This window comes from Coturnix japonica, chromosome 4, assembly GCF_054131305.1.
Source record: "Coturnix japonica strain WE chromosome 4, WE-NBRP24, whole genome shotgun sequence".
NCBI classification, from domain to species: Eukaryota; Metazoa; Chordata; class Aves; order Galliformes; family Phasianidae; genus Coturnix; species Coturnix japonica.
Genome location: NC_140666.1, coordinates 88,572,239 through 88,855,417, shown reverse-complemented (window position 1 = coordinate 88,855,417; position 283,179 = coordinate 88,572,239). Strand labels below are relative to the sequence as shown.

The 283,179-nt window shown below is 45.9% G+C and overlaps 9 protein-coding genes and 2 long non-coding RNA genes across 42 annotated transcripts in view; 9 read left to right on the top strand and 2 right to left on the bottom strand.

Annotated features, from left to right (window-relative positions):
- The window catches only part of SLC4A11 (solute carrier family 4 member 11), a 124,157-nt gene extending 37,978 nt beyond the window's left edge, over positions 1 to 86,179 (top strand). For 5 of the 10 annotated variants that reach the window (XM_015863019.3, XM_015863024.3, XM_032444207.2 and 2 more), the window contains exons 2-21: positions 14,451 to 14,501; positions 24,088 to 24,240; positions 33,880 to 33,926; positions 38,418 to 38,649; positions 39,258 to 39,320; positions 39,851 to 39,932; positions 47,148 to 47,271; positions 49,864 to 50,070; positions 54,354 to 54,438; positions 61,024 to 61,149; positions 61,777 to 61,890; positions 62,716 to 62,848; positions 63,159 to 63,232; positions 67,089 to 67,338; positions 68,080 to 68,186; positions 69,348 to 69,516; positions 72,436 to 72,609; positions 77,355 to 77,550; positions 79,632 to 79,801; positions 82,595 to 86,179. In XM_015863019.3, the coding sequence (XP_015718505.2) occupies positions 14,451 to 14,501; positions 24,088 to 24,240; positions 33,880 to 33,926; positions 38,418 to 38,649; positions 39,258 to 39,320; positions 39,851 to 39,932; positions 47,148 to 47,271; positions 49,864 to 50,070; positions 54,354 to 54,438; positions 61,024 to 61,149; positions 61,777 to 61,890; positions 62,716 to 62,848; positions 63,159 to 63,232; positions 67,089 to 67,338; positions 68,080 to 68,186; positions 69,348 to 69,516; positions 72,436 to 72,609; positions 77,355 to 77,550; positions 79,632 to 79,801; positions 82,595 to 82,658 (2,621 nt within the window). In that variant the 3' untranslated portion in view covers positions 82,659 to 86,179. Of the gene's footprint in view, positions 1 to 2,012; positions 2,558 to 4,342; positions 4,830 to 14,450; positions 14,502 to 24,087; positions 24,241 to 33,879; positions 33,927 to 38,417; positions 38,650 to 39,257; positions 39,321 to 39,850; positions 39,933 to 47,147; positions 47,272 to 49,863; positions 50,071 to 54,353; positions 54,439 to 61,023; positions 61,150 to 61,776; positions 61,891 to 62,715; positions 62,849 to 63,158; positions 63,233 to 67,088; positions 67,339 to 68,079; positions 68,187 to 69,347; positions 69,517 to 72,435; positions 72,610 to 77,354; positions 77,551 to 79,631; positions 79,802 to 82,594 lie in introns of those variants that run through there. The other 5 variants (XM_015863017.3, XM_015863022.3, XM_015863018.3 and 2 more) reach the window with 5 other exon arrangements.
- A 7,224-nt stretch (positions 86,180 to 93,403) lies between these two features.
- LOC107314079 (5-hydroxytryptamine receptor 7-like) lies at positions 93,404 to 102,932 on the top strand. Of its 4 annotated transcripts, none has more exons than XM_015862957.3 (3): positions 93,404 to 93,515; positions 94,369 to 94,931; positions 101,149 to 102,932. In XM_015862957.3, the coding sequence occupies exons 2-3, from the start codon at positions 94,423 to 94,425 to the stop codon at positions 101,918 to 101,920; spliced, it is 1,281 nt and encodes a 426-aa protein (XP_015718443.2). In that variant the 5' UTR covers positions 93,404 to 93,515; positions 94,369 to 94,422; the 3' UTR covers positions 101,921 to 102,932. The 4 variants fall into 4 exon arrangements, with proteins under 4 accessions (XP_015718443.2, XP_015718442.2, XP_085402030.1 ...); XM_015862956.3 differs by having other exon boundaries at positions 93,408 to 93,515; positions 94,237 to 94,931; XM_085545904.1 differs by having other exon boundaries at positions 93,469 to 93,515; positions 94,234 to 94,931.
- A 51,925-nt stretch (positions 102,933 to 154,857) lies between these two features.
- Positions 154,858 to 165,373, bottom strand: LOC116653349 (uncharacterized). 2 transcript variants are annotated; one of them, XR_004306968.2, is made up of 3 exons: positions 165,274 to 165,373; positions 162,070 to 162,221; positions 154,858 to 156,111 (listed from the first exon to the last, which is right to left on the bottom strand). It is a non-coding gene; the product is annotated as an uncharacterized LOC116653349 (long non-coding RNA). The 2 variants fall into 2 exon arrangements; XR_014945568.1 differs by lacking the exon at positions 154,858 to 156,111 and adding an exon at positions 156,297 to 156,555.
- Positions 165,332 to 195,393, top strand: DDRGK1 (DDRGK domain containing 1). Its single transcript, XM_015863025.3, has 9 exons — positions 165,332 to 165,449; positions 170,158 to 170,310; positions 176,976 to 177,082; positions 177,813 to 177,914; positions 185,303 to 185,425; positions 187,564 to 187,602; positions 191,676 to 191,732; positions 192,758 to 192,806; positions 194,102 to 195,393. Exons 1-9 carry the CDS (start codon positions 165,362 to 165,364, stop codon positions 194,272 to 194,274), a joined length of 891 nt encoding a protein of 296 aa, XP_015718511.2. The 5' UTR covers positions 165,332 to 165,361; the 3' UTR covers positions 194,275 to 195,393.
- Positions 195,394 to 195,832: 439 nt separating this feature from the next.
- On the top strand, positions 195,833 to 209,656 carry LOC146761181 (uncharacterized). Of its 2 annotated transcripts, XR_014945566.1 has the most exons (4): positions 195,833 to 197,736; positions 198,852 to 198,937; positions 202,508 to 206,563; positions 207,628 to 209,656. It is a non-coding gene; the product is annotated as an uncharacterized LOC146761181 (long non-coding RNA). The 2 variants fall into 2 exon arrangements; XR_014945567.1 differs by lacking the exons at positions 195,833 to 197,736; positions 198,852 to 198,937 and adding an exon at positions 199,820 to 200,621.
- A 7,519-nt stretch (positions 209,657 to 217,175) lies between these two features.
- Positions 217,176 to 252,318, top strand: LZTS3 (leucine zipper tumor suppressor family member 3). 7 transcript variants are annotated; one of them, XM_085545894.1, is made up of 5 exons: positions 217,184 to 217,406; positions 240,303 to 240,391; positions 240,874 to 241,362; positions 242,948 to 243,778; positions 245,988 to 252,318. In XM_085545894.1, the coding sequence occupies exons 3-5, from the start codon at positions 240,913 to 240,915 to the stop codon at positions 246,696 to 246,698; spliced, it is 1,992 nt and encodes a 663-aa protein (XP_085402020.1). In that variant the 5' UTR covers positions 217,184 to 217,406; positions 240,303 to 240,391; positions 240,874 to 240,912; the 3' UTR covers positions 246,699 to 252,318. The 7 variants fall into 7 exon arrangements, with proteins under 7 accessions (XP_015718453.2, XP_085402020.1, XP_015718457.2 ...); XM_015862967.2 differs by lacking the exon at positions 240,303 to 240,391 and having other exon boundaries at positions 217,176 to 217,406; XM_015862971.2 differs by lacking the exon at positions 240,303 to 240,391 and having other exon boundaries at positions 217,203 to 217,406; positions 243,017 to 243,778.
- A 1,873-nt stretch (positions 252,319 to 254,191) lies between these two features.
- FASTKD5 (FAST kinase domains 5) lies at positions 254,192 to 261,071 on the top strand. 6 transcript variants are annotated; one of them, XM_015862965.2, is made up of 4 exons: positions 254,192 to 254,256; positions 255,455 to 255,659; positions 256,214 to 256,332; positions 258,349 to 261,071. In XM_015862965.2, the coding sequence occupies exon 4, from the start codon at positions 258,387 to 258,389 to the stop codon at positions 260,847 to 260,849; it is 2,463 nt and encodes an 820-aa protein (XP_015718451.2). In that variant the 5' UTR covers positions 254,192 to 254,256; positions 255,455 to 255,659; positions 256,214 to 256,332; positions 258,349 to 258,386; the 3' UTR covers positions 260,850 to 261,071. The 6 variants fall into 6 exon arrangements, with proteins under 6 accessions (XP_015718451.2, XP_085402016.1, XP_085402019.1 ...); XM_085545890.1 differs by lacking the exon at positions 256,214 to 256,332; XM_085545893.1 differs by lacking the exon at positions 255,455 to 255,659 and having other exon boundaries at positions 254,192 to 254,334.
- UBOX5 (U-box domain containing 5) lies at positions 254,192 to 269,029 on the top strand. 5 transcript variants are annotated; one of them, XM_085545899.1, is made up of 6 exons: positions 254,192 to 254,256; positions 255,455 to 255,659; positions 263,214 to 263,310; positions 264,173 to 265,352; positions 266,852 to 267,013; positions 268,186 to 269,029. In XM_085545899.1, exons 3-6 carry the CDS (start codon positions 263,257 to 263,259, stop codon positions 268,392 to 268,394), a joined length of 1,605 nt encoding a protein of 534 aa, XP_085402025.1. In that variant the 5' UTR covers positions 254,192 to 254,256; positions 255,455 to 255,659; positions 263,214 to 263,256; the 3' UTR covers positions 268,395 to 269,029. The 5 variants fall into 5 exon arrangements, with proteins under 5 accessions (XP_085402025.1, XP_015718458.2, XP_015718462.2 ...); XM_015862972.3 differs by lacking the exon at positions 255,455 to 255,659; XM_015862976.2 differs by lacking the exon at positions 255,455 to 255,659 and having other exon boundaries at positions 254,192 to 254,334.
- A 1,577-nt stretch (positions 269,030 to 270,606) lies between these two features.
- MRPS26 (mitochondrial ribosomal protein S26) lies at positions 270,607 to 282,897 on the bottom strand. 2 transcript variants are annotated; one of them, XR_014945561.1, is made up of 7 exons: positions 282,767 to 282,897; positions 282,376 to 282,506; positions 280,985 to 281,447; positions 280,016 to 280,153; positions 279,605 to 279,728; positions 278,957 to 279,222; positions 270,607 to 274,728 (listed from the first exon to the last, which is right to left on the bottom strand). XR_014945561.1 is itself a non-coding variant. In XM_015862977.3 (6 exons), exons 2-6 carry the CDS (start codon positions 282,413 to 282,415, stop codon positions 279,091 to 279,093), a joined length of 897 nt encoding a protein of 298 aa, XP_015718463.2. In that variant the 5' UTR covers positions 282,416 to 282,506; positions 282,767 to 282,897; the 3' UTR covers positions 278,301 to 279,090. The 2 variants fall into 2 exon arrangements, 1 of the variants encoding a protein (XP_015718463.2); XM_015862977.3 differs by lacking the exon at positions 270,607 to 274,728 and having other exon boundaries at positions 278,301 to 279,222.
- LOC107314091 (vasotocin-neurophysin VT) lies at positions 272,681 to 274,216 on the top strand. Its single transcript, XM_015862978.3, has 3 exons — positions 272,681 to 272,858; positions 273,195 to 273,396; positions 273,989 to 274,216. Exons 1-3 carry the CDS (start codon positions 272,739 to 272,741, stop codon positions 274,150 to 274,152), a joined length of 486 nt encoding a protein of 161 aa, XP_015718464.1. The 5' UTR covers positions 272,681 to 272,738; the 3' UTR covers positions 274,153 to 274,216.
- Positions 276,433 to 277,854, top strand: LOC107314092 (neurophysin 1-like). 2 transcript variants are annotated; one of them, XM_015862979.3, is made up of 3 exons: positions 276,433 to 276,560; positions 277,309 to 277,513; positions 277,701 to 277,854. In XM_015862979.3, the coding sequence occupies exons 1-3, from the start codon at positions 276,441 to 276,443 to the stop codon at positions 277,748 to 277,750; spliced, it is 375 nt and encodes a 124-aa protein (XP_015718465.1). In that variant the 5' UTR covers positions 276,433 to 276,440; the 3' UTR covers positions 277,751 to 277,854. The 2 variants fall into 2 exon arrangements, with proteins under 2 accessions (XP_015718465.1, XP_085402028.1); XM_085545902.1 differs by lacking the exon at positions 277,701 to 277,854 and having other exon boundaries at positions 277,309 to 277,639.
- Positions 282,898 to 283,179: the final 282 nt, after the last annotated feature.

Here is a 283,179-nt window from a genome sequence, read left to right as displayed (position 1 = left end):
GCCATCACTGCGTGCCATTGTCCCCCTGATATAACTGGGATGTATTGGTCAATCCAACGTGGCCAGAGCTTCTGGTTCTGTAACATCTGTGGCTTTTGTATAGTTGCCTCTCCATGACACAGTGGACGTTCCTCTATGGCTCTCATGTTGTTTCATGGCAGCTGGAGCACTTCAGTTCATTTACAGAGCCTGAGGTGTGAGTGGGGCTTTTCACTGTGGTGCCCACTTAACTCTTTGTTACCACTTTGGGAGTGACCCGGAGTGCCTGAACTTACAGTAAAGCTATAATAAATCAACGGGGACTATAAATGGTTCTTCTTTGAGTTGATATCCTTGAGGATCCTTCCAAGCCATTCAACGATTCAAAGCAAAGATGAGGGTGGCTTGGCTTTGATAGAATCCAAAACCAGTGACAGCTATGCTATCCAAAAGCTTTCCATAACTTGAGTTCAGGTGGCACTTAAGCTACTGAATATCTTCCAAGTGCAAAACCATGTCTGGAGAAGTCCCATTTCCTTCTGTGAGATTTCTCTGGGAGTAAACAAGCCTGGGATGCTTTAATGACTCGTCATCGTGAAACTGTCATCCACCCTGTAAACACACAGATGGCTGCCAAGTGCACCAGCAGATATCCAGCATGTGTTCCATCCCAACTACCTTTCTGGTGGCTGAGCACAGCGTGGTGCCGTTGCTGCTTGGGAGTAGGGGGTCCTCTGCAATGATGAAGGTTGGGAATAGAGTGCTGAGGTTATTCCTTCAAGTTCATCTGAGTGTGAGCAGTGTTTTGTGACTGCAGAGCATCTCCTTCAGTAATCTGTGCTTGGAATGGGTGAAATTGGAGGACTGTTCTCAGTGCAAAGCAACTTCCTAAATATGGTTCTAGCATGAGCTCTCCATGAAGCCTTTGTGCTGAGCATGGTGATGGCCCAGGAGCAGAGCCCTGCATCTGTCAGTGCTGGCTTTGATATCAAAGTGCTCAGCTGTCACTTCTAACACCATGGGTTTTTCCTATTCCTCCTTTCTAAATTCATCCCTGGCTCTGACTTGTGATTAAGTAGGTGAGAAGTTGGATGTCCCTCTGTTGTTGAGGAAGGGTCTTTGTTCCTAATGGGAGCTTTGGGTTGGGTAGGGCACAGGGAACAGAGGGCATTTTGGGCTTCTTTGATTCAGAGAAACTGGGAAGAGGAGGGGAGAAAAGCCACTGGAGTGGATAACAATGATCTCACACTTGAACTTTCTTCCTATGGGTGCTTTTGAGCTTCCCAAGTTTGAAGCTGATGCAAACTGTAGTGGTCAGACTTGTGAGGATGGAACTGTGTGTCCTTACAGCTGTCCTATGGTGGGGTGCATGGGGACGGTTGGTGATGTGGGGAAATTCATTGATATGAATCTCATCTGGGCAGCTCTTCTAAGATATACTGTAGGTATAGAATCATAGCATCATTGTGGTTGGGTAGACCTCTAAGGTCACCAGTCCCAAACCTACCATGACCTTCATTGCCACATCTCCATAGCTCACAACATCTCCAGGGCTGGTGACTCCCTTCATCTCCCTGGGTAGCCTGTACCAATTCCTGATTGCTCTTTAAGAAATTCTTCCTAACATCCCAGCTTTGACCAGTAAAGGTGATGGAGTGAGTTACTAGTGGGTGCAGATGAGTGGGAGAGAGAATTAAGAGGAGGTGCTGAGAATGAGATGACCTTCCTCCTTTCCAGTCCCAGTACATGTGCTGGCACCCCACAGCAGTGGGGGCTGTAGTTCAGGATCACCTACTTGGGGTGGAGAAACCCCCACCTGATGGGGCACTGCCTCAGGATTAAGCTTTATTCTCCTTTTCCCTCACTTGTCTCCATCTCCTGGAGCTGAATGCCTCTTCCCTTGCTCTGAGCCTAATTGCATCCCCAGGGTTTAGCACGCGTGTGTTTGTTTTATTCAACGTGTTGGCTGTTCCCACCGGAACAGGCTTTTTTTTATTATTATTATTATTTTTTTTTAGGGATTGGGCTTTTTTGCTTATTGTGCACAACAAGCTACTGCCCGAGATCCTCATTGGGGAGGGGTGGAGGGAGGAACTGTAGTAATGCCAATACTTCTTGAATATTATAAACCTGGCTTATCAGCCCGACGCAGGGCTGGAATTTGTCTCTTCCTGTGCTGCATCTCTGCTTTCTGAGAGGCGCGTTTAAATACAGGCTGGAGACGCAGCCTTCCAGTGCGCTCTGTGAGGCTGTGACAGCAGGAACGGGGCTTCTCAAGAGGCTTTTATTATTCCTTTTTGCATTAATTCCTCTTGAGAAAGGAATTTGTTGGGAAGAAGGCTCTGAGACTGCATGTCCCAACAGTACCAGCTGAAGGAGGCGAAGGCAGACGCGGTTTGCATCGTACCTGGCTCTCCTCTCTTCTCTGTTCTCATGGAGCCAGCTTCTTTTTGCTACCCCCAGCTCACCTTCCTGCGCTCACCCTATGGGCAGTTTGGGGCGAGTGCTGGTTCTTCGCAGGACCTGGCCCCGTGGCCTCAACGTTTAGTGCCTCAGAGATGGAGTGGGCCAGTGAATGGTATGTGGAGTGGGCTGGGGACTGAGGAGGGTGGCACTGGGAAGCTGAGATGACTGCTGAGATGGTTGGAGTTGGATGGTGGATGGAAGAGAGAGGTGATGCGCGTAGGGTTAGTGGATGTGCCGATGTGGGGTTGTTGGTGTGCTCCCTTCCTTAGATCTCTCCTAGTGATGCTGGCTTGGCTGTTGCCACCTCCACCATGGAGCAGCTTGAGTACTTCAATCAGAGGAGCAGATAAACAACCTCAGCATGGGAAAAATAAAAATAGAAACCATTCTTTGGCAGACCTTTGTCTCATAAGTTTGCTCATTCACTCATTTGAATCTGGCAGTGTCCAAAACCTGAAATACCTGCTGGAGGCTCAGCAAGCTCATTTCACCTTTAGGGCTGCATTGCTTTCAGCTTTATCTTTTAAACTGTTATTAAAGCTATCAAGTGTGAGGATAGGTGATTAAAATCCTTTATGGCAGATTTCAGCACTACAGGGAAGTTCCTTATGCGTGTTAGCTTGGTTTGGAGCTGTCAACACTGTTATTGCAAGGATTCTGTAAGGGAAAATAGTAAATCCTGTTGTAAGAGTAGAGACTGCTTGAAGTGTTGATCCTAAAGGTTTATATTCTGTAAGAACTTCTTCAGGAGAGAGATTGTAGTTGGTGAAATGTGGTCCTGAGCAGCTTTGACAGGGCTATAAGGCTGCATTGCCTGGAGCACGTTGCTGTGCTGGAGACCTCCAAAGATCTCCCAACCTCGAAGCAAACTTGCTTTACATCTTATTAACAAGCCAGCAGCCGTGCACCTCACCTGGCAAAGCTGATCAGGTGGCATGCAAAGAAATGGAGGAGAGCAGCTGAGCAGTCTCAGCAGGGAGAATGCGTGGGAGGTGTTTAAAAACATGAGCTGTGGTTTCATGCAGCGGAAACAAGCCTGTAACAGGAGGAGTGAGGATGGGCGATGTGGCTCCGAAATCCCTCTGCTAAAAGCAATGCCTTTCCCCCCCCCCACCTCCCTCTGCATGGAAAGTGTTGGCTGCCTCCTGGTAAATAATGATTTACTGAGTTGCTGTGGGATTGTTACTTGCAGCAACTCGGATTGCTGTGATTTAAGGGACTCGGAGATGGCAGTGTGCTGGTGTTTGGAGAACTTGCTGCTTTGTTTCTTCTGTGGGGCTCTACCTTTTGGGAGGCTGACCTGGTGCTCTATTGGGGAGCTGATTTATTCCTTCTCATTCTTCTTGGCCAGAACAGATGGCTCCTCTGGGCTGTAAGCATCCAGCTGGGGGATACTTGCCTTGCTGTAATGAGAATCTTGCATTAGTAAGGGAGGTAGTGACAGGAGCAGAATGAGCTGGAGCGTGAGGGAGAGGATGTGGCATCTTCACCCCTCCGAAGCTTTGTGGGTACTGCTTAGCAAAGTGCTGGGCTGTCAGACCGGGTTGTAAACCTCCTTGGGTGAGGTGAGCTCTCTTCATCTCTGTTTTCTGCAACTTGTTGTAACAGCCCAGACTTACTGCTCTGTTTCCCATTCCCTTACAAAGGCTCCTCGTTGGCTGCTGAATGCCTGCATTAACCCTTGTGCTGCCGTTGCCCATGCTGGGAAAAAGACATAGGAGGCAGCTGTGCAGTCACAGTAGAGCAGCGATGTCTTTAAGAGATTCACTATATCCACCTCTTGGCAGCAGCTTTTCTCCCCTCTCTTCCTTTCGCATCTTTGCGTTCTCTTGTTTTCCCTGCACTTCTCTCCTAAGGTACAGCATCTCGCTTCGGTTGAGCCTGGCTGCCACAAAGCCTTTTTCTTTAAGGAGGCACACAAGCTTTCTCCACACAGCATCCAGCAAAAAAAGCTCCAGCTCCCAAGTGCAGGGTTGCTTTAATCTGTTTTTCTGCCTTGCTCTCAGAGGGGAAAGCTCCGGTTCTTGGGGAGGGGGAGGGAGAGGGTTGGAGGAGGAAACCTGAATCCCATCGTGGTGTGAAGTTAGCAGCTTGCTGGCATCCCTTGCACAGCGTTGGGTTTGGGTGCTGGGCTGGAGGTGCCCAGCTGGGAGCTAATGGGTCACGCTCTCACTCCACCCATCTGCCGCTCGCCAATTGGAAGTGAGGGAGAAAGATGCTCTGGCTGGATTAATATTGGAGGCACTGAAAAAGCACGAGCCATTGCCGCCTCGGCCACCTGAGCAAGTGGCACTGGGGATTGGGTGCGCTGGCTCAGAGCAGCCCAGGAGAGGATTGGAGGCTGTTTGGATGGGAACAGCATCTCTATTGAAGAAGTAGTACAGGTAAGTTGTGGTCTGAAGGGGCAATACCGGAACACTGCTGATGCCGGGTGATGCATTTGGACAGGAAATCCAGAAAGGCTGCTCTGCCAGCTCTTGAATTATTTAATTCACTAAAGTAAGGCAGTGCCTGATGGATTTTCAGTGGGCTCTGCTGCTCGGTGATGTTGTCTGTTGCTGTGCTGGATGTCAGTGCTGTGTTTAAGGATGGAGGATACCTCCTGAATTCAGTTTACTTTAACCAGAGTGCTGCTTTTCAGGGGTTGGGTTTAGTTTCAAGATACCTTGCGCTCTTCTCCTTATGCATGTCTTGCCTGTTCTTTTATTGTTTCTTCCCCCCTCTCAAATTAATGCTGAAACATCCTCCCAGCCTGCCAGAGAGAGGCTTTACATACTGATGTTTCACGTGGGGAAAGTGCAGTTCTGAGTGAAAACAAAATGCATGCGTGTGATGTGAAAAATGCTAGCAAGCATCGTCCCTGATGCTGTAGCCATGGAAGCCATGTAGACGAACCATAAACAGTGTCCTACTGATAAACACTCTGACATGTGTTGTCAGTCAGTAATTATTTCATCACTGGACCAAAGCGTTTTTATTTTGGGTTGATGATGGATGACAAGGACTGATCTGGTGCTGTTGGCTCTCCCCTTACCCATGTTGTTGTTGTTGTCACAGTTGTTTGCTGTTTAGTGGCTCCTGGATATAGAAGCACTATGGTGTTGCTCGTGCCATCCTGCCAAGCCTGTTGGGATGTGAAATCACCACTTCTGTGGGGAAGGCTGAGGCTGCAGAAGTCAGCTGCCTGCCTTTGCTTTTTCCTTTAGGCTGTTTTTAATACTGGGAGATATTTTCCTTTTGGTATCTTTCCTGGAACCACAACTGAAAATCTGACATTCTTGGTGATCATTTGGGCTGACCACTGCTCTACTTTCTTCCCTTCTTCTTTCCAGTTTAGATCTTGATTTCAACCTTGTGGCTTTTTTTATGTGAGTGAGAGTGGATCTTCTGATCCATCCAAATGGCTTTTTGGGCAGTGGAGGTGGGAAGAGGTGCAGGATGGACTTTGACACAAAGCTTATTGCTTGGTGGCAATAAAAACTTTGTAGTAATGTACTTTACACTCCCAATCATGGTCCTGGTATCCTGGGGGGATGCTGGAGAGTGTCATGCTGCTGATGGAGCACCTCTTCCACCAGGATCCCAAACCTGAGGTGTGTAGTTTCTTCTTTACACTTTGCAGCTTAATTTTTTCAGTATTTAACCCAGCTGAACCATTGCAGGGAGCAGCTCTGTTCCTCTGGATAGCCCCAAGCAGGTGGAATTTCTACTGACTTTAAACCATGTTGGCATGTTTCACACAGCAGCACTGATGGCCTCTGAAAGATCTTCCTGTGTGGGGAGGAATTTCAACCAAAAACACAACATTCACCTTTTAAAATCACCCTTTTTCAACCCATATCCAGTCCTGGCCAAGATGTGAGGCTGTAGGGCTGTAGCCCTATTACTGCTATGATGAGCTATGAGTTTTTCTTGATAGGGCCTTACAAGTGAAAAGAGCCATCTGAAAAGCTGTCAGTAAGACTTAAAGCTTTCTGAATTATTTACATGTTCAGGAAAGGTCTACTGGAAAGCCTCTGCTGGTTGGTCCTTGGGTCTATGCCAGCCTGTGGGATCTCTGGAGGTATTTGCTTTCACTCCTCTCTGTGTAGCCCTCATGCAAGAAATTCTTATGAGTCTTAAACCATGTTTTTTAGAGCATCCAATAAAACCTGAGGTTTAAAATAAATCTAATGGCCCAAATTATTCACCTGTCAGCCAAATCCCAGTGTGTCTTTGTTCCCCAGCTCTGTAGCTTGCATTGGGTCACCTAAAAGATGATGGCCATGAAACCTGTCCAAGGAGGAAGAGCAAAGCAGCTGCACTGCTCTTAATTCCCAAGGTTGCCTCCTCGCCTCTGGGAGGCACCCTTGGATGTTAATTGCTTGGGGTGAGCTCAATTGTGATGAGTCAACCTGGGCAGCCTGGTGCCAGCCTTCTGCATGCTTGTTTTTTTGGGGAGAGGAGGTCTTGCCAGCTGCGACAGTGACAACTACTATTTTTCATTAGGTGGTTTTATTGCAATGGGTGTTCTGGATGGAGCTGGGGAAGGGGGTGAAGGGGAGAGGGAATTACTCAATGCAGTAAGGGAAATGCTTTGAAAGCAGGTTTGTCTGATCCCTGAGCCTGTGTGTGGGTGGGTGTTTGCCTGGGAGTGAGCAGGCAGGAGGATGCTTCCTGCTCTATTCTTTCAATGTGATGTTCTCTATTTTTACAGCAAGCAACTGTGGAAATGAGTTCTAGGGTTTTGTTCGCTGGATTGACCATGGCATGGTTTAAGGTCTCCTCGTGCTGCTTCTTTGCATCAGAAGAATATCCAGCTCCTCATATATGGGCCCAGATTAAATGCTTTAATGCTCCTTGGACTACGGAGCCATAAGTTGCTTTACTGGCATCCTACTGTGGTCATACTGTGGTGGATACTTTAGCTGGACCCAGGTGAATCCAGCACACCATGGATTACCCTAGGCGATGTCTCACTGTTCATGCTGTGCCTTCCAAAACCGAACAAAATAGAGATTTCTCAAAGAGTTTTAGAGTTCAGGTAATCCAGACTTTGGTGTTTAAACAACAACAAAAGAAGTTATGGGGCTTTATAACTTATCTGGGGAGCAAAGAAGCAGGGCAAAGCCTTCAGGGATGCTACTGTTAGAGATAGGAGTTGGAAGAGTATGTGACATCTACACAGGTTTGTTGCAAGAGGAGTATTTATAATATGTGTGAATATTTAACAATGTGCTATTGGGTGGCCATGCCTATATGTAAGAAGAGCAAAGATGATGTCTGAGTGGATCTGAGTCTCTTAACTAAAGCAGCAATTGGCCATAAGGTTGGGCTTCATAACTTCCTTTGTGCCTGCTCTGGACAATATTTATGTAAAAGCTCACTAAGGTAAAGGGTGTTGGAACTGATGAAAATCTCCTTGGGTCACGACTGTCTTCTGAATTACCTTCAGGAGTTGATACATTAAATCAATATAGGTGTTTGCACACAGATGTACTAAACCCATTTGGTTGAGGTCTTGAAAGTCGATAGCATCTATTTGGACAGTGCTGTAGAAAGCAGCATTAAGAAGACTTCTAGGCACAAGTGGCTGTGCCACTCAGATCACTAGAGGACAAGCAGGAGCCCTTTACCTCCTCTGCTTGTCTTGTAAAAGCTCTTTACTATGAGAGTGGTGAGGTGCTGGAACAGCTGCCCAGGGAGGTTATGGATGCTCTATCCCTGGAGGTGTTCAAGGCCAGGTTGGATGGGGCCCTGGGCAGCCTGGTCTCATATTAGATATGGAGGTTTGTGGCCCTGCCTGCAGTGGGGGGGGTTAGAGCTTAATGATCCTTGGGGTCTCTTCCAATCCAAGCCATTCTATGATGTTAAATGTATTTATACCTCTCATCTTGTGCTTGGGATGAGATGCTGGTAGGCTTCTGCTCTATGTGTTGCTTGCACAGGGAGCAAAGCTGTAAAACCACAATGAAAAAGAGGTGGTCTTTTGATCTTGATTTTTATCCCTTCAAGATAGAAAATCCTTAGGAGGTAAATGAGTAAATGTAGGAGGTAAATTAATACTGCCCATTTAATGAATTGCAAAAGGTCTTTTTCTTGATGTTTACTGATACGGTCTTTTCATAACATGTTTTCTTCTACTTTTATTAATGCAAAGGAATGCTTTTGGGAGGCGAAACCTGTGTTTGGGATTGCCACAGGCAGCAGTGCTTGTGTGCTATGCTGACCGGCTATGCTGACCGTTCCTGGCCAAGTGTTAACAAGTGTTACTTTGCTTACATTACCCTCCTTTAATCAGTGTGATCAGTTCTTGTGTTTTTCTGGCTATTTTTGTTCAAACACCTCTCAGGTGTTGAGAAAATGGGTAAAACCTTTGAGTTTTTATCCTGGAGGTTGATCATTATTGTCAAGAACAGCAGCATATGGGCACACCTCATCTCTGTCTGCCAATAAGAGATGAGTTCCCACCAGCGTTCTCCAGTTGAAGTGGGAATAGATCAGCTACTTAACTGCGTAGATGGCAATGGGAAGTGATAACTTGAGGCAAAACAGCTTCTCGCTGCTGCTGTCCATTCATTCTTGCTGACTTGAGTGGTTTTAAATAACTTGCAGCAGATGTTTGCACCAGACGATCTTACTGCTCGCTTCTTCCATGAGAATTATTTTGTAGGCATGAGCCAATGCTATGCAGGAAGATCCTGCAGTATCGATAGCCTTTGAACTTGATCAGTGAGTCGGTGTGATCAGACTTTGCAGCCTGTTGAGCTTGTTTTCTATTCCTCTGCGGTGCTGCAGTTGTTATGAAAGAGGTTTGAAGCTTCCTTCCTCTGGCTGCTGTTTGAGCTCTTGCTGCACACTGAGATTTTTCAGACTCCCAACTGCAGGCTCCTTTCACTCAATGCTCCAAATAACCTTTATTTAAAAGAAAAAAAACCCAGTGGATTTCTCTTGATTTCTTTCTTTTCTTGTGGTTTCCTTTCTCACACCTCTGATTTCTCTGTAGCCTTCAGATGGAGGATGGAAGTAGTATAATTTAGTTAGTGGGCACGTGAAAATAATGGTTTCTCCCTTTCTCAGACCACACAGATGATGGTGCAGTTCTCTGTTCACCTGCGCAGCTGCAGTTCCTTCTTCAGTGATTTTTAATATGTGGAGGGGGTGGACAGAACTGAAGAATGATGATTGAGTCTGCAGTTAATATTAAAATAAGTGGTTTAGTGAAACCCTATGTAGGGAAAGCTTTGTTTTCTTGTCAGGTCTAAGCTTTGACTGGCACTGTACACCTGATTAAAACAGACCTTGCTCCAGATCTCCGTATGAAGTAGGGCAAGCAACTGTAAGGTTCCTCACTGCATAGGAAAGATGTGTCTCATGATGAAGTTGGGAAGGGGGCTCAGATTGGGTACAGGGAAACGTTTCCTCTTAGTAAGAATGGGCAGGTATTGGGCCAGGTTGCCCAGGCAGTGGTGGAATCACTGTCCATTGACAAACATGTTCATGGAGCTCAAGTTGAAGTGACCTAAAACCTTTCTTCAAAGCTGAAATGCTTCATGTCTTATGGACAGAGCACTTGTTTCTAGATAACCAAGCTATACAGTGTTGTTTAATATGACTGGGAATTTCTCCAGAGAGAAAGTTGGGATGATCTAAAGGCTTTTCAACGGAGTGCTTAAGCAAGAAGTTAAAACAAGAAGTCTGTTCAAATGATTTGCTTTTCTTTAATTCTCTTTAGACAGCAGGTGAATGTCTTGATCAATTGCAAGTGGTGTAAGAAGTGGGATATAGGAGGTCATGAGGCTGTAGTACCACTTGTAGAAATACCCATACTATAAGCTTGTTAGAGCTACCTTTTGCTTCAATATAAGGCTTGAGCTGCAGAGAGCTGTTTACTTGGAAGATGCCAGGAGTGGAGCATTTTAATTGAGTTATCAAAGTATCCAGAGAATGTGTTTTTATTTGTAATCCACTAATATTGCAAGGCTTAAGAGAGCTTATTGCTAACCTTAAAACAAGAGACTTAAAATGGGTTATTAAGAGATCTGAGAAGTATCTCCCGCAGGAATTTAATAATGGGAGATGGCACGGTAGGGTTTTGTCTGTTTTTTGTTGTTAAATGCAAATGTAAAAATGGGAAGAATGCAGGAAATCAGGAAGCACGACCACTTTTTGCCCCTTGCTTGCCACTGTAGATCGTCTTAGCCTGAAGATCAAGAGCCTCATACTATGTCAAACTCAATGTCCCACCTGTTAGAAGCGCTGTGAACTTCATCTCCCCCTTGGTGGCTCCGAGTCATTGCAGTGGCTTTGAGTCAAAGGGCAGTGGCTTGCTTTTGAAATCCAAGCTTGTATCCCCGAGCCTAGAGAAATAAGCCTTGTTTTCCACTTTGCAGCACTTCAATTATTGTGCCTTTGAATTCAATGCTCTTAAAGAGATGAGGTACTAGTCAGAAGCTTATCTTTGAAGAAGTGACTGTGGTGCCTTAATGCCTGTGCAGTTGGGTTATATTTAATAGACATACTTGTTTGGGAATTAGGTGGGGTGAAAGTGTTGCTGTTGGAATAAACTCTGTTAAAAACAGCAAGTTACTAAAAGAGCTGTATTCCATGTTTTTGGCAGATAATTGGTGATGGCATCTTGTACCTTCAGATGGGGAAAGAAACTGGAGTGTGATTGTCCCTTGTAGGTGTTGGATGAGAGGGAACTTGCTGTGTTGTGTGCCTTATCTCCTAAGGATAATGTGTTCCAGCTTTGTACTCAGAAGACTGGCTTTATGTCTTGCTGAAATGGTTTTGCTTGGATTTTAAGTGTTGAAATCTAAAGGAAAACTTGGGAGAACAGTAATACAGGTTTGGATCTCATAGAAGTGGTATGGGGAGAGAACTCCTGCCCTGTAATAACAAAGTACTGCCCATATTGTCTGTTCCTCTGGTCTGCAAAGGAGCAGGGACTGATTTATACTCCATGGAAACAATTCTGCAACTCCAGGCAAACCCTGGGGCACTGTAATGTTGATCTCTAATGTATTTGGAGGCTTGTCCCTGGCCAGGCTATCCTCAGCGAAGCGAATATATTGATTACAGCGGTGTTTCATAACGGCCTCTTGGTTGAGCTTATTTAATTTCAAGGGATGGAGTTGAGATGGGGAGAGGAAATGCAGTTCTGTGTGTCAGGACGTGGGTATGTGCCTCACTGAAAAGATAACAGCCTTGCTGTCAGTTCTGCACAGCTCAAACCCATTGCTCCAGTCTTGAGCAAAACATGACTAAGGAGCTGAGACCTCAGCAATTAAATTCCCATAAGCTTTGTGAAAGGAGAGGCATATGGAGTTTGCTGATATATGTGCCTTTCTGGTGGCTACCGAGCATCTACTTAACTACAGTTGAGCTGGCCTTGGTCTTAGCATAGCTTTTTATGGCATGCTATTTTGCTTGTGCCAAACAGTGTAAATGGTCAAAGTGGGGAGCCTGGTGTGTGTGTGTATAGATAGATATAGATATTCCTCTTTCCCCTAATGCCTCCTTCATTCCATGTTGTTAAAAAGTTGAGTGTACCTTGCTATCACTAGTGTTGTGAGATACAGGTAACGTGGCCTCAATTCACCCTTCCTACCTCCACCTCTGTGAATGTGTTGACCTTTCATCTAGTCCCATAGCAAGCGTCTGGACTTGTGTAAACACCCCTATCACCTTTAGCCTCCTGGACATGTTCCACACTGTTATTGATGTCAATATGCGTAACCCCTTCCGTGGAGGATGCAGAAACTTGTCAAAAGGCTCTGGCACAACTGTTTAGAAGATGAAATCCCATCGGAGCTGTGGGACGGTGTTACATAGGAAGATGGCAAATTAATGGGGCAGGACATTGTAGGGTGAACGCCCAACTTTTTTTTTCCTGAATGTGCCATTGCATCTTTAATTACAAGGTTAAGGCCTCTGTTTTATGACTCACCTGAACAAACAGCACCTCAAAATAATGGCCTCAGAGTGTTGCCTAGAGGACTGTAGCTCATTTGTGACTCAGAGGAATGAGTTCCATGTAATGAAATGGCACTGCCCTCTGTAATCCCACACCACGCTCTTTGCTCTTCTGAATATGAGAAGCCACCTGACCAGAGAGTCCTATAAAGGGGCTGCGTCAACCCAAGGTAGTACTGCAGTTGAAGTTGTTTCTAAAGGAGGAGGTGTCCGACTCTGAAATCCTGTTCATTGAGTGTTATCTGACCCATAGAAATGGGTGTGTTAAAGGAAGAGCAAGCTGTGTCTCACTATTACCTAGCAATGGATGAACATATTGCTTCAGGCTCCCTTAGAAGGTGTAATAGACTGTGAGAAATTGATATACTATCCCAGGGGGAACTCCTGGCCTCTGTTCCTTGGGTAATCTGTCTGCCTGGGCATACTTTGTTTGTTTCTTTGAAATACGTAAATGCAATCATTACACAATAAGAACCTCTTCAAAAAAATAATCAACAACTTTCCTTTGATCGTTAGCATGCTAATCAGCCTGGATGGATCTTCTCCTTCCCTTCCAGGTGGAGGGAAACAATTGACTCGTGTAATGGGTGCCCCTTGGCCACGGTGCTTTTGTTCCTCTAGCCCATTGTTCTAGGATGAACTTGGAACATGGTGTTTCTCCTGAACCAGACATTTGAATTGCCCTCGGATTTGTATGTGATGTTAAACGACCATTAGGGTGTCTCTCATGGAACTGTGCAGCTCATGCTGTCTGTTCTGAGCCATGCTGAGCTGTAACAAGCAATAGAGCTGGAAGATGCTGTCGTCAGTGGTGTGACTTAAGTCTGTCTGGTGCACAAAGGCTCCCGGTGGACCAGGATGAATTATATTGCTTGAAAATGGGACAAAGGGAAAGGGGGGGGGGATATCATGCATATAACCTGTAAGCCAAAAGTTATGGGATATAAAGAGGGTCTTTGGGAAATATAGTCTCATACCTCAAACGAAAAGCAGGAAACCTAATCTGCAGAACAATAAAGCAGGCAAAGCCTCTTTCCTTGTTGGCCCAAATTCATCTCGGGCTTGCGTAGGTAATGTTTGATTAGCCTAATGAAGTGGGGAAAGATGGAGCAGATCTATTCCTCTTTCTGATTGCATTTTGGCTGGGAAGCTACGCACAATGAGGTGGCATCTAGGAGTTGCTTAGCAAGGGACTGCTCAGTTGACTCATAAGGCTTGAAACAAAGAGCTTTGTTAACTTGCTGTAAAACGTCATGCACCTGTAGGGAGAAGTTGATATTTCCAGCTGACAGTCTGAATGGTTCTACATTGCTAACAACCAGCCCAGACTGTAATACCAGACTTGGTATCAGGTGTTCCCATGCTATTGAAATATCTCCCTGCATGCTAGGCACCCAATTTACCAGCAGTAATTGCAGGACTAACCCACTAATAAGCAAAACATGTTCCAAAATATATTGCCAGGATTTGGTTGCGCTGCTGCTATGAGTGGATTTGCTCTTGGTTGGTGTAATCTCCCATTTGTGATGTCCTTGCAGGACTCCTTTAGTGCAGATGTTGGTGCCTGTCTTTGAATAGTACCAAGGACTATTCTGGGGATGTCCTAATGATAATGAGTAGTGGAATAAGATGTGAAATCCTGTTCTTATCTGAATTTATTGCTACACTGAACCGGTTCTCTTTATCCATGTGTAAGATACAGACTGAACTTCATTATGCCTTGTATTTTTTTAAAAAGCCTCTTGGGTACTTAGCATCTATTATTTGTGCGTGCATTTGTTCGGATTCAATAGGTCACTCTGATACAGTGGTTCCAGCCCAGGTTGTCTGAGACTGCCTGTTTTCCTGCAGTAACTGCAACTGCATGAGTTATTCAGGCAAATGCTGAAGTCCATAAACAAAAGGCTGAAGTTGCCACATTCAATAAGATCTCTGCCTGTGGTATTTTGAGGCTGTAATTCAGGCTTATAGTGAACATAGCAATAAGGTGAAGGTGTCCAGCATCAGAATGATTCACGTGCTTCCTGTTTTTTTTCTCCTCTTTGTAGAATCTCCACCAGCAGCGATGTCAAGGAATGGATACTTCTTTGAAGAGAGTGGCAAGTATTGTTTGACTTACTTATATGCTGTATCACTTTATTGGAAGGAGAGCAAAGAACTTGAAACGGGTGATGCAAAATTCATGTAGCTTAAGGAGCATGCGGATGCAGGCTTTGCACGGTGGTTGTGTAATCTAGTACTGGAAGCAGACTCTGCATTTTTATGTCCTGTAGATGTTTCAGATATTCAAATCAGTAAATAATCACCTTCGTGCTGTCAGCACTGACTATGCAGGGTGGCTCTTTGTTTTCCCAGTCCTTTTTAGGATGGCTTCCTGTATTGCAGTCTGAGTGTATTTATTTCAGTCTTCTTGGAGTGGAGATCAAGCAAAAGTGTCAGATCCCTTTGGAGATGTTCTGCCAAAAGCATCAAACAAACATTGAGAGTCTCAGCAAATGAGTGTTTTAGTGCAGGATGCTCTCAAGGATTTTTCTTTGAACTGAGATTAAGTTGAGGCATTTGTAAGCTTGTATCATTTGCCTTAGCAAAGGTGGCTGAGCTCTAAAAGGCATTATAATGATGAAGGGCAGAAATTGCATGCAGCTGAACCCGAAGTGCACTGAAGTTCCAACTTCTATTTTGGTTTTTGGGGAAATGCTGTTAAGGAGAGATGGCTTTGAGGTACCAACCAAAGGCCAGTCCCAGTAGGATGCACTCTATGAAGATATGGGATTTCTTGCCTTGAGAAATAGTACACGAAGTGCTCTGGATTTCCCAATGGTGAAAGTCAGAGGACTGAAACACTCCTGTTGCTGAGGCCTGCAGATGCTTATAGCTGTCAGAAGGCTCATAGTTTGTGTTCCAGGGACAAGCTTTTAAGTTAACATCTGGAAAGGGGAAGCAGAGTATGTGCCAGATGCAGCTGCAGTAGATCCGGCATTATTGTTGTCAGCACTTTCTCTGGGCTCATTCACCTTTTCTGGAAGGGCTAAACAGAGCCAGTCTCTAGGAGTAAAAGGATGAAACTGGAAGCAAGTACTGTCAGCTCTACTAAGAGATTCTTTCTGCTCACTGGATGAAGTAACAGAAGGGCAGAAAACAGTGCTTGACCTTCAGAAAGATTGTAGTGCTTGGTGATCAGTCACCTTCCACTCCCTGGTTGAACTGTGTTGTATAGATATCTCTATAGGATGTTGCATAGGTTGAAGAAAGATGCCTATATTCATAGAATTACTAAGGCTGGGAGAGACCTCTAAGATCTCTAACCCCAACCCATCCCACTGTGCCCACTGACCACGTCCCAGTGCCACATCTCTGTGGTTCTGGAGCACTTACATGGATGGTGACCCCATCACTCCCTGGGCAGCTGTGCCAGTGCCTGGCCATTCCTATGGAGAAGAAATGTTTCCTAAAGCAGCTTGTTTGGCAGCTGTCATCATTAAGCTGCTTCTTGGTACCACTTGTTTAGATCAGCCTCTTTTGGCATTGAGACCAACATATGCTCTTGCCCCACCCTGAAAGTTTCAAAGAATAAGAAATTAAGCTTTTTTTTTTTTAAAGGAAAAAACCCCGAACCTCAAAAATATACAACTAAAAAGCAAAACCAAAATCAACTCTTCCTTTGGTTTACTTAGCGCTCTTTTTTCCCCCCTCAGTGGTTGATAAACATCTCTTGCTACTCTCTCTTTGTACAGCACATCTTTCTCCTTATCTCCTCACGAGATCTTGTGTGTACATGTGGGGTTTTTTTTTGTATATTTTATAGTAAGGATGTTTTTGTTTCAGGGCAAATCTTAAGCATTACTCAAAGATTATCTTGCCAGCGAGTGTTTCTTACTCTTGTGTTCTAAATAACAAGTGCAGCAATATTAAGGCATAAGCTAAAGTTGAAATGTCAGCTTTTAAGGTGTGTTATGTCAAGGGTAATGGCTGCTGTGGCACCAACACGGTGCTTTGTAACACTCTTCTGGATAGAAAGTGTGGTATTTAGTAATTTGTAGCTCACTTTATTAGGTAGTGAGGAGCTGAAAAAGGCTCAGGAAGAAATTTCTATTGAATGGATGCTGATATGTGGTTATTCTCAGAGCTCAGAGGGGTTTTTATGGTCTCCTGGTATGTGTTAATATGCTCAACTTCTTTGTTGAGGAAAAAATAACATCTGGAATGATGATCAAAGGGAGCCCATGCTTTTGGGCACAAATTGCAGGCTTATGGCATCCTCCAGTTCTCAGTTTCTGCTAGAAGAACCCAATGGGAAGCTGCTCTGCAGTAGTAATGTTAAGAGGAAAAATGAGGAAATAATTTCATATCTGCCCAGTTAGAAGCTTCTGGTAATGGAGAGCGTGGTGTGACAGCAGGTATGGTGGTGGTTGTTGGCCACGTCCTGCTTTTCATTCTTATGTTTCATTACATTTGGTAGCTGTCTTCTGACAGCAGCCTCTTGCTGAAAATCTGTTTTCTACTCACGCTCTTGTCTGAATTGAGCCTTTTTCACACAAAAAGAACAAAAACTCTGGCACAGTGTGGTGATGTGTTGATGCAGGCTGTGCATTTGTCGTTTGACTCTTTGGGCTGTTTTCTCAAATGAGTTTTCTTGGCAAATTTAAGTAACTAATGAGATGAGTAGACTCAATCCAAACTTAAAGATAATTGGAGTCTTGATGAAATGCAGCTTGGCAATCAGTTCTGAGAATGACTTGCCAAACCCTGCATTGCCTTGTTTCTTGTCTATCAACCTCCTGTGCCCAGGTAATGAGGGAATGGGGAGGGTGAGCATCCAGCGTTCCCCACAAGTGGATTAGCTCTAAAGGCATCAGTATTAGCTGCAAGCAATTATGTTCTGCCAATGTGTGATGAGCTTCTTAATTGACACAAGACCTTTCTCCGATAAGATATGAGAATGAAATTTTTCTAGTGCAAAATCCCAGGAAAGGAGTCCCAGAGTTGTGCTGGGGATATCTGAATTGCTGCATTGTTTTAAAACTGGCTCAACAGCCATTGCAGCATCAATTTTTTGTCTTCTGGAGCAAATCCCTCACCGCTTGGTCTCCTCTGACTTATTAATTGGTTTTGCTGGCAAAAGAAATTGCAGTTGTGCTGAAGGGCCCCTGTCTGGCTTGGGATGTTTGGATATATTTTATCTACTTGTTTTTGGTTTTCAGCTTGCAGTTAGTTCAGTATGTTTAGTGCATTTGTGTATTCTTCAGATTTCTTTTTGGTTTGGAATTGTTTGCTTGGCTAGGAAATAAATCTAAATGCCTTCATGAAACAAATCCCTTTGCAATGGGTTCCCCTGGTGAGATGCTCAGTTTAAGGGCAGGAGATGCGCTTCTGCTACCTATAGATATAATCATAGACTAGGATAGAGAGACTGAGGGGATCTCTTCAGATGGTTATTTTAAGAACCCTCTATCAGGAGGCACAGAATAAAACAAACATTCCTGATTTCTGTGGGTTCTGATACAGAGCTGAAATTCCACGTGCTGCTGTGTTTTTAAAGAATAAAACCAAAACAAAATAAAGCCCCACTGAATTACTTGGATTATTCACAACGTTTCCTAGAAATCTGGCTGCAAAATACAATACTGGAATTAATTCAAAAGTGCCTGGGTGTTTTCTGCAGCAGATCTGTTCTTTCAGCTCTGTTATGAATTATTACTGAAGAGGCAGGGGAAAGTTTATACTTCCATCTGGCTCTTCATGACAAAAGACAGACTTTGAAATAAGGTTGGAAGTGGGGAAGTGAGAAATTATGGCTGCCCAGTAGTGGAGGTATTTATTATGTAGAGAATATGGGGTCATTTCTAATGGCTCGTTTGCTGGACACTTAACTTGTTAATTTTACCTGAGGAAATTGTGGTTCAGTCTGTGGTATTGAAGCACCCTGGATGCTTAGGTAATGCATTGACATCTACGTAGCATGGGGCCATTACTACAAAAGACCTGAAACCTGTACCTGTTAGGATCTTAATAGTTGCTCTACAGCTAAGAAACATCATCAACACTTCCCCAGCTATTCTGTCTCTCAGTCTCTACCTGTAGAGGGAATAGAGTTGGAAGATGCTCTCTAAATCCCATGTAAGTGATCTAGAGAAGTCAGCGTGACCATCCAGTATGTCTAAAAAGCTATGTGCAAGCTGACAATGATGACATAGTATGCTCATTCAAATGCTTTGAAATGTTTTGAATGCATTTCCTAGCGGGGCATCTCTACTTTTATAGTGTACTGAGTTAATTTCACATTTACCCAGCTTGGTTGGGATCAAGAATCACATCCACTCAAATAAGAAAAAAGCACAGAAAAAACCTCTTTGAGCACAGCTACTCTATAGGTCTTCTTCAAGTAGTGTTATATAGAGAAAATGTATTTCTCCTCCCAGATCCATGCTGGAGGTGCTGGGAAACTAGAGTATCTTGAATGTAGCATATCAAGAAGCATGGTACTGAGGAGCATGGTGGGGATGGATTGGAGGAATGGACTTGACGATCTGACAGACCTTTTGGAACCTTAATGATTCTGTGATTCTTTATGCCCGTGCTAGCAGAAAGCATTTAGTGTAATAAAGGTTATCTCCTTACATAAGCACAGGAGTCAGATCTGGACCCTTCTTGCCAACTTGTTGTCAGCAAGCCTTAAGCAGTCCAACATCATGGGCTATGGACAGCTCCTGAGCACTGGGTTGGCAGAACCTTTCCATGTGGCTGCCTGCCGCAGGGTGGGTAAACCTCCCTAGGCTGCAAATAGTGAGCTTTGGCAGGGGATCTCTCAACTGTAAACCAAAGGAAAAGCTTAATGTTGTTCTATCAGGCATCCAGCTGTATGCAGAACTGCTTTGTTTAATCAGTGTGGCTTAAAATTTTAATTTTGGAGAGAGCCTTGCATAATGTGACTTGATAGCAGCCTTTGGAGAGTGGTGTTCTATTGCTACAGCACTAATTTTTGTCTTGTCTGATATAAACCCATTTGTTAGGAAGAAGGAATTTTTTCATGACTGCTTTTCAGACTTGTAAGTTACCAAAAGACACGCACAAAACTAACCACCAAACCAAATTGGCTTTGAAGATTGACCTCAGGAGGAAGATATAAAATCTAGGCAGACATCTACCTGAGAACCTGCTCCTACATCCATACAATCGCTCTTCCATCTGAAATGACTTAGCGTTAAGTAATTACACTGATTTAGCTGTGTGTATCCCTGTTCATTGCAGGGCAATTGGACTAGGTGACCTTTAAAGATCTTTTCCAACTCTCAGGGTTCTATGATTCTAAATCAGCATGATGTGTGACTGGAAGCTCACCCTGATTTAGCATTTTTGTGTCTGTGTGCAGGATGCTATTTCAATTCTTGTTTCTGGAGAACTGGTAATGCTTGTACAAAGTGCTTCTAACCATCTCCTTCATCCTTGATTACTTTATCCTTGCCAGTGTTAACCAAGTGTAAGGTTATTTGCCCACTGGAGGCAACATGAGCCCCCTTTTTTTGTGTGCAGTGTGTAAAGGGTCAATACAGAGGTGGAAGCAACAAAGCAAAACTGTTAACTTGCAGCTTTGGGGGGGAATGTTGCTTTAGGCTAATTAAAGCCTTGTGCTCTTCTTGAAAATTAATGCCTATTGTTGGTTAAAGCAAGCTGAAAATCCCCAGGACTGGAAAAATCAGATGAAGTGACTTGTTTTAAATGCTTGCATCAGAACTAGTTTGTAGGTAGATATGGGTGATGCCCATATCCCAGTGGATGTCTATTTCAACAGCCTGGTCTAGTGGGAGGTGTCCCTGGCTATAGCAGAGGGGCTGGTGCTAGATGATCTTAAAGGTCCCTTCCAACCCCAACCTTTCTATGAGTCTATGTCCCCTTACTTTTAAAAGCTGTAGGACGTATATTATTACTGTTCCTTTTAGTCTTGCCATAATTAATCTCACAGTTAATCTGAGTTTCCTTTCTCAAAAGTGGGTACATTTATAGACTCATTCAAAACAAGAACCTATGAACTCCTATGCTTGATTTGAAGGACATGGCTTAGTGGATGTGGTGGTGATGGGTTAATGGTTGGACTTGGTGATCTTAGTGGTCTTTTCCAGCCTTAATAATTCTCTGAATCTAAACAGTGGCAAAGCTGTGTGTTCAGCTTATGTGAAGTGCATGGCTTGAAACGCAAAGTGGGAGGCAAACGATTTGATTTCAGTTTGGAATGGATTAGTATTAGTGACAAAAAACATCCAAGGCAGTGAAGCTGGAAGGAAAGTCTTTGCATTTCCCAGGGTAAAATGTCTGGCTGAATCTGACAGGAGCTCAGAGAATACTGTTATTGATATTCTGGTGAGGTGACCAGTGCTGCATTGGAAAAAAAATGACTGTCTTGCAACTAGCTACCATCTGTGCCTAGAAGTTTCATTAAAAATCATCTGTTTTCCTCTGAGCTCAAAAGATTTCTTAGAATCATAGAATCACCAAGGTTGGAAGAGACCTAAAAGATCATCCAGCCCAACTGTTCACCTATTACCAATAGCTCCCACTAAACCATGTCCCTTCTAATGCAACTGAGCTTTCTGGCATGAAGAGGGTTATGATATGGCTGTGTCTGGCTTGAGTCCCGTAGCTTGGGGTATGGGATAATGTCATAGTATGAATCATAGAATGAAAAGGACCTCAAACATCATCCAGTTTCAACTCCCTGACTGTGGGCAGGGTCACCAACCACCAGATCAGGCTGCCCAGAGCCACATCCAGCCTGGGATGTCATTAGAAAAGTTGTCTGCACTCTGTTCCTTGGAGTCTGTAGCCCTTTCTAGGGAACATATATAGGGGTGAAGTTGTACTTTCTGATAACTGTCCCTGATTTCATTGCTGCAGCTGCCAGGTGCTACTAACACATCAGCAGGAGAGGTACTGCCACCTCCAATGGTTGCAGGCCAATTCATTGCTCTCCCAGTCAGAACCCAGGGTTCTCACAAACCAGCTCAAAAGAAAATAGTAATAGAAAAGCTGCAGTGTAATCATGTTGTCTGTGTTTGGATAGTTGATAGCAGCAGGACTGGAGTAGCTCTGACAAAACTGATGGGAGTAAAGAGAAGAACTGGGATGGATATTGATATGGAAGAAGTCAGATCTGAGCCAGGCAATGTTTACAGGGAGCAGGGTGATGATTTAGTAAAGAAGGGTGAGGGAAAAAAACTGCATTTTTCTTCCCAGAACCTGCATAAAATGGGGTAGTGGCTTATTTTCACATTGCAGTCAATGGGCTGAAGAATAGAGGGACTTGAGGTCAAGGCTGATTCTGGCTGCCTGCAGTTAAGAAGGGATTTTGTTCCAGCAGGATGGTACCTGTTCTTGGCTACTTTTTTTCATGCTTTTCTGTTTCTGTCCCTTATCAAATGAGTCCTGAAGGGCTGAGAGGAATTTTCTTGACCGCAGGTTGTTCTTCAAGGTTCAGGTGGGCTCTGCTGGCTGATCTTCACAGGCAGCCTGACCTCAGTTCCTAACTCTGGGCTCAGACCTAGCAAAATCATTGTTGTGGTGCTTATACCCTCTATTTGAGGCTGAAGTGACACTTGCTGTGCTCAGAGGTCTGATGCGTTGACCTTGTCATGTAGGGTGATGCAATGATCCTTGGGGTGATGGGAGAAAGCAGCTGCTAGGGCTGGAGACAGCTCCTGTGCTGTCTTTGGAGTAAAGGTTCATCTGCCACACATACACCTTGAGGTGGTTCTGCACTCAACAGGCATAAGCTGCTCTCATTATAATACCTGGCGGATTGAATAAGCTGCTGGCTTCAAAACAGGAGAGGGTTTAGTGATAAAGCAGACACCTGTCTGGGAGTGCAGTTCCTGTACAGCTCAGGTTTGGGGTTATTTGCAAGCTGTGTGTTTTGTCCGTCCCTTGCCCAAGGGACATGCAGCTCGGCTGCCTTTTGTTTTGCTCTTTCCTCCCCTAAGGAGGGAGGAACTGAGGATGCTTCCCTTGCCAGAGTCCTTGCTGACCTCTGCCCAACCCTGAGATCTTACTCCACCCTTGCCCTTCTTTCAGCTCCTGCACCATTTATCTCCCATTTCCAGCCTTCTTTGCTTTCAGGGCTTGGAAAGCAAATATATAAGCTTTTCTGCTTCATTCTTACCCGAGCCTTAATTACACTGGGATGGGTTTGGGGGGGGGGGGGGGAAGGGGAAGTCAACCATGTGCTGTGTGCTTGAATCCCACTTCAGGTACCTCTTATCTGACCCACTCAGCATAAAGGATGAAGATGTGAGACCTGTTTTGACATCTTCTCTTTGTTGAGCCCCTTGTCCCCCCTCCAAGTCCTCTCTGGGAGATGCTGAGCACTCATGAGGAGCGTGCTGGCATGCAGCTTGCAGCAGGAAGGGCTGCAGCCCCTGTCCTGCCTTGCAGAGTTCCTGTTTGTGGCTTCCCTTGCTCACAGTGTCTTATTTGTTTTGCAGTGCTGATCTACTGGCTTGAGATCACTGCAAAACTGCATGCACTGCTCTCAGCTGCTTCTTTTGGTGCCACTGCATTCATGTTTGCTTTTTAAAAGCTATCAATATTTAAGAGTTTCCATTCAACCTTCTACCTTGAACCTCACCCTCTTCATTCTGCAGCAGTGCCCAAAGCAAGCTAATGAAATATACCCTTCCTGCATCAAGGAGTTGTCAGGGGATGGGTAGGAGCTGCTGAATAATCCTAGCAACGTGTTAATAACGATAATAGTAATAAAAATGACATTCTATAATGTCACTAATTCTTCTAATTGAACAAAATTAGAGCGCACCGCAAGAATCCTCCAGCTGCTCCGCAAGAAAACATCACAGCAAGCCAGCCTTGCTGCTGAACGCAACTAGGTTAAACTCTAATTAAAATGTTGCAAGAGGGTGAGGAGTTGTCTGCTGTAATTAAGGAACTTGTCTCTCTTCCTCTGTGCTGTCCCCTCCTGTAACCTGCTGCTTGGCTTGTGGGGAGCTCCAAGTCAGTCTGTCCATCTGCATCTCCTTGGAAACCACTGTATTCCCTTGGTTTAAAACCTGATATGTGGAGTGGGTGAACACCTTGGGTTAGACCAATGGCACAGCTGAAAGATACCAATGTTTTGGGTCTGCAGGCCAAGCTTTCATCCAGACTTTGGACCTGAGAGAGCCCATTGCTTAGTGCTGTTCTGCTGAAGGCCTGGCTTGCTGTGGGCAGGGCCTTAACTTGTCCTCATCCTTGTGAGGATACACAGCTGCTCAGTGGTGCATTGTGTGTCACCAATGGGGTCCTAAAGTCTGAAACCCCCCTTTCTCCTCCATGCTGTGGTGCAGAGCTGTAGGGAGGGTTCAGTTGATGCCGTTAGGCCGTTGGTGACACAGTTTGGTGCTGGAGCTCCCCACTTTCCTGTACCCAATGCAGACCACAAGCATGTGGCCAGACAGTGGGGTGGCTGTGATGGATACAGGCCCTGCTGCTTGTTCTGGGGACCCTTGTGAGAGCCCATTAGCTCTTCATTGTGGCAGCTGCCCCATGAGGACGAGGAGAAGGCCCTTGCGAGGCCGTGGGGCCACAAAGGCTGAGCACCTTCAGCCCTTATCAGCAGCCGTGGGTTCGTATGTGTGCCCATGTTGCTGTGGGCCCAGCGCAGCTCCTGGTGTGGTTGTAACCGCATGTCCTTCTTGTTGGCAGGGTACCTCAAGTGTGACACTGATGATGGCTGTGAGACCAAGGAGGAGACGGGAGGAGAGGAGCTCTTTGATGCCGTGAACTCCTCCATCGTTTCGGGAGACAGCATACGGTTTTTCGTCAACGTCAACTTGGAGGTGCCACCCAACACTGCTGGTGAGTGATGGAGCCTACAGTGTAAAGCGGGAGATGCCCTCTTGCATGCATAGCTTTGCATCAGTAAATATAATGGATGTTCCTATTTGCCTTGCCTTGCTGAGTGTGTGAATCCAGGACTGCAGCCATAAGTTGTGTTCTGTTGTGATAAGTGTATTAAGTGAGGCTGGTCCCTGCCCTTGGCTCTTAGGGGAGGTGCAAGGCACAGGACAGAATGGTGTTGGTGAAGCTTGGTTGCTTTTGGCTGTAGTAGGTAGACAGTTTGTTGAGGAATTAGTTGATCAGTAGAAACAAAAAAGCATCAACTGTGTGTGGGTATCCAGTGTTGCACTTAAATGATCCTTAGTATGTCCCCAATGTGTAGAAATACTGTCATGTGCCAGGCTCTATTTGTAAACATAGTGACCTGCCCCTAGGAATTTTGACCTCCAAGTGCCAAATCTCCTTAAATCATCTTCAACATTTGGGTCTCCTACAGCACAGCTTTGTGCAGGGGAGGAGGTTCTGTAGGATGGTGTTTGGCACTGGTGCCAAATGAGCAGTGCAGCATATTCTGGAACTTTCACTCTGTGTTTTCATCCCATCACATGATTTTAAGCCTGCAATGCATGTGCAAGTGGTAAAGAAGATGAGGTATCAAACCTGGCTTTCATAGTAGGTGCAGATCGTGATATATCTACAGAGTGCACTTCCTGATGCAGTGAACACGTGTGGTGCAGAACTCTGCCTGGCTACACAGGTCTGCTTTCTGAATCTGAGAGGTGACTAAAGGTTAATATCTAGCAATTTGCAAGCCTGCAATTTTACAAATGCCATCTTAATTGAAAGACTTAAAATGAACCGCTGTGCCGTGATGAGTCTGGACTTAATGCCTTGGGGTACGTTGTTTGGGGATAAGGAATGTACATGCTGTGGATTCTTCTGAATGTGAAAAAGTTTGATTTTCCTTGTGTGTCCACCTGGACTTTTTGTAAATGTTCTCTGTCCCATTCAAAGGAGGACCAAAAAAAACCAAAACAAAACAAAACATTGCTTATTTGCCTCAAGCAGTGATATTTGAGGTGGAATTAGTTGTATCCTTTTTCTTCAGCTGTTTGGGATGCTTAAAGGAGAAACGGACTTCTGATGTGCTGGAGTGTCCTTTCCAAACATGAGGGTTCATATCTTAAAATTAGGCTTTAAGAAGGGAAGGTGTAGAGTGAGGTTTGTTTGACGGTGACCAAGTGGGCCAGGTGTCAAAAATCCAGGTTCTCTAGTGATTATCAAGCATAGAGCTCCTCAAAATCCGTGTGTTTAGCTTACCTAGTCTCTCAGCTCTTTATTAAAGGTTCTTTTGATGGAGTATCTTCAAGAGTTGATTATTATACATGCCAAATCTGGATGTGCAGGCGTAGTTGACTCCTTGGGTGGTTGAAAGAGCTTTGGGGGCTCACCTTGACTTGTGAAAGAAGCCTGAACTGCTAAGGGTGGAGAGGTTGCAATGGGGTAACAGTCCCTGCTTTCAATCTATTTTCTTCCCAGAAATTAAGTTTAACTATGCCGTGACCAAGGCATTTCTGCATGTAATGCTCTTTGCTGAACTCAGGAAGGGAGGGGACAGGTTCAGAAATTCCCCTGCATTGCTGTTGCTCTCTGGTTACTTGGTTCTATATCTGTGCTTTGAATCCCTAACCCATGAATGCTGTGAATTTATAACACGTTTCCAGCTTTGGGGAGGGAGGAAAGCATTAGGTTTTCTCCAGGCAATGCAAGAACCTCCCCTATATAGTTCATTTTCAACTCCAAAATAAGCTCACACACCAAAGATTCTGATATTCTTTAAACCCAGTGTAAAAGTGAATGTGAGAATGAATCTCTTCATCTTATTTTCTTGCTTTCTTCAAGCTGTGTGAATGAGGCCCTTGAGTGTAAAGGCCTCTTTCACGTAGAATCATTAAAGTTGGAAAAGACCTCCAAGAGGTCCATCACTTCCTCTGCATGCCTCTTCTGGTCATTGCAGTTTGCTCTTAGCTGAAGGTGATATCCAGATTCTCTCTTTTTGGAGATCTTATGGCAAGCTGCAAGCTTTCCACTTACCTTAGCATAGCGTTGGTCCTACAATCCAAAAATGCCCCCTGCAGAGGGGATGAGTTGATGCCCCAGGGGCTGGGTGCTGGTAATGTTAAATCAAATTGCTGACATGATAACAGCATTGCCATCATCCTGTTGAGCTGTTAATCTCGGTATGATGGATGTACAGCTTACTGCAAGCATAATTGGATGCACTTTACTGTAATTCTGTTCTTAAAAAGACCCCTGGGTGGGATTAAACATTGAGCCAACAAAACGTAGCACAGCCCATAAAACTCTGACAATTAACCATTGTCATGAAATGCTGGGCTGCATGCACAGATGTGTTTCAATACAGGATAACCTGAAGAAATCTAGGGCTTAAGGTATTGCCTGTCTCATTTTTAGCTAATACTGGCTGTTGTTGCATTGAGTGTTGAGCCCAAGCCAGTGCAGATGCACAGGCACTAAAATGCTTCTCCGTCTTGACACTTGGGTCCTTTATCTTGGGTGTTTTATTGTTTCCTTGTGGAAACTATAAAAAACTTAGTTTATTCTCTCTGTCTTTGAGTCTTCCAGCTTGCATTTTGGTGTTAAGACATCTGTTTTCAGCAAATGTAGAATCATAGAATATCCAGAGTTGGAAGGGACTCGTAAGGATTAAGTCCAGCTCCAGTATTGGCTGCACCACCATGAAGGTGGGTTGTTCTCTGATGCTGGATGTTTTAGTGTCTGAAGTCTGCATTTTTGAGCAAAGATCAGGATGGTTTATAAAGAGCCTGAGAGGTGAGCTGAGATAGCAGTGAAGGTATGCAGTAAAATCATACAGTCATCAAGGCTGGAAAAGACCTCTGAGGTCATCAAGCCCAACCCATCCCACTGTGCCCTCTGACTGTGTTTCAGTGCTTCACCTCCACAGTTCTTCAGTGCCTCCAGGGGTGGTGACTTCACCACTTCCATATTCTATGTTTCTCTGATATTTAACCTGTACCAGTGCATAACCACTTGTTTGGAAGAGAAATTTCCCCTAGTAGTAGATCCAGCTGGGAACTGGTACCAGATAGGATGGGGGGCATCAATGAGTTGGTGTGCAGTGAGGAAGTTTTCCTCTCCAGATCTGCATGTTACAAGCTATGGGTATTTCATAGAATACTCTGAGCTGGAAAGCATCTGTAAGGAGCATCAAGTCCAACTTGTGAAGTACGTACCAGGCTAGATATGTATCATCTTGCAGGCACTCTTGCATGGTTTTGTGGCTCCTTCCTTACTGTCTCGCTTAGAAGCGTGCTAAGCCTTCTGTCTTAGTGCTATCTAGAATTGCATTGAAGTCTTTGTGTATTTTTATATGTAAATTTGTACCTGAATTCCCCTGGAGCTGAGTCTGCAGGTATTGTTTCAACCTGTTGCCGAAACATCAAACTCAGTGGATCAGCTGCTTTCTTCCAGCTTCATCTGCAGCATCCTGGGAAATAAATCCCTGCAAATTAGTACAGCAATTTGATTTTGATGGACTATGAAGGTTGGCATGTGTGGGTAGCTCAAGTCTGATGTTGCACATGGTGTGGGGAGATGACATTGCAGGCAGTTGTGGCACTCTCACCTGCTTGGCAGGTCTTTTTAATCATCTAGGCAAATAGCTTTGTTATTGAGATCTTGTTTTTTACATCTTGGGGTTTTGAAATGGCTTTGTTTTCCCCTTTGCCTTCCCTTTACTGGACTGCTGTAGAGGGGTTTGTAGTGTTTCCCTGAACCCAAGCATAGTTTGTCAGGGATTGGTGAAGCTGTAATTTCTCAGCTTTTGCACCATGCATTTCTGCTTGCAGCTGGTGGCTGTATCAGTGGCTTTGGCTGCAGAGAGGTGCCTAGAACATTTTTTTGGGCTTGGGTGGGGGGAGATGCAAAATCCTGCTGGCAGCCCAAAGCCAATGGGGAGGCAGGATGTGGCTTTGTTAGAGCAGGAATTGGGGGGCAAATAACGGAACACGCTTTACGCTTCGTGAGAAATGAAAGCCTGTTCCACCCTCTGGACAATTGATCATTCCTAGATACGGGGAATGAACGGTTTCCTGTAACGCACTCCGGAGGCACGCACGTGCACCGCTTCTCCCTGCAAAACACGGGGCTCCGGCTCACGGCTGGCCCCTGCAGAGATGGCTTTTTTTTTTTCCCCTAAAAGGGATGAGGAGAAACACTGGATGCTGGCGCCAAGGATATTCCAGAGAGAGTAGCTTCCAGAGACAAGTGGTCTGGGCCTGAATGGGTATCATTCTGTACACAATAGTCACATTTCCTCACATTAATACCAAGGTCCTTTTTATGTCTCGAGGCACAATGCTGACCCACGCGTTCCATCTGATAACTCCTGTTTTAGCAGTTTGATGTCAGGGTGGGATGTTGGACTCCTGAAGCTTCCTATACTCTAATGGAAAGTGGATGCACCGATTGTGTTGGGGGGGATGGATGGCCTCCTTCCCAATTTCCTGGCTGGGGTGTTTTCAAAGCAGCACTCACAAAGCTGAGGGAGGTGGGGATGGGAGTGCAGGCGGCTCTGCACAAAGGCAACAATCACCTTTCTGGTTCCTTTGCTTTGGGACAGCTTCCCCAGAATTTGAAGTGCTTTATCTCTCGAGTTGGCATAGGAATGAGCTCCCCCCTCCCCCCTTCTAATTTAATCACAAAAACTACCATAGCCTTTTTTTTTTGTTGTTGTTGAAAATTCACTTTTGTGTTACATGCGTGTTGGAGTGTATGTTGCCCAAGGAGGCTGTGGATGCCCCATCCCTGCAGGCATTCAAGGCCAGGCTGGATGTGGCTCTGGGCAGCCTGGTCTGCTGGTTGGTGACCCTGCACATAGCAGGGGGTTGAAACCAGATGATCATTGTGGTCCTTTTCAACCCAGGCCATTGTATGATTCTGAGTTAGGAGGTGTGATGAGTGGCACAGTACTCAACTCCATTGTCCTGTCTGTGCAAGATGCCTCTGTTCTGCAATTCAATGCAATGGTCAGTTGTTTCAATGCCTGTGCTGAGCAGTATTCAGATGAGGGTTTCCTCCCCATGCTCTCTGAACCAGAAACAGGCAGCCTGTTTCTTATTGCCACTTGCCTTTAACCTGTGTCAGATGAAGGGATGAACTCAGATGATATTTAGCTTTCTCTTGCACCTTTGCCCTCTGCTCTATCTTGGGCATGTGGGATGGTTGAGACACAATTATCAAACATTTATATCTGACCAAAATCATTCAGGTCTGATGGGAATGAGGCCAGACTTAACGCAGTTATTGTAGAGCAGCAAAGGATTCCCTTGAGATCCTGCTTGTGCAATACCTTGCTGTCAGCAAGGAGCAAGTGGAACCTCTGCTACTGCTAATGAGCTCTTCTTGTGATGTGTGTTGCTGGGATTTAATTTTGTTTTAAAGGCAAAAAATGGTAAAAGCAAGAGAGTTCCTGCTGCTTGCAGTGTTGTTCAACACAAGTAGTTGAAGCTTAGATTTGCTTAGGGCCCAGGAGAAATCACTAATACCTAGACAAAATTTTTTCATTTATAAAACAGAACAATCCATGCTCAAGTACTTCCACTTACATCAGATCCTCGTATTTTTTTAAGACTGAAAATGCCACAATAGTGTTCTGCTGTCATTTATTAGCCTGCTCAACCGGATATGCAGAGTGCATGTAAATCTAATATAAAGTGTGCTGACATCTCTACAGCCAAAACATTCTTGATTTCTGATTTGCTTTCCTACCTTCCAAAGAAAAGATACTGCAAATATCTTCTGCATGGGGCTGCTTTGTTCCAACACCTTTCGATCTCTTCAGGTGTTAAGGGCAGCGCAGTGAACCTATGCAAGAAAGAAATGGAAAGGAGATCATAGAGTCACTTAATTGTTTGAGTTGGAAGGGACCCTTTAAGGCCATGTACTCCAAATCCCTTGCAATGAACAGGGATATCTACAGCTCCATCAGATGCTCAGAGCTCTGTCCTGCCTGACCTTGGGTGTCTTCAAGGAGGGGCATCTACCATGTCAATGTGAATAGCCTTAAACTTTGGCATAAGGCTTCTGTGGGTTTGTTTCCAGGGCTGCCTTTGCATAGATGTCATTATGTAAGAGAGGCTAAAAAAGGCAATTAGACTTCATTTGTCTATGTCGCTATCAGTAATATTACATAAAGGCAGCCAGGGTGGAATTGCCTCAAGTTCCAGGGAATAGATTTCCTGCTGCATTTCTTGCTTCCATGTATGAAATTGCCTTGTTCACACCCAGGACCCATCCAGATTCTGCAAGTGGAAGGGTAGATAAAAATGGAGGCATGCCATGTTGTCCCTCCAGGGCTCGTGAGTGTGCTCACACAAGGACATATGAGAGCAAGTCAAATGTTGACAGTTCATCACCACTACTAGCATTGATGTTAACTGTTAGCTGCTTACAGTGCACTTGGTAACGCTGTGTGCACGGATGCACGCCTCCTAGAAATCTGAGCTTTGTGTGTTGCCTTGGTGTGATCCCAGAGGATGTCAGAGATGTGTTGCTGACTTTTTGGTTATCCTCTGGATGGAACCTGGAGCACAGCCTAACAGATAAGGTCAGCAGCCCTGGCAGCTCTGCTCTTTCTGTGTGAGAGGACAAAGACAATAAAATGCCCATAACTCACTCGCTTGCCTAACATAAACTTGTGCAGCCTGCTTTTGGCAGCATGCAGAACCATGAAAATAGAAATGGAAATACTATGTGACCCTGACCTCTCTAAGTGTACTTCATCCTGATGCCCAGGTGTGAAATTATTCCTGGTTGCAAAGTGTAGTTGATGGTTGGTAGGTAGAATCTGCCTTGCTCTAGATAGGGGGTGAATCTGTGGCTCTCTGTGCCCTTTCTGCCCCCAGTGAAGTGCTTGAGTGCAGAGGTTGAGAGTGTTGCATCTTTATGGCTCCTCCAAAACTGGAGGGGGAAGACAATTAATGTACAGGAGGCTGAGGAAAATAGATGTTAGATGTATGTTGGTTTTAGGCTTGAGTATAGCCATCACTTAATAGACGAGTCATGGGCAATCTCCTGCATGATTTTATCCTGGTTTGCTTATCACATTCTTCTGTCTGTGGTACATAAGTGGATGTTCTTTAAGTCAGTCACAAACACAATTGGGAAATGTGTGTATTTTTCCCTGTTCTTCATGGATTCATTAAGGTTCCAAAAGACCTCAACAATCACCAAGCCCAACCCATCCCTATCATGCCCTCTAAACCATATCCCCAGATGCTACTTCTCAAGGTTATGGAATACCTCCAGGGATGGTGACCCTACCACCTCCTTGGGCAGCCCATTCCAGTGCCTGATTTCTGTTTCTGAGAAGGAATTTTCCCCAGTATCCAACCTGAACCTCCCCTGGTGCAACTTAGGGCTGCTACCTCTTGTCCTGTCATGATTCCATATTGCTGTTAGTTTGCAGCCGTCCTTCAATAATGTTATAGCACTCCAATGGGTCTTCAAGATGATGGCCCAGGATTGGGATGGTGATATCTATCAGTCTCCTCTTCCTGGACTGAGTTTGAACAGTGCGTTGCTTTGGTGAAATGATGAATGAGGCTCCCAAAACATCACCTCTGTGTTCAGAATAGCTTTTTTTTGTGTGTATGTGTGAAGTTTGAAAGATTCTGGTCCAACAGACATAATTAGATGTTTTTGCTTGTGTCGATAAAGCAGCACTCAGAGCTGGTTCATGATGAATACTTGAGAGAGCTGTCAACAGAAAGGGTTGATATGCACTTGAAGCTGATAAGAGGAGCCAAGAGATGCTGCATGATAAAAGGACAACATGAATTTGTGTTGCATTTGCATGCACACAAAGGCTTGGTGTGAAGGACAGAGAACAGATACCAGCTTTTAGCACGTGCTTGCTATTGTTCAAGACTGTTTTTTCTCTAGGACTATTTCATGCAAAAGCTGAAAAACCGAAACATGTTTTCCCTTCAATGAATATTTATGGCCTCCAAATTTTCCAGCATACTTCTGCATGTGTAATTAGGCTGTAAATTGAGTAAGTGAGCGCTGAAGAACTACAAATGTAAAAGCCTGGGGAAAATGCTTGATGTTTCTGGTTTAGTTGCGTGCTTACTTCTTAATAATAAATAGCATTTTCAAGATAAAACAGCTTGTGCTTTCCAAAGAATGTGTCAAAAGCGGTTATAATTGGAATTGTTGTGCCAGCAGATTTAAGTGATGCTCTTAATCACATGTAGAGTGTCCAAGTGAACTTTAGAAGAAGTTGAGTGATGTAACCAAAGCCTCTGAACCATTTTATTTAAAGATGAATGCAGTCCTCTCCCTCTTTTCCTCTACTGTGGAGTCAACTCTGTCTCCAGTTTGTTTCCCAGTGTTTTAAACCTTTAAGTATGAATGCTACCTTTGGTGCAAAGTAAAAACATCATCGCTGTCCCTATAACTGTTAGTTGGAGTCAGACCATCAGGTCTCACCATAGTCTCACTTCAGGCAGTTGAAGGGCATCATAAGGTCTCCCCTGAGCCTCCTCTTCTCCAGGCTGATCCATCCCAATTCCCCTCTGGCTCTCCCTAAAGCTTGTGCTCCAGACCCTTCATAGCTCTGTTGCCCTTCTTTGAACACACTCCAGGTCCTCAATATCTATGTTGTAGAGTAGGGCACAAAACAGAGCATGGCACTCAAAGTGCTGAGTATAGAGGGCAGCAGGGCTGAGTTTGTAGTGAGATCATCCTGTGGAGTAGGATTGAAGTAGTTCTGAGAGGCTTGGAAAATCCAGGTATGTAGAAGAAACAAATCTGCCCATGAATGTCTGTAACTTCTTATTACATCCCTGTACCACCAAGGCAGCAAAGAGGGGGGCCATGGCAAAAACAATGAAATTTCATTTGGTTGTGGTTTTTTTTAGCTTATATTACAAAACCTGCTTCGTAGACACCCTAAGACAACATTAACGCTATTCTTTGAACCAGCAGCTCTTGTACACCTCTGTCCCTGCAACTCAACTTCATAGTGAGTGACAGTTAATAGTCTCCAAACAGCAGTTTTCTTTCTCAAGAGCTCTGTTGCTTTACGCTTTGATTTATGGAGGCAGAGTGGTGAGTTGATGGGACGCTAATGTGCTCATCCTCGAGTCACTGCGTGTGATCTCTCACAGTCTGCTCCCTTGGAAGTGCCTGGGTGTTATTGTTGACTTTTTAACGAGGACAAGAATGGTTTCCAAATGAGAATGACTCATGCAATCTTAGCCTCAATCTATCAAGCAGCGATGCATGGGATTAAATGATTACCTAAAGTATTAAGAATTAGATTTGGGGGAAGCAGTGGGGAGGGGGGTGAGTAGTAAAGGGTAAAAACACATAGGAAATTTGAAAGAACAAAACTGAAAGCTGCAAGACTCAAATTGTGGCTGAACAGTAAAAGGCTGTTTCTGCACTTGGTTTGTATTTCCTAAATGGGAAGTACTGTGAAAATTGAATCTCTGCTTTTCGCTAGATATAGTCTTCTGTCTGCCAAGAGTGATACTTCACCTTGTCCTGAGCCTTGTGCTGCCTGTCAGACGCCTGTGATAGTAACACTGTTTTTCTTTTCTTTTCCAGCTGAAAATGAAAGTGCTGGCTGCGTATTGCTACACACATCAAGGAAGGTAAGTAGGGATTCTGCGTGATAGACTTTCATCTAGAAACAGGGAAAGCAGGATTTTGAAACACACTGTGGGTGTGGGGAGCTGGTTTTTATTGGTCGGAGCAGGATATATTAATATATTCTTCCCTGAATTCCTCAGTCTTCATTTAAGAAAGCCAATATGTTGCTTGTTCTCCAAGCAGTTTCTTTGCAAATTCTGATTGTTTCACTGTGTTTTGTCCCAGACAATTCCTTGACATGTTAATTCATCACTTTCTCTTCTGCAGCTGCCTGCAAAGGGATCCAAACATACACCACAGAGACTCAGGCTGCTTAGTTCCTCTCCAGCTGAAAGCACAAACACCCCATAGACACTGCTGTGACTTGATTTCCTGTTTATTCCCACTAATCAGATCTGCCTCCATGAGGTACAACAGGAGTGAATTCCCTGGAAACGCTGGGTTTAGGAGGACAATTGGGAAACAGCCTTTAGTTTACTCTTGAGACAGTAACTTGATAACGATTAGGCAGAAACATGAGAAACCTCCCATAGGCTTTGTTACTGCAGACCTCCAACTATGAAAGTACAAAGCATGCAAGGAGGAAATGAACTGATATTAAATATCACTTGCAGTCTTGATCTTTGGGGGCTAAAGCATGACCTGTGATGCTTTAGGCTGTCATCTCTTGTCCCACCTGGGCTGAGAGGGTCTGGCTGTGTGAACTTGTGACATCGTTGATGTTGGCCCACTTTAATATTACAGGCTTGTTTAATTTGTCTTATCTAATACGACTGCCTAAGCTGCTTTGAGCTGGTTGTGCTTGACTGAAAGTAACCTAAGAACTTGATCACTTAAGGTGAAAACTGAGTCCAAATGCATGATCTACTTGTGATAAGAAATAGTTGGAAGCTCAGTGTGTCTCGTCTTCCAGATTTTTGGGTTGTTTTTTTGTTTTCTTTAGAGCTGTAGGATTCCTGCATTTCTGGCCTGTGGTTTGTGCATGAGCATCTTAGTGTGCTGTAGAGCAACAAATACCAGAGGGACAGCATGCTTTAGCAAGGCTAGAGGGGAAAAAAATGCCATGGTGGACAAGTAAAATTGTTGTGCTTCAAACACAAAGGAATTTGGGTCCTGGGTCACATGAGAAGGCATCACTTGAAGAAAAAGGGTTCAGTCAGACATTTTGTGTGTAGACACTTGTCTTCAATACTGTCCCTGTCCTCTGATGATAGTCCATGGCTCTTGCCCCACTTGAGGAGTGCTGGAAAGGCAGTACATGTCTTGGACAAGTTTATGTCCCTTGATGGGTGCATAGGGAATCTGTTCACAGTCTGAACTACTTAATCACCATCTCAGTATGCTTCTGAGGAAACAGCTGTGAGAATCTGGCAGCAGCAGAGGTGGGATTGTGCTCAGGACAAGGTGGTTTTTGGGAGCACCTTCTCCTGAGGATTTTGCAGCCTCTATAAGTAGACTTTGTCTGTGGAGCAGCAGGCCAGCATATGACATTGATTTTGGAAGTTCTTGAGTGTTGAAAGCTTAGTTATGCATGGATTCTGTGCCGCTTGGTCTAATGGATGTTGGCCAGGGGTCCTGCTTGCATTATGCTAGGGGAGGCTGTTTCAGTGCATTCTTATTCCTGAAGTATGACAGCCTCTCTTCTTGCCATGATGCACTGTACAGCTTTGCAATTAGGGATGCACAACACTATTAAAATGACTATTGAGTAGCTGTCTTGGGTTTCTTGCTAGGCAGTTTCCAGCATGCAGTATCCTGGTGTGACTTGACTATCTGGCTAAAAATATTTGTGAAGGAGTAGTCATTAATTTCTCTTCAAAACAGTGGGTGTCCTGACTGGAACAGGTTCTGTTTGAGCTATCTCTGAGGTGTTGCTGTACCAGCAATTCAACTAATTTGCTCTTGGTTTGTCTCATCTGGGCAAGCAACATATTTATATCCTCTCGTGGTGGCATGCTGCCTTGCAGTGTTCTGCGTGTATATCTTACTCAAAGTTATAGGAGTGATAATAAGAGTAGTTATTGTGCTGATTTTATATCATAGAACAGCAGCAGGGAAATAAAACAGGGCTGAGGTATGGAAAATGATACAGAATGTGTTACTAGAAGGTTGTTGCAGAACTGGATTTATCATAGAACCAGTACCTCCAGGTCTTTTTTGGCAGAGCTGTGCTCAATCCTTTTATCCCCCAGCATATATTGGTAATGAACATTGTCTCAGCTCAGGTGCAAGATTGTGTTTGAGTTGAATCATTGTGACTTGCATCAAAGCTGCTGACATTATTATCCTAACACAGCAAACAAGTGGTGCTGTCCTGTGCAGATCAGTGGAGGATCAGCCTTGATTGAGGTGATGTGGGCAGATAATAGCCATCTGCTGAATGCCTCTGATTCATTTCTGCTATCCATCAGCTAACTTTTTGCTTTCACGGTTCTGCTGCTGCTGACTCCTCTCAAGCATGTGAGAAACTGATGGCATGAAACCATTTTTGGTTTCTTGAGATCATCTTGATGCTGTGGCATTCCAGTTGTCCTTAGCTTTCTTGATAATTCTTTTGATAATTCATATATTCATATATATGTTCTGTTATATCATAACATTGTTAAGGCTGGAAGAGACCTCTGAGACCACTAAGTCCAACCCCAACCCATCCCCATCATGCCTATTGACTGTGGCCCCAAGTGCCCCATCCCTGTGGTTCTTGGATGCCTCCAGGAGCAGTAACTCCACCACCTTCTTGGGCAGCCTGTGCCAGTGCCTGGCCACTCTTTAGGGAAAGAGCTGTTTAATAAAATCCAGCTAGAACATCCTCTAAATCCTCAGTAGACTGTTTAATCTCTCTACTGTTTGAACATCCATCCTAGGTTGGACTCTGTGTGCCAAACAAGCTGGAACAGGGCACCTTTGAGAGAAGTTGTGGTCACCTGGTGACCTTATGAGCATAAGTATTACAGGTGGTGATAGGTGTTTAACCTGCTCTTGTGCAGTGATAGCCTAAGTTGGATTGGCCACTTGCAGTTCTACCACCTCTCACCTTCTGTGGGATGATGACACAGCTGTGTCACTGTCTTCTCTCCAAAGAGCAGATGGCAATAAAGCCTTGGGGGTGGCAGTGAAATCCTTCAGAGAATCCTCAGTCTCCGTCCTCCAAGGCTGTGTAAGAAATGATTGATGCAAAGTAAAACAGTGTTAATTGCAATGGATGTGTACTGACAACTTGATAGTTGCTGTGATAATTACAGTAATTAGTGAGATGTTAGCATTTTTCTTAGTGTCTAGGCTATAAATGGAAAAGGTGGAGTGGGTATGCATGAGAGGAAGGGATCTATGACTCAAGCAGTGTAGTGGTCCCTATAATATGGGGGCAGCATGCCAAGTTATTTGCTGTAGAGGCAGCATGGTTTCAGTTTTATTAAAGCAATTTGGAGAGTGTGTCTTACTGAGTTTAAAGGGAGTTGTAGGCTTAAATACATCTTTAAAATCTGGTCTGCAGACTCATAATGTCTCGTCTAGCTTCCTGTGGGATGGAAGATCCATATAATGAAATGCAAGTCCCATTTCCTTGTTTTCTCTCAAGCTGCTGAAGGAGAGGACAGGACTGTCAGTCCTTGACTCATTACTGAGAGTGTTAACTGCGTGCGTGGATTTCTAAGAACTGTGAAATGGGAACAACAAATCTGCAGTTTGATAATTCAATTAACAAATGTCATAACTGACAAATGAAGAAAGGAACTGAGCTTCTGTAATACAGCGTGGTTGTTTCTTCTGTCTCGAGGTCTACAAATCTGACTGGGACAGCAGACAGAACCAGCAGAGTTGAGGCAGTGCTGGCCTTTTTCTTGCCATCTGGTTTTCCTCCTCTCACACACTGATTCAAAGCTAGATGTTATGCAGAGAGGAAGAAAATATGCTTATAAGTGGGAACAATAAGAATGTAGGAAGAGTAAAGAGCACTGGGCTGCATGGGATTCCCCCATCTCCCTCTCTAAGCTCCTGAATTAGGAGAACATGGAGAGATGGCTCACTGGAAAGAGCTAATGTAGGATGCCCAGAGATGCACGCTGGCTGTATTTCACTCTGCTGAGCTGGGGGTTGATTTCTTCCTGATAGCTTTGCCCATGTTATTGCGAACATGTTGAATTGTTCAAACCAAAAGGAGGCTTATTAAGATGCTACTGTAACCATGGTGTCTTTTTTTTCTTATGAAATGAAATTGGTTTGTTTATTCATCACTGCGTTCAACATCGGGGTGTAAACTGTGGCCAGGCAATCACCCGTGGTGACTCAATTAGCATAAGCCTTGAAATTGCCTTTTAATGCATTAACAACATACAAAACTACTTTTGCAGTGTGATCTGAAAAGAATGATTCTAAAATCACTGGTTTGTTGGCAGTAGCATCAGAAAAAGCTGTTGTGTTGTAAACTACGAAACCTTAATCCTTTGTCTGGTATTGGTACAGCTATATAATGCTCTGACCTCTTTTTAATACAGTACCTGAAATTAAAGAATTTTGAGGAAGAAGTCAGAGCCCACAGAGACCTGGATGGGTTCTTGGCCAGAGCCAGCATCATCCTGGATGAAACAGCCACCAGTTTGGATGATGTCCTTCGAGAGATGCTGAAACATTTTGCCGAAGACCCCGAGAACACGGAGCCAAGCTGTAACTTTGAAAAAATCATGAGCACTTTATTCACGGATTCAGGGACCCCACGAGAAGGGAATGGTAATTCATATTTGATTAGTTTCCAATTAATGGTTATTAGCCATCCTTTTCATTGGTGGTGGGTTGACCACTCACTAATGCATGCTCCCTGAATTTGCCTGTTGCATGCAATCCTGGGGGGTAATTTTTGTCACCTAGGCTTCAAAGTTTTGTTGAAGTGGAGTTTTGTCATTGTTTCATTTAGATGTGATGCACTGATGCTCTCCTTAGGGAGAGGTCTCCAGCACTGGAATTTCTTGTCTGTTGGACTATAATGTTAGTAGTGATTGTCCTTAGAGAAGTGTCAGATGTTCTGCAGAGAGATGCTTTGTGGTGTCCCTTCAGAAGTGGCTCCTTTGCCTTGTGATTCTCCATCTGAATTCACACAGGCTGAGGAATTCTGAATTGAATGAGCAGTTTTTTGGGGAAGGCTGAGCCTTTGTGTTGACCCTGGCTTACTAGAAGTGGCAAGAGGCTCATTGGTTTACTCTGAAAACTCAGAAGTGGGGTAGACTTAAACACTGGCTTAAGTGTCACTTTATCTACCAGCGAATGTCATAGCATAGCCTAAAACACTGCCTTTTAGCCCGAGATGTACAGAAGCTTAACTAAGCATTGTTTCTCTGTAGGCATCCATGACGTTTCAGAGCCAACAGGAATGAATATACAAACATGTACATCGCACCTCAAATGTAACTGTCACAGCCTGAGTGAATTTGTTTAACAGTTATGTCAAGTCCTGAGCATGTAGTAAGCATGTTCATGCTTTGGTTACTTCTTGCTGCCTGTCTTAGTGCTTTGCATTTATATCTTGAATTTAGGCTTTCTGCCAATGAAGAAAAACTAAGCAGTGCCATCAAACAATCTGAGAGAACAATGCTTACAAAGAGGGGAGAGAGGGCATGGGAGTTGGAAGATGAAGTCTCTTCTAGTCCTGTGTGTGTTGAATAATGCTGCTCTAATAACTTAATATTGTGGTAGAATGATGTTAGAGGGAGAAAACAGCTGTCTCTTCAAGCTGCAAATAGTCTAAGGCAGAATTCAAAGGCATCAATTCAAATGTTTCCACTTCTTCCTATTGTCATCCTCAATCCTTGCATCCATCCAGTATGCAGCTAAATATGCTTGGTATTAGCATTTAGCTTCAGTTTGAAAGGAAATGTGATTTGTAGTTGCATACTAATGTGAACAGGCTTGTAACACTTCTTTCCTTCTCCCCTAGTTCACCTCTTATCAGATACAATTCAAGGGGTCACAGCGACAGTCACAGGGGTGCAGTATCAGCAGTCCTGGCTCTGTATCATGTAAGTACCTGGGTTGTTGATTATCAGAATGTGTAGGTTGCTTAAAACTTGCAACTATTTCTACTGCAGAGAGGAAAAGCAGCTGAGAATATGCTCTTTAAGTTGAGGTGGTGGTGAGGTCTTCTCTGACCATCTGTCTTGACCTGGTGGGCTCTCTGAGCAATGGGCTCATTTGCAAATGAATTGCAAGCAGCAGTCTGGGCAGAGATGGCCATAGTCTCCACAATGCATTAAATTGCTGGATGCTGTCTAAATCTAGGGTTAACAAATTATGCTGAAAACATTCAGAGCCCGGTTATTCTAATTACTACAGATGCTAATTAGGAGCTCTTGAAAAATAGGACAAGTGAACTTGATCATGAGCTACTTTGACTGCCAAAGTCTGAGGCCTTGTACTGAAAGACTTCTTAAGCCCTTTGCGAACATCAAAACTTTGTAACTAGAAATTGAAGTCAGAAATTCAGACGCTATTCAGACACTGATTGTTTGCTGGCAATTAATTCAGACACTGTCAACACTGCTAAACTTTGGAGCAGCCCCATAAGGCAGTAAGGGCTTTGTCACTTGGGATTCAGAAGCCAGGATGACTTCACCCCAGTTTCCACTTGACTGAAGCTGGGTTGCTTGGTTTTTCAAATCATTGTCCTAGAGTCAAGAATGTTGGGTGAGTAAAACTGTCCCTTCATGGAGAAATGCCAGAGCCTGAGTCACTGAGCTTAAGCAGTTTAACTTCAATCTCTCTGTTTCTGTATTCATATGTAATCTCTAGTCAAGTTGTCATGAGATATCAAAGTCGTTTACCTGGGAATGGGGTTAACCTGTGTTGCAGATGTGCCTACAGGCTCTCAAGGAGTACAGACACATGCTGTAGCAAAATTCACTACTGCTTTATGAGACAACTGTCACAGTAGCTTTCCTTCTCCTACCAGTGTTTCTGCTTATAGCTGGAAGAAATGCAGAATATTCTTCCTTGGAGATGGATATTGTTGTTTTGAGTTTTTTAATCACTTATAAAAAACTCCTGCATGTCAGAGGTCTGGCCTATGATGCAAGGATAATGGCTGTGCCATGTGTACTACTCTCAGCCTCTACTCTTATCCCTGGGATGCACAGAGTAGTTTGCTCATGTGAGAAGACGAGTTCATATAGCAAAAATGGTCTTCCTATGCTTCAACATAGAGGGATTCTGAGCTGTTTTTCATTGTGTTGCATGCCACAGATGTGGTAGGGGATGTGCATGTAACTTCAGGGAGAGCAGAGGTGGGAGTTCCTACTGTGGCATGTGACACGGCTCTAAAGCTTTAGAGAGTACTGACTTAATAAGAAAGCACTTGTAGTGGTCATGATATGAATGCTGTGATTATATACATGGAGCTGAAAAGGGTAGGATCAGTCTTACTGTAAAAAATGAGCCGAAAGTTTGAATATATCCATGTGAGTAATGCTAGCATCCATGACAAGACATGATCTGAAAAACAAGCTTATAGCCTGAAGGTGTCTTGTGCAAAACTTCCTTGTTTCTTCCTTTTGTTACTCTGAAGAGGGAGAAGAAAGTGGTGGGAAAGGAGTGATGAGTTATTAACTGTAATTATATAATTATTGCACTGTATTGCTGCTGTATCTATTGTGCAGTGGATTGAGGATGATTTTTAGACCTTACGCTTTTCTTGAAGGCAGATTACAAAACAACATTGCAAACTCTGAAGTAAAAGGAATTTGTTGTTGTTTTTTCCTGTGTGAGTGGGAAGTATCTAAGGTAGCTTTTTACTGTTTTTTATTGCACTTAAATTTAACAGTTCAGATTCGAATTAGCTCTGCTGTTTCCTACGCACCTTAACATTTTCTACCTAGCAAAGTTTGGATATCATAATAAGGTTATATTAATGAGGAGGTGCAGCTCAGAGATAGAGCTTTGGCAGTACTTTTTCTCCTCAGAGTCAATGCAAAAGTACAATGTCTATATTTTTCTTGAAGCCAAAAATGCTCCTGTGGGTTTTTCAGTGAGTTTTGCAGAGCAGTGTTACTTCACAGACAGAAAAACTTGCTTCTATTTCTCTTCTTGTCAGAATGAGGGCATGTTCTTTCCTTCCACTCACACCTCAACTAGAAGAGAGGTGGGGAAAACCTAGGGTGAAGTAGCTATTCTGCTTCTGCTGCAATTAATACTCTCCTGGCAGCTTCAGGTCTGTTGAACCACTGTCAAGGTCAGAAGTACTTTCTGAGCCTGAGCCACAACCACAGAACAGAATGAGCTGTTGGGACTTACGATCTCAAGGTTTTGAGTGCTCCAGTGAGGTCCAGGAAAAGAACTGACTTCTGATTCGCAGTAGACTTCAGAGATTTTGTTTATTTGAAGAATTACCTATACCTGTTCTCACCACAGCCTTACCCAGGGTGGTACCTGAGCACTTGAAAACCCTGAGATTCCTTCATTGAAATTCTGTGTAGCTGAGAGTAATGCAGAGCTGCACGCCCCACTAGCAAGTGATGTTCACCTGCCAAGAAGTGAAGATTGCTGGGTATTTGAATATCATAAAGTTGTAGAATTACTTGAGTTGGGAGGGACCTCCAAGACTGTCTGGTTCCAACTCTCCCCTGCCTGGGGTTGCCAGGCACTAGGTCAGGCTGCCCAGTGCCCCATCCATCCTGCTTTATTGGTTATTTGATGTGAGGAAGCATTGCTTTTAGTAGGAGCTTGTGGAGACTCAATGCTACTCTTCTAGCAAGCAATGATTGCAGCAGGTAGCTCTGCTTTCTTGAGGAACCAGCTGGATTCATTGTGATCCAGTGTCTGAAAGGGGTGAAGTAGGTGCTTTGCATGGCTAGATGGGGAAGAAGCCACTATAAGAGCTTGTGGTTTAGACTTGTCAACATTCATGGCTCAGAAAGCCAAAGGATAGCCCCCCCCTTTTCCAGCAGGCATTATATGGAAAAGTGGCTTTGATCACAACCATGTTTTAACAAGCCCAATTGCTGCCCTTATCATGTGACAAGTGGAGATGTGAATGCACAACATTTTTGTTTCCTGGGATGTGATGTAGAATCTATAAGTCTAAGGATATTGCAGTCACTGCCAGTTAAGTGCTGGTATCCTCCATAAGAAATACCAGCTGATGTGTTATTAAACACTGCCTGAGCAGAGTGGGTCCCCTCAGGCAGTACCATCTCCAGGTAATACTCTTCTTGCCAGGAGATGAATATAATTTCTGCTTTCCAGAACTGAATCCTTTAAAAAAAAAAAAGAAACCAACAAACATGAAACCGGGACCTGCTTTGTAGTCTGTATTGAGTAAATGAAGGCTTATTTCCTTTGGTTGGATTGGAATTTAGTTTGATTTGGCATGTGGATTGGTGAAGGACTTAATTTCAGTGCATTCAACTGATTTGCTAGAGCTGTTTGAACAGGTGAAGCCAGGGAAGAAACCTCTCTGCAACCGAAGATGCAATGGCTTGTGTCCCATGTTGCTATAAAATTGTTTATTCTCATATAACCTTACTGCAAAAATGCATATGAGGGGGTTAATTTAAAATACCAGGTAGCCTTTCAAAACTTAGTAGTTTGAAGTTCTTTTGGATATCAAACAAGACAGCTGTTGAATGGTTCAACTGTTGAAAAATATATATGTCTGTTAAACAGATGTCTGCAAGGCTTTGAGTTCTGTGAATAAGGACCTTTCCTCCAGACTTTAAGCAGTCATCTTTTAAGTGTTGCTTGGGTTCAAAGCAGTGGTTTTTAATGTACCTATAACTACCCTTGTTTGTGTGTTAGAGTCAAAAATCCTGTGCATGCTGTGTTGTGAAAGGGATTTGTCAAATCCAAGCCCCCTTCATTGGGAGTTTGAATCTTGAAGGAGAGCTGCTGGCAAGAATAATGAGAAGTCTTAGTGCCTACAAGTGTGTTCAGGGAGGAAGGGGTGGATTCTGCTGCTCTGTCCTGTAGGAAATGCTTTCTCCCTAACTCCCCTAGAGATGAACCGCTAGAGAGGATGTGTCTTTCTAGAGCACAGTGCATTTGTCACTCAGAAATAATACTCATCCTGGAGTGATTTTGCTCTGTACTTCTGAGCCATCCTGGTGCCAAACTGTTGGTGAGCTGGCCTGCTGGTTGCAGCTCCATTCCTCGCTTGTAAATTCTGCTCTCTGAAAGCCCTGTGCCTGGAGCTGCTTTGCCAATGATTTATTTGCAGTGGATGAGAACAAGCAGTGTCACTGTTGTTCTACACTGGGAATGGAAAAGGTTGGTTAGCTGATTACCTCTACTGGGCATTTTTTCTTACTGCAGGGGATAAGTTCTTTCTAAAAGGACTTCCTTTCTTGCCTGGTTTAAAGATGGTTTTTGTTACTCTTGAGTCTCCATAGTTTGACCCATTTTATGACTTCTCTGAGAGATGTTATTAATCTGATAACATCTTGGGCATGGGGCAGAACTGTGGCATGTGTGACTTTGTATATTGGTGATTTTGGGGGAGTGCTGCCCATTCTCACCATTCAGGTGCCAAGTTTGTTGCTTCAAGATATGCAGCCTAGAAGGAGGAGGACAGTAAAGCAGGAATTTGTGCTGTAATTCAAATGGCCTTTTTTTCTTTTTTATAAGCTCAATTACTGGAGAATAATGATAAAATTGCTGAGAATGCAAACTGGCATCTCATTAAATCATAACCAAATGTTTTCTTATGTGAGTAATAATGGGTTGAAAATAGGTTTTTCTGCTTGCTGGCCAAACCAGAGGAGAACCACATTTAGCTCAACCCAAACCAAAAAGCAACTTGGATGCTTTGGCCAAACCATACTTGATTTAGTCAGCTGAAAATGTCTTGCCAGTCCTCAGGCTTCTGAAGGAGCTTTGGCTGTTTACTGTCCAGATATCTCTCTTTAAGTACTCAAGTGCCTTTATTTTAGCCTGAACTGCACAGTTTTACTTACAGATTTGCCCAGCTTTTAGGGTAACTCCATGTGAACCAAATAGACTTTATTTGCACAGTTCTAGAAAGGGCTTCAGCTTGGGTTCATTTTATCTGTCCTAAAGAATTAAAGCAAAGAAGTGGATAAGTGCTAGACAAAGCTGGATTTCAATTGGGTAGCTTTGATTCTGATTTTATTGAATCATTAAGGTTGGAAAAGACATCTGAGATCATCATGTCCAACCCCAACCCATCCCCACTGTGCTCATTAACCCCAACTGTCATATTTCCATGTTTCTTGAACCACCTGCAGGGATGATGACACTACCAGCTCCCTGGGCAGTCTGTTCCAATGCCTGACTGCTTTTTCCAAGATGAATTTCTCCTTAATATCTAACTTGAACCTCTTTCACTGCAACTTAAGGCACCTTTCATGGAGCTCAAGAATCTTACTGCCAGTTGAAGCAGAAAAGTAGCTGTGGCATTTCATCTGAAGGACAAGTAGCTTGCTTAATTATAGCCCTATATACTGTTTATTTCTTCAAATAACTTTATTGCAACATGACTTCACATATCATATCCAGGGAAGCAGGCCTCCCACACACTGACTTTCTGTCCTCAGGTAGGAGCAGAAATTCAGTGTTTTTTTAGCAAGATTCACTCAAATGTGGTGGAGCAGACAAGCAGGTACTGCTGAGCAGCATTACTGGGAGATAATGATTAGTTACACTCGTGTATCACTTGAAAAGGTGTTCACATGCATGTCTTGGTATCCTATCCTACTTCTGGCAGTGGGCCTTGTGCTGATGTGATCAGCCCTTGATCTGTAGGAAGCTTTCTCTGGCTCTGCTTTTGGCTTCAGTAGTTTCTTGAGATGCTGGGAGCTGCTTGATAGTTGTGGCATGGAAAGATTTGTTTGTTAAGTGTTGGTTACAGCCCTGTGAGCAATAGGTGTCTAATACCTGCCTGTGACCGTTTCGAGAATGGATATCATAGAATCATTGTGATTGGGGAAAGCTGTACAAGATCAACAGTTCCAGCTGTCAACTGAGAAGAGAACAAAAAAGGCTCTTTTTCTTTCTAGTGTATCAACTATTCATTTTTGTGCACTTTTCCCAGTAGATGAAGGTGGGGTAAGAGGAATTAAGGTGTTGGGCCACTTGATGGCTTTCCGTATTAGTTCAGAGCTCATGCATTAGTTCCACTGGCTTGCTGAACCACAATAATCTTGTATGCTGTCCAGCTGCAGCGTGATTGCTACTGAAGGCTTTGGTTTTCTCATGAAAACTAGTGTTTATTTCTTCCTTTGGGAAGGCAAAGATTGCTGCAATTCTAAATTGCATTGGAGACCAACGGCAGCCTCTGAACTGCAGGTCTAGTGGAAAGGATAACGTGTTATCTATAAGTCTATTTCATGACTTAGAAAGGGACTTATTCTTACTGTTAGGACCTGCTTGGGTTGTTTGTAATTAGCTCTATTCCTGCTACCTCTCCCAAGGCTGTTTCAAGTGATTTGAGTAAGAAAAAGTGAAGAGACCTTGGTAAAAGGGTAGCAGAAAACATGAAATATTGACCTCAAGAGTCACAGCACATGTGATTACAATGAAGTTATTGGGTTGCTTTAGGACGAGTGCCTTTGTGAGACTAATCTGCCTAGGTGACTTGGCTTCCTGATGACAGATTAGAAGTAAACTCAGTGTGGAGATATTTGCTGGGCTGATTTTGTATGCAAGTTATGAGCTTCATGAAGAATATAATGTGTTTCTAACTAGTACTTATCCAGCCAAGGATCTTCAGCTGCCATGACTAGGAATGACTATCAGGATGTGAAAGCATTAGAATATATCTTAAAAGGAAAGATGGGCTGGTTTAATGGCAGAGAAATGAGAGGGAAGATGATCTAAGGACTGCAATATGTTCTTGTTGGACAAATCGAATGGAACAAGCAATGAGAGTGACTTCAAACAAGAAAAAAATGCCACTCTGATATAAGAAGTCATACTTCAGTATTGATAGGCAGATATATATCACCATGTCTTCCAGAAGAGCTAGGAAGTAGTATGAGACTTTATTTAAAGCTGGAGAGCTGCAGTCTGGGCTGGTGATAACTTAAAAGCTGGCTTGGTACAGTTCATAAGAAAATAACAGCTGAGAGCATAGAGGGAAAGTCATTCAAACATTATGTACAGTACTACAAATAAAAGGTACATTGCTCTCTTTTATTTTTTTGGTTATTAGAAAGCAGATGGAAGGGGAGAATTGTGTTCAGTGTGCTTTGTAGTGCTATGCATAACCGTGCCATCTTTCCCCACAGTTGCACTATAAAGTCCCTTCAGCGGCGTCATGTTTGCATCAGTCGCCTCGAGAGGCCTCAGAACTGGGGTGAGAACTCCTGTGAAGTCAGATTTGTGATATTAGTCCTGGCACCTCCTAAAATGGTGAGTATTCATAGAATCGTAGAACAGTTTGGTTTGGAAGGGACCTTTTAAGATCACCTGGTTCCAACCCACTGCTATAAGTGGGGACACATCCCACTAGACCAAATTGCTCACAATCCCATACAGTCTGGCCTTGAATGCCTCCAGTGAGGGGGCATCCACAACCTCACTGGGAAGCCTGTTCCAGTATATCACTACCCCTCACAGTAAATAATTTCTTCCTAATATCTAGTGTACATCTACCTTCTTTTGAGTTTAAAACCATTTCCCCTCATCCTACATGCCCTTATAAAATGTCCCTCCCCAGTTTTTCTGTAGGCTCCCTACAGGTACTGAAAGGCTGCCATAAGATCCCACTGGATCCTTTTCCAGGCTGAAGAGCCTGTCCTCACAGGGGAGGTGCTCCAGCCCTTTGATCATCTTCATGATATCTGACTATTTCTCTTCTTCATTTTGGTACTTTAAAAGGATTCTCCCAAGATCGTGTTTTCTTTCTCTGTACAGAAAGAGACAATGACAGTGCACTATTTTTAAGGCAAATGGGACACCAAAAAGCCTGAGGTTTGCCATGCCATTGCCCAGACTGTTTATTCAAAACAGTGTACATGTGGAGTAGGAGTGCTGTGGAAGGTCAGGTTATGCTGAGGTGTTCTGTTTCCTTAGCTTTGTGTGCTTAAAATAGCAAGGTTAAAGTTTGCTTGGGTGTGCTTAATTCTCCATCACAGACACACTGAACTAATAACCTGTTAATGTGCTCATTTATTACCATATTGGGGGAAGACATCAAGGTCAATTGGGGATCAGCATCTTCCCTTCCTAGAAAGCAATGGCTTAATCAAATCATTGTGTCCTGTGAACTAATGATTGAAAGGTTCAAAGCTAAAGACCTTTTCATGCTTAAGCTGGCTGTTCACACCTTGGGGTTACCAGGTCTGTGCTCTTGAGAGGTACTGGGGAGGTTTGGGACCTTGTTGGGAGCAGGACAAATCCAGATCCAGTTTCCTGCCCTTTAATGATATCTGAGTGACCCTGGGACCTTCTGGTCTGATTTGTCTCCTGTGCATCCACCATCACCCTTGTTTAAATGGAAATAGTGGTGTTTCCTCATTTCTGGCAGATCTTTCTCAACTGAGCAGTTCAGTGCTTTTGGCATAGATCTCAAACCCAGCAGGCTGAAAACATATTGACGTTCCCTATGAGAAACAGCAGGCAAAAAACTGAACCTGCTCGCAATTGCATTGATCTTCTAATGTGTGGTGAGTGAGCTTATCTCCAGCCAACTACGTGCTAAGCCAAACAAGCAGCTCTGCATCCGCTCGTATCCTGGAAGTTTCCAATTCCAATGGACAGCATCAAATTAAGGAAAGGGAGGGGACGCCAAGCAGAACCACGGTTGCCAATGTGCTTTATTTTAAATCATTGTATCTAGCCAGCTCTAAGTACGCATTTCTGGTACAGCAGTTAAAATAATTAACCTGCTGACATTAACAGATTAAATGAGCCTTGCTTGGGGAGGGGGAGAAAAAGCCCAGAGAGCGAGCATCTGTTGTACTGAGGAACCCAGTTCCTTGTCCTTTTCTAACGCATAGGATGGAAAGACTTGAGCCCTCACAGGGCAACATGAAGATGAGAGGTAATAGGCTTAAGTTGTACTGGGGTCCTCCAGGTTAGATATTAGGAAAAAGCTCTTCTCAGTGTGGTCAGGCACTGGCACTGCTGCCCAGGGAAGTGCTAGGGTCACCGTCACTGGAGGTGTTTAAGAATCACTGAGATGTGGTACAGAGGGATATAATCAGTGGGCATGGAGTGGTGGGTTGGGCTTGAGGATCTTTTCCAAGCATAATGATTCCATGAGTGACAAAGCAAGTATAGTGTTAGTAGTGACTAGGACTAGCGTAGTGCTGCCTGTGTTTCCACGCCTCGGCATTAAGCAGCACTGAATTGCTGGTGAAGAAATGGTTCGTCTACTTTGTTATGAATCATGATAACTGATTTAGATTAATCACGTGCTTGCCACTGCTTCATACAGCAATGCAAGGAGTTAAGAATATGTCTAAAAGAAGGTGATTGTTTGGGTATCTCAAGCAAAGGCCTCATTATGGCTGTTGAATATAGTTGAGAGAAGTGGGGGTTAAAAACAGTTCCTCAAGAAGCAGCTCTTAAGGAGCTGTGTTTGTGTGTAACTTGGTAGGTAACTTCTCTGCCTCAACCAAAGCATGCAAGCAGTTGAGCAGATCAGACATCTCAACCTGCAGCAGCCTCCAGTGTCCCTCCACCCCAGTGGCAGTAATGCTAAGATACATTAGGGCTAGCAAAGACCCTTGCTTTGTCTCCTCAGCCTTGAAGGGAAGGACTAGGAGATAAAATTAATGCTCAGTTTGATTCAGATTTGTTTCAGGTCAATCAAGACAAGCTGATCTGTATTTCTGATCAGAGCCTAGACATTGGTTGGTCTGTCTGAGGGAGTCTGCCATTTTCATATGAGTGTCTCAGGGATCCTGGAATATGGTGCAAAACAGCAGCTCTACCTTCTGGAACTGAAACAAAATAGCTTTTGAGTATAAGTTAAGCTTTTCTCTCTTTTTAATTCAGAAAAGTACTAAAACAGCCACAGAAGTGGGCCGAACCTTTGCCACGATGTTTTCGGATATAACCTTTCGGCAGAAACTGCTAGAAACCAAAACTGAAGAGGAGTTCAAGGAAGCCTTAGTCCACCAACGCCACTTGTTGACGGTGGTGAATCAGAGACCCTCAGCAATGAGCGACGGGCACATGCCGCATGGTTCGAAGCCACTCAAGGTAAGGCTGGCCAGCATCTCCAACAGTCTTCCCATTGCTTTGGTGTCAAAATGAATACATTCATGGGTTTTCAGGAAAGGAGATGAAGCACTTGTGGTACGTGCATCCATCAGACTTTCTCAGTGGTCTCTCAGGACTGAGGTTGCTATAAGTGTTTCCAGTGTGCATATCTACCTTCCTCAGCTCCTGCTGTAAATCTCAAGAAAACACTTCAAAGATGCAGGTGCTGAGGGGATGCAGAACAGTAGGGGGTTGAAATGGTTACAGGATTTTGAATCCAGATGCTTAGTTGTGGATGGGATTAATGGATCACTGTGTGCTGTCAGTCCAAGGTACTTAATCCTTACAATCAGAAGTCTCTGAAGAAGCTGCTGCTTGTCTTTCCTGCAGCCAAAAGACTTCTTGGCTGTCCCAGCACAGTAATTTCACTTAAAAGTTGCCTGTCATTTCTTGGCCTGACTTCCCACTGTTTGATCTGTAGCTCTGTAAAACGTTACTTGCTTTGTACTCTAAAGTTCGAGGGAAATGCTGTAACTCCACTTTCTTTTCTGGAATTTCCTGTGTATCGGTCCCTGCTTTGCTTTTCTGTTCAGAATTTCATTCTTTACAAGCAGCATACCTGAAAAACAAACTGTATCATCCCTAGCCTGCTGTTCCTGTCCTTGAATTGCAAATAACCTTGAGGTTGTCTCTAGTGCAGAGGCTGGTTAACATATAACTTCTTAAACTGAATTGACTTAATTTGACCTGCCCATCTGGAAATGAGCAACTCTCTTTTTCCAGCATAGTCCCCTTGCTTATAGGTAGCACTTAATTTTGCTAGACTCTGTACCTGCCCTTAAGTTTGCAGGACAAGTCCTGCAATGCTCTCAAGCATAGGTCATTCAGAGTGGTGGTTTTAGGAGTAATTGTGGTAAAGCCATCTTGACTCTTTTCATGTGGTCTTCCAAAAGTGGTGCTGGTGGAGAATTTTAGGTGTCTGATTTATACCCACAAAAGAAATTGTCTAATAAGAGCAGCCTACTTAAAATGTGGAGGCATTTCTGCTCTGGTCTGGTGAGCAGGAGGGCTGGATGCAGTGCTTGTAGGTGAGGACCCTGAAGTGGTGTTTTCTGCCTGCATTGCTGGGCTTGCAACCATGTCCAGGCAGAGCTTCCACAGCACTGAGTTGGCACAGGGAACACTGACACTTGCTTCTTTAACACTTATTCTTGGCATTGATTGTTCTTGGTCTGACTTAAGTAATTCATTGCTTTTAGAGATGTTCCAGCTCCCAAGGGATGCAGACTGTGCAGTAGTAATTCTGCTTTCTCATGTCTCTTGAAAGAAACTGCCCTTGTCTGAAATGGGACTTTGCAGAATTGATTTTGGAAGATGGGCTGTGAACCCCTTCCCATGTCCCCAGTTGGCAAAGCTTTGCCTGGAGAAGTGAGGTTGTGTTGAGGCTGTAGCCTGAGTGCATCAGTTCTAATGAAAGCCTTATGCAGAAGCCCTCCCCTCCTGTCTGCCCTGTGTAACAGTCTTCCAGAAAGGAACCACTTAATATGAGAACAAGCTCATATGAGACCAAGGGTGTAATTTCAACCTGTGAATCTCCCCTGACTGAAATAAATGCCCTAATCTGAAGCTGCTTCTAATAGCAAGCAAGCCTGTAGGAGAGTGAAGTCTTGATGGCATAAAAATCTGCCTCCTAACTCCCTTTTTCTCTTGATCCTGCAGTGATGGGGGAGAAATTGGGCTTTAGGGTGGTTGGTTGAGGGAACAGAAGCACAATTAATATTTTCTTCTATCCCTTATATTACTGGCTCAGAGAAATAGGCTAACTCAAGTGATGGTAGCTTGTGAAAGAAGCATGGAAGGGGCTGTGGAATTGAAGATGTAAAGCTATGAGCTTGCTGTGGGGATGCAGCTCTGGTAAGAAAAATCTTTCTGGATAAGGCCACCTGGGATTTGTATGTCATGTCAAAAAGATGATAGGGCCATATGAGAGAGCTGCCACCATGAATGGGAGTGGAAAAGAGGTCCAGCCAAACTCTTCCCCCTAGTAGGGAAAGAAGCAAGGAATGGCAACCCAAGAAATCACCAACTCTTGAGGGTGTGAGGAAGCAACTCAAAGTGCTCCCTCTTTGAAGTATGAAGTAAATGAAGTGCCAACGTTGTCCTTTTTATTTGTATATATATTTAAATCTTGGGAGCCTCAAACTCAGAAGATTTGAGTGTTAAGTTAGAGCAAGAGGAGGTTAAGTTGTACAGGATAAACAGTGTTCCCCATATTTAGCTACAGATTTGATGTCAGTGGTCTCTATAGAAACAGCACTGAGCTTTAGCTTGACATCCTCACTCCAAGCCAAACTTGCCCGCAGGCAAGAAATAAATGCGTAAAGAAGGGTTCAAGGGTCTCAAACATAACCCGCTGCCTCACCTTTTCTCAAATCTGCCTCAGTATGCCTTCTGGGACACTAAGATCAGTACATTTCTGCATTTCCTGCTTCCTATAAGCAGGTAGTACACGTGAGCGTCCCCATCCTGCTCAGCCTCAGGCAAGCAGTGAGTATGTGGCTTCTTCCCCCCAAAGGTGAGCAGCTCTGAGCATCCTTTTCCCATAGTCACTGCAGCGAGACAAGTAAACATATTAGTCATTAAGCCATTGTGATTCTCTGGCTGACTCGTGCCTTTAGGAATGTCTTTCTGGGGGGAGAAATTAAATTGCTTTTTAAGTGCATATGGCTTTGATGTCCAAATATGCCTGTTGATTTGAGTTCATAGTTCGTTGGTATTTTTCCAGAAATACTTGAAATGCAGATATGTTCTGCCATTTGTTTTCCTTTCCGCCTGGTTGTTCATTGTAGAGAGCTGAAAGTCTCTACAAGTAATAAAGGTATATTGGCAAAATGTAACACTATGACATGTGGAACGTAAGATGTGATAAGGGCTGATAAAGGAGTTAGAGCTTTGAGAGATCTTTTGCACCCAAAAACCTTGAGTGTTTGATGTTCTATGGTGTATTCCCTTTGTAAGAGGCATTTTCTTATTCCGTTTGATGTTGTGACATGACTGAATTTTCAGTTACTGCAAGGCGGGTAAGAAAAAGCAAAGCTGTGTGTCTGTTAAGAGAGCAGGGCAGGGTCAATCCTTCCCATACAAATAGCTTCCATCCATTTCTACATAAAACAGCCAAACCTGTAGACAGATGACCTCTGTGCTGCTTTGAGGTGGTCTGTTAATGCAGAATTGATCTGTGACTTTCTTCTCCCTTTACACTGCCCTAGCAGTGGTGATGCATCTTGTGTCCCATGTTCTGCAGGCAGTCTGCAGTGTTTTTCAAGAGGCAGTTGGGGTGATTAACACTGTGTTAATTAGGCTGTGTTTTCATTTTGGAGCAGGACGTGTACTGAGTTGAGGGTAACAGGGAAACGAAAGTGTTGTCTACATTGATGCTTTCCATGTGCTTTTCTTAATAATGTAGTTGAGAACTGGGAAGCTGTAAGTCAATAACAGCTGTCTTGCATTTCTATAAATCTCCTTGTTGCCTATGTTATGTGTCAGTTCATATAAACAAGCATTGCACCTTGCAGGCCCTCAGACCACAAGTAAAAGGGAATATGTCAGGTTTTTGGAACTGTTTCACAACGATCTTACTGGTTTTTAATAGACAGAAACTACCATTTGATTGTGTGAAGTTACTTCAGGCTGTTCCCTTTGAGCTGAGTTGGGGATGTAGACAGTTTTAGCTCCCAGACTATACCAGTTTGAGGCGTTCTCAATTGTGGCCATGCTAATGGAAAGAACACTTTGTGCAGACCCTCTTACAGACACTTCACATGGCTTTTGTGAAGAATTTCTTGGTGGGATATATCAACAAGTTGTCTGGAGCAGTGGGGAGAGCTCCTTATCCTTGTGTTTATCCTATGGGTACCCACATGTTATCCCTATGCCCTGAGGTCTAATCCAGCTGTTGGCCAAGGGGTGTCTTTGACAGGTTTCTTCCATGCTGTACATCAGCTCCCTCATCTACAAAGCAGGGATGTGGATATGAATAGGAGGAGAAAGAGGGAAGGAAGGGAGGATAATAGGGTGGTCTGGGGGATTTTTCTCTCTTACAATGCTTTTCAAGATATAGTATGAAGAGTGAAGGGTCTATTTTTATTATCGTTACGAAATGCAATTTGAATGCCCTATTCAAAATGACCAGTTTTTCTCCTATCAGTATTGAATAAGGAGGTTAATCTCTTTGACAATACATGAGCCTTTAAACTGACACAGCACTTCCTTCCTTTCTTTAGCTGCATGAGTTTCTCAATGTTGGCAAGGGGATTTTTGATGACATTGCACGAAGATTTCCAGTGTACGCGTTGGACTTCACTGACGGTATGTTGGCCAGTATTTATGGAAACGTTGGCCCGATTTTGAATTTCTGTGATACGATGTCCTGTTTACAGTGTGCATTGAATATGTTCTTTGATATGTGCAATAGCTCTCTTATTTCTTATTTAAACAAGTATGTTGATTAAAGCCTGTGAATAGGCAGCAGCGCACATTATAGATGAGAAGCTTGCAGTATTCCCTTAATGAAGATAATAGCTGTATGTAGATGAGGATTTTAATTCCTATTAAGCTATGAGGTGATTAAATAGATTGATTATTGTTGTGTGCAAATACAGTTCAACTCAACGCAACCTAATTAGTCAGTAGCGGCCTAATAGACCCTTTCTGCTGTCCTTGCAAGCCACCATCAACAGTAATTATGGTGATGCAGTGGGAGTGGAGAGTGCTTAAACAAAACCTGAGCTGCAGTAACTTCAGCTCAGTGCCTCTTAAAAACAGGATACGGCTTGTCTTCTGTAGTCAGATCATAGAAGCAGTAATATGGTGTTTATACTGAGCTACAGGTGTTGGGCTCTGTGTTGTTCCCACAATAGCAGTGTTGCTTTCCAGAATTGCTCCCATTTCTACTTGTGGGCTTTTACTTCTAGAGGTTCTTCTAAGCCATGAAAAGTCTTCAGAGCCTCAACCAGATATCAAAGCTTGTTCAGTTCTTTACAGTTTTTTGGGGAGTTGATTAATAATCATCTGGAATCAACACCAAAAAAGAACTTTGCATAAAAGAAAGATGTAGAGTGTAGGTAAGGAGAATTTGAGAGATGAAATACCTTTCTTCTGTTATTTGAGCCTTGGGCTAAAGAGCAGGTGTGATGTAAGAAGACAAGGTGCATACACAAGCATTTTGCAGTTGGTGGCACCCATTCTTCTAGAAAGAATGAAGCAGAATGAGCTGCTAGCTTAATACTGTGGTTATGCTGGGTACTGACTACAGGAGCTTTGGAATTGCTGGAATGGAACTGTTTCTATGAGGCCTAAGATGAGCAGAGGGCATCTCTATGTGAAGTACTGAGGAAGAAAAATGTTAAGAAATTGTTTTCACAGTAGCAGCAAGGAGCCTGATTAACAACACAAATATGATTTCTTAGCCAGTGCATCACTAGCATCAGCTCTGTTAGAGGGCTTGAGCTCCTATTTTGTACACCCCTGAAGTGGTTTCAGGATGATTGTCGTCTCCATGGCTATTGCTTTGTAGGGCTGCCAGATTTCAACTGATTGTAAAGGGGAGGGAACTGAATAGGCTTCTTGCAGCACAGAGAAGCATCATTTTAGGAATGCTGATTCTTAGCTGTGTCTTGCTATGCTTATGGCTGTCCATATCCTGAGTGTACAGCAGGTTGACAGGCAGAAGTGCATCATATGATGGTCATGTAGCCAACACAGGCTGACAGCAAGTTTGGGAACCCATTCTGGGGTTCATGTTGTTGCTCTGCATGTGTCCAAAGTAACCTTTTGTGTTCTGCTTCTCAGCCTTGACCCTGCCAACTATAGCCAAGTTGGCAAGCTTTTTACACACCAATGCATGCAGTAGATCCAGACTGCCCTAGACAAGATGCTGGGGTTGGCTGGCTTGGGAGAACTGTTCCTTTGGCTGCATCTGGTGAAATACTGTTGTGGTGAGAATGTAGCATTGTAAATATTGCAGAGAACTGTTCTGGTGTAAAGTGTAGATATAGTGTATAGTCATTCATTGCATTATACAGCTTTTGGAGAGAAAATATACAGAAGAGAGCTGAGCAGAACTTGAGAACTCTGGCAGCTCAAATGTGAAGTTCACCTTAGAAGGAATCATCCTCTCTTCCACGTATGATACAGGGAAAGGAGGAGAAAGTCTAAAAACCTGGAAGTATTTTTATGTGCTACTTATCAGAAACTGGAAATTAAGATAAATTCTTTAAGGATTGCTGTGAAATGAAAACCAGATGGAGTAGAAAGTATCTGCCATAAACCACCAAATCTGAAGGTGATCAAGAATGTGAAATTCCTGGACCATCTCAAAGCAGCAGTGCTCCAAAACATTGGGGATTTGAGCTATCCAAATATCTGCACTCCAGACAATCACACGTGCATCATCAAAGAACTTTGAATAGCAAAGATGCTTCTTTGCTGAATGGTTGGAATCTAAATCCTTAATCTGAGAAGCATCCTGGGATTTTGGTTGAGATACATAAACCGATTAAGAAGCTGAGTGATAAATAAGGCTTTTGTATGGCCAGCAAGTATATTGTCAGTTGGACTTTTTTCTGTGATTGATCTCATTCACATGCTGCAGAAAGCTGGCCTTGAAGTTATCCTTTGCCATCGTGATGTGGGAGAGAGCAGAAAGGAGTCATCTTTTTTAGTTTCCCCCAGATTAGGAATTAGTTAAGCTTAAATTTGCTTTGGATTGTAGAAGTCTTCAACTTCTGAGTGTTCAGAGATCAAAGAGCTTTCTGAAGGTTTGCTCCAGAGCTGATGGTACAAGTTGCTTGTAGTAAATGGATTTTAGCAGGAGCATCTGAAGGTGAAAAAGTGCATTATGCTGAGTCTAAGGAAAACGTTTATTTTGACTTTAAAGCTAGGGTTAAGTCAATTTGATGTGTAGTCTTTTCTTAATGACTGTGTTGTTCAAGGCTCTGCTTTCTTTCTTGAAGCAAAACTTGTACAGAACCTCCTTATCTTGTCAACAGTTTTAAAACACTTGTTACCAATTATTTATTACTTTGAAATTCAATCAAAACTTAGGAGCTTCTTGAAACTTTTGGAACTTGAGGCTGGTTTGAATGAAAGAAGGGACTCCTAGAAGGTACCTGGACTCAGCTACAAGTTTCTTGCCACCCCTTGAAGACCCTACTTTTATTCTTTGGTTTATATTTCCTGGTACAACATGGAGGAATAAAAACAGTTTATGGAGATCTCAGGGGGAACACGAGGTGTCTGAAGCTCTTAAGATGAGCTTTGGCGCTGGGTTCTGCTGTATACCTTCACCTCTCAGGGAAGGAAGGTGAACAGAAGAGATAAGGGTGAGGTTGATTGTCATCCCTGTTTGCCTCTAGCTGTGTTGGGTGGAGAGTTGGCTGAAACTGTTGACTTCTCCCTGTCCTTGGTCCTGCAGGGGTCCCTCATCAGTTCTTGTGAGCTCCTCTGCCAGCAGAATCCTCAGGAGTTGGTGACATTTGTACATATTATTTATTCACTGTTCCCTAGTCTGAGCGTATTCTTGTCTTTGTCCCAAGATCAGCTGGATCTACTTTTCCAGTTCTCAGTCTTGCTTGTTGTAATATGATTTAATCTTTGTAGGACTTACGGAAGATTCATCTTCTGCGTGTCCTTAGGAAGTTGAGTGGAGTCCAGCGGCTGCTAACAGAAGTGAAAACCCAGCTTGAGGGCTTTAGTGGAAGTTTATGATGTTTTGCCTCTTTATGGCTTAATACATGGAAAGCTATAGATAGTGTTAATATTAGCTTCTAACCACTGAAAGGTATTTCTTTTGTCAATGTTTGAATAGACGTATCCTTGCTGCTGTGATGCAAATCGGTTTAATTAAACCTACTTTGCATTAAATTTTTCTGAGAATTGGGAAGGAATTCAGTAGTCAGATGAATCATGGACTGTCCATCTCAAGTTGGATTCAGTAGGTGTACAATTAGTAGATGTGAGGAGCTTCAGTCCCAGCCCCTGGGCCTGTAAGTCTTAAATTACTGTTACAGAATACCAGGCAAAGTGAGGCCAACCATGTGCTATTCTCTGAAACTCTAACCTTGTCATTTTAAAAGAAAAAGTCACTTCTGAAATTCAAGCAAGTAAAATAGAACTGTCATGTCGATGAATGTAATCACTTCCCCTTTCAGTGCGTAGATGTACCTTAATTTCAAGGGATTGCTTCTGTAATAGTTAATTACTCAAATTTCACAGCTGAACTAAGTTGATTTTTGGCTACAATTTGATGTGCTGCAGTTGGAGTGACACATTTTTCAATAGCTTTATGAGCCTGCTGCGGGTGAAATGCTATCGTAACGCAGCCCACCTTTTCAGAAATGAAGTAATGACAGTCTGCAGGTTGCTAATAAACCCTGATGATGTTTAGCCAGATGTTGATTTCAAAAAGGTAAAAGGTAAATTGTGACTAATGCTGGAATTTAGTGCTTGTCTCAGAGGAGCCTCTGTACAAGGAGGATGTACTTGCTCATGATTTTAACTGCAAGTAGAGAGTGATCAATAATATTTATGAAAGGGTATGTTAAATTTGATGTAGTTATCTCCATTATGAAATGAATTTTTCTGCCACCGGAAGGGTTTCTTTGCTCTTTGGATCTCCTGTGGCTGAAAATGGACTAAAAGCTTGCTTCTGCTGGGAATCTTGGACTCAGCCATAATGCTGCATAAGGATCTCTGTGATCAGCAAAGACTCCTGCTCTAATGTTTGCTTGCAAAATAAGGCTGAAACCAAAAGCCATGCAGAAGTTTTAGTGGTGCCCTTCAAGGCTTCTTCCTTCCATCTGCTTACAGCATAGTTTAACTTAACTGTGATTTTAGGAAGCACCTTACCAGCACCTTACCACTTACAAACCTTTCTGTATTTAGAAAATGAGCCTTTTCTTTCATTTGTTGCTTCTCTAGTCCTGGTTGCCTGTCCTTTTATGAATGCAAAGCTTTCAAGCACTGCTGCTTCTGATCTTTCACATTGGAAGGACTCCTTTGTTCAAAGAAACCTGTGTTCTGGAGCCACATCATTCTCAAAACAAGGAGTGATAATCTCTACTTGTAAAACTAATGCTTAGTCTCTTTGCCTTGCAGAACCTTTTGTCCTTTCTAAAGGTCTCAGGCACTTGGGGGTGTGAGGTGGGAGCCTGTAGCTGTTCAGCTTGATCACATGAGAACACTTTATCTGGAAAAAAGGACATTTCAGGCCTTGTGGTTGCCAAGAGTGGTCAGGAATGTGGTCTGTGGTTTCTGAATCTTCACAGTAAACTTAAAAGAATCTGCCCTGAAACAGCTGGTCCCATGACTCTTGGAAGGTCGGGCTTATATTTGCATGCTTGAGATGTCTCCTGTCAAGTTTCAGCTCTCCCTGTTTTCTTACTACTTTTTTTAAGGATGCTGAGCATCATTCCTATTCATGTCTACTTCTCAGGTCTGCAAACAGGAGCCTTCACAAAGTGTCCTTTACTCATGTGGCTGCTTGATCATTACACATTTTCTGTTGTGTTTTTTTTGCTTTTACATCCTCCTTTTGCCTTTATCTCTGCATTACAAGCAGTGCATAAAGCAGATGTTAGATAAGATCTGGAAGTCATTGAGTAGTTGACAATTGCTGGAGTGAAGAGCAATCAGTTGTGGCAGTGCCCAGATTTTATGTGTGACACTAATAGCCTCAGATGAAAAACGCTGTATTCAGATCCAGCTCTTGTGCTAGTATCTTCCTTTGACAAGAGCCTGATGGTAGCAGAGGCTTAGATGGGTATTTGGGAGCTTAGGGGCAGATGCAAAGGAACTCCCTACACATGTGGCTTCCACAAGTGGGGGAGTGTGGATGTCTCTTAATCTGCCCAAGTGACTCAGCAGAGGCATCGTTGAGGATGGTGATACAGGCAGACTGAAGGTTGTGTTGGCTTTTAAAAGTTATTTTGGAGGAGATTCTTTCTGCTATAACCATTCTAAGGCTGCTCAATGCAAAAAACGAACCCCCCCCCATAAAAAAAAACCCTCACAAAAACTTATGCTTCTTGCTCTTCTTGAGCAATGTCAGCTGTTCTCATCTCATATCCTTTCTCTTAGGGGTGATATAAGCTCACTGGGGATGGACATCAGTCTGAAAACAGGAAAGGGAAGGGAAGCTACTTCAGAGGCCCTTAAATTCATGTTATGACACTTTAATTCTCTTTCTGGCTGCTTTTGTTATGGCTCAGTATGTTTTTTCCGATGGAGATGAGAAGGGGTGAGTGGCTGGAAAAGAAGCCATTCTTTCAGAAGGGCTTTTTTTAAAGCAAAACTTTTAATGTACGCATTCCTGACCTCTTGTGCTATTTGTTTTGATAAGTCCGCTAGCACTAATTGGCTCAGAAAAGCACATCATTGATTCAAGCCTTATAATCTCAGATTTCTACCTAGGGGAAAATGAAGTGCTACATGTTTTCTTGCCCTGAGCATTGTGAGTTGCAAAGGCGAGTGATCATCATGAAGCTTGTTAGGGATATAGCACAGAATACCTATAAAGTTGGCATTAAAAAGGCAGGAGGTGGGGATTTATGAACCCTAAGGTTCTGGCTTCTGCTTTGGTCTTTTTTTGAGCTTAAACTGGAAAAGTGAACAAGCTGCTCCTGGGATTTTCTGTTTTGGTGATGCCAGAAGTGTCAGCTGAAGCAGCCTCTATGGTGGTGCTGCTGGTGGTACTTGTTCTGGTACTAGGTGTACAGGAATACAGCTGTGCAAAAGCAAGTGCTAAAGACTACCTATATTTTTAGACTAAAGTGGGCTACATTTCTCCTGGCATGTTTCAGTATTAAAAGATCTAATGGCACATACACCTTTTTTGAACAAGGTTTCAATGATTTCCAAGTGTGCAGCACTAACAACTTTTTGGGTTTACACTAGGTATTATTGGAAACAACAAGGCTATAGGAAAATACATCACAACTATGATCTTTCTCTATTTTGCCTGCCTCCTTCCATCTATTGCATTTGGGTCCCTCAATGATGAAAACACCCGAGGAGCGATTGGTAAGTTTATGCTCTTTGTGTCTCTTTAGGGATCCAATGTGTTCAAGTTGGGTAGCTCTGATCACTGAGTTTTTACAGTTTTTCTTTGCTGAGTAAAGCATCACTGACTGATCTTAAGTTCACAATTTTTCTGAGAAGTTGATGATTTGGGGGTAATATTAGACATGAATGGCTAGAATTATACTTTTGTTTTATTAAGTAGCACTTGCTTTGTAGCTATGCAGTGTACTACATGTACGTTTTCCCAAGGCAAGCTCCTGGGTTTTAATACAGATTTCATTAGCAGTGTCCAAAATGCCAATATAGTGGAGGATATGTTGTTCTGTCTTAGTTGTATCTCTGAAGAAGTTCATAAGATCTAGTTAAAATTCTGTTCTAATGATCTTCCAAATGAAACTTGTTGGTATCCTAAATTGTTGCACTGTTAGACTTGGTTTTTGTAGGTCCTGCACTTGGCTATTTGGTTATACTAGTTTGCCAGCATTGGGGTTACTTCATGCTTTCATGTCTCAGCTCTACGCATTCTAAGTATTCCTTTTATTTATCAGTGAGTGTCTGCTCTGTGAACATAGAATTCTTTGGTTAGAATAAGAAATGTTTCTTTCCTTTCTTCCCAATTACTCACAGATGTGCAGAAGACAATTGTTGGCCAGTGTATTGGAGGGTTGCTTTATGCACTCTTTTCTGGGCAACCTCTCGTCGTGCTCCTGACTACAGCTCCTTTAGCACTGTACATTAATGGTAAGCCTGTTAAACATGTACACTGGAGGCTGATGTGGTTGAGATTAGTGAAAAGTGGCTCTGTGTGAGAATCTTGTAACCCTACTAGAGTTCTAGTTGCATTTCTTTAAGTCAATTTTAAAGGGCTACTTTTGGTGCTGAGAGAAGCAGCTTGATTCATGTTTAGTTAAAGGAACTTGGTTTGAATGGAATGATCCCGGGAAAAGAAAGAGTCATGAGAATAAACGTTTCTGCTTCAAGGGAGAAATCTTTTTGCCTGGCTATTTTCTCACAGAGCTGCATTTCACCACCTTGAGGATAAGAGCCTGTAATGAGGGATCTTTATCACTCTGATACAGTGTGATAAGTAGCTTTCCAGTTACAGCTGGGAGATTACGCTATTGAGCCAGAGATGTAAAGGAGCAAACTCACTCAGTATATCTAAAAACAATTGAATGGACTACAATTAAGTTGGAAAGATTTAGTTTGCAGTGCAGTGACAGAGTAAACGTGGTACAAAAACACACGAGATCTTTTTTTCCGACAGCACCTGAGTTGTCATAACAAGTAAATTTAAGGGGGATTTTGTGGCCTTAATACATAGGAAGGATGCTTTGAGCAGTGTGGGAGACTGTGTTTCATGCATTATTTTTTTTGCCCTATTTCTAGTGGCTAGTGGGAGGAGACAGAAAGACTGGTCCAGTGCTCATACAGGGAGTATAAGAACAAATTTAATGGTGTCCACAACAGGTGTGGTTGGGCAAAGTCTTAAAATTAGTTCTTGTTTGCCATCAAGCAAGTGAGAATCTCATCTTAATTTGATGTGCGAATGTTTCATTTCTGCAGTCATTCGAGGAATCTGTGATGACTACAACTTGGATTTCAGTGCTTTCTACGCTTGGATTGGACTGTGGAACAGCTTTTTCCTTGTGATGTACTCCCTCTTTAATTTCAGTCTTCTGATGAAGCTCTTTAAAAGGTAGCTATTTTCAAGAAGTCATATTTTGATCAGATTATTCAGCAAATGGAAAAATTGCACGTTCCATGAGCTCCTTAATTACAATCTTGCTGCAAAAATGTATTTTGCAAGATGAAGTGAGTATCATTTTGGCTTATTGTTCCAGCTTGAAAGAAGCTTTGAAAGATTCACTGGGTTTTCTTTCCTGAGTTGGAGTCTGACTATAATTTGTGTATTTTGATGTGAATGCATGAATATGCTGATTTTCTTTGAATGGAGTTGAATGCACGCTCTGCTAATAGCTGTATTAATTCATGCAATTTTTCCACAGGTCAACAGAAGAAATAATTGCACTTTTTATATCAATCACTTTTGTGCTTGACGCCTTCAAAGGCATTATTAAAGGTAAGTCTTGCAACTGTATTCTTCAGTCCAGATCTCTGCTTTGCTTTGTTGCCACAGGGAAATATGAGGCTGCAAATATGCATGACATTGCCTTGATCCGTGTTCATTCAGAGTCTTCGGGAGAAAATCAAAGTGCTTGAGACATACGCAACTCTGTGTCAGCAGTTTACTTGGATATGCAACATTTCTATTAGCTCTCATTTCAGTTGACTGAGATGGGATTAGGTAGAGAAACCATATTAACATTTCTGTAATGCCATTCTTTTTGAATGGTCCTTCCAAATAGAAGTCTTATTTAAATGCAGAATTTGCTCCACGCCACATTGTTGAATGTGTTAAATGGGAAGGAAAAGATGTGTTGGGATTGTCCATCCTTATGAGCTGAGATCTCCTTCTCCCTTGATGGTAACCTAGTGACTGCAGTGTCATGTTGGACGTCAGCCTTTCTGTTCATCCCAATGAGAAGCGAGCAAGTCTATGTTGCTTTCATGATCAATTTTGACCATCTGAAGTTTGATATCCTTCAATATGTGCTTAACCACATTGAACGTGCAATGTGTTCTCCAGGCATTGAGGCTTGGCTCTTCATGGTATCTTGTATGCAAGGTGAACACCCTCAAAGATGAGGCTGCAAAGAACTTTTGAGGCAAGACATTTCCTGGCTTTAATGAGAATCTATCAAATATCTTGCAAAGGCAAAGCTTGGTGAAGGAGGTAGCTGCTCTGGGATAATTTGCTGCCTTTATGCTTAGTGTGCAGCTGTGTGGTACTTGAAGTGTGTTTTGTCAGTGCCTTGCTCTGAAGGCATGGAGCATTCTTCCCATAGCACTAAGTTGTTACTCAGCAGTATTCAGTTGCTCTTTGAAAATCAGTACATGTTTGCAGAGCAGAGTAATTCTGCACAGCAAGGGCATGGGGTATGGGTTAAAGGTGAGGAAAGCATCCATTTATCTCTGCTACCAGGCTTTCAGGAGTATGCGAATAGTAGATCAATCAGTGTATTGCACTGGGAACGGTAGAGGAGGCTGGATGTTAATGTGATTAGTGAATTAGTCTTATTAGTCTAATTTTCCCTTGAACTTGGAAAGGGCTGTTTGTAGGAACAATGCTAATAAAAATCAAGCCAGCTCCTGTTGGCTGGAGCTGCATCTGGGAGCACTGAATTCATCAGCAGATGAGACCCCATGTCCAGCCAGGTTCCCAGGTGCAAAAGGGCAGTGATGCTGGCAGGCACAGCCTTGATCTTAAACCCTCTTGGTGCTCATATTTAAACAGATGACACCAGTATAGCCACGTTCGTCTTTCCTCTTCCGCTCCAGTCTTATAGCAGGAGGTGATACTTGCTCACTTAACTCTCAATGTAAGGATTGAACAGTTAGGTAAAAGGAGGAAGCTGATACTAGCAAAAGCTATCAGCAGCATTAAGGCTTCCTTAAGGCTTCAGTAGATATTTCTTTTGTTCACATCTGTTTTCCTTAGACTGCTCATAGCCTTGGTTTTTGCAAGGTATTACACTCATGCAGGAAAGAGATGGGGGAGGGCTGCAACCCTGTACAGAGGAATTAGGCCAGGTGCACCGGCCATCCCTACTGACACTGTTTTCGGCGTGTGGCCCAGCCACCAAAGCTGTATTTGTTTGATCTTGACATCTGCACTCTGCAGGAAACGATGACCAACCAGCTGAAGCAAACAACACAAGTTAATGTTGTTGGAAGGAACTTGAGCGTGCGCTGGGCTTGAGGATGGCTCTGTTTCAATTGGAGCACCACCTGCTTTGCTCTGAATGGGGCAGCAAGATCCACATAGTTCTCAGTTAGAAAAACAACCAAAAATGACAAAATCTGCAGCAATTTAGTGTTTTAGAGCAAGTTGTTCAGGGAACAGCCCTCAGTACACTACTGTCTTGACACATCCTCAGTGCGCTAAGTAAAATGAGAGTAAATAAGCCAGAAAGCTTCTTCCCCTTATATCTAGGGTTAACTAGAGCAGCCCTACCAGGTTTTGAGGCGGGTGCAAATTGAGTTGCAGCCCAAGAGCTGGTGCACGTAGGTGGTCAACTCTAAATGTATTAAAATACATGGGAAATGCAGCGTAGTGTGGGGAACTGAGAAAATCCCCAAGACTCAAAACATGGCTATATAAATAACTTGAATTTTATTTGTATGAGTTCAAATCTAAATGGAGGCGTATCAGTGTATTCTGCACAGCACATGCAATTCTGCAACTGCTGGTTTATCATAGGCTTAGTAATTGTGTACATCTATAGGACTTAGTGACTGTATGTAGTGAGGGTATGCTTAGACAGTGAGCAGCCTTTCAGCCCTGGCCAGCTGCTAATCCCTAGGAAATACCCCCATGATCACTTCTGTGATGACAAAAGCACCCTTTAACGTTCAAAGCTGGAAACAGCAAATGCTCCAACAACCTGTTCCATGCACGTTGCAGCAGTGCTCTGTGCCTCAGTTTACCTATTTGCAAAGCAGATGTGGGTGTCCTGACTGGGCTGGACACAGCTGTGAGGACAGGGAGGAAATAACAGCAGAGCCTCTTCCGCAGCGCGCAGTGCAGAAGTATGCGGTGTGAAGGGAGGTGGTAACAGGATCGCTCCTTATGGGGGGAGGTTCTCATGATTGAAAGTGCAATGTGAGAATGGCATGAAACAACCCAGAAAAGAAAAAAAACAAGGTGCTTGGGGTTTTTCATGGAGTGGAGAGGGTGCAGGGTACAGAGTGCTGTGAAGGCCGTTTTGAACTGAGTTTGCTGTATTTTTGTCTAATGGAGATGCTCCTGCCCTAACTTATAAGTTTTACTTGTGAAGCTTGAAGGGATATTTTGCCTAAAGCAAAGAAAGGCAGAGGTGCTGCCAAGCTCTGACATGGTGGTTTCCATCCTCCAGTATTTTCCTATTGGTGTCGAGGAGGAGAGCAGGTGCTGTCTGCTGGCCTCCAGTCACAACAGAATCATTAAGGCTGGAAAAGACTCCTTAGAACACTAAGTCCAGTCCACCCCACCATGTCCACTGACCACATCCCTCAGTGTTTAATGCCCATTTATTTTCACTTTTTCCTTGTGACACCTCCAGGCTTTCACTCCCCAAAGAGGTGAAATTATCCCAATACTGCATTTGTATGCTTGGAGCCAGACAACACCATACAAATGGGATCTTGACTAAATACTCAAGAGCAAGAGTACATTTACAATTGTTAATTACTTGTATAAATGACTCTTAACTGAGCTAATCTAATACATTTATGGGCAGTTCCAGAGGCACTGCTATTTCACTTGTACAGGTTTACTTCAGATGCTCTATAACTCCATTTCAATTTACAGTGTGATTATAAATGTTCTGCCAGGTTTTGCATATCATCAACACTTATCTTTAAATCTGGAGCAGCCCTGGAGGAAAAGTAATTACTGTGCATTGTGTAGTTCCTCTTAAGGGTCTAAGTAGTCTGTCTGCTCCTAATTTTTTTCAGAGATCTTGTTGTAATTTTTTAGCAGCCTGCTGAAATTTGATGTCTGTTTATGTTTAAGAGCAGTGATTCCAGTGAGAGGAACAAAATCACATAAATAATGAGCACTATAAGTTCTTACAATTCGTATCTGTTGCTTTGGATGAGTGTAATTTTTACTTTGTAAAAGAAGTGAAAAGAAAAATCTGTCAAGTGCTGTCTCTGTAAGAGAAGCAGCTCTCCTGATTTGTTTTCTCTGGCTTGAGGGGTAGAGCTATAAACCTGGTGAAGCATAACGTTAATAATACTGCATGATCAAGCAAGAAAAGAAAAAAACACATTATTTTACTTGCTCTGATTGTCACAAACCTATCCTAATGCTTGCCTGTTGGTTGTTTGTACAGTTTTTAAGAAATATTACTACCATGGGCGCACAGGAGACAGTTACTTGGAAAAAGCACGAACTGATGCTATTCCAAGCCTCGGCATCAATACCACCTTCTTGATGAATTCATCAGTGAGCAGATCCATGTCCCTAGAGAATCAAACAGGCACGCATGATGTGCATTATGGACGTGAAACTGCCGTCCTTAGTCTCATGTTGATGTTGGGTACCCTTTGGCTTGGTCATACGCTCTATCAGTTTAAGAAAAGGTGAGTTACTTTAGTCTTAGAGCTCAGACTACTGGTTATTTAATACTACCTATGAGTAATCAATAACGGTTTAGGTCCAAAATCTTGTAACCCAGTGAAATCAGGTGGAACTCTCCCATTAGTGGTGGTGGAAGCCAAAATCAGACGTGACCTTGGCTGGCCACCTGGAAAATGTTAGAGCAGGACAAAATGTTCTGTCACTGACTGATGCCCTTCCGTATTTGATTTGGCATCACAGGTGAGTTTTTGGAAAGCTTTGGATGAATCATATTGAACATTTGGAACTCTTGGAACTCTTCGTAAATAAGCATTAAACCATTCTTGGGGGGCAAAACCTCTGATGGTGTAGGAAAGCCTATTGGGAAGGTACCTCTGTTGTGCTCTTGGAAGTCAGATGCCCACTCGTAATGTGGGTTTTAATACTGTTGCCTTTAAAACTCTTTTAAAAGGCCAAGCAAGTAATTAAAACTACTGTGGAAATTAGATGCCAGTTGGTGCTGGAGGACCAGCTCGTCTTATTTTCTTGTTCCTTTCTGGGTTTTTGCTTATGTATCCATCACCCTTCAAAGATGATAGATTCCGCAGGGTTTAGGCTGGATTAAAGACTTTCTTTGCTCCAAATGTCTCTTTAGAATGGCAAGATTGGACTTACTTTTCATTTGTTAATGTTAATGCTATCTAGATTGGGCACCTGTCCCTTCAGTGTGGTGTTGATGGAAGTTTTCTGTCTTCAAATTACAGCCCATATTTGCACGCAAGAGTCCGTGAAATTCTGTCCGACTGTGCCTTACCAATTTCAGTTTTGACTTTTTCTGTTGTGGGTTCCTATATCTTCAAGGAAATTGAAAGTAAGTTGTGTTTTTATTCTTTGGAATGCTAAGGGATGCTATTCAGTCTGCAATTAAAGTAGGAATTAAATCTGGGGAAGTTTGGCTATAAGTAAATGAAAAATAAACATCTATGATCCCCTGTATAATATTACGAGCACTGAATGTACTGCTGTCCACTTCAGGAGTCCTAATTTCATCAGTATCAGATATAAGCCATTTGAACCATAATCAAGCAGGACTGAGTAAAGTCTTCTCTAGATGAATTATTTCAGCCCGTCTTTTCATTTAATTGTAATTCAAGTGCATCTCTCTTACAATAAAGAGAATCAACAATTTCTGGCAAAGAACAAAGGGCAGAGTAATTAGCAGGCAGGAAGGGTTTGTTGCCAGTTGTGCAGACGTAGAGTTGATGATCCCAGTCTGTCCTCTTTGTCTCCACTTGACGTTTTCCTAATTTAGGTGAAACGGTGCAGAGCATCTGGGCAGTTTTAAGTTACATGAGGAAATCTAAAAATGATACACCATTCACTGGCCACACAGATCAGCTTTTCCACATCAGGAAGTGATAATGGGGACAGGAATTGCATTGTCCTGTGGTGACGTGAGTGGGTGATGTGAGGAAATGTATGGAAACGCATAAGAAATGGCTTTTTTTTTTTTCTGTGATGACCATTCAATTCAGTTGGATTGCAAAATGATGTTTGGCCATATGTAATTTACCCATACTGATAGATTTCTTCCCCTGGCAGAAAGCAGGGACGTAACTTGTTGCATGTGGAGAAGTTTTATGTAAAATACCCCTTCCAGTTGATGAACTGAGCAGAAGGAACCTACAGATAGTTGTTAGAAGGAAGAATTTCTAATCTAAAAAATTCTTCGTGTCTGTGGAAAATGTTTCCAATCTTTTTTTTTGTTCAAAATATGGAATGCCTAACTAGAACGAGCCATAACCCAACAAGTCAGGATGGTAGCCAAGCTCTTAGGGGATGGGGGAAAACTGAACTATAGCAGCCAGATGGACCTGTCTGGTATGGCCTTCTGCCTCCCACATGTCAGAGCATCACGGCTTATTTTCTGTGTTGGTTCCCTGTAGATCATAACGTGTATAGAACTGTGTGGGTCCTTGTAGATGGTTTGGCAAAAAGGCACACCCTAATTTCATTCCTTTCCTCTTTGCAGTGTCCAAATTTAACTACAACCCATCTGAGAGCTTGTTTGTGCTGGCTCCTGTCCAGTCCCTCTCCATTGGTTCAGTGATGAGTGCAATGGGGCTGGGGTTCCTCCTGTCAATGCTCTTCTTCATAGAGCAGAACATTGTGGCATCGCTCACAAACGCTCCAGAGAACAGGTAATGCTTTCAACTTTCTGCTGTCCCTATGTTGGAGGGGTGTTCTCAAACCTCTTCCTTAACCCATTGACTGGTAGCAATGGGATCTCAATTAGTGCTACAACAACAGAAGGAGATTCTCAAGTTATGTTCTACACTTTGTTCCTCAAGTAACTTTGTCTTCTGACAGCTTTATCTGAAATCCAGCCTGAAAATTGGGATATTCAGGACATGTTCTTTCAGATCTTATCGTCGCCATCTCCTAAAACCTGATATTGTAGCATTGAATCAAAAAATAATGCAAAGCATTGAGCTCAATGCTTCAGCCTGTTTCTTCTTTCCCCCCGTATGAAATTTTGTGGGTATTTGGTATGGTTTGTTTATGGATGTACATCCACATATGGCTCGTGGAGCATCTGGTCCACGTAGATGTGTGCACAGCTCTCCCAGATAGGATGCCTTTTTGTAAATGACAAGGCAGTGATTTGCACAACTGTCATAGCATCATACACTGCAACTGGGAGTTAGGAAAGTGTTTGAAGCTATTAATCTCTAATTGAGCATGGGGAAGAGAAGTAAAATATTACATGTGTCATAGTTTCACTTCTATCTAGTAGATCTGATTTGTGTTTAAATTTACAAGATTATGAAAATATTCATTTATCTTTCTTCTAACTGCAATCAGATGATATTGAAAGTTGAATGTGCATGACTTTCTTTCAAGAAAATACCATGTCTCAGGGTTCTTCACTGGTGTGGTGTGTGGGAGAGTTTTCCTTGTATGTTGATTCACTTTATACTCTGTGCTGTAGCTAGAGTGACACAATTAGAGGAGAAAAGACAAGCTCAAATTCAGTTGAACCAATTCGGTTTTCGTTGACTACATGATTATTCCTGTTATCTTGATTATATCATCCCCCTTTCAGGTAAAGCATTACATAAATTTGTAATGTAAGTGGGTCATCTTTATCCCAGTATGGGTTGTTGTTTCCTATAGGGAGCCCTTAAGGAATGTAGAACATTCTGTATTTCTTTGTAGCATTTTTCATAATGCTGTGTACGAGGCTGAGCTTATGTTGATCAGATGTCAGGGTTTGGAAAGGAGGAAAATAGAACCTGACAGTTTGTTCTGTGGTGTCATCACAGAACAAAAATTCCATCACCAATTGCAACCAAACAGAATATGGTTTTTGGTGTCCTACCAAATATAGCATTTTCTTCCTGTAGAATAAGCTGGGAAAATGTGGTATGTACCTGAGAGCACGCTGCTTTGCTAAAGAACAATAGAGGAAAGATATGGGACAGTCCAAGAGATGATGGACTGGTTGGATAGTGTGAGAATAACCCAGGATAAGACACCTAGAGCTATTGTGTATATTGAGCTAGACAGAAACTCAGGAGTGTGTGTATACAGTGCAGCCAATGCTGTGTGACTGAGACAAGTATTAAAATAATACTGCTACTAAGCATATGGCCTTTCTACACAGAAAACCCTTTGAGAGCAGCAGATAGGACAAATAAGAGATAACCCTGTGGGAGCTGGGTGATGCCTCTGCTCTGAGAAATCAGCACATGGGCAAGGATCATGCTTTCAAAGTGTAAGCCAACACAGGAAGAGCATACAACCCTCCTGAATCCCACCCTTCCTGCCAGTACCTTCCAACTTCAGAGGCAAAGCAGTGTAGATGTCCATCTGACCTAGTTACCCTGTTGCCTCCTCCCTCGATGGAGGTGAACACTTTCAATGTGACATGACTTTGTTCCAAAACTGAACTCCACCCAAGATTTCTGCTGCTCAGATAATTACATCTGCTGTTTTCACATACCAATAAAGGCACGATCTTCTTTCTGTGCTGGATTGCTTGTTAGATCCAGGTACCTACTATCTTAGAGCATCTCAGATGGCTCCAAGTCTCTTCTTAGGTACTGATGTTTGTTAAGGCACCTAAATGATATCTGAGCACACTTTGTAGTTGATGGTGCCTGGAGAGCATTTCTGCTGGTCCTCTACTTGTGTCGGAGCAGGCTCAAGTGTTATCTTGCTCTGCTGCCCAGAGACAGAACTATGACTGATAGACCTTTAACTTAGGTAATACAGTCTGAAGGCTGAATTTCCCCACACAGCCTTTATCTAAACTTTATTCAAGTTGTTTGAGCACATGGTACCAGATGGGGTATGTTTGGTTGGGGGACCTTAGCAAAAATGACAGTGTTATAAGAGATGTGAGTTCAGTGTATGGGCTTCATAGAGAGCAGCTGCTAAGTGAATGTGATGTGGCTAAACACCTTGGTTAACTTTTTAGATTAAGGGCTGTTTCCTTTAAACTAAAGGGAGTTAGGGGGAGAGTATGCAGCGTTAACTGAAGCTAGGAGCATATCTCCTGTGCTGACTAATGAGGAAGAGCTGAAGTTTAATGAATTCATGTCCTATTTTCTTATCATGCAGAAGCAATAATTGTGGGAGATTACTGCAGTGTACCAAATGTGCGCTCAGCTCCTGGGTCTGCCTGTGGGGAAGGAGAGAGATCAGGGTTAGAAGCAAGGCAGATGGGGAAACTTCAATGTTGCTGGTTTGACAACCCATGCCCAAGTTTCACCCTGCCCATGTCAGCTCTGTTAGCAGGCACACCTGTGTATTTTGAGTTGACTCAGCAACAAACATAGTGGCAAAATGCTGATGTGATTCTCGTGGGCTGTTATTTTAGCAGATTGCATTTTAGCTCAACGTTGTTCTCTCCAGAAGGTGATTGCTTTGGGAGAAAGCTATCAAGTTTCATTACCATTTGCGTTCACGTAGTGTTAGCTGTAAGACAGGAGGTGTGTAAAATTGCTCTGTGCATGGAAGTGCGCTTGGTTTAACATTCACGCTCAGGTTCATCAAGAGCAGCCTTGCTGCTGTGAGCACCAGGTCTGATGGCTCTCAACTCTACCCCATTTCAGGTTGGTGAAGGGAACAGCCTACCACTGGGATCTCCTGCTCGTGGCACTGATAAACACGGGGCTGTCCATCTTTGGCCTTCCATGGATCCATGCTGCCTTCCCTCACTCTCCAATGCATGTCCGTGCTCTGGCTTACGTGGAGGAGAGGGTTGAAAATGGGCACATTTATGAGACGTAAGTAGGAACCACAAAGCTGTCTTGGATCTTTTGGGTTTGTTTTGTGCTTTCCTTGCCCTTTGGGTTCAGTGGGATGTAGGTCATGGGTGGGGAGGTAGCTGTAGTCTTTGAAGGCTGTGGGAGATGAAGGTGGAGGGGAAAATGGAGCAAACAAAGCCACCTCAGCCACCATGGTTCTGTTGCTCTGCTTCATCCCCCTTCCACAAAGCGTTTGGTTCAGAAGAGCCACAAATGCGTGCTTTCCTCAGTGGTAGGAAGTAGCCTGAAGGAATTCAGCAAATTTAGGTGCAGAGAGTCAGCCAAGGCCTATTTTGCTTTTATTGCTGTGTGAAGCTGAGGAGATGTTTTGGCCAGACTTATCTAGATATCTTCACCAGAAAAAATCCAGTCTGATTCATCACATGGGACCTGTCTAGTGGTTATTACAAAGGGTAGGAAAAATGCAGCGGCTTTTCAGAGCTCCCATGGTCTTCCACCATGCTTTGGAAAGGCGAGAGGCTTATTAAATTCTCTTTTCCTTTATCAAAAACAGCAATGAAACCATGCCTGGGTCATGCTGTTCTATTTAAGACAAGATTTTTTTTGCTGCTCTGAGTTGTCAAATGCTTTCTTATCAGAGGCCTATTTAAGAAAATAATAATTAAAAAAATCCAATTTCTTATGAAACTTCCTCCAGAATAGAGATTATCTGATCTGTTTGATCTCGGTACATTACACTTGAACGCTTTTACCTCAGAAGTGGTAATTTCCACTCACATGCCATTAGTTTTAATTATGCTATCTTTTTGTTTCCGTTTTCAGGATCCTCACTTCTCAAAAGTGAGACTAAGTGGTCATTTTCTGTGGGGAAATGGAGTGGATCTGTCTGGATCTGCCTTTTAATTTCAATCTCTCTGTTATGTTCTTGGTGCTTGTTGCCCCAAACTAGTTGGGCTTGTCTGCTTTTCTGGGTTGCTGGTGGAGATTTCACATACCACAGCCATATGCTGGTGTTCCTGTCTATCCCCTGCAGTGCTTTTGCAGTCCTTTGTTGGGATATCAGCTCCTGGGCTTGTATTCCCATTAGAATGTGTTGGTATTAGTTGTTCCCACAACTATATCTTTTGCTTTGGAGCCATGCTAAACCTTATGTTATGAGGAGAAGGAAAAAAGAAGAGTAAGATTTGAGTCACTTTAATCAGTTTTGTAGTCTTGTATTCAAATAATCAAATCATTATATTGGAAAATATGTCTAAGATCATCAAATCCAAACCACCCCCACCAATACCCACTGACCACATCCCTCAGTGCCACATCTCCACTGTTCTTGGACACCTCCAAGGGTGGTGACTCCACCACTACACTCCCCTGTGATGCCAGTGCATCACCACTCTTTTGGAGGAGAAATGTTTCTAGAATCCATACTGTTTCTTTTGGTGTATTGCAGAAGAGATTATAGACATCTGTAGTCCAGGGGATGTGCTGTTTTCCCTTTGAAACCCATGAGCCAAGCCTCCCTGTTGTTTTCTGCTGTCAGATACCTAGTGGCTCCTTTCATCTTTTGCCACCCACTGTCTTTATGCTTTGCTTTGTTTTCTCCTGGCAAAGCTCGGTTCCTTGTGTGAATTAAGCGCCTTCTGTCCTTGTCCTTTGCTCTGTCACCCAGCTGCCCCCAAAATAACACAGGAGAGCCCTATTTGGCTTTGTTAACATAGATGTAGGTCCAGTGATTACCCTAAAAAGAACTGAGAGATGACCTAATCTCTCCAGGTACTTACCCTTGTGGCCCTGCTCTACCTCTGTGTAAATCTGTGCTTTGAACCAAATATAGGGAGCGGAGAAAGGAACGAGGGCTGCCTGCTTGTCTGAACTCCCTTTGAGAGACTGAAGCTGCTTGTTCTCTGCAGAGCACTGAGCCATAAACAGGAGGCTCTGAGCAATACTGTCATCTTTTTCTCTTAGTTCTGCTGAGAATGAAAACGTAATGTAGCTCAATTGGAAAATCAGGGGGTCTTTTGGTGTTGACTCCCTTGGTAGGTTCCTCTCCTGCCCTCGAATCAAAGCTCTGTGAAGATGATGGCATTAACAGGAAAAAAGCTCTGTCACAATGAAAGCAAAATTTGCTTCCTCTCCCCTGTGGGTGAACCACTTGAATTTGATGGGAATCTGGCAATCTGCAAATAGGCATATGGGGGAGGAGGTAAGGGATGGTTAATCCCATGCTAACTATATTAAAGGATCCCAGGGAAGCAAGCCTGGATTATGCTCTATAATCTCTGTTAATTACATCATTTCCATTGCAGTGCAGGCTTTCTGGAACTGCTTCCTCAAGGGACAAACCAGATTCTGAACTGCTTTGTTGTTGTTTTTTGTTTGTTTTCTTGTCATCTTTACCCTGGAAATAAGAAAGGTGCCAGAGTTGACAAAGGAGCATCTAAAGGGTGGGAAGTTCAGCTTTAAAAATCATCAAATTTTATGAATGATAAGCAATTTTAACTGTTTTGGTTAGGAATTCCAGACTGCTTTATATGGCATTAACAGCAAGTGACTGTAGTTATTGAAGAACTTGTGTACATTTGGACACTCCTCAGTGCTGTGATTGCTGCATCTCCTAGAGAAGAAGGCAGGCAAAATGTGATGAACTTCAAAAATCCATTACCAAAAGGCTGCTGCTCTGGGCTGTTCCAATCACTGCAGGCTTGTATCTTATTGAAATATGCTGTTTTAATATTTAACTTTCATCCCGAGCATTTCGGTTTCCATCATTGCATTCACAAGGAACTTAACAGCCTTGTATATGCTCTGTTTGCAGATTGTGGACATGTTCTTTTCCCCAAAACAAGAAATGCTTCTTTGGTAGCTTGCCCAAAGACAAAGCTGGGGGAGCTCTTCCTGTTCGTGGATGGACTGAATCACTTAGTGCATCCTTTCCCTCCTGCTTTACTGCGACACTCAAGAGGCTCATAGTGGTTCTGATGGCACTAAAGTGGTCTGACTGCTCCTTATTGGACTATCAGATTAATCCAAAATAGCCCCTGCAGTTGCACTTAAAGCTTGATTCTCTCTGAGACTTCTGTTCTGCAGTGATGCAGGCCTGGAGGCTGTGCAGATGATGCCAAATAATATCCCCCAGCTGATGTTCCTGTTCTTCCAGAGCTGGTGGAGCAGTTTGCAGATAACAGGGGGGGAGCAGTGCTCCTCCTCTGGCTTCTCAAGGCAATGGGAGGGATGTCCCATTAGGAAACTTGTAAGAGTGTATTTGAAAGGAGGAAGGCTGTGATTTTGACCGTTTAAATCTAGAGATTAGGGAAGATGGGGGAGTTCCACAGTGGTTAATAACTCCTCTGTCTCTTCTGCACATCCTCTTTTGGTAGTCTTGGATAACATATACAATCTGCCCCAATGCTCACCAGGGAATTTAAGTGTTTTCCTCAGGACTTGGTGTTCTGTTTGTAATATTTGTTGTTATTCCTTAGGTCTCATATAAATTCTATGTTATCCATGTGCTAAGAGCAAACCTTGGGCTGTTGTGTTTTCCCTCAGTCCCTAAAGACAGGTGTGGAAGATTCCATCTTCCCCACAGCATCATTACGTTCTTGAATGCACAAGCAGAACTTCAGATGTTCAACCTGAGCATATTTGAAAGGAAGGCTCTCAATGTTGATAGAATTCACTGTGAAGGGAACCTTCTTTAGGACAGAAGGGATTACCAGGTGTCAGCAGTACACAGAAAAGAGGGAAACGTTCTCACAGATCTTGTGCTAATCCTCGGAGTGCTTTGTGTAGAGGGTTAATTCAGAATGACTTGCAGCCACCAGATGATGCCTAGAGAGCCTGTGACAAGAGTTTCACCTATAATAGGGGATTTATTCACCCGCTCGTTCTGTGGATTTATCTTCTAAATATGTGTATACATATAAATTACATTAAGAATCTCCTTTCTAAGTACCCTTGAGAGATGAAGGTTTTGTTTCCTCCCATTGTTTTGGGCTTATTTGGAATGAAAAGAAAACAAAAACGCCTCCTCTTGCCCCTGAGTAGACTCTGAAAGTTGCTGCATCTTTTCCTGTCCGTCTTTTATTCTTGTTAGTTAAAAACTGTTCATCAACTCTATGAAATTTGCATTAGTGAATTACAAGGTCTGCGCAGTAGTAGGCAGTTCACAGCACGACTGCAGTAATCCACAGCAGCAGTAAATGTCTTGCTCCCTGCGTAGTGCTTCCAGCATTCCCTCCATGTAAACAAGGAGATCCTCACATGCATCAAAAACGTTGACTCCCAGTCGAGAGTGCAGATCCATTTTTTTTTTTTTTCTATTTCCAAGAGGTTCATTAGTTCCTGTAGAAGCCAATGAGTTTTATTCTGGATAAAAAGCCAATTGCATATGCATCGGGTAAATCGAGGGAAGGATTAATGCCCAGAAAGAGGATTCTTGCCTATTTTCTCACAGAGTGCTGTAAAGAATTAGTTTAGAGGGCAATTTAGTTCAGGATGGGATCTGTGCAGCTTCAGAGAAGGGGAATTTGGCCTTTCTCCAGGTGCTCTGTTTGAGTTGTGGATTAAGTGCCTGGCCTGGATCCAGTAGAGCTCTGCCTTCTCAGTGTCAGCGTGGGGCCAGAAGTGCTGATCTCAGTGTGGTGGAGATGAGTTTCCCTTTCCTGTGTGGCACGTGTCCTGAGCTTACTCTGAGCTGTGCACCCCGGTAATAAGCTTATGTGGGTACTGGGGTTCTTCTCCACTAATTCCTGTTTTCCTGCTTCCAGGATTGTGAGCGTGAAGGAGACCCGGCTAACAAGTCTGGTGGCGAACTTCTTGGTTGGCCTTTCGCTCCTACTCCTTCCTTTCCCTCTCCAGTGGATCCCCAAACCAGTCCTCTATGGCCTCTTCCTCTATATTGCATTAACCTCCATTGATGGGAACCAGCTCTTTGAGAGGGTGGCTCTGCTGCTCAAAGAACAGGTAATACAGACTGTTGCACTGACTTGGTGTGGAGTAAATAAGTCATATTTATTACCTAGGGGCCAGCCAGCATCAAGAGCTAACACGGTGTGGCAAGCTGGTGGTGCTGGGAATGGTCTTACCCCCCAATTCACTTTCTCATGAGGCTGATTTCCATATTCCATCTTGATTTTCACTGATTTCCATTTTCCATCTTCCGCCTGCACCTTGCATATCCATTTCACCTTTCTCTGCAGAGAAGGGAGGGAGCGAAACGTGATGTCTCTAGTGAGTCTGGCTGTCAATGAGACATGAGCAAGATAATTCTTTTGTATTAAGGCAGGTGAACAAGTGAGAGAATAATGCTATGTCAAACAACAGAAGTGGCAAGGTTATTGTTAGGTTAGGAAAAGGTGGTAGCTAAATTGTTGAGAGGATTACACCTCATCTCATTCCTTTCAAATTCTGCATAAATTGCTTTCTGTGTTTCCCTGCTGTGAAAGCATTTGAGCTCTCTTGCTTGGAGCAGTGTCTCAGATAATCCAACTCCTTTCAGTTTGCTTCAGGATTGCTCTAGAACACCTTTCTCCAGGTGGGTAGGAATGAGTGCATGGGTGGAACCAGGAGAGCTGTGACCATTGAAATGGCCTCAAATTGTGCCAGGGTAAGCTTAGGTTGGATATCAGGTTAAGCACTGGAATAGGCTCCCCAGGGAGGTGGTTGAATCACCATCCCTAGATGTGTTTAAAAACCATTTGGATGTGGTGCTCAGGGCCATGATTTAGCGAAGGGTTGTTAGTTAGGGTAGCATGGTTGGGTTGTGGTTGGACTCGATCTGTAAGGTCTTTTCCAACCTGAGTGATTCTATGATTCTAGAAAGCATTTTATACTCCAAATGACTTGCAATATTGAAATGCTTCTGATGTGGAATGAAAACAAATCTGGAAATTTGCCTTCAAGCCATCTCTGTGACAAGTGCATTAAGACCCTAGTTGGCAGTGTGGGCTGTACCTAGGAGCGGTAATGAGTCTCCAGCTCACCTCTTCTTATGTAATGGGTCAAGGGCTTAGCAAGCCTGGTGCTTCTGTTAATCTGTCTTGGTCTCTGATTTTACATCTCAGAGGTTAAGACTGTGAAATCTGGGTAAAGATTACCTTTGTCATGTTGATTTTTTTTTTGATGGAGATTGAGTAGTTATGTGGTTGAATAGTGATATTACTTCTGTTTTAATACAAATTCTGTGGAATTTTCCAAGCAAAAAGTAATCTTAAGTGTGGAACTCTCACTTTTGTGGAAACCTTTTAATGAGTCATGGCACAATCTGAATCCATTGAGTCTGTATCAGTGCCAGCAGACAGTCGCTCATACTCTTCATTGATGTATAGACAGTGAGTCAAAGCCTGTGCTCAGACATGAGCAAGTAACTGTCAGAAGAAACCGCGAGTAATATTTAGCCTATTAATGTCACTTTTTGCTCTTTCTTAATAACAGTAGTTCATATAAGTGGAGAATCATGGCTGTTGGAGTCCAGCCTCTTTCAGCTCCTCTATAATCTCAACTCTTGCTGTTCCTATACCAAGGTTCAGGTGGAAAATAGGGCCCACCAGGGCAAGCATGATCTGATCAGCAGGAGAAAGGCTATACAATAATGCAGAGCTGGGTTTCAAGTGCAGAAACAAGTGGTGGGGGCTGCTGGATGAATATTTCTGCTTCCCATCACCCTCTGCACACACCCCCCTCAGGCACTTCATGTGTTGCTGCAAAGCCCTGATAATCCTACTCAGGGGAATCTCATTACTGTACTTATCAAGATATTTTCTTGCGCTCCAGATGCTCCCTGAGGCAGTCTTCATTGTGTGTTATTTCTCCCCTGGGTTTCTCATGCCCAGTCATCTTTGGTGTGTTGTTGCCAATGCAGTCAGTTTGTTGTATGATTTAACCCTACAGATCTTACGTTCAGCTGTTGAACACATGAAGGACGGTTAATGCACAGCATAGTGTAAATTGGCTTCATTAAAACCCTTGTTTTGAAGCCCACACTGCATCCTGCAGTCACGAGTCCGGGTTGTTGCATTTCTGAGATGTCATTCTTCTCTTCCCAGACTGCTTATCCTCCGACACATTACATCCGCAGAGTGCCCCAGAGGAAGATCCACTATTTCACAGGCTTGCAGGTTCTGCAACTCCTCATCCTCTGTGGTTTTGGCATGTCACCGTTGCCCTACATGAAGATGATCTTCCCTCTCATCATGATAGGAATGATCCCAATCAGGTAAGAAACTGTTGGCCGTATTTTTTTCCCATGTCCTATGCTTGTCTTCCAGCTGTTGGAAGCCTGAGTGGTTAAGAAGGACAAATAGTGCTCTCCTGAGTAGATGATGGCTTGAGGAAGAATAGCACAGAGAACCTTTGACTTTACTGACATGAAGTGTTGTGCAAAGTGATGTGGTCTGGTTAGTCACCTAGCTGGCAAAGATGCACCTGGGTCTCCCTTTGCAGTGCCTGAGTTAGAAGAGCCCCGTAACGATCACCATGTCCAACCCTTGAAAGAGAATCATTGAAGTTGAATTTTTTCCTAATGTTCTTTAAGTGACTGTTCATCATTCTTCCATTAAATCATTCATGCTTTCTTCTCTGTTCTTTGGCTGTAATGAGAAGCCATAATAAGATCTTGGATGGAACAGATCTCTTTCCAGTCTATTTGATTATTTTTAGGCCTGTATGGCATCCAGTGATATCTAGTTGTCTTTGAGCTTGCTGTGTTGGAGGTTTTCCATCTGATATAGAAGCTCAGGTCTCCTGATGTGATAATCTGCAAAGGCAGTTATTATGGTGGCAATCCTCTCTGGCTGGTGAAGCTGGGCTCAGTTCTTTCCAAAACAAAAGCAAATGTCAGCTGCCATGGCTTTCAACAGGATCCCGATTAGAGCTATTTTGGCAGGGTGTTTGAAGATGAACCAGACAGTAGAAAGCACTGAAATGATTGCTCCTATGGTAGGAGTCTCTCTCCCCTCATTCACATAAGTGGTATTTGGGATGCCTGGTTGAATGGCATCTTGGAATTCCCTGCTCTTGTGGGAATTCTGAGCCTCTGCAGAGTATCTCAGTACAGAAAAGAAAATCCAGGATGTTCTTACCTAAGTCATAGAATCATAGAATGACTTGGGTTTGAAGGGACCCCAAGAATCATGCATCTCCAACCCTACTTGCCCACAGGCAAGGCCACCGACCTCTACACTTAATACCAGATCAGGCTGCCCAGGGCCCCATCCAACCTGGTCATGAACACCTCCAGGGATGGATGGAGCATCCACAGCCTCTGGGCAGATATAAATATTTAGTTAATGTATGTTGTTATAAGGTAAATTACCATGGACAGTGCTGTGTCAAAGAACCTGAATTTTTCAAAAAAGATAGGTAATTTAATGGTGCAGATACATCTTTTTTTTTTTTTTGAGTAAACAAAGCACTGTCATCTTATGCTATATCTGCTAAGTCTTTTCTCTTTCCAGAGCAGCTTTTCCAAATAGCCTTTGTAATTAGCCCTGCTGCTAAGGGGAAAACGATACTACCCAGAATGGAAACTTGCTCTCTGCTTCCTTCTTCTGAATTCCACATTGCCTTCATGCAATGTCTGTGGGCTCCAGCTGGGAAGGCTGCACCATGATGCATAGCTCTGTAGCAAATAATGACTTTTTCATGAAGATCTGGCACTCTAAATTGATGAGGCAGAAAAGAAGAAATGCACTTTTTTGTGTGTAAAGAAGCAGAGGGAGGAAAAGGAGAGTAGCCAGGGGTCAAAGTCGAGAATCAAACCCAGCTGAGTGAGTCACAGCTCAGTGTCCCATCCAGCAAACTTGCCATATGGTTTGCTTGTCTCAAGGCTGCATTCCCTTCCTTCCAACTGCATTAAACACATGCTTTGCATTGTCATTCGTTGGGTCCAATATTTTTCCAGTGTCAGTGTGAAAAATAACTGATTTCAGTGACTTTCAGTAATGGTTTGTTGAGAGAAAATGGGTTTCCAAGTATTGAACCAAAACTGTAGGGTGTCCAGTTTTTGGTTACACTCCTATCCCTGCCCTGAAGCATACTTAAGGTTGCTCAGAGAGGAAGAATCTCTTCTAAATTCTTTTTCTGTGCTTCCATGGATCTCAAGCATTTTATTTCATGGCAGGTCAGTCCAAGCAGGTGGGGTGTTTCTCAGCAGTGAGTGCTGTTTGGGATCTCTTTTCTAGCTCTTGAAAAGACCCTTCAGCTTGTAAACTGGCTTTCTAGTACTATGCCCTGTTAGACCAGCTGAAGAATCGCTTCTTTCTTAAGCAAGAGAAGTATCAAACTACAAATACACAGTAGGATCTGATGAGAGCACCCTCCTGCCATGTTCTTAGTGGCTTTTTATCACCCAAATACATTCATCCATGAAGATGTTTGTGTTCATAAACATTACACAACACACACCAAAATAGAGGAAAGTAGGGGAATAGGGGAATCATAACCTCCATGATCAAATGGATGTGAAGGGCCAGGTAGGTGTGAAGCTTTACCAGCAAGCTGGAATGTCACTGCCCTGCTCAGCCTCTTGATCTCAAGTCTTGATGTGTTCAGTGCTTGTTAAAAGACTGACTGAAGCTGCTGGGTTCCTATTGAAACTTCTTCATGGGGAGAGCTGCAAAGAGTGACCTGGTGTACTTGGAGGACTGAGGAAGTGCAAGAGAAACATCCCTTGTATCCTGTATCCTGGCACTTGTGCCAGCCCTGTAATTTTGGGAAGGTTTGTTCCTGTGAGCTCTCAGTGCTTGCTGTTGAAAGTGTTGTACTGGATGTAAGGCTGCACCAGGTATGGTTTGTGTATTGGAAAACCACAGTAAAAGTGTTTAAGAAAATAGAAACAGGATATAAACAGTGACTTCTGGATGAGTAATCCATACACTAGCAAGCTGGGGACAGCAGGAAGCTATTGCATGCACAAAACAAGAGCATTTCTGTGGGTCAGACCTGGGACAAACAAACAAAACACTTAAGTTAAATAGGCTCTAATTCACTCTCTCTGGTTCATTCTTAGGTATAACCTGCTCCCGAGAATCATTGAAGCCAAGTATTTGGATGCTATGGATGCAGAGCACTAAACAAGATCTGCTGCATGTGGAGCTATGAGGATGGCTCTTTTGGAGTTAGATGGATGGAGCATCTTTGCTGAGGCATAGAACAATCTATCTGCAGTTCTTTCTTTCACCACTTTCTTTCTGCTCTAATATGGCATTGGTAATGCACATATCAAAGACCAACCGAGCATTGAAGTGTCAGACCAAAGCAGCCATGGACTTGTGAGGCCAGTGATTGTTTGGAGCTGTGAGGCAAGCAAGCTTGATGGAAATGCCACTTCTCACATCCTGAAACTGGAAACCCCAAAGAACAGCATGCCATAGAGTTGGAGCATGCATTCAGAGTTGTTGTGTGTTCCCTTGTTTGAGGGGTGGGGGAGAAATTCCTTTTGTATGCATCATGTCCCTTTTTTCCAAAGCACTATAAGGACAACAGCTGACCCTTTTACAGGATGACAGTCCTATTTTGGCTTTTGAATTCTATTTCCTATTAATCCAGTATTCCCAAATTGGTATTCCAGGTGGGATGGCCTAATGGTAAACTGTTGTCAGGGGAAATGTCTGACTGTCTTCTTCAGACTCATTAGCAGGAGGGTCGGAAACAAGTTAGTTTGTACTGATACAACCCACAGCTTTGGATGAGTATTTAATTCCTACAGATGACCTGGAAGCATTCAGAAGTTGGGCTCTCATGGGTGATGTTGGTGGAACTGCATCTGGGTCTGAGCTACTTGGGAATTATTTGGGCTCTGTCTAATTTTACCACTTGGTAATCAAACACAGACGTGTAGTTTTGCACAACTGCAACATTTTTGCTCGCACCGGGTGTCAGATGCTGAAACTCAAAGGGCAGTTGTGTTAACGATTGCATATACATATGTACAGTAGTGCCTATGTGTACATATATACATATGGATTTGTGTATATATTTTGCATAGATATTCAAATAGGCCTGATTCTTTCAAAAAATATCTGAAGTGTTTTGTGCAATCAGTGTTACCTGTGGTGTCCTGACCATATTCTTGTTCTCTGCTTTAGTGCTGCTTTTCCTTATTTGTTGTACGGTCACTTGTTTTTTTTTCCCTCTGAACCTGTTTGTTTACTGGGTTTTTTTCCCACATTTCTTTATTCAAGACATTTCTTTGCTTTCCTCTTCCCATGGCTTGAGACCTTCATCATTCTGTCTTGATGGTCTGATACGTGAATTTTGCATTTAGTTTTAATGTATAGCATGCAGTGAAAGTTCTCCTCCTTCTCCTAATCAATATTTGTTGGTCATTTCATTGTTTCTGTTCTGTAACTAATCTCCAATTTTTTTCCCTCGCTCCCGGACATTATATTATATTTCTGGATGAATCTAACTTCTGTAGTCTTTTATACTTCAGTTTATTTAATTTTGCTTGTACAGTGGTCAGTTTCCTTATCTGAAGTACTGTGAAACCAGCTGCCCTTTAGTTCAATGCTTGCCCATTGCTGCACGCTACAGATTGCAGGTAAAACTTCAAGAAAAAGTGGAGTCCTGAAGATTAAAAAAAAAAAGCTTTCAAAACAGCAAAAAAAGAAATGAGGAAAGGAGAAATTGTTTTGTGAATTAGCAGAGAAATGTTGCTTGCTTGCTCGGTTCCCTACAGGTTGGGCCTTTCTCTGCATGATGAGGAAGGCCAACTTTGTAACGAGGGAGGAGAGCTGCAGAGAAAACCTCTCAGCATATGATATGAACAGGCTCAAGCCACTGAAGATTTGGTGTCTTTGTGCTAAATATCAGGTGGTATTTCATCTCAGTGTAGTTGCCTACAGTTCTAAAATGTGTGTTCAAAGGTTTATTTTCTTCTGGAATCTCTTCATCTTAATGAAAGAGGGCATTAAATGTGCTCCCAAGAGTATGCTCTTGTGGGCATGGTCACTAATGTCCCAGAGCTATCACAGGGAAAGCTTTCAGCCTTCACAGCAAGCCAAGCAGCAGGGAAAGCCTTCATATCACAGCCCATTCTCATATGAATGCTGAGAAGGCTCCAGGTCAGGGTGACACTCCAGTAGATGAAAGCAGGTAACCATCACACACTGGGCTTTCAGTTGGTCCAGAAGGCAGCAGGAGTAACTCATGTGATGTCTGACACTAAGTGCAAAATCTGTGCATGGTTTCTGACTGCCTTCATCAATATTTTCTAGGTTTTGAGTCATTTTTGGTGGTGAAATTGCTGATGTCTGTTACCAACATGTAGAAAGAGAAGGTGAGCAATCAGCAAACAGGATTTTGGGGACCACGTAAAGGTAGTAAAAGCATCTCTGATCTCCAGTTAACAGAACAAGATGACAGCAAACAATTAAATACTTATTGTGAAGGAGCAATTGCACAATTAACAATGCTTAAATCTGTTGTTGTGTTCTTTCCTGTGGATGTTAGATTTAACCAGAACTAGAATGAGAAGCATTAACTTAAGGTCAAGTAAAATGTTACCTGCAGGTGTCCTGGGAGTATATTGCAGGTGTCTCAGCTCTTGGCTGGGAGAAGTCACCCTTCAGGGTAGTTTGAACTGTGCTGTGGATGCTGTGGTTGGAAAGAGGAGACAGTGTGCCTGCTGGGATGTACCTCTGGTCTTATGTGAGGAAGAACAGAGGTCCTGGATGAGATCCCCCTTCAATACAGAGCAGCTGAGATGGGCTGGCGTGCAGGTGTTGCAAGAAGCTTTAATTTTGAGATGCGCCCTCCAACCCTCTGCTCACAAGGACCAAAAGGGGACTATGACAACTTGAAAATGTCAATTTCAGAGTCAAACTTAGTTGAAGATCACTTAAAATCCAGGTAGCTGAGGGAGGAAGGGGGAGGAAATAACCATCACAATTATTGGGTGGGTTTTCATTGCTGTTGCTTTACCAGTATGACTTCAGCATTTGCATTTTCTCAGCATCCCTAAGGTTCTGTTTCGCAAAGTTTTCTTTCTACAGAATGCACGGGCCAAAGAATCAAGGGATGGGGCTGGTTTAGCCTGTGTGTTTTGGACCCGTGTCTAAAGATGTGGGTAGCAGAGAGATGTGAGACTGCCAAGGCCTCGTGGCTGTCAAGGGGTCTCAATGGTCCTACAGAGGATTTTCCTCCTACAAGTACCTTTTCTCTTGTTTGCTTCTGGTTTTGCTGATGTATGTGTAAGCGTCTCCAGGAAGTAGGCTAGTTAGGGAAGGGAGGGACTGTTCAGAGTCGATCGAGCACTTTAATACTTCTGTGAAGGTTAAGACAGTTAGAATGTAAAAGAAGTTTTATTATAAGCTCTTTATATACGCACAATGCTATGTATAACTGTTGCCAAAGAGTTGGGTTTGAAGGATGTCGGTAGATATTGAGAGAGTCCGTGATGCTCACCTGGAACCACAGAGGTCATTGAATGCTTCTGAAATAAATGGATTTTTGGGAGTTATCTTCTAACAGTTGCCAAAGCAATGGGGAACTGGGAATAGAATAAACTTCTCAAATTTGTAGTTTTTGATCCTTGCACTGAATGTAGGAGCTAGAAATTAGCTTGATAATTAAAATTGGATTTATACCTGAATAGTTTTGTTGGTCTGAGACTCATTTTGTTGCCTTCAAAGATGATGTTGATGCACTGATGTATGGAAATAGTTGTTTCTCTGTGTAAACGAAGGGGAAGTTGTTGAAACACGGGCTGCTGAACAGGCAATATAGCACTTTCTGGATTGCTTAGGAAGCAAGTCTGACAGCTTCACTAACGACAACCCCCTACATTCTCTGGCATCAACATTTGAAGCTATTAATAAACATCAAGCTCAAGTCAGATGATGTATCAAGGCATCATTGTGGAAGGATAGGAATGGAGCGAGTGAATTCAACTAGTTTTGTACCACCTGGTGAAGTGTTTCAAGATGAATCCAACAACTGTGGGATGTGATGCACGCTTCAGGATGACCCATGTCAACAGGGATGCTCCAAAAACAAGTACGGTAGATGATCACACACCCATATACTATGGTTCCAAACCATTATTCCCCAAAGGTCCCCATCACTAACTGAACCAGAAGACTGAAACAACTTGTGAACTGCATGTTGTATTTCCCTGCTTCAGAAACTGCTGCTGAACTGTGTCCCTCTGCGTGGAAAGAAGCAAAACAACAACAAAAACACATGAAGTTGGTCAAGAAGCTTGCGGATGTTGGAGGGGACCTGAGACATGCTACGTCACCTCAAGCTCCTTCCACTTGGATGCTTAAAGGGTCACAGGTTAGGATCTGCTTTATGGGTTGGGATGTGCCCATGTTTATCCTTAATCGTATTCGCTGTTCTCTGTATTCATCCTTTGGTGGTGCTCTCTGGCATCCCCAACTGCAGGAATGCTGCCAAAATGCTGAGTGGGTATTTTTCTCTGGAGAACTGTGTTTAAGCAGCAGCGTGGCAGCGTCTGCTCCCTTGGGGCTCGCTCTGCCATAATAGGCAATTAGGAAGGATTTGTAATTGTCCTGCTGTTGTGTGCTGTCTTCTGCATCTCTTTAGTTGATTACTTTATGGCACAGTGTTCCAGTTGGGCTGTCGTCTTTTTTCATCTGTCAAGCTTCCAAAACAACTTAAATGGGCAGTATGGGTGGGGTCTGCCCAGTTTTCTATCTGTGCTGAGGCCTGTGGATGTTAGAAGAGAATAGTCTTCTCTAATTGTTTTCATATCTAATTAAGGCATTTAAATACCAACCCTGACCATTATACTGCTGGCTCTGGCTGTAGTTGCAAAGAGCGAGCCATCAATATGGTGTAAAGAGCAGACATACAAGGGAGTTGCCTGAGCACATGCTTAAGAACTACAAATTAGCACTTTCCTTTTCAGCTTTTGTGTGTTTTCCTTCCAAGCAAAGACAATCCTTGGCTGTGACTCCCTCCCTTGTAGAAAACTCTGCATGAGCTCGGATCACTTGGCACAGTTCTGATGCAGTGTTAAGTATTAAGAGCTTGTCCCAAGGGACGGTGCTGCCTTCTGCTCCCCATCTGCATCTCTGCTGCAGAAATCTGCTCGCAGGAGGAGGGGGGATGTGTGGCATCTCTGCCCTCCACAGGCACTTCTTGCTGCTACACAGAGGCCATGAGCATCCCTTGCTTTGCCTGAGGTGGGAGTCCCATATAGCATGAAGCAGCTGCAGAGCACAGCAGCCTCCAGAGAGTGAGGAACCCATCGTGCTGTTGACCCCTGGAAGGTCTCAGCCTCGTGCCTTTAGTGGAGCTGCTCTGGTTCAATGAGTCAGAGATGGCTTTGTGCTCTGTTAGAACCTTCAGAAGTGTTTAGTCTCTGGTTTTCTCCATCCTCTTCAAAGATGTGGGGCTGTACCTTTTTCCCCATGTGGGAATTACCCTTAAAAACAGGAATTGTCTTAAAGTAAAGCAGCTGGAAACCCTCCCTCCTACAATGCGCAGTGCAAACTAAACCCCTTTCCCCTTGGTTCCACCTGAGGAAGGGGCTGCATCTCATGCGCATCCTCATTTCTCCCCCCGTTCTGCTGTCAAAATTAATAAGGTTGGAAAAAACCTCTAAGATCCCCAAGTCCAACCCCAACCCATCCCCACCACATCCCTCAATGCCACATCTCCTGATACATGGCACATAACTGGTTAAACCCCTCTGGGTTTGGTTGGTGTGTGGGAGGTTTCCACCCCAGGTTGCTGGGGGACTATTGTAAGCGAGGGGAAGCACACACGTTCCTATTTATGGAGATAGGACCTATAGATGTTGCACTTGCTAAGTATGCTCTCAAAGCGCATGCCTCTATCTAGTGCTGATTTTACAGTGGGGTGATTTCTTTTGATAAGAGTTGCTTGGGATGTGAGGGTTGGGGGGAAGGTGGGAGGTAAAGGGAATTCCTTTACTGTGTAAGGAAGTTGTATTTAAAAGCAAAATAAAAAGAAATATACTGTTTATATATTTCTACTTCGTGCCTAATCAGTGTCCCTTATTTAACCTTCAGCTCTCAGCACAGCCTGGATCTTTGTATGTATTTCATTGTTTATTTGTGGGAATCCCTGTAGCTGAGATTAATTCTGTAATCCCCAGTGCTTGCAGCATTTGAGCATCTCAACTGTGACAGTGAATAGATGCATTATCTTGTAGGTAGGAGGATGGGCAGCCTAAGTGGGGTTGCTTCATGCCTTATTGGGCAGTCCTGGGTGGAGACAGGTGTTGGATGTGATGATCCTTCATGGGTCCCTTCCAACTTGGGGATATTCTATGGTTAATGGGGAAGAGTAAGAAATAACTGCACCTTTCAGCTGATGCGCTGCACTGAGGGAGTCAAGGCCTGGCTACCATTGCCTTTATGGCTCTGACTTTGTTGGCATTGCCCAAAATGGAGACAAGGAGTAAGAGGTGATTCCCAACCACCTGTACTCCCCCTGCAATGAGCAGAGACACCCACAGCTCCATCAGGTGCTCAGAGCTCCATCCAGCCTGACAGGGGTGACATTGTGATGCTGATGTACTGACAGCTGGGCTTGATGATCTTAGAAGTCTTTTCCAAGTGTGATGATTCTACTAAAGCAGGCATTCCTGCAGTGGTAACCTACCAAAGAAAGCCTGGAAGCCCTGGTCCGAGGTGAGGGGGCAGAGCTGGATGTACTTCCTGGGTTGTCAAAGCCAAATGCTTTGGATGATTCTGGTGGTCCAGCCTGATGTTCTTCTATGTGTGAGGTTGCAGTGATGTCTGGGAAGGCATGAATGAGCTAACCAAGAGCAGATGGGCTCTCCAGGGAAGGAGAATCCAGCTGCTATACAGACCTTCATGCGTCACTCTGTGAATCCAGCAGCTCCAGAGGGAAACCTGTGCCTCCCCTGTGGTCTCTCAGCTGCCATCCTCCAGCCCCATAGAACCAGGCTTCAACCAGGACATCCCTCAGGTCCATTCGGGGTGCAGGGGGTGAACTGGGAAAGCTGCAGAAACACTGAAGCATTGTGGAGGTGTTCTTGGTGTTAGAGCCATAAATACATGGGGAGCAGATAGGGGTGGGCAGGACACATCACCTTCTGGCTGTCACCACATGAGGCTGCGGCTGCTGGGCATCAGCCTGGCAAGGCTACAACCCTATGGGGTGCCAAGTGCCCTGTTCAAAGCAAATCTAAGAATAGTCAGGCTGAATGTCAGCACCGTTCAGTGCTTGGGAAGGAAGGGGTCAGATGGGGGCATGTTCCCTGCACCTCATCCTCCCTTCCCCACCAGCTGCAGTGATGGGACGGGGGGGGGGGGGTTAACATCCTTCAGCCAAAAACTATATGGGTAAAGTGTTCAGAGAGGCACTGAGGTCTGATGGGGGCCATTATTGCCTCCAAATGTCCCCTCACTGCTGCAGAATAAGGCCTGTTACCTTCTCCCAATGGCATTTTGAGGGTGGAATTGAACATTCAGAGAGGAAAAAGCAGCAGGGATGATATAGGGGCGAGGTATGTCACATTCCTGCTTTAGGAGACAAAGAAATAGCTATAAATTCTTTATATATATAACTGATATTTGGGTTTTTCTTTCTTTGCCTTTCTCGACTTGTTGTTGTTTAGTTTTCTGGGGTTGTTTTGCTTTGTTTTTAACGTCCCTTTTCCTACTGCTTTCCATCAGGGATTTAATCTGCTGAGAGCAGGTGCCATCTAGGGGACAGACCAAAGAAGACAAGGAGGGTTTTATTTCCAAACCGGTGCTGTTTGCTCATCAACCCCAACACCTCCGCCACCTCCAAAGATCCTCAGCCCACACCACTATGGTGAGCCCCATCACTTTGGTTCCATCTGGTGGGGGCATCCTGGAGGATCCTCCCTCCTGGGCCGTATCCTGCTGAGATGTAGAGGAGGGTCAACCAGGAGAGTCATAGAATAATAAGGTTGGAAAAGACCACCAAAATCACCTAGTCCAACCGTGTTCTGCATCACCTGCTTTGTTCCGTCTCTCGTTTGGATGGGATGGAGGTGGAACACCTGTGCTACCACTGAGGAGGGTGGTATGTTCTTTATAGGGGCACCCCAAAATAAAACAGTCCCTATATCACTGCAGGTATCTAAAGTCAGGCTGTACCCAAGAGGTGGTGTATTAGAGGGAGGTCAGTGGAAATGCTGCACATCCAACATGTGGCCACCACTTGGAGTAAAGATTGGGTAGTAACAGTAGCAGCTTGCTAATAAAAAGCTGGCAATTGGGTGATTATGCCCTTATACTGTGCACCTGAAGGGTTTGCATTAGAAACTTCAACTAAATCACTTGGTTTTTTTCACCCTTTCCTCTTTAAGTTCTGCAGTTCTTTCCTTTTATTGATCTGCAGACCACCAGGCGCTGCTGGGGGCTCTTCTCCTCCTCATCCTGCAGTGAAAGTCCCTTTGCCTCATCCCCACCCCACCATGAGTCACTTCCATCTCTCCAGGCCATCAGGAAGACAGTGATGCCACCAGCACGTGGGTTGGCTGCTCTGCTGGAGGCACAGATAACTCCCAATGGTAATTTCTCCTGGTTACTCAATGCATGCACATCTTTGGCTATCTGAATGCTGTAAACTGAGTGCTGTCTGTGCAGGCTCCAGCAGAGGGAGTGTGGCTATGCCTGATGCTATAACACCTATCTCATAGGATCTTACTGTTTGAGTTGGAAGGGACCCTTAAAGGTCATCTGGTCCCACTCCCTGCAATGAACAGGGATACCCACAGCTCCATCAGGTGCTCAGAGCCCCATCCTGCCTGACCTTGGGTGTCTGCAGGGATGTGGGAACCCACCACCTCTTTGGGAGCAGACCCTGAGTCCTCATGGGGTTCTATGAGCAGCGTCCCATCACTTTGCCTCCATCTCCTCCCCTGTGGATGAGTTTCTGAGGGCCATGGCTTTGTGACTGTGGTGGCGATGGGTTGATGGTTGGATCTGATGATCTCAGTGGTCTTTTCCAACCTTAATGATTCCATGATTCTGCACAAAGGTGATGCCCTGTATTTCTGCTGTAGGGGAAGCCAATGACATGGGAGGGTGAAGAATCCTAGGCTGGGTTGAGGACTTCATGCTGAGGAAGAGGTTCAAGAAATCTTGTCCTGGTCCAGCCAAAACCAATCCCTTTCCATGTCCTACGTATCTCATTTAGTGACTCTCTGAACACTCTTTTCCCTTTGAAGCACTGCAGGTTGGTTTTTGAAGGCTGTATTCCATTACCATCTTGGACATCTCAAGTGTCTGGTTCATTTCCTGCAGTTCTGTGTCGTGTCTTGGAGGTCTAACTGATAAATTGACCTAAACTGATAGGGCCAAGTGAATAATTTTATCCCTCTGGACTGGTTCTGCCTCCTCAGAGGGAGAAATATCAACACCTACAATGCAGGAAAGCTTGATTTGGGATGCTAATCCCACAAACTTTGGGAGCTTGAAGACCTTGGAGTTAATGAGATCTCTCAGAATTTGCATATTAATAACTTTTACTTCATCGTTAGAGATGATGGAGATGAATGTTGACAATTAATAGCTATTAAAACAGCCGCTTCAGTGGCCACTGGTGAAGATGGAAGAACACAAATGGGCAGAGATTGGGGCTCTCACTTCATCTCTTGTTTGCTGGAAGGGGAAAACCAATGTGCTTCATAGTTCTGTGCAGAGACACTTTTCTGGTGCAGGTTTCCCTCCCACAAGGTCAAAAAGTGGATTTTGTTGCAATTCATTCACCTTGAAGGTCTTGGTTGCTGAGGGGTGTGTGGGTGATATTCTACTAGAGGAGCCTAATCATGGCTGGCTTGGGTTGGTTGGAAGGGACCTCAAAGGTCATCTAGTTCCAAGCCCCCTTCTGACCCCATCCCATCCTACCACCCAGCTGCAGCAACCACTCCTCTACTGCAATAAGCAAAAGAGCCATCGCTTCAGCACAGCCTTGCCCTGGTAAGGCAGCTATTTTAGCCATCCTCCCACACACACAGCAAAGAGAAACACAAGTGGTAAGCTCAGCCTTAGCCCCGGTTCAGCTCAATGCAGCATCACTCTCAGATGCACTTTGAAAGGAGCAGTGACCTGATGTACCACAGTGTGCAGCACCTTGGGTTAAAGCTGCTTTTCCCCCATGATCAAAGCAAAAGTGCTGCACACTGGGAGGGCTTGCATAGGGCAGAAGTGGGCAAAGAGAGGATGCTAGGAGATGCACCTTGCATTCCCAGAGTGTGTTCTCCACAAAGCTGGGCCTTGAGAATCCATTTCCAGGTGTGCAAAGTGCTCTGACACTGCTCTGTGTGCTCCTTTTCCTCTCCAAGGGGTGTGGGATGGAGCAAGGAGAAGGATGTGAACCCACTCTGTCCCCCCCAAGGGATGGGGCACCCATTGCTCCCAGGCTGAACCCACAGAGGTGGCTGCATGCTCTTACTAGGCTGGATTTACCTCTGTTTCCATTTCCTTAACAGAAGGCTCAGCCTGAGCTGTTTGCATCCCTTTAGCATAGATCTGTATGAATATGGGACCTCCTGCATATATGGGAGGGAAGGAGGAAGAAAAAAACAGCATGGAAAAGGGATAGAAACCCCTTCCTACAAGGTAATTCCTTTGAGCAGAAAGAAACAGGGTAGGATGCTGATGGTCCTGCACCCCCCCAGAGCTCTGCTTCACCTGCAGCACCACGCTCAGGGGTGGCTGCCCAGTTTCCAGCTGTGCCCCCCCAGCTCTCCACTGGTAGGGTTGGTTCTGTTCAGCCGTTGCTTTTGCCCCCCCCCATAACTCTGAGCTCTCTTTGCTCTTCCTGAGGCTCGGGAAGAACGGTTGGGAGAGACGGGGAGAGGAGTGAGGGGGGGGGTGGCGGTGGGAGGGACCGGGGAGGGGAGAGAGGATGATGCTCCGGGGGCTCTCGGCTCCTCTCCCGCCTGGAGATCTCGGGGTTGGACTGGAGGATGTCTCACCCCTTCGGCACAGGTAAGGTGGGACCCCCGTCACAACCGGGGGGGTGGGAGGGGAGAATGCGAAGAGGGGTCTGCGGGATTCCTTGGGTTTAAATAAAACTCCTTGCAAGGGGAAAGCAGAAAGAGGAGGATGCAGGGCGTGCGCGATGCTCGGAGCTCTGCTTAGGGTTAGCCTTGCCCCGAAGTTTCCCCATTGGTGGTGGGGAAATATTTGTAGGGGTGAATATTATGGATGGGAGCTCTGCTGCTTGCTTGTGTTCACATCGGGTACCCCACAGCTCAGGGATGCCCCAGCCCTCCCTTTGCCTGTACGTGGTACTGGTGGCAGTGATGCTGCATGTGCTGCCGCTGCAGCTCTGCGTGTGCATGTTGGCACTGCATGGATTTGTAGGGTGAAGTTTGTGCACTGACACAAGCAGGAGATGCAGCCAGCAGTGTGTGGGCATCATTCTGGGGCTGAGGGTTGTGCTGTCACTCGCTCTCTTGCATTCACTTATAGTATGTGCAGAGCACACGGATGCGCACGGGAAGCGCGAGCCCAACAGCACAGCTTGGCAGCAGTGCTTAATACCATGAGCAATTGCAATCAGCTGCTGCTATCTGTGCTGCTGGAAAAGCATGCAGGCAATTAGGCAGTCACTGCAGGAAGATTGGGCAGCTTGTGCTCCTTTAGAAGTGGAGCGAGCTTCCTCCGAGCATCCTCCAGATCTAACAAACTGTGCATCTTTCAGCAGACTTGGGAAACAGCTCCTCAACGAGCACATGAGCTCCATCTGCAGCTCCGGGAGGCAAGAGATAGGGGCTGGAGGGTGGTGTTTTATTTCCTTAGGCTTCATGTGATAAAATGTTCTGCTTTGCTGCTGGAGGTGTCACTGCTGGGAGAAAGCCCGCGCCATTGCCCGCTGCGGTGAGCTCAGAGCATGTTGCTGAGGGGCAGCCCCCGGCGGTTTCTGGAACACCATCTTCTCTTTGTGGAGAACGCAGAGCAGCAATACCCAGCTCAGGAGTTGCTCCCAAATCCATTCATGACTGAGGAACCCTCCATCCCTGCTGAGCCAAACCTGCCTTCCTCCAACCTCACCAACACGACGGACTGCGGCGAGGAGATCCTGCTCTATGGGGACACTGAGAAGATCGTCATCGGAGCCGTGCTCTCCATCATCATCCTCATGACCATCGCAGGCAACGGTCTGGTCATCATCTCTGTCTGCATTGTCAAGAAGCTCCGGCAGCCATCCAACTACCTGGTGGTGTCCCTTGCTGCTGCTGACCTTTCAGTGGCCTTTGCTGTCATGCCTTTTGTCACCATCACGGACCTGGTGGGGGGAGAGTGGCTCTTTGGGAAGGTGTTTTGCAATGTGTTCATCGCCATGGACGTCATGTGCTGCACCGCCTCCATCATGACACTGTGCATCATCAGCGTGGACAGGTAGGGAAAATGGGGCAGCTGCATGTTTGGGTATGGGGATTTTCAGTTGGTTGAGGGCCACCAGAATCAAGATCATAGAATGATGGAATGGCTTAGGTTGGCAAGGACCTTAAAGATCGTTGAGCTCCAACCCCCCTGCTATGGGTAGGGCTGCCAAACACTACATCCCAGGATCCCATCCAACTTGGCCTTGAATGACTCCAGGGATGGGGTATCCACAGCTTCTCTGTGCAGTGATGCTGCATGTGTTTTCCAAGTGTACAGGGTGAGTGAGGGTTTTCTGTATGAAATAGGTGCCCTTTGCAGCTCAAGTAACTTCTCAAAGTTCTTGCTTCATCCTTCCCCTTCAGACAGCATGTTGGTCTTTCTTGGTTTGCAGAACAGAGCCTTTTGTCCATCCATATCACCATGGAAGGGGGTTGGCCCATAAAATTAGAATCATAGAATATCCTGAGTTTGGAGGGGATGGGTGAGGACCCGCAAAGATCATGGAGTCCAACTCAATGAAATTATTCAGCCAAAGAAGTGCACAGGTTCAGAACCAACCACATTATGGAGCTCTTGTAGCCCAACCCTATGGGATGCTCTGCTGCTCACGGGGCCTGTGCTTTGGCCAAGAGTGCTGGCATCTCCATACCTCATCCCAAGTTCAATAAAACCCTAGTGTAGCCCAGTGCATGCTTCAGTGTGGTTTTTCTGGGTTGAGCTCCCACACCTGGAGTGCAAAGGGAAAGGCTGAGCATGTCTGGCAAAGCAATGCGACTCGGGCAAGCCAGCACCCCCTGGGTCTAATTATAGCAGCCTGCGTCATTAGGGACATTGTGCTGACGAGCCGGTGGGACGGATCCAGAACTGAAACGCATGCTGGCTTTATGGAAGGGGTGATTTGGCTTCATGCTGGCACCACTGAGCCAGGCTGGGTTGTGATAAGCAGCTTGAGAAGGGAAAGGGTTGGCAAGATGCGTGCCCTGGCCACAGTGACGATAACAGCTCCCTGGTGGCTCATCCAGGTGTGGTGACAGAGCAGGAGGGTCAGACACAAGCTGGCTGCTGCAGCATCTTGCTCCTGAGCCCTTTGCCAGCTGCTGCTCTGCATGGGGTGCTGCTCAGAAAGCAAAATCTCCACCAACCTCACAGCTCTGCTGCTGAGCTGGTAGCTTTCACAAGCAGGCTGTTCCTAAAAAGCAAGTGTATGCAAGGTCGGGAGAAAAGTGTCTCTGTGTCAGCAGGAAGAGATCAAATGCAGTAATGAGATACCTGAATGTCTCTTCTTGATGCGTGAGGAGTGAAGCAGCAGCTGAACATTCACTAGATTGGCCTCAGTTTCCAAACTTCCCTTTTCCCTGTCTCTTTTCTCCTTCCTTCTTCCCCTTCCTTATTTCCCTTCCATCTTTATCTCTTTCCCTCCTACAAACAACCACTCTTCCAAACACACAAGCAAACAGGACAGACCCTATATGAAAATCATTGCATCTCATCCCACATGTTAACCACTTCTCTCCAGCCCATTATCACTGTCAATGTGGGCAGGCACAGTGCAAGCAAATGTCCTGGATAACACTCATCTGCCCTTCAACACTGAAATGGGACTGGACATGTAGATTTGGGCATGAAGAGACCAGGAGTGGGGGCAGCTCACCTGTACCCATCTCATGCAGCCTCCAAGCTCCTCAATCCCTGGGCAGCCTGTGTCAGTGCCAGACCACTGACACAGAGGGATGGGTGGGTGAACCTCTCTGTCAAACCCACTTTGAGCTCAGCCTATCCCATGCCTAAAGAAGGGGAATATTCTGAACATCCTCTGGTGCCCTGAGAAGAAACTGAGGCACCATCCCACTGCTTTCTCCCTCAAGAATCCCTAGGAAAGGGCTGTGGTCTGCATGGATTGCCTCAAGCATCCTTTAAGTCATTGTTGCTCCTCATCAAGCCATTATCTGCTCTATTCCTGTCAGGCACCTGGTGGAGGTGGATAGAGGGAAAGAGTGGATCCAGGACATTGGGATGGGTGGGATTTGGGGCTTAACCCCTGATAGAAACAGCTCCAAAGGTGAGCATTTCATCTCATATACTAATGCAAATCAGGGCTGAAGCACAAGGATTGCTGAGCTTGCAGAGAGTCTGAAATACTTGCTTTAAAAGAGATTAAAGCATTGTGCAGTGAGGGGTTAACTGGAATTTTCACCAGAGCTGCTTCTCCTGCCCTGCAAGAAGAAAGGACAGCAACCATTCCTCCTTCCTTTGGCATGTCCTATGGTATATGAATTCTTCCTCTGGTGCTCTGCTTAATGCTGACCTGATCAGCACTGCTGGGCAGCTGCCTGATTCTGCCCTTTTATTGATGGCTGAAGTGTCCTCACGCTTTGCTTAGCTTAGATATAAAAGATGCTTGGTTTGCCCAAGATGATGGCTACTAATAAAATACAGGCTGCTATTATTGATTATTAATGCAGAGCGCTTTCTAAAAGCCCCTTGATTGAAGCTGGTAGAACGAATCTTGTCTGAAGCGGCGTTTGATTGATTTTCCTTTAAATCAAAAAATGAAAAATGCTGGAAACATCCATCTTTCCCCTACATTTTTCTTATATAAATGCCTGCCAAAGCTATAGATCCATTATTATTATATATATATATATATATATGTATATATATAAAGGCAAAAATTAAACAAAAAACCTTCTGGATATTCAGAATATAAGAAGCTCTCCGTAAAGAATCCAAGCTGTGGATAAACGAAGCCCCTCAAAACGCTGTATATTTTCCCAGTGGAGGAATGGAGGATGAAATCCCCATCCATTTCCCAGGCAATCCTTGTGGGGCTCTCCCTTCTTCTTGGTGTTTTCTACCCCAAATCAGATAATGAGCTTAATGAGCTCCAAATTGGTTTAGCCCCCAATGGAAGGGATGCCTCTTGAAAGTTTAGAGAGCATGGGTGATGTTCATGGTTGGACTTAATGATCTTGGAGGTCTTTCCCAACCTTCACGAGGCTATGAAAGTGTTGGTGGGATGAAACTTGCACAGTATTTTGCTGCATTGCTTTGCCCTTGTGCTTCATTGGAATACAACCCTGGCCAGGGAGGCCCCAGTGGTGTATCACCAGCAGGATGAGTATCTCCCAGTGATGCTTTGGGGATGGTTGTGTGAAGCCACAACCTCCAGCTGCCCACTGTCCTACATGTGGAGGTCCCTTCTCCCTTAGGAGGATGGGGCAGGCAAAGCACCATCCTGGAATTTGGCCCCAAGGAATGGACAGGTAAAACAGTGGGGTGCAAGAAACCTCAACTCTGGGCTCATTTGGGCTCAGTTAGAATCATAGAATCATTAAGGTAGAAAAAGACTTCTAAGATCAAGTCCATTCCCAACCCACCCCCACTGTGCCCACTGATTATGTCCCTTAGGTCCTCATCTCCTCCTGAACACCTCCTGGGATGGTGATCTTACCACTCCATAAGCAGCTGTGCCAGTGCCCAGCCTCTCTTCCAGAGGATAAACATCATTCAATCTGAACCTCCCCTTGCACAGCTTGAAATGATCCCATCTTGACCCAAGTGAGTGCTGTTTTTCCTCTCCTCCTTCAGGAGCTGCAGCATGGAGATAGGGGACACCTTGGGGAGGTTTTCCTTCCCTTTATTATTTAATCCCTGACATAAGGACCCAGTGGCTGCCATTGGGCACGGAATGAATGTGCTGAAGTTCAGGGGGCTGGAGCAACTGATGGAGCAGCAAAGTCACACAAATCACGAGGAAATCCCTGTTGTGGGAACTGCCCTTTATTCCTCGTTACCACTAAACGTGATTAACAACAAGGCAGACAGACACACGAAAACGAATCAAAGCGAGGGAATCTGATCTGAATTTCAGTGCCTGTCTCTGCTCTGTAGCAGACACTGCCCTATTTTGAGGCCTCCCCACTCTCATCGCAGCCATCGGTGTAGACCTCAGAACAGCCCCATTTCTTCCAGCAGGGATGGCACAGTTGAGATGTGTTGGCTTTGCCTGCCTTCCAGATCTCGTCACTGTGCATTTTGCTTGGCTAGCCTGTAAATTCCTTAAAGTTTCAGCAAATCCCGAGTGGATTGGCTTCTAAAGAGAGCTGGGTAATAGCGTAACAAAGGATATCACACAGTGCAGCATATATCAGTGTGCAAGGTTCTTTTGGTGCTGGATTTGGGGATGCAGCAGAAGCTCATCACTTCTCACCAAGCTCAGATCAGGCAGGAAGATGGAGAAGATAATTTTTTTTGGAAGCTCAGCACCAAATCCAGTCCCACTGCCCATCTTCATCCTTCTCAATGCACAGAATCATAGAATCATTTGTGTTGGAAGGGAGCCTTAAAGGTCATTGAGTTCAACTCCCCTGCAATGACCAGGCAGGTTCTCATGGTGTGTTGGAATTACAAGTGCTTTCCTTTGAGGCTGCACTGAGTTTGTGCCTACAAACACCATCCTTAAGCCTGTGCAAGCATGAGGCATTCAGCAGTGTAGGTGGCTGTGTAAGGTTGGGCTTGTTTTTTGCAGCTAAGGCCAGCTGAGGAAAATACAGAGAAAAATAGGTAAAGAACAATTCAATGGGGATAAAACCCATTTTATTTAGAATTCAGGGGAGAATAATTCAGCTTAGAATTTATTTGGCGCTGGTGAGGGAAGGGAGAATTGGATTATTTATTATTGTTTATTTCTGTCTTTTTCCACTCTTGGGGGAGGGTTTGGAGAAGGGAAAAGAATCAGGGAAGAAAAAACCTGCTAACACCTACAGTGAGGTGTTAGGAGTGTTGGAAAGAACTGCACATCAGTTTCTACATCTCTGTAGAAATCCTCCTTTTGGCAAAAAAGAAAAAGAAAAAAAAGCCTTTTTTTTTTCTATTCCCTGGAAAAGCTTTCAGCAAAAAAAGCTGCCCATACAGCTGCCGTTCTCACTTCCTTCCCAGCCTGACCCAGTTTATCCAAGACAATTGGGAGGTGATTCCATCCTGCCTAAAAAATGCCTACAAATTCCTGACAGCAGGCAGGGCTCGTACAAAAGAGGCCATAACCTGAAAGAAATCCCTACGACAGCTGGAGGGTTTTGCTGCACATACTGGGGCTGAATAGGAAGCAGAAGCTTTCCAGCAGGAGCCCTTGTTGTCAGTGGCTAACTCCCTACCCGTTTGTACAACTGCAATTTCCCAACTAACAGCTGACACAATTTCTTAGTCATACAAACACCCCTCAACACTGGGGATGTTTCAAGATCACACGCTGTTGTTGATCCAGGAGCTGGCGGTTGATACACACAGTTATCTTATTAACTCAGAACTCCAGCCGCTAAAACTCACCTGCCCACAGGTCATCGTGTGCTTTTGGTGTCTCCCATAAGGATCTCCATTCATTGAGCCACCCTTGGTGGCACCGAAGGTCAGGCTGGATGGGGGTTTGAGCACCCGATGGAGCTGTGGGTGTCCCTGTTAACTGCAGGAGAGTGGGACCAGATGGCCTTGAAGGGTCCATTCCAACTCATACCATTCTATGTGTGTACATCTTATTGCTGGAATTTGTTGCATATTCTCCGTACAAACAATCTCTGGTGGAAAACTAAGCTTTATTTTTATTCCCAAGGAAACCGTGCCGATCCCAGATTGTGCTCATAAATTCAATGACTTCTTGTGTTATGCATGGGGAGGCTGCAAGAAAGCAGCAGGGAATAGTTGAAACAGGGTCTCTAGGCAAGAGAGCTGAAGGGGTGTGAAATAAGTTTCACAGAAGATGCTGCAGTTCCCTGGGAATGTTTTCACTTGGGAAATTCATTTCTTACTCTGTTTCCAGGCTGAAATTCATAGAATCACAGAATGGCCTGGGTTGAAAAGGACCACAATGATCATCTGGTTTCAACCCCCTGCTATGTGCAGGGTCACCAACCAGCAGCCCAGGCTGCCCAGAGCCACATCCAGCCTGGCCTTGAATGCCTGCAGGGATGGGGCATCCACAGCCTCCTTGGGCAACCTGTTCCAGTGCACCACTAGCTAGGAATGAAAATTGCCCAGTGCCAACCAAAATGTGTACATGTGATACACAGAGACGTGGCTTAGTGGGCAATATTAGTGGCAGGTGAGCAGTTGGACTGGATGATCTTAGAGGTCTTTTCCATCCCTAATGACTCTATGATTCTGTAAGTAGTGGTGCCTCAACTGCAATGCAAAGAGCAAGACACCTATACCCACTTTGCAACTCTTCTCCTTCCAGGTATCTGGGGATCACTCGGCCACTCACGTATCCCGTGAGACAAAATGGGAAGCTGATGGCCAAAATGGTCTTCATCGTTTGGCTCCTGTCTGCCTCCATCACACTCCCTCCTCTTTTTGGCTGGGCTAAGAACGTCACCGTGGAAAGAGTCTGCCTGATCAGCCAGGACTTTGGATACACGGTCTATTCCACAGGGGTTGCCTTCTACATCCCCATGGCCGTCATGCTCGTCATGTACAGCCGGATCTACAAAGCTGCCAAGGTGAGTGCTGAGAAGCACCGCTTCATGAACTTCTCCAAGCACTACGAAGAGGAGGGTGTCTACTGCCTGGAAGCCTCCAGCCGTGGCCATCCCAGCTCCAAGCGCACCAAGGCAGTGGAGGAATGTGCCACGCTTTCCAAACTGCTCCGGCAAGACCGGAAGAATATTTCCATCTTCAAAAGGGAGCAAAAAGCAGCCAGGACCCTTGGTATAATTGTGGGGGCCTTTACGTTTTGTTGGCTTCCGTTCTTCCTTATGTCAACGGCTCGGCCTTTTATCTGTGGTATACACTGCAGCTGCCTGCCCCTGAGGCTGGAGAGGACTCTGCTCTGGTTGGGATACACCAACTCCCTCATCAACCCCTTAATTTATGCTTTCTTTAACCGAGACTTGAGGACTACTTTCTGGAACCTCCTGAGGTGCAGGTACAGGAATATCAACAGGAGACTCTCTGCCGCCAGCATGCACGAGGCCCTGAAAGCCACAGAGAGACACGAATGCATCCTGTAGAGCAATGTCCTCCAATTCAGTGCCTGACCAGCAAACTCCTGCCCATCCATTTCAGGTTCCTTGCTTCTCCTGCCTCTCGGGGCTGGCAGAAACTATGTGTGCTGTTGCCCTCTGCCAGACATTGCCACTGGGAGTGACACTTTTCCCCCCTCTCCTGGAGGAGATGCAGTTCTCCTCAAGAGAACCAAGCAAGCAGCCATTCCACCACGACTCAGGTGGGAGTTAAGCAGCTGAGAGAGAGACCAGGGGTTTCAAGGTCTACCACCAACTGTGGGCAAATCACACCACCTTTCTGTGCCTCAGTTTCCCCACCTGTTAAAAATAAAATGAAAAAAAGAGAGGAAAGAAAGAGCAACCCCCCACCCAAACAAAAAAAAGTATCTTGATAGGACTGTGGCTCTCCACCTTCATAAAGGGCTCTAAGGTCGGTGGAAACCACGTGATATACCATGTAAAGATGATGCTGACTGCAATTCTCTATCAGATACAACAGCAGCTGTAGGCTCCATTGTAGATCCAAGCACTCATGCCATACCAGCTTATACGAACTCTTTCCACCAGTGTAAATGCAGTCTTCACACTAAGCTCGTGTTCAGGTTTGCACGCCAGAGCAGTAACACCAATGACCCTCTTTCCCCTCACACTTTAGCACTGCTGCATTTGAAGGAGGCACACTTGGAAGATGAAACACAAATAAACACACAGTTTCCTTTCTGGTCGGATAGGAAAATCTGATGCCATCCCCATCATGGGGATAAGCAGTGAGCAAAGATGGATATGTTTATTAGGGTGTGCTGTAATTCATTCTCAGACAAGTGATGTGTGTTCATAATCTGTGTCTAACTGACTCCATAAAAGCACGCTTTGGTTGACAATGGGAAAAAAAAGAGTATATGATTTCTCTGACAGCTTTACAGTGCTTCAGTACGGTGTCCAGCCAGCTTGAACAAATACACTAAAAGTGATGTATCTTTTTTTAAAAAAAAATGCATATACAAGACTGGTTTCTTTATTTCGGTGTGATTTCTCAAGGTATTTGGGCTATAAGGTGTCTCTTTGTGTTTATGCACTGGTGGGGTTTGTCTTTCTGCATTCATCTTTGCTCTTGACCAACCCTGCTGCATCAAACTTGCATCAATAGAAAGAGGATGTAGACAGAGTCTGTTCCATGGGGTCGGATGTTGGAACAGAAAGAAAGTCATACTGTTCAGATTCATTCTTTAACTGCCCATTTCTGGACTGACTTATCAAAAACAAGTCTTCTCCACCCAGAAAACACTCTGGGCCACCATCAGCTCTGTCACAACATTTTAGCAGCAGCTGGTCACTGGATCTGGCTGGCCACAGGGGTGTGTGTTTGCTTTAGGGTTTGATTTCCTCCCTAAGCTCTCCATATCCTTCTCTGCCATAGAGATAATGATGCCCTTTTGACTGCACTGTCAGGATTAAAACCAATCAGATGCTAATTCAGAATGTCTTGCCAGGGTGCAACAGCCCCCAAGATGGAGAACTTAATGTTCAGCCCATAGCAAAAGTATGGTTTGTTCTGCTGTGGTAAATATATATATGCATAAGGTGTTAGTGGCAAGTTTATACTAATTTTCTGTATTATGAGTTCTTAAACTGTCTTCAAAATACATAATCTTGCTTAATTCCACTGAACATCCCTGTTCTGGTGGTATGTCTATCACTGCTTAAAAACAGATTGTGGAAGAGCTAAGTAGAGCTAAGGGTTAAAGAGTTAAAAGGAACACTTTTAAATGAAAGCATATGAAAAGTGGTGGGGTTTTTTCATTTTTCAAACTGATGGTTCTTCAGGAGGAAAAAAGAGCAAAGAATATGATACTGGATGATCCAATACAAAACTTCTTGTAAATTAAGGATCATGAAGAATGATTTGTCTTAAAATCAATGTTTGTCCTGGAATGGAATGCCCATGGGTCAGAACCAGAAGGTAGTGGGCACGAGATGTTTGGTTGACACTTAAACACCATTTCCAAGCTCCAGATTGATGCACTCTGAAGAGTAAGAAGTCAGACAAAGGCGGCAGAAGACCAACATGGATGAGCAAGGAGCTCAAGGAAAAACTCAAGTGGAAAAAGAAAGTATTTAGAATGACAAGGGAAAAGGGGTCTGGGCCCTTGGGATGAATATAGGAAGATTGTGAGGCCATCAGGGATATGACAGGCAAGGCTAAGGCCCACTTGGAATTAAACCTGGTTAGGGAGATCAAGGGTAACAAGAAAAGTTTCTTTAAGTATATCAGTAACAAAAGGGAGACCAGGGAAAATAAGGGTCTGCTACTAAATGAGGTGGAGCAGCTGAATAACTTCTTTGCTTCATTCTTTAGTGCTAAGACTGGCTTCTGAGAATCCCAGACTCTGGAGATAACTTCACTAAAACAAAACATTCTGCTCGAAATAGTGAGGCATCTTGTATGAACATTCCAATGGTGCTATCCCAAAGTGTGTTAACATAACTTCAACCTTCTGCTTTTTGACTGCACTTAGGTTAAATAAAGTCATATGCATCCAAAGACACCAAGGCCTTTTCCACGCCCAAGCGAGCATCAGTAATTTAGTTAAGCAACTCGAGATCCTCATAGAGGCACTGCTAAACCATGCTGAAAATACACCCTTGTTTTGTTGAGTATTTTTTCGTATCAGATAGGAATCAGTGCATCACTGGCTTAACATAAACCCGAGCCATTTTGAGACTGGGCGTGCGCACACAAGTGTCTGAATGATCTGCATAAGATTTTAAGAGGCAAAAAATTGGAGGTCATTGGGAAAAGTGCCCATCTTGGAGGACAAAAGAAACTTTCACAGCAAAGGAGAGATTCCCAGCAGACCAGTAGCAATGCAGTGGAAAAGAATGAGGAGCCTCGGGCAGAGAAAATTGGAGTAATTCAGGCATAAAATGAGTAGGTCTCAAGTCAGCTTTTTATCCTGCTCCTCGTGCAGTGGAAATATGTGCAGAAACAAACACAGAGATCTGGGGAGAAAAGACAATTTTGACAAACCCCTACGGCCACCCCCCAGCTGGGGTTTGGAGATGTTCGATGACATTGAGCAAAACTCTTCTTCATCTCATCTCAAGACCTGCCATTAAAAGGTGAGTGAGTGATCATAGAATCATGGAATCCTTAGAGCTGGAAGGGACCATTAAAGGCCATCCAGTCCATCTCCCCTGCAATGAACAGGGACAGCACAGATAGATCAGGCTGCCCAGGCCCTGATCCTGCCTGGCCTTGAATGTCTTTAGAGATGGGGCATCAGCCACATGTCTGGGCAACCTGTTCCAGTGCCTCACCACCCGCACTGTAGAAGACTTTTTCCTTATATCCAACCTAAATCTACACTCTTTAAGTTTGGAACCAGTCATCTCCATATACCATTCTCAGGCCAGTTATGGTTTTACTGACCTCTGTCTTATTTCTCCTTTTGGTCTCCCAGTAGCCAGAATGTCCCAGTTGTATTTGGGCAAAAAATAGAGGGACAGCATATCTTGCCTCTCCCAGAGGATGCCCTAATCAGTGGGATGCTGAGAGTGACCCACAAGGATCACTGGATCCAACTCTCATCTCCCCACAGCACCCAAACCCTATGGCTGGGAGCAATGTTTCAACATTCCCTGAGCTCCAGAATATGGAGCAGTGCCTTTCCATAAACCCCATCTGACCTTCACTTGATGCATCTCAGTGCTCTACCAGCTGACAGTGCTGAGCCTGGTGCACCCGAAGGTACAGCTGGAGTCATTCAGATCTCAGCTGGATCAGGCCTTGAGCAACTCCATCTACCTTTGAAGCTGTCTTTCCTTTGAGCAGCTCATCAGACCAGAGATACCAAGCTTTCCCTTCCAACCGAGTTATTTTCTGAATCGGATGATTTGTCTGCTCTCCCACTCAAACTCATGTAAATATTTAGCAACCCCGTTCTTGGGCAAGACAATTTAGAGTTCTCCTACCTGCCTTGTGAAACAGCTCCTTCTGTTTTGAACCTTCTCTTAGCAATATTTAAGCTGCCTATCTGATACGACTGTCAGCACTGTGAGACTTTCCGCCTGTGTTCTTACATAAGAAATGATTTTCATTTGTTTGCTTTATTGCCATTTTGATTTGCAAATATTTCATATTCAGCATGAAAAATTTTCAGTCGTTGGACTCGGCTGTTTTTCTCCATCTTGTGCATCTTTCTGAGACAGAGCTTAAGCAAAACACAAGGAAAAAAGTAGCTGCTCACAGTGTACAAAAACTCCCATCAGGGCTGATTCCATGCATTTCCTACTTAGATATCTGCTTCCCTGTGACAAAAGTATCCCAGCCCAGGGAATGTGGGAGTGTGGTATGGCATGGTGTCACAGTCTATGTGGTTCTAGGTGCATCCTGAACTGGAACAGGGTCTGACATCCTCCACCACCTCCCTTGTTTCAGCCCATGCAAAAGGTGATGAACATTAACTCTTTCCAGGTGATAAGACTGCCTAAGAACCACACTGCTTAGATCTATTTCTCAGCCTCTCTTTAATTCCCAGCTTCATATCTCTGAGCCTTTGAATGCCTTCAGTGGTCTATTAATACAGCAATTAGGAGAAGAGGGAGGAAGAGAGTGGCCACACGCCAGACATTTGGTGACAGTACCTGGTAACACAGCCTCATGCTTGTAAACCATTAGCACAGCTCACAAGGACTCTGCTCCAAGCCTGTGATTTTCCTGGTTGAATGCAGACAATCTGAATGCCAAATGTGCATTTTTAGAATCCTAAATGCCTCAGCCATTTGACTCACAGACAAAGCTCTGGGCAGCAGCTTACGTCATGTGCCTGGCATGAACACACCCAGATGAGCCATGGGTCTGGAAGATGTTCTCCTGACATGAGAAGCAACAGCAGATTGGGAGCAGCAATGTCCTAGTAAAGCTCCATGTGCCCAGGTTGGATGGGGCTCTGGGCAGCCTGATCTGGTGGGTAGCAACCAGCCCATGGCAGGGTGTTGGAACTAAATGGTCTTTAATGTCCCCTTCAACCCAAGCCATTCTATGATTCTATGATATGATTCTATGATCACCCGTGGCTTCCACCAGTCTTTAACTTCCCATCACTCTGCTTTTTCCCTTTCATCTCACAACTGTCTGCAAGTCTCCAGGCTGAGGGCGTTTGATATTGCCCAGGTGAGAGTGGATGGGAGTGGGAGGGAATGTCACCTCTTAATTACTTTTGAAAGAATGTTCAGGGATTATTTGTCAAGGATTTCAGATGGTTTTTTGCCTTTTCCTAACAGTTGAGGGGGAAACATTCTTCATAATAAACCAAGCATGATATTCCTACAGCACTGTCAGAAAATCTGAGCTGCATATGGAAATTGATGCAGCTTAAAGAAAACAGTTCTGGTTCAGTATCTAGGTCCTCGGAGACGTTACTCAGAGTTTAGTGCTGTCACTCCTCTGGACTCATTTCTCTATTACATCTTCAAAAGACATCAGAATGCCAACAGCCCTAAGCAAGAACAAATCCAACACGCTAACAGACAGATAAGTTCAATGGTGCCTGCAGATAGAATGCCCTGGGGAGCCATCCAAATTCCCAGCACCCTGGGATTCACTGTCAGCTCATCCAGACCTCCAAGCCCACCCATACGTGACCTCCAACACAACAGTCCATGGGGAAACCACTCCATCAGCCCTTTGGATTTGGTATTTGGAGGTATTTGGGTTTGGTGTTGTGGAGGGCTGTCAGGAGAAGAAGGGTGAAGAGATTCTCTGAGTATTCAAGGCTGCTGCCAAAGTTTGGAAATCCAAACTCAAGGCTGTATAGTATAAATAAACTGATACATCATCTAAATGAAGAGTAATTAGCATGGAGTTCGCGACTGCAGGATCAAACCAAGGGGATGAAATGGCTTTCAAAATAGCTGAGAAGCAAATCATTTCAGGAAACACTTGTCTCTATAAGGAGATGTTTGTGTCTGTCTGGGAGAAAAGAAAGTACTTCTGATATAGTGAATAAAGAGGCATCTGTCCCCAGCAGGTGTAGACTTCATTGCACACCACCCCATGCGAGTTTCAATGCCAAATTAATTTAAAATCCCTATCAGGACACCAATTGCCTAAAGTTTGGCTGGCTGCTTTTCCTCACTTACTTCTTTATGTTTTTCCACTGGCAATTACGTAACAACCAATGAGAAAAGTCTAATGATGATGAGTCCTCAGTTTAATAACACGAACATTATGAAACATTTGAGAGTGTTGGAAAGGAGAAACATTTCTCTCTCTTAGGCATCCAGTAGTGATCTGAACTGGCCCTAAACATACTCCTCCTTCTCTTTACAATAGTAATAATCATAGTAATAGGAATAACATCAATAATAATAATTTAGCCCAAATGCCCTCCAATAATGGATTCAGACTTCCTCTGTCCCATCAGATTACAAGGTAAGGTTGTTTTCTAATAAAGAAAACTCCATAATACCTCTTTCAGGAAGATGCTTGGAAAAACATTAGCAGGAGTAATAGAAATGTTACAGAGAAAGCAAAAGCACCGCTGTGAGAAAATGCTGCAAGAACCAAAGATCAAGGAAAGAAAATGAAGCGAATAACAACCCAGGATGTGTTGCTTTTGGAAATCAGTGTGATGTAGTACATTTTCACCCCGTGTTTTTATATTGCATGTGCATTTTATGATGCTCACTAATACATTTTTCAAAATAGCTTCAAGGAGAGTCATTTCATCGAAGATGAACTACAAGTAATACTGCTGAGCCCAGAGAAGAATGAAACAGCACTGCTCATCAGATGTAGAGTAAATCAATACATCACCACGACCCCATTATTAGGTTTGAATTCCATGGCTCAGTCTCCTAAATCACTAAACAGAGCTGCAAGAGGAGGCAGGACTAAGAACAGGGAGGGGAACTGTGCCTTCCCCTACTCCAGAGAGACATGGTAATAAGGGATAAAAATGAGTTGTGCTCAGATTTAAAGGTGAGAGACGCCTGGCATGGCCACTTCCATGTGCCAATTGCTAGCCAAAATTCAGCACAGCCCACGCTCTAATGGATGATTTCACAAGACAGCACTGAGGACACTTGTAGCCTGGGGGGATATTCTTTTGGCAACCTCTCTGCCTAAGAACTGTCACACAAATGTCACCCATCCAAGCTTCTCTCATACCAAGAGTTGCACAGAGAGCAGTCACAACCTGTTCCTCAGCATAGCTCCCATGGCTGAGCCCTCACTCCCATTGCACAGAATTAAAGCACTCGGTCCAGGCAATACAAACGGGCTTTGTTAGAATAGCAGTAATAATTCAGCAGAGTAAAACAGAACTAAAGGGCACAAGGGGAACTTCTTCAAAGAGGCTGCACTCTCTTTCTTCTTCTGGGTCATGGCACAGCCTGATAGAGCCATCTCTTCCCACATCTTTTTCCCAAGAGAGCATTTTAGGATCTAAACTTATAGGGGACTATCTCTAGACACAAACGGCTGTGTGCTTCCTTGAATCTCGTTCAGGAAATGCTTCAAAAGAATATGAACAGAGCTGGCTGGAAAATAAGTTTCTTTTACTTTCCCAATCCCATGCAGTGCAATGATACAACAGTTACCTCCACCGACTTCTCTGGCACCCAGGGTCACCAAAACACTCCATCAAGGTTCCATTTAGAGCTGCCCACGGACCAATGAGGCAGAGTCATCTATGCCTAATGCCTGTGTTTGAGGTAGTAACACAATGCTTCTATTGCCACTGCCGTGGAGGAATAAAAGCTTTTAAGGAAGTTATTCTTCTGACCAAAATCAGCTGTCTGCTGCAGATGAGATGCATTTCACTGCCTGTTTGTTTCCAAGCTCTATAAAACAGCCCACAGGGACTCGCCCAGAGCAGATGGCTACCCTGGAGCTACCTGCATTTGAATGGATAAATTCTATCCTGCCTGTGTATATCTCAATGTCTTGGAAAGCTGTGTCAAAACACTTGGCAGAAGTGTCTGGTGGTGACTCAGAAATAGCACATACACAGGGACTGCCATAGTCTGTGTCCGTGATGTCGTTAAAATCAGACAGCAGTATCAGTTAGAAACCTTCCATCCAGTAAATAAAAAAGTAGAGAGATATAACAAATATAGGCCCTTAAATTGATGGGGAAGTTTGTGGGCACTCAAAGGGTTGGTCCTTGGTAAAGCCAGTGCATCCAACTGCAGTGTCCATCCATTGTGCATATATCTCCCCCTACTTCTGTACAGTGAGACACAGGGGGAGTCATGGCCCAGCATGTTGGTTTTCCCTTTCTTTGCCCACTCTCAAGGTCTTGGGCTGAAGTGGCCATTTAAAGCAGTTCTGTGATTTAATTTGAGTGTGGCTTATGCTCAAATGCTTAGCTGGCCATGTAAATGTACCCAGAGGGACTGTGGGACACCAGTCTTCCCTTCAGTGATGCACTGACCCAAAAGATGTGTCTGCTTGAATTTGAAGTCTCATTGCTTGCAAATTTAGCTTACTCAGCCTTGCTAACCTGACCCAGGATGGTCCAAGTGGATTTAAACAAGGTCATCCTAAATAAAGGAAGAACTTTCACTTAAGTCAGTGATTAAAGATGCACACAGACAACGTTTTGCACGCCACAAAGAATGTAAGGCTGTGGTACTTGAAAAACATCGCAGCTTTTAGAAAGCTGACAGGACATTATTTGAGATTTAACCCAAAAAACCTGACGGACACGATGCCACCAGCTGAAGGGAAGTTTAATTCTGTCCCCCCGCCAACTTGCTATAAAAATCAGTGGTAGGAAAAGATCACAGTGACAAGTCTCTCAACTGTCAAGCCATCCATCAGCAAAATGAAAACACAATGTGGACATCTTACACTTAGCACTTCTGTTCTTACTGCCAGAGCTAAAGACAGAAATGTTCTAGTTTAAGACCCAGACAATAAATCAAACTGCCTACCTCAGTATTTTTTCCTTAGTACTAAAAGGAGTTACCTGGATACCCAGGGAGATAAGACCCACTTAAATTTCTCCCAAGTTTTTATTAAGGCTCTCTATGCACATGTGCTATTTTTTCCTCACAATATCTCATGGTAGGTGGGAACAGGAAGAAATAGTCTGCAGCCTAGTAATTAAATAGGCTTATTTTAATTCTGCAAATTACAGCTAGATGCAACTTTCTCAGGTATATATAATGCTCCAATCACTGTCACATCTCAGCACTCTTCCATCTGTAATGTACTCAGTGCTTCATCCCCCTGCAAGGTTTGAAGTGCTATTATATTCATTATGGAGGCAGGGATGGAGGACTGGGGAGGCCTCCAGGGTTCTTAACAATATGGGTTGGATATTAGGAAATATTTCTTCTCAGAAACAGTGGTCAGGCATTGGCAGAGCTGCCCTGAAAGGTGGTGGAGTCACCATCCCTGGAGGAGTTTAAGAACCACAGGGACATGGCATTGAAGGTTGTGGTTATGAACATGGTAGGATGGGTTGGGGTTAGTCTTGGAGATCTTAGAGGTCTTTTCCTACCTTAGTGATTCTATGAATTCACTCCTGGAAGGCATCTTCAGCCCTTTAGCCAAGCAGTGCCAAGGTTTCATAGCCACAGTGCTCAAGGTGAATCTCTTCAGTGTTACTACATCTGTGCCCACACAGTACAACTGTTGGTTTTGATCTTATGTGGGACTCATATAGCAACTATGTGGCTGTAACAAGCACATAAACATATGAGTTTGGGTATGTAATTATAGTAGTACTTCGTAAAACATGTGTAAATGATTTTAATTTTATTTTTTTTTTATTTTGTGCCATGCTTTGGTAGCATTTTAAAGTATTTTAAGTATTTTAAAATTTTAAGTATTTTAAACCATTTCCCAAAGAAAGAGGAGGAAACCCATCTATCAATGATGTGGGCAAGAGCTGTTCAGAACCCTGGAACAAGCAGGAGGAGGTAGAATCATGTTGCAAGGGATCTTTAAAGCCCATCTAGTCCAACCCCCTGCAATGAACAGGGATGCCCACGGTTCCATCAGAAGCACAAACCTTCATCCAGCCTGACCCAAATGGTTCTAAGGATGGGACAACCTGTACCAGTGCCTTACCATCCTTACTATAAAAAACTTCTTCCTTACATCCAATCAAAATCTCTCGTGTTTTAGTTTGAAGCCATTTCCTCTGGTCCTATTACAACAGACCCTGCTATTGTAGGTGGGACTGGTTCAACTACATGCTCCACTCCAACAGTAGATATTGAGAAGAGTGCTCTGACCTCCTTAAGCCTGAGAACTTCATTTTCAAATCAAGTCACCTAAATTCACTGTTTATGTGGTCCTAGAGACTGCTGCATGGCCAGCAGGGCTCTGTCAGTTGCTTAAAGATGTATGCTGGCTCCATGTTAAACATAAGCTTCATGCACTGGAAGCAGAACCATCTCTCTATCAAGCTCCATGTACAACTTCCAGTTGCAAACTTCCAGTGCAAGCCTGGCCAAGCTGTTGGACTCCCTGAGCTCCTGTTTACTCTCCAGCCCTAAGTCAGAAATGAATGTGAGCCCAGATGCCAAATATGGTCTTTTATTTCTTTTTCTTCCAGCATTTCCATGTAAACCACCTCTGGAGATGTTTCTTCTGACCATAAATTCATTATGATATGGTATGAAATTTGCCCTCTATAGCTGTGCTTCACCTAAGGCCAAATGACAGTCATTATCTGCTAAAACCTTATCATGAATGCAATCAGCATTCTGGGATTTTGGATCAGAGAGGAAAAAAAATGTTTGAAGAGGAAATAAAACAAACAGGTTTTGCATGAAATGACAAGTAGAATAATCAAATTGCTCAGTTTGAAACAGAAGTGAAGAATCATTATGTGAATAAAAGCAGAAAGTGACCCAAAGTTGCAATATTTGCTGGTTTAAATACCTCTTTGTTCCGTTTTCTTGTCTGTTGGTTTATTTGCTGTGTAGCTCAATGGAGCTACCCCATCTCCATCTCAAACTGCACCTATGTCTCTACACAAGCATGGTACGTATCACCTTGGAAAGAGCTTGGCAGCAGAATATCAGAATCACAGAATCACCGAAATGAATTAATAAATGAAAAACTGGCAGATCTGCAAGCAGTAACTGAGGAACAGTTATTTCACTAAAACCAAAGTCAAGTCAGTGTGTTCTCTCACTAGGCCAAAAAAAAAAAAAGTTCCTTTCTTGGGATTAAAGCAGCTCTACTAAATGAGCCTGGCTATGATTGACGCTTTAATTGACTGGCACAATTTCATGCCTTAATAACTCTGGGCTTTTCAGTTTAGCCATGAATAAATTTAACTGTTAAGTCCTTGCGTATAAATCCTCTTGGTTGGAAGCTCCTATTCTCTGTTTAAAATGTAAACTTGGATTAACGAGACTTGCTGACATGTCGGGAGCTGGAGGCATTAATCTGCTGCATCACCAGGCCAACATGTCCACTAGTTCCCCCTGTTCCTTCCCTTCTGGACCACCACAACCAGATGCCAAAGATCACCAGGTGGGATGTTTCTGGCTTCTCTCCTGCTCTCTTTTATCTTTCACATAGGCATTAACCTTGTAGGTCTGCTCTGTGATGGCAGTGCCCTTCTTCCTTGTGTTGGATGAGCCTACAGTAACTAAAGATGAAACACAGCTCCTAGGCAGACCCTGTGTTTTGGGCTGTATTTTTGGCTTTTTTGGCTTTTTTGGCTTTTTTTTTCCCTTTTTTTGTCCATATCTTCTAGTTCAGCAATCACTGCTTGTTCCTGGATCCAAAATTTATTTTCCAGAAGTGTCCTCTTCCTCCAGCACCTGAAAATAGAGATATTAGAGATATTATATAGAGAAAATAGAGATATTAGAGATATTACATAGAGATATGCATTAGAAAAAAAAACCTGCAGCTGAAAAATCAAGTGAGGTTGGGCATTTGGTCCATATGCTGTGAGTCTGTCAGTCCTGAGAGGCCTTTGTTTTCCTATCTCCACATCACCACATGCAATTGGATCACTCAAGAGTCTAAGACCACATTTGAGTGCTGATGGCATGGAAAAGCCCATTTCCTCCAAAAAAATGCCTTATATTAAGCAAGAAACCCCCATTCCTAAGAGACGCTCACCCAGGTTCCCCTGACACCTTTGGGCTGTACCTCCCACTCCAAGGAAGTGATGCTTATTAATTGAGATGCTTACAAACACCATGAGTTCAAATTGTTCAGAGCATGGCAGATGCACCAAATATGTTCATGGTTACTTACCTGTGGTATGTGGATGTTAGATAGCCCTTTCAGAGTGACCAGCTCAGCTGGACGATTGGTTGTTCCCTGATAAGATGAAGAAAAGCAGAAGCAAAAAGGAGGTGACCACATTGCATCCATTAATGGGCCACACAGGCACAGATGCACTGAGTCTTTGAAGTCCTACAAGGGAAGAGGAGGTTTCAGATGGACCCAGGAGCCACTGTATGACCCAAAGTTCAACTAGAAACAAAGCTCCCTGGTCAAGACGCTTGAATGATGATTGGAGCCTGTTTCCATTCTCCTCATGTTGGACTACATGACCTTTAAAGGTCCATTCCAGTTCACACAAATCTATGTTTCTATGCTTCTGTTTCTATGTCAGAGCCTTTCAGCCAAAATATGGATATAATGCTCAGCTTGGTGGTGTTGATTTAAAACACACAGCATTGGCAAGCTTCCTCCCTGGTGAGCATTAAAGCACCAGTGAATGCGGTTAAAGCAGATGGTTGGTCCCTGTAAAATGTATATATATCACGAGTGCTTGCCAACATATAGGTTTTTAAACTGTTTTTCAGAACTCTCTTTGTGTTGTAGGAATGGGATCCCTAAGGAAAACATGAGAACCATTGGTTAGCATAGGCTGGGTTCAAGGAAAGAGGCTGTGGTTTTCTCATACAGCATGTCTACTGCCCATTAAATCATGTAGACAAGAAGCAAAGCTCCCATCTGTTGGCTATCTGTCTGCCTGGCAGCAATTTGGCCTTGCTGTGATGTAAGAAGCAGATAGGAAATGCTTGGGTTTTGCTGTTTTGTTATCACCAGCTGTACTGCACTGCTTCTCTTTTGAGATGGGATGTGGGTAAGCTCCATCTCAAACCCAAGCTATGACCATGCTAATCCTAAAATCAGACTTTGTCCCTTTTGTTAATAAAATAAGAAGCTGGATATGGCATAAACGGGAGAAATTATTTGCGTTTCTGTAGCATTTTTTGCCCAGTATTCTGTAACAATCTTTGTCATACCGCATCAGATGCCAACCTCTGATGAATGTAGAAATTTCTAGTACTAATGACTCTTTTCTTTCCCCAAATGGAGCAGTTTTATGGTCACAGTGAGGGATCCCTGTGGCAGAGAGGGAACCAACAGAACCAGATAAATGGCTAAGATGGGTTGGATGCAGCCCAAACAGCACCGGTCATCAAGCCAACACAGGCACAAGCCTGTAAATCTCATTTGGCTTATGTCTGTGACTGGCAGATGCATTCAACATGAATTCCTCAGTGTGTACAAAGGAGTGCTGTTCTTTTCTGATAAGGAAGGGCTTGCTCAATGTGGGATCACCCTTTGCTCCTTAGAAACCCCACCCAAGTGCATGAATATGCCAAGTGGCACTTTGTGGTTCTTATCCACAAGGTCATCTCTGGAGGATTCAAGAAGAGTAGATGATGTTGCATGGAGTGCCATGGTTTAGTGGTATGGTGTTGATGAGTCGATGGTTGGACTGGATGAATTATGTATTTCAAAGAAGTTGCAGCAAGGCATCAGGACACCATGGGGCTCCCCAGTATCTCCATCTTAGCCCCATGTAGGTCGTTGTAGGCTCTCACTTCATTCTTCAGTCTGTCCAATTACACTTACTTCCCAGAATCAAAGAACTGAATGGCCAGGATGTTGTGCTGTGCAGATGGACAGGATGGGCACACTTCATGTCTGTCATTAGGCTAATTGCAATTGTTAATTACCCAGTTTTCCCTTGGAACGCATGAGGATCTGGTGTCACACCACTCTTGGCACCTCCAAATTTTTCTCCTTCTTCACATTCCTTTTCACCATGGCCTCCAGATACGGACCCTGCTGCTTTCTCAGGAGACAGCATTCAGTGATAAAAGGTTTTTTTTTAAATCACTTGTTTGCAAGGGAAACCAGCATCAGAAACAAACTCTTTTTGTTGGGGATGGTAGGAGGAAGCTAAAAGATGACAGCGGTGGAAAACTGCACCAGCTTTTTTCTACGCTTCATCTGCTGCTTTATTAGTGCTCCTAAATCTGGTTTGCTAAATATAAACATACCCAAATTTACATAAACTTCATTAAAAGCTTGTGTCTCAACTCTGCTGCTCCTGTAACACACCCAGGAAATGGAGAACTTCAAAATCCTCTGCAATTGAAAAACCAACTGCAAGAGAAACCAACCAACAAATAAAGGGTAAATTTGGTGGTTTGTTTGTTTTTATTTTTATCCCTTGCTTTGTTTCTGCAAATATCTGCCTGCAGTTCCACAGCTTTCCTTTGGATTTTGGCTTGCAGGTGGCTTGCCTTTCCTTTTGGCATTCACATCCTTAGGGTCTTTTCTGTCCAAACTCGGAACAAAGTTTCCCATCTCCTAATATTGGATTAAAAAGCAGAAGAGGAAAGATGATAAAATAGGAAATATGAGGTGCATTTCTCTTCTAGCTGCTTTTATTTCCCTACTTGTCCTGCAACTCCTTTCATCCCCAACAAGGCTGGATGAAGGTGCAGAGGACTCATTGGTAAATGACACTATGGGACTTGGTTGTATATCCATAAGGAAGAGATCCACATTTCTGGCTGGTTAGCACTTAAACATAAAGGAGAGTGTCTGGCTGGTTGTTCTTGCTGAATCCACAAGTGTCAGTTTCTATTTGGGATCTCCTAAGGGTTTACTGGGATTTGAGGAAGACAGACACAAGATATAGACCAGATGGACTCAAGACAGCTGCTTTTCCACCCACCACCCCTGCATCAGTGCTAGAGAAACAAACAAGGAGGGAATCTGTTGGAATATTTGGAGAGGATCAAGCTCACCATCACGATGTCATGGCCAACACATCCTCTACTTGCCTCTCTTCCTTCTGGTTTGGGAGGGCTCTGGAGGGAAGAAATCTGAGAGCACCACAGTTTCATGCAGTACTAGCTAAAAAAGCAGGTGGATGAGATGATTTTCTCATTCAGCAGTGAGGAGTAAAGAAAGAGGTGAGGATAAGGAATTTGATTATACGCCATTCTATCAGCAAATCACGACCACCTTGCTCTCACCCTTCCTATATGCCTCAAACACTGTTGGGAACAAGCTGCCCCCTCCAAGGCACCCATCAGCAGTAGCTGCTCCCATTGGAGTTCCCACAAGATATTCCAGCTTGTGCCCACACTTCTCCCACCTATTTCAAACGCTCATGACAACTTGAAGGAGAGAGTGGGTTGCTGTTGCTGCAGCTCTACCGTATGTCCTCCACCACGCTCCTTCCCCAGCTGCCTCCTTGTAGCTGGGCACTCATCCAAGGCAACCTCTTGGTGGGAAAACACTGAGCTGTGCAAGCCTGAACCTCTTGTGTAAAACTTAGACCTGGTTTCTGGCCAAAAATCCCCTTCTGGACAATGGCAGAGAGATTCTGACGCATGCAAATGATCCTAAAATAACCCTGAGTCCTGTACTTGAGATGTTTCCAAGAGCTACGTCTACAGCAAGGAGGGCACTGATCTCTCCTTATCTCCACCTTCAGCTTTCAAACCAACAGGTGCCTTAATCAGATGGATCTGCTTAATGACATGGATGTAAGGAATGGGTTGAATGAAATGATTCAGTCCAGCTGTGGTAGGGACAACAAACAGGATGCAGCTCTTTGCACTGAGAGTACGTGGCCTTAAGAAAACAAATTCTCCATTAGAATACTAGCAGTGGGATGATTCAGATCCCTGGAAAGCTAAAATGGGTGGAAACACCAACCCTGTGAAGGGTTTCCACTGGGGACTGAGCTAAGTCCCACTGGAGGGAGGTTGGGTACCTGGGGACTTTGGTGGTTGCCAAGAAATCCCAATAAAGATGCAAACTGTTAATTATTGAGGGCGCAGCTTCCTTTTCTTTCCTCCCCAGGGCTGCATTAAAGATATTTGGAGACAAAACATCAGCCATGCGCTGTGGGTAGTCTGGACGTGGACCTTGGTGATTTGTAATCCCACAGTCAGAAAATTCACTCCCTAACGTCATGCCCCATGTAGTAAAAGGGGAAAAGAAAACCCAACTCAGGATCCGGCGTCTGCAGCAAAGAGCCCTCCAGATTCAAGTATTTCCTTCTGCTGGAGTAAATTATGTTTTATGACTATAATTAACTGGGAGCCAGTACACACTGCGCTGGTTTTAAGCTGACTCAATGCTGTCTGAGAAGCACAGTGTGATAAAACAATATTCAAATCAGCTTCTTAACTAAGCTGGCAAGTGACACAATCTGGAGACGGATGCCAAGAGGAAGTGGAGGTTTGCAAAGCCCCAGGCACAAGGAGGGATTTCAAGGGTTGGAAGTGTTTTGTTTAAGGATCTGGTTTCCAAACCACAGTCTGAGGTTGGGTCGTGGGTTTGGAAAAATATATGTTCTCCAATGAGTTATTTCTGTTGCCAAGAATATGTACCCAAAAGCACTGGAGAAATCTGCTGGTCTGTAAAGGTTGGAGGCCACAGCTGCTGGGCATGGGTGAAGGCAGATGAAATAGTGAGCACTTTGGGTTAAAATATCAAGTCTTGCTGTCTAATACTAGCTCTGTGTGGAAAATTACAAGGATAGGTGTATCGGGATGGAAACCAGCTTCTAGACTCTCCTCTAACTGCATTTTACGTTGGATTATAAAACAGGAAAGGGAGGAAGGAGCTGCTATAAGATTTGACATTTTCACTGATGTCATTAGGTACAGAGGGGGAAAGAATAAAAAAGCACAATCAAGTCTACTGGTTGCTCAGTCTCATTTTTATTATTGTGACTCCAAGATGGACAAAAGCAGATCTTTCCTGGTTTAGATTTGTAGAGAATATTGGCAGTTTTTAGGCCATTAACTCCACTTCTCATTTCAACCAATCCCTTCAATAAAAGCATCAGAAAGGTCAAGGCCTTCTCTTCCAAACCAGCATACAAGAGATAGTGGTTTCCAGTTGCACCAGGAGAGCGTCAGGTTGGATATTAGGAAAAATTTCATCTCCAAAAGATTGTTTGGGCACTGGGGAGGTAGTGAAGTCACCATCCCTGGGGTAGTTCCAGAGCTATGGAGATGTGGCATTGAGAAACACAGTGGGCATGATGGGATGGGTTGGGGTTGGACATGGTGATCTTAGAGATCCTTTCTAACCTTAATGACCCCCTCTGAGCTAACCCAGAGTCCATCCACGTGCTGCAAAGCTCCAGGCAGACAGACAAGTGGCATTGTTATTGATAGGAAAACATTGCGCTTAAAACTTGAATCACCTGAGCTAAAACGGTAGTGAGTGGGCTAATGAGTCCTAACACCACCCAGAGAACACCTGTGGCTCTCCCAGCCCTGCAGCACTTTTCTCTCCCTGCCATATGCAGCCATATTCTCTGTTGTGACATTCACAGAAGATACTATTTGTTGCTTCTTGGAATACAGCGTGGATTTGAAGGTATTTGACATTTATGGTGTTGGTAGAGGCATTATAATACCTATAACCATGTCTTTCCTCTAATAGGCTATTTTCTTGCTGCTGAATATAATTTTAACTGCAACAAACCAGCAAGAAATCTGCATTATCTTTTTACGTGATAAAGAACAACCTATAAAAAGACTGAAATTGAAGTGAAACATTTTGTTTGAGTGAAGAGGAGGAAGTTTTCATTGGCCTGATGGAAAACTTGCATTTTTATTTGTGGGTAAGATTGGAAAGTTTATCCTGTCTGGAACAAAACTCAGTATCAGAATTGCAGATTTCTGTACAGCTTATAGCAATAGTTTTCCCCTTGGCTCTCAGTGTGGTGATGAGAATTACCTCCATGTACAGCCAAGTTGGTTGACTCACCAGAAGGGGAGGGTATTGTTTGTTTGCCTGAGGACTAGATTTAAACTCACTGTTAGCAAGCATTTTAGAGGTAGTCAAAATTTCATGTTCTAGATCAATATAATAGTAAACATAATTGGTGCCTACAGAAATTATGGTTTCATCTGTTTGTAGCACAGTGAAGGTAGGTGTCAGAGCTGTGCTGAAGCAGAGCAGAGGAAATGAGAATCTTCCATGGAAACCAGTCTGCAGAGCCTGTGCTTGTGACCTGTTCCAGTTTGGGATTTGGGTAGCGGTTATTCAGTTTGGTTTGTTATGATTTTGTTTCTTTGGTGTTGTTTTGTATGTTTGTTCTTTTTCCAACTCCATTTAGGGGTTGCAAAAGGGAACCTGGACATCATGACTATCAATCCCAACCCCCTTTCCCCCGCCATGCAGCCTCTCCAGCTTCCACTGGCCCATCACTGCCCAGCGAGGGCTCTGGTTTCAATTAGTCCAGCTGGTCATTAGCAGAAGCTGTCTGGATAAGAAGCAAAGAAGAGATTTAGCTGGAGGGAAGCTATTACATCTAAAGAGATGAAGGGGAAAAAAAAAACAAGAGCGAGAGAAAGGAAAAAGAAAATCTAATACTGCTCTAGCAAACTTCCTGGGGGAATGGGAAAAAGGGAAATAGACTTTCAAAGAGCAGATGTGACTTGCAAGGCAAGCATTTGCACAGATCCACTTGCATTTGGCAAGCAATTGGAGTTGTTTCTGATACTCATATCTTCCAGCCTTCTGTAACCACACTGTGGCCAGGCCAGGGACCAGCAGGATGAAGCATGCCTGGCATTCTTCATTGCCCTCAGTGTGAAGTCTGACTGCTCTGCATTAGCCACAGCAGCTTGGACCTACCTGTTGGACTATCACCATCTCAGGATGGCCAGTGTGTTCCTATGATGCAACCCTGGGAGACTTAACATCAAATCAAAGAAGGTTAAGTTGGAAGGGATCTTAAAGCCCATCCAGTTCCAACCCCCTGCTGTGGACAGGGTCGCCAACCAGGGCATCAGGTAGCCATCAGTTGCCCTTCCTTTGTCCACCAATGCTGTTGTCTCCCATGGTGATCCAGGTGAAGAGCTGGAAGGAGCTGAAACTGGCCTCTTCCATTGCTCTCATGATGGGTCCACAACATCCCAGGCTCTGACCATGAGACTTCTGCTCAGCGATCCTACGTTTACCCAGCAGTTGCTGAGCTCTGACCTCAGCTGTGATATAGCACATAATGCCTGGCCCCCAGGATGCTACCAAGCATTGGATTCATACCTTCAGAGCCATATGGATGGTGAGAGATAACGTACAAGCAACAATAGATAGCTTTGTGTCTCCAATCAGTATTTATTTCCTTTTCTTCTTCCCTAAATTGTGAGTTCCTGAAAGTGTTGTCATGGCTACTGAAGAGTGAACTTGACTCGCTACAGCAGCCTTTGTTCCCTCCAAGTGAGCTGATCTAAAATTTGTCAAAACTCTCTTGTCACTGGCTGCAAAAATATTGGATCTATTTCTTCAGAGGAGCTTCTTTTGCAAGTCTCTTTTAGCTGCACATAAAGGGCACGGCGAGAGTCCAAGCCTGCCATAATGCAGTGATTTTAATGCCCCTGGGTGCTCTCAGTTAATAACTCTTGGATTGTTCCCTCGTTTCCAGCAATCTTTCTGTCACACATCAAAAGGTCATTCTTCCATGAGGTATTCTGTAATCTCTCTGCTCGGATGTGTTACAATATATTCTGATCAATGGCTAAAAATCGTGTATTTTTCTTTTAATGGAACATCCACTGGAGAATAAATTCTAACAGGGCTTTCAGGAGCACTGAAATATGTATTGTGGTTTTGGCTCAAATTAATGCATGACATAATTCCACTGAAATCAATGAAATAGTACTCTGGGATGCTTCTTGACTACTAATGTCAAAGATGCATGGCTATAGTTTATTCCTCCTTATTAGGATATTTCTTATCCTAAACCTGATCAAGTATTATCTGAACCCTAGATTGATCATGACTAATTCCCAGGGGTATCATGTGGCTTGAACCCAACTCTTGTTGAGACTGATGGACAGAAGTGATGAGAGCAGAGCTGACCCAAGCCTGGGTGAGTATGTAAATTGCTGATCCTACTGTGATGTCAGTGGATAACAAGCAGGTACCCTCCAAGGAAAGGAGAAGAGAAGAGAGAGGTGCACATACACAGCTGAGGGTGAACAGGGCAAGATATAAGTCAAAAGAGACAAAGAGAACGAATCTGTCACAGTGACGCTTCAATCCCCATTCTCCAAGAAGATGCATTATTTCTACCACAAAAATGCTTTGGGAAACGTGTCTTCAAATGGTAGTTTAGATTTGTGCAGAACAGATGAAACCCCCTTGGCAAATACTCTTGAATTTAATGGAGATAATATAAACCTCATTCCATAAAAAAGATAAGTAGAAACAGAGAGAATGTGCCTTTACTTCAAGATTTTCTTGTAGTGTTTCAGCTGCCTGGTGATATATATCACATGTATCACTTTATTGTACACAAAGATTTGCTTTCCTTCTGACTCCACAGCTTTCCAATATATATTGATGCTGGTACCTCTCAGTTAGCTATCAGCTTAAGCATTTTGACAGACAAAAAACAGAAGATTCTTCATAGTTTACTTTCTACAGTTGCTTATTTGTTTTGCTGTTTCTGTTTTTCTTCACTACATTTCTTTTCATTTAAGGATCCCCGATTCTTCCAAAACCAGGCACTCGTGGGCTTGATAAAGTTGATGCATTAAAATAGCATCCTGCCACACTGAAGATCGTGAGTCTTTTTACAGTGCATTAATCCTGTCAGGATCTGAGTTTTGTCATATATATCATAGAAGCAAGCATCACTCGCTATTAGCTGCACTGGGATTGGAAATGGCAGTTTTCTAGTGCTCTGGATGGCCTTGGAGGCTGATGAAGCAGCACTTAACGTGCCGATGAAAACTTCACTTGGATGCCCAGCTGAAAGATAGTTCAGAAACACCCCCAGCACCAACAGCTTGCAGAGAAGCTCCAAATGCTTCCAACTTCACTTCCAACTTCTCACGGGCTCACAGCACACACTGTGGGGACCTGCTGTTCACCATCACCCATGGCATCTGCCCTTCCTTGTTCTTCAGTGTTGGGATATCATGGGAAAAGTGAGGAAAAATGCTTTTCCATCCCAGGAGAGTGCATGATTTCAAAAATACTCCGTCTTTCTGATAGTAAAATAGGATCTTGGAAGGTCAGTGCAAAAATGCATCTCTACCATATGAGCACTGAGATGGAATGGCAGTGTGGATGTGGTGGTCTCCAAGCCTTATACTGGGTTGGGTTATAAGAGATTTCAAGGATCACCTAATTCCAACCCCCTCCCTTGCCTCATGTTTGGAGGAACCCACAGAAACACTCTGAAACCACAGGATCTGTAAATGATTTAGTCTTGTTTTGTGCTAAAACACTTAAATAATCATTGATTCTTCCCCACACTGGGACTTTTTGCTCACGGGGATGTGCACGAGGGGTAGGATCTTGTGGACTCCCTCTTGTAGATCTTATCCTTCCCTTCTCCTTCCCTGTGTGGTAAAATGCAATAATTCACCCGTCCCTATTTCTGAATATATTCTCAGGCACTGAAGATCTTGACCGCTCGCTGTTAATCAATAGAGCTGGAAAGTAGCCATCAGCCTATTACTGTTTCAAACTTCTTCAAAGCAAAAACTGTCTGGGAAAATGAAAGGTAGAGATGAAATACATACATTTCTCTGGTAATATTTCAGAGGCAAGGGCACAGTGGTAGCTTTCCTTTTTAAGCCTGTACCCTATGTATAAAATATATTTGAGGGATTTGGAGAAGGAAGAAAAATTAAAATAATTAAGGAGCTGACAGGACTGATTTAGAGTTGGAAGAAAGGGGCAAAGGCTTGAGTGTGGAGTACAGGCAGGGATGTGAGATGTCTGCAAGTGACTGCAGCACACCACGTCAGTCCCCATCCAACACCAAGTTCTGGTTCTGCTCCATGGACCCACTGGACCAACATGCTTGAATCTGAACCCAGATTCCCATGTGCTCCTAATGAATGGGAAAGCAGGCTTGGCTGCTGTGGTATCAAAAGCCATCGAGACCCATTGCAAGTAGTGTTGTGGATTAGGGGTTGGGCAAGGTAGGGTTCTGAGTTCGGTTCTGGCCCTCAAGAGAGGTTTTCAGGTGTTGTGTGCATTCACCATTCATAGGTCAAAGATGTGTAAACCTCTCCACAAGTAGCTGTTTTTCAGCGGGGAGATTATTTTAAGAAGTGCAGCAGTTACTGTCAGCATGTCTGTGCTCTAGTCAGCAGATGGAGGATGCATAATTTAAAACGGGAGTGACCAGATTAAGGTTTTTCCATCTGCCTTTCAAGTGCAGCAGTAGGAGGAATCTGCTCACATCAAATAGAACGCATCCAGTGGCTCTGCTTCCAACTGGCAAGCTGTGAAAGCCCAGCTCTTCAGAAGCTCTTCCCTTCTCTCTGAAAAAGGACCAATCTTGTCTTTTCCATTTCATGCACTTCTTCGTTCACTTTGTGCTGCCAGAGATTCAGAAGCAAGCGCCCAAACTCGCCATCAGTCCTCACTTGGATTAGGAGCCCTGCCAGGAATAAAAAAGCATTTGATGCCTCACAGGGTGCAACTTTACACTGTGACAGGCAAGAGTCCTTCATAGAAAGTAACTTAATTTCAGTGTGGTTAACCAGCCCTTTCTCCTCTGAAAAAGCTAATTCAGTTACATTCATTCCGCTGCAGAGGCGCATGCATTTTATTGCACATGAACCATTCCAGTGAGATCCGACTTGGGAGCTGGCTGGACATCTTCCACTGAAATACTTGGAGTTTTCCCATGGAAGATGTTGGTTTACATCAAAGAGAGTTTAATTCCAGATAAAGAAATTTGTAATGATTTTTTAATGAGGAATGTTTTATGTGGAAGGCATTCAAACACACAGCTTATGAAATCCTAAAGGTCTGTTTGTATGTATTTTCATAGAACTATTAAGGTTGGAAAAGACCACCAAGTCCAAACCCAACCCATCATCACCATTTTGACTAAATTGTGTCCCCAAACTGACATAAAAAAAAGCCTTTTTTAAAGGCTTTTGGATTGCTTCATAACACAACATAACACAACACTCTATTGAACTGAAACCTCCAAATGCACCAATATTATCCAGATCGTGCTGTGCTGCCTGTGCTGCCAGACCCCAAATAATCCAGACCCCAAACAACCCAGCTGTAGCAATGCTGTAAAGGCATCAAAGCTCTGGGCTCCAAGAGCTCCTCACCCAATGGGAGAAAAAGTAAGGAGGAGTGATGGATGTGGAGTAGATTTGGAATAGCAGGAGGTTTTGTGTGGCTGTACAAGCAAAGGAGGTGAGGTGGTGGGACTCATCTCAAGTGTGTGAAGGTACATGCATCCACTGAGGTCTGTCCTACTCTTCTCTTTGTCTTTGCTCTCTTGACAGTCCTTCCCCAGATCAGTCTACTTGCCTCTACTTGACCATGTTTCCCATTGCTGATATGTCATTCTTTCCTTTCAGGTGCTGATTTACAGGACTTCATCTGGAAATGATGCAGATGTAGCCATAACATCTATATCTCCTTGGGTTCTGACATTTATAAGTCCTTCCAGCAACTAGGTAAGTGGGAACCTACCTAATCAAAGCTACCTTCTGTTATTACACCATCTGTGTAGTGAGAGGTCCCAGCTTTTCCAATGGCAGAGATCAGTGTGCCAGTGAGGATTTAACATGGTTCTGCTGTTAGAGTCACTCCTTATTGTGATGATATAGAAAAGTCCCAACCTAGGATAGCTAAAGGCAAAATAAAAATGTTATGGCCATTGTAGACACCAGCAGGTCCCATATTTCAGCTTCGTTCCTGGAGGTTTTATAGGCTGAGACAGATAAGTCTTACAAGCTTGACCCAGCACTGGAGACAGTCCTTCCAACAGGAAAATGGATGCAAGACCCCCAAAGCCCTGTGTCTCCAGGTTCTCTTTCTCTTGTATCTGATAAGCATTTGGAGACAAAGATGCCGTTTCTACAGTGCTAAGTTTCACACCACACTTCGGGTGGTAATTTTGCTCACTTCCCTTAGCAAGATCAGCCCACGTTCTCCTTTCTTTGCAGTGTCTGTCTCCCTTCCAAGGAAGTGCTTTTCCTCTAATGTGATTAGGAGTGGTGCCCTGCAAGCGGGCTGCCAGGTACCCACTGGCAACCTGCCTAGAAAGCAAGAAGTTGGTGTGGAAAAGTGGATTTTCCAGTGGTGAGAGCTGGCTGCACATTGTTCTCACTCTGACATCTTTCTTGTGTCTGAATTATCTGTGGAGTGAGAGAGACAGAGATTCCCCCTCATCGTCACCCTGCTGCAAGGGTGTATTTTACATTGAGTGAGTTTATGAAGGTCGTTGTTCATTTCAGATCAGTTTGGCTACTTGAAAGCTGCTGTAGGCTATGATCCTTCTTTATGCCTTTTGCAGCTACTTGGCCATCTGGACAGCCCCAAAGAGGCATCTGTTCACTCTCACTTCTTACTAGGATGGAGATGCTCCTCTGTGAGCCGCGAGCCTGTGGATTTTGTCCTATAAATCTAACCCCACAGTGTGGTCACTCACAGCCAGCATCACGTGGAAGGTCTGCTCACTAACAGGATGTGCCTGTTCAAAGTGGTATTTTAAACCTATTTCTGATGCCTGCTCCCAGAAAAAGCCTTAAATATTCACAGCTAGTTCCAAGCCTTTTCACAGCCTTTCATGCTTCCTGACTACTAGACAAAATCTTTCTTTTTTCTTATATTCTGTCCTGCCCTTCCTTAGTGGATGTCAAGAGCGTTCAGTCAGTCCTATATGTCACAATGCTTTAGCTATTGGGAAGCTGATCTTTTCCTGACCTCCTAGTCCCATCCCTTCTAAAATAAGTTAGCTCAGTTCGTTTTAACTGTCCTCATGATTTGTGCTCCCCAGATGCATTAGTCTTCTTCCTGTTTGGACAGAACATCCAGCTCCCCAAGGTCTCCTTTCAGTGAGACAGACACAAGCCTGGACAAAAAATTCCATCCAAGATTGGGCCAACTTGAAGCCCATAGCAGCCCTCCAAGATAACAGAAGTCACTCACCTCCACCCCACAGCATCAACAGCTAAGAGGAGGGCTTTGACACAGTCTTCCTTAATTCTTTTGGTCCAAATAATTCAAAGAGTACCTCAGCATTGCAGGTAACATAGAAGAGAACCAGAGGATCACCCTCCTGAATGAGGAGGATTTAGGAATGTATGAACGTTGTCATGGCCAGGGATCCCATTTCCACTGGATCTTGATTTGGTTGATTCTGCTAATTGCTTGAGACAACCTTCTCCTGTCACGATGGCTGAGCTGCTGGCAGGGTTTATTTCTCCTTTTATCTTCATCCACCTCTCTTCTCTTCCTGAACTGCAAAGCAAATACGTGTATCTTCATGCATAAAATAGCAGCTTCTCTTCAATTCTCTCAGTGAAAATAATTCTCACTGTCTAAGAAACACCTTCTTGCCTCCAGGCCATTGTGCTGGGGAACAGAAACGTGGAAGAAGGACTGAGAGATTCACAAAGGTAGTTTAGATATCAGTACACTGAATGAGCCCGTTTGCCTTCACTGCGCTTAATTTCAATATGCATACTCCTTATAGCCCAGTGCTGGGCCCTTGTGATGAGTCAATGTTGTGATAGTAGGGTATATCTGTAAGTGGAAGTTAGATATCATCAGAACAAGGTAGCTCAAAGGCATTTCCAGGCTGGCTTCTCCCCAGGATGTTTGTTCCATCTTTGCTTTTCATCCTTTTGCACAGCAAAACCTTTCTCTGAGCTTCCAGAGACAAACTGCCATCAAATTGCCCAGAAGAGCAGAGAAGGGAAACAGCAATGGAGAAAGAGGCTAAAGTGCTCATGGGCAGGAGGCTTCTTCCCACCATGACAGACGATGGCATCGTGGTCCCCATCACATCACAATGCCCACCATTGACTGCAGCCCTTCTCTCACACTCAAACACCCTTAAAGTAATTTTGCATTCTCCTCAATTTCTTTTCTGCCCTATAAAGAACTAAAACAGCTGCTCAAAAATGCATTCCTGGTGCTATAATGACTGCAGATACTCAAGAATTGGGGTCTTTAGTGGGGCTGTTTGAATGTAACATCTGTGCAGTAAAAACACAGGAGTTCCAGCAATGAACTGTGTGCACAGTGTGATGCTGGATGGGGTAGGAACTGCTGAGCAGTTAGTTATGGGTGCAGTCCTGCTGTGCTGGAAGAAATTGGCTGCTTAATGTCGGGTTTTACGTAAGGCAGGGTGGTTTCCATCTGTTCTTCCACGGCATTTGTGGGTGCACTGCTGTAACACCATCATCTGGTGGGGTTTGGGGGACCTAAGGGCATGGTGGGATAGTGGCACCATGGGTTGGAAGGGCTGGAGGTTCCATTAAGCTGCAGATATCTCACACGTAGGCAGGCAGCAAAGACTTCCTTCTCACACAGATGTACCAAGCAAACCTCTGCCTTCATTGTAAAAACCCTTAAATCTGGATGGAGTTTGGCATGGGAAGACTTTCTTAGCCCTTTTCCCCTCTTTTGGTAACCTGAGGTCAAGCTGGTTGCCATCATGGAAGTTAGCTTAAAAAACACATCAGGTCTTTCATATATTCTTACTATATTTCTGTGACTCCAGAGAAAGGACTTTTTTTATGATTTAGAAAGGGGTGGGTGCCCCATCCCTGGAGACACTCTAGGTCAGGCTGGATGGGGCTCTGAGCATCCAATGGAGCTATGGATTTCCCTGTCCATTGCTGGGGTATTGGGACAGATGACCTTCACGAGTCCCTTTCAGCTCAAATGACTCTTTGATTTGTGACTGTTTTAAAAGCTCTTGAGGTGGAGAAGTGGCATCTTCTGAAATGTGCAGAGGTTTTAAATTTCTCTTTATCCACTCGATCAGGTGGCAGAGGATGAATCAATCTCTGTGTGTGTTTTTTGATTTTCAAGGGTAACAGACATGTGATTCTCCCACAGCAGCAGGAGCCCAAGGAGGGACAGGGGGTGGGCTCAAATCCCCAAGCAGAATTTAACTTCTGAAGCAAAAATTCCCAGTTTTGCCTGAATCCAGGCAGGACCAAAGGAGATAATTCAGGCAGCTACAAATTCCCCTCCGAAGCCCTTTCTGCAAAGCTGCTTTCATTTCCAAGCTACCCTGGAGATACAAAAATACCAGGAGGATATTTTCAGCTTCACATGAAAGTACTAATTTTATTTTTTCAAGCAGAGAAAAATTATTTGGTTTCTTCTTCTTTTTTTTTTTTTTTTTTTTGGTGCATTGCCCAAAGAATGTGCCGTCATTTAGACCTCATGCCAAACCCCTCTTATTTACATGTATTCCCTGGAAGGGACTGACTAAGCCTTCCGTTACTCAACGGCATCTTGGCTCTGGCACCAAACCACTGCAAAGCTGGAAGGACTGAATATATATGAGGAAGGGGCTGAGAAGGTGCCACCAACTGAAGGCGTCTTTGACTTCAACCCTAATCTTGCTGAATGGAGTAGTGCAAATAAATTTCACTATTTCCACTGGAGTCTGGTTTGGATCTTATCTAGATCTTGGAAATGATCATTGGATTCAATACAGCACCGCTGCCAATAAATGACCCACCCTTAAAAATACATTGATTTTTGTCACTTGACCCCTTTTCTGCCTGGAAAGCATCCCACTGGGTCCCAACCTCTGCTACCTCTTGGCAGTAAAACTGTAATACGAGTTTTAATAAACACAATTATTTTTGGCTTCGTCGTATTTCCAAGGGAGTTGCAGACAACATAAACTCAGGTATAAAACCCCAGGATATCTCAGACAGACAAAATAGAAAAGCTCCGCATGTGGCAAATACAATCTGACAGCTGCAAAATAAAAAATCCCTGGCTATCAAGGAATCGAAGCTGAAATCAAGCTGTAGCCATAATCTCTGGGTTGTAAAGAAAGGGATTTAAGGAGCTCTGGAAGGGAGGTTTATCATCACATTGCACATTTTCCATCTTCGCAGCCAGTCGGATGGAGCAAACTGCTGCCCATGGGGATCCCCATTCCCAGAGTATCTGGGGCTGGGATAGCTCATATGAAAGTGCCATGGCAGTAACAACTGCCCTGCATCTCTCTTTTTTAATCTGTCTGAGACCAAGTGCCTTTAATTAATGAGGAGGGAATAGGATGAATTAAACCTTAAGGTCTGAGTCATTAACAATTGAAAGCATTTAGAGAAGTCTCATCCCCTGCAGCATGGTGTTATTGTTAATTATAATGATCAAGCTGCAGATATTCCTCAGGATCCATAGCAAGGTGTTAAATATTGCAGGGGAATAAATGTTCGCTTTCAAACAGCAAGAAAAGCATTAAAGGTTATCAGTCCCTGTATGTCCCAGTGCAAGGAATTGATGTGTCTACTCAGCCCTTTGGAAACCTGGGAGGATAACCCTTCTGCCCACCAGATCCACAGCCAACAAAATACAAAGTGTTCTCCATGATTAATTGGTGTATTGGGGATTGGAACTGCCTTCCTTCAGAGGTTTCATCATAGAACCAAGTTGGAGAAGATCCCCCAATCCAAGCCCTGTCCATCCCCACCATGCCCACTGCCCACGTCCCTCAGTGATTCCAGAACATCTCCATGGTTCTGGAACACCTCTAGGGATGGTGACCCCACCACTCCCTGGGCAGCTGTGCCAGTGCCTGACCACTCTTCTGGAGAAGAAATGTTTCCTAATACCCAACCTGACCCTCCCCTGCTGCAGCTGAAGGCCATCACCTCTCATCCTGTTGCTGTTATCAGGGATGGAAACTTTCCTGCTCACCTTGAAGCCTGTTTGTACCAATCTGAAGCTGGAGCTCAGTTGCATTTCATAACTCACGTTTTTCCAACTTTCAGTAAGAGAAACAACACTGAGAGCTCATTGGGGTCATCCATTCATTGGGTTCATCCATTCTACGTTTCTGCTCAGGCTCTATATGTTTTCCTATTCAATTATTCCTTTATATCACCACTTACCATTCCAAAGCTCAGATTTGTCCAGTAAATCTGGAGCTGTCACCCAGATACACATTATTCAGAGATTCTCCGTGCAGTAATGCATTTTGAAAACCTGTTTATGGTTTCACTGACTTGAATTCCTCAGTGTTGCTCCTTAAGGACTGTCATTTTGGGGTCCTGCTTTGCCTTCATCTTCTACCTTGATCTGAACTGACATACGCACACTGGTTCCAAGCTCGTTTTGGATTGTGGTCTCTGAAACCTCTTCATTTATTTCAAAAACACTGTTCAGAGCCCTTCCCACATGACTCACAGTGTTTCTGTGTGCCCTATTTCATTACACGTTACGCCACTAACCTTTTTCCCAGCTGAAGCCATCACTCATTTTACATCACCATCTGAATTATCGGCACAAATGTCACAGCCAAGAAGAGCCCTTTAGAATGATGCCTATTGTCCACGTGGCATTTTGGCCACGTAGTGTTGGGCTCAGGGGCTGACCTATGCTTTGGGATGGGCAGCACTGCACCATATCCCTGTGCAAATGGGAGATGACGACTGCATCAACAACACAACACGCTTCTCTTGGCTTCCCAGCGCCGCCTCTTACCCTCACCCACCCACCCACTCACGCTCTATTTTTTTAAGCCCTCAGAGAACCGACCAGGGTAGAAATAAATATATCTACGTATCACTGAGAGAGCAGAGGAAAAGCAAAGCGATCGTGGCCAGAAAGTCTGCAGAGCTCAGGAAGACCCGTGGTTTGCAGCGCATCAGAGAGCTCATGCTGTCTCTCCAGTGCTTATCTCATCGAGGCAGAGCTATTGTGCCTCTCCCACACACCAGCCCTCCTGCAGCCCGGCAGAGTCTGAAGCACAAAATGGCCTCACACTTAAAAGGGAATTATTTATTTATCCTGCTGCGAGATGTTTTTAATTAAGGTTGCAGCCAGAATTCAGCCCGGTATTTGTAACTGGCAGTAAGATGCCTAATTATTGATTCAAAAGCCTATGAAATTTGGATGGGCTGTTCTACAAAGTGCTGCTGTTATTGTAATTAAGTTGGGTAGGATCAAATTGCTGAGTGACATCCTCACCCAAAAGGAGCCAGTGATAGGGGTCCCATTGACTCACTATCTGTCTGCCCCTCTTTTTGCCTACAGAGAACAGGAAGGTCCTAAGCCTTTGTCTCCTGGAGCCAAAGGAACCTTCGCCACCATGAAAATCATCGAACCATAGAATGGTTTGAGTTTAAAAGGACCCTTAAAGGCCATCTGGCCCAATCCCCCACCCACAATAACAGGGACACACTCAGCTCCATCAGGTGCTCAGAGCCCCATTCAGGCTGACCTTGAACATCTTCAAGGATGGGGATCCCACCATATTTCCACATTTCTGGGCAACCTGTTCCAGTGCTTCACTGCCCTTTCTTGTAAAAACTTCTTCCTTATACCCAGCCTAAATCTCCCCTCTTTTATCTTGAAACCATTTCCCCATGTCCTCTCACAACAGACCCTGCTAAAAATCCCAGTGTCTGAATACTCTTGGTTGCCAGGAATGGTGCAACACAATCTCTAACACCCATAAAGCCAAGCAAATTATTCCTATGAGTGGGTGGGAGTGCACATCTTTGGAGCCAGTCTCAGCTGCTTGGCATATCCGACTCGTGGCTTGCATCTCCACGACTAGCACTGGCAAACATCTTAAGAGGAGTGTGCAGAAATGAAATGACTCAAAAAAAAGTGCCATGAAGCCTATTCCTGGCTTGGAAAGGAAGGGAGGCATAAAATCCCCAACCCACTCTGAAGCACTTTCCGCCAAGCAAGGTTCTCTTCCTTTCCCCTCCTTCCATTTTGATGCGATTTGGAAAGAAATACCCGCACTCAAAACTTTTAAAGATGTTTTTCTTCTGTTTGAAAACCAGAACGAGCAAATATTTTAGGAACAGCTGCTGTGAGGAAAAAAAAAAAAAAAGGAAAAAAAATAAGGTTGTGAAAAAAATATATATAGAAAAGAAAAAGCGAGGATTATCTTCAGGGGAAAAAAAAAAAAAACATAACAACAACACAAAACAGTTCCTTCTTCACCCAAAGCCTTTTTGGCCTTTTTCTGAAGGAGGGGAAAAGGGCACTGTTCAGAAAAAGCCAAATACTCAGAAGGGTGTGAAATGAGATGGCGTGAGCGTTTTGCCGTGCGCTGCTTCTTCTCGAGTCTCAGCTTACCTAATAGCTCTGCTGCTGCTCAGATACGAAGCAGAGGAAACAATTTGTACAAATGATTGCTTGGAGAAAGGCCACGGCAATTTGTACATGCTAATCAGGTTGTACCTGCCAATCATATCTTATTTTCAGTAGTATCTGAGGTTTGCAAATGCAGAGAGTCAGAGCAGGGTAGCTATTCATAGGCACAAGCCAAAATAGATGTATTTTCTTTGGTCAGAGCCATCACAAAAGCATCCTCACTGCAATTATGCAACCCTTTGCTATTAGCAGTGATTCACAGATGCCAGCCGGAATAAATATATAAATAGATAAAGCTGATCTCTAGGACATTCCTGAGTCATGTGGAAGCCAACCTTTTCTTTGGGGGACAATATGACCCAGCTTTTCCCTTTGTCTGTTGTACTACTCTGAAAATCAGATGCGTGTGTGTCTCTGCCTTCCGCAATCTGTGTAGTAGCATTTGTAACATTGCAAGGATATGCATGGCCAGAATTAAAATCAAGGCAGAACTGCTCAGATCTTCCAATTCAGCTCTACCTTTCTGGCTAATTTAGTATTTCAGCTGAGTCACATTAAATGGGTACAATTTTGGTTGGGGCTGAGTGCCAGCAGCTCCCACTGACACCAACAGGCTCGGCAGATGCTCAGCGCTTTGGAAACCCAAACCTTGGTGTGTGATGCTGGGTAGGAAGGGAAAACTATTGCATTCTTCTGAGATGGAGATGGCACGGCATCAACCACTGCATAGTTCAGTGTGGATAAGCTGCCCTGCAGTGTGGCTGGCCAGGGTCTGTCCTCACCTCTTCATGGTGGGACAAAGCTGCTGTGGAAGTGATGGGGTCATCATTCCTGAACTGTGGAGATGCAGCACTGAGGGACATAATTTATTAGGCACCCTGGGGGTAAACTGATGGTTGACTTGGCCATCTTAGAGGTCTTTTCCAACCTTAATGGTTCTGTGATTCTATGAAAGTGAGTCAGTCCAGGCCTGATGTGACACGTGTAACCCAGATCCTGGTGAGATGCAGAATAGAGGCTCCTTGCTACTTGAGGCATGATGCAGAGCCCGGGAACCTCAGATCCAGTTGGGTTAGTGCTTCTAGAGCTGCTAGTTTTCTTCATATCATTATTTCCTCCCCCTTTTAAAAGAGACCAGGGCTGACCACAGGCATCTTTGATCTTTTCTGTTGCTGAAGTCCCAGTGCGCTCAGCAATAGAATCGTAGAATCATAGTGTCATTAAGACTGGAAGAGACCTCTAAGATCCCCAAGACCAACCCATCCCCACCATGCCCACTACACCCCTCAGTGCCACATTTCCATGGCTCTGGAACACCTCCAGAGACAGTGACTCCCCCATCTCCATGGGCAGCCTACACCAGTGCCCAACCACTATATCTAGGAAGAAATCTTTCCTAATATCCAGCCCGGATGAAGGTGACCTGAGGATCACCCAGCCATTACCTCCCCAACCCCAAGAGATGGGCATCGCACATGGCAGTGACAGGCAACAGCACGAAGCTGTCACAGCGGGGTTGGTTTGGGAAAGCTGCCAGCAAAGTCTTCCCCTGGAGCAGCTAAGCTCCAGCAGAAATGCCAAGGAAAACATCAGCAGCATGGGAAGCCTGGCCAAAAGCCTGGGGAGAACCCCCCTTTATCCTGCTAGCGGTGTCACTTTCGTATGCATAATCATCCATCACAGGGGCTTTGCAAGTGGTAAAAATTAATTTGCTCATGCATAGAAGTTGTTGATTTTCTCTTGAGCTCAAGGAGCAGGAAGCCATTTATTTTTGGAGCTGCTTGAGCAAGATTTCAGCTGCTTATCTGAGTCTGAAAGCAGCTATTTATGAAATCTTTAAGCCCAAAGTCTTTTTTAAGTTTCTGCTGCTTTACTCACGATGACCAAAAATTGCAACCTAATGTGAACTTTTCTCTTTATTGGACTGCAAAAGCTCAAGCTCTGGGCTGATATCTAAGCTGAAAGATGCAGTTAAGACAACAAGAGGTGAGTTCACATCCCATGTCAAGACCCAGTCCCAGCCTGTTGTTCATCCAAGAATCCCAAAACATATGACAAAGTCTTGCAGGCTGCCTATAGATGAGCTCTGTCTGGTAGCCATAGAATCATAGAATGGCCTGGGTTGAAAAGGACCACCATGATCATCTGGATTCAACCCCCTGCTATGTGCAGGGTCACCAACCAGCAGACCAGGCTGCCCAGAGCCACATCCAGCCTGGCCTTGAATGCCTGCAGGGATGGAGCATCCACAGCCTCCTTGGGCAACCTGTTCCAGTGCATCACCACCCTCTGGGAGAAAATCTTCCTCCTAACCCTTCTTGATCAAGCAGGTAGCCAACAAGCAGTCTCTTCCTGTCTCTTCTGGAGTGGAAAAATTATTAGAACAGATCTTTCACAAATTTGCACACAACCAAAGGGAAGAAAATGTTTCCCTTGTTGTGATTGGAGCTGGGATGAAGTCTATAATGGTCCAAGCTTCCTTTTTTCCCCTATGCTAGTGCTGAACACAGCTCCATACAGATGTCTTAGGAAACTTAGGTCATCTCAAATGACTTTACATGCATCACAGCCTTATTTCTGTTGCAGACTTGCTTTACCTTGCTTGGATAAGATGCTTGCAGTTGCTCATCTAACTTGACCAATGCCCAAGTAATATCCACATGGGCCACAGGTTGGTTGCAGCAACCAAAACCATGGGAAGCATGCTTTGCATTAAAATAACTGCATGTGTTAAAGCTGCTGGATGTCTTTTCCAACCTTAATGGTTCCATGATTCTATGACACTCCTTTGCTCCTTGTTTGCTTGATCTGTACATTCATGTTTCAACCACAGCTGGAGCCCAGGAGCCAAATTATTTGGAACGGTCTGGTGACCAAGAGTGTGAGAGAGGATGAACAGGTGAATGAAAACAGGCATCCATTTTAATGCTTAGCAGGGAAAACCTATGGAAACTGGGGTCTCTCAGCTCCCAGATGCAGTTATGTAGGCATCACTGGCTCACTTAAAACATGAACCACAGCCTTTTCCAACTCTGAATTTGGAGACACTTGGTTTTACTGCGGAGCTCAGCTCTGCCCCCAGCTCAGCTTATAATCACCCCAACAGATATCCAAAGGCAGACATTTCCCTCTCCTACTGACATCTCCTGGCACTTTGCAGAGCTACCCATAGAGCTGTGTCCTTTAAGAGCATCTCTACTTATCTCAGGGCTTGGCTCCCCAGTGGGAAATGCACCTCTTATCACTGTGAGTGGCTCTGACAAGAGACTCCTTGGGACTATTTTGATGCTGCGTAGTGTGTTTTGTTGTGAGGATGAGATGGGAAAGAGTGGGGGAGGAAGCTTTTGCTTCAAATGTGAGTCATACGAGCCCATATGACCCAGCTCGCCTCTCCAGGCCTGTCTTTACCTGTCAGCTGTATTTTGCTTGTTATGGTGCAAAGCTGGCCTCTGAGGGTTTGGCTCTGCAAACAAAAATAAAACAAAAGCAACAATAACAGCACAGCAAGCCGCGTCTCAGACAACTAATGCTAGAGGGAGGGAGACGAAAATAGGGGAGGGGATCTTCTTTTACCTGTCTAGAACAATTTATTTCTGTCTCTGCCATGGCTGTGCAGGGATTTCTTGTCTCTGCCATGGCTGTGCAGGGACAGGGCTGCATCTCCAGCCCAGGTAAGGAGCATGAAAGCAGTTAGAATCATAGAATTTTTAAGGTTGGAAAAGACTTTCAAGATCATCAGGTCCAACCATCCACCAATGACATGGATGTGGCTTGCTCTGCACCTCAGATCTGCATCCCAGTGATCAAAAACACTCTGGGACCCTTTCTGTCCCTCACTTAGGAATCTGTGATTCCAGCACGATTCCTGGTAACCATGTGCTGTTTTCCCACAGCACAGATCAAGTCATTTCCTTGGGTCCTCAAGGGGCCCACCTAGAAATGCTGTGATATATGTTCACTGGCATAGAACTAAGGAAAAAAAAACTCTCTTGAGCAATTATGTCTTGGCACGGATTTATGGATTCATGTCTCCCACGCCCTGCCAATCACAGCATGCTATCTCAAGTTCCTACAAAGCCTTCTACTCCCTGATCACAAAAATAAGCATGAAAGATAACTCCAGTAACAAGATAAGTAGTCACACAGATGGGTTCATCTCTTCAAACACAGAACTATGGGAAATGCTCTGAGTTATCTCAAATGACCTCCAGTAATGTCTCGATATAGGTGAGAGCATCCCACAGCTGTAATCACAGGCTGAGTTCTCCATTGCAAGTATCTTTCAGGTGTTTGCCTGCATCTCAGCTGGCTGCCTCTGCTTTACTCCATGGCCAACAAAGGCCCACAGCCAACAAGACCTTACAGCCAAAAAACACAAAGCAGCATTTCCCAGGAACAATACAAAACAGATCCAGAACAGGTTGGATGAGCTGCCATTCAAGTGACTTCTTCACTCCACCAGCCTGGGAAGGAGGCCAGGATCTGAAGCTCAAGTATTGACATCCAAGCATTGGGAATTTAATGCTGGGTGAGTCCTACACATGACATGCCCATAAGAACCTCATGCAGAGACAATGCTAATAGCGATGGAAGTTGCTGAATGCTTTTTTTTTTTTCACTTAATTACCTTAATATTTTACTCCTGACCTTTTTTTTCCACACCTATACCAGACTCTTGACAACTTTTCAATCAAATTCTCAACGATGGCCATTTCCTTCAAGGATTTGAATTGCCCAATTTCTCCACATGTTTTCAGAAACAGTGAACTAGAGGAGTTTACCCCAGTGGTTCCCATTGCACAGACCTGAAAACCAATACTACAGAACTATGGGGACAGCAGATCTGGGGTTGCCCTTTTTCATTCCATTTTAAACCATGAATTTAGCTGGAAAGCCAAGAAGGAGAAACAAGACCAAAGCTCAAAGCACTCGGCAGCTCTGTTTGTGTGTGATAGATGCTTTATTTGCACAGGTCAATGATCCACTGCACTATATAACATCTTCATTACAAACGATGCATAATTTAAAACGTAATCCCTCTTCCCTTTGGGTCTCTGTAATTCATGAAAGTTCTCATTATATCACTACACATCTTTCAGGTTCCCCCCTGGCTTGCACGTCTTTATCAAACCATCTCCATTTGAACAACTTTCCAGCTTGTATGTAAAACAGCACAGTCCTTGGGACAGTATTTCATAACGAACAGTTAATCATCTTCACTACCGCTGCCTTCCTGAATAACAGATCGGCTTTTCTTTCATCTCAGCACAGCTGGTAAGGGAGAATCCTTTAGCTCTGCATGTGAATATAGCACACACTCCCGGTGAGAATCTGGGTATTCCTTTTTACATTTCAAAAGGCAGTTATTGTGCAAAATGCATCTAAAGGCCCCAGAGTGCTGGTTTGGGTTTTTTTTTTCTTTCCTAGCACCTCGGTGGATTTCATCTAACAAACTGTCAGTTTCTGCTGGGGTTTTGGCATTGTAGGTTTTGCTGCTTGCTTAGTTTTATCACCCCAATTTTTGCTTCCAGTTCAGCCTGGGATTCACCTCCTTCTGAAGAGGTGCCAGCAGCACAGACAGTTGATCTTTTGCAGATGGAGACCTGAAATGTAGGAACCCTGGTGCAAATCTACTGGTGCTTTTTGTCCACTGGTCTCTATGACACACATGCTTTGTAGAGCCCCAAAGGACCATTTCCACTTCTCTACCATAGAATCATTCGAGCTGGAAAAGACCTCTAGGATCCCCCAATCCAACCCCAACTCATCCACCATCCCCACTGACCACGTTCCACAGCTCCACATCTCCATGGCTCTGGAACACCTCCGTGGATGGTGACCCCACCACTCCCTGGGCAGCTGTGCCAATGTCTGACCACTCTTTCAGAGAAGAAATGTTTAATAATATCCAATATAATATCTAATTAATATTAATATCTAATATCCAACCTGAAACCTGGGAAGATTGCTTCTAATCGTGCTGTGGGTCTCCTCCTAATGGCTTACAGACCAACACAGGTGCAAGGTGGACAGCACTCTGCTTCAAGACCTGATGCTACATGCTGCTATCTTATCTATCTATTTTATCTATCTATGCTGTACTTATTACCACGCCTGGAAAAAGACAAAGAAAAAAAAACAACCCAGGTTCTTAAGAAGTTTCTATGATCAAAATTGTTTAATTTTGTTTCTTTTGAAAAGCTGATTCCCAGGATTTTTACTAACGAAAATGGAAGTCAAATTGAAAAGCTTAAATGTAGCTGTTAAATAAGAAAATTGAAGCGTTTTCATGCAAGAGTGCTAAAATATTTCAGCTGTCAAAATGTTTCAGCGTTTGCAGGGCTCCTTCCAGCTGAAGCAATGGATGAATTAGCAGGAATTCACAAGGTGTTTCTGACAACCCAGACCAGCTTTTTGCCAGTACCTCCTATTGCCTCTGACTCTTGAGAGAAGGGGTCGTATTGTGCACCACCAACCCAAGTTGCTGTTACAGCCTTACTGAGATAAGACCTGACTCTTGTCTTCCCCACTTGTGACTTCTGTCCTCAGGCTCATTTGTCAGCAAACCTGGATGTCATTGCGTGGGTTTCCTCTGTGGTCCATAGGGAGAGATGGCTTTGATGAAGGGAACTCCTCCCACCCCATGGTAACCACGCAAAATGCAAGGGCTGAACCACCTGCAGGTACTGAGCTCTCTCTACTGCCTGCAGAGGAAGCATGGAAAGCTGTCTGAGATGGCACAACTAACTCTGAGAAGGCTTATATTACAATATTAGAGTCCCATTGCAAGAATTTACCAGTTTTTGGTGCTGACCTGAGGTACAGGAATTAAAGACCTGTATCCTGCAGGTCCAAGCCAGACCCATTACTAAATAGACAATGTTGGTCTAGCGTAGTATAACAGAAGGGTAGAATTGTTTGATTTGGAAAGGATCCTTGAAGGCCATCTGGTCCACATCCCCTGCAATGAACAGGGACACCCACAACTCCATCAGAGCCCCATCCAGCCTGACACTGAATGTCCCCAAGGATGGGGCACCAGCACTTCTCTTGGCAACCTGTCCCACTGCCTCACAAACCTTATTGTAAAAAAACTTATTCCTCATATCCAATCTAAAGGAAGAAATACGAGATGCTGTGCCCCACAGATATGGCTCATTTCAGTCAATTAAGCTCAGCATCACTGGAATCAAAAATGTTTTGCCTTGGAGGCTGCATACACATATGCTTTCATGCTGAAAGGTATTGGAAGCCATGTTCTCTCCCCCATTGTCACATAATGTTAACAGAGTCACTGCAGATGTTAAATTGGGATAAACCACGGAAATTATCATTATCATAAATTCCTAAGCAGGCACTGAACTGTCATTTAGGGTCCTGGGATTGTTTGCAGACAAGTCTGATTTCTACCACAGATTGTGGCTCTACTTACAAAACTTGACCAGAGGTTTTTAGAACCGGAGAAACCCACAATTCAGGTTGGATATTAGGAAAAACTTCTCCAAAAGCGTGATCAGCCACTGGAACAAATTGCCCAGAGAAGCAGTGGTGTCACAAGCCCTGGGGGTTTCCAAGAACAATGTGGCACTGATGTACCTCATTAGTGGGCATGATGGGGATGGGTTGCAGTTGCGTTTGATGATCTTGGATCCATGACTCTTTGGTTGTGCTCTTTGAGTTGAGCAATTCAAGCTGAAGCTCTGAAATCTCCATCCTCCTCCACCCCCAAATGACAGCCTAAAGCATAAAGGGATATTTCAGGCCCCAAATTGCCTCCATGTGGCCAGACAGCAGCTGGGCAAGCCAGGGAAGGTGCCAGGAGCTCCTGGTGGCTTTATTGGCTCCATCTTTCCCAGCTGCAGCTTCACCCACATCCTCTCCAGGGCTGAACGAGCCCAGAGCTGGACTTCTGTTTGCCCAGAACAGAGCATCATTTTCATACTTAAAAAGGACTTGATTGCATTAAAAGACCTTGGAGGATGGAGACTCCCTAGGCACGAGAGAGCCCAAACTACCAGCTTTTTCTCTGATCAATGTGCAGTACTAAATCAGGGTTTTTGAGCCTCTTGGAGAAATCTGTAGGCGAGGCACCGGAAAGGCTCTGGAGGCTGCCGTTGAATTTTGATGATGTTCATCCATTATGGATGAAGGGGGGTTATGTAAGAGTCTTTCCCTGGCGTTCATCTGAGGCCAGGATGTCCTGGGCTGCGGACGGAAATGTGTAGCTCATCCGGAGGGAGAGTGGGGACTGGAAGAGAAAGAGGGGCAACTGGGACTGTCCTGCTTTCTCCTTGCTCCCAAATAAAACACAGCACTGGATACAGCCTTGTCCTCTCTGTACGGTAACCCTAACTGCATGAAGTATGCAAACAGCCTTTGTTTGGACATAATCATAGAATCATAGAACCGTCTGAGTTTGAAGGGGTCTTTAAAGACTATCTAGTCTAACTTTCCTGCGATGAGCAGGGACATCTACAACTTGATCAGGTGCTTGGAGCATGGCCCAGCAGCCACACTTCTATCTGTTACCTTTGCACCTCCTGGGAAATATCCACAGAAGGATTTCCCTTCCATCCTCTCCAGGGATAAATCTGACCACGTTTGTCTCAGGGGTGGTGAGGCAGCCAAGGCTCATTCTCTTCACTCTCATTAAAGGAGGAGAATAATTAAGTCAAACAGTTTGCTAATGCACTCTGAGATCTATCCACTGATGAGGAGAGTGAATAGCAGTCAATTAGCAAAGGTATTATTAAGACAACCAGATCAGAACCTGCCTGGATAATTTATTACTGACTCTTCCCCTTCACCAGACCTGCAGAGCTGATTAGAGTGTCTTTGGACATCTTTTTAATGCCTTTTTCCTGACTTCCTCCACCACAGTGGATTTTCCACTTATTTGCTTATTCTTCTACCAACACCCAAAGCACAACTGTCTGCTGTTGACATTTATGCATGTGACTGCAGAGCCCACACCACTCAGATACTGAAGAGTTCCTTGTGTCTTCATGATGGTGGGCAGAACATGGAAAGCATTCAAAACATAAACAGGACCCACAGTGGGAGGGAATGGCAGAATCCATCTTTTCTTGTAGATCTGCATAAGGATGTGAGCCAGCAAATCTCTTTGCATAGCCTATAATCAGTAAGTCCTAACATGCTGAGACAGTTCTTCATCCTTCTAAAAACAAGGATCAGAATGAACACTCTTGTTGGGATGTCTTACAGGATGTCCCTGCCAGGAAACCAATAATACCATCAGTTCTATCCAAACATCTGGGACAGGGCACACTAAACTCCATCTCTCACCTCCTTTCCTACAGCAACTCTCCCACCTGGGAAGAAGCCTTCCCCAGCCCTTTGCAGACCTGGAAACACACATTTCCCTGGGCAGAGGCACCACTTCAGTTGAGAGTGGCCCTCAGTGGGTAGAGGACACTGCGCTCCCCACCCAATTCTCCATGTCTTCTGCCTCCTTAGCACTGCTGCAGATCAAACTGACATCTCCACCAACCTCACTGGCATTGGCAGCTGTGTCTTTGCCTCCGTTTCTGTGGTTTCACTGCTTCCAGAAGTTCAGCACAGGTGCAAAGGGTGTCAATTTCATTTGCATCGCCTTCCACTCAATTTCAGGCTCCCACTGCACTCAGGTGTTCCTAAAACACTACTGTTCCATCAACACAGAACACAGATATAGCAGAAAACTTCTTGTGCTTTCCAGGAATTTATTTGCCTTCCTCATACATTACCCTGAGTGACCTTGACTGACCAGGAAATGTGTTGCACTCACAAGGCAGCAAATGAAACTTAAACAAACATAAGCCTGCTGCCTAGGGAGAAGAGATTTCTTGTTTCCATCCCTTCCTTGCTCCTCCCATGAGTGTATTGTCTTTGATTCAGGATTTCCTGTATTCTCCTGTATACAAGAATTTCCTGTACAAACCTATAGATTTATCTATGCCTTCTTCAGATTCGAGAACAAACTATTTATATCTACTTCCCATTGGATCATCCCAAAATCCTGCTTTGGTTTTAGGTCCCAGATGAGCTGAGTTGAACACCAGCTTTGTCCATGGTGCAAATGTGGGAAATCGGGCAGAAGCTCCCTCTGCAAGTCTCCCTGCTTTTGGCTTTATCTCAGCATCAGCTCTTACTTCCTCCCATAACAGTACAAGGGCCAACCCAAGATGGGAGCTGAGTTTCCTTAAGACCAATTCCAGGAATGTTTAACTCACATCAGATAAGAAACAGAAGGTGGAGAGCTTTGGGATGAGCTGCAAGACATGGGATGGGTGGAGGCAGGGTGACATTTCTGATAGGAATATCAGCAAAACAGATGTTCTCAGAGATACCTCTGGAGAATGGAGGAGCACATACTCACTGGACTGTCCTCTGCTGTGAATGGGTGAAGGAAGGATGGAAAGGAAGAGATGAGATTTTACATGACCCAAACCAGCTTTTGGCAAGAGCCAAAAGGGACTGGTGTCCAGGCTGGGGTAACGTATATGCAAGGAGACATCAGTCAGTGGAGAAATGGCCATGGGATGACAGACATCTTGTCAGACATGCAAAAGCCCTCTAGGGGAACACAATATGCTGATATAGCCCTAGGTATACTTCAGGGAGGGTGTCCTCTCTATCTGAATGGGAAGTTCAGTAACAGACATGCCTCTAGAGGTATTTTTCAGCCAGATGAGCTCCAGGTTGAAAACTAGACAGTGTAGACTGTCACATAAACATTAGAGATGACATGAGCACAAACATATTTACTTGTGCTGGTAGCTGGCCAGATCTGTGAATCCAGGAAGGAGGGAAGGGAGAAACACCATTCACAGACACCTTTCCATCTGTTCATCTTCAACAGCAGACATAAACTGTTGGAAAAGAGTGACATTTTTGGACAAGAAAAAGCTAAGTAATCATGTAGGACATCACATAACACATAGCCAGTGTCTCTCAGCTCCATCACCCACAGTTAACACCACAAGGAAACCATTAATGCACCCCTCCCACCCCCAAGAAGAAGACATCTGAAAGCACTGCAGCCCCTAAATGTTTGGATTTCACCCACCTGGCAGCTCAGGTGTAATGAAGCCACTGATTGGTATGTTTGGAGGAAGGATATAAGGATGGTTGGGTCTTCTGAGGGAGAAGTTGGAGAGAGAAGCAGATAGGTGGTGTTTTTTTTTTCCTGCTATTGAGAAATGGTTTCTTTTACAGCTTTTCTTTAGGAGCATCAAATAATAACGCTATGAGATCTAGAAAGCATTCTCTATTGAAATGATACGAGTGCTTTGTACTAAAACAGCTCTTTCAACATAAAGCAGTCAGAGCCTGCGTGGATCTTATCTCACTTTGGCTTCCAAGGCATATTTCAGCTTAATTTTAGCCTCTTGCTGTTTGTTTGAGGCTTTTTGGTCCCTTCAGAGGCATCAACTCTGGGCTCACCCCATTCACCTCAAAACCTCACAGCTGTAACCTCAGAAATGTTTTGGGCTGGTGGTTGGGTTCTCTCAATGGGTGCAGGGCTGGGAGGCATCGAAGTGATCACAGAACTTTCTTTTTTGTGTAATTATTTGTTTGAAGGATGAGGTCAGTGGGCATGATAGTGATAGGATGAGGGTTGGACTTGGTGATCTTAAAGGTCTTTCCTAGTCTTGAAGAGTAAATGTGGGTGGCAGCTTGATTTTTTTTGTGTTGTTTCAAAGGGTTTTGAGATCAGAAAGGTTTAGAGGCGTGAGTCACTCCTAGTGCACAACTGGCCCATGTCACTTTATAAGCCTTTCCTTATGCGCCATTTGTTCATTTGGCTTTAAGCTATGGATCCAAGGCGTGTGCCTTGCAATCTGTTAGAGGAAATGCTTGCTCAGGTTAGGTCTGCCCTGAATTTCTTAAGGCACAAAGGAAGGGATGAAACAGGGCATTTCCTGCTGACCAAGGGTTGCAGATGAAGTGAATTTGACCTGACACAAAACCTATTGCCTGCAGAATGGTTGCTGGAGAGAAAATAGAGGACAGAGAAGAAATGCACAAGACTTTTTCTATTCTTCACACCGAGGCTTACAATGATGAAATCCAGTGCCAATGAATTATACAAATGCTTATGCAATTAGAAGGAGTTGCAGTCAGTCCTCCTGAAGCCAAAAATAGGATCATGCACCAGCAAAGGGCCTGCCTGCCTTCACATTGTGTTAGGGAGAGACAGCACCCAGGGCTGCTGAGTGGGAGAAGCCTCAGAATGAGGTATTCTGTCTGCTGGTAGTGGAAGGTGGTATAGTGCAAGGGAGAAATGTGCTGCTAACCCAGTATCTTTCTTTTAGTGCAAATCCTCTGTCCAAAGTTTGTCTCCCTTTAGGGACACAATGGGGGTGTCTCCTCCAGCCTAAGATGGGGCCTCTTCCCAGCTGCAGAATGACCAGTCCCATGGAAGAGGAGCAGGAGGAGGAGAAAACAGGTTTCTCTGCTTTGAGTCTAGATGTTGGTCTCTTGAGGGAGGCCACTGTGGTGCTGCTGAAGGTTGGGTCCTAGTAGAGAAAAGGTTTGAATATCACATAAAGGCTTTTATATGGGGAGGGGTTGGGGGGAAATGAGAATCCAGGGGATGAGGAAGCAGCTCAAGGCATGTGTGTTCATGCAATATCTGCACCCCAGTCATCCACACCTGACCCAAAAAAGACTTCTAAACCATGACATAAGTAGCATGTATCCGTTGCAGCATTTATCTAAGATCTCTTGGGCCCTGAAGAGATGAACTGATTCATCATTTGAATAAGAAGCCCCCAGAACAAGAGCTGTGCTTGGGGAAAGCTGGTGTTTAATTATCTGGGGAGCAGCAAGTGAGATTTGAATGATGACCCTGAAAACCTCCCCTAAATGCCTAAAATTCCAAGGGAGAGAGGGCTGGAAAAGGGAGAGTGCTCTCAGTGATCAGGATTAGGGGGATGCATGCAACAGCTTCACTTATCAGCTGCATGGATAAGAGAGATGTCAGTTAGATGGGAAATGTGCTGATATCTACTCTGGGAGTATCAGGGAGCTTAGCTGGAATTTCCTGTAGTTTTCAAGAATGAATCTGGAGAGGCTCACTCTCTGTGCTGGTCAGGGCATGGACAGGAGCTTGAGGGGAAGTGAAAGTACCATCTGGGCTTGGTAGAGATGTTCCCAAGATCTGTGCTCTTAGCAAATCCCAGCACTGCAGGACACAGTTTGGTGGCCATGGTGGTGATGGGTTAGTGGTTGGACTTGGTGATCTTAGTGGTCTTGAGATGCACTCAGCCCAGGGCAGAGATGATGGTGTAATGCTCTGAGAGTCTGTGGAAGTCCCAGAGACCTTCATTGGTGGGGGTGTTGGTGCCAGGAATGGAGTGGATGACTCCAAGTCATGGAAACACGATGATGGGTGTTTCCATCCATGATAGTCCAATGGTGGTCAATGCAATCAATGCTCAGAGCAGTGCTTCGCATTTTGCTTTTCCTTGGAGTAAAGCAAAAGGTCAAAGTTCTGCATCTGGGGATGTGTTTCCTGTTTGGAGGTGGTGGTTGCTGCACACAGCAGCATCTAGCCAGCCTGCCAGTGAATTTATGTCAAAGTTTTGCTCGTGGAAAAAACATATTGTGGTAGATAATGTTCTCGCTGACAAGCCAGATGTCAAAACATGGCAGGATAATGTTACTGAAAGCATCAGCTGCTATAAAAGGGAAGCAAAGAGACGATTGTTCCTTCGTTAGACATCAAAATTTGATGGCATATCACTGTGACTGAAAGGCTTATGAATGCTCAAAATAAAGCAGGGCTAAAAGTTCCCCAGGATGTCATGCAGGAGTTTTCATGGGAGACATCAGCCCCACTTGGCTCACTTTCTCTAGTGTGCATGTTCACAGCCTGGTGAAGGCTGATTTGCCAAGACGAGGGAGATCAGAACCAAGGCTTTTTCCCTTTAAATTGCTCTTTGCTAATTGTTTCATACAGAGTCTGGTGAGCAAGAGCAGAACTGGGCCTATCCCATTGCTGAGCATGGGAGCGTCAAAGCAACTGCACTGCAGTACAGCCTAAGCCTTTCTAGCCTCATGTCTGACATCTAGAGGCCCTGCAGCTGGAATCTTCACCTAGTTCCATGTTCCCAGAATATTAGCATTTCAAAGGAGTCTGCTTCCTTTATGTGACCTTGGTCCTATTGTGCCAAGAGCAGTGTAAAGCTATCCGCTCATGTCCAGATTGTAGCTTACCATCCTCTGAGGATTGTAAGAAAATTAAAGGCTTTAAAAGCTCTCAGACATATGATTTGATTTCTGGGTGGTCCTCTGTGGAGCTGGGAGTTGGACTTTTGATGGTCCTTATGGGTCTTTTCCAATAGGGGGTATTCTATGGTTTTATGACTTATGACTTATGACCACCATCCCTGGAGGTATGCAAGAACTGTGGAGATCTGGCACTTGGGGGATGTGATTTAATGGACATGATGGGGGTGGGTTGGGGTTGGACTTGGTGATCTTAGAGCTCTTTTCCAGCCTCAGTGGTTCTATGATTCTAACCCTGTGGGCATCGGATGGCTGATCACGAGTACCCATCTGCAGACCAAAATATACACATTTACTGCCAGCCAAATGGGAAGCTACTGGCAATGGGAGCAACTGCCTGTCTGCTCTGGCAGAGAAACTTTTGCTCTGTGAAAAGCCAAAGCCTTAAAAGAAAAAAGCCCAACGCCTCTGCCTAAATTTGCCACACAAGTTTTGTTTCCCTGCTATGACACATTACTTCTAGATTGATGTCTGAACATACTGAGTGGAAGGGCTATGCTGGATAGATGGACATAAAGAACAGCTGAATCTTGCCAACAAGCAGAAACATCTGTGATTTACAGTTAGGGAGCTTCAGATGGGCTCTGGTTTGATGCCCACCATGGTGTAGGGATGACAGCTCTCTATGGAGAGCGTTGCCCAATCCTCTATCATTTTCCACTGTTTGCTCTACCATGAGAAACATGTCTCCAGGGTACCATCCAGAGCAATCATCATCCTCTTTACAACTCACAAGGACAAGTAGTGACTGCTCAGATTGCTTTTAAACTTTGCTGCTAACATTTATCCGTGTTCATTGCTCCAAGCCCCATCTGTCTTGCAGAGATTTTTCTCTTGACATCAAGCCTGCGTGGCAGTTCTTTATCAACTTCATTGTGTCTCTTAACACAAAGGCATCCTGCCATGACTCTTCCAGGCTTTGTAACAAAAGAAAATGAAAATGCTCCTGCTCTTAACACTCTACCTGCTTCAAGAGTGATTTACGGGCATTGCTGAATGCATCTGTCATTTGCAGAGATAAATCTCAGCCTATTACGTGTAGCTCATCTCCTGAAACAGGAAGGGGAAGAGGGAAATATCCAGGCACAAAACTAGAATGGAGATGCCCATAGAGCTCATCCTTTACAGGATCTCAGGATCTGCTGTCCACGAAGGTAACAGATGAACAAGGACTAAGAGAGGCAAAATGCTGATCTAACTTGCATACAGAGTTGCTTGCTAGTTTTGAAAAGAGCATAGAAGTACCTCAAGTTTTCACAGACTTGCAGATTCCTTCGTTGTCTAAAGCAGAAAGGAATCAGAATCATTCAAGTAGGAACAGAGCTTTAGGAACCTTAAATCCAACCCCAACCCACCCTCACCATGCCCACTGACCGTGTCCCTCAGTGCCACATCTCCATGGTTCTGGAAGACCTTCAGGGATAGTGACTCTACCGCCTTCTTGGGCAGGCTATGTCCCTGCCCATCTACTTTCCCATCTAAGAAGCTTTTTCTTACATCCAACCCAAGGAGTGAAGCTGTACGCAGAGTGCAGCAGTCCCTACCAGCAATTAAAATACATTCACTCAAACCACAAAGAAAAAATATCACAGCAAAACTGAGAGCCTGACTGTCTGCCCTCCCCTTTTTCTCCCCCTTCATTGCCCAGGAGCAGCAGTAATGTGAACCTCACATCCTTAATTTTGTGCTAAGGCAGATTTCAATGCTGAAGCTGGAGCACAAAGAAGCACTTAGTATTTGTATTCCTAAAAGGATCCGCTGCTTTTGAGCGACTCAAAGAGACGCAACCTCCATAACCTTCTCTGAATGCTTTTTATGTGCAAGCCCTAAAACAGTAGGCAGAACATTTTCTCTGTCTCACGGTGATGAAGAGCAGTTTATTCTTCAGCTGTCACTTTTTATCACTTCCTCTTAGTGTTTCAGACACTTTTTTTCAGGAAAATAAATCTGGAAATGCTCTTAATAACCTGCTCGCTTGATTAGCCGTTACTACATAGAGAAAGGGAAGGTGACACCCTGCCATATCCTCTCTCTGCACTTGGGGAATAAGAGGAGAAGTGATTGATGTGAGGCTATCCAGACTAGTTCTGGAGGGAGCAAGACTCAAGATCGGGTATTTGAGGCTGTAGGAATGGAGGAATTACAGGTCTTCCTCCATTGTTACTTCCAGTAGCAATCAGAAGCCACATAAATTGCCCTCAGCATGCAAGCCTGGCCATGCAGATGCACTCCTCTGCTACCACAATGGGATGGTGAATCTATCAGTCTGACTCTATCGCATTCATGTTTCCAGCCCCACAGCTCCTTCCCAGCATTACCAACCGCATCCACCAGCCCACAGTCCCTCCTTCCCCCACTTCTTCATTGCTGCCACATGGTCTCCATCCCAAATTCCTCCAGGGAAACTGTCCCAAGATCTCCCCTATGGATCGCTTCCACAAGAGGCGTCATAAGGCTTGCTGGTATCTTCTCCACAAGGGATGTCACCAGCCTTGGTAGCAACCTTCCTCATATCCCCAGACCCAACTTTCCCCTTGCATCTCTCACCGCCCTCTTTAGCATCGCTTCCTCTTCTGCTTTTCTTGTCTGGAAGTTCTCCATTCGTGCTCTCAAGTGTCTCATCCATGTGGGGTCAGAAACCCAGATTGAAGCTTGTTGGCACCTGAGGATCTCTTGGCTATGGCTTGTCCCAGCTCAGCCAGCCTGGATGCTAGAACCAAGCTGAGCACATGGAGAGGGACAGATGGAGGTCCAAGAAGGACTGATAGTGAGAAAAACTGATTCCTTCCTATCCAGCTCTGACTTTTAAATAGTCTTCCCACTGTGACCTTCAGTACACCTCACTATTTGCCCACACAGAGTAGAAGATAAAAGCAAATTGGCCAGATCATACATAAAAAGCAATCCTCCACTCTCAGTGCTCCTTGGCCTCCAAATGAAAGGAAGTTTTCCCACACAGTAGTTCAGAGCCCATTAAAGCAATGACAAGCAACCACTTTGTGCTTCACTTAAAATTTAGCCAGGAGGGAAAATATTACTTCGGATGGCAAGAAGAGATTGCTTTTAATTGAAACTCTTTCTGTGCTGAGCTGCTGTTGACACTTAGTTTTCAATTAGCAATTCCATGGGTTTTTAGCTCAGTGCTGCAAGTAGAGAAAGGCTGCAAAGTGAGGGGGGCAAAAATCAGATCAGATCTTCTGCCTTATTGTGGACAAATTCAGAGGGACTGAAATGCCACTCTGCATTTGTTTCCCTTAGTATTTTTGACTCAGTGGTCTCCTTGCCACTTGCAGCTGCACCTGACACTGGAGAAAGGCATAAATAATGTAAAATCATTATCCATATCTAATTATTACCAAAAAATTGCATGCTGAGTTTCTTCCTCTGTTGGTGATACAGTGGTTCAGCTTTATTTGGAGTCCTTTGCTAGCAGGAATATGATGTTCATGTCATTAGTTTCATTAGCTTGTTCCAGGATCCACTTAGAGTCCCTTTTGTATGTTTGCTAATGTGTTTTTACACCTTTTCACTCTCTTCATTGGTCCGCAACTCCATGTTACATCAAAATTTACTATATATTGTGCCCTTAATGCAGGTTAGGTAACATATTCCTTTTGTTATCAGTAAAGCCAGTTTTTCCCAGCTACAGGATCACATTTATTTCCTGACCATGAATGTGTTTTTTATTGCCATGGGATCTCTGATGCCCCATCCCTTACTGTCCCCTGCCTGCCCTCCTGTATCCCACATCTCCACTTCTCAGCTGCATTAGATACATGGTGAATTAGAGGAACAGCTAACAGGGCTAAACTAAGTGCAAGAGAGCTGCAGGCAGGTGAGAAGTTCAGACAGAGTGTGGATGACAACTTGCAAATCCAATGCAAACCTTGTGGTTTGTTTCTAGCAACAGCAACAGCCTATTGCAGGGCAGTGTGGTTACCCTGGGGTAAGGATACGGTGTCAGGATTGGTCTGAAAGATTCAGAGATTAAAACCCCCCGAGCTCAGCTGGTCCGAGCTGCTGGGTCTGTGATTTGTCTCAAGGACCAGTGGCGTGAGGAGAAGGTAAAAACACAAAGTCATTTTTAATCCATGCACAAAGAGATTTCGTAAGCACAATGTGCACAGCTCACGTGCTCAGTTTCTTGCTGACTGTTGCGCAGAGTCGACCAAGGCATTTGAAACACCATCCCCAATGAGACATCCAGGGAGGGATTGTCCCATGAGCTCCTGGAAATTCATCCCAGCAGTTCCCAAGCTGTCATATTCCAGTTCTCTGCCTTTTTCCTTAGCATCTCATACCATTTTGCACAGTTTTCACCCTTGACTCCTCAAGCTGCTATCACCATCTTCGTGCTTCTGCTTGGTTTTACTCTTCTCTTGCAGGGCTTTTGCTTATGCATTTTTTCAAGCCTTAAAATATTCTGTCAGTCTGAGCCAAGACCCACTATTTTGTCACAGCAAACTGGGGCTTGGGTTGGAATAGCTCCAAGGATGCTGTGTCAGCGAATACTGGATGCTCTGGTTGAGGATGACTCTGCTCTCCCACCTCTCAAGCTTTGCCCTTTTAGCCAGCTGTAAATCTCATCCAAGCGCTGCTTCTGAAAACAGGTTTGGATTTGCATTTTTAAACCAGGGTTTTGGCTGGAAATAAATTCCTTTCCTTGAAAGCCTCTATTCCCCCCAATCAGTACACACCAGTTTGATGCATAATGTGTTGATTACAACCTAGAATACAGTTTTAGGCTTTTCTCTGAAGCAACAAAACCACAGTAGAGCTGATAGAGAAACAGGTACAGGGACTGAGACTTAGAGACACAATGAGTTTCCTCCTAGATGCTTGTATGAAAATACACTCATACACACCATATTCCTTGGAGGTTGCATCCATCCTCAGGCAGCCCCTGATGGTAAAACCCGTAGTTCCCAGCACTTGGATTGACATCAGGATCCTGCCTTTCTCCAACAATCTGTGTGATGAGCTCGGATGTTGGATGCCAGCCCCAAAACAAATCAAAGCCACTTTCTAGGAGCTTCCACATGAAGAAAACCTCAGCCATTAGTCGTGGAAGTTGGAGTAGATGATCTTCAAGGGTCTCTTCCAACTAAAACAGTTCTGATTCTATGGCCAAGTGAGGGAATTACAGGCATAACCCATAGGGGTTGTCTGGCTAAAGGCCCCAGAACGGGCTGGCTGGAGGCAAGAAGGAGCAGGAGGGGAAGCCAGACGGCCTCTGCAATGCTGGGACATTACACGGAGCTCATGACACAGAGTGGTCCAGACTGCAGTCAGCAAGTCCTTCCAAAGACATTAATCTTGTCATTATGGCCTGATTTAAGTGCTAGAGTTTTTATTGTCTTCAGTCTCTAGAGGTCAATAGAAGGAATGGCCTGATTGCTGGGCAATTTATTTGACTAGATGTAATAACATTTAAATGGGCCGTGAAGACAAAACAAGATGCTCCATGCTTAAATCTATCCAGAGGCTGTTCGTGTCCCTCTTTGTTTCTATCCCTGATGATAAAAGAATAACTCTTCCAGGTCTTTCAAGCAGTTTGCTTTAGCATGTTACCAATCACTCTGGAGGTAAGTGCAGCTCCATTTCACAAGTGCTGTTTTGGTGGATTGAGAAAGTGAAAAGTTGGTTTTGTGTGTGGGGTTTTCTTTCCCATTAGTGAAAAGGGATGGTTTAGTGACTGTGTTGGTTAGGCTTATGTACCACAAGCTGTGAGGGATGTTAACAGAGGCTTAAAACAGGCCTTGCTCTTGATGCAGATATTTTGCATAGCCTACTGAGTGTCTGGCTGGCATTTCAGCCCTCTGGAAATCCAGACACGTGGGTTCTACTCCCTACCCTACCAATGTCACTTCCCATGTCCCTGAGAAAGTCACTCAGGCTTAGATGTAGTCAGGCAACCTTGCTGTTAACCAATGTTTTAATGAGCAACCAGAAAGAGGACTGTTCCACCTGAGAAGCCATCATTGTGTTTAACTGCACAGCAGAGCGGGTAAGGGTCATTCAAAATTAATGAAAATTTAACTTTTCCAATGCTTTTACAGAGAAAGAAGTGTGTTAAGAAAGTGCTCGCTGGGTTGCAGGGAGATTAAGTTGTGGATGGCTGAGTCATAGAATTATAGCATCGCAGAATCATGGGCTCAAGCTGGAAAGGACCCACAAGGGCCAAATAAACCAAAGGCCCTCGGCCACTCCTCACACCTCTTGCCCTCCAGACCCTTCTCAATCTTTATAGCTCTCCATTGGATGCTCTCTAATAGTTCTATGTCCTTCTTATCTTGTAGTGCCCAAAACTGCACACAGTAAGAGCCACTACACCTGCAAGGATCTCCGAGTTAATATTCTCTGCCAGTTTTATGGTCTATCATTCAGAGCTGGCTTACAATCAGCAAGGGGAACACTGGCTGTGCTTTGAGCTGTACAGCTGTATTACAGATGTGCACTTCACTACTTGGATGGACCTCACGGGTCCCAGAGGATGGGATGCCAGGTTTGGCTACATGAGCTACAGGAATGTGGGGCATCCCTTCCGGCTCTTCTGGTTTTAAGCTTTTTTGATAACTGTCAAAATTAGCTGTGCAGCATATGGTGAGGTTATGAAGAGCTGATATTTGGCATGTGTCTGGAAACTGGTGGGCTTCCAAGTAACAAAGTCCAGTCCATCTTATTTATTCTCTGGGTCAGGATGCAAAGCCAGCAGAGAAAGGAAAAAAAGAAAGGGGAATATAAAAGCCAAGAAAAGGAGATGAAAATACCAGCATGGAAAGTTTAAACACATCGTGACATAATGTATCAGTTCAGCTCTTATCTGGACTTCTTTCTTGTGTATCTTCATGGAGAATATCATCTGCTGTTGTATTCCAGTATTGGTGTCCTGCATGGGTGGGAGGTTTGCAACAGCACATCTAACAGAATCAGGTATCTAGAAGCTAACAGCATGTTTTGAAAGGAGTTTGTAAATTGCAATCAGGAATGGAAGAAAGATTTGCATGCCATGCAGAAGGGATGTAAAGACAGGTGGGTGACCAAGATGGGGTGTGTGGCACTGCAGGTGTTCCTGCTGTTGCTCTTCCAGATATGTCCCTCCAATGTCTTTGGCAGAGACATCAAGGCATTGATCCTCAGCTGCTCTGTGGGAGTTTGTCTGTACTTTCTCCTTTCCTGGCTTTGCTTCTATTTTTTTATAAAAAACAGTTTTGTTTTGTGTATTATTTTTTTTAACATGGCCTAACAAAGCTCCAGATAATGACAAACAAGTGAGCAAGACTTCTGGCACAAGCAAACAAGATTTAATCTGTCAGCCCGTGGGTGGATGGAGCAGGATGGTTCTGGCTCTATTCTCTTAAGGTGGCTCCTTCAATCCCCAGAGCTGCTTAAAATAAAGCAGATGGGAATACAGAATTATCCTCGGTGCTGAAATACAGCGCATCATCCAGAAGGTGTTGCTTTTTGTGGAATCTGTGATCTGACACACACGCTATATCCACACTAGTTATTAAAGCACCAAAACAACTGCCCAAACAATTAAATCGACAATGCTGGAGCCAGTGCGCCAATCCTTCAGCAATTCTTGAGGTCAGTTTAAGGGCTGAGATGAATGGAGGAGACCAGTTGGCCTCAGGGTCAAAGAACAGCTTGGTCCTGGTTGGTTTACTCATAGATGCAACCACAGTGCATAGACCCAGAAGATGAAGCAGTATATCAGTAGGCTTGTTTTACAGAAATATTTGGTATCAAAGCTTCTAGCACATGGCTGGGTTCTGGCCAGGGTTTCACTGAGTGGATTTAGAACAAAACTTAGAAGCTGTTTAAATGACTCCATCAGCAAACACCCCAAACCCAAGAACAAACACCAAGCTTTAAGCAGGGAAGTGCTGGGACCACATGAGCATTTGCAGCATTCCTCCACGCAGGTTTTATTATCTGTATCCTGCACCTGGGGAAACTGAGACACAAAGAGTCGCAACTGATTTTAGGCAAGCAGCACCCATTGGAATGAGCTGAGGAGCTCCTCTTCAGCCTCCCAGCCTTCCTGCACAATCCCTTTTGACATCTAAGGGATGATTTCTATAGGTTTTTTTGGTGCTACACATGAAAATAGGGTATGATGGGGATTTTCAGGTTTGACTGGACTCTGATCACCTAATCAATGACCCTGCTATAGCAGGGGGATTGGCTAGGTTACTTTTAAAGGTCATTTCCAATGAAAACAATTCTATGATTCTCACCAGACTTACTATGGGATGGAGACGACCTCAGGGACTTCAGAAAGTGATGACTACAGGATGACAGGAAAATCCATCACTGGGGGAGTCTCCAAAACCAATTTTCCCAGCTCTTGTTCATAGGGTTGCAGATGGCACCAGAGGACACAGCAGGCTGAGAGCTGAACTCAATGATAGCAGTGAAGGGACAGGGCTAAGTGGAGGTAAAATAGCATTTTGGTGTTTCCCTGCCTGGGAACAGGAGTCTGCATTCAGCTCTACTTCTCAGGGTTATTTTTGGTCTTCTGTTGAAATGCCTATAAAAGAAAGAAAGAAAGAAAGAAAGCCACACAATATAACTGCAATGACACGCCAGGATATTTCCATTTCTTTTTGGCTGAATCTCCCAGGGTTGGATGTTTCCTGAGGACAGGGAAAGATGGATGGGAAGGCTGAAGAATGAAAATGTTTGCAAAAGCAAGCTTATTTATTTATTTATTGTTAACACGAAGCTATATAAACACGGCAAGGTGTAAGATCAGGCTGTAAGACTGAGTTGTGGTCTTACTGCAACTTATTGCAGCGCTTCCAGGAGTGCAGGAGGAGCTCACATGTGCAGGGAGCAAAGGCAGTGCTGAGATGCAGAGATCTCTAGATAATGAGCTGGCCTCGTTTCCAGAAGAACTGCCAGAATGAAATGGGGTCTCTCCTCCATTTATTCAGCTGAATTGGCTAGTTAAAACCTCTCCATCTGTGCCATTCTTGTGATGGGGAAAAAAAAAAAAGGGGGGGGGGGGGAGGGAATGAAATAGAAAAGGAATATGATATTATTTGCATATATAAATGAACAGAATAAACATTTCCTGCTTGACCATCCCCTTCCCTATTGAATCCACAGAGCCGAATGCTTCCTTTGATTAGGGGCATCTCCCAAAGACCAGGCAAGGCACAGAGTCTGTCTTGAAGAGCTCCTGATCTGCTGTCAGTGGGGCCATGGGCATCCAACCCATACCAGTGTTACCAACACGTTCTCCTTGAAAATGCTGAAGAGCCAAGAACAAGTTCTAAACCAGGCTAATGAGATTTGAAATGGAAGGGTGGCAAAGCTGTGCTGTACTGTCAAGAGGAAATGAGGAAAGGTGAGAGCTGTCTGAAGTTTCCCTTGCACCAACATATCCTTGGCCCCAGCAAAAACCACCTTTCCCAGCCATCTGGCTACCTCTAATGATACTATCCCATTCTGACGCAGGGGCTATACAGAGCATTGCTGACCCTTCAGCTCTATAGTTTCTCCCTGTCCATTGTAAAATACAGGAAGAAATAGCTTCAATGTAATCACCTTTACCAGAAAACAGAGCCTGAATGCCACCCTGCTGGGATAGGATGGCTTCGCTGCAACACTTTGCGGGGTCAACATGCATACAAATCAAATGCCTGCATCTCCAGTGTTAAGAGATCACTTAGGGCTGTAGGGTTAGGATTGAAGAGTCTAATAAGGGGAAAGAATTAAGTCTGCAATCACTTGGACTGATTTAAATTAGGTTTTTCCTCTTGCTTTGATTAAAATAAGCTGATTTTCCTTTCCACCTGTGCTTCTTATGCAGGCAGAATTTCCATTAACTTCAGCCAATGCTCTTTTTGACTTCTTGAAGCTAAAATTTCATGGCATGCCTTCATCTGGTTGCCAGGAGTTGCCTTAGCAGGTTGTGATTCCTGTGATAATAACTATAGCATCTCAAAGCTTCGTATACCAGCCACCTCTGTCACCAAATGGTCCTCCTGCATGCCTTTCTTCTGTCTTATTAAGGAGCACTGACCTTTGCTATTCATTACAGAATGATAATGAATATTCACCACCAAGCAGTGATCACACTGGGCTCACAGTGTCCCCAGGAACGCTTAGTTCAGCTATTAAGAAGACCTGTATTGTGATAGCGAGTGTGATGAGATGGAAGTGTTTAGGGTGGGGGATGAGTCCCATTTCTGGGGGCTTTAGGACACACAGACAAATACCAGGGATGCAGTGGACAGAATGGAGGCTGGTTTGGAGCACAGAGATGGGCTGCTGACTACCCATTGCATACCATGAGAACAGAGCTTTGGAAGCCTTCCAATGACTTCTACCACTACTAATCAAATAAAAGGAAGAGCACAATGTTTAATAGCCTAATTCTCAAGCTCTGGTCTAATCATCCAGTGATTAAATCAAAGAGAAGACAACCCGTAAGCTGGGCTGTCACCACCAGCCACAGAAGCAAGCTTCCAGCCCCATGTTAATGGCACAGTAGACATCACCCCTCCCCACCACAGCCTTGATGTGCTCATCAATCTCCACGCAATCCTCCAGCAGCCACACTGAGCTCAGCCCCAACACTTTGCACCCAGGCTGTGGGTGGAATAATGCCCAGCACTGGGGTCAGATGTGCCTGCAGAACAGGCTGGACTCTCAACCATGGATTTACAGCCCTACATCCTCCAGCTGTGGTGTCTGCAGCCTCCAGGTTTCCTTTAAATGGGTTTGAAAACAAAGATGCAAATCTAAGGGGGAAAGATCCGTTGACCACAGAGCCTCAACCACTATGCTGCCCTCCACCATGGGAGGTTTCCTTCTCCCACTGTGATCCAGCCAGTGTGAGCCAATGTCATCCAGGAGAAAAGCAAGGAGAGAGGAAAAAAAAAATCAAATGTTCCACTTCCAGTCGGTAAAATAAATGGTTGCTTGATTTTTTTAAAGTTTAAAATAGAAACAACTCTCAGGGCTAATGTTTTGCATGAAAAAAAACCCACTGCTTCTGAGGTTGAAATATTACCTTAAAATGAATGAGCGCTGTGGGTGTCTGAAGCACAAACGAGCCCCAGGTTCTGGTTGTTGTTCTCAGAGTTAATTTCAGCCACCAGCACACATCTGCAGCCCTCACCTCATCACAGGACAACCAGCATCCACCCTGCAGCACAGCACAGCACCCCAGTGCTTACAACAGCTATGCTGCATCCTCCCCTTAGAAGCACAGACTGAGAGGTAGATTTGAACTCATTTGAGCTCTTCTCACTTTTATTTTAGACAGCAGCGATGTGAAACCAGACTTTGCCTCTTGTTTTTAATGCACCAGACTTCTTTTTTTAGCAGAGCAGCTACACCTGTCTCTTGCCACGGGTCTGATGAGCGGATACCAGCCATGCTGATAATGCCTGACTTATCAGAGCAGGATCTCTGCACCCAAATGTCATGAAAGCTTTACCTCCCTACAGTTCACCAGCTCACCCCCAGCCCCACTGTTCCTCACGGGGTTTCCCACCTGCAAACTTCTCTTGTTTCATAGGTAAGGTTTTCAGCCCCAGCTGATCTCCACCCTCTCAACCATTCCATGCAAGGTAACAGCAGCTGCAGAGATGTGTAGCAATGAGAGCTGGTGGGGCTGCAGCTTGCATGCCTTGCTGGGAGTGGGGAGCTCAGGGCACGGAGCAAGAGGTGCTGGGTTCAATCAGCCAAAGCAATGAGGAAGAAGCAAGAAAGGAAGCTAAGAAAGGCTAGTGGATCCCTCTCCACACACCAGTAATGGTATGTAAGCCTTTTTCTGTCTTATCTCTTGGCATTTACTGGCACAACAAGAGAACCTCTTTGTGCTCTTTGCCTTTATCAGTAACACCATCCAGCACAAAGTCATTCATCCCCTGGACTGGATCAAAGTCAATGCTTTTGGCTACAGGAAAATCTGACAGTACCTCACTGAATTCTGCTGGTGCTTGGTGAGAAAACCTCCATTGTCCAGGGCATGAAACTGTGACCTCCCAAAGCTCTTTGTGTGTTCTCCAATATGGCAGACAGAAAAGTTAGGATGGATTTCATCAGGCATTTGAGATAAATCCCCGGCACCTTTCTGGAAACTTCTTTTGGATCATGCTTAAAATTCAGCAGGTTCCCATCCATCTTCTTCTCACATCTCGTGCTAATTGTGAGCCATCACCAACTAGATATGCAGCCTAATCAGAAAACAAATCTAGCAAACATCAAGCAATGGATTCAACCACAGAGATGTGTCACAGGAAATATCCCTCAGAAAGCTGATTTCCAAAGGCAAAGCAGCAGGTAAACATTTACCTTCCATCAGATGAAAGCAAATGGAAATACCTGCATCACTGCAAGTCAGTGACAGCCCGTAATAAACAACAGATCAAGTACATATATGCCCCAAAGGACTTGTTACTTTTGAAAGTCATACCAGGGAAAGCAGGTATTCTTCAGTACTGTCGCTGGCAGGCGTTTCCAGTTTCACAACAGCATATCAAGAAAGAAAATAAGCAGCAATAAGCCCTCTGAAAGGCCAGCCATTACAAGAATACAGGCAGCCAACAGAGCTGCCACAGATTCTGTTTTCAGAATTCATGGTTTTATTAAGGCAAGTACAGGATCGGGTGCTCTGCTATAGAAGTTGTTGGCTTCCAGCACTAAGCACTTATTTCTCAGCAAACCAGAAATCATGAAGTCACAACACCAGGGAACGTTTTCCTTTGCTGGGTCATTTTGTGTGGAACAGAGCTGAGAAAATAAAGGAAAAATGCAACTTCAAACCTTTGTGGTAACATTCCCATCTAAACCCCAGTACAGACCTGGGACCTACTTCACCTCATACCCTGCTTTTTCCTTAATCATTTGGTTTTGAGTGGCAGATGAAATGTCTTGTGGGACCACTGGTTTTATGTCTCTCTCCAGGGGATCCAGTTCAACTTCTTTTCCTTTAGGCTTTGCAGCTTGGAGCAAAGATTGTTCCTGAACAGCTTGACCTCTGCTGGAGACAGATCTCTGCAGAAACAGACCCCTACAAAAGTACTTTTGTAGCTGCTATGTGGGCATAAATGGTACCTGGGATTTCCTGTTCTTTTTTTCAGAGGCTCCAGGCTTTAACAATTCAGTGTATGCTGTAAGACAGACAGACAGACACAGCAAAAGGCTTCTCGTAGCCCCTGGCAAAGACTATCCACCAGTGCTCGTCTTTTCTCACCTACCAGTGGGGAGCAAGCTGTATTTCCTAACAAAATGTGCTACAGAGCCTTTGGAATTGTTCTGATAGTTGAAAGTTATCATAGAATCATAGAACTGGGTTGAAAAGGGCCACAATGACCATCTAGTTTCAACTATGCTAAGTCCAGGGTTGTCAAATACCAGACCAGGCTGCCCAGAGCCACATCCAGCTTGGCTTTGAATGCATCCAGGGATGGGGCATCCACAACCTCCCTGGGCAGCCTGTTAAGTTGACCCCACATGGAAGGAAGACTGGACAATATTTCAGGGAAAGATCTGATTCCTCCTCCAAAACATTCTGCATCTTGAAATGAGCCCTGAAACCTTGCTGCGTTGGCTATTGAAGGCAGCAAGGTACACAACGACATGTGCCCCAAGCCTAATTCAGCCTAACATTCCTTGCAGCTTTACGTTCCCCCATTTATCCATAGATCTGGTACAGCACAGACAGTTGCTCTGATCTTTCTCTCACGCTGCCAAATTAACACTAGCGAGGAGCACCACATGTTGGAGACAGCAGGCAGTTCAGCTGAGATGTGCAAGGCATGGGATGAACACAGCACCAGCAAGATCCAAGTAGCTCCCCATCCTGCTGGACCCACACAAAGGGCTCTTATTTTAAGGACTGTTTTTCCCAATAAAAACAGTACCTTTTCAACAGTACCTGCTCCCTCCAGCAACATAATCTATTTAGATCAGTCCCAGAGGGAGAGAGAGGTAGCCTGCCAGCTCTCAGTGCTTCATGTTGTTTAAGTAGGAAAGCAAATATTCCACCTCACTGATGCAGTTTGCTAAGCTCCTGGCCAGCCATCAGCTGCTGAAGGTGCACTCTATCCTTTCATGCAGGTACTTGTTCTTATTCAGGACAGGCAGACAGATGCATAAAGAAGCATGGAGAAGTCTGGCATCACCAGAAGCACTGCAGAAGCTGGGTTCCCTGGCCCATTTCATCATGAGCTCATTGGAAGGCAGAGGAATGGAGAGAAAAGCAAGAAGTCTTTAGGAGGAGAGAAGCTTTGCCCCAGAGGAGACATCTAGGAGGACCAGAACTTCACCTCCAGCCAAGGCAAAGCAAAAACGGCTCATGTGTTGCATCCAGAAGGAGAAATGCAGGCTATGATTCAAGCAGCTAACGCTGAAACCAAATGTTAAATGGTGAGCAACACTCACATTAAGTGGAGTTTGCAATCCAGCTAAGCGCACTCGATCTAAGTAACTTGGCTAGAAAAACATATTTTTGCAGCTAAAGCCTTACCTCGAGCAGTAATCACATTAGATTTGCAAATTCCCATCAGCTCCTGGGGCCAATTCAAGACATATTGCTGCATTACAACAGCCGTGCTCTTCTAGCAGGGTTGTGCACAGCAAAGGTCAGGGCAGGTTATCCTGGATTTCTCCAACGTGCATCTGTGCAGCAGAAATAAAGCTATGTTTCAACATCACTTTCCTTAGTGCTGGTGGACACCCCAATCATAGAATCACAGAATGGCCCAGGTTGGAAGGGATCTCAAGGATCATGAATCTCCAACACCCACCCCCCACAGGCAGTGCTGCCAACCTCCACATTTAATACCAGACCAGGCTGCCCAGCACCCCATGCAACCTGGTCTTGAGCACCTCCAGGGATGGAAGGGATTCATGAGGACCATTGAGTCCAATTCCCAGTGCCACAAAGGACAGCCTAAAATCACAGTCACTTTTTCCACCACTTCGACCCCAGTGCTGCTAAGGACCAGCGGCCACTCACTCTGCCATCTGAGTCACAGCTCTGTCACCCATTTGCTTCAGATGGAGATGAGTGCCCTGAGAACAAGACAGCTTTTTTAATTAAATGCGTTTTAATTGAAACAAGTGAACCGACAGATGAAATTAAACCGGGGCTGCAGTGACAGACTTCTTAACTAATGCCTTCTAAAGCGGTTACGATTTACATATTGAAGAGATACAGGAAGCTCATTAAAGCTGGAACAAACTGCTTGGCAGGCCAGGATAGGAGGAGGGGGAGATGGCTGTGCCACCACAGCCACACTGGATGAAAGATATCCAGAATGATAGCAGCTACTTGGAGGTTAATCAAGATGCTGTTTGTGTCATGGCTGTCCTCCCCAGGACTGACTTTGTGAAGAAGGTCAATGATTTTATCTCTGATATTCAGCCACAAAATGCCAGGCACAGAACAGTAACTACCCTGGTGTTGAGAGCGAGGACATACAAACCTGCACACCCTGCACGGCTTCATTGAGGTCTTGGTTTTGCTTCAGTACACACCAAGAAATGGTGGAGAATCCCTTCTCACCCACACTGCTCTTGAGGCTTAACCCAGCGCTCTGCCTGCTGGGCTGAGTCATGCCACAAAGGTAAATCCTCCTCTGCAGATACGCAGCAGGAGAGCCTCAGAATTTCAGTCCTATGGATTTTGCTTCAGGAATGTGTGGCCTTTAATCCCCTATCAGCACAGCAGTCCCCACCCCCAAACACTTCTGAAGACTCACTCAAGGAAATCTTGGGTTGCTTTTAGATTTCTATTTTTATGGCATTATTTGTCTCAGATCTTCCCCCAGCTTTTAAGAAGAAATAGGCCCTGAGATGATCTCCAGAGCTCACACCCTGCACCATTCAGGTGTATATCTGTCCCAGATAGCAGCTGGGAATATCTGAATGTCTGTTCAAGAAGCAGCTGGGATGAGCAGGTAATCAAGATCTTCAGAGCAGAAATGAATGGCCATGGAATACATCACCGTCAGGCAAAGCCTGTGATGGCTTCAAACCTAGAACACCTCCTGATGTGCCATGGACTCTAAAGCAGGAGGATGGAGATGAATAGGAACCATCCCATGGTGAGAAACAAGTTCATAGAATCATAGAATAGGCCTGACTTGAAAAGGACCACAATGATCATCTATTTTCAACCCCCCTGCTATGTGCAGACCTCTCACCATCTGATCCTGCCGTTCTGAGTGCTTCCTGGAAGGTGCTGGCACAAAGAAGTGGATGCAGTAATGCATCCATTCGCTCACACATTTGTGGATGAGTGTTTGGAAGATTACCATAGGTACGTATCCAAGTGGCAGGGAGCAGGCACAGAAAAGCGTTATTTCACTCTGTGAATGTATTGTTACATGAAGGTTACATCTATACTGTAAATCTGGCCACGTTCAAGCACTGGAAAGTAATCATCCATGCAGGAAAACTGTTCCCTGGGACAAATTTGAGTGCTCTTTTGCTTTTTCCTAGATAATTACCAGGTATGGAACAGTCCAAGAATACCTCCCGGCAGCCAGTTCACATCCAGCCACCTTCTTCTGGAAAGCAAGATGCTTTTCAAGACCAGCAAGGACGAGGGCATTTTGTGCCAGCTGGCCAAAGGGCTCAGGGCACATTTCTTTCCTGGCCCCAAAAACTGTCAGCGTCAGGATCAAGCAATGAGGAAATTGCTTGGGTTTGCAGATTTGGGATTGCTTCAGCCTCACTGTAGTGCAGTATTTGCACTGAGTGGGATGAGGTTAACTCGCTAACACCCACAGCTCGTCATAGCCTTCACACAGCCCTACTAATTCACAAAGGTTTTCTTAGCATCTTGGTAGGGAGTCAGGCTCAAAGCCTCCTTTGACTATGACAGAAACCAGAGGAATGCTTTGCTTACTAAAGGAACCAGAGGGACTTTCACAGATCTAAACAAGGAAAAATACAGAAAGGCATCTGAGAGACAGAGCCCCAGGGATGCAATATGGTTCTGAGGAAGACCCAGGTGGCACAACCAAACCCGAGCTGAGTAACTGAGTCACTTTCATCTCCCGCAGAGTTGAAGCCGTTTCTATATGGCATAATGGTGACACCTACAGGAAAAACCCATCTTCTACCTCTGCATCCCACCGAGGCTCAGATGACAGCACATCTTTAAGACGACCGTGCTATTAAAGGACTATGTAAGCAAATAAAAGCTGTACCACTCGTACAAACAAGGGTTGGCTGCAGACCAAGGTCGTTTAGGTGGATGATGACAGAACAGCATCCAGAAGCAACCATCTCCTTTTTACACCAGGGAAGAAATGACAGCAAGTCAAGCAATCAAGCAAAGAAACAGAAGTAAAACCACCGCAGTCATGCTTCTTTCTGGTTTTAAGCTCAAGGAGGGAAGGTTTAGATTGGATGTGAGGGGAATGTTCTTCACAGAGAGAGGCTGTGGGTGCTCTGTAACCAAGCTGGATTAGGGTTAGAACTACATGATCCTTGAGGTCCCTTCCAACCCGGTTAATACTGTGATTCTGTGGATGGGGCCCCGGATAACATGGGTGAATGTGAAGATTGAAGGCCTCGGGGTCACTTCCAACCCCAACCATTCCATGCTTAGGTTATATTAGACTAATATCACCGTATCACCAGCTCAACCACCCTCACAGCTCTCACTCCGCCCTCACTCAGCCTGAGGCACCTCCTCCATCTTACGGACGGAACGTACCAAGTGCTGCCCTCCCCTTCCCCTTCTCCATCCCCCCCGCTGCCGGGTGGCGGTGGTTGCGGTGGGGCGGGCCGTGCCGGCGCTGAGGATGGACGCGGTTCTTCTCGCCGTTGTGGCCGTGTTTCTTGCCGTCCTTCTTTTCTTCGCCACCCGTTTCCACCGCTCGGTTCCGGCAGGTGGGTCGGGGTGACACGGCCGGGATCGCGGCCTATAACCCTGGTTCTCCTCTCCCATAGGGGTGGGGATGGGGGTTGTCTCCTTGGTAACTGTGTGTATGGGGGGGAGGAGGCCTCGGCTCAGGCCTTCCCCTGCAATGGGCACGGCTCTGTTTGGGGATGGGATGATGCAGCATTTCCAACTCTGCGTGGCCTTGTTAACAAGAATTACGGTGCTTCAGGGGTCGTTTTATGTTCGCTTCAAAGAGTTCTGGAGGTCCCCTCAGTCCAGCCCCTCTCCCCTCCCCACCCCCCCCCCCCCCAAACCCCCCTATAGCAGTTCTCTATAGTGGGGAACACAGGAAAGCATGCAAGTGGGTTTGGATACATCCCCACCTCCCCTGTGGGCAATTCCTCCTTGTTCTTCTATAGAACTTGGGCTCTGTTTTGTGCCCTCTGCCCCTTGTCCTGATTCTGGGCACCACTGAAAACAGCCTGGCCCCATCCACTTGGCACCCATTCATTTCATGTTGATAAGCGCTGATGATGATGAGTCTATTGGGTGACTTAAGTCTCTATGGATCAATTGAAAAGCAGGGTCAACCAGCAGATCAGGCTGCCCAGACCCACATCCAGCCTGGCCTTGAATGCCTGCAGGGATGGGGCATCCACAGCCTCCTTGGGCAACCTGTTCCAGTGTGTCACCACCCTCTGAGTGAAAATCTTCCTCCTAAGATCCAACCTAAACCTTCCCTGTCTCAGTTTAAAACCATCCCCCCTTGTCCTATCCCTGTCCACCCTCATAAACAACCATTCCCACTCCTGTTTATACTCTGCCTTCAAGTATTGGAAGGCCACAATGAGGTCCCCCCACAGCCTTCTCCAGGCTAAACAATCCCAGTTCCCTCATTTCTTCATAAGGGAGGTGCCCCAGCCTTCTGATTATCTTGACTCCTCATTGCTTAGAGCTGATCATCTGGGAAAACTCTGTGATTCCTGCCCCGGAGAAATGAGGCTGCTGGAGATGAATTATTTCCTGAGCTCGACTTGTGTTATAACTTACATAAATCATAAGCTGTGAGGCTGGGGAGGATTTCTTTTTCTCTCCCTCTCAAGCCTATAAAATCCGAACTTAATTGAAGCCTAGAGCTGTTGTTTTAAATGATATGACTCCTCAGGAAGCTTCCATGCTATTTTTGAGCAGCCTGGTTACAATTAGTTTATATTAAGAATAATGCCGTTGTTTTGAAGTCATTTCTTCAGCGTCATCGTTGTGACACTTCCTGATTGGTCTCGCCTTTTACTATACTGCTTGAAGAGAATGGACAGCCTGTTTTCTATCAGTAAAAGCTCCTCTGTGGCATTTCAGTGTGCAGGGCTGACTTCATTCTCTTTGCATAACAGAAATCATTTTTCACAACTGCTGAGGTGTGTTAATTCCTTTTCCTTTGTCTTAGGTAGAAAAGGAAGCTGCTGCAGTCCTGCTGCTCAGTGTATCCTATTGCATGGAAAGAACTTGAAACAAGGGGAGCTTGACCTTATGGTGGTAGCCCTCCCTTCTTAGAATGTTTGAGACTTGGGGGATGATGACTCTTTATGCTCTCACTTGCAGAATTACACTTCAACATCTTCAGAAACAGCCTGCTCAAACTTTGTATTTCCTGAGAAAGGTCACTTCAAGCAAAATCATGCCTGAGCTTGTTCTGCTGAGGGTAGAAAAAAGGCAGCCTTGCTGGGTTTGACGCACGTGTGGCATATCTGTTTGGAAACAGGCCCTGGTAGGATAAGCAGCACCGTGCAGAAGTGCTACTTCAGGGACACTGAGTAAGCTTCCACCTGTTGCATTTTGAGTCACTTTCTCATTGAACTTCACAGGATGGGTTTGCAGGAAGGTGAAAGATACTGGATGCTGTAAATACAGAGTAAAGTGTAGCTGGTGCTTAAGGGTGCAGCAGGTGGAGCTCTGCTCTCCCTGCTGTCTTGAGGACTGTCTCGAAACTTGCCAGCCCAGGTGTTACACCGATGGACTTGCTTATCTGATAGAACTGAGTACAACGTGCTGTGATAGGCAAAAGATTGCTTATCAGGGGAAAATGTATTTGCTCTGAGCAAGTGGAAATTTACATAGTTTCGGAAAGGAGCAGGTTTCTACCTGGGGGTTGTCAAATTAAGTCCTAGAAAGCCAAGGTGCTGAAAGATTTCACAGTATTCATTGCAGTGATAGGACAGTGGTGCTTCGCATCCAGTTTAGGAAAGAGTTCTGTTCTCAGAGCAAAGTTCTGCTGTTTCTCTAAGAGCTCTGATAGCAGAAGTGCAGACTCACAGCTACTGCTGTGCAGTGCCTGACAAGCTGGGTGAAATAATTACTGCCTCTGCACTGAACTGATGTCTCTGAAAATGCAGAGCTCATCCCCCTGCACCCTGAAATGAGGTTTTTGCTCTTGTTTTTTGGTTCCTTGGCCTTTTGGAAAGCTGATAGCAGGGATCTTAAAGCTTAGAATAAAAGCTACACCAAGCTTTGTTGAAGCATCATTCATTTTCCAGACGTCTCTTTAATATTTTGTTTGTATTGCCTGTTAATTGAGGGCTTTATCTAATTAATTTCTTCTGGCCTGCCTTTCTGCAAACCATCAAGCAACTCCCGGATCAATTTGTCTGACCTATATAATGTTGGTCATTGAGTTTCACTTGGATGGCTCCGTATCAAGTCTAATTAGTTCTTGTGTGACTAATCTATGCATGAACTGGCTAGCCTGGGGTGCCGCTCAGTCTGAGACCTCTGCAGCTACAGGAAAATGAACTGAGATATATCCAGATAATCACAGCAGCTAAACCACACCCTGTGCTGCAGGAGGGGAGGTGAAAAACACTAGGGCCTAACCTGACAGATAGTCATGCTTGACCCCAAATCTGACAGTCAATCCAGTTCTGAGAATACAAGTAAGGTAGTTTATAAGTGTATTCTCTGCTTGCAACCACCAGTCACACCCCTGCTCAGTCTGTTATTTCCAGAGCATGGGGGAGTGGAAAGAGAAGGAGAGCACATTAAGTATATTGGAAAGAGCAGGTGAGTCCTGAGCTGCACAGACATATCTTTGACCCCTGACACTGCAGGTATAAGCACGTTGCACATAGATGAGGTGATTCTTTTCTCCTCCCCCTCACGAAGGATGGATGGATATGCAAGTAATAAACATGTTTCCCAGATGATTTCCAGCTGAACGCTTTGCAAAGCGAAGCTGCAGGCAGTGGGAAAGAAGGAGATGCAGTAAAGTGTATCTTCTTATGCTGAATTACAAGCTGTTATGTCTAGGTATCTTCTGTTGCTTGAATACTTTGGAGATCTGAAGAGATAAGTATTGTCCAACAGCTGCCCTATGGACTTGACCATTATATAGGTCAGGTTTGGGGGTGTTTTTTTTACTATTTTCTGAGCCCCATTAAAAGTGGTCAGCTTTGAGATATTCTGTGTCACTTGGAGAGAATTGAACTGAGGAAACAGGATAGCTTCATTCACATGTGCTTCTCTGTGAAGGGTTAAAAATGCCAACTTGAAATGAATACGTGGCTCATAAATAGATCCCTCTTTCATAAAATGCAAAGCAGTCTCTGTTTCACAGGATGATGGAAACCAAAACCAAGCCCCAGGGTGAATGGACATTACAGCTTTACAGCTGATACACTGTGCAGAACCACCTTTGGAAAATAGTGAGGTAGACACATCGAAGCTTTCAGCTGGAGGGATGCTGAGGTTTGAATTGCAGGGTATCTCAATCATTTATGGAGAGAAATATTGCATCTGTATAACAATTATTTTTGCAGACGAAAAGCATTTCTGGCACTTAAGTAACTTTACCAGTATTCCTTCTCCGCTGAGTAGCCTTCAGAATAAGCATCATCACACTACAAATAAGCCTGAGCAAGTCCATAGCAATGTTATCTGATTGCTAAAGACTGTGTGCTGTCATTTATTACAGCTCTGGTTTGGTCCCCAGACAGAAGGAGTGGATGAGAACAGGAGGGTGACAGCAGAACGATAGCGCAGTGACTCAATTCAAAATGTCACGGTGCCTGTTTGTGCTGTGAGCTTCCTGGGGGTCTGCAATTAAATCTAGTTGCAGTTCTGAACTGCAAGTAGCTTTGCTGGCCAAATACTTCCCCTGCTCACTCCGAGCTCAGTGCTGCAGCAGCTACGTAGTTATTAGCACTGAAGTTGGCTGCTTTGAAGCTAGTTGAGGTATACTGGGATGAGCTGCAAGCACACCTTTGATCGTCATGTAGATTCAGTTATAATGAATGTTATTTTCTGATGACAGATATGCTAATGGTAGTTTTATTTGGGAAGGCATTGTTTGGATCAGAGGCTGCTGGAGATTTGGCAGAGCGTAGAGAGCGCTTTATACTCCTGCTGGGAGACCACATAATCCAGCAAGGCCCAAAAATATGTCCTGAGTTTAAGTAAATGAGGCGTTCTGTGGTTTTCTGAGACAGATTGAGTACTGAGCTGTGTGAGGGTCAGAGTGGTTAATACTTTGCAGGACTGAACAAGTTACAACATACACAGATACGAGTTTCTCTTATCAACAGAATGTGCAATTATCAGCAGGAATATGCAAAGCTTATATCATGGCATTAGTACTGTGCTTCTGGCTGCAAAAGCTGACTGGCAAAAAGACAACTATAGCAAGCAGGGATAACAGCTCTCATTGGTTTTATTTCCCTTTTGCAGCTGAGGAGGAGCACCAGCAAGATGTGGCTGCAGCGGTCAGACCTCGGCCCTATGTTGAAGAGCGGGGTGACGGGATGCCAAGACGCCGGAGGAACCTGGGAAACAGGATGATGGCCCAGAGGAGAGCACAGCAGGCAGAGGAATGGGTGGAAGGTAATGCTTGGTACAGTTCAACTTCCAGGCATTAGACTGGGCCTCAGTGGCAAATGCTGTGGGGTACGATTGGCTCCTGAAGAAAAGTGTTCATTTTAATGGATTGGGAACCATATAAAGCTTGACTGTGGTCTGTTTGTCTTTACAGCTTATCTTCTTGCTTTGCAGAAGCTGCCTTTTGTATTTCCTCTTAGACATGCAGGTTAAATAGAGGTAAATCTATTGAAGTAAATAGAATCATCGCCATGCTCTACAATATTTAGTGCAAGTTGGTGTGAAGAATTAATTCCCCAACGTAACCTTTGCAGAATCTGGAGTTTACTTGCAGAGAAACCATCTGGTTGGTGATCAGGATCAAGCCCAATTAGCTGAGATCGCTGCTGACTGCAGCATTTTTTCTGCCTGCCAGCAGACTGTTGGCAAAGAGTCCCTTAGTCCTGTGCGGGATCTACAATTAATAGCTATACTTGCTTAGTGTGGTTATAAGCAAGAAAGCGATGATGAATAACACCTTTCTATACCCCACACATCCCACTCACTCCTCTGGTGAAACTTAACACATCTCTGTTACCTCCACAAAGAAGGTATCACCATAATTCTAACCAAATTCCTTTTGTGCTCACTTAGTAGGTTAAATTTTTAAGGTTTCTACTTGAGTACTAATAGAAGTGGACCTTGCTTCACTTGAGCTTCCAGTGGCTTTGGCCTAGACTAGTGAGAAGTGGTGAGCACGTATCTGGGTGATGCCATAATTGGTTAATTGCACTTTCTCCTGGCTTTCTTGTCATGCAGTTTGTAGGAAGCATTTTCCACTTACGTTGGCAGGTAAACATGCTCTCCAAGCTAATTATGTCCAACAGTTGCGCAAACGGAAAACTGACAGGCCTGAACTCTTCAACTTTGCTTCTTTCTTTCCACGTGAGAACATCCTGCAAAGAAAACGAGATCAGAAAAGCTTTTTTCTTGAACTCCAGGCATCAGAAGTTTTGATGCCAAAGGCTGAAATTGAGCTGCCAAAGCAAACGACTTCTCTTATTTTGTCACTGCTAGTGAGTCTGTGAGGCTGTGTCATTGGGCTTTATAAATAATTCTTTTGCAGCCTTCTGTATATCAGATGCAAGCGTTGCAGCTCTTGCATGAAGTTTTCTTTGAAATGACATTTCTTCTATTTTTTTTTTTAATGTTTCTTTCATATTCATACAGCTTCTTGCTCTTCTGTTTTGTACTTCCACGTGTTTTTGCTTTGTTTCCCATTCGTATGGTGGGATGGCTTTTCCAAGTGCCTGAGCCCTACTACGCAGCAGTAGCACAGCCTTTGGAGACTGCATATGGGCATTAATAGTATAGTTGTGGAAAGAAGCACCTGTCCCTAGTTGCTTCTTCCCTTGAAGAAGGATGAATGACATGTTTTGAAGCCCACTCTGTGGCCATGTAACGTAACATCCTGTACAATTTGTCTCCTCTAGGCAGAGGCCATGTGTGTTTTCTGTCTCGTTGCTGTGTCCCTTTAACCTATTGTAATAGCAGGTTGTCCCAACAACCACAGCTCAGTTTTGTGTTACAAAAATGAGCTGACTCCTATGAGAATAGAGCCCAGAATGCTTGCAGAGCTGTGCAGTGCAGGACCAGTTGGGGCACTCATAGTTGAAGAGTGAAATTATTTGGTGGTATAGAGACATACTAAGAACCAGCCAGTCTGGTTTCTTTGCTTTTGACTTGTAAGTGTTCTTGTTGCTCTAGAAGGCTTCTAGACATTTACAGCTGAAGAGGATATTTTTCACTGCCAGTGTTGCTGCCACAGACATAGAGGTGGTGTCAGGTAAGAACTGCTTGTTACCATTGAAGTACTCTGCCTACCAGGAGCCAGTTCTGCTGACATTAGGAAATGGGCTCAAAGCAACCCTTGCAGGCTTTGGAGTTGTGGTTAGCATAAATGTCTTCTGTTTTTCATCTGACCTGAGCTTCAAGGGTAAAATAGTAGCCCACAATTTCTGCTGCCTGTGCTGAGTTGTCATATTGTGCCAGTATTGAAATCTCTAACAGAGTAGTGGGTGGGGGACAAAAACTGTGGCATTAGGATCAGAACCTTGGTAGCTTATAATTATCCCTTCTGTAGTTGTTAGGCTTAGCTTTATTTCTTTGCATGTCCAGGTAGGGAAGAGTCATTTAATACAGACAGGGATAGTAACTGATTGAATATTCAAATCTCCACCCATTGCAAGTGGATTTAAGTTAGAGTGTAATTTCTTCCTATAGCTTGGGTGGGGTAAGGCACCTAAATTACTAAATGACTTGCAGGTTGGTACAGACAGAAAGAGGGAAGCAATAAATGCCTTGACTTTCATACCAGAATTGCAGCCCACGCTATGTATGTAGGTCCCTTATTCTTGGGTTCCATGTGGGCTGCGCTGCTCTATGGGGACACAGCCGCTAGCCGTCTGCCTACGCTGGCTCGGTTTCGCTGAGTAATGTTTCTCAGTGGTTAGTCAAATACTCAAAGGAGGTCATCTCCTTTGAGAAAGTCAACATCTGTTAATATTTTCTGATGGCCAAAGGTTGCTGGGGTGATACTTTTCATGGGTGACAAAGTAATTCTTCAAATGACTGAAGCCCCTGAACTGTGTTCCTTCAATGTGACTTAGAACAGAAGAGTTCGGCTTGTGTTCCACAACTTCAAACCAGTCATAACGCTGCTGTCTTGCAGCTCACTGCAATGGAGGCAGCTGTCATTCAAATCTGTGTGCCTCAAAGTGTACCTGTACTGCATGCTTGTAGCACAGTGCATGTGCCTTTCCCAATGGAAGATGAGTCTGGAAGGAGAGTTCTGTATTTGTCTGGTTGGCTTGCTCCTCATAGCCCTGTTTGAGAGCAGACTTGATTATCTCTGTTGGATCTTAATTTAAACTAAACCCAAACAGAGGTGGCTTTGTGGGGCTAGCTATGGCAAAGACATTTACTGCAAGGAATGACTATGTGCGGATTTCAGATATTAATAATTGGAGCAGGAGAGGGCCAAGCCAAGCAGTGGAAGGAAGGGAGGGAAAAGAGATGAATAGTGTCAGGTTGTGGATTGTTTGTGGCATGGAATAATGAGAACAAATAGTGTTAATTTCAGATCCCATTTATTTGTTGTCAGAGAACAATGATGGGACATCCACAACCTCATTGGGCAGATTATTCCTTGCCTTTCTCTCAGTAGTTAGCCCTGTGCATCTGAGAACAGATATTGGAATATGCAGTGCAATGAAAGCTGAGTTAAATTTAAATGACCTCTACACAATTGATAATGATAAAGCCAAGAGCTTTTAATAATCCTGTCATAGCCTCTAGCTTGTAAATTAAAATATAAGGTAAAGCTGATGGTTCCAACGTAAATTAAATCATAGACTTCTCTCTTCTTTTGCTTGGCAAGACACTGGGGGTTAGAATTTCACGTTTTCCTCTACAAGTATTAATCACAACTGAGAAACAAAGCACAAAACAAATAATAAAGTCTGTGTACGTTTATAATCTGTAGTGATTGGCCATATTAAAAAGCCCATTATTGCTTTTTAAATCCAGCATTCAACTCTTACATGAAAAGTTCTTGCATGAATATTTGGGGGGGAGGAATAATGCCTAAAAATGAATTGCAGTTGTTATCTTAGTGGTGCATAAATGCTGTTGTGATCCCTTGTGAAACAGTTGGAAATAAGGTAATATTAATGCACATAATTGGAATAATTTTAATGCTTAATCAGTGGGAAAACTTTTCTAGTACAGTTAAGTTCTGATTACTAATATCCTGCCTAGTGAATCAAAAGTTACTTTTGACTTGCTACGCTTCATATAGAGTCTTAGTGATATCAGGGTATCCACAGTGTTCTTCCTGCCCTTGAGACAAGTGCAGATGGTGTGTAGAAGAGGTAGGTGTGTGGTTTCTCAGTTGTGCCATATGGCTTGGTTCAAGAAAGAGCTTGAAGTTGTTTGACTTCTGCTCAAAGGGGCTCATGTCCCTTGTTTACTGTCCTTTCTCTATCTGCAGCGTAGGCTGATCTTGTGGCTACATATTAATAAGCATATGTCTCATTTGTTTCCTAGACTGGGTAGGTACCAGACTTTAAAAATAAATTAAAAGAAAGTCATTATTATGCCACTGCAGTGGTGCGTTGTTCATGAATGCCCGCACCTTTCCATATGGTGGACTGATTCCTTTCCAGTAGCTGGTGTCATATTCAGTCTCAATAACATGCATATGTATGCTGTCTTCAGGGTTAATTTTGTTTTGCCTGGCACCTTCCTCCCTTTCTCCTATCCTTTTTGCGAGGTGTTGTGTAAATAGTAAATCAAGCATAGCCGTGCCTGAAGAGTTGAGTGTGAGTAGCCATATCTACTGCTTGCACTCTTTTTTGGGGGTGGGAATCATTGAATCATAGATGGATTGGAGTTGGAAGGGACACATAAAGGCCATTTGGTCCAACCCCCCTGCAGTGACCAGGGACACCCACAGCTCCATCAGGTGCTCACAGCCCTTTCCAGCCTGACCTTGAAGTTCATTTGTTTCACTTTCAAAACTAAGGAGGAAGCAAGGCCTTTTGACATGAATGTCAAAGGTATCTGAAGTCATGATGTGGGATGTTTCATTCTACTTGTACACTACTGTGCAAATTCTTATCCTGACAGAGAACATCAGTACTAATGGTTATTTAGTGGTATTAGAAGATATTTTTTAAAGGAACTGTTTAAATTTCAAGCGATTCAAACATCTGCATGTTGTTTTGCCTCTAAAACACTGAGGAAAAGCTGAGGTTCTCTGAAAGCCATATTTATGTAAACCAGATTGTCACATCACATTTGAAGCCCACCAGCAGTTACAGTGTGTGGTACGCTGGACTGTTGTCAGCTACATGTGAGTATGTGAAAAGCACTTTCACGTGGCTGAAATTATAGCTTCCAGTAGCTTCTTTCTGTTTAAGAAAACAAAACAATCTGGTTTTGTGCAACATCCTCTCTGCTTTTGGTGCAGCAGTTCTTGCACTGTAATAACTGATTGATTCAGCAAATTCTCATACCAAGTGCTTATCCTCTTGTCGGCGTATTCAGGTTTATTTAGCAGATGTTAATTGCACCCAGGTTGAGTGCATTGTTGACCTTTAATGCTTTGCTGAATCACAGGCTGCATCTGCTGTTGTTGAATGTAACTCCATGCTTGGAAGCTTGGAAGGAAGCTGGACCTAGGGGATCACATCAGATGCTTTAAATTGAAGGAAAGCAGACATTACTGAACATAAGCGTGCTTGGTGCAGGACTGGAAAAATGCTTTAAAAGCTTTGTTAGACTTCTGCCTGACCTCTGGCTCGAGTATCTTCAATATAGGTGAAATCTGAAAAGCACTTAAAGCTTTGGGTTGAATTGTGTTGGAGGTGGTGTTTCATGTTTGTGGTTTTTTTTCCAGAAATAATTTCCTAGGGGATAATACCAGAATCAGAAATCACAGAATGGCCTGGGTTGAAAAGGACCACAAGGATCATCTGATTTCAACCCCCAGGGTTTCCAACCACCAGACCAGGCTGCCCAGAACCACATCCAGCCTGGCCTTGAATGCCTGCATGGATGGGGCATCCACAACCTCCTTGGTTATACTATGAATTGGAAGTATTAACTGCTAACGTGGTGCTGCTCACCCATTGCATTTGGACCTCCTCTTGGTCCAGGATTAATTAATTAATATTAATTAATTAAATTTAATATTTTTTAAGGTTCAGCAAAATTATGGGGATACTCAGATTAGACAGTGTTTCTTTGAGATGGAGGAGGGGGGAACCCTTCTGATCATATCAGTGATCAGATGCCAGGGTTTCTGAAGCCCAAACTAGCAAGCCTGCCTCATATTAACTTCCGTATCCTGAAAACTGCTAAATTACATGAGCCACCTATGCAGATCTCAACTGCATTTGGTCCTGTTGATGTGTCTTAGTGGCTTAACCATAGTACCATACTGTGTATTGAAATTATTAAAACAAGTGTTTCAGAGTTAGTTCTGCATAGGGGTGAGCACTGTTCATCCATGTGCTTCTTAAACAGCAATTTCTTTGGGTTCCTTCAAAGGAATAAGAAGGAATCAGTTTATCTGGAGAAAGTTCTCTATGGGGAAACCTCCTTCTGCCAAACCAACTTTGACAATTGCCACACTACAGTCATCTCTGGGTAGGATTTGATGGAGTGAGCTGATGACCTCCCTCTGAAGGCTATGGTCAGACTGTGGGCTAATTTCAGTTAGGAAATAAATATAAATATTTCACAAATACTTGTGAAATATGTGAAGGATGAGGAGGGAAGGGAAACGGCCATCTTTAAAAGCTCTTCTTTCATATTCCACACTTGCAGAGATCACCTTTATACACAGCCACTTGTCATACAACAGTGAACTATTTATGTATGATGTTGTTGCAACTAAGTCTAGGATTTAAATATCAACTGCACTTTCACCTCTGACGAGTTTGTGTTGCCTCATTAGTGCTACTTTGTGGAGGGTTTATTTGCCTTTTTCCATCTATCTCATCTGAAATACATGTGCGTATCTTATTCATGTGCTGCTGCTTTCCTAGGAAGCAGTCATGTTTCCTGAATGGACTTCTCACATATGATTTACAACTTGTTGTTTGCTTTCTAATGCAATCTTGTAGAGGAAGATGATGCTGAGGAGGTGCCAGAACTTCAGGTGACGGGGAAAATTGGAGCAAAAAAGCAGAGGAAGTTAGAAGAGAAGCAAGCCAGAAAAGCTCAGAGAGAGGTAAGCATTTCTGCCACATACAAAGCTCAGAGTAAAACCTGAACAGTGATATCAGCAAAAAATTGTGGTGACAGACACCCAAAAGAATTTTGAGGTACCTGATATATCCATGCAGTTCCTGCTTTACACCATGCTGGTTTGGCCTATAGAAAGGATGGCTGGTTAGCAACAAACTCGATGAGTTGTATAAACTTGCCATCTTTTTCTCACTCGCTCCCTTTGCATCATTGCTTCCCATAGTCATTCTGTTTAATTAGCTTTTTTTTTGTGTGTGTGAAAAGTGTGAGCAAAGTTGAATGATGTGCATCACTTGGTTGAGTGAAGGTTCTTTTTGTTTCATTTTAAAACATGCTGATTTTTATTGTCCCATGTGACCAAATAAATTTTTCAGTTAAGTCGTCGTTGCTGAAACCTCAGAACCTCAAATCCACTAAACCACAGCTTAAGAAACAAAAGATTCCTAAACAATGCACAAAATATCTTTATTTTTACTGTTCTGAGTCAATCTCCCTTTGCTGGGTTTGGTTAGAAACAGTAGGAATTTGTAGATTTGAAGAGACAGGTTGAATCATAATGACTTGTACTAGGTTATTATTTCTGAAGAGGCACACTGGAACACCCCCCCTTAGTCTTTACAACATGAAGGTGAAAGATGTGTATTGAGGAAGATTAAAGCCTGTCTTGCATTTCTTTTGTTGGTTGTTTAAGGGCTTCTTTCTTTTTGTTTAAGGCTGAGGAAGCAGAGCGAGAGGAACGGAGAAAGCTGGAGTCAAAGAGGGAGGAGGAAAGGCGGAAAGAAGAGGAGAGAATCCGCCTTGAAGAAGAACGGCAGGTAGGATTGGTTGCACTCACAGATGGAAATTCTGAACCAAGTTTGTCTCGGAGATTGAATCGCTCTAAGTTCTGTGATAGCAAAATTATTTGGTATTCAGTGCTATTACATACATCTTTTTGTTTGTTTTGTTGCTCCATTTTTATATGAATTAATGTGATACTCAGTGATTTCAACTGCAGGGCCCAGTGTTGTTTCCCCAGGTGCTTGGCAGAAGTGAAAGCTCTTACTCCAAACATCAGCACACACATCTTAGCAGCAAGGACCAACCCACAGTGGAGGCCAGGGCTAAATGAAACCTCTCCTGCAGTGGATCCAGTAGCCTGTGAGCCTCCTATTCCATAGTGACAGATTTTTTGGTCAGTTTATGTTGACAAACATAGCTTTAAAAATTGGCCCTTAGTCTGATGGGGTCTATTTCAGTGCATGTTTATGAAGATGTTGTACTCCACTATAGGAGAAGTTGGCTTGATGTCGGATAGAAGTTTAGTTTTCAGAACCTTAGAATGGCATAGGTTAGAAGGGATCTCTGGAGGCTGCTCAGAACCTTGTCCAGATAAGCTTTCACTGTCTCTAGGTGTGGAAAATGTCTCAATCATGCTGAGCCCCACTTCCAATAGGTGATCACACGCATGATAAAATTCTTCATGTTGCAACTTGTGCCCTTTGCTGATGCTCATTAGGTCTGCCTGCCTGACAGCTGTAACCAGCAGGGCAGAAAGTGAAAGACATTATCAACCACTTCTGCAACTGTCATGTAAAATTGTACTATTTTGTCCTAATTACACAAACTTTACATGTGCTTTATAATTAAAGATTTCTAACCTGTATGTATGAAGGTGCATGTTAGGAGTGACCCAGAAAAACAGATCCTGTGCAACTGAAGTGTCTTTGTTAAAAAGCCTTTCATCAGTGGGGGTGGCAGACTGATTTCAAAGCTGCTTTGTGCGTCCCAGACATCAGTGCTACTGGCTTAGAACTGGAGCTTCGTGCTCTTTGGTGCTTGAGTAAGATGTGTTGTAGCTTTGGTGTCTGATAGAACAGTGTGCTTTCGGAGGCAAAGAGCAAGGTGTTCTGTGCAATCCTGAGCTGAGTAATCGCAGTCCCAGGAGAGTGTAGCCCCCAGCATTCAGCGTGAATTTTCCGTGATGCTTAAATGTGCAAATCTGTGCTTTGTGGTGAGCAGATTTATTTGAATTCATTGTAAGTGCAGCTTGTGCAAGCAGGGTGTTCTGCTGATAACTTTTTGAAAGAAGAAAAGACATTTCTTTTCCCCCCTTCTTCTGTTGAGGGTATGAAAACTAATTTTGGCTAGTCAGAGATGTTTCACATCAGTAAAACCATCAGATGTGCCTTTCATATGGATCTCTGTCTAATGCTTCCCCCTTCCCATGCACTTCAGTAGTACAAGCCTCTGCCTTGCAGTTTGCTCTCCTTCTAAACATTTCCCTTTTCTCTCCCTATGCTTCCAGCTCAGAAAGACCAGATGAACTGTGGCTGCCTTTAAAGCACCCATCCATTGTCCATCCTGCTTACTTGGGGACTTGTCCACCCTTCAGGTCAAAGCATAAGGGAGAACAGAGATGGCAAGTTTTCTTCTAGTGGTGTATTCTTTTAATAAGTATATTGTCTGCACCCAGCTCTTTGATGTTTCAGATACTTAAGATTTTAGGAATTTAATATCCTTGAAACCCTGAAGAGTTGGTTGAGATGAACCTGAACAGTCCAATGCTCTAAAGGAGATTAGGAGTGCACGCTGGCTGGATGCTAGCATTGCTTTGGTGTCGTTTCCTTTAGACAAGGCTAAGAGCATTTCAGTTTCAGAGTGGCAGCCCATAAGACAGGTGGATTGCTAATCACACAGCAGCTGAGCTGGGCCAACATGCTCAAAGTGAGCTATAACTCAGGACAAAGAAGTTGTCCCATTGGTTACCTCCAAATTTGTCCTAGGGCTTAGCAGTACAGCTGGCTAATCAAAATCACTTGGGCACAGCTGAAGAGCTGGATAGCAAATAAGGGTGTAATTCCACCCAGACAGAGATCTCTTCATGAAATAAGTGCTTATTAACATATTTAACTTTTTTTTAATCATCACCTTCTTTTCAATTTAGAGCTGAATAATTTATTTTGGTTGAATGAGGGAAATCTCATTTGGTTTCATTTTGATCTTCAGTACACCTAATGAAGACTGTACTACAATGCTTATACCTACATTTTGCAAGGCTAAGTGAAAATGAGTGATGTGAATTAAGGCTTTGATTTACTTCAGTTCTGTGCCTGGCAGTCCAAAGGACAACTAGAGGCTCAAATATTGCTCAGATACATAAACCTGTCTTGCTATTCATATTTGCTTTAGTCTTGTCTGAGGAACAGTAGGGAAAATTTTAGTTGTGTGTTTTTTGTTTGTTTTTTCCTTGCTCCCACTCCCAAGAAGTGCTCCCAGAATTGTGTTGACTTCCATGAACGGTGAGACTGGCTCTGTGTCAAGAAGAGCTGCTTTGCAACCTTTCAATAGATCTGGATGATTCCTGCTCTGTTAAATGCTGTCTGAAAGTCCCCTAAATAATGAGGAAGGCCAAACAGAAGACGATACAGAATTGTGTTGTGGATCCTGTGGAAATCATAGAATCCTAGAATGGCTTGGGTTGAAAAGCACCACAGTGATCATTGTGTTTCAATCCCCTGCTATGTGCAGGGTCACCAACCAGCAGACCAGGCTGCCCAGAGCCACATCCAGCCTGGCCTTGAATGCCTGCAGGGATGGGGCATCCACAGCCTCCTTGGGCAATCTGTTCCAGTGTGTCATTACCAGGTTCTGATCTTTATGATAAAGTCACTGGGGCTGCTAAACCTTTCACACGCATCCCCTGCAAGTGGTTTGAGATAGGGAGACTAGTGGAAATGATGAATTCTTGCGTCTCATGAACCCTCTCTTTCTTCTATAGGCAAAGATAGCTCTCTCTAGTTATTTTTGGCCAGCTCTATAGTGTGATGCAGTTTAATTGGTAACTCTCCCTTCCAGTGGAACTGCAGGGGCTAAAATCTTGCGTATTCTTGAGAAAAACACCCCCCTGGTTCTGTCCAAACATATTTGTATGCACGTATAAATAAAATGTGGTTGCCCCTTGGCTTCTGTGTTGCAAACCAAATAATATATATTTTTAAATTCAAGTTTCCTTTCCAGTGTTCAGTGACCTGATTGGCTACGTGTGCGAGGAAGCTCCTTTATAACTGGCATTTGCTTCAGCTCTGCTTTACCCTGGGGATTTCCCTTTCACTCTTGGAGTTTTTTAGTGGTGAGATGGTTTACCAACCGACACCTTATCAATGAGAGCGAACTTCCTCTGATGTTGCAAAACAGTGTCTTCATCAAAAAGCCTTGCAGCTTGTTAGCCAGAAAGCTTTTTTTCACCCTGCACAGGGATTTTTGTAGATTTTAGTTCAATAGCTTACCTCTGCTGTGCTAAAACTGCATATGGTTTATGCAGATGCAGGGCTCACAGCGGTTCTGTCTCTCTTCTATACTAAAATGCAGTGTTCAACAGGGTGCGTTGCCTGCAAACCCACTGCAGTGTGAGCTGCTCTTGAAACTTAGTTTGATGTAGTAGAGAAACTACTGATCTTCAACTGAGCGAGCTTTCAGTGGTTGTGAAATAAAAAGCCACAGTGGGAGTGGGGGCTGGCATTTGTTTGCTGCCGTATTAGCACAAGATTTGTATTGCTCAAACACAGCTGTGCCCAGAGTTTCCGAAGTCAGGAAATGTCATTAAGGCTCTTGGCTTTGCATTTCAGTACCTGAGTAAGAATGGTCTGGATCTTCAAAACTTCAGCAGTGGAGAAGTGGCCCCCTGCGTTCTATTGAAGCTGTTGAAAACTGAGACCCTGAAGTTTTGGTTATTTGATATTTATATCAAATAATGGAATACGTTCTTTCCCTTTAAGGAAGTACAAGGTTGAAAAGCTTGCAGAAGGCTCATCCTACTCGGATTTTAGTGAGATGAGAACTGGTAGGAAACACTCCCAACTTCCTAAAGGTTTTATTTCTATCTGAACAGTGACAGGGGAGGGATGTTTAATTCATAATAGAATCACAGAATGGCCTGGGTCAAAAAGGACCATAATGATCATCTGGTTTCAACCCCCCTGTTATGTGCAGGGTCACCAGCCACCAGACCAGGCTGCTCAGAGCCACATCCAGCCTGGATTCAGTCTACTCAGTGTCATATTAGTTATTTGTAAAGTCGCAATTTGGTTCCTGCAGAAGCTGTACTAACAGCACAAAAGCTGGATGTGACATCATAGAAAATCATAGAATGGTCATGAAGAGGATTTCTTTGGTCTGTGCATCTCAAAGCATTTGACATAGAAACTACCATACTTTTCCTGCAAGCTACAAACAAGGAATGACTGCAAGCAGGTGGTGGTTGTAGAGAGCCTGATGTTTGCTCTCCCTTTCTCTTGCAGTGAGATCTTTTCCACTTCACAGTGGAATAAGCTGCCTATAAATGATTTGTTTGTCAGCAGGTCAGTCCTTTATCTGATTTGGAGGTGAGATGGCAGAGCACACAACCAGCAGTTTGCTCTCTGGGAAAGCTGCTTAGGCAAAACCCTCAGAAGAGCTATTTAGTGTATAGGCCAATGCCACTTAGTGTCAGTGTCACCTTAAATGGGTTACTGCAGGGAAAGCTAGGAACAGTTTGCTGTGTTCTGGCTAAATGGTGCTCTAAGGGTACTCACCCTTTGTTAAAAATATTCATGCATGATAAACCTTTAATGGTTGCAATCTCTCAGTTACTCATCAACATGTCAGGGCTCCGGAAGGCTCTGTGGTCCCAAGAGTCAGGGTCTGCTTCCAGCTATAAATCTGAAAGAGTTTTCAGGTCCCTCTGGGTTTGAGCTGATGAAAGATTGGGATTTTATGCCGTTGACACAATTAGCTTTTTTGATGGCATGGAAATAATCACTGCACTCAAGGTAAGAGATGAGCAATGAGAAGGTACATTCATAGAATGGCCTGGGTTGAAAAGGACCACAATGATCATCTAGTTTCAAACCTCCTGCCACAGACAGGGTCACCAATCACCAAACCAGGCTGCCTTAGAGCCACGTTCCTCAAGCGTGATATAGAAAGCTGTTAGAAAACATCTCTATGCTGTAACAAGCCCCTGGTTGTGGTAAGGGTGAAGTGGGTGACGAGAGCAGGGGACCCATTACAGAGTTTAGGGGGGGAAAAAAGACAGTTGAAGGTGAACATCAGCAGTTACCAAATTTCCATAGAGCTGGGATTTCCCCACCACCACACCCATTGCTGAAGGGAGATGGCCCAGCTATTCTCCTCTAAGCAGACGTGCATTACCACTTAACTCCACGGTGGTTAATATGAAATGAGAATGGGGATGGGCAAAAAACAAAAATCCTGACTGATAAAAATACAGGCTTTATAACAATCATGTTTGAGCTGAGTGCCCTCTGTGTGACTCGTAGGCAACAAGTATTGGGCTCTGTTTAATTAGCAGACCCTGGGGTGCTGAGAGTGTTTCCATGTGTGGGTTATGCATAACCCACAGGCTGTTTTTCATGGGAACCTGGCTATGTCTGACTCTGCACCTTCCATGCAGCTGCTGCACAACTTGGGCATGTGAAAGAGTGTTAGTGGTGGAACACCAGCTGAAAATGAGTGTTAACAAACAACATGACTTCAGCTGGGCTCCCCCTGCTCAGCTTCTACTGTTGTTGCTGGTTCCTTTTACTTTGCATCTTCCCTAAATCCTTCTTTTTCTGTAGTTTGAATTGTGGTTGAATTTAGGTGGGTGAAGCATGTGCAAGGAGTGGCTGCATTTATTATTTTTTTTTCCTAGGTGGTTGATGAAAAAGCTGCTGGAAATGCTTAGCTAAGTGCCTTTACTCTTGTATTTCCAGGACAGAGATGAAATTTGATGTACTTTCAAGCAGAGACCAATTGAACGCTTCTGAATGAATTATGGTTGTGTTGTTCTTGGCACCTGTAACGCAAAGACAGAAATGACTGCTGAGCTTTTATTAATAATCGTTATGATGATGAATGACCTAGAAAATGGTCTCATTTTGTCTCAAGCGCTTCCTCAGATCCGCGGGATTTCTTCATGAGATAATGGTTAAAAATGGTTTTGACTTTTCACATGCACTAAGCTCTGGTTTTCTCATCCTTGAATATCACTGTGGAAAATGCTTCCTTCTTAGGACTTGCTCGGAGTTTGGCTGAATGCAGTTAGGGCTGAATACACTTTTTGACTGGGATTTTAATTAAGAGCAACACTGCTACACCTGTTTCTGGCACCTCAGCACCTTACATGATGTCTTTACTGAAAATCATTCATATTACACTTAATGACTTGTTCCTGTCTCCCTGTTTTAACAGAACAAGAGTTTGCTTTCGAGCCATTTGAGGAAGCAATTACCATTTTAGTGCTGAAGATGTAGCATGGCAAGCATGTAGGAATCAATAGAGTTGTTCTTTAGGAGATTGATTCCTGTGCTAATGGTAAAGTAAAAGGACAGAGGCGGACAGTAATATCCAAAGAACTCATGTTTCTAAGTACTAATCAATCCTTTGTGTTGTAATAGCAAGCAGAGGTTTGGAAAGTTGACATCTCATTGTACCAAGTGCTATACAAGCTTCAGTTTCTCTGCCCCACACATGGTTTTGAAAGGCATTTATTTCAGCATAGGTAACTGAAACTGTTCTTGTTGTGCATAACTAAGAGTGGAACTTATGTTTGCCCACTTATCAAGACCTACAAAATAAACTCTTATGTAATAATACATTTTCCCTAGTCATAAAGCAGTTTGCACAGTTCTTTCCATTCAGTATGGATGCATTTTGCTGTATGTCATGAGAGGTTTACTTGAAGCTCTTGGAGTTCAACTTCTTCATGTCTGCAGATGGAGACCGGTGTAATTCCATTACTCTTTGTGTTCATTCCCACACACTGGTGCATGTCAGAGCAGAATTGGGGCTGGATGCAGAAATGTGGGTGTTGCATCAAAGTACAGTTGGGGCAGGAACTTCCTGTCGCTCGGTCTTCAGAAGAAACACGTTCATGCAAATTACAAAAGCAGCTTGCTATATAAGAGTGGTTTTCTCCCGTGTCAGACTTGTTAAGAACCAGCCTAGGTGTCTTGTGCTGGCTTACAACACCATGTTAGGATGACTGCAATCTTAAGAGTGTCAGAGCAGCTTTTGAAATGAATGATACCATCAAGGGAGAACTCAAACGTGCTTTAGAAGCTTTTTATCTGCAGTCTGTCACAGTAGGACCAGAGTGCAGATAAAGGAAGCGCAGCTGTACTTAAAACTACACCCCCTTTCAGGAGGAACAAACTGACCACATGTCACCTTTTCTCTCTAGGAAGAGGAGAAAAGGAAGGCAAAGGAAGAAGAGGAGAAGAGAGAATATGAAGAGTACCTGAAGCTGAAGGAGAGTTTTGTAGTTGAAGAAGAAGGGGTTGAAGAATCAATGACAGAGGAAGAGGTATGTGCATTAGTCTGTTATTGTAGTTTCTTCGATCACTGTTAGATTCAGATTGTCCTTTCTGCATTCTGTCTCTTGTAAAATGGACTTCAAAATGGGATCCAGACAAACGCTTTTGCTTTGAAGAGATGTGTGTGTAGTATGTATTAACTTGGAGTAATTTCCTGGGGAATTCTACAGTTCCTCATTCCAGACTTCCACATTCAGAGTGCTCAGGCAATTGCACATCACTGAGAATGAGTTCTGTCCTCTCTTTATCTAAGGACTGAAATAAAACTAATTTGAGGAGGTAGATACTCTTATACTGTTCCCAGCTGTACCCTGTCCTGGTACCACATGTTTGCAAGACACTGCAAGATGAAAGGTCTAGATTTGGAGTTAGGTGGTGTCCAATTCACTTTGGTGAAATGTTTCTTGGCTTTATTTTCTAGAGGAGCGGAACCACAGTGAAATGAAATGAAAAATGGAGCTGAGAGAAAGCTTGAGAAATCACAGGACGCAGCCTGGGTCCTTGTGGGCTTTCCACTGGAAAACTGTTCAGTGTTGCAAATGACTACAAGTCATTGACAGGGTTTCAAACTCTGCATAATATTCTAGCATACTCCTCCTGTGGCTGCCTCCAGGCGAGCTGCTGGGGATGGTGGTTGAAGTGTGATGCTGGCGTAATAGCTCAGCAAACTTTTTCAAGTTCTCTTGTGGGAGGTAGCACCCTTAATTTGCTGAGGAGAAAACATGTTAGATTAATTTTAATTGCTGTCAAATACTGAGATGGCTCTGGAGTTTCAGCTGCCAAATTTGGGCTGTCCAGTGGATTACATGATAGATGCTTCTTTTCGGGGCCGCATGGATCTATTCCCTTTTTTCCTCTGCTTAAGTGACCCTCTTGAATTAAGTAAATTTGCACTCAGCATCACTGAGTGTGGGCTGGGGGGCTTGCAATTAGTCAGTATACACTGACCTTCGGTACAGATTCTCACCATGGAACCTTTTCTATTAATGGAAATTCCTCTTTTGTGCCAGAGTTATAACCAAGAGAACTTGTATTTGACGATGGGAAACTTTGAAGGTGCAGAGAAGAATTAAACAAGTACTTGCTTTTGAAAACCCATTTTATGTTGTGTCTATTTGGTTAGAAGATCATATAGCTAAAAGGTTTAATTCTCCACTTCAGACTCCCTTGAAAGGTAGAGAGTATTTATTGACAGGCAGCTGTGGGAACGCAGATGAAGAGAAATTAGTTTTTCTATATGTGGGAACTGGGAAGGGTGTTCCTCACTCAGAAAGAGCCTGGGAGGCAATTGATGGTGTATGGATCTCAACAGAGATATCTTTGGTAGGGGTGGGGAAGTAGAACTTTAATAGCAGGCAATTTGGAAGTCATGTTCAGAAATGATCGCAGGTATGTAGTTATTTGGAGGCATCAGCCTTGCAAAAATGCCAAGCCATCCTTCTGTCTTGGGGTGGGTAATGCACTTGAAGCATTATGTTATCCTGATCCAAGCTGACTCTGCTGTGTGGTGTTGAGAGCAGCGTGTTGAAACTCCTGCTTGAAGTTAAGGGTGCAGAGTTAAGCAGTTAATTAAGGCTGATTGATTTTCAGGGTTGCAGAGTAACTCGATCTCCTGTTCACATCAATGCATGTTTTTTGCATGGCCTTTGAAAACTGAGCTGCGTACATTAAAATGCCGGATTTCAGGTGCATAGCTTTGAGAGAAAGGCTTGAGCTTCCACATGTGTTGTGCAGCTGTGTGCTGCACTTCACCATCTGCACGAGCTGCCTCCTGAACCACTCTGTACTTTCCCTCCATACAAAATGTCCTCAGTGAACGTACTTAATACACAGGCTCACCCAGATGTGATTGTTTCAGGGTACGTACGATGTGAAGAAGAAAAGATTCAACAATCTCCTTTCGGAAAACAAATAGTGCTTGAGCCATATTCTGGCTTAAAAAAAAAACCAAACTATTGGAAATTCCTAGTTAAGATTAAATCTAGATGCATTTTTTTCCCTGCTTCAAAGTCTTCTCTATGCATATATGTACAGTTTAGGAGGTAGACGGGCTAAATGCTTATACTGTGCAAGCTTGTGTTGCATTCAATATTGATAAATTTAAAATAACAATTCTTTCCCTTTCCAGACTCGCAGCTTTCTGAAGGAATTTATCGAATACATTAAGGTAAGTTATCATTTTATTCTCCTCTTTCCATATTGTTAGTGTAAGTGAAATAACTTTGAGTGATAGAAAGAAGGGAAATCTTTACTGCTTCAATTTACTTAAATACTCAGCAAGTAAAAATAAAAGGAATACCTGAGATGAAGTCTACGTTATTTACTTGATCATGCATAAATATGTTAATCATTGCTGAAGTTATTTGTAGTTACAGCCTTTATCTTGGCTTTTGGGGGGGGTGAAATTATAGCCCGTAGCCTAATTCAGAAGATAGATGTGTATAAAATCACCGTCAGGGTTTCTGATCAGAAATGTTGGCTGTAGTGGGATTTGGGATGTTCGAGCTCTTTGTTTGTTGCCTAAATCATAGCTGATATTCACAGTCTCTGCATCTGGGCTCAGCGTGAATGAGAAGTGCTGTAGCAGCGTGTGGCCTGCCATGCAGGATGTGTATGTTTGAAACACGGGCGTTGTAAAGATCAGTCGGACTTGGTGTGATTTCTTTCATTTCTGCCATTCAGCAGTGATGTTTTATAGGGATATTTAAAGAAAAAAATCACTTTTTTTAACAGGGGATGTTTACTTTTCATGATGTTGTATGCATGGTTATCTAAATCCTGTGGGGTGTTCATGAGGATTTCCACTTGTGATCTGTAACAACAAATGCTGCTTTAACCAGTTGTTATGTCAAAGACAAAACTGATTTCTTACCTTTAGCCTAAAACATAAAGTTCTGTGATTACCTTTTTTGTCCTAATTAATCCCTTTTGGGCTTTATTGGAAACTGGACTCTGAACATGTTGTATGTGTATGAAAGGCTTCATTAGTGAGCACATCTCCCACATACTTAGCGACCTTCTCATCATTTTCTTAATTCAGAATGTCAAATTCTGGGCTTGTTTTGCATTTCCACTACTTTGGGAGATGGAGAGCTCAGCTTGGCCTCATTGAATGCTGACTCACTGATAATGAGGCTCTGGAAAGGAGACAGAAGGTCTGAATAAACAGAAGTCTTTTGTACCTAGGCATAATATAAGCTCTCTACTTGTTATGGAACTTGCTTTATAGACAGTTGATTATGAGTGGAAAGAATACGCATGCTAGAATATAAAAGGCTTGCTTAGAAGAATAAGCAGATACACAAGGTGGTAGGGATACACAAGATGGTAGAGGTACACATCGTGATCAAGACCATTGCAGCAATAGAGAAATCCTCGTGGCACAAGAACCGTGTGTCGTGATGCTAACTCACAACAACTGGCGTCTGAACAGGGACACAAACAGGGACTCAACCAGAGACTTGGCCTTACTTGAAGACTGACTGGTCCAGAATGCATTGAGAAAAACACAGCAGGAGTTGAGAAAAACATGGATATCCTGTACATGGGAGCATTGAGATAAATGCAGCAGCCTTAAGGTTTATCATCCCTAACCACTTTCATTGCCTCACACTGGACAAAGGTAAGTGTGCACACTACAGGGAACAAAATGACCTCGGAACAGAAACGTGTCCTAGTTACTTTCCAGTTTATCCTTAAACAAACGGGAGCATCAGTATCCTCCCCTGATCTACAGCAAATGCTCACCAGGAAGGGCCACCAGGAAGGATCCCTCCTTTAGAAAGTCATGCAGGCTCATCGTCGGTCACCCCCTGTCTGCCCAAGAATGAAGGAGCTGCAAACTCCTCCTCATATTCACCTGCTGTGCCAACAACTCCCTCATTACCACCGCTACAGGGGGTGCTCACTGCCTCCCCTCCTGGGGGCTTCAACAATCCTTTTATTCCTGGGGGTGAATAGTGGCCCCTATCCTGAGAAAAATTGCTGCAGTTAAATATCCTTGTTCAAGAACAACTCATGGCTGTAGTGCCAACTACAAGATGGAGACATACATGATCTCAAGAAGATTAATGCTGTAATTGAAGATATGAGCTCTTTGCAACCAGGACTGCCTTCCTCCGCTATGCTTCCACAGTTGTGGCCGCTTATAGTAATGGACTTGAAAGACAGTTTTTCAACATCAACTGATCTGAAAATGCACCACGTTTTGCATTTTTGGTTCCCTCTATTAACAGTGGGGGACCCCATTTAGTACCATTGGACTGTGTTACCTCCAGGCATGAAGAACAGCCCAACCATTTGTCAAGTATTTGTTGCTGGTGTTTTATCTCCTATATGCCAAAACCCCACTTCAGATTACTGGAAGAAGAATAAGTAGAGATGCACAGGATGGTAGGGATACACAGGTTGTAGGGTTACACATCATGATCATCACAGCAATAAAGAAATCTTGGCAGGAGAACCCTGTGTCATGATGCTAACTTGCAACACACTACCCCTCCAAGAGCTTAGAGTTGCACACACTTCTGGCTCTTTAGTATCTCTTCATAAGGAATTGATTTTTTAATTGCTGTCTAGTTCTGGAAAACAGGTATAACACTCCAGGGTTACTGCAAAGCTGCACTGCAAGCAGTTTTGCTGTGCTCTTCTCTGCCTCGTTTGCCATTGGGACTTTTGGTGGTGCATCCAGTTGGCATTGGGCTTCAGTGGGAAGCTATGTTCACTTGTGTCAGATGCTTTCAGATCATATGGGATCTCTGGGGGTGATTTGGAAATGTATGAGCTGGCAGTAGGCTGCACATTTTTTGTTGCAGCCCAAGCAAAAATATTTCTTGATCGTTGAGTTCTCAGCATAAGGCAATCAACTAGTGTCAGAAACACCACCCAAGGCAGATGAGACAGCTGAGACTAGATTGGAAAAGCAGTAGTTAACATGTTTGAAGAGCTTAAGAAAAGCTGTGGAGTGAAGGCAAACCATCAGGTGGCACATCTTGTTTTGGAGTCATGCAGAGGTTTCAATATTCTGCTTTCCATAGGAGTCAGAGAGGTTTTCTTGGAAGAAGGGAGGACTTTGCTGTAGCTGGGTCTGCTAAGACCATCCTGTTTTGATTGCTAACTGCAAATTCCCATCTATGGCTTTCAAGACAGCCCTGAGCTCTGGATTCAGGAAAATATGCAGCTCTTTATTAATAAACATAACTTATGTCAGTGTCCCTTGAGATCTTCCACTAAAAGTGGAAGGGTTTCCAAGGGCTGACACAATAGGCGCTGGTTCTGCACGTTGTCCTGGTGGTTTTGATGGACGGAACAGATTAGTCACACAATCTCAGTTCGGTGTTTAAGCACATCTATAGTTGTATATTAGTCACTTTGACTTGACGTCAGAGAAATTAAGCACAGGGTGAAGAACCAAACTCAGAAGTGCTTTGACACCTGACTTCTTAGGTAGAAATAAGAGAAAAGGTTCTGTTTGTCTTAATTCTGGGAGCTCTCGCTCTGTTTCATGCCTTGTTGGAGACAGCTGCAGAAAAAATACATAAATTGAAATGAATTTGGTAAAGCATGGATGTACATATGTTGCTCTGTGAGAGTTAAGCCTGTGTTTAAAACGTGAAATATGTGGTGTGTTGCTGAGCTGGGACCTCACAATGTTGTTAGATTTCCAAGTGAGTGGAGATTGGACCCCCATTCCATGTAATGACTTTGCTTCCCCTCTCCTTTTAAAAGAAGATGTGACGAATCTTGGCAGTTCCCAGCTCTGAGAACTGAATTCCATGGACTGGTTTCAATTCCATGCGTTCAGTCCATGGTTTTCAGTTCTCTAGCTTGGCTGCATCAAACTTCACAACTGTTAAGCCTGCGTGGCTTTGGTTTGGTTTTGTTGATGAAAAAGGTTCTTCTGTTGCAGCCTCTATTTAATTCTTCAGTGTGGTCTCACGATCAGAAACAAATGCATTTATCATCTGTAGCATGACGTCCAATAATGTAAACGTGGCCATACATATTAAGCTCTTAGGGATGTACTCAAGGATGTTAGCTAATGTATCTGAGCATTCACTTAAGAGGGTCAGAGCATCTGGTCTTTCAACTGAGCAGATTGGTTTAAGTAATGTAAATTAAAGGGTTTTTTAACCCAGAAAAGTGCCCACTAGGATAAGTTGGAAGGACAGGTTCTATTTTGTATGTTTTGCTAACCCTCTTAATTCATCAGCTGCATGTAACTGTTGTTTGTTTCCATAGAAAACCAAAGTAATTCAGCTGGAGGACTTAGCTTCACATATGGGCTTAAGAACTCAGGTAAGTTCTACCTTTTGGGGGTACAAGTACAAACAGTGACTTTAAAAGGATAAGAGAGAAAATGGGTAATTAAGGGTACTGTTTGTATTACTGTTCTGACATTGGTGGAGTTCAGTAGATTCAGCCCTGAAAAGCAGACATTCATCAGAGAGCCATAGAAGACTGTTTGCTCACAGGGATGTTAATTAAAAGGGCACAGTGTGGGTGTTGAGTGGCTGCTTGTTGGCCAATGGATCGTACAGATTTTAGCAAGTCTTTTAATAGAGCAAATCATGATACTTGGGAATAAGGAGCTGTACATCCAAGCTGCACTGCCCTTTGCCCCTCTGCTTTCCTAGAATTTAATTTGCATGCAGTGAGCCCAATTGAAATCCAAGCCATAGCTTGCTTCTGCAGTCCTGTAGATGCTAGTGGGAAAGAGAGGCAGGACTGCAGAAACCAAGCTTGTTGGCACACAGATACCGGTTCTAGGTGCAGCAGAACAGTGTGCTTGGAGTAACCATACTGTTAGCTCAGCAATAAATTCAACAAGCTGCTCTTTGGCTTGGTAAGGAGCAGTTTCCTTTGAAATGGAGCAGGAAAAACTAAAAAGCTCTGCAAAGCTCTGCAATGTGTTGAGTGTAGCCAGATTCTTGGAGAAGTGCATCACAGTATTTCATGGAACTGGTGTGTTGCATTGGCACAATACAGCCTTTCCCTGGGGAAATGTGTTTAGCTCCCCCTCCATTATACAGTCAGATAATTTAATAACAAAAGCTCCTTGCTGGCAAGGAAGTTATTTGAACACCCCAAGCTGCAGAAGTTCACTTTGACTTTCTAAGACCAAACCATTTCTAAAAAGGGCTTACGACATCCATCTGTGTGGAACCACCAATGTATATCCTTCACTGGAGAGTTTAACATGTATTTGATGATGTTCAAACATGATTTAAATGTAAGCGTCCTCCTCTGGCTTGTCTGAGCGTGTGGAATGTTTTGTACCTTTCTCTTGATCAGTTTGTTATTCCTTTTTCCTTTCTCAACAGGACGCAATTAACAGAATCCAGGACCTGATGGCAGATGGCACTCTAACAGGTGACAGACACAATACCTATTCTTCAGCTGGTGCAGAAAATGTCTCCTCTGTGGTAGAGAGATATCCAGTGTAATTCCCATTTTAAGCTGGAGAAGACCCTTGGAGGATTTGATCAAAAGCTGAATTTATTACTTCTGTTTTGGCACATGTGAAACTACTGTTGAAAGTAATATGGGAGATGATTGCTTCAGTGATATATTTTACAGAGCTTGGGGGGTAAATGCTCCCAATGGTTCAGGGGCCAGCACAAGCATGTTATAAACCCCAAGGCCTTCAGCAGGGTTAACTAGCAAGTTACGTTCTCTGAAATCTGAATTTGAAGGAATTGTTTGGATATTTTGGGGCTCCTTTGTACACCTGTTTTAAAATTGCAGTGGCTAAAGCTAATATGGGGCATCACAGAGTCATAGAATATCCTGAGTTAAAAGGGACCCACAAGAATTGAGGTATGGCACACACTGGGAGAAGCAAACATCCCAGAGCACTCCAAAACTAGGAGCTGAAGTAAGTGGAGTGTTTGTTTCTAGCTGTGGACCTATGCACTCGAGGTTGGAATGTAAGCAGGGAGATATAGGTAGCTCCCTGTCTGAACAAGGCTGCTTTGATGCTGGTCAGTCTTTTTCTTTCCGAGGATAAAGTAGGGGAAGGTGCCAATGCAAACATTTGCTGACCTGATAGTTGTTTGCCAACTGTGACAGCTGTATCTTAATGGGTACATGTGGATACCCACTCCAATGACCCAGAAGTGGTCTGAATCAAAGCATAAAAATGTGTACTGTCCTGGCTAAAAGACATGCTAGTAAGGCTCCCTGCCTTACGTTTGATCCTATAAGGCACTGAGAACAAAGAGGTCAGTTCTCACTCTTGATGGAGCTACCAAAATCTGGAAGCTGGGCTTCATTACCTCCCAGAGGAGCTCCAGATCTCATTGCCTGGGTCCTTCTACTCTTCCTTTCTCAGTTGGCTGTCTGACCCTGGAACAGCAACACTAATGCAATGTACCTGAATGCACTGTTGTCATAATCCCAACTAGCTACACACAGTGGGGAAAAAAATGTATTACTTGCTGAACAAAATCAGTCCTACCCAGGCACTCAGGTATTGTCGAAACCCTATTGAAAAGCACAACAGTAGAGATGTTACCTGACTGCTAGCACATTGTTCTGCCTGCCCTAGATATGAAATGCAGCCTCAGCAGTTCAAACGTCCCTTCCACAAAGAAGTAACTAATGTCTGTTGGGAAGTGAGAAGAGCCAAAGTGCTGACTTGAAGGTCCTTTCTTTTTCCCCTGTAGGTGTAATTGATGACAGAGGAAAGTTCATCTATATCACACCAGAGGAGATGGCTGCTGTGGCTCAGTTTATCAAACAGAGAGGACGAGTTTCCATCGCAGAGCTGGTCCAAGCAAGCAATTCCCTGATCAACCTCCAGCCTGACAGCCAAGCTGTTGCTCCAACTGTGGCATGAAACTGTGGCGTGAGAAAGTGCAGGAGTTTTAACTTTTTAATGAATAAACCACATAACGAAAAGCAAACAAGAACCCTTCCAGTCTCTGTGCAGCGTTTGGAGATAGGATGCTTTGTTTAAGCATTAACTGCAAGAATTGATCGGAAGTTTCGCTTTTGGCTCTTTTAGGGCTGATAAAAAAATTGGTACAAGATAAGCTAGTCAAGAACATGGGGCTTAAGCACTCTGATGCATGGGATATCAGTAATTGGCACCCGGTTACTTTATCTAGGCAGGCAGTCTCATGACTGTACCCAGAATATTTGGTTCAGACTCCATTCTGATTTTGCCAGGCTGTCTAACGTTGTAATACAGCCTGGAACAGTAGGTCTTAGGGAATGAGGCTTTTGGGTTTTGTCTTTTGCCAAGGCATACAAACACCTCCAGGGAAAGGCTAACAAGCTTCATGTATTGTGCAGGGCAATTCTACTGATAGCAACCAGGTTCTGATGATTCATCCTGTGAAATAAAGAGTTGGCTCAGTGTGTCTGGGGACCCCACACACCCCCGCTTCATGGCCTTTGTTTTTTGAGGTGTTAAAAAAAGCCTTGGCAGTATGAATCACACAATTAAACTTGCAAGTAAATGATTGCTAATATCTTAATTCTAGGAGCTCAGTGTGTTTCCTGCATAAGAATATTTATTTTTTAATAACCTAATTGATGCTTGTTAATTCTCTTTTCTGAATTCAACTGAATCTGTGTATCCACACAGTAATTGGGGAGGACAAGGGAGTTGGTTTTGTCTGTGCCAAAGTTAAGAGGTAAACTGAGTAGGCTAAAAGCTGTGTTGTCAGTGAGATGAGATAGCAATAAAACAATGGAAGGAAGCATATTTCCTGTCTAATCTCTGCACTGCTGCTCAGTGTGATACTATGCAAGAGTGCTGGGTTACAGCACGACACCACAGCCTTGATATGAAAGATCAGCAAGTCATTACTGGGTTGCACCAGTAAGCTCAAAGAGGTTACTTGATAGGAGGCTTCTAAAGTCTCTTAATTACTCAAAATTTGGTTCTGCCATGATGTTTTTTATTCTGTTTTAAGCTATTCTTGCAGTGAAATAAATTCTGTTGAAAGAATTGGAGAAACGTGTGTTTGTTTTAGTGGGTTTTTGTGTGTGTGTGTGTGTGTTAAAGGAGCCAACCTCCATAGACCTCAGTGTGCTGGTGAATGGCTGGAGGTGTTCCATTAAATCCCTTGGAATCTCTCCGAAGTGCACTCAGTTTCTTTGGGTGCAATGAAAGAAATTGTGTAGGTCTTTCTTCACTAAGTCTCATATACTGTCTGTCCCTGTGGGAGATGAGATTGGACTTGTGCATCCCTTTAATTACTGTGCTTATGCCTGTTGAGCGTAGCTGTGATTCATCACTAGTGACTTCTCTTTCACTGCTGGATTCTAACCCTTTCCATTTTGCTTCTAAGGTTGTGGAGTTGAACAGAAACTGGAGCACAGGTCTGTGAAAGAGCCGACGCCATTTAGCTTGACCATATTATCTCAGATGAATCATCAGGGTAAGATGTCACTCTGTGCCAGCAGCCAATCTGTCTTACGGTCCTTATCCGCTATTTCCATTCTGTATTTTTTGGACCTAAGAGCATCATGTCAGCATTCAGTCTCTCTCATTGTTATTGTGTATGTGTGTGTGTGTGTGCAATTTGATCTTTACTGCGTGTGAATTGAGAGGCCAACCGCTTGTGTGAGCCAGGACAAAGAAATCCAGTTGATGTCAGCATGTCTGTGCTGTGCTGGCAGCAAGGCACCCTCTGTGCTTTCTTCTCCTTCCTTGGCATTCAGAACAAGCCCTGACCTCTGTTGTCCTGCAGGAGAACCCAAGGCTGACTCATTCAGACCATTTCTGACTCACCCTGAGCACTGATCTGGAATCCTGTCCACCTACATGGAAAATTACATGGGGTCAAGCACAGAACCCAACCACCATTCTCATCTATGTCAACCTGGTCCTCCTGTCACATCTGGCGCAGTGAGCATTAAAATACCATTAACAGGAAAACTCAGGTATTCAAATAATTCATTCTCCAGTTTCCTGTTAGGAAGTTGGAACGTTCCCCTGTTTCTTTCTGCACAAAATATTCCTCTGCTGTTTAAACTTCACCCATGCATTATGCAGCCTTTGTCACCGTGCTCCTCTGTGAATTAGTACAAGAGCTCCAAGGTACTTTGGTTGCACACGGAAGGAATGATAATAATTACCAGCTCATTTCAGCTTGTCCTAATTTTGCCATTCCACCCGAAGGCAAAGGCCAAAAGAATTAAATTCAGAACCTTGTCTTCATTTCACGTTATGTGAGGTCTAATCAGGGAGAACTCCATCTTTTTTCATGCATCTCTATGTAAGAACAGAGCAGCAGTTCAGGTTGATAGTTGGGTTTGATAATCTTGAGGCTTGGATCTGATAGAGGATCTGATGGAGATTCAGGACTCAGACCTTATTTTTGCTGCATGGTTCTGCAGTATGGGACTCAGATTTCCCCTTGGTCACCCATGTCAGTGTCCTGACACTGCCTGCTTAGTGACAAATCAGACCAGAGCTGCAGGAGGGACTGATGTCTCCATGGCCACCAAAGATGAAAGATTTCTGCTTTGTCCCCCAGGAAAACTGCCAGCATCAAATGAAGGTCGGAGGATGAAGCAGAGAGATGGCCTCATTGCAGCTTTATAAGGAGTAAATGATGAATGGTGGCCATGTCTATGGGTTCCATCCAGGAGATGGCAGCAGCATCCCTCACACATTCCTGCAGCAACCAGAGCTGGGAAGGGGGGGGGTGGTTGACTATAAGGGCAGGGAAAGGCATCGCCTCCTAGCAAGTAGCCCTTCTCCCTGCTTGCCTTTGCTTTGCTCCTCACCCGGCAGATGGTGATGCAATGGAGGTGACAAGCAGGGTGTTTCCACTGAATCAGTCTCCTTTTCTTTTTGCAGGAAGGAAAAGCTGCTGCAAAACTTGCAAAGCCGTAGCTTGGATCCCCTCGTGCTGCTCACAGACAGCTGATGTGCAGCGCTCCATAAGCCAGCATCTCCCTCTGCTCCCTGCTTCCCTCAGAGCTGCCACCCAAACTAAGCTGCTTAGCACACATGGCATAATCCATCCTCCAGCTTGTGGCTGGAGCAGCGGTGGGAGCTAATTAGCGTGCACTAATAGGCGTGCTAACAACATCTTGCTGCTACAGCATCGTGGCTGCTGCCGGAGATTTGCACGCTGAATTCTTTGCAGTTAGCACCGTGAAATGTTGGCTGTCACTGGGGACCTGTCCTTCAGTGCCTGGGGACACACGCATCAGGGTGAAGCTCTGGGACCTCAGCCTGCTCCAAGAGGCTGCAATGAAATTGTCTTTGGTATAACCAAGTCATCCTGGGCACGGCCCAAGGAGTTCCTCCATGAAAGCAAAGGAGCATTGGGAAGAGGTTTGTAGTGGGGTCTTAAGGTTGGTTGCTGTCTTAGTGCATTACATTTGGCCACTCAACGTGTTGCCTTCTAAAGCCCTGCTCTAATGTTAGTAGATTGCCCTCTGAGCTGTTTGCCAGCTCTAAGCCTGGAGCCAGTGGGTGACACCAGTCCTCCCCCCCCCAGCTGTTCTCTCTGGATCATTCCCTTTGGGACTGCAGCTCCAGCCAGAGGTGCTGACGGTGCTGTGATACCCCAGGACCTGATGCAGCACAACCCTATGTTTCCCGTCTGTTGAACTGCCCTGGCTTCTGAATTGCTGTACTTTCACATCCCAGCTGTGGCCTGGCATAGCAAATACAGCTCTGTAGGAACAAAAACAATACATCACGGGCTATGGGGATCTATAGATCCAATGCAAAACTGTGCCAACCTCTGCTCTGGGTGATGGTGGTGATGGGTTGAGGGTTGGACTTGATGATGTTAGCACTCCTTTCCAACCTTAATGACCTGATGGGAGCTGGAGCCAGCTTTTCATGCTCACAGCTCTCACCTCAGAGACCTCACAACACAGTGGGTACATGGCCTCCCCCACATCTCCAGGACCATTCCTAAGAGATGCTGCATGGCTTTGTGTTTTTTTCCTTTCCTCATTCTCCCTGCTGTTATTATTTGCCTGACTGGCAGAAAGGACTCATGCTGAGTTTATGCAGTCATCCCGGAGAACTGTCTCTCTCCAGCATACCAAGGCGTTTTGGATAAATAGAAAGCCAGAATAAAAAGGAAACTGCTTATGCATGCAGCAGAAAGCAATATTTGCTGAACACAGTGACATCATTACAGAACATTAAGGTTGGAATAGGCCTCTGAGATCCACATATCCTACCCCAAATCATCCCATTGTGCCCACTGACCACATCCCTTAGTGCCACATCCCCACAGTTCTGGAACACCCCCAGGGACAGTGACTTGTATCCCTTGTAGACCACAGTTTTAGGGCTTTGTCACCAACCTGTGCTTCCCAAAGCTTCTGTCAGACCCAGAGTGGACCCAACACCAACCCTGGACACAGCAGAATCTTGTGACCAGGGCACTAGACCTTGACTTATGCAAGGACATTTTTCTTCCTCTCCAGGGCTACTGGGATCCAGATCCTTCTCTCATGTTACACTGTGTTGAAGCCTCTTAAGACAACATTTTGGCCTGGATTCAGGAAGCCTGGTAAGGTTTGCAGCCTGGAGAGGTTGAAGGCTGGAATGGGTGAGATGGAACCAGGCTGGGAACAGCCCTGTGGTGAGGCTGCAGGAGGCTGCAGGACCTTCCCAGCAGGACAAAAGCCGTGTCTGTCCGGTCCTCCATCCAGCCCTGCTGTGTCCCAAGGGCTGCAAGAGACATGAGCTCACTGCTGAGACGTGCCAAACCAAGCCCGCCAGGCAAGGCTGCTCCCAGCTCCATGCTGACATCAGCCAGAGATTTCCAGCACTGCTGTCTTGTTGCTTCTCTGTATAACACAGCCCCTCAACATCCCAACATCCTGGTCCTCCTTGGCCAGAGGCATCCACATCTACATCCCCATTGCTATCCCAATCCATGTCCCCATCCCCACCTGCATCCCCATTCCCACTCATATCAGCATCCTAACACCTGAACTGGTTGCCATAGGAATCACAGGTCTGTCTGTCTGCCCATGCCAGGGGATGATGTGCTGCCCCCCCTGGCGCAACTATTTGTGTTCCACAAGGGAAACAAGGGCAGATTGGAGGTGTGGAACATCCCTTCAAGGAGGGTTGTGCATCCTGGGAGTGAATGGGAAAGTGTATCTCTGCCAGAAGTTATAGCATCTGGGACATCAACGTGAGCAAAGGACAAAAGCTGGGAATCACTGCATGGCACAACAGAAGGCAAAACATTCACCTGGACAACACAATTAGCTCAGCAGGTCTTTTAGTATCATTAAGGGATTATTGTCCTGTTATTACATATCCCATCATTAAGGGTTTATTGTCTCAGTGGTTTCTTGACCTCCTGGGCATGGCTGGATGGTGCCACATCACACCCCAAAGAAGGTGTTAGGGTGGGTGGGGTGGGGTGAGTTGTCCTCTCTTTCAGAGACCACCAGCAGGGCAAATCATTGCACTAGGGATGTGACCAGTTGATTTGGAGGTGTTCAAGGCGAAACTGGATGAGAAACCTCACCTAGTGCTTGATCTATCAGTCTGCAACCCTGCCTACAGCATGGATGTTGGAAGTGGACAATCTTTGAGGTCCCTTCCAACACAAGCCATTCTATGATTTCTTGCCCATGTGATCCTGTGGGCACCCCAGTGACCATATATGGCCAACTCTCTACTCACCACCTCCTATAAAAGATGCTGGCTGCTGGTTTCATTGCTGCCAGCCCTCCTGGAGCTGTGCATTCTGCATTTCCCTTTTAGGAAGCAAGATTCTTGGACATGGGGCAGTAAAAGGAAAACATCTCTCAGTTCTTATTTATCACCTCTCCTTATAACTGACCACTCTCCAAATAGAGGGACCGCTTGCAGCCCAGGAGTGCAGCACAACGGAGCCAGAGGTGCCTTTGCCCCCTGCTGTCTTGGATGGATTTCCATGTAGATCTTCCCACCTCGCTGCTATTTATGGGGTCAGCTCCGGGCAAGCAACCCAGCTGAAGTCCTGGTGCTTAATATTCACCGGCCAAGGCAAACAGTGGAGTGATGCAATATTGCACAAACTTTCCAGCCAGGGAAATTAATCTTTGCAATAGGGAAAAAAAATAAATAAATAAAAAATAAGAAGCAGTGAGCACAGTAGACAGCTCAGAGCGCCTGTCTTGGAGGGGATGCCTGTTAAATGGACTCAGCACATGTTGTTCTGGCTGCTTCCGCTGAACTCTGCTGCTGGCGAGGTCAGTGTTGCTGTGGGTTTGCTCGAGTCCTGGGGTTTCTCTCCTGAGCTGCTGGAGCTCAGGGAGCATTGAGGCTTTGCTCTCAGCCATAGGGTTTGGGTGGTGCTGCGTGGAGCCAGGGGTTGGACTCTGATCCTCGTGAATCCCTTTCTACTTGGGATAGTCTGCATTTGTGTGCTTCTATCCTTCTATGATTCTAAGGTAGAGGTGGGAACGTCAGGTGGAAGAGTCTATTTTTGTACTGCAGCAATGATTCAACAATTTAACCTCAGTGCACATGATGAGGATCCGCTCCCTTTTCATCCTGGACCTGCCCTACTCTCACTTCACTTGGTGGGGCATTGGGTTCCTAGTGGTCTCAATGGATGGACAGGATATTGATGAGATACTGCAGGTTGGATGGGACCCTGGGCAACCTGATCCAGTGGCTGACAGCCCTCTGCCCACAGGAGAAGGTTGGAGCCCAATGACCTTCAAGGTCCTTTCCAACCCAAGCCATTCTATGACTCCCAACCAAACCATTCTATGACTACAATTACAACCACTCCTAATTTTGGAGCTCCATTCAAGTCACCACTCTAACAGGAGCTGTCACCTATCTCTAAACCTTTGTTCACCCTTCTTTGCATCTTCCCCCACATCCTTAATGGGCGGTGATAAGAGAGGGCCAAAAGACCACTTGTGCGTTATGGGCACTTTGGAAAACCCCGGGCAGCGCACGTGGCTGCCGGCTGACGCTTCATTGCCTCTCTGATCCCTTACGTAACCAGTGACACTGTTTGTTTTTCCTTGCTGACTTTTTTGTGTGTGTGACTCCCGCATTCACTGCTCTTAAAGCTGCTTATAATCACTCTAAAGCTCCAGCTTAGCCAGGCACCGCTCTGGGTTCTGAGCTGCTTGCTGAGCTGCCTCCTTCGTTCCTTTGCATGAAGGTTTCTTTCCCTCTTGCTAGTGCCAGGTTCAACATTTTTATGGCTACTCCCCTGCACACAGCAGTTCTGATTTGGGATCTGCTGCTCCTGAAATGGCCCAAAGCCTCTTGAGTGGGTTGGCCAACGTCTTGCTCATCTCCTGGTGCGGTGACTGACTTATTACGTGATCAGGCAGTGATAGGACAAGGGGAAATGGCTGTAAGCTAAAAAAAGAATTTATGAAGAAATTCTTTACTGAGAGAGAGGTGAGGTCCTGGCACTGCTGATCAGATAGCTGTGGGTGCCCCATCCCTGGAGGTGCTCAAGGTCTGGTTAGATGGGGCCTTGGGCAGCCTGAGCTGTTGGGAGGCAACCAACCCACTCATCTTCATAGTGTTATTTTGATAAGGAATAAACTTATGCTGTTCCTGTTTCATGCAACATTGCTCTCTAAAACCTCTGTTGCATTCTGTATATGCATACATGCTCAACGGATGCTCACATCTGCCATCAGATTTCCTACCCCCAGCTAAAATCCCAGCTATTTCTCCATCTGATTTCACTCTCGCTAAGCCAGATTAGGAGTTTTTGGGTCTTGTTGAAACTTCTGCAATTCACAGGATGAATTTTTATCCCGGGCAGAAGACTGCCCTGCTCTCTGTGTTGATTCTGGCATCTACATTGGAAAGCAAATAAAGTAACTCAGGTTGGATATTAGGCAAATGTCTACCCTGAAAGAGTATTGGAATAGTCAGCCCCAGGGCAGTGGTGGAGTCACTGTCTATAGAGGTTTTCTAGAAATGGGTAGATGGAATTTAGGGACATGTTTGATGGGCATGGTGGTGGTTGATGGACTTAATGATCTTAGTGGCTTTTTCCAGCCTTAATGATTCTATGATCTTCCATCAGCCCGGAGGCAAAAGTAGTGCCTGGGCTTTGCATTCTTTCCAGAGGAGCTCTACTTCTTTATTACAGGGATGACACATCTGGGTTCCAGCAACAGCCATTGTTGTCTGCTGAGTGAGGACCAACACAGTTTATGGCAGCTGAGGTGTTCTTGCAGTGCCTTTCTGTTCCTGAATATCTCCAGCAGCACTGATTGGAGCAGCCATCCAAAACTGGTTTTCTCATTGATTGGTGGTAAGGATGGGCTGGTAAGCCAGGTGGTTCAGGTTGATGCCCACATCTGTGCCACAAGCTACCCAAGTATTTCCCTATGTAGTTCAACAGAGCACGAGGTGAAACAAGGGAAGTTTTTTTCCCCCAGACCACTCTCACAGTGTTGGCCCCACAGGCTCATATTGGAGGGCAGCTTTCCCTTTTGTGATGCTAAACATCTAGGAAGGAATAATCAAATTACATCCGCACAATTACACAAATGAGGGCATCGAGCATCCCGTAGAGAGTTGTCCTTTGCTGTTTTGAGAAGGCCATCGCATTCATTCAGGCTGGTAAAACTCCTCTCTGGGATTCAGATAAAGCTGTATGAGGACTGGTGATGCATTGGCACAGGTTGCCCAGATTGGTGGTGGTGCCCCGTGCCTGGAGACATTCAGATCAGGCTGGAAGGGCTCTGATCACTGATAAAGCTGTGGGTGTCCCTGTGTCACTAGGTCACCTTTAAGGGTCCCTTCCAACTCAACAATTATATGATCCTATGACTTTTGGGACACGGGATGGGGTGCTCCTTCCCCACAATGCTATCCCCAGGAGCTCATCTCCCCAGTGCCACTGCAGCTGAACATGCATAGAGCAACAAGAAGGAAACAGATGCTTCCCTGCTGGATGAATCAGCAGCACATCTGGGCTGTGATGAGGCTGCACCGTAAGATTTTCCCCTCTATCCTATGCCGGTGGGAAGGCAGCAGGCCAGCCTCACTGCTTGGCCAGGGAGCAAGAGGGAGAGGAAGCTGGGTTGGCTCTCCTTGCAGGGGAAATATTAAATGCTGCCATTGAAAACTAGGTCATGTCCCTTGCCCTGTGTCTTCTTGATTTGGGGGTGAGAAATCAGGTCTGTTTTCTGCAGCTGGTGTTTTCAGACCCTGCACTGAACTTGGGTATGAAGTGGGAATGTAGAAGCTCCGCTTTTTCTCCTCCTGGTTCCATGCTCACAGCACAGACCTTGCTGTCCTACAGAGCTGGGATGTATGCAGCCAAGTCGAGCAGATGAGCAGAGTGAGGTAGTTAATAGTGAGTCTTTCCCAAGCACAGGGTTAACAGAGAGAACCAGAAGGCTGGGGATGAGGGATAAGAGGCTATGGCTGGAGAATAAAGGTCTGGGGATGGAAAGGGGGAGGCTGAGAAGGAAGAAGAGGAGGCTGAGGATGGAGAAATGGAGGTTGGCAATGGAGAGGGGAAGGCTGGGGATGGAGAAGGCAAGGATGGGGATGGAGAAGGGGAGACTGAGGATGGAGGAATGGAGGTCAGGGACGGAGAAGAGGAAGATGAAATGGAGAATGGATGGTGGGTGATGATGAAATGGAGAATGGATGGATAAGAAGAGGCTGGGGCTGGTCACCTTTAGCCCTCAGCTGTTGGCTACATCTCCCACAGCCCATCACCCGAATCTGCAAGCCACATCAGCCCATGCCTCAGAAATCCTTCTGCCCTCCAGCATCTCAAGGGATGATCTTCACCAGCAGATGCACAGGAGTGTTTTCCCAGCCCTACTCCTACCTCCTCCTCCATGCCCTACATCCTGAGGACCCCACTGTGGGCAGTGGGGTGCCGACCACCACTCCACCATGGAGACAGCTCCCAGAGCAACGTCGCTGCAAGAGGGGGAGTGCTGGCAGGGGCTGCCCTCTCCCTGCATGGCACAGTCGAGTGTCACTCCACATCAGCATCACCCTGCACAGCGAAGGGATCGGCCACAAGCAGACACAACCGGAGGCAGGAGAGGCGGCGCGGAGAGCATCCCTTCCCCCACCACCCTGAAATTCAGACCTTTCTCAACAAGCCAGAGGAAGGGCAAGCAGAGGGGGAAGGAAAACATTCGCCAGCTGAAACAAAGCCTGGGGGAGTTCCTGACTTAGTAATTCCCATCCTGGGGTATGTCATTTCCTCTTGTTTCCCCTCGAAAAGAATTGGGAGATCAGCTGTAAAATCATGGGATCGTGCCTGAAGGGGAAAAGGAGCGTGTCCATCTTGTGCTACTGCAGCACAGCTGGGTTCTTCTGCCAAAAAAATGGGGAGCTGGGGCAGTGTGGGGTGATGTGTCTGGAAATGAAGAGATGGCTCCTCCAGGCTGTGCAACCTGAAGGTGGGTAATACATCCTTCCTTCTGCCAAATGGCATCAGCCTAAATGAGGCCTTCAGACCTCTCCAGCAGGATGCAGCCACCATGACCATGGGTAGTATGGGGAAATGAGCACCAGCAGCACCCCTGCACTCATCCTGTTATTAATCCCTGCAAAACCCAGTCCTGGAGAGGGCAGGAGGGTTTCTGAGGCCAGCAGCAGTTGTGAGTGCCCTGATTTTTTTTCCATGCACAGATGCCTTTTCCAGATTATTATCTTTGAAGTGTTACATTTAGTGGCAGGCAAAGGGGACAGACCTTATGCACAGTGTGGGGAGCTTGGTGTTAGTCTCATTAACAGTCACATTGAGAGAAAGCAAGTAATTTTTGCTAGCCTTGTTGCAATGAGGCTAACGCGTAGCATTCAAATTATCCAATTACTGCAGATTCCCATTAATAATGCAATTACAACCGTTAGCCGCAGACTTCCTGCCATCCATCTCTTCCTGCATCGCTGTGCTTGCCCCTCTGTTGTCACAGCAAGTCATCAGCACCCCAGAATATTAGGAATCATCACCCTGGTGCTGAGATCACTGCTGGTACCTTCACATCAGTGCTGACACTTCTTTCACATCAGCCAGTAGACTGGGTTTTAATATGGTCACTAATTTCTGCTTGACCTTTACCATCTGGAAGGGTATTTTGGGGTGAAACCCCTCTGTTGCAAAAAGCTCAGCTCAAGCTGCATGCAAGCAAGGTGCCAGTTGCATGACCGTATTGGCAACGCTCATCTGAGCATTGGGCAATATGCTGGTGGGGATGAGAGCATTAAAAGCACTTCACAAGACCTTTGCCCTTGTCTTATTAGGCTCAATGCATCTTCTGACCTAAGGCAATGCCAGTGCCTTATTTTCTACACTATGAGGTTCCCCAAACAAGAATCACAGAATCACTGAGGTTGGAAAAGAACTCTAAGAAACGTCAGTCTTGGAAATGCTCAAGGAGAAGGTATATGTGGCACTGAGGGACATGGATTAGTGGCATGCTGAGGATGGGTAGGCATTGGATTTGGTGATCTTAGAGGTCTTTCCACCCTTAATGTCTCTTCAATTCATGCAGAGCTTTGGTGTTCAACAGTTCATGGTTCAGTCCCCAAGAAGAGATTCCACTTAAGGACATTTATGGATGCGGAACCATTAAGGTGGGAAAAGACCACTCAGATCATCAAGCCCAACCATCAACCCATCACTACTATGCTCAATAATCAATGTCCCTCAGTACAACATTGACCCTTTTCTTGAACACCACCAAGAACGGGGACTCCATCACCTCCCTGTTCACAAATGCTTCGTGCAGTGGGGCCAGTGCCCACCCACCTTCTCACCAGCAGAGCTCAGTGTTGCCCTCAGCCAGCCCTGCTGAAGAAGAGGCTACATGTTCAGAGTACGGCCAAGCAGGGATGGCTGGAGAGGAAGGGCAGAAGAGTTTGGTCCCAGAGTTGGGTTGGAGGAGGATAAAACACCGTATGCAGAGTGAGCTAATGGCAAGGAGAGATATATGTTTTTTTGAGCTTGTGAGTAGGAAGCATATGGCTGCCACTGAGCTCTCAGGCTTATTTAGGATTTAGTGCCTATTTGATCTATTTTAATCCAGATGTTCAGCTCATCACATAATGAGATCCCACCAGAGGAACAACATTAGGACGCCTCCCAGACAGCCAAGACCTTCAAAAGGCATCAAGGAGGAGCAGCTCCATCAAGGTCACACATAGCTGAGCATCCCAGAGGGGGAAGGTGAGGACAGTGGGTGAGACCATAGTTTCCCCAAGGTGAGACCAACACATTGGTGCCCTGTGAGCTTTCCAAGTCTTTCTGGTATCCTACCAGAATGGAGCATAAAAATCTGTTGTTTTTAACTCAAAGGCAGAGATGAACAGACATTTTAAAATATTCCACCTGAGTATGGGAGTTCTTCTCTTAGGTTGCCTTTTCCAAGGGTCCAGACAGAAAAACTTCTCTCCCTGTTTTATTGAAGGGAGTGACGAAGTCCTCCTCCTGCCTCCTGCCCACAGAGTAGGATATCTCTCTTGTCAGTGGTATCAAAAACAGAATGGGACTGTGAATTGAAGAGCTCTGGAAAGGAGGGTGAGAAGCACCGAAAGCAGTGGCGCAATAGGAAAATGTCCCCATTGCTGCACACAATGGAGTCCAGCCTCTCCTACCATCAGGTTCATGCTGGGATCAAGGGGCCATGTTTGAGTGCTGTGATGGGGAGAGGAGATGACAGAGATCACCTCCCCTGGGTTCTGGGCTATGTGCAGATGTATCATAGAAACAGGATCATTGAGGTTGCAAAACTCTAAGATCCCCAATCCCAACCCATCCCTTACCATGTCCCCATGTCCCTCTGTGCCACATCTCCATGGTTCTTCAGCCTCCCCAGAGACAGTGACTCCACCACTTCTTCCCACTACAGACTAGAGGAGAGGTGTCCAGGGCTTCAGTAAATTGCCTGCTCAAAGGGACCAAGTGCTATCCAAAAAGCTTCACTAAGTGATTTTCAGAAGAAATTATGATTGTTTTGGAATACTGAATTTCCCTGTCTTCCAACTTGGCTCATATTTTGGGCTCCCAAGAAGCTGGCAAAAAGGTGTCACATCCCATCAGGGCACCTCCACAATCCCATTGTCATCACTGCAAGATTTATGTTGGGATTGGAAAGTTTATCAAGATTAAAAAGGCTTTTCCCAACCTCATTGCTGACCGTGACTGGGTCTGGAGCTGAAGCAAAAGAGCTGATGAAGCTGTGCATATCACACAAAGTCAGAAAGTGGTTTTTGTTGGTCTTTTACATGCAGGTCAGAGGGATTCTCACTGGGAAAGGAAGAACCACAATGTGAGATCTCCATACCCCATCACTCCCACCTACACTCTTGGGCAGCACAGAAACCTTTTGTGCTCTGCAAAAAAACAGATCAAGCTCACAGCTCTGCCACCAAAAACAAGACATTACAGAGACACTGAAAGATTCTTCACTGGGGAAAAGCCGTTGAGGGCATCCTCTGACCCAAGGCAGCAACCCTAGGGCAGAAGTTGCCTGCATGTAGCATTAGCAATGGCCTATGGGAAGATGATGGATGTGTCCTACCTTCAACCCTCCATCCTGCCTGCTGTCTCCTGTGCCACCTCCAGGTCTCCTTGGGAGAACAAATTGTCCTGAAACATCCAAACTCCTTTGGGAGTGCCAGCACTTGGCATCCAGCCCTGCATGAGCTGCAAGAAAGCTCATCTGGTATCTATCCAAATTAGTCACTGCACCTTCTATAGCCCAACCTTAATGGGGTGGTAGTCAGGACAAGGGAGGGGATTTCAGTGGACTTGGCATTCCTGCATTCCTCAGTTTTCCTGCTCCAGGGGTGGGAAACACAGCGCAGAACTGAATACAGTGATTTTCCCTACCCACAGCTTCCCCCCTGCCCACCTCCTCCTTGCGCCATAATTGAGCTCTCCATGAATCTTTCTGATCGCAGGGCTCTTAAAAACTCTGCATAACTTGACATTTAATTAAAAGCATGTGAGCAGTTCTCTTGGGATGCAGAATGCACAGCATGGGGCCAGGAAAGCAGTCAGCCAGGTGCTCTTGAACAAGATGGTGGGCATGGGAGGAGGATGAAATGCCCATTTACATCACACAGGGACAACATGTGGAAGCCTGCTGGGTCCTGTGCCCTGCACCAAAGCTTCCCCTCTGCTCCCATGTAAACAGATGTGGTTGATCCTAGAACACATCTGGGACCCCAAGAGACACGAGCATGTTGGCCATCCATCTCCATCCATGTATCCAAACACATGGCAGCCCACAACAGCCAGACTCGTTGGGATTCCCAAGGCTGATTTGTCTGCACAACAAAAAGATCATAGAATCATAGAATGGTTGGGTTGGAAGGGATCTTAATGCCCATCCATCCCCAAACCCTGCTGCAGGCTGGTTGTCCCCCACCAGAACAGGATGCCCGGGGCCCCAACCATGGCCTTGCACACCTCCATATGTCCTCACTGAGCTTTGAAAAGATAATGGCTGGTGTTATCTCATTTGGCAGAGGTGATGCTACAAGTGAGGTCCTGCTGGACCAGCCCTGGGGCTCTGCAGGAGATGCCATGTGCCTTATATCCACAGCCTCCTTCCCCCAGCCGCCCCCAAGCATGGCACGTGCAGCTCATCAGCTAAAAGCCTGGTGTGGGCAGGCAGCCCACGGTTGTTTCTCTAAATAAACTTTCCCCTCCCTGGCTGATTCTCCATCTCTGCAGTGAGATGGATTTATTTCTTAAGTTCATATCAGGGCCTTGGTTTCTCTTGGAGCTCTCTCAGCACCAGCACGTCCTGAAATACATCACAGGGCCTTTGTCAGTGAGACCATAGAAGCACAAGATCTCTAAGGTTGGAAAAGACCACTATGAACACCCAGTCCAACTGCCAACCCATCACTGCCATGCCTGCTATACAGTGTATGACAACTATATGTTACACGTGAGACAACTCATATATACATTGCTCTGCACCCTTACAACATAGGATCGCCCCATCACACAGCAACCCTCACCCCAGCATTTCTGCACTCAGAGACCTTGGTGCTTTTGGAAACGAGGGATCCAACCCCAAGAAAATACCCCCAGGCCACGAGATACAGGCATGGTGCTGCTCCCAAAGCCATATTTACCCCTGGGCCCCCAACAACACGAGGCATTGCTCAGCTCTGAGCAGTCGGGTGATGCCGGGAGACCTCATTTGCAAGAGCCTTTCAGCACAGCAGTCTCTGTTCCAGCAGCATTAAAGCAATTTACCGCCTGACCCCAGCTTGAAAATGAAATCTATCATGCTTGACTTGACCTGTTGGCCGAATCATCATTATGTGGGGAACAGGTTTTTGTTTTTGGGGCTTTTTTTTTCTGCCATGTAAGAAGAAGAAAAGAGGGAGAAAGAGAAGGGGAGCATGAGGCAGAGGGAGGAGAGATGCAGTGCCTGGGCATTCCTTCTTCTTACATATCCCTCACCATGGTCACTCTGCAAAGAGCACATGGGATCTGCTGAGAAACAGTGAGTGCTTTATGGAGGGTACTGCTGTCTGTCTGTCCACCCTTTCTTGTTGTTAGCCACTCTTTGTGCCCCACTGCATCTCCTCTTGCTCCTGCATAGAATCATGGAGCCTTTTGAGTTGGAAGGTCCCTCTGCAGCCTTCTCTTCTCCAGGCTGAACAACCCCAGCTCTCTCAGCCTGTCCTCTTAGGAAAGGTGTCACCCACAGACTTGCTGAGGATGCACTCAATGCCATGTCAGTGTCACTGATGAAGATGCTAAGGAGCACTGGTCCCAGTACTGACCCTGATAGAGGGCACTGGGCTGGATGTGAGCAGCACTGCCCCAAACTAATTAGGCTGATGATGCTCTACCAGAAAGGGCTGGATTAAGGGCTGAGATTACTCAGCCCTGCTATGAAAACATCTGCAAAAGCATTTAGTGACTCCTTATCATCTGGCTTGAACCAAAGCTGTCCCAAGTGTTTTCCAAAGGAGAGGGACAGAGAAATACCAACAAGAGCTTTCCCAAGAGCCCTTTGTTCAGCCAGGGTTTCTGGCACAGCTGGGGATGTCAGGAGTTATTTATGAGTTGTTTCTTTTTTAGCCCGCTGTGATCAATAGGTGTGACCCATTGCACAATCCAATACCGTATCAGCAGTCATAGCAGGAGGGGAAAGATTTTCCTCCCTGTGGTTATAACTCCACACACGGGGCTGTCCTTCAAGGAGGGGAAGAAACAGTCATAGCTGCAGAGCAGCACTGGCATCCTCCTTATCAAATCATCATTAGAGTTGGAAGGGATCCTTAAAGGTCACCTAGTCCAACTCCCCTGCACTGAACAGGCAGATTGTGGCACTGGGAGGAAGCAAGATGATATCCTGGGACAGGATGTGATGCTGCTGCCCTCGGTGGGAAGGCAGACACGGCCATGGCATGGTCTGGGTCCTTGTACAGATGGAGCTGAGAGTCTCCCTGGCTCTCATCTAGCAGTGATGACTGAAGATTTACAGCCTACATACCTCTCAGATTGCTTTCCTTAAGTAAATACCACCAGTTATCTTCAGCACCAAGCAATGAAAGGGAAGGTCGCACCTATTCCCCAGGGTTACCTTGATGTGTTGCTTCAGGAGCAACAGGAATTGAGGTGGCCTTCCCTAGCAGGGACATCTACCAGTGTTCAGGCAGGCAGCTGGGATCAAGCTCACGTGTTTCACCCCTCCATTTTTGCTGTGATTTCTGTGGTTCCTCCATCATAGTTTCCCATTCTCTCCTACTCTCGGGTCAACCATGGGTTGCTGAAGACCTCCCAGAGCCAGACCAAAGATGCAGCATCCACTGCTCCAGAACCTGAAGACCTCACTACCCATAAAGACCAGGAAGGCTGCAAGGAGTTGATGGGTGGCACAAAAGCTCCTTGATGGAGGGATTTGGCCATCTCCAGAAATCAACTCCAACAGTGCATCATCAGACCCTACAGACATAACTGCCTACAGCACATCAGAGTCCCAGTAACCCCATCCAGTGGGAGCACTGATGTGCACACATGGGAAGCACAGTCATTATAAGACACTCTTAGAGTTTGCTTTTTATGGGTGAAAGCCTTCCTTTTTGGGTATATGATTTAAGCCCCACTGGAGACCCTTTGCATCCCAAAGGTGGCTCTCACACATCCAGCTCTTCTTGAGAAACAGCAACACTAGGAGCAGAGTTGCAACCTGCCTGCACACAGTATCCTCTTACACTCCTGCAATGACAAGGATTGCTTTTCTCTTGACTGCAGAGGCAACGTGCAGGATCCCATTCCCCTTGTCCCAGATGGCATCCCCAAGAGCAATGGCTCCGGATGGACATGTCACAATAAAATCTCCTTTCTATTTATACAGCGCTTATGACCTTCAGCTGTTGCTACACGATGTGAGGCGTAGCACAAACAGACTTTAAAACATCCTGGAGTTTGTTTCGGAGAGGTGCATAGGTTGGATGTTGTTTCTGGGGGGTCGTTATATGCATCTCGTCTGAACCTTGTCAGAACGCGGCTCGCAGCTCAATGTTTTTCCATCCAGATCATAATTTCTGGGGTTAAACTCAGTACTTAAAAACACAGATGGGCTCAGTTTAAAGACTGGGAGAGATTCCAATTGCAAGTTGTCCAGCTGGTGAAACACCCTCACTGTTGAAAAATGGGTGAACTCGGGAACTCGGGCAGATACAGCTCCTCGCTGCCTTTCTCTGTGCCTTTTCCCAGCTGCGCTCATCAGCTCTGAACCCCAGAAAAGCCTTCACAGTGCAGTGTGTGCAATGTGACCCACTCACCTTCCACCCCTCTCACATGAACCAGGCTGAACTCTGCCATCTCTGGCTGTGAACCACATTTCTCAGGGTTTGTTTGGGGTTTTTTTTTCAGGTTTCTTGGAGCATTGATGATTGTAAAGGTCTTTTCCAACCCTAATGATTCTATGGGGGCTTTATATGGCCCAGATTAGATTAGAGGAGGACCCCCTCAGCCTGCCTCTCCCTTGCGCTACAAGGGTTGGCATCATATTTATTATTGGCCCATATTTGCCATAACAGGAATTTGGCATTCCAGAGTCCGGGAGGACAGAGGGATGACTGTGATCAGCCAGCATGAACCCAACCCTCCCCTTGCAATGGGTCAGGGCTGATCCTCTGCAGGCTGCCTGAATCCAGAACCTTCATTTAGGGACCTTGTTTGCTTTCAGAAGAGGAAAAATAACCAAATAGAATGGCTTAGATCAAGCCAAAGTCCTGCTGACTGTTAGAAGCACTCAGCTATTGATTCCTGGGGACTGTGCTTCTCCCTGGAGGCTGGAAGGAGCCCAGGGCGGTTGCCTAGGCTGCCAGCAAACTCTGGCTCTGAGAGCTGCCTTGCTTCACCAGGACCTTTCTTAATGCAATTTGAGTGTAAGGTCATTCCCTGGGGCTGCTCTCCAGCGGGCAGGCAGCGAGGGGATGGAGGATTTGCTAGCCCTGGTAAGGATGCAGACCTAAAAATGCAATGGTGATTTCTCCTGAAATGCAGTCATCCAAACCCAGTATGGAGCTGGGCATGAACAGTGCAGGTGTTTCTGGCACAGGGAGCTCAGGAGCTCCTCAGTTTCCCACCTCAAACAGCTGGATTTGGACGTGGAGCTGTGGCATTTGTCACAGCCTACATGAGAAAACAGCCTTTGGTTTCCACCAAGGATCTCCATTGAGTTATACCACAGTGATACCAACACAGATCCTGTATTCCATCTCCTTGCCTGGAATACCCTGGGACACCTACAGTGCTTTCAGACAAGCGCATGGGCAACTGAAGGGACCTCCTGTCACTACAGTGTAGGGCAATGCATCAATTCAGACACCAAGATGTGGTCAGCTGAAGTACATCCAGCTGGTAAAGCACTGGCATAAGATGTCCAGAGAGGTGATGGTTGTCCCTGGACCTGGAGACATTCAAGGTCAGGCTGGACCACAACCTGATCGAGCAGTAGGTAGATGATTTCACAGGAGCTGGAGTAGATGACCTCTAAAAGTCCCATCTAACTCAAACCATTATTTGATTCTGTGATTCTATGATCCAGACACCACCAACAGAGCGCATTCAGCCTTCTGGGTGCATCTGCCAGTCAAGCCTGCTGTTATTTACTTTCACGCTTGTACCAAGGTCCCCGGGCTGCTTTATTCAGTGGAAACCCAATATTTCAGTGATACCCCGCCATGGAGTGACCCAGACCTTGGGGACAGACCCCATCCATCCTTCCCCTGTAGTGGGCGGTCTGAATACAACACTTGTTACCCAGGTCTTGGTTATATTTAATGACTGCAAGCCTCCCACTGACTCCAGTGTGAGCCGTTTCAAGGATGGCCCTGTGGTTTTGTAGACTGTGTGGCCCTTGCAAGACGTTCAAACAAAAAGGTCCTTGCTTGTTTTGCACCAAACGTGAACCAAAAAGCTGCCAAAAGTGAGCTGTGCCTGCGGGTTGGCGTGATGGATGGCAGAGCTCAGCTGAGAGCTGTTTAATTTGGGTGAAAGACACTGTGTGGGAAGCAGCCCTGCCTGAGCTCTCAAGGTGTGTAGGAGCCGCTCCGTTTCATCTCGGCTGATTCCAGCACATTGCTTTGGAGAATGCAAAATGCCAGGAGCTGTGGATGTATGGAGATCAGGAGAAAGTCATTCTCCATTCACTTCTGTGGGGATGAGAGCAGCAGTGATGCTTTCAATGGGAGCCTGGGGGTTTCTGTGTTAGGTCTTATGTTGCACTCGAAGATGCGTGGATGTATGGAGCGTGCCAGCCCTCATCCAATATCCAGGTTTCCACCCTTGGATTGAACCTGGATAAAGACTTCTTTTTCACAGCAAAACTGCTCAGCAAGGACTCTCCATCCTCTCAGTGTTGGTGTATTAAGTTTTCTTGGGTGTGGGAAGGAGAGATCTCCAAAGACCCAAAGATCTCCATTTCTGTTCCTCCTCAAAAGCCAGCTGAGATCTGATGCCCATCTAACTGAGTCAGTGGATGCCCCGCTCTTGGAGACACTGAAGGTCAGTCTGGACAGGGCTCTGAGCACCTGGTCAAGCTGTAGGTGCCCCTATTCAATGCAGGGGAGTTTGAATGAACTTTGAATGTCCTTCCCAACTCAAACGATTCCATGATTCCATGATGTCTCCAGGATCTTCTGGCAGCCCCCCATGTCCCCACTCCCTTGGAGAGACCTCCTTGGTCTCAAGCACATTCAGCACACCATGGAGCTGGAGCTGGTGATGAGACAGCCCTTGGCAGTGGTATTTCTGAGCACCCCCAAACCATCTGCTCCAGTTCCAACCCTCTTCTGGGTCCCTGTGAGGAGGAGGAGACTCCAGCTGAGAGAAAGGGACAGGCCGCCCACGAGTGCTGAGTAACCATTGCCAAATTGGATGCCAGCACACACATACATACACACACAAAAATATTTCCACTGAGGTTGCTATGAACAATGGTCTCTTGATTATTTGCTGCCTCAAACACATACGCCTTTGGCAGTGCTCTGTGCAGAATGGGCCGCTCAGAACTGACCCTCTGCTCTTGGACTGACTCATCAGTGTGCCCACATCCAACCCTACAGCTGCTCAGGGTGTTCCACCAGCAAATAATGAGGCGTGATTCCTGCCCCAGGGAGCTGAAGGGCATGAAAGCAACAGTAGAGCCATGTCCTGAAGGATGATGCTGAGAAATCATCTCTGCCTCGTCAGACCCAGAGGGCTTCATTGCCCTCTTGGCAAGCTCAGACACAACCCCAAACCCACCTTGGTGTCATAATCATAGAATCCTTAAGGTTGGAAACACCACCAAGTTCATCTAGTCCAACCATCAACCCATCAATCTACCAATCATGTTCCATGATGGGGACTGATGGTGAAGGTGTCTGAACCTAGGAGGTGTCCTCAAAAAGCCCTGCTTGATATGGGATGTCCTTAAATCATCCCAGAGGAGGTTCAGGTTGGATATTATGAAACATAAGGAGGTATGGTTTAGTGGTTTTCTGCAGGCATGATAAAGGGAGGACGGTTGGACTGGATGATCTTGTAGGTCCTTTCCAACCTTGTGATTCTATGATTCTATGATTTCTTCAATAAAAGAGTGGTCAGGCATTGGCACAGGCTGCCATGGGAGGTGGTGGGGTCACCATCCCTGGAGGTATTCAAGAATTGTGGAGATATGGCACTGAGGAACATGGTCAGTGTTGGACTTGGTGGTCTAAGAGGCATTTTCCAACCTTAATGACTCTATGATCCCAAATCCTTGCAGAGAAACCAGCGACTCTTCAGCATTGGCCACTTCCCAAAGCAGAGAAAGGCAGAGGGAAGAGGGATTGAGGTTCCTGGAGGCAGAGCTGCATTTTTTCTGAGAACTATTTGCAGTATGCATGGAAGTCTTCACTCATCCTTACACTCTCTTCCCCATTAGCTCACCCATGGCCGGAGAGAGACTTCCATAGAGCCCTTCAGACCGCAGCTATCCAAGATTCCGCACTGTCTACACATAGCTGGTACTTGCTGAAAAGAGCAGATCTGAAACCACAGTTGGCAAATTGCATCAACAAGCATATTCTCAGCGAGGCATTGTTCCAGTTTGTATATGTCTGAAAAGAACTGTTCAGGCATATGTTAAAGTTGGCACCTTCTCCCTGGGACTCGCCGCAATCTGACGGATGGAGCGCGATAACCACATTGAGATGCGCAAAACATTCAGCAGATGAGGGGAAACAAAGTCCACTCGAGATGCTGGCAGGGCCATGATGGTGGCAAACAGCAGAGGAAAAGCGATGCCTCCCAGGACAGAGGACTCATCCTGGGCTGCTTTATGAGCCAGCTTCATCGTTAAGCACTTTTGGAAAGAGATCAACAGCTGCAAAACCTGCTGCTCCAGTGCTAGCCTGGGGTTATCCTTCTATAGAGCCTGGCAACCCACCCCTACCATGTGAACTGTGCCCCCAAGTGCCACATCTCCATGGTTCTGGAACACCTGTAGGGATGGTGACTCCACCACCACCCTGGGTAACTATGCCAGTGCCTGACCACTCTTCTGGAGAAGAAGTTGTTCCTGATATCCAACCTGGATATCTTGCTGAGCCCTGAACCCTGCAAAACCCACACTGTTGTAACAGTGTGGGAACTGCTGATGCTCCAAACATGGGGTACAGCAAGACCTTAATTCTGCTGGGTTGTCTTGGTAGAATGCTCCCCTGCTGGGGACATCCTAAACTGAAGATGGCTGGAGAGTGTTGGGGGGGAAATACTGTCCTGGTTTTGCTTTCCCTTGGGTGTCCATCTACTGCAGATAGGTCGCTGGTGGAGCTGCACCATCCTCTGAGCACATCCCATCACTGGATGGGGGACACCTCGGGGTTCCTTCTCTGTCCCTTTCCCACTTGGGGTACCAAGGAATGCCCCTTTCTAGTGGGAACCTGGAGTCCATCTCCCCATGGTGCAGCTGCCTCTGGATGGAGTGACAGCTGGGTGACATGTGGGCACTGTGGGGATGGGTTGGCAGCTGGACTTGTTGATTTCAGAAATCATTTCCCACCACAGTGATTCTGTGATTCCTCCATGCTGGGGCCCAGCACTGGACACAGCACTCCAGCTGCAGCCGGGGGTAAGGAAGATTTGGTGGAATCAGCACAGATCTTTGCCCAATTTCTGTGCACCGTGAGATGGGAGAGACACAGCAGGATGCTATGGGGAGAGGGGGGGGGGTCCCCACGTTGCACCCCAGCGGATTCAGCGAGGGAAGGGTTAAAGGGCCGGCGAGCAGCTCTGCCTCCATCCTTCCTCCCTCCCTCCCTCCCTCGCTGTTAGGCTGAAGCTTTGACAGGGGGTGGGGTCGGGGCCGGCCGCCGTTTTGCCGCAAGAAGGGGGGGAACGTGGCTGCGAGAGGCGTGTGTGTGTGTGTGTGTGTGCGTGTGCGTGGGGTGACACGCGCGACGAAATGAGATGAGAGCTCTCCGACGGGGCCGGAGGGGCCCCCCAGGCTTCAGCCTTACCCCCTTCCCGCAGCGCTGCCCTGCGAGCGTCCTCGCCACCAGTAAGGCAACGGGTGGGGAGAAACTGGGAGATACTGGTGAGAAGGCTGCGGGAGGATGGGAGGGTGCTGAGGGGGGATGGGTCCCCCTTATCTCTGCCCGCACCTCCCGAAGTGGTTTTGAGATTAGAGAGGGGAGAGATGTGTGGGGAGAAAGGGGGACCTCACCCCAAGCACCCACCCATGGGGAAATTGGGGGGCGAGGGGGGGGGGAGCTCTGTGATGGAAGAGGTTTGGGGTTGTTTGGTTTATTCACATCTTATTTTTCTGGGGGGTACTGCTGCTTATTTGTGCCTAAAGTCACAGCTGCTTGGAAATGACAGCACCCAAAAATAGAGTGTGAGGAGGGGAGGGGCGGCGAGGGGTGGGGGACTGCAAACCTGTTTGTACCCCCCCACCCAAATCCCCATTGCCCCCCCCCCCCCCTCCCTCCTTCCCCCAGCTTCCTTCGTTTGTGAGCTTATTTTGGAGGGGAAGGGGCTGGGGTGGGATTCGGCGAAGGGGCCGAGCGATCTCCGTGTGCAGCTGCTGGGAATTATGTCATCTGCCTCGGCGCTGGGTGGCCCAGCGGTGGCAGCAGGGAGGGACGAGGCGGAGAGACTGGGGGGTCATGGGGGGGACACGGGGCTCCCAACCTGGGACCTCACCCTGGGGATGTGGGTATGGCTGTGCTGCTCGCTGCAGACCCCCAGGGGTGGGTGCACGCTGGCAGGGATGTAGGTGCTCCCCAACCCCGTGGGCTCCATCCATCCCTATGAGCATCCCCGTGGCACGGCCCCATGGCAAAGCCAGGGCAGGACCTGGGCTGTGCTGCAGTGCAGCACTGAGCCCCATCTGGGTGTGCCAACCCCTATATTTCCCTCCATCCATCGGTGGGTCCAAACCTGGGGATCCCGTAGCAGCATCACGCTATGGGGAGGGGATGCTCAGGAGGATGCTGAGATCTCAGCACGATCCCATCCTGGGGATGCCGCTGCCCCACGGGATAACCCTTGGTACCTCCCTCAGCTCTTCTCCCAACACCCTCCGGCACATCCTTCATCTTCAAACCCACATTACAACAAGCAGCAGAGCGATGCAGGCATTAAAACAGGGGCTCATGACCCCCCGCTATGGGGTCTGGGGGCTCTTCCATCGCACGCAGGTTGCTCACCACCCCCTCTCCATGGAGGTATCGGCTCGCCGCCGTTTGTTTATGTGTGGCCCCGCTCGGATGGAGCGGCGATCCGCTTGTCGCTATATATAGCATGCAGTGCTGTCATCCGAGTTCAGCCCGGCTGGGGAATGGATTTGCTTGCAATGGTCTGGGAGGAGATGGAGAGTGACATAGGGACGGCGTGGTTCCCCCGTGTCCCCTGCGAGGCGATGTGGGAGAGGGGGAGGGATTTGTGTAGGGGATGAAAGTCTCCCCATAGCTCCATGGGGTGTTTAAAGAGCAGCACAGGGGTGTGTGTGGCTTCACAGAGGGGATCCCTCATACCCGAGGCAATATTTGCTGGGTCAGCAGGCTGATATCCTAAGGAGCATCCCTCAGATCCAAAAGGAGGCTGAAAAGTGCTGGAAAGCCCAACATCCCCAGTGTCCCCAGTATCCTCAGTGTCCCCAAAGTCCTCAAAACTGCCAGCTTCCTCAACATCTCCAACATCCCCCAAAGACCCCCAATGGCTCCAATGTCCCCAACATCCCCAACACTGCCAGCTTCCTCAACATCTTCAACTGTCCCCAGTACTGTCAGTTTCTCCAACATCCCCAATGTTCTCAACATTGCCATCTTCCCCATCATACCTGATGTCCCCAAAGTTCCCAACATCACCAGTTTCCCCATCATCCCCAACGCTGCCATCTTCCCCAGCATCCCCAACATCTCCAATGTCCCCAAGTGTAGCAAAAAACACTGTCACAGCTTGAAAAAGTGACTGAACATCTGGTAGGAAGGCAGGGCCTACCCTGGGGTAGCTCAGGTGCATGCAATGCACCTGAGTGACTGGAAAGGGTGGAGCTGGGATCCACCCCTTCCCAGACCTCATTTAAGGGTTGGCAGTGGAGGCAAGGGTATCTTGCTTGAGACCCCTGCCTACCTGAGGCCTTCTGAAGGTAAGCAGTGCCTTTCCTTTTTTTCTATGGCTATTGTTTTTGAGCAATACTGCAGCCTAGGACCTTGTTGCTCTGCTGTCATTGCTAAGCTTTCCATCTCATTACCAATGCCACCTTTCCCAATATTGCCCTCTTTCCCAATGTCCTCAGCATTCCCAATGTTGCCAGCATCCCAAATGTCCCCATCCATTGCAGGTTCTGCATCATTACCACAGAGTCCAGGCCATGATATGGTGAGTGAGGAGTGTGCCTCTCCATCCCCTTGCAGAAAGGCAGATGGACAGAGTGGTTTTCAAATGCACGGTGGAAATTGTGGCATTATAGTTCACTGTGGAGCAGGAATTTGGATAAATCAGGCTGCAAAAAGTTTATTGAAGGGATTCCTGTCCCTTCAGGGAAGCTGATGTGTGACAAGGGTATTGCTGGAGCTATAATAAGGCTTTTGAAACCCATAGGATCACACCAGGGAAATCCCAGATGTGCCCGGGGCTGTTAGAGACATCCAGCAAATAAAGGGTGAAAAGAGGAAATCTCTTCTTTTTTTTTTTTTCCCTTCTCGGCAGATCTTTTCCCATTAGTCATTCTTGTCACAGGAGCTGGCAAACACAGTTATTATTATTTGAGGGATCTGAAAGTGAAATGGAGGCACATGCCTGGGAACCCAGGTGCCCCGGTGCCTCCAGGTCCCCATGGGGCTGGGGCAAGGGGACAGGATCACCTTCATTTATGGTCCTGTGCCTCCTTAAGCAGCAAAAATATGAGTATTAAAGCAGTCATTGGGGAGGTTGTCCTTATAATCAAGTTAGGCTGAAGCCATGAGCTGGAGGGAGATGGAATTCCCCCCAGGTTCCATGTGGGAGCCTTCAAGCCCCTGTTTCATCTCAGGAAACCTGAGTTTTGCCTTCACAACATGGTCTTGCTGGTGAATCTGTGGGTTTTATCCCATATTGCTGCATTTATTGTGTGAAGCCTCTTCATAATGGCTTTCCACCCTTCTTATACACACACATTAAGCTTTGGGACAACCCAAAGAGCTGCAAATGGTTTGGATTCCCCTTTGGAAGAAAGCATTTCTTCTTCCAGCAGCAGAAGCTCAGGGATTTATTTAATGAGCTGAGCTGGACTTTTTGCTCTGTGATTTCATTTTTTCTTTCTTTTAGTTGCTTTCCAACCCTTGAGCATCTTCTGCATCCTCTGTATCAGCCCAGCTGGTCCCTGCACCACTCTAGGTCTGCATAGATGCAATGGAGCTCGGGAGAAAGCTGATAGTCTCGTTAACACATGCACACAGTCTCCCAAATATTTATCAGCTGGAGAAATACTCGGGCTCAGAAGTTGCCAAGTAACATAACAAGAGGCGCTTTTAAATAAATATATGTGCGTCTGCGGGTGACGAATTAACCAAATCCGTTGGTATGTGGCCCAAAGACATGTTTTCCTCTGGAAGCACAGCACCAGGAACAATAATAATGATGATTTGAGCCAGGAGAAGAATGTATGATAAGCAATTTCTGTCTGCGCGTCCACCAGCTGGGGAAAGGCAGGAGGGCATGGGGCCATGGGGTGATGTCCGTGTGTGCCATAGAGGGACCTGGGTGTGCAAAAGAGCTGAGCAGGTTGGGTAGTAGGAAAAGCTTCTTATCTGGAAGAGCAGCCAGGCAGTGACACAGCTGCCCAGTGAAGTGGTAGAGTCACCATCCTTGGAGGTGTTGAAGAACCATGGAGATGTGGCACTGAGGGATGTGGTCGATGGGCATGGTGGGGATGGGTTGGGGTTGGACTTGGTGATCATAGAGGATTTTCCCAACCTGTATGGTTCTATTCTATGATGTGCATGCAAAGGTCATGGCTTTTATTAGCCCAGTTGCTAGAGATGGGAAAAATAGACCAGCCGTGGGTACAGGAGCTCATCTCCTTGTCCCTGCTTTCTAATTATATCAGTTGTTCTAGTACAGGCTCTTTCTGCTCCCCATGGACCTTGCCCTAATTATATCCCCAGCATTACCCTTCACAAGCACTTGGAGTAATAACAAAGCCATCCCAGCCAAGACACAAGGATAGCAGGACTAGCTGTCCCACTGCAGAGATTGCTCTGTCTCTCTTACTCCTGGGAATGTGGTTCTGGTCGATGGTTGGATTTAGTGATCTTGAAGGTCTTTTCCAACCCAAATGTGCCTATGATTCTGTGTTGGTGGTGATTCGAGGCAGGCAGTGCATCTTGCCTTACTGTTGTGGGATGGAAGCCAGGGAGGGCTGTCCCTGCAGCAGGGGCACTAAGGCAGGCACAGACCCACCACCCATCCCTGCTTCTCCATAATACTTTCCAGAACTTCACTTTTGATTGGCACAAGTGGTATTTTAGGGCTAGGCTGGCATGGTGAAGTGATGGTACCCAGAAGGTCATGCAAGGAGGTGGGTACATGGGATGTGGAATGGGCTGATGGTTGGACTTGATGGTCTTAGAGGTTTTTTCCAACCTTAATGGTTCTTAATACCCTCTCTCAGTTAATTTATGGGCCACGTGTGTTTGGGGCAGGCCACGTTCTGCAGCCCAAGGACCACTTCTGTTTTTCAGCAGAGCCCAACCAAACTCATCTCATCCACGGCAAACACGGAACCACTGACATTTCCCTGGGGACAACTAGGATTTCATCTTCCCTCTGCACTCTCAGGGACCTGAAGTAGCTTTTAATAATAACTAAAAAAAAAATTAAAAAAATAACAATAAAACAAACCACAACCCTGGGCAAACAAGGCAGCCTATGGACTGCAAACACTCCTGGAGGGAATGCAGCACAGTGTTTGTTCTCAGAACAAGTCTTGCAGGTCACCAAGCTGTCCCCCAGCGTGACTACATGTGTGTGCTCTGGACAGCCCTACCAGCATTGCTCCCCAGGGCTACATGGCCATATAGAGACAGGCAGGGATTTGGGCCAGCACCCCTCTCCAACAAGGCAGAGCATACAGAACGTAACACACACACCTCCTGAGCTGTGTCTCTGTTTCATGCCCAGCCTTGAGAACTCAAATCCTTTCATTTCCTTCGGACACTTATCCTCTAAGGATCTTGATCCTGGGGCACCGACACAAACACCCTTTAAATCCATCACAGACAGCTTAGGGAAGGATTATCCCATGTCTCTGTGGGCTTTGTGCCTGCCCCTGGCTCTGGTCCCCCATGTCACACACCCACCAGGCAGGAGGGGCTGATGTACTCAGCATGGATGACCTTACACTGGGTACCCTTTAGCATGGTCTGTGGTGATAGGACAAGGGAAAGTGGTTTCAAACTAGAAGGGGGAGATTTAGGTTGGATGGAAGGAAAAAGTCTCTTGCAGTGAGGATGGTCAGGCACTGGCATAGGTTGCCCAGAGAGGTGGTGGATGCCCCATCCCTGGAGATGCCCGAGATCTGGGTGGATGGGGCTCTGAGCACCTGATATAGCTGTAGATATCCCTCTTTGTTGTGGGTGAGTTGGACTAAATGGCCCTTAAAGATCCTTTCCAACTGTAAGGATTCTATAATGCAGGCTGCCCAAGGACTGGCCCTGGAGGTGTTCAGGACCTATAGAGATGTAGCACCGGGAGACATGATCAGTGGGGCTTGGAGTGGGATGTGAGAATCTCAGTCCAGCCATCCATCTTTTCCCACTTCATATCCAGAATGGCTTTTCAGCCCTGACTGCTTTCACAGCTTTATTCCAGTGTGGCAAGCTTTCATAATAGCGGTTGACACCTAACTTCATTCGAATCGATCTTGTGTGCTAATTAGCTGATTGCAGCAATTGGCATAAATTACTGTGCTGATTGGAGGGTCTGCAGTGGACAGTGCCTTGTGCTTCAAGGAGAAAACTTCTGCTCTGGAGCCACCTTGCAGGGACCCCCATGACCTACAGAGGTGTTGTGAAAGGGCAATGAGAGCATCCCTCCTTGGCAAAATTAGCTGTTAGGCCAAAATGCCAATGGGTTGAGTGAGGAACGACCAGACAGCATCACTGATAGCCCAAGTAGGAAGGGATCCATAAGGGATCAGTGAGTCCAACTCCTGTCTCCATGCAGAACCAGCCAAAAATCAGACCATGATCAGACCTCACACAAGTCTATTTCCATCTGTGAAGCTACTTGGGTCATCTAATGTAGCCTGTCCCAAATGGAGCTGCACTGATCTGCTAAGACTTGTTCAGCATGAGCCATCCATTTATACTTACCCATGCTTCATCCCTTCAGTCCTGCATCCATTTTGCTGGGCTGAGCTGTACCCCTCCAGCTTTTCTTTTTCCTCTTTTCTTGAATATTGCCCCACAATTAGCATCCTTCTAGTCTGCTGGAATCAGAGAAAAATCCCTGGACTTCTTAGATAGGATTAGCAGCAGTCCACAGCACTCCTCACCCTGCTTCTATGGGACCCTTGGGAGCACATTATGAGAGCTCACTGTTTAAAAATGTTTATCCCTAGGCCACGCCACTGAGTGTTTTCCTAGGTTACTAATGGACTGGAAAGCACTTTGTCGCCCCTGTGCAATACGAGAACATCAGCCTGCTTTTTGCAAAGCCAGGAGAGAAATTATTGAGTGCCTCTGCCTTTTCTCCATTGTTACCAGCTATTTCTGATCACCAGCCAAGTCCTGGGAATGCTGCTGCAGTTCAGTTGTTTTATGTTCATCGTTTTGCAAAATAAAAGGAGGGTTCCTCCTGAATGTCTGTGAACGTCTGAGAGAGATCTGATATGGGACCAGGAGAGGGATTCACTGTAAATTGGATTGCAGAGTGAATGCTGTAACTTTCTCATGGCAGAATAATGACATGTTCTGCCCTGGCAGCTCTGGCCACCAGCTTGGGGACACAGAGCTGTTGGAGAAGGTCAGAGGAGACCATGAGAAACGTTTGGATGTTGTGTTGAGGGATATGATTTAGCTGGGAAGTATTGGTAATGGTTGGACTGGATGATCTTCTAGGTCTTTTCCAACCTTGATAATTCTGTGGTTCTATGAGGATGCTCGGAGGTTGGAGCTCTCTGCTATGGAGATTTGCCCCCACTGGTGGGGAGATGCCTGGTTTTTCTTTGCTGAACGTGTGTGAAGTGTTGGACTTAAGGCAGGAGCTGGGTGAGGATGTGGGACCCAGGCAAGGAGCAGTGGGAGAAGCAGACAGGTTTCCTCACTGCAAAGTTGGACACAGTAAAAATCCCTCCTTTGCCCAAAAGAGCCCCATCCCGAGGGGAGATGGAGGAGAGAGCAAGGGTGCTCATCCACTGGGAAGGATCCAAGCCCACCTGTGCTGGGATGCTGGCACATCTCCTTTGGTCCCTCTTAGCCCCATCTCCTTTCCTCATGCTTATGGGGATGGAGCCGTCCCTCACAGAAGGGCACTCTGCAGACAGATAGGGTCAGCACTGAGGGGCAATTTCCCACAGCCTGTGAAAGCTGAGTCAATGTGAGCAGGGAAAGACTTGCCTATATTTAAGACAACTGCTATGTGGGGGTGACTGACCTCTCTCCCTCCTCCCACATCCAGCATCTCAGCCATGCAAAGCTTGTGGCACACCTGCTTTGCACAGGGAGGGAACTCAAAGGCTGAGTGACAAAGCCCTCATGCCATGTCCAAGTCATGGAGAGCTTCTCTGTAGTCTAATCCCTTGGCCATGTCGACCTGGCCTGGATGCTGGTGTACCTGCATGACCCACAGAGCTCTGCCTGGTGCCACAGTTTGTGTGCTGGTGAGCTGCCAGCTCCTGCATTTCTTGGCATCCTCTCCCCAGGAGTCAATACAGCTTGGCATAGCTACTTGCTGCCGTGGCATCACGGGACTTGTCCAGCTGCCAGAGCTCTGGGACAGAGTCACCCTCAGAGCCAAGCCACCCTTTGTATGCCTGCCATGGAGCATGGATGGCCTGTGGTTGACCAAGCTGCACAAGATGTGGCATTGAGCTCCAGAAAAGCTTGAAATCAGCCAGCAAGCTGCACTGAGAATGCAATGAAAGGTATCTAGTCATCTCTTCATATGGACCCAGGACACCCCCAGTGCTTTATCTTGGAGTGGCACAATAGCTCCTACTTGAAGGTGTCTCTGGGAGCCACCAACTTCTGCAGGGGATGGCACACCAAGGTTTCCCCAGTAGGGTTTGCATGGAGTCCTGTGTGCAGGATGGTCCTATCAAAAAACACCTCTCTATTTTCAGTTTGTAAGCAAGTGCAGCCCTCCGCCCTCTTGACATAAAGTCTGCCCTTGGTCTGGAAAATTTGGTGTTTATTTTTCACATAGCAAAATATGAGGGTTTATTATTATTATTTTCATACCAGGCACAGGTGACTCTCTGGATCACGATCATTTGGGTTTTCCCAGACCTTTCTTCACCCTTTTACCTTCCTGGAACTGTGGGCATTCCTCTTTTTCTCCTGATTTCTTCCCTTCTCTGGCACCTGATGGCATTTGGCTACGTGCTCCTTCCCACCCTAAAAAGGAGTCAGGAATCGACTCGTGTGCATTGTTTGACTGTGGTTGCGGTCCTGTCTGAAGCAGTGCCCTAAAGCTTGCTTGTAAACCCTCCCTGAATGCTTTGCCAGCACGGATTCACTTAAAAACCTACAGAGGAATGATGCTGAAAGTACATCTGGTGTTGTAGCAGCAGATCCCGCGGCAGCCGCTGTCAGCAGCACAGGTGAGATGAGCAGCGTGGGATTGCTGTTGTCTGCTCACAGCCCAGGCAAATTAATAAGGATGTTGTGCTAGAAGGGATTCCGCCCTAAAGATAGGAAGTGCAAGCTTTCAACACGTGCCAGGCTCCACTGGAACATGTTTCATAAGAGCTTCCCAGCTTACCTGCAGGTCTGAAGCAGCCTGCCTGCCCCATGCTGAGAACCAAAGCCTCAGAAGTATTGGGAGCTGGTGAGAGCTCAGCCCCAAGTGGTGTTTTTCCTTTGCACATCTTGGTGCATGAAGCACCGGGTAAAAAATGAATGGTTCAGGAGGAGGTCTATGTGTGAGGCTTTATGAACTGATCACTGGCAGGAGGAGTGATCCTCATAATGTAAGGATAAGGGCTCTCGAATGATCATTTTGAGGTCTCTTGCTCTTTACATTTGCCATCAAAAGGCAGCAGTGAGAGTGGAGAATGCATTTTGGTGCCTGGTGTGAAGGCAGGAGCAGAAGCATTTGGGACCTGATCCTGGTGCAGCTCAAGGTGATCACAAGGTGGTACACAAAGGAGATCAGTACAGGAGGAAATTAACTGTGGTGGGAACAGGATGGGACATTAATATGGACATGGAAGGGTTATGGCTTCTTCATAATGAACAGACTGGGACTCTTCAGCTTGGAAAAGCAATGGATAAGGGGGATAAGGTGGAACTCTGGGCTTGTTGGGTGCTTCTCCAACAAGGCTGATAATGAGTAGGGACTGGTTGGGTGCAGTACAGTCATTAATTAAAGGAGTGCTGGGATGGAGACAGTGCCCCAAGAGCTCAGTGCCATGTTCTCCCAACAGCATACATAGTGTTGGCAGCTCAGAGTGCAGCATCCCAAGGAGTCTTTGCTTAGCAGGTTATCTACGTGCTTAATTCACTCCTCCAAACCATTGGAAGCATTTTCAAATGGTTGTAACCTAAAGTTGCTTTGGCACAAAGCAAAGTGAAAAATAAATATGAGTGGGGTTAGAACACAAGGGCAACACAAGCTGGCTTTTCTTCATGAAGGTGTAGAAACAAAACACAGTGTGATGACATGCTATGGAGTATCTCAAACACCACGGGTCCATAGGATGCCTCACAAAGCCCAGGTGTTTGTTTCATTCGTCCTCCTTCCTTGGCCCAAAGCTTTCTGCTGTGTCCATCGTGTTGTTGGGCTCATAGAGCAGAGAATTGTCATGTGTTGTTTCTGGCTCCTTTTCATCCAAATGCTGCACGAGTAAGAAAAAAGCATGTGAGAAGGACTCCATCAAACCAAGTCATTTGCAAGCCCTGTAGCAATTTCAAAGTCCCATTTTCCTTTTGCAGAGGATCTGCAAATCAGGTCATTTTCTTAGCAAGTGAAAAAATGGCTTCCCAAGGTTTGCAGCACAGGGGTAGAAATCAAAGAGCACTTGAAGGACTGAAAACCAAGGCGCTGGCTTTGCCTTTCCATCCCACCAGGTCCCCATCAGCCTGGCTGGCAATGAGGGAGGTAGCTAAAATATTTTACCATCCCATGCATATGGATGACACTTATCACATCCCTTTCCATGGGGAGCTGGGTCAGGTGCTACTCTAAACTCCAAAAGCTCTCCTAGCTGGTGAAAAAAGATGGAATCCATATATCTACATCTAAGCTCTATAGTCAATGTAAAGAAAACAATAAAACCACTGACGTATATCTTGTGAGGTCTAATTATAGGATACGGAAGCTAACGTGATGATATTTTCTTTAGATGTGTGGTATAGATGTAATTACTTCCCCGGAGGTGCCAACCACAGATGACGCGGGATGCCCTTATGTAATCTGCTGTTATTATTGTGCAGTTATGGAAATTTTCCCTCTCTGGTTCATCCATGGCTTTCTCCTCAGCACCTTTCTTTTTTCCACTTTAAAATCTCTGTGGATTATTCAGAAAGCAAAAGGTGAATCAATCGGGCAAGCAGTATGTAAGCAGAAGGGCAGTATGGTGGAAGCTTTGCTTGTTCTAAAGGTTGCATCTCCCTGCTCCTGCCCTCCTCCCTGCATGGCGAAGTCTGGGTCAATAACTGGAATAGATGATCTCAGTGGTCTTTTTCCAGCTTTAATGATTCTGTATTATCCTAGGAATCTTTCATGCTGTGTTTTTTGATCAGTGGGTGATAGGAAGGGCAGCAGGGAGTGGAGACAAAACCACTGGTTCCCACTGGGGATGGCTGGTTTCCAGTTAGAACCATGGAACCATTAAGATTGGAAGAGACCACTGAGATCAAGTCCAACAGTCATCCCATCCCCACCATCCCACTAACCATGCGTTCCCAGGTGTCATGTCTACTCTTCTCTCCAGGGACAGTGAAAGCAACACCCCCATGGGCAGCCTGTGCCAATTCATGACCTCTCCTTTGGAGAAGACATTTTTTCTATGTATCCAACCCCTCCTGGTGCAACTTCAGGCCATTACTGGGGAAACTGGTTTCCAGTCATGGTTCAGTGCCAGCCACTGCACAGGAATTTGTATTTAGGGCACGGAATCCCCACGTTTCTCTGAGTACAAAGAAGCTATCTATGGGGAAGCCAATAGCTGAGGGATGTTTGTTACACTCGTGTCATTCATTAACTGTAAACTAACTCCTGCCAGAGCCCAGTGCTGTCAGGCACATCAGTCATGGATGTAGATGGCATTTCAGCTCCCACTCACCTTCAGCCAAATCTGTCTCTGTGATCTGTGCCTGGATCCTCAGGAACTAGAAAGAAAGAATAAACCTCAGGGCATGCATGCAGGCTTGGGGACACTGAGATGCTCCAGGCTCCCTCTGCCTCAAGCAGATCCCACTGTTCCTGCTCCCACTGAAGTCCAGAGAGACTGACCAGGACAGGGATACTTGCTGAGGATTTAGCCTTACTCCTCCCTTGTGGTGCCAAAATAGTGCCATCCATCCTCAACCCAGGTGGCTGTCTCCAATCCCTGAGACCCAGTGTGGACAGAAACAGCCCATTTAAACAAGATGCATGCTGACCTGCTCATTTCATTGGAAAGCTAGTCCTTCTGGTGGCAATTTGTTTTGCTCCAATTAATTTTTACCGGACTTGACCTCCTGATTTGGGACTGTGAATGGGCCTGGGCATTCTCTAGGTTGTTTGCTTCCTTTCTTCCAGATAAACACTCAAGGCTGGATGCTTAGACAAGCTTCTCCAGCCTAAAAATTAGCTGGGAAAGCTGCTAACCCCAGCTTTCTCTAGGCATATTGGCTCCTCTTTTTGGAGACACTGTCACTATCTCTTTAGTGTTGGGGTAGATCTGCCAAAGCATGAAGGAACTGAGGGAGAAAGGGGCAGCATTGCTTTCCTACACTATTTCCTCAGCTCACAAGTTTAAGATGAGGGTCTTGTTCAGCTTTTATATGGTTGGAGCTCCCATGAGAGAAACAGGAGCTCTCCTCTCTGGCAGAGGACACATGATGTGAAGGGCTGGTGAAAAGAAAACCCTCCAGTTTTTCCTCTCATTAGCTGAAGGAAGGAAGGTGACCATTTAAAGTACATTTCTTCTTGTCTAAGAGCAGCTACGATTAGCAGGCACGAGTGGGAGTGCCATATGGCCAGGACAAGCATCACATGCTCCCCCACACAGCTCAGACTGACCTACATAGCATGGCCAAGCCACCATGCTGGAGCATCACAGCACACACACCAGGCTTTCATCATCCGCAGCTGGAGTTGCAGGAGCTGTGATTTACAGGAAGACCTGGGCTATGCACCAGCTCCAGGCTTGCCAGCACTGCATAAGCTTGTCTGCTCCATGTGGATCCAACACAGCCCTCTCAGAAAGAGACAGCTTATACCAGTAGGGATGCTTTGCCAGAATAGGAAACCATCTCTCTGGACGACAGGAATCAGAGTCTTTTGGCTTGTTCTCATTGCCTCAAGCTGAGCAAGCAGATGCTGTCATGGGTTGGAGACGGAAAGCGTCCTCCTTGCAACAACTGGCACCAACACAGCTCTGCTGTGATCAGGACCCCCCCCCACCAGTCCTCCATGGTGACTTGGAGAGGGTCCCCTCCAATCCACACTTCTGGGGCAGCATGGAAATGCCTCAGTTTATTCTCTTTATTGCACATGAACACGTTCCCTCAGCATTTTAGCATTGAGACTGGCACAGGGATGACATCTCAGGGATTAGGCCCTACACAAGCTGTAGCCCTTCTGTAGCTCACCTCAAGGGGTGATTTGGAGTTAAGGCATGAGATGGACCTTCTGGATGTAGCCTGTTGGGACTCCATTCACTAACTCTGTTGGATGCTATCTGCTTACTTTCCCCATTCATTGCAGCTGCACAGGACTAGATGACCTTTAAGCATCCCTTCCAACTCAAATGATTCTATGATTCCACAACAAGTGGAGTTGGCTTCCAGCTGGAGCTGGATTTAAGCTGTAGTGATGCTGGCTGGAAAGCTCTGAGATTTACAACCTTGCTCCACAGTCAAGGCAGGTCGTCCATTTAGGAGGTTTGGGGTTTTCATCTCTCCAAGACTTTGAAAATGTCTTGTAAATAAAGGAGTCTGAGGATGGCACTTGCCTACATCAGGGTGTTTTGACTGAGCGTTTCTTTAAGGAAGAAATCCGAATGCAGGGAGCCAGGCGTCTGCTCCCATTGCCATCTCTCCCCAAGCGCATCAATGCTTTCTGCCCACAAACCCCAGGGGAAAATCCCAACCTGGTGATGTTCCTTGCTGCTGACATTTTTTCTCCTGCTCTGATCAGCACAGAAAACACTTAACTGCTTTTATAGCCACAGTCCGGGGACCTCAAAGTGCTTAGAGATCTTGAACCGAAATGGCTCCAGCAGGAGTGAGATCACCCCGCCAGGGAGCTGCTCAGAGCCACTGCTGCAAGAGAAAGGAAAAGGGAAACAAAGGATCCAAGGAACAAAGCATTTGGTTTTGAGTCGAGTTTATTTTTCTTTGCCTCCAGAGGAAGAAGGCATTGAAAAGAAAAAAAGGGGGGAGGGCTGGGAGGCAAAGCGGTATTTTTCTTTCTGAAAACTGAATTTTGTTTTATTCAAGAGAAGGAGAGGGCACTGGAAAAGAAAACAACACACACCCTATTTCATTGAAGAGGGAAAAAAAAAAAAGAGAGAGAGAGAAAAAAACACCAGAACATTTCCATAGAAATAATTCTCAAAGAAGAGAATTTCTCTGCAGAAGAGAAAAAAGGAATAGGAGTCCCCAGGGCCCCGTTTGATAGCAGTCAGTCCAGGAGATTCATTGAGCAGAGAAAGGGGATCTGCTGCTTTCTTTTTGCCTTTCTTCTTTCTTTCTTACTGTTTCTGAACAGCTACAGGTGCTCTTTCTGTTGTGGCTCCCACCCCCTAATCTGCAAAACCCTCTAATTTTAACCTCTTTTTCACTGCCAAATGCTTTGCAGCCTTATGCAAGGTGGAAATCCATGCTGTTCTTGGCATGGGCATCCTTTGACGGATGCACTTCTGGGGTTTTGGTGGGTGTTCAAAAGTATCTTCCCCCAGGCAAGAAGACACAGCCTATCATAGCTGGGTAGGCAAGTGGGTAACTCCTAACCCCTAACACTAGGATGGAAGTTGACCCTGTTGATGAGAACTGTAGAATGCTAATTAGGGTTCGTTAATTAGGGTACAGTCTGTGTTGATAACCATGATCTGGTTGAATTTAAACAGCAATTAAGAGCGCATTGGCAGACTCCTAATCTGACCCATGGCAGAGAAGGGTGATCATCACCTGGAGACTGCCTGTAGCTGGCCAAAAAGGGCAACGTAGATCCAGATAAAACCCAAAATCAGAGAGATTTGGTGGTTACATCCTTTGGGGACTGGGAAACATGATGGTGTAGGTGCAACTGTACGTGCAGGAGCCCCTGCAAGACAAACTGCTGTGAGCTGTGGGTCTCTGATGGCTCTCAGGCTGTGGAGAGGCTTTGGTGGTGGTAGTCCTGGTGGGAAGGGAGGTTCAGAGCTCACTGTCCTTGGTTAGAAATAGGAGTTCAGGGTTCAGGAGTTTGTGACTTATCTGAGAGCAGAGGGAGCATGGATTGTCCAGAGCCTCTTCCATCGTGATTTATTCATCTTCAGGAAGTGCTTAGATATAGCAAAGCTCCCAGAGAAGGAACGAGCATAACCTCAAACAACATCAACCTGCACAACCCCAGCTGTTCTCGCTGGGGTGGGAAGGGCTTTCTGTATTTCTCCAGTATTTCTATTTCCAAGGTGCAATCCATGCATCCTGGTGCTGGGGGTCTTCTATTAAAGCCCGAAGCAGCCACTACCTCTTGGAAATCCCCCACATCTGAAGTCAAAGGGCAAAATTAAGAGTTTGAGGCTCTGTAGGAATCTATTCCTGCATAATTTACACCCCAGCAGTGCTTGTTGCCGCAGTTTAAATACACGTGTAACCCATATTAGGTGATTGTTAGCATTATTGCTGTTTTACCACTCTTGCACTGATTAGCACACGGTGGGCCACGCTGTGTTTGCAAGGCTGCAACCAACGGCTCCTTTGACACGCAGCCATCCTGCTGACAGCAAATTCCCTTGAGCAAATAGGTCCAAATTAGCAGCAGCTTTGTGTGGCTGTATGATGGCAAATAATCCCATACAAGTGCTGGGGGCTGGTTGGCCCCCCCAGGAGAAGTTTGATTGCTCTTTGGCCACAACTGAGAGCTTTTTCTGCCTGGGCTTGAGGCCACTTTGTACAAGTTGGTTGGTTGGCAGCCAAACCTGGATGCTTAGAGCATCCCATGTTGAACACCCCATATAGATCATCCCACGTGGAGCATCCCATTTTGAGCATCCCATGTTGAACATCCCATATAGATCATCCCACGTGGAGCATCCCACTTACACCACCTCCCCCATTCACGTGCACAGGGAAACCTCTCAAACCTATTTGTCCAAATGGGCTGAAAGGAAGCCAGAATATGCCACAATTAAGGACAGATGGGCAGTGTGACCGCTTACTGCTCGCTTCCATGGGAGATAGCAACTGCCCTTTCAATTTCCTCTCTGCTGAAATGTGAGATGTGCAAATGGCTGCAGGGATTGTGTCCCACCTTAAGTAAGGGATTATTATTATTATTTTAATTATTGTTTTAATTGATGCGTGGCTTTATCAGAGAGTTTTGGGTTGAGGCAGGGCAGCGCTGGCACAGAGAAAACCCAACCAGCATCTGCCTCCTTCGTGCTTGTCAGTGAGATGTAAAATAGGAATTAACCCAAATCTTTGCGTGCGTCGGTAAGATATGAAATATGAATTAACCCAAATCTTGAAGAGCTGAGACTGTCTCAAAGCTCTTGGGCTGTAATTTCTCTCCCAGAGCCAACAGCAGTGGGACCAGCAGCTGAAATAGTGCACATCCCTTTGTGCTCTAAGAACCCCCAGCACCTTACATGGGAGATGTGGAAGTGCTGGATGGGCTCTGGGTGCCTCCCTCCTCCTCGTGCTGTTGGCCTCTGGGTGCAAAGATGCAAAGAAAGAGTTAAGGCACGGCACGGGCTGGCGGAGGCCAATCAGGCAGAGCAAAGTGCGGCGGGTTGTTTACGCCAGGTAGGATTTGGGTGTTTTTCCTGGGGCTGCTGAGCAGGTGGATGATGAGCAGAGAGCCCACGGCAGGACGGGAAGTGTGGGAGGACAGAGCACTGGAGGCACCAGGTAAACCCTAAAGAGTTGGGGGAGGTCTTTTTTATGGGGGGCTCAGGGGGAGCAGTTCTTCCTTCTCCCTCTTGCAGCAGCTTTCGGGATCTCTGTTAGAGCTCGGGGGTGGCACTGTTCCCACTGGGACATGTTTTGTCCCCAAGCTTTGTGTGGTGGGATGTAAGCTGTGGGCTGCCCCCGGGGGGAGATGCTACCTCCTCCCTCTCCCCCCCCTGTATGTGCTCATCTTGGATCTAGCTGTCATCCACTGGCACCTTGTTCCCCTTCACTTTGGGGTGCAGTATCCCCACATCACAGGGTGTGGGGTACCAGTGATGGGGGGGCTCCCAGCTCAAGATGTGAGCACATCCCGGGCTCCCCCCAGCAGCACAAGGCAGCCGCTCCACGCCCTTGAAATTCCTATGAGTGAGTTAATTATAAATCACAGCCAGGCCCATGGTGATGGAATCCAGCTGGCACAGGGCTGGTTCACAGCCAACCCTGGCCCAATGGGGCACCCCATGCTCCTTCCCCTCTGAATTTTGCTTGGATGCCAAGGAGATCCCACTAGTGTCAAGGAGTGGGGATGATCAGGGGATGCTGCAGGTGGAGGAGGGTGCCCCAAATGCACATAGGTCCCCACTGGTGCCTTCCAAGGACAGGCTGTCCTCATCTCTGTGGACTGCAAAACCTGTAGCAACCCCAAAGTGTGTCTGGAAGTGATCCTGAGCAAGTGGCTCTTGAGCAGAGGGTTGGACATAATGTCCCACTAATCCGTCTCGGCACAGGTTTCAAGTTTGCATTGCAGTGATTCCCCTCCTGCCACTTCCTGGTGGCAGCAGTGTGTACCTGCAGCACAGCGACAAGCTGGGAGGAAAACTGATAGCAAAGCGGGAGGATTAGCTGGAGAAGGTGGAGCAGGCTGCACTATTCAGGCTTTGTCGAGGAAGAACAATGGGGCCTTTATTGGGGAAAGGAGGTGGTGGGGTTGGCATGCTGGGGACAAGGTGGTGTACAGTGTCCCCTAGGCAGCTGGGGGGAAAGCATGTGGGGGTGTGGGATGGAATAAGTTGGTTCCTAAAGTGTCTCTCAGACAACTGGAAGGACAGGGAACTGAGATCTGGTACATGGGATGGGACAGGCTGATATCCAGTGCTAACCCTTGGCTAGGATGGGAAAAAGGGCATGACATGGGACAGGTTGGAACTCAAGAGTATCCCTTGGCCAAATAGGGGGACAGGGAACTTGACCATGGGATGTGGGATGAGACATTTTGGTACCCAATGTGTCCCTTGGCACATTGTAGTAAAAGGGAAGTAGGACACGGGGCATGGATTCTGGTATTTGACAACCCAGCATGTCCCTTGGCTGGCTGGAGGATAAGAAACTGGGACGTGGGATGGGACACACTGGTATCCAGTGTTTCCCTTGGCTGGCTTTGGCACAAGGAACTGGGACATGGGATGTGGGAAAGGATATTTTGGTACCCACTGTGTACTTTGGTTAGATGTGGGGATAGAGAATTGGGACATGGGACATGGGTTAATATCCAGTATGTCCTTGGCCAACTGAAGGAATAGAGAAATATGACATGGGAAATGGGATGGGACAGGTGTGTCCCTTGGCCAGCTGGCATGATGAAGAATCTAGGACATGGGGATGGAAGAGTTTGGTACCCATTGAGCCCTCAATGGTGGGGACTCTTGGGACTCCCAGAGCCTCATGCAGCTGAGAGCAAAGAGCGTCCCATACTGAGAATGTCCCACACTGGGCAGTGCCACCCACTCCTGACCTCAGCAGAAGGATGGACGGGGATGGAGGAAGCCACCATCTGTGGGTTCTCCCTTGGCAGCAGCGCAGCTCTCCCTGAATTGCCGCCTGGGTCTTTTCATCTCATCTCTTTTGTTTCAGGCTTATTATGTAAATAGCTGATGCGGCCCCTGTAATGAGAAAGTAGTTTCCCAGAATACAAAAGGCTGTAATTATCTCATTAGCAGGCAGAAAGGAAAAGGAAGCCTTTCTGAGACACTCGCTTTTATTTCCCACAGAAGCTCAAGAAAGCGCAGCCCCCAGCGCTGACCTCAGTGTCCCATCTTCTGCCACCCTGACCCCACGCACAGAGAGGCACAGTGGGTCCTGGTGTCTCCTACCCAGCCACATCCTGGAGGTTGATGGCTCCTAATTGAGAGCAGTAACTCCAGAATTGCTGTGGGTCCCCATTTCCCAAAAGCAGCATTTCCCAGCAGGAGTCCTGAGCTGGGATGGTAGCATAGGTGTGGTGCAGATGGCAGAGAAAGGAGGAGGAGAGCTCCAGGTCCTTGGAAAGCAATGGGAAATCTGACGTGCTCTGGCTTCTGGCAGTGGAAAAAGCTTGTGGGTGGGAAGTCAGCAATTTGCACGCTCCGCAGACAGGTTCACGTCCAGCAGGGTTGTGCTTTTGTGCCATGTTTCAGTGGTGGAAGAAAACCTGGCAGCCACCAAGCCAGGATGCCAGAGAGGGGAGAAGGAGTTGGGGGAGGTGCAGCAAGAATGATTTGAGGGCTGGAAAGAATGCCTGGGAGTGAGCAATTGAGAAAGCTCATTCTGTTTCCCTCTTCAAAGTGAGGCAGTTTGAGAAGGGTGAAGGAGAAGAGGAGATGCTGACATGCTGGAGCCAGGTCAGAGCCCATACCAACCCCAACCCCAACAGCAACCTTTGAGGTTATGGGGTTTTGCTGGTTCTCCTTCAAGGCATGTTAACCTCCAAACACGGGTGGTTTTGCTCCCTACAGTCTGCAGTCATCTCACAACTAGCCCATTAGCTGTCTTCCTTTCCTCATCCATATACCTTTCTGGAACAAGCTGATAGGATCACAGCACTTTCATCCTCTGACATTTTTCCTATCCTGCTCCTTCACCCCGGAGCAAAATGACTCCAAGGCCAGGTTGGATGGGGCTTTGGGCAGCCTGGTCTAGTGGAAGGCATTCCTGCCCATGGCAGCTGGAGCCAGATGGTTTATTTAGATCCCTTCCAATCCAAACCATTCCACTGTGTTATGTTGTTCTCCAGACACCTCTCTGGAACCACTGCCAACAAACTGGAAAACCAACAGAGCCCCCAGGCACTGTGCAGGTGTAGCTCCTACAGAAAGGAGTGTTTACACTCTTCCACTAATTGCATGCTCATTAAAACCCAAGCAAACCAACCTGATGGCTGAAGGTCGTGGGCACACCTGTTGTGAGGTGTGCTGGGGGGAAGAAGGGGGGCTTTGACCTTTGGGAGCCTTTGCAGGAGGAGCAAAGTGGGAACCACACGTGAGCATTCCAACACACTGCGTTGCTCTCAGACTGTTTGCTGTCGCTTGCCCTGCCTACGAGCAGCGATTGATTTCGCTCCCAAGTGGCACGGTGCCTAGGTATGTCTCCCAAAGGCCTTTGTTACTAGAGTGTTAACAATTAACCTGCTCAGGCAGAAATGGAGCCAGGCCTTCATAATCTAGGCTTAGTTAACTATTCAGCTGCTTATCTGAGGGTAATTTTTCTTCCGCCTAACTGGAAGGCGTTTGCTAACTCGTTTGGATAAGGCAAAGTGTGAAGGCAGTGGAGCTGTACCCCAGGAACCCATGAAAACTGTGCTAAGAGGCAGCTGTGAAGGACTCACCCACCACATCCAAGGAGAAAGGAAACCTCACCCCAGGTTTTCTGCATGAGATACAACAAATGTCACTGTGCACGAGGAATGGCTGCCTAACCCTGCAGTGAGATGGAATGAGCAACTCATGCAAACATGGAGAGGGACGTGGAAAGAGAAGGATGTGGAAGGAGAAGGAACCTGCCTGGACCCCATGCTGTTGGGAAGATGCCTACAAGCATCAATCCAGGCAGACAAAGAAACACTTTTCAGCTTTTTGAACACACAAATGCTTGGAAGAGGGAAATTAGATCAGGAATTGTCCTGGAAAGATTCAGTTCTCCTCCTGCAGAAAGGCAGTGGTCAGTGGTCACAGTGGAGTTGGACTTGGTGATCCTAGAGGTCTTCATGATTCTATGCTTCTCATTCCCTAAAGAAAGGACTTGGGAGAGAAACCCTTCTCAAGGTTTGCAGCTTGGTTTGTGCCAAGGAGATCTGGGTTGCGCAAAGCAAACTGGGTTGAGGTAACCAACTGGTTTTCACAGGTTCCCCAGGGGCAGGTGAAAGTCAAAGCTTTTTGCAGAGAAAAAATAAAATAAAATAGCTTGGGAGACCATGCTGATGGGCTGTAGCCCTGCCAAAAAGCAGACGCCAGCCTGATGCTCCATCTTTAATTTGCTAATGCAGTGTAAGAACAGCTGCGTCCCTGGAGAGCCAGCACGGCCCCAGTTCCGCATCAGCGTTACAGGTGCTGGAGGGCAGAGTGGGAATTTTCCAGTCCTGAGGTCCCATCATGGATGGAGCAGCAGGACAGATGTCTGCATTGTTTGCTACCTCATCTCGTCCGCCTCACGCTTTAATTAGGCTGGTTGTGTTTAATGAGGCTTCCCAGGGAGCATGGGACCGTAAATCTAATGAAATCTGGGGGTGTTGGGTTGCGGTTCATAAATAGTGTGGCTGCAGTTGCACAGTGTGCTGAAGTCCTTGGGGTTGAGCACAGGGTGGAAAGCTCTGCAGGACCACGGAAGAAGAAATCAGACATGGAGGCAGTGAGCCCCAGCCCCAGCTCAGATCTGGTTTGCTTCTTTCATTGGGAATTATCCATAAACCCAATTTTAGTTAGCGTTCCCATGACGCCCATCCCTTACCCCAGCCGTGTTCAAAACCTGATTTCACAGTTCAGTTAAGGGGTGAACAAGGCAAAACCTGGCTAAGAACTGGTACTGGCCAAAAGAAACAAGTTCCCCCCCCACACACACAAAAAAAAAAGAAAAATCCCTTTTTGGCAAAGAAATCTGTACTGCTGGGGATCTGTTGGCACTTCTGGAATCCCCTCGAAAACATATTTGAAATGCTTGCCCGTATGCTCTGCTTATCAGCTCCCGGGTTTACAGTAAACATAAGCTAATAGGGTTTTTTTTTTCCCAGAATATTTTTTGGATTCTTTCCAGTTAAAAAGGGGGGGGGGGGAATCATGCAAAAAAAAAGAGTAAAAGAGTTCCATTTGCAGAGACTGCCTCTGTGGCACAGCTTTGATCCCACACCATGAGACAGCAGTTGGTTGAAGCATCTGCCCTTGGGTCGCTGGGGCTGAACAGGAATGTCAGCGCCGTGTCTCAGTGTTGTAAGGATGTGATCCTAAGCAGAAGCCTCTTGATGTGAAAACAATTCCCTGGGATCCTTGGGGTCCCTGAGGGCTGAGAAAGGCTGTGATGAGGACCACTGATGGTGGAGCAGATAAGGCATCTTCCTCCATGGTGGCATAGAGGTCATTGTCATCTCACTGTCTGAAGCTCCTTCCTGAGACAAGAACATTTTTCTAGCTTACACTGCTTGCTTTTGTGATGGCTTTTCTGTTTTGTTTTGAAGAATCAGACTTTCCAATGATCTCATCCTGCCCTCAGAATCACAGCACGGTTTGGGTTGGAAGAGATCTTAAAACCCAACCAGTTCCAACCCTTACCACGATCAGGGTCACCTCCTACCAGACCAGGAGCCCAAAGCTCCATCCAGCCTGACCATGAGCCATGTCCATGGACAGAGCAGAAGTCTGCACAAGTGTGTAAATGTAAATGTGTTCTGTTATAAATAACTGCCTCTCGTAGCAATCTCTCTGATTGCAGTGTTGGATGGATACTAAGAATCAATCAGGGGATCATGCAGAAAGCATCAGCGCCAGACCAGTGTTGCAGGGTGGATTTTGGATGTCCTTTCAGGATGGAGAAGGTCACACCACCAAGCACATTCTATTATGGATGCATCTGGTGTGTTTCAGGTCATAGAGGCTCTTTTAGGTCTACTCAGGACTCAAGTTTGGCTTTCCCTCATCCTACCCACCTGGCACAGGAGCACTTCCTTACTTTTTCTCCCATCCCTGTTTTGGCTCAGAGGAGCTCTGCATCATCTCCCTTCAGCACTGTAGTGCCAGCCACACCATACTCAAGCCATGTTTCAGACAGGGCAGTTTTCTTTAAGGTCAGGGCTCTGGAGAAATAGAGGAGGCTACAAGCAGTAACCCTGAAGGAAGTCTGTTGAAATGCAATAACAAGCTGCACAATTCTATTTTTCTTTTCAATTATTAGCACAAGTTTTCCATTATTAGTATAAATACCAAGATTACATCGGAGCTAAGCTCTACATCTAAACAAGCTCTCCAAAGAAATAAGCTCAGCTCTTCTGCTGGAGCCAGGGAAGAGCAACAACTCCACCCCAAAATGAAGAAAAACCCCATTGAAATACTCTCCTCATCTCCCTCTCCTGCCAGCCCTGTCTAAGCCTCCCTGTCACCAATGTTCCACCCAAAGGGCAATACTTTCTCAGTGATTTTTTCATCCAGAAGGAAACCTGCATCCCCCACTGCTCCCAAGTCTCACTTTAGTACCTATCCTCACAGGATGATTCACCTTGGAAAGTCTGAAATTGAGAGCTTCTAGAACAAAAACTACAAGTAAAGAAGACATTCTGTCCATGGGGACCTAGACAGTAAGTTCAGTAAGGGTGGGTGAGATGATAAGTAAAGTGTCTATAGCTGCCCATGTAATGGGCATGTAATGGATTCATTACAATCATCCAAACTCAGCAATGTGTCTTCTCCATTCCCTTGCTACATATCATGTAATAAGATCATGCATCAAAGGTACACTGTAATGAGTTATTCTGTCAAATTCTTTGTCATCTAATAAGGCAATCATAAAAGGCTTGTTGTGAGCCTTTAGTACATGAAATGGAATAAGACCCAATGCAATGCAGAGTAGATTCCAAAGGCTGGGTGCAAGAGCACACAGACAGCTTTATTTTCAGAATGGACTTTCAAGAAGGAGCCTGAATTTTTTAGGAAGTGATAAACTGTGCCCCTATATGACTTGTGTAGGCATTAGGAGCTCTGGACCTTGACCACCTCCGTTGTTGTGTGGTGGCAAAAAGGCTTTTCTTTAAAATTCCTTCCCTTTTCCTCCTTCATCCAGTGCCACTGACCTGTGCCTCCACCTCACCTCTCAGCTGCCATGGCCACGCTAGAGACGCTGCCAGTTCTTAGTGACCCAACGTACCCCAATCCAGAAAACTTCCATAGATTTGCTTCTCGGCCATCCCAAAACTCCTCCAGGAGCATCATGGGGAGCGTGGGGAGCGGAGTGGCCAATGACCAGGAGTTTGCAATGAAGAGCGTGGGGACCCGGACGCAGAGCAGCGGCCGTCAGATGGAGGGGTCTCGCAATGGGTTCTCCACACGGGACATCTCCAACCGCTACTCCGGAGAGGAGAAGACCTACAAGTCAGAGAAGGTCTCCAATTCCCTCTATATCAATGGCGACCTGCGTAAGAGTGAGAAGGTGAAGATGGACATCTGTGGGAATGTGGCCACCAACAATGAGAAGAACATGCCACCTCCTCCCCAGTACCGAGAGCCCAGTAACCCACCAAAGATATTGCCAATCTCCGGCAAACTAGACCAGGTGAGAACTCCTGCCTCCTGGAGCAGTGTAATGGTTGTGACTTGGCTCTAAAAGCACCACCCAGTTAATGGTGTAATTCTGACAAACAGACTAATTCTTACTATGCAGATGGTCAATTTTTATTTACAGTTCATATAATACTTACTACCTTTGTGGGGCAAAGGAGAATGCTAGTTCTGGAAAAATCCAATAGCATGATAATAAGTCTTTCAGAGCTAAGCTTCCAGTTCTTTGAATTATTTAACCCACCTGAGTTACTGTGATTATCTCTCCTACTGACAGAAGGGAGAACTGGAGCTGGTCCTCTTTTCAGTCAGCCCAGCATCAGTCAAATTCTTATTTTGGAGCCATTTACAGGCCATCTCCTATGGCCCACTGCCACAAAAAGGTCTTACTTGAATGAAGCTGTGTGTATCCGTTCAAAATCCTAGTGCTTCTGGTGAGGGGCAATCTGATGAGGCTTGTAAACTACCCCTGCAAACATTATTCCCTGTCCAAGCACAGTCCTTGTGGCTCATATCAGCTTAGCAGATGCCCAGAGCCCAGATGTTTTATGCAGCCTGCTGCTGTGCTCCAGCAGATCCCATATTTTGTGTCCAAGGGAGGCTGCCAGAAGCAGTGTCGTTTCAGCAGCATTTGGCGGCCTTGTCTCGTGGGCCATTAACCTGATGGCTCCCATAGTCCATCTCAATCCCACGTGACAGATGCCAGATTTTTGGTCTCCGGCCTTTTCTGCTCATCAGGACTCATTGTGTTTCTTCTGCAAGGCACTTTCAAATACAAGGCCGATTCCTCTGGGCTAATTTTCACCTGAAGCCCAACCCACAGTAGGGGGAGACTCAATCCTATTTTGAGGAGAATTTTATTTCTGTAGGTGCACTCATGGGGAGAGGAATGTGCAAGACTTCAGAGGTTCTAAAATCCTCTGTAAATCCTTTGCAGCTGCAGTCCATTTTCTCTCCAGCATCATGTCTGCTCACAGGAAACAAACAATTCAAATCGGGAGCAGCTTCAGCATGTTACTTGCCCAGCATCACAATGATGAGGCCATAGATCCCACCTACTCTTGCCTAGTGCATGAAGGATATGATATCCACATAGAGGAGCTGACTGCCTAGTGTTTCAAGAGCAGGACAGCTGCTCATCCATGGGGTTAATTCAGTTTTCAGCAGAAGGGAAATGCAGCCTCCAATCTAGGTGTCCTTCAAAACGTAACCTGCCAAAATCAAAGTTATTTGATCAGGTCTGATAAGCAGGTGACAGCCTTTCTTTTAGCAAAGAGCACCAGTAAGAGGATGAATGATGTATTCTGGGGAAAAAATCATGCAGATTTGGGACGGGTCAAGCTCTTCTTTCAACAGGGACAAAGGAAGATGAATTGTTAACTTATGAGTATCCAATACCTCTCAGGTTTCACGTGTTAAATACTAAATGACCCAGGATGTGTTAGGGCTAAGAAATATGGAACTAGCTAGCTGGAGAGGCCTCAGCTCCACCAGACCCAGCCTGTGTTGATGTATCTTTTGTGTGTGTCATTATCAAATGTCCTGCTGTCTTTGATGCGTGGTCCTTTTTCCTTTTGCAGAGCAATGAGCCCTTAGTTAGACCCTCAGCCTTTAAACCCGTAGTTCCTAAAAACTTCCATTCCATGCAGAACCTCTGCCCGCCACAGAGCAACGGGGTGACAGAGAACAGGAAGAGCTTGAACCACGCCAACAGCAATAGCCCATCTGCACCCAAAAGCGGACTCGACAAGAGCAGCCTTAACAGGACTACAAACCAAGTGGGAGGCCTTTCAGATTCGGGCCGTAACTCGTTAACGAGTCTGCCCACGTATGGGACAGGCTACAGCCAGCACGTGGGCCCGATGAGCGCCTCGACGAGCCACATCAACCGCATCGGCACGACCTACACGGACAAGAACATCGTGGGATACAATGGGATATCTACCTCAGACAGCGGCCGGTCTTCGAGCAAGAGCACCTCTTCGTTCAACAGACTGAACCATCTCAATGAAACGATGCCTTTCCACTCTCCTTCGACGGACGACATCATCCAAGACTTGGAAGACAGGCTGTGGGAGAAGGAGCAGGAGGTCCTGCAGATGAGAAGGAACTTGGACAAAAGTGAGGCAGCCATCTTCCAAGTGTTTGAGGAGAAGCAGAAGATCTGGGAGCGGGAAATGGAGGATCTCAGGCAAAACTACGCCAACAAATTGCAGCAGGTCTCCAAAAAGGCGCAGAGGGCACAACAGGCCTTGCAGCTCCAGATCTTCAAGCTGCAGCAGGAGAAAAAAAAACTCCAAGATGACATGGGGCAACTCCTCCAGCAGCGAGAAGAGCTGGAGAAGAAATTTGTGGCTTTCAAGAAGGAGCAGGCTGAGTTTCTCCCAAAGATTGAAGAGACCAAATGGGAGGTAAGAGCATTATTGTGTAAGAAATCCTGAGTGGGGTTTTCATTGATAACCCAAAGTGCCTCCATCAATCCCACAAGCAGCCCAAGACAAGGGCTGTGGTTGGGTGGCCTGTAGATAACAGGAGACACTTCGGTCACCTTTATGTGTCTGAGGCTTAGACAGGGCTGGCAGGAGAGGAAGATGGGAAGGGTATTTCAGTCTTCAATTAAAATAAAATGAGTGCAATTTTTTTTGTGTGTGTGTGTGCATATGCTGTGCTGGTTAATAATTAGGCTTCACTGTCAGGTCACTGCAATGTGGGACATTTGAATCCAGTTAGAGTGAATAAAGATTTCTCCATACAGGTATTTGTGCCTCCCAAAATTGGGTTTAAGCCTATTTTAATTAAATTCTTCAAACACCTGCGTCTGGGAAAAGCTGGAGATGGCTTTTCAAATATTTGATTTTTGTTCTTCTCGAGGATATAAAGCAAATGAGCTAAGGGTGATACCAATAGCCAAGTCTACCTCATGCTTTCCATTGCAGCGCACTGTTTTCAGTTGCTAATAAGTTGATCTCTCAAAAGGCTGAAAGGCAAGTTCCTCTTTCCAGGTCTTACATATTTTTTCTTCTGTTTCTATTTTTAGAACATTTTATCAAACCTCCTTTGAATAGCCAATGCTAACACAGTTTTGGTGGGTTTATTTTTTCAGCTTGATCATGCAAAGAATTTTAATCCTTCCATGGACTGGCTAGAAACTTAAAAATTATTAAGGCTGCAGTGGAAAATAGAAAGCAGCTCTAGAATCAAGAAGGCCCTATTCTGATAATACTGATGGAAAGTCAATGAAAGTGGGATTAATTAGGGCTCTGCAATGCACTGTTTGGAGGCATTCAGCAGAGCTTACCTGAGGCATGCTCTAAAATCTCTGCAAGTTGCACGCAGGACAAGCAGGCTGCCTTGTCCCATGCATGTGATGCCTCCTTTGACCAGGTGCTGTGCCCAGGTTTTGTGTGTCTTTCATCAAGTTAGGTCTGGAAAGCCTCCTGATTTTGCACTGGGTAAAACCACAACATGATTTTTGATTTACTGCTCTAGTTCAGTCTGCAGCAGCTAACCCAGTGATAGAGATGCAAAGAGATGGGGATTCAGCTGATGGATCTTGACACCTAAGGTTTGTAGACACCTACTCTCAATGACGGGGATATTCTCCAGACACCAAGAGACTGTATTGCCTAAATTTCCCCAGCACACAACTAAAGACCAAAATTTAAGTGTTTTAATCTGTGAGTTGATTCTTATCCAAGCTGTTCTTCATCATGTATTTCTCTGCCTTTTGGGAAAAGCTAGCCCATGGAGAGCACTTCCACTAAACCCACGACTGGGATTGTGCACTTTTTTAGCTAAGCTGTAACTGTGTCACTGTAACTACAGCTAAACCAGAATGATGTTGTTCTGCATCTGCTGCAGACAAACACTGAGGTGGATGTGGGTACTCAGATTTATGTATTTGAGCTCCAGGAAAAGCTGGTATCTGTAGGTACTGACTGTGGGTATGTCTCCTAGCTCTTCAGCTGCTCACAATGGGAACTGGGCCATCCTGTATCTGCTGATACAGAGACATGGAAACCCCCACGTCCATGGGGAAATGAGGGTTTGGTCACTTTTATAGCTGCCTTTCATCAGTTTTGTTGACATTTGTTGGATTAAGCAGAAGTAGAGATGTGTCACATAATAACTGTGCCACCTACACGGCACATACACACACTGCAGCAGTGGTATTTCCACTAGGTGTTTGTCCAGGACTCTTTGGGAAGGAGAGCATCATACAGCAAATAGGTAATATCCACTGTCTCATCATCCTGTCCTACACACTTAGTGTTTGGGGAGAGCCTGGCTGGTCTCTGGGTCTGAGATATTTCCATCTCAGGTCCATCGACCATTGAGGTCAGTGGGAAAACTTCTGCGGAGTGCAGAAGGTTTAAGTCAGGCACCACAGGCTTGTGGTTATGTGTGAAATGTGAATGGAGGGAAACACTGGTGTCAGCTCACCACTGGTGTGGACCACAGTGCTTAGCTTAGCTGTTTGGTTAACTCTGAAATGACATTAAATCCCTGAGAGCCAAATATCCCCCACAGCTATAGAGACAACCTGTAGGTCCTATAGGACAAGCAAAGGTGGTGACTTCTTGCTGCCTTCCCCCTGCTTCATGAAAGCTCTCCCCACAGGTGTGCCAGAAGGCGGGTGAGATCTCCCTGCTTAAGCAGCAGCTGAAGGACTCCCAAGCAGACGTCTCCCAGAAGCTGAATGAGATTGTGGGGCTGCGGACACAGCTCAAGGAAGGTAAGAACTTCCTCCGTGAGAAGGAGGAACAAATCCTCACCTTGAAGGACTCCTACAGCTCCAAGAGCGTCAACCTGGAGATCTGCGAGAGCGAGCTGCAGCGGAAGATGAGTGAGGTCCAGGTGCTGAGGGAAAAACTGAACCACTGTGAGCTGGAGGTCTCAGGACTGAAGCGGACACTTGCCAGCATGGGACCTCCAGGGCCTTTTGGTGGGGACCTGGCTGAGAAGCTGCGGGACCCACTGGCCTGTGAAAGCGATGAAGCCAAGATGCAGAGGCAGAGCGAGGACAGTGTCAACGCGCTGAGGAAGGAGGTGGAGAGGCTGCAGACGGAGCTGAAGCTGGAGCGGCAGCAACGGGAGCAGCAGGTGATGGACTTCGAGGAGGAGAGGCGCACGTGGCAAGAAGAGAAGGAGAAAGTCATCAAGTACCAGAAGCAGCTGCAGCTGAACTACGTGGAGATGTACCAGAAGAACCAACTCTTGGAGCACAAGGTGAATGAGATGAACACAAAGGCCACCAGCCCACCGCACACTGAGGAGAAAAAAACGTGGACTCCCTCCAGGCTGGAGCGAATAGAGTCCACTGAGATCTGAGGTGGGACCAAGACAATACCCATCACTTTTTTATTGCTGTGCATGTACTACCTACTCAAGCCAGTGGTCTTCTGAAGGATAACACGATACCGTAGGAGCGGTGTGAGGTGGCTTGCACTGAGCTCCATCACCCTTACTCTATTCTTCTGTGCTCTGTAGGTAAATAACTGTGGATGTGCGTTGTTTTTCTATCGATAATGCAACATCTCCTTGTTTGTTTGTTTTTTTTTTCCTAGTACAGCTGGTGAGGGTCAATTGGCTCATTTGTAATCTGCCGTGACTGTTACTTCACTAGAGGCTGCCATCCCCTCTCCTACAATTCACCCCTCTTTGGTTGGTTGTTTTGGAGGGTTGTACTTGGTTTCTTTGGTTTTCCAAGCATTTATGTGCAGCAAAACAGTGCAAATTTGACAGGTTTTTGGTTGGTTTTTTTTTAAGGGCATTTTTAGCCACATTGGCTAATGGAGCAAAGCTCTTGCGATCACAAGCAAACTCACTGTTTTGCATCAAGTATCTTGTCTAGACGATGGTCTTAGTGAAGTCAGTGGGAGATGGGCCATTGATTTCAGTGAAACCAGACATATCTGCACCAGGTGACTCTCTCCTGCAGCCCATGGATAGCATGGTTGCAAGAGGTTAGGACCTATTCGTGAAGCAGTGTGAGCTTGTCCTGGTAACGTAAGCCAACAAGGGGTGCTTACCCAGTAGGAGCCTTGTTTGAGGCTCAACAGAGCTCGGTACATGCTGTGTTTTCCTTTTGTTGTGGTTTCTGTCTTCATTTCTACTTGCTTCCTGGGTTGTGACCCAATCCTGGGAGCATAAATACCCTCCCACCTCTGCCTTGATCCCCCCTATTCTTAAATATATTCATGCTGGATTCAGAAAGGAAAAAACAAACAAACAAAAAAACCCTTTTAGATTCAAGCTAGTTCCCTTCCTCAAGAGTCCTCTGAATTCCCACAGTCAATGGAACAAGGTTTGGGGAAGCCTCCAAACTTGTGGGTTGTTTATGCAAGCAGAAGCTTTAGCAGTTTCCCAATAGTGGACTAACCCATTCCCAAAAGAGAGACAGTTTGGTGCATTCTCTCTGCCCAGAGTCTATTTACAAATGGCATCCAGGCCTCACTCAGGAGCTGCAGGGAGCACATATCAGCACTACCACTAGATTGCAGTGAGGAAAGTGAGCATCAACCTTCAGCTCAATTCTTTGGAATAGTGCCCATCGTGATCCCACATGGCATCATATATTCCAGGGTCAGAGAAAATGCAGGGCAAGCTTAAGAAAACTGTTAGCTCCTAACTCTGATTGTGAGAGCATTCATAAGAGACAGTGCTTAAGATCATACAAGTGCTTATGCTCTGGCAGAATAATAACCAAATCCTATATGTGCACTCACTGAAAATGATGCAGGTGTCAAAAAACAACATTTAACTTTAAAAGGTGGGCAAAGGGGACTTGATTATCCCTTTCACAGACACTTTGCTACCATGATCCGCAGCAAAGAGTAAAAAATGCTGTAAAGTGGGATTTGCACTGACTGGGCAGCAGCCAAAGGATCAACACAAGTAGAAATTCAGGCTCTTTTCCCTAAGGAGAAGCTAGAACAAAGGTAGAATTTGCATCTTGGGATGCCTGTATGAGATGACTTCAGGGAGAGGCTGGCCAGATGACATTTCACCTGCACACCAAGGAAGAACCTCAGGGTGTTGAGAGGCCGAAGACCTTTCAAGCAAAAGCTCGGAAGCCACTTTCCTTCCATGTTCCCTTCCCCTCCATCACCAGATCTGACCTTCAAGCTGGGGTCACATGGTGTTGTGGTGAGCTCCAGATTGAGCAGAGAGGCTGAGCAGGACAGAAGGGACTCCACTGATCTCACCAACCTCCAGCCAAGGTCAACAGATAGTATTATAGGGAGGAACTGCTGGTAGCTGGCAGTGATCCCTGGAGCTGTAGAAAATGGAGATGTGCAATGAGACCAGGGTATTTCAAGACTCCAGTCCTCCACCAAGGACCTGGCAGAAGGTCATTGGCACAGAACTACTTTATTCTGCTGGAATCAATGGAGCAGGTTCTCAACTCCCATGCCAGCCCTCCTCTTTGCTTTGGTGTTTCAGAGGCTGCAGCCTGAGCCAGAGGATCCAAAGACATCCCACATGTGCTGCATACACCCTTTGCAAGTAGATCCTTGGGCTTCTTCCATTCATACACCAGGCTTTCTAGATGGAGCATCACAGTGTTAGGGTTGAAGATGTGACGTCTTGTGTTATCTCAGTTTTCTGTGCCTCTTTTTTTCCACATCAGATAAAACTGCATTGTCTTCCATCCCAAAGCAGCAGACAGGGCCTTGTGTTTGTGAAGGGCTCTTCAGTCCTTGGGCAAAAGGGCAAAGCATAGAGAAGTTGTAAGAAATGCAAGGAGTTTCAAGTTTCAAATGCCTGTCACTTGATGACTTCGAGGCCACCACACAAAAAGCAAACAGTCCATCAACAAAGAGTACCCTGTCCATAGGATGGGTCCAATGATCCATCATAGTTGGGTCATTGTTCTTCCCAGCCCTGTTGAATTTGAAGTTGGTTTCCCATTAACCATCAAAAGAACCAGGCTTTCGGTCAGTAGATCAAGATCACCTACAGTGATTGAATTTTGAGTACCTGATGTTGAGGAGGTGTACATTACAATTAAATCCAGAAAATTCCACCCATAAGGACTTGGGCTGACCAAGCTCTCCTGGTACAAGCAAAGGTGCAAGCAGCCCTTCTTACCAGTTCCTGTGAGTGAAGTTGATTTACTCCACCATCACAGTGAGGCTGCTGTGATCCTGCTGCTACAAGGTGCCCACCCAAATGCACCCCTTGCATAGCCAGCATTTCTGTCTCTGCCCTGGCTGTGAATGTGGTGTCCCCCCGAGCTCCGTGGGAAGGACCAACCCACCCCACTCCTGTCTTTCACTGTGGCACTTTACAGCTTGCTTGAGACAGCGAGCTCTGAGAAATGTGACCAAAGATCTCTGGAAGGTGTTGGACTGTGTGCTTCCAGCTGATTCCCAGCCTTCCCAGGAAGGAAGAGACTGGTGTGGGCTGTGAAAGGGAAGAGGACAGGGTAGAAAGAAGGATACTTCTTACAGCGCCTGGGTGAGGATCTTTCACCAAGATCCCTCAATGAAGATCTGCTCACGATGTTGCCTGTGTCCTGCTGCCCCTCTGCATCAGCTCTCCAGACTCCCCTGCCTGATTTCAGTTCATCAGTCCCAGGTACACTCAGTGCATCTCCCAGTGCTCTTCCCAGACACTTCGTCCATTAACAAGCAGGAGCTTACACTGGTAACAGCTTGCCCTGACCCTGCCCTTAGAGGAGCTTTCTAGACTACTCACATCTCCATCATTTCCATGTCAGCTACATCAGCCCTGTTTTATCTCCATGAGAGATCTTGCTTTTTACTGAAGGACACCTCAATGGCTTTTAATCCCTTGAGATCACTGAGTGGGGCTTCACATCATCACAATACTAAACCTAGCCAGCTCAGAAGCTTCCCCAGTCCTTCCACCCTTTGCAAAGGCAGGGGTGTAAGGGACATACAAGTAACGCTTGATCACACAGCTCCCATGCCACCCATGGGGGTAATGAGGCATTGGGATCACATCCAGCAGTTTTCAGATGTCAGCTTCCCAATCAGATGTTCCACACTGGCAGCACAACTGTCAGCAAAACAGAAACGAGCCTCTGCACTTTCAGGATAAGCCTCCTCCCCATTTTCTTTCCATGAAGGGGGATTGCATCAGATCTGGATCCTGGGACAACCTCTGGCATGTAGGGTTGTGTTTTCAGGGTTCCTCTACAGATCTGTTTTCTAAGCAGAAAGTCTCTGCTTTCTGCCGTAAAGCAATAGATTTTTTTCTAGGGAGGTTTAAAAAAGGACTCTTTCCAACCCTGATACTTGCAGGCAACTCAATGTTCTCTTGAATACCACCAATAACTCCAGTTCTGGACTCTCCTTCAAAAAGCAATGTGAGCCCAGGTCTGGCTCCATGTAATCACAGAAGGTATGAGCCTGGTGATCCCCATTCCTCCAGACAGCCCATGTCCAGCAGGCAATCAGTGTGGGTCCCTGGGGTGTGCAGTCCATCCTTCTTTGGTGCCCATCCCGTGACTGTTACTGGGTGCCTGCAGCCAGTCAGCTCACTGCAGATCACTGACACGGGAGCCACTGGGTCCCCAGAGGTGTCTGAGCCCAAAAGTCTTATTTGATGACAGCCAGACACCAATGGGAAACAAGGCTTTCCCATTCCTGGGAGCCAGGCTGTCCTAGGAACTCTCTCAGAGACGAAGATGCCCATGGTGGCACACGGGTTCCCTTCCAGTGGCTGAAGGGAGCAAATATGTCCAGGTAGAGCTCGGATACCGGTGCAAAAACGCACTGCCACCGGTGCCAAAATGCTGCACAACTGGCCTATGAGTCTATGCAGTCCTTTCCCACACAGCAGTGTCCCTGCAGAGCCCAGTCCAAGGAGGCTGGGTCTCCTCTGAGGTGTCTTTGTTTGCACTCATGTGGACCCGATAAATGCTGTGAGCTGAGAGGTGGCCCCTCAGGACTCACTCTCAGCCTTCACCTTGCACAGGGCAGTACGTTTGCGAGGGTTTCCTCACCCAAAATAGATGCACATTCGTAGTCACCGGTTTCCGTGTCTCTTCTCCAGGAGAATAGGCCCATAAAACCCAGCTCCCCGATAGCGGGACGTCAGGTTGGGCAAACCTGTGCCCCAAGCAAGCCTGTTGTCTGATCTCACCAGCAATAAAAGCCCCGTGGGGGAGCAGCCAGAGCTTTCCAGGCTGTGTGTGTGTGTGTAGGATCTCTGCATCAGACCCTTTGTCCGACGTTTTGGACCTGCCTGACTGTAAATTGAACCCCAGCCTTGTGCTTCCCCTCCTCTGTTTGTTTCTTGAAGCCTCGATCTCTCTCTGCTCTTACTGTGAATTCAAACCAGAAGTGTTCTGAACTCGACTCTGTTACTGTTTGTTCTGCGTTGACTGTTGCTGGTTCTCTGAACTGCGTTTAATGAGACTTTGCTAAAAAATAAATAAATAAATAAAAGAATAAAAATAATAATAATAATTAAAAAAATAGGAAAAAAAATTATATATATATATCTATATATAAACTTAAAAAAATAAAGTATTTAAAAAGAATTCCATAAGGTTGGGTGTCTCTCCTGTCCACCGATCACTTCCAAACACTGTTGTCTTGACTTTGCCTCTGGTCAGTGTATTTAAAGAGAAGAAGAGGTTGAAAAATGAAGAGATAAAATGCAGCATTCTGGGCTTTTTGTACAGCGGAGGTGTATCCATTTAGAAAACTCTTGTTAGAACTATACCACATTTCACAACCTACTGCTAGTCTGTTGTATGTTTCCATGGGGTTATAAAGATGTGAAGAGCTACTGCCTTTGCGATTTTCTACAGTGAAAATATATATATATATATCTGTACAGAGGTATGTATATATATAAATATATATGAAGATCTATATGTATACGTATCTCTCACTCTCCTCTCTCTATCTGACTGTGAAGGATTTTTATTGAGCAAAATAAAATGGAGAAAGGCCCCCTTTTAAAAACCTGACTGTGTGGCCTGGCTGGTTGTGTTGCAAATGGGAGAAGCAGCAAAACCATGAGGGATTTTGGGAGGGACGTGGGCTGGGGAATGGTGGTGCTTTGATTTCCAACTTTGATGATCTTATGATTCATTTGAAGTCTAACCTTGGTTAGACTAGATGGGCATCTTCCACAGCTGACTGAGCAACACTTCTCATAGACATGGTGCCTCTCAGCCCCACTCAGATGGATCCAGTCCCCTACATGTGGGCAGATGATTCACTTCCAAATCAATGAATTCCTCCCATATCAAGCTCACCCAAGCTGACCCAAAACCATTATGAGGACAGGCATTACTGAGCCAGATAAAACCGCAGTGACGTGTCGCTTCATACTTAAATGCAAGCAGCCCATCCAAACTTGAGTCACACCTTCGAGGTGGGGCCACAATAGGGATGACAAGACCCAGATGGAGATGTCAGTCATGCCCAAGCACTGTACACCCAACATGAGCTAATTCTACTCCATTCCCATGCCAAGATCTCACCTATCTCCTTACACAGGTGGGTCACCAGTTGGACTTGCTGGTCCTACAAGTCTTTTCCAGTGTTAGCGATCCTATGATTCTATGTGAGCTATCAGCAGGTCTGTGTCACAAAGAAGGCTGATGGTCTTCCACAGAATCACAGAATCACAGAATGACCCGGGTTGGAAGGGACCTCAAGGATCATGTAGTTCCAACCCCCCTGCCTAGCAGGGACACCAAACATACACCAAACATACACAAAGCAAATGGGATCCTGGGCTCCATCAGGAGAGGGGTGGTCAGCAGGGATAGGGAGGTGATTGTCCCTCTCTACTCTGCTCTTGTGAGGCCCCATCTGGAGTACTGTGTCCAGGTGTGGAGCCCTCAGTACAAAAAAGACATGGAGATTTTGGAAAGGGTCCAGAGGAGGGACAGGAAGATGATCAGGGGGCTGGAGCACCTCCCCTATGAGGACAGGCTGAGGGAGTTGGGTTTGTTCAGCCTGGAGAAGAGAAGGTTGCGGGGTGACCTCATTGCAGCCTTTCAATACCTGAAGGGAACTTACTCCCAGGAGGGGAGTAAACTCTTGGAAAGGGCTGACAATAGCAGGACACGGGGAAATGGTTTTAAGTTGAAAGAGGGAAGATTTAAGTTGGATGTTAGGGGGAAGTTCTTCACTAGGAGAGTGGTTAGGCCCTGGAACAGGCTGCCCAGGGAGGTTGTGGATGCCCCGTCCTTGGAGGTGTTCAAGGCCAGGTTGGACGGGGCCATGGGCAACCTGATCTATGGGGTCTCTATGGGGATCTATGGGGTCTATGGGGTCTCTATGGGGATCTATGGGGTCTATGGGGTCTCTATGGGGATCTATGGGGTCTATGGGGTCTCTCTGGGGATTTATGGGGTCTATGGGGTCTCTATGGGGATCTATGAGGTCTATGGGGTCTCTATGGGGATCTATGGGGTCTATGGGGTCTCTATGGGGATCTATGGGGTCTACGGGGTCTCTATGGGGTCTATGGGGTCTCCTGGGCAACCTGATCTAGTAAAGTTTGGTGGCCCTGCTAGGCAGGGGGGTTGGAACTACATGATCCTTGAGGTCCCTTCCAACTCGGATCATTCTGTGATTCTGTGATATAGGGTGCTCAGGGGGATCCTATTCATGGCCATAAATCCCTACACAGAGATAAAAGGGGTCGGACACAACCTACAGCCCAGCAGCTCCCCCTTAGGGCGGCCCAGAGGAGCCCCAAGATGGCGGCACCCCGCTGTGGTAACGCCGGGCCCTCATCACGTGACTATAGTACGGCGCCACCTGCCGGCACCGCGAATCTCTTGCCTTGTCCTCAACCGGCTTCCGTACGACCGGAAGTACGTCATTATCAGGTGGCCGGAAGTGGCGGAGGGCGGTAGGGCCACAGCCGGCGACGGCGCCGGGCCCCGGTGAGTGCGAGCGGGCCCAGGCCTCGGGCTCAGCCTGGGGTGTGTAGGCCTCAGCCTGGAGCCGGCTGGGCCTTGGGGGTGAGCTGTGTGTGGGGCTGTGTGGGGCTGTGTGGGGCTCTTAGGCCTTGCTGCGGCCATGGCGGACCTCAGGCCTGAAGGCCTTTGGGGTGGGCAGGGAGGTGGGGGGGAGATGAGGAGATGTGGGGGGAGAGGACACCTCGCTGCTGTATTGTATAAAGATATATATATATATTGTATATATATATATATTGTATGGGGGTGAGGTGCTGTTTGTGCTGCTGGGAACTGATGGGAGCCGAGGGGATGGTGCGGAGCTGCCAGGTGTGGGTTACTCAGCCCCAATGGGCTGTACATGGCAGTGGGAGCGGCCTAGAGCTGGGAGAGGAGCTTTGCTGAGAGGGACCTGGGCGTCCTGGTGGACGACAGATTAACCATGAGCCAGCAGTGTGCCCTTGTAGCCAAAAAAGCCAATGGCATAGTGAGATGTATTAAAAAGAGCGTGTCCAGCAGGTCGAAGGAGGTGATCCTCCCCCTCTACTCTGCCCTGGTGAGGCCTCATCTGGAATATTGTGTCCAGTTCTGGGCTCACCAGTACAAAAAAGACAGGGATCTCTTGGAAAGAGTCCAGCGGAGGGCCACTAAGATGGTGAAGGGCCTGGAGCATCTCCCCTATGAGGAGAGACTTGGGGAACTGGGTCTGTTTAGCCTTGAGAAAAGAAGGCTGAGAGGGGACTTGATCCAGGTTTATAAATACGTGAGGTGTGGGAGCCATAGTGGTGAGTCTGGTCTCTTTTCAGTAGTGCATGGGGATAGGACTAGGGGTAATGGGATGAAAGTACAGCATAGGAAGTTCCGCACGAATGTGCCAAAGAACTTCTTTACAGTGAGGGTGACGGAGCACTGGAACAGGCTGCACAGGGAGGTGGTGGAGTCTCCTTCTCTGGAGATATTTAAGACCCGCCTGGACGCCTACCTGTGTGACATGGTGTAGGGAGCCTGCTTTGGCAGGGGGGTTGGACTCGATGATCTCTAGAGGTCCCTTCCAACCCCTACAATTCTGGGATACAGCATCACCCACTGGTTTAAGAGGTGCTGTGTGGAGCCAGGAGTTATACACAGTGATCCTTATGGGCCCCATCCAGCCCTGGGTATTTTATGTTTATATTATCCCTTCCAGGTGAACGATCCCATCCTGATCCGTTCTCACCTGAGCAGACCTGGTGTTGCGAAATAGAAAGAAATGGGCCAGTGATGTGATTTTTCCTTTGCACAAGTTGCTGGGCAGGAGTGACGTGACATAGAAGCCTTCTATGACATAGAAGGGGGCCATGGTAACAGGAGCGTGTACCTGTGAGCCTGGATCGCTCATGGACTTTGCAACAGTGAGTCTGTTTGGGTATTTCCAAAGAACATATCTCAGGCTCAGATGCACTTATATCCCCTCTCACAGAGCTGGAACCCAGAAGCATGTGGCATCTCCCTGGGAATGTCTGTTGTCCTGGTGTTCAGCTCCATGTTGGTTGGGGAACTGGGCTGTAAAACAGGCACAAGCACAAACACAGAGATGTTTCCATCCCAAAGGTTCTCCACAATGAGAGTTCACAGCCTGCATGGCTCGGCTCCAAGGCTTTGAGCCTTTTTGGAGATGAGTCACTGGGAGAGAATTTTCTGGGTAGTTGCAGAGGTGGAGGGGAGTTTGGACACTGTTAAATGAGAAGTGGTGGGAGAAAGAGAGGCTGATTACTGTAGCAAGGAGAGAGGAAAAATGAGCAGAGGTATAGGTCGAGTTGGAAATGCTATAGAAATGTAGATTATAACAAGTTTGGGCACTTGAAGTTGGGCAAAAAGCCACGTGGATATGCTTCTTTCCAAGGTGGTTGATGTATCTTTACCCATCTTCATTCCTGCTTTGTTTTCTGCATGGTCTTTTCCACAGCTGTTTTGCTGAATGTGGGACAGAAGAAGAAAAAATAAGACACTTACTGAATGTCTTCCTGAAGATGTCACAGAGCTTAATGCTAAGCAGCGTGGATGATGTTCTTAGCTACGTACAACGTTAGTCGTTGGTGTGCAGACTCCATGACTTTGATTCTCTGTCTCTGAAGCAGGGCTGTCGCTGCAGGGAGGGGGTGGTTTTGGTAACAGTGCAGTGCTGGATTTTGTAGGTGGTGTTGCTTTTCAACAGCAAATAGAACACGTTTTAAAGATGTGCCTGCCTTAGTACTGCTTGCCTGTCAGTAGTAGAAAACTGGATAGAAAATGTGCAAAGCGGAGTCAGACAAGAAAGTAGCCAGCAGAGATGGAAATTACATTTTAATCAGACATTTATATGCAATAAGCTGGAGAGCTTTGAAATCCAGTGCTTTCTTGCTGCTGCTTACAGCATTAGGAGTGCGTTGCTCTGGGCTGGGAGTTTAGTGCCCCAGTTCTGAGCGAGCTTCTTATTTCCTATGCTCAACTAGGCAGTGGTATGGAAGGGACAGAATTTCTCCTGCCTGTCACAGTGTCACTTCTCATGGCAGAAGGGAATGTTTCCATTCTTCTCCCTGGCTTTTAACACAAGCTGGTGGAGAGGATCTCAGAGAACTAAACTGAGCCACTCTGCTGTATGCTAAGGTAGATCCAAAGCTCTTGCCTGCCCGTCCTGCTCCTTTCTTCTGTGCAGGCAGTAGCTGTGATGCTGCATATCTGCTGAGCCCTTTGCAAAGCAAATGCGTGTGTGCCCTTACCCTTAGTCTTCTTCCTCTCCCCACTGTTGTTCTCTCAGAGGCAGAGTGTCACATGCTGTGCAGTGGCATCAAGGAAATGAGAAGCTGAAGACTCAAGAGCTCATCCTTGAGCACTTCCAGCCTTTCCTATGGTTTATTTTATTTCTTCTCAGTTCTGTGTGGAGATGCTTGGACAAAAGCACAGCCATGTCAAGGCTGCACGGTTAGAGAACAGCCTTCAGAGAACAGCAGGTGGCTTTTGCCTGTTCCAGAGCACAGATGTGCTTCCTGCCTATTGCTGTTACTGACTTTGCTGCCATGCTCATGGCATGGAAGTGACAGCAGCGGCTTCGGCAGGGAACCACCAGACAGGCAGCTGTCTGCATCTGGCACTTACAAGGAGCAAAGGTTGCTGCTTAGACTCTCCCCAGCATCCCTCCCTCTTTTCTTACCCTCTTTCCCCACTTTATTCTCTCTGGGAGGAGCCAATGCTTCACCATTGTGCTAGAATAAATCCAGTTCATGTTCAACCACATCCCACTGCAGCTTCTCTCCTACTCTGCAAAAACAGTATTCGTTACACCTCTTCCTCATTGTGCTGCTGTAGGGTTGGGTTTGCCTGCTCTCACAGGGCATCTCAATCCACCTCTAACTCAAGGAGTGTCTGTGTTTAATTTATTTCCCCGGTGTTGGGAGAACAGAAGCTAATGTGTTTTGCCTCTGCCAGGCTTTGGTTTATTTGGTTACTTGATGCCCTGTGGTTCTAGCATGTGCCCTCCATGCAGTGAGAGCACAAGTGATTCTAAAGGTGAAAACTCCTGCTGTGGTGTTGGACACACAAGATGGGATAAGGGTGTGTTACGCAGAGAGCTGACCCGGTGCTTTTTTTCAGTCTTGTCTGAATCATTGTAAACAGGCTCATTTGGCAGCTTGTTCATGCTGGCAGCACAAAGCTTAACTCTTGACAGATGTCTCATCCTCACCCTTTCTGCTGTAGCTGTTGTAGACAGGAGTTGGGAAGGCACCTCCTAACACTGGGAAAGGCTCCCGTGCCTGAAGAGTGAAGCTTTTATCCTTCCAGTTCTCACCTCCTCAAAATGCAGCATCTTGTAATAATCTGTTTCTTCTTCCATGCTCTTCTCCCATGTTGTTTTGGGGCTGTTTTTCCTTGACAAGTGCGTGCTTGTCTTGAGCTGCCTTTGCATGATGTGATGCTCCATAGTGACGGCGTTACGGCCTTGCAGGGAAACAGCTGCTCTCACTAGGGGAAGCACTGCCACCGCTTTCAGTAATGAGAAGGTTAGGTTTGAAAGCGCTTCGTGTTAGGTGGAAGCCACTCATTCTTCGTCTGCCCTTTTTTCAGTACCTGGAAGCAATTGTGACCCCAGTAAATTGTGATCCATGGCTACGGTGTTAATACGCCGAAGATTTCCAAGGCTGAGCAGGGTGACTACATTTTTGACTACTGCCAAATGCAAGGCTGAGAGCGGAAGCAACGAAAGTAAGCAGAAGGAACAGAACCCAGAAACACCCAACAGCAGACCTGAATCCACAGCCACAATCCAGTTGGTGGATCCTTTGGACTACAGAGTATTGTATAATCCCTCTGCCTATGCCAAGAGCAGAGCTGCCTCCCAGCAGAGTGCTGCTAGGAGCTGCAGCCAGGCTCTCACTGATGATTCCAGCAGCTCTGGTACCTCACAGGTTCAGCATACTTTCACTGCCACCTCTGCTCAAGCTTCGCCACCTGTCAGAAATGCCCTACCAAAGCCCAAACTGCACCTCAAGCAGACCATGCCAGCACGACTCTCTACAGCACAGACCAAGAAGGAGGAGAAGGAGGTGGCAGAAATAGAGAGAACAGAGATGCATGACTCCAAGGAGGACCCTCGTGTGTTCCAGCAGGGGAGGCCTGAGTACAGATCTCTCAGCTATGATAAATTTGAGCCAATAGAGACTCTCCCTTCAGCAGAAGGTGACTCGATATTGCACAGCATACTCATATCCAAGGGCAGCCACAGCCCAGGAACTATCAGTGATTATTTTTGCAAGCTGAGTCGTTTGCCAGTAGAACAACATGCAGAGTTGATGTCTGACCGCAGGTTTAAAACCCTGTGTGGCTGTGCTATTGAGAATATCCAGTCATTCAGCACTTCAGAGCTCATTGACATCTTAAAGGCCTGTGTTCGTTTGGTTGTTCCACCCACTCACCCTGTGCTGAATGCCTGTGAGAATGAATTCTGCCGGCGTGTGTGGGACATGAACCTGGACCAGCTGCTGCTGGTGGCAGATTGCTGGCGCTGCCTGGGGCGCAGCGTGCCTTCCTACCTGAGCATTCTGTTCAGCTATGCCAACATGCATTGGAAAGAGCTCACTTTGCCCCAGTTTGTTCAGCTTGTTTATATCATCGGCGAAGGACGCAAGTCACCCGCAGACTTGATGCAGAAGCTGGAAAGTGTGATTTTGAAGTACTTGGATTCCTGCACCTTGGAGGAGGTGGGTGCTATTTGCTTAGGGCTCTTCAAATCCATCAGTGGGATCTCTGACCATGTCATGAGAAAGATTGCGGACAGAGTCTCCCTGGAGATGGAAGATATGGGCACTTACGCTTTAGTGAACGTGCTTAAAATGCTCCGCTACACTCGCATGGATCACCTGCCCCTCTTGAAGAAACTTGGGAAAGTTGTCCCTGCTCGAATTCCTACAACAAACATCCAGGGTATCATGCACATAACTCTTAGCTGTTCATCCCTACACTATTATGATGAAGGCATTTTGGCTGCTGTCGCCACGTCTTTGCCTTCCAAAGTGACTTACTGTCGCAGCAAGGACGCTGCCAAGTTCTTATGGTCATTTGGATGCCTGGACTACGAACCTCCAAACGAGGAAGAGTTTTACTCCAGCCTGATAGAGCAGATGCTTAGAAAACGCCATGAATTTGAGAAGTTTCCAGAGCATCTCCTTACTGGTTTGCTTGGCCTGGCATTTGTCAAACGCTTCCCAGAGGAGCTGATAGATTATGCTTTGAGGGATGAGTTTGTCCATAAAGTGAGAGGTAGTAAATATGAACTCAGAAAGGACCTGTTCACCCTCGGTAAGAGCGTTGAAATTGAGTGCCCGGGCTACCAAGGCAGCCGTCTTTCACCTCAGCTTTATGAAGAGATGACTGAGATTGTTCTGAATTTTGCAGAGCAGGAAATCTTTGTCAGGCCTGAAATTGTGGAAGCCGTGTCTCTTCTCAAGAGCATGTTAGGTGGCCCTGAGTATGTGAAAAACCACATGATTTTGCCTCACACCAGATCGAGTGACCTGGAGGTTCATTTGGCCATGGATGGGCATCCCATCCCTTTCAACTCAAGCGACACTGTTGCAAATAAGAAGCTCAAAGATATAGGAGTCAGTCTAACAGATGACCTAATGGCTCAGCTTATCAGAGGGAAATCTAACAGCCATTCTCCTACAGAGGTGCAAACTGAAGCCGCAGCTCCTAGACAGGAGCAGAACAAAGCACCAATGCCATGTGCATCATTTTTGGGTGGACCCGTTGTCACAGACACCAGGTTGCAAGTCATGACTCCATCAGGGAGCAGCCCTGGGGCCTCCCCTTCTCTTGTCCCCCTCCAGCAGCCCCAAGGGGTGAGGCTGGCCATTCAGGTGTCCAACCGTAACCATTACTGCTACTCGTCCAAGCGGCTCTTGGGGCTGCACTGCCTGAAGAGGCGGCAGCTGCGGCAGCTGGGCTACGTGGTGGTGGAGCTTCCCTTCTGGGAATGGTTCCCCTTGCTTAAACGCACGCGCTTGGAGAAACTGAGCTACCTCCATTACAAGGTGTTCAACCCAATGCTGCTAAGCCGGGCTGGCTGACAGCCCAAGGTGTGCTTGCTTGGGGGGCTGCTGCAGCCTCCCAGGTACTGGTTAGGAATGATTTCTGAGTGCTGGTCTAGATATATTTGGTGCTTTATGTGCTGAATCTGCCTTGGCATGTTAGATAATTCTGCTCTGTTCGTGATCATGTGTCCCGTGCACTTTGTTGTTACCTCGATCTGCAGATGCTGCCTTGACAAATAAAACCTACCTTCATATTAATTTGCTTCTATTATTACCATTTTTTTTCCCCCTCCCTCTATTCTTAATGAAATTTGATGGATTTGTTTGCTCTGAGAGCAGAACAGTGTCGTGTTATTTAGGAAACAATTGGGATAGATGCTAGGGATCGGTCTGTTCTCCCAGATAACCAGTGATAGGACAGGCGGTAATGGCCTCAAGTTGTGCTCCAGAGGGTCAGGTTAGATATTAGGAGGAATTTCTTCCCTGAAAGAGTGGTCAGGCATTGGAATGGGCTGCACAGGGAGCTGGTGGAGTCACTGTCCCAAGAAACATGGAGATGAGGCACTGAGGGATGTGGTCAGTGGGCAAGGTAGGGGTGGGTTGGGGTCTTTGAGTCCTTTGTAATCCTCGAGCTGTTTGTTTCTCTGGCTGATGCAGCTCTGTGGGTGTTATACTTTAACAGCATTCGTAAACTCACAACCTCCTTGATGTCACAGCTGCCTGGACTGTCACTGACAATTGTTTTAATTGGCAGAGGTTGGTAGGAAAAGAATAACAGTTTAGGATGTAACCTCAGTAACAGCCTCAGGCCTGGAAGGAGCTTTCCTGTGTTGCCAGGTCACAATGTGACTGTTCTGAGTCACATCACTCACCTGGCAGCACACCTGCAGGACCCCCAGGGATTTGGGACCCCCCGAGGCAGGATTTCAACATCAACTTGTGAGGATGAGGTCTTAAAATGATGAGTTTGCAGCAAGGTAGGGGTGGAGGTGCCTCTTTGCTCGTTTTCATTTAAAGAAGATATCACCATGGCTTGTTATGTGCAAGTGCAACAGTCTGCTCTGTTGGAAGGGGATATGGGAAAGGGTTAAACTGACTTAACAGGCAACAGGTTCAAAATGAACCTCAGAGCAGTCGCTTTGTCACACAGCAAGTCATCAGCCTTACTCCCATTAGATGTGAGTGAAAAAGTCAAAGCAGTTCAAAAGCCTATTTGAGAAAACTCCTCACTGCCTCCCCTTGTAGAGATGGGGATCAGGCTCAGAAAGGCAGGAAAGTGATGCTGGATGAGCATCAGTTCATGCTTGCCCAGCACCTGTGTTACTGCAGGTCGCTGTCAGAGAGGATTCTGGGGTCGAAGAGGGGCTGATCAAAGTGAGGAGTCACCATCCCCTTAGGGGGACACATGGTGATGTGACACTGAGGGATGTGGATCAGCGGGTGCAGTGAGGATGGGTTGGGGTTGCACTTGAAGCTCTTTCCCAACATTACTTGTTTATTTGAACACACTGAATGTGCAACTCATCCTACAGCAGGGGAATGGGACTAGACGGTCTTTAAGGTCCCTTCCAATCCAAGCCAATCTATGCTTCTCTCTGCGATTCTGAGCTGTATCTCAGATGCTGAACTAACAACAGCACTTGAGAACCATTAAAAGGCTGAGAACCATTAAAAGGCAGCTCATCCTGGAAGTAAGCAGGAGGTTCCTGAGGTCACCCAAGGCAGTGACATATTAAAACTGAGGTTAATGTAAGGTTTAAGCTCCTACCTCACAGATAATTTCATTCTTAAAAGGAGTTGGATGTAACCGATGCGAGTCACGTTCTTTCAATGAAGATGGTGCATTCACTTCAACACTGTCAGAAGAATCATCTCAGTGTCCAGAATGCAGATAATCTCCCTTAGAGCTATTAAATGCCCTCTACTCCCCTGGAGCTATTCATTAGGGGTTATTAATATTGGTGTTTCTTCTTTGCTCCCTGAGCCCTTGGGAGAGCCACATCTCCTTGCGGCAGCACTGGCTGCTCTTACCCTCTTTGGGGCCTTGGCATGCAGTTACACCCTGCTATACTGTGTTCTGCTCAACTAGGGCTGCCAAACCTCCTGCATTGAGCATTCAGGTCTAATCTAAGCACCTACTTTAAGCATAGGTAAGAGGTTTTCAGTAAAAAGAGCCATTTTCCAGCTTTTGATGTTTCTCTGCAGGTTCACGACTTAATGTTTTTAACGTGTTTTTCTTCCAGTTCCATCTCTCCGCAGTTAATGTTGGCCTCACCTCCCAGACTCGGATCTGAGCTGTATTTTAAGAGCTCCTGAGCTTGTAATTCACGCAGGTGCTGTAACACAAGATCCTTTCACAGATCACTGATGCTTTTTTGCCTTTTATTTCTTCTTTTAAAGCTGAATCCGATGCTGACAAACTGAGCTCTCTCCAACTGCAAAGATGGTAATAAACGTCTGTCTCCCACAGTTCAAGCCAAGGATTCACTGCAACAAGGTAAAACTGGAAGCTGGGGTGCTTTGGGGAGCACCTTGGTTTGCCCTTACTGTGCTTTTATTAATTAACGCTGACTCTGCTAGTTAGTGGTAGAACACTGTGGCCCTCTATGAGCGTTCTGTTGTGACACACAGTAATTATTGGAGGAAGATGCCCTAATTTTGCAGGATCTCGTAACAAGGTGATGTTATGTGCTCACAGATGCGTGTGCTTTGACTCTAGATGTTCTTCCATGCAATGTCACAGCTTTCCCCTTGCATAGTAGACTATGCATCACTCGTCAACGTTTGTTGAACGATCTCTATTTATTAATATGAGGACTGACACAGAGCTTTCTCAGTGTTGGGCAGGTTGACCCTAAGCAGGACAAGACATTCTGCTATCTGAGCCCAGAGGTTTTGCAGAGATCCTGGAGCTGGCTGATTCAGAGTACATTTTTACAGGGCACGATGAGCTGACATAACGTTTTGGTGCTGTTGAAACAGGGACAAGATATCAGGAGAATGTTCATTAGTATGAGAGTGGTGAGGTGCTGGAATAGCTGCCGAGAGAGGCTGTGGATGCCCCATCCATCCCTGGAGGTGTTTGAGGCCAGGTTGGATGGGGCCCTGGGCAGCCTGGGCTGGTGTTAAATAGGGAGGTTGGTGGCCTTTCCAACTTAATCAATTCTATGATAACAGAGGGTGCAGAGAAGAGTCTGTGGGACCACGTGGCTGGGAGGAGGGCAGGAGTAGATCTGCAGGGATCTCTGTGTATGGAACCACAGCCACAGTTCCTCGCTTGTCATCTTAATTGCTTGTGAGATGAGTTTACTCTTTACTTTCATTCTTTAATTTAAATGTGGGTTTCTCTTGCAACGCAGATTTCTGCTGATGGTTATGAAGTGGAGAACCTGATCTCTGAAGACCTTGCCAGAAGGAATCGTGGTTTCCGCAGCGAATACTTTATCAAGCCTCCGGTCCATGTCACTATCTCTTTTCCCTTCAACATTGAGATCTGCAGGATTAACATTGATATCTCATCCGGAGGATACCAAGCCTTCTCCGGGCTCGAAGTTTACACCTCTACCTCATGCAATAAAACCTCTTGGCAGAGCCCCGAGGCTCAGTTCTCAGGTCTGGCCGGTCAGCCTGTGTCGGACAAAGATGTTTTCACACTGGTAGGCAAAGCTGTCTTAAAAAATCAAAGCAAAGTGACATTTGGCCACAGAGGCTTCAAGCCGAGGCCTCCTTTCCTTCAGATGGAAAATGTCCTCTCCTACCCCGGCGCCGTGTCTCAAGACCTTTGGAACAAAGGGCCTTCCTCACTGAGCAACGTGTCGCACCTAAAAATCTGCATCACCCACGTGGCTGGAGGTGGCCTGCCTGGCATCAAGAGGTTGGAGGTGTGGGGACAGCCTGCCAAGTCGTGCCCACAGGAGGTGATTGAGGGCATCTTTCAGGTGGCTTCGCAATGCGTCGCCCAGGATGTTGGCACCCTCAAACCTGAGCTCTGGACACCCATGGAGAGCGATTGCGTGCCCTTCAGCACCAATGACAGCGAGCAGCAGGCCCTCCGTAAGCTGGTGGACGTCATCCAAGACATCCCTGAAGAGTTCTTGGACCCCATCACTCTGGAGATCATGACCTTCCCCATGCTCCTGCCATCCGGGAAGGTGATTGACCAGAGCACCTTGGAAAAGTGCAACCGGAGTGAGGCGTCTTGGGGCAGGGTGCCCAGTGATCCTTTCACTGGGGTGGCCTTCAGCCAGCACTCACAGCCCCTACCTCACCCGACTCTCAAAGCCAGGATAGATCACTTCCTCTTACAGCACAGCATTCCTGGCACCAACCTGCTCGGTAGAGCTCACGCCTCCGAAATGCTCATACCTTCCTCTGTAACATCTTCTCTGAAAAGGAAAATGGACTGCATGGATCCCAGTTCTGTGCAGCCGCTTTATTTTTCTTCTACAAACTTACTTGTCACATCTACCTCAGAGAACAGTGCTAAAAAAATGAAAACTGACAGTGACTCGCATTTGATCCAGATGGACTGTTCTACAGGTACCTTGGCTCCATAAATCACTTGTGTTTCTTGAGTGTCTTGGCAGCCCAGGGCCAGCTTTCCAAGTCAAGAGGCTCCCATACAGATTCCCCTGCCGCCTCCTGAAGGTTTTGAGGCTGTTGTATCGATGTCACAGGAGTGGCTTCATCGTCTCATTCACATCCCCTCTCAGCCCAACCTGCTGTCATTTGGCTGGTGGTTACTCCCATTCTCACCTCTAGGCTTGTTGTTCCTCCTGTGTTATCTGTGCAGTCTGTTTCACAGCCCTCTTTTTAGTTCAGGTTGCTTTGTTTCCCTTTAGGGTTTCATTTCTCTTTTCCTTCTTGCTAAAACGACAACCTTGTTCTCATAATGTGCTGGCTTGATTTGAAGATGTCTCTTTTTATCATGCCTGATTTATTAGCATATATTAGATGCTTGAAGTTGCAAGAAAACATGCAGTAATGGGGTAAAATAAGTGCTTGGGGTTGATGGGATGGGAAGACCCAATTGGGGTAGGAATTGAAGTGAGGAGAAAAGCAGGAATGGGGCAGCAAGAGGGCCAACCCTCTGGTCAGGTAAGTTGAGTTTCCCTTTGAAGCAGTGGTCTGTAATGCACCAAACAATGGTCCCTGGCTTCTGAAAGCTGCTATATTCTGTGGGTAATGCTTCAAGAAAGCTTAAGTGGGCATTTGACTTAAAAACAACTTTATTGAAGACTTAAAGTAATTCATTTTCATCAGTACCAGCAACAGCAGAGGCCGGAGTGTGTTTTCCTGCCCTGATCCATTGTTCCATGCTGTAGGAAGTGGTGTGGATTGCTGCAGGCTGGGTCCTGCTGCTCCCAGGGAGACGTGCCTGTATGTGGACACGGGCACAGCCTCAGGGGATCATTCATTGTCAGCCTTGATTGTTGCAGTGAAATAAGGCACGCAGGATCCCTGTGGGAGCTAGGTTTAGTAGAATTAGTGATGCAGGCACTGTGCTCTTAATGCATAGTCTCAATTAACAGCAGGACTTTGAGACTGCATCAGGCAAAACACTGCTGTGCCCCTCAGGAAGGATCCAACCCTGTACCTTTGGCTTTATCCATTGATGAAACTCTGGTTTTCAGCAGCCATGAGAAAAAGGGTTGTGCCTCTGATTTTGTTAGCAGCCTCAGGGCTTATGAGGATGGTTTCTGGATCGTTTGTCTTTTGACCTCATTCAGGCTTTGAGATATAAGGAGGTGCCTGAACGTTGGGGAAGCAGTTGAGTGGGTAGGCATGGCGGCCATGGGTTGACAGTTGGACTTTGTGGTCTTTTTGACTTGATGGCATTGCTGTGTGAATCTGGAGGACTTTTCCTCTCGAGGGCTCATAGTTGAAGCGTTACATCCCCATCTTGACACCGCGGAGGGGAAGAGGCTTCTTCAGAAAACAAGTGGCAAAGCTCTGAGAGTTGTAACCGCAATGTTTCTGTTGCGTACCAGCAGCCTTTACCCAGCACCTGCCTCTCAAACTTGTGCTTCTTGTTGCAGATCTGCTCTCTCACGAACAAAAGCTGTCTGAGAGCCTGGACACCGCCTTGAACTCGGCACTCAGCTCCATGCCATCGTTCACAGCCAAGCTGATGAAGAGCCAGCAGCAAGTGCAGGGCGAGGGAGGCTGCAGCACTTCGTGGAACACGGGCAGCATCCTTGGTGAGCAGCAAATGGGAGAGGAGAACAGGGATTGGGTTTATAGGGAGAGTTGTGCTGCTGCTCAGCATCTTTCCATGCCTCTTTGGCCAATGAGCCACGGTTGTTCTCAGAGTCCCATCAGATTTTAATGTATATATACTAGTTGTGAAGTAAGATGTGTTGATCAATGGCACCACCATCCAAAAGGATCAGTTTGGGATTCAGAGAAGCTGTGTTGGATGCCCTCGACCTTTAGATGCCCCTCCACAAGTGGATGTGCTCATTGCTGGCTGCTTCTCCCCCTTGGAGGAGGCTCTCGTGTCCCTGAGGCAGGGCTGAGATGGGCAGCTCCCAATGGCTGCCTGTCTTTTTGAATAGCTTTTGACTGTTTCACAGTGGCATTAAGCCATTAAGCTTTTTACTGTCCCCTTTTAAATTGCTGCTGTTGAAGAGTTGACTGAGTAGCCCTTTATAGGCAGCATGTGACAGGAATGCAAGATGATGCCTACAGTGTTTCACACGGGAATGGGGGATTTTGCTTCAAGTGCTGGAAAAGAGGAAGGGAGGTCAATTCAATCTCAGTAAAAGTGAATTGTCATTTGTTAAAAGCCTGATGGTGCAAAGGCTGATGTGATCCAGCCCCTCCTGAAGCCAGACCCTTCCCTTTTATATCATAGAATCCTGATAGCAGCCTTTCAATATCTACAAGGGGGGCTGTAAGAAACAAGGGGGGTGGGTTCTTGAGCAGAATCTGCTGTGAAAGGACATGAGGAAATGGTTTCAAAGCGAAAGAGGGGAGATTTAGATTGGATATAAGGAAAAGGATTTTTATAGCGAGGCACTGGCACAGGCTGTTCAGAGAGGTGCCTCATCTCTGGAGACATTCAGGGCAGGCAGGATGGGGCTGTGAGCACCTGATGAAGCTGTGGGTCTCATTATAAAAGATGGGAGTTGGACCAGATGGCCTTGAAAGGTCCCTTCCAACACAAATGATTCTAAGCTTAAGGTTGGAGACCACTAGGATCGTCTTGTCCAGTCCTTAACCTACCACCATGCCCACCAAACTTTATGGTAGGCTTGGAGAAATGAGGCTGTGGTTCTGAGCTATGGGCACCTCCAACACTCAGTGCTCAGCTTGGGGTGGCACTTGTCCCACGTCCCTGACCACGCTGCTTCTCCTCTTGCCTTTTCAGAGCACGGCAGGATCAGCCAGACCCAGGGATGCACATCCTGCGGCAAAACCTTCTCACCTTACTTCAAAACAGAGCCCATCTACCAGCTTCCCTGCGGCCACCTCATGTGTCGCCCGTGCTTGGCTGAGGAGCAGAAGGCTCTGTCCATCCTATGTGGGAGCTGCAAGAGATCGGTGGCCACTCACGACATCAGGAGGGTCCACTTCTAACAACACCTCGGGAGGAGAACAGGAGCTGCTGCTGTCCCGTGTGTCTGTGTGGGTTGTGCGAGGACGACGGCCAGATGAGCATCGTGGAGAGGTCTCCTTGTGCTTACAGAGTAATGGGGGGGGTTTAGAGCATTGCACCAGAGCAAAAAGCGATCTTGAGGATAATAAAAGCCATAGCTTCTTTAACAAGGAACATGTATTTATACAGAACTGATTTCCAACTGTCGCACCCGCCCTCTTACCACCATCCCAGTGGCTCAGTGGTTAGCATAGGTGCCTTTTGGACAGTGAGTTTAGCTTCCCTGTGAGTTAAAACCCATTTCAACATATGACGAGCAGCCATTCGGCCGCGGACCAGGAAACGTCCTCGTGGTTGGCAACGTGCAAACGACCCAACTTCTCCCCTCCCCACCCCGCTCCCTTCGCTCATCACTCATCCTTCCCCACTGTGGCAAGGCAGGAGAGGAGCAGCCAACGCCTGAGTGCTGGCAGAGATCTCATCCTGCTCACGTGGACTCCTGTAGAAAAGTCATTGCATTACACAGAACGTCCCTTTCGGTTTCTGTCGTGTGACCGGACCGGCTCCCGTCTGGCTGATAGACATTTAAGCCTTAATAAAATTATGGTTAAAGTCAGTTTCTCTCTCTGACTCGTAATTGGCCTCGTTGTGTGCGTTAATGATGTCGTGTGGTGAACCTGTTGGCGGAGCGCTGAATAAATGGGCTGGATAAAAGACCACATTGACACAAAGGGAAGAGCTGTAGCCCTGCAGCTTTCAGAGGCGTCGTGGCACAGCCTGGTGAGCTCTCACCATTGGGGTTTGGGGACTGAAGCTCACATATCCCACCCCGAGGAGTTCTGCTCTTCAGAGGGATGCTCAGAAAAAGGCCAGAAGGAAAATCACTTGGATGCTTTTTGTCTGCGGCGCATCCTGAATGCAGCGAGGTGACAGCAGAGGGTTTTGTCACCTGCACACCCCCCCTCACTGCTACCACTTCATTGATAATTTCTCTCTGCAGAGCCGACATCTCTTACTGATGTTCTCTGCCACTTTCTCTGGGGTAATGAGCCTCCAGCTGAACCACCTACATGTAATACCTCTGTTCTCTCTCATAACAGGCGCTGCCGTGCTGAGCAGCCCATAAAGTTTGTGGCTTTCTGCTCTGAGCAACTAGCAGCTCATCAAGCAATTGGAAACACCACTTTGTGCTGGCACTGAGCTGATCTTTCTCCTTGTTTGCCCCAGTGGGCGTTTGTCATCCATCTCCATTTGTAGCAAGATTAGAAGCCCCCTATCTTTATAAATAACCAGATTTCCTTAAAGTGCCACCATTTGGAGGCCAGCAGAAATCCTGTTAGGTGTGCAGCGCTGCTGGCTTGGCAGTGAAGCATCCAGGAGTGATTCAGCTCACACCTCCTCCACCCCAGGCTCCCAGCTCCGCAAGGAGCGCCCAGCTGCGCATCCATCTCCTTCCCTGTCCCCATTGCTTCCAACAGAACTCAAAGCTGTGGCACCATCCCTTCTGCCCAGGAGTTTCTCACCAAGCCCGGCTGCCAGGCAGCAGTTCAGGCTGACGTCTTCTCCTTGGGAGCTGGGGAAGAGCCATTGGTGGCCCCCTGCCTGCACTGGCAGCTGGGCTGATATCCCCTTGTCATGGTTTTGTATCCCATCCCCATTGCCACCATTAAGCCCCATCAGCTGTCAGAGCGCGGTGACCGAGTTCTGCTCCTGTGATGGGCATGGAGGAGCCCGGTCACTGCTAAATACCACAAAAAAAAGGGCTAATTTGGGGAGCATCTCTTTCCCCAGACAGGAGATGGATGCGTCTTCCAGCCAGCGTGACCTGATAGTGACTCCAACACTGAGCAAAGGCTTCTCAAAGTCTCCTGCAGGCAGCTAACTGTGCTGGTTAATCGCCTTAAAGCAGCCATACCCACGTCGTTAGGAGCTCCGCGCTAACCAAGGACCCTGCAGGAGCCTGGGGATGAAATGGAACGTGGGGATGCAGAGAAAAGACCCCATGGGCTCAGGGAGCCACATAGTGTTGAGTGGGCTTTGGGATCAACCACCCTGTAGCATCTCTGCCCCATGGCCCCATTGCCTGAGCCCTCCTGATGTTCCCCCACTGTGACCCCCCCCCCCCCCAAAACACATTCTCCCTCCCCATCCTCCCCTTGATTTCAATAAGTGATTCTGCGTTGCGGCTGCGGATCCTCTGCAACTTGGAAAACATTTTATTAACCTTCCTTGACTTTAAAGAGCATAATTACATTTTAATCTCATATTCCCGCGTTATCATTCCAGACACAGAGTCATTTGAATGCAGCTCCGTTCCGACTAATGTAATTTTACGATACAGTAATGAAGAGACAGAGCATGAGCGCGAGATGCCCAATTTAGACATGACATTTGGGCTCCTTTAAAGAAAAGTTTTCCCATCCGAGTGCTTTCGCATCCTCCCCGGCCCTGCAACGCAACCGAGTTGGGCACCTGCTGTGAGCTGCATGGAGGGTTGGTTGGACTGGGCAGTCCAACGCTAATGATATTGGTCATTAAGGTACAGCCTTCGTGATTCATCACTGCCAGAGCCCTCATCCCTGAGCTCACAAATCCAGGATCAACACCCCTGAAGGGTGTTGGGATCCCAGGCTGGGACTGGGATCTCTGACACCATAAGCATCACCCCAAGCTGTGAGCCCACCCTTACCCTTCCATGCCTCAGTTTCCCCTTTACAGCCCTTTATTTCCTGCAGTTTTCTGCCCCTCTTCTTCATCTTTAGTGCAGGTGATTTCAGGGCAGGAAACCATCCCAGCAGTGGGATCACAGCATCCCCACTGCCCATCCCCATCCCTCCCCACAGCCCCTCCTCACCGCTGCTGGGACTGGGACTGCGGATGTTCATTAGGCTCCTGATTCCCCTCTGCATATTAATTGCACGTCGCCGAGGTCGCCCTCAGCTTCGCTGGAGTGGGAACATGGGACCAGCAGGAATATTCATGGCGGGGGATGGCTGTCCCCTGGGTCGAGTTGCAATAGGGGTCTTTGCATCACAGTGTGCCGTGGTCCAGCTCTGGTCCCAGTGCTACATCCCTCCCAGAGCTTCAATCTCCTTCCCAAATAGCAGCATCCTCCAACCCAGCATCGCTGCGAAACTAACAACCCCCAAATCAACATCCTCACTAATCTGGCGTCCTCCAAATTAGCGTCCTCCAAAACAACATCTCTCTCCCCAAATCCTCCTCCTCCAAATGGGTTTCCTCCCTAAACCATCATCCCTACTACACCAACACCCCTCTCCAAACCGGCGTCCTTCAAAATCACACCTCTGCCTGAATCCTCATCCTCCAAACTCACCAAAACAATGTCCTCCAAAGTAGCACCCCTTCCCAAACCACCATCCCTCCCTAAATCCTCATCCTGCAAACCAATATATCCCCCAAACCAGCATTTTCCAAGCCCTCGTCCTCTAAACTGGTATTCCTCTTCAAACCAGCATCCTCCCAACCGGTTCCCTTCTAAACCAGCATCCTCTGTATCATCATCCCTCTCCAAAGCAGCATTCCTCCCTACACCAGCATCCTACAAAGTAACATCCCTTCCCAAACCAGCATCCTGCTCCAAACTGACACCCTCCAAACCAGCGTCCCCCCCAAATCCTCATCCTCCCAATCGATATCTCCACCAAACCAGCATCTTCCAAACCCTCATCCTCCAAACTGGCCTTCCTTCTCAAAGCAATATCTACCAAACCATCATCCCTCTCTAAACCTGTATAATTCCAAACCACATCTCACCCCAAATCCTTATCCTCGAAACCAGTACTCTCCTAAACCAGCACTCTCCAAACCAGCATTCCTCCCTTAAACCTGTATCCTCCAAACCACCATTCTTTCCCAAACCACCGTCCCCCCTAAACCAACACCCTCCAAACCCACACCCCCAAACCTTCTCTTCCTAATCCAGCTCCCCCCAAACTCTCAGCCCTTTCCAAGTTCCCACATCCCTTTGTCCACACTGGGGGTCCATGCCCCCAGAATTGCTCCTGCTCAGGGGATTTGCCATCCCTGAGCGCTGCCGCGTGCGCTTCTGCACTGAATCACCTCGATTACAGATTCACTTGGATGCAATTTGGGAAAGAAAACAGGGGGAAAAAAATACATAAAATAAAAATAAAAAGACAACAGCCCGCCCTCCTCCTCCTCCTCCTTCTCCTCCCCTTTGCGAAGGGGGGACAGCAGCATAAATAGGCACCAGCACAGCACGGTGCCAGACACACGGCGCAGCCAACCAACAGCAGGGCAGCCTTCCCTGCACGCGTGGCACCGCTCCGGGTACACTCAGCATGGCAGAGCCTTCGCTGCCCCTCTCCTTCCTCTGTCTCCTGGCTTTGTCCTCCGCCTGCTACATCCAGAACTGCCCCCGAGGTGGCAAGAGAGCCCTGGGTGATACAGCCCTGCGACAGGTATGGGGGTACGGGGGGTAAATGGGGGCTCTGCGGGGTGTGGAGGGTGCCCAACAGCTGTCGGGTGTTGGCACTTGCTGGGTGTTGTTGGTGCCTGTGGGTTGGTCCCCATCGCTCTTTGGGTTGGGGGATATGGCCAAGAGCTTGGTCACAAAGTGATGGCTGAGCTGGGGATAGAGGAGGGGGGGACAAACTGGAGCTCCAAGGGATGAGCCACAGTGTCAGATGGCAAAGGTGGGGATAGTCCAGGTGTCACTGTGCAATGTCCAGAAATTAGGTGTTATATGGGGTCTCTGAGCTCAAGGATGGATGCTCAAACATGCTCTGTCCCTATAGTGTCTGCCCTGCGGACCCGGGAACAGGGGTCGCTGCTTTGGGCCTGGGATCTGCTGTGGTGCAGAGCTGGGCTGCTACCTGGGCACGGCAGAGACACGGCGCTGCGCAGAGGAGGACTATGTGCCTTCACCATGCCAGGCTGGTGGGCAGCCCTGCGGCTCCGGTGGGCGCTGCGCTGCCAACGGTGTCTGCTGCAGTGCTGGTAATGGGGTCTGGGGGGAGCTTTGGGGGTGACAACACTCGGAGGTGGGAGATGGGAAGCGGGTAGAGCTGGGGTGGTTTGGGGTGGGAAGGGTTAATGGGGATTGGGGTGGCTTGTGGGTTGCAAAGGGGTGGTGAGTGCTCTGGTGCTTTCCAAAGGGATCAGCATCTCCCCACAAAACAGCATCCTCCAAACTAACAACCCCCAAAGATCAGCATCCCCCCAATTAACATTCATCCTCTGAACCAGCCTCCTCCAAACTGAGGCACAGAGCAGCAGCTTGGGACAGAGATGGAGCTCAGAGCTCCCTCCCTCATCTCCACTATGAGACATTCCCCTGCTGGGCACATAAACCACACAAAATCTCCACTCCCTGGTTAACAGGAGCAACAAAGCTGGAGTTTGAGCTGCTCCACCACTTCATTGATGGGAACCGGGTGATCTTTAAGGTCCCTCCACCCAACACAACACAACACAACACAACCCAATTCAATCTAACTCAACTCCTCCAAACCCAACCCACCCCAACACATCCTATGATTCCATGACCTGAAACCAACAGCTCCTAACTGTGATGCTTTCCCCGTTGCAGACACATGTGCCATGGATGCCGTGTGCCTGGAGGAGGGCAGTGAGCAGGCAGAAGAGGCAGCAGAGAAGAACCTGACAGTGCTGGATGGCGCAGCTGGGGACCTGCTGCTGCGGCTGATGCACTTGGCCAACAGGCAGCAGCAGGGCAAGCAGCCTGGCCTCTGAGCAGCCGGGACATCAGAAGGCCTCGTTGTAAATAGCAGATCTAATAAAGTCCTCTTGCACTGTGCTGGCTTTGTCTGATGTGTTGGAGATAAGGGGGGGCAGTGCTGAGCTCTGGGGTATTTTGGGGGCTTGGGGATGGGCAGGATGGGGGCCATGCGGGTGGGTGCTATGCCTTCCTTTGGCTCCCTGAACCCATTTCCACTGCTTTCCCCCTTGGAGGCTCAGCCCCCACTCAAGAGGGATTTTGCTGAGCTGGTGCCCCCTGGTGCTATAAAGGGAACAATCCCATTCAGAGCCATGATTTGAGGTCCGGCCATCCATCCTCACCCCAGGGTCCCACCAGCATCCATGGGTTCCAACCTCCCTATCACACCTTGTCCCCAGGTTTGTGATGGGGATCTGCCTTTGGATGTCACCGCTGTTACCTCCTTGCACTCTGGGCTCTGCTGCCTTTGGGGAGTGAAGATTTGGTATTCAGGTCCTGGCAGAGTCAACTTGGTTTTGGGGCTCACACCCTGTCCAGATCACGTCTCACTCCTCTGTCAGCGACTCGTGGCTTTGGCCATGTCCTACATCCTAAATGGGATAAAAGGAAGGAAAACCATCCCAAACCTCCTAACCCAGAAATCCAGACCTGCAAGCTTTGTGTTCTCTGTTGAACCCGACCACACAAATTATCTCCTCAAAATACCCCAAACCCCAACCCCTTAAAGCTGCAAGTTTTGAGTCCTCTGTTGAACCCATCACACAAATTATCTTCCCCAAACACCTCAAACCCCTCAAAGTTACAAGCTTTGGGTTGACAATTGAATGCAACCACATGTATTGTCCCCTCAAAATACCTCAAACCCCCCAAACTCCAACCCCTTAAAGCTGCGAGCTTTGGGTTCCCACTTGAACCAACCCCAGATATTATCTATCTTCCCCAAATACCTCAAAAACCCAAACACCCCAAAGCCACAAAGCTTTGGGTTCCCAGTTGAACCTGATCACACGTTATTATCTTCCCATGGCAGCAATGCTACCAACGCTCATCTAACTGCTCCCACATCATTCCCACAATGCCCCCAAACCCAGGGCTATTTGGGCAGATGCTGCCTAAACTTCTTACCCTTTTGGGTTCCCTGCTCCAGGCTCCATGTGGCACTTTGGGGGCTGTGTCCCCAGAGGAAACCACGTCCCTTGTTCCCATCATCTGCCTGTCCCCCTTGGGCTGGCATCTGGCTGCTTTATGGGGACAACCATCCTTTATAATGTCCCCATGGGGAGGTGGCACCCTGGGGAAGCGGTGCTCGCATTGGCCCACGTCACCCCAGCACAGTGACAAGCTCCCATCCCACCCCATTAGTATGGAGCCCCGTGCCCCAGCTGCAGCCTCAGCCCGCTCCACATGACCCCACTAAGTGGCAGACCAGATGCAGGGCGGAGGGGATGGCAGAGGTGACAGCTCTATGGCGCTGGGCTCTGCATCCCCCAATTAAGCTGGCACTGGGAAGGACCAGGGTCACGGTCTCCATAGACGTAAGCTGCTGTCCAGAGCGAGTGGATTTATTCAAGTCAGGAAGCCCTTAATTGCAGTAAGAAAGGCAGGGAGATCCAGGCCTTGGAGGCTGGCTGTACTCATGCCATGTGTATGTGACTCCAGGGAAGAAGTTAAAGGAGATTTGGGTTTTTTCAAGCATTCACAATGAGGTTGGGTAGTTCTAAGAAGGTGGGATGGGTTTGGGGACACTCAGTGATGTCACCATGCTCCCAGATGGGGACATGCATGTCACTGAGCACCTCTAACACCAGGTAGAGATGGGTGTGAAGGACCAGATATCACATATCACAACCTAAAGCTCTCCAGCTTTGTTTTTCCTCCCACCAGAAGAGACTCAAATCCTGGCCAGCACAGTTTCATTTCAGCTCACCCCATTCACCCTGCTGCTGGGTGTTGGACACCAAACACCAAACCTACCCAGCCCATAGGGTTTGGTCAAGCAGGACGAGGAGCCACAAAACAACAGCCTGGCCATCCAAGGAGGTTTCACCCTAAAACACCTGCCAGCCCCTGCATATCCCCATTACAGCGGTCAAAGAGAGCACTAAGAAAATCAGTACCACAGCACCGACCTCACGTCCTCGACCTCCAGTTATTAGCTGAGCCCTTTGGTGTGGAAAGCAATGCCTTGTGTTTTTTAAAGGAAATCAATGACGATGGTGCTGGCGTGTATAATTAGCAGGGGGGGCTTATAAATACTGTTGCTGGCCGGGACGGGACCCAGAAGCATCCTGATCCCGCAGCCATGTCCTACAAGGCGCTCACCGTCTGCCTGTTGGGGCTTCTGGCTCTGTCCTCAGCTTGCTACATCCAGAACTGCCCCATCGGGGGCAAGCGCGCCCTGCCAGACATGGACATCAGGAAGGTAAGTCCCTATGGGATGGGTGGGATTGGAGAGCACCTGCCTTCCCTCTGCCACCCCTTCCTTGGGTAGCTCTGAGCCTCCCAAACAGCACAGCGAGGTGCATGGATGGTATAGGAATGGGGTTTCAGAGCTGGGAATCTCAAAGTAAAGCAGTTTGGGGATGGGCAGCTAAAATGGAACTGCAGAAAAGCCAGACAGAAGCAGGATGTTGATAAAAACCTATTGCTTTTCCCAGCACTGGGGGAAAAGAAACCCAATTCCAATGGGGCAGTGGCACCATTTTTATGTAGAATGTTAACTTCTGGGGGGTGAATTTGGTGCACAATCGGCTATTTGATGAAAGCCATGACTGCCATGGAATCATTCAGGTTGGATAAGACCTCTAAGAGCACCAAGTCCAACCCCAGCACTTCCCTCAGTGCCACATATCCACAGCCCTAGAACACCTCTAGGTTTGGTGATTTCGTTGCCTGACACCTCTTTTGGAGAGGATTTTTCTTCCCAATATCCAACCTGTGCCTCCAATGGCACAATGTGAGGCCATTCCCTCTTATCCTACCATTACCTGGCAGAAAAGACCAAAATCCTTTCCACCACCCCTTAAAATATATACGAATACAACCCAGAGCCTTCCAGAGCAAACCAAGGGGTGAGGACAGAGCTGAGAGCAAGATGTGGATATACACACTGGCAGAGGGCAGGGAGATAAGCTTCAGTCTCTAACACTGTTCCTCAATGTCCTGAGCAGTGCCTGCCCTGTGGCCCCAGGAACAAGGGCCACTGCTTTGGTCCCAACATCTGCTGCGGGGAGGAGCTGGGCTGCTACCTGGGCACCTCTGAAACACTCAGGTGCCAGGAGGAGAATTTCCTACCAACACCCTGCGAGTCTGGGAGAAAAGCCTGCGGAGAGGATGGGGCGAGCTGTGCAGCACCAGGAATCTGCTGCAGCAGTGGTGAGCAATGGGGGCAGAGTGGGGGGTCTCACATCCACCCCAAGGCTGTGGTATAAAACAGGGAGAGGGGGGTGTTACCAACATGTCGCTGCTGTAGGGCACTAAGCTAATGCCATGTTGTTTGATGGCACGAGGAGGGGGCTCTGAGGGCTGCTTTGTGCTGATTTCCTCTTCTCTCCCTTTGCAGAGGGCTGCGTGTTTGACTCATCTTGCAACCAAGAAATGCTGTTTGCCTAGAGGGAAAAACCAGAAGGATCTGCTGTCCCATGGGCTGCACCAGTACCGTGACTCAGACTAAAGTGATGCTCTTAATTAGAAATAAAACTTGGACTGAATTAAAAGAAGTGTGTGTTTTTCTCCATGCTTGCCTGGTTTAGCTCTAGGATCCCGCTGAGATGCATAAGGCGGCGCTGTTCAGATGTCCTCTGTGTGGTTATCTTATTTAGTCATGCTGAAAGCCACCCTAGAATGAAAGAGGCCTTAAAAGTCCATCTAGTTCTATGGGGTGGGCAGGCTGGATTCACCAGCTCAGGTTGCCCCATCCAACCCAGCTCTGAGCACATCTGGGCACCCACAGCTCCCTGGGCAGCATCACAGGGCCTCAATGAGTAAAGAATTTCCTCCTAATATCTAACCCACGTTTCCCCTCTTTTAGTTTAAAGCCATTCCTTCCTTGTCCTATCACTATTACACTATGTAAATATAAAAGAAACATCAGTTTGCCTCTTGCTTATAAACTCCCTTCAAGTACCAGAAGGTTTAAAGGATGAACAGGAACAACAGGTCATTCCACCATAGCAGAAAACACAGAAACAATGATTTATTTCACCTCACAACAAAAAACACACTGTCTGTGTTTTCTACAAAACAATCCAGACCTTGTTTTCCACCATCCAAAGGGGCTGAAATGCAAACAGTGCTGGGGCCACTGGCACACAAGGCCATGATGGGCTTGTGCCTGAAGCAGATGTAGTCACTCATGGGGTTCCACAGACATGAGGGTGTACAACCAGTCAGATACAATCGCCCTGCAATGTGTTACTGTGCAAGGCCCAGGTACAACCTCACCTATGAAAGCTGTGCCTTTTTCTTGCACGTATTTAAGACCAATTGAGCACAGAAAAACAAAGCAGAAAGCCAAAGATTAAGGGAGAGTGACCAGAGATTGAGGTGCTTTAGTTGAGTGAAGGAGACAAAAGGGATGAGATCCCTCTGGTGCAAAACCACTGAGGATCTGCCTTGGAGCCTGCCTTGCTCTACTCCACCTCCAAGCTGAGAGCAGCAGGGATCCAACCAGAGGGATGTGGAACTGCAGAGCACTGCACAGAGCAACAGGAGCAGAACACCAGCAGCTCCTCCTGTCCGCCTCACTGTAGGGCTGAGACAGGGTGCTGTTCTGCACCTCAAAATAATGCCTCTTTCCACCTCCCCCCCCACCCATACCTCTGCAACAGCAGGACAGGAAGCTGGCTGTTTGTCCATCGATTCTATGGCTGATTTATGCATTAAAAGGAAGAACCCCAGACTCTGGACAGAGGCCAGGCCAGCACATCCCCTTCATCCAAGAGACAGAGCTGCTAGGACAGTGCGGTGCGTTTGACAATGCGTCCCTCCTTGTCAATGGCAAAGTTGTAGTTGCGAGGGTTGTCCAGGCACTCCTCAATCCGAGCCTCCAGGTTCTCAGGAGTGATGAAGGTTTTTGCTTCCTCCTGCAAGAAAAGGGGGAGTGTTGGCTGTTAGCACACACCACCAGATGAAGACCCAAAGGGTCTCCAGGATTTGCCTTTGGGCACATTGGCACCACAGAAGATTGCCAGCACTTTGGCACACATTCCTTGTGGCAGTGGGGTTCCTGCTGATGTACCAACCTCACACCCCCGCAGTCGGCCTTAAAGGCAACACTTCAACTCCCTCACTTGAGATTATTCCTCCCTCTGCTGTCTGAGCCTTCATTTAACCTCCATCCTTTCCATACGCTGTCAGCACTCCAGGAAGAAGCCAACGTTTCCCTTCCACAGCACTCCCACAGGCTGCCAGAGTCACACATGGATAATGGCAGCACTCTGCCCAGCATCCCCCCGCTGCTCTCACCTGCAGCTGCAGAACCTCTTTCTCTTTCTCCTTCAGAAAGGCCTCCATCACTTTAGCTTTGTTCTCCATAGCCTGCAGCTTCTTCAGCTTCAGTTCTTCCTCTTCTTTCCTAATTCTTTCTTCTCTGCCATTTGGGAAAGAAAGAAAATGTTTGTTGGGTACTTATGACTTGAGTGAGATGCATTAATCCATGGGGCACAACACTTGCAAGTCTGGGTGCAGCAGAAATGGAGGAGCAGAGCAACAGGCCTCATCCCTTTAACCTCTACCCGCATTCATTTGCTGATTGCTTTCATTTTCTGAGTGCAGTTCCAGTGCTTGACCAGGGGATGGCTCCATGGGAGCAGAATAGAATAGGACAGAACAGGACAGCTCAAAGCAGCAGTTAGCACTGAGGTTGCCTGCCCTCACCTGCGTGCCCGCTGCCGTGCATTCTCAGCATCATTCCAAGCCATCAGCCTACGGTGCTCCTCTAACAGTGCTGCTGAGTCCTCTGCAGCCCGTTGTGCCTCGCGCTTCTTCTGCACCACCTCGGCCCTGAAGATGGAGCTGCCAAAGAGAAGGGCACTGAGCACAGCCCCACATCTGGCCCCTTGCCCCAACCCCATGCCCCAAAGCAGCCTCAGCCCTACGTAACCCCATAACCAGTCCCCTGCCCCACAAAACTTTCAGACTTCCCCTAGCTCTCCTGTGCCCTAATGCCACTCTGGACTCCCCTAGACATCCCCTGCCCCAAAACAGCCCCATACCCAATCATGCTGTGTATGGCAGAAGCTTCAGATGCACTGTAACTCCATATCTTGGCCTAAAACAGTCCCAAACCCATTCTACAGCAGTCCCACACACTCTGATCCTTCCCCACACTCACTCCAGAATCTCCCCAGTCCTCTCCTCTGCCTTTAAGATACCCAATACACCCTCCTCCCCAACCCTCCTGCACTCCAACCATCCTGATCTCATGCTACAGCAGCTTTATACCCAGTCCCTGCCCCACCACAGTGACATACCCTGTCCCCAAACAGTCCCATCATCCTGATCCTGTTCCACAGCAGCCTCACAACCAGACCAGAACCTCCCTAGTCCTTCCCCGCCCCACAGCAGCCTCATGCCACACCACTACCCCACACTCTGCCCCACAGCCACTCTGGACTCCCCCACCCACACACAACGATTATACCCTGCCCCAATGCAGTGCTCATACCCACTACATGCCTTGACAGCAGCCCCAGCCCCACAACCAGCCGGACTCCTATTCTGCCGCCAAACTGTCCCACAGCCGCCTCAAACAAATCCCCACAGCAGACCCAGCCTATCCCCAAACCTCCGCCCCACAGCAGCCCCACACCCGCCCATCCCACCCTCTCTCAGCCCCACAGATACCGGAGGGCGCTGAACACCAGGCGGTGCTGCCGGTAACGCTCGGTGACCACATAGAGCTCGGCGGGGTCGACGGGAGGCGGCACTTTTAGACGCGATGCTTTGGATTTAGCGGGGGGATCGTGCCTCGATTTTCGACCCCGAGACGGCACCAACCACAGGCTCCAAGCAGGGACAACCCCGGAGGTAACAGCGGGGAAGGAGCGCGGCCCGCAACACCTCAGCGCCGCCAACATGGCGGCCAGCAGCAGGCCGGATGTGACGTAAACAAGGCGGGAGTCGCAGACCAATGAGAGGGGAGAGGAGAGCGAGGCACGATGGGAAGTGTAGTGCGGCGCGGGGCCGCTCAGTGCGGTTGGCGCAGTGCGGCCTCCAGAGGGCGCCATATTGCGGCCCGGAGGGTTGAGGGCGGCGGTGGAAGCGGGCGGCACGGAGGGGTCGGACACGGTCTGAGTGCGGCGGGGACCTGCGGGAGGGGGGGTAATCCAGAGGGTAATAACACAGAGGGTGAGGAAAAGCAACGTGTGTGAGGTAAAAACCACCGAGTGTGAGGTAAAAAACTCCGAGTATGAGGTAAAAGCCCCAAATATGAAGTAAAAACCCCAAATATGAGGTAAAAAACACCGAGTATGAGGTAAAAGCCCCAAATATGAGGTAAAAACCATTGAGTGTGAGGTAAAAACCCTGAGTGTGAGGTAAAAAAACCCGAGTGTGAGGTAAAAACCCCAAATATGAAGTAAAGACCCCTAGTGTGAGGTAAAAAAACCCCAAGTGTGAGGTAAAAACCCCAAATATGAGGTAAAAACCACCGAGTGTGAGGTAAAAACCCATAATATGAAGTAAAAACAACTGAGTGTGAGGTAAAAACCATGAAATGTGAGGTAAAAACCACAGATATGAGGTAAAAGCCACCAAGTGTGAGGTAAAAAACCCCGAGTGTGAGGTAAAAACCCCAAATATGAAGTAAAAAACCCAAATATGAGGTAAAAACCCAAGTGTGAGTGCGTGATGATCCTGTGGAGGGGTAATAGTGAGGTAATAGTCCCCTCTGTCAGGTAAATGTGGTGGTGTGAAGTGATTGAAGAGGTATCATCCCATTTGTGTGCGGGAATAAGCTTGTGTGGGGGGTATAATTCAGTGTGGAAGGGTGTAATCTGTGTATGTGTAGGGGTAATTCTGGGGATGGGTGATCCCAATGTGTGTGTGGAATGGGGGTAATCCCGATGGGGATTGATGTGAATGGGAATAATCCTATTGGGGGTGTGTGTGGGATAATCCCATATGGGGAGTAAACCTGGGGAGGGAGGGGGTTATAGCACTGAGGAGGCAATACATGAGGACAGGGTTAGGGTTAGGATTAGGGTTAGATGTAGGAAAGGATGCAGGGTCCCTACCTGTGGGATGCTGAGGTCTCTCTTGCCCCCCGGGTACCATCCGTGGGACCAGTGCTGGCCCTGTGCAGTGCCTGCCAGCAGCAGCAGGGCCAGTAGCAGGCAGCCACCAGGAGCCATGGCACCAAGCAGGGCTGTGGAGTAATGGGGAGGTAATAGGGGAGGGGGTCTGGTAGCCCCCCAGTGCCCAGTCCTGTGCTGGATCGGCAGCGATGAGAACCTCCCAAGTGATGTTTGGGACTGGGGATGGAGGCACCCCAAAGTCCCAGGAGAGGATGGAGATGCTTCAGAGGATGAGCACCTATGGGTGCTGCTTGGTGCAGCAAGGCCAAGCACCCAGGGGCTGTTAGGGCTGAATGGGGTCCCACCACCCCACTCCCCTCATCGCACTCACCTTGTTGGGGTGGCAGTGGCCAGTGCTGTGTCCTGGCCCGGAGCTCGGCACCACTATTTGTAGGGCTGGGCTCGGCACCACTCTTTGTAGGGCTGGGTTTGGCAGTGCTGACGTCGGCCCCACTCCCTTGGGACCTGGCAGCCAGTGCTTGCTGAGGTGCAGCCCACCCCAGAGCTGGAGGATGCTCATGGATTGGGGGGGAGGGAGGATGCAAATCCCTGTGCCTTAGTTCCCCCTCCAGCAGAAGATATTGCTGGCAACCCTTATTTTCCCTTTTCTCCTCCAGTTTTTCCCAATGTGGGGCTGGATGCTGCGTCCCTCTGCCTGGCCATGGCTCTGGGTTTGCAGCAAACAAGCAGAGTGTGGGAAGTGGATTTAGCCTGGATTATCTACAGCTGTCTGCTGTTTGCAAA

Coding starts and splice junctions, on each gene's coding strand:
- LOC107314079 (XM_015862957.3), top strand. CDS start 94,423: ATGTTGCTGAGGGGCAGCCCCCGGCGGTTTCTGGAACACCATCTTCTC. Junction 94,932..101,148: donor TGCATCATCAGCGTGGACAG/GTAGGGAAAATG, acceptor TTCTCCTTCCAG/GTATCTGGGGATCACTCGGC.
- DDRGK1 (XM_015863025.3), top strand. CDS start 165,362: ATGGACGCGGTTCTTCTCGCCGTTGTGGCCGTGTTTCTTGCCGTCCTT. Junction 165,450..170,157: donor CCACCGCTCGGTTCCGGCAG/GTGGGTCGGGGT, acceptor TCCCTTTTGCAG/CTGAGGAGGAGCACCAGCAA. Junction 177,915..185,302: donor GCCTTGAAGAAGAACGGCAG/GTAGGATTGGTT, acceptor TTTTCTCTCTAG/GAAGAGGAGAAAAGGAAGGC.
- LZTS3 (XM_015862967.2), top strand. CDS start 240,913: ATGGCCACGCTAGAGACGCTGCCAGTTCTTAGTGACCCAACGTACCCC. Junction 241,363..242,947: donor TCTCCGGCAAACTAGACCAG/GTGAGAACTCCT, acceptor TTCCTTTTGCAG/AGCAATGAGCCCTTAGTTAG. Junction 243,779..245,987: donor TTGAAGAGACCAAATGGGAG/GTAAGAGCATTA, acceptor CTCTCCCCACAG/GTGTGCCAGAAGGCGGGTGA.
- FASTKD5 (XM_015862962.2), top strand. CDS start 258,387: ATGGCTACGGTGTTAATACGCCGAAGATTTCCAAGGCTGAGCAGGGTG.
- UBOX5 (XM_015862972.3), top strand. CDS start 263,257: ATGGTAATAAACGTCTGTCTCCCACAGTTCAAGCCAAGGATTCACTGC. Junction 263,311..264,172: donor CAAGGATTCACTGCAACAAG/GTAAAACTGGAA, acceptor CTTGCAACGCAG/ATTTCTGCTGATGGTTATGA. Junction 265,353..266,851: donor CCAGATGGACTGTTCTACAG/GTACCTTGGCTC, acceptor TTCTTGTTGCAG/ATCTGCTCTCTCACGAACAA.
- LOC107314091 (XM_015862978.3), top strand. CDS start 272,739: ATGGCAGAGCCTTCGCTGCCCCTCTCCTTCCTCTGTCTCCTGGCTTTG. Junction 272,859..273,194: donor GTGATACAGCCCTGCGACAG/GTATGGGGGTAC, acceptor CTGTCCCTATAG/TGTCTGCCCTGCGGACCCGG. Junction 273,397..273,988: donor CGGTGTCTGCTGCAGTGCTG/GTAATGGGGTCT, acceptor TCCCCGTTGCAG/ACACATGTGCCATGGATGCC.
- LOC107314092 (XM_085545902.1), top strand. CDS start 276,441: ATGTCCTACAAGGCGCTCACCGTCTGCCTGTTGGGGCTTCTGGCTCTG. Junction 276,561..277,308: donor CAGACATGGACATCAGGAAG/GTAAGTCCCTAT, acceptor TGTCCTGAGCAG/TGCCTGCCCTGTGGCCCCAG.
- MRPS26 (XM_015862977.3), bottom strand. CDS start 282,415: ATGGTACCCGGGGGGCAAGAGAGACCTCAGCATCCCACAG. Junction 281,448..282,375: donor GAGACCTCAGCATCCCACAG/GTAGGGACCCTG, acceptor CCCCTCCCGCAG/GTCCCCGCCGCACTCAGACC. Junction 280,154..280,984: donor CTGGTGTTCAGCGCCCTCCG/GTATCTGTGGGG, acceptor TCTCTTTGGCAG/CTCCATCTTCAGGGCCGAGG.